Genomic DNA, 286,435 nt, shown 5'->3' on the forward strand with positions numbered 1-286,435 from the left:
AGCTGGGAGTGGTCCACTCCCTAATGTGGTGCACGCAGACCTTGTTAGCAAGAATGGTTCATGCTGGGAAGCCCTGCCTTGTCTGCTAATAGCAACATTAATGGGGAACATGAGAGTCATTTTTCATAATTATGTGAGTGGAAAAAGCTAAGAATCACTTAGCTACAGGGTTGCAATCTGAGCGTGCTTTCCCACTACCTAACAAAATGGAAATCTCGCCCTAAACCTGCTGCTAAAGCCTTAGGTTAGAGTTAGCAGGGGCTGGCTGCTGTCCTGGAGCTGATTGTCTCTCCTGCGTCCTCTCAGCCACCTCGGCACCCCAAGATGTTGGGCAGTGCTCTAAGACATGGCACATTTCTGAGTTTAAAGGAACATCAACTCAAGGCATAAACCTTTGGTGAGGGCATTCACTTGTAGTTTGCCCCAAGCTCCACTACCTCCACCACCCAAACCACCATGATTTGGCAATGGCATTTTTCTGCCTTGCAGTAGGTTTCCTTCCCAGCCTGTTGCTGAGGCCAGAAGGGAGATAAATAGTGAAAACTACCATGAAAAAACTGCCTTAAAAAAATGAAAAATCTGAAAAACTGTGAGATTGTGCTCTGTATTTTCTCCATACAAACAGAGACAGAAACCATCAGTAAACATTGCAGGCACGAGGGTGGCAGAAGCATCCCATGCTTCTTCAGAAAGCTCCCAAGGAGTGGTTCAGCTTTGTTTTGGTTTGAGGTTTTTTTTTGGTTTTTTTGTGGGTTTTTTTGGTAGGTGTTTTGGGTTTGTTTGCTTGTGTTTTCTTCTGGTTTTGTTACGGACCTAGGTCTTTTGGGAGCCTACATATTCATGTGTCAGCACAGGTGGTGCACAAGACCTGCTTGCAGAAGGCTGATTGAGACATTGCAGAGTGAGTGAGGGGAAAGAAAAGAAGTGAAATCTGGCCATCCCACTGCTGGCAAATCCTCTATATTTTGTAGGCTGTGGTGTCAGGTAGGAGAAATGCTAGAAGCGATGTGGCAGTTCACCCCATTTATAACAGTTGTGGTTGGTTCCAGTCATGAAAATGAAGTATTTGTGGTTAGAGATGAGTTATCTAAATGATTTTCATTTGAACTGCATTATCTCTCCACAAGTCCCCCACCTCCCCCCTGAAATATGTGAGCCTTTGTGCTTTTTGACTTGTGGCAGCATGTGTTTTGGAAGAACATCAGAGTGCTGAGGGCAGTTTGCAATGTTCCCAGCAAGGCTGGAACTTCAGCATTTTAAAAATTAATTATAAATTCTTGCTGATTGAGGTAAACACACAAGATGTCAGCAATTACCAGCAACTATCTTCTGCACGTCAGGCACTTATAAGGGCAAGTGTGTTATAAATTGCTCTGCTAAAATCTCTTGTTTTCATCCTTTGTCCTTTGCATGACTCTTCAAAGGAAGTGAGCTCCACTGAACAGGATTTGGCCTCCTGGGCAGCCTGGATACCTCTTTGAGTATTATCCACAGAGGCAGAGGACTCAGAGCAAAGATAGCAGCAGGCATTAGATACATGCCTGTTCTTCTTCTGGCCCAAGGAATATATAGCTATAACTCTTAATTGCCATTTTTAATAATTTTTTTAGATAAAAAGTCCTGAACCAAAGTAAGATGGTGTATTAATTTCCCCCAAGTATACAGCAGAAATGGTGAATAATTTCCTTTTCAGGTAATTCACTGGACTACTTGAAGTGTGCTTTTTTTCCTGGTTCTTCAGAGAGGAAAAAAGCATTTATCACAGATCCAAAAAGTGTCCATGTTTCATTTTCTGGACACATAGAGCTGCCTACATGCCTTACCTGCAGTACAGTGTTTGCCATACATGAGGGCCAAATTCCCTCACACTTTGGGAGAGGCCACCCAGGAAAACAAGGACAGGCATGGGGGGTCCCTCATGAGTGTTGTGTGGCCACCTCGCCTGGCAGACAACCCCTGCCAAGGACACAGCCCAGCCACTGCCCTGGTGAGGGGGGCAATGCCAGCATTTTGTGACAATTTTATCCAGTTGCTAAGCAGCTGGGTCCCAGGGACACAAATAAAGTGAAAACAAAATGTCCCGGGGGAGAGCAGCTGCGTTGCTCTGGGAGGGCACTCCAGCTCCAGACCCATGGCTTCCTCTGCCCTCCTCACTCACAGTTCTATGGGGCTGGACCAGGGCCTCAGGGAGGGGGATGACAAGTGCAAGGCTTTGGAAGAGGCTCTGGCAGGCAGGGTCCAAGCTGAATTGGCTTCTCTTCTCGGTGGGTTGGGAGCCCACACCTGCCTGCAGAAGGCTGACTGAGGGCACACATCTGGCTCTTCCAGCCCCCAGCTCCAGCTGTGCCTGTGCAGGGCACTGAGCACTGCTGCAGCCAGAGAGAAAATCTGTGTCCAACTCTTCAGCCCAGCACTCAGGGCACCCACGGCTGGGATGCTAGTTTCTGTGCCCCTAGACAGTTAAGTCTTTTATGGCAAGCATTCTCCTTGTCTGACCAGCAAATCATACTTTTCAATGCTTGCACACTCCCTCCATCCCTGACCTCTCAAAGAACTGCCCCATTTCCCTACAAAGCAGAGTAGCCCCGGCACAGGGAGCTGAGAAGATCCCAACAACCACAGCATGGTGTCTCATATCCCAGTGATTAAAGCTGAAATAGGAGATCTGGGCTTAAAACCCTTGAGTAATTCAAATAGCATTTACCTCTCTCCAGTCTCCTCTGGCTGTTAGACAGTCAGCTTTTCTGCATTGGTTTAACACCCAAATTCAAGGCTGTCATTCATTCAGGAAATAATCTATGGGACCTTATTTCTCAAAGAATTTGTGGAGTCTCCCTCACTGGAGATGTGTAAAAACTGCCTGGACACAATCCTGTCCCAGGTGCTCTAGGATGACCCTGCTTGAGCAGGGAGGCTGCAGATGACCCCCTCTGGTCCCTTCCAACCTGACCCATTCTCTGATGTATCAGCAGGCCATTTTAGGGCACGATACCATGTAGCAGAACCATTTATTGTACAAAAGGGAGCCAACACAAGTCTTCAGGGATGCACTCACATTGCACTACAGCGCCTTGGTCATCCAGCAGCAGACTGCCAGTATGGGCATCTCAGCATCTGCTCCAGCTTGAAAGCAGATTATTTGGTGCCAGAGAAAATGGATTTATCATGACTGATCCCATTCATTTCCTAGAGGACATGCCAAGTGACTGAAATAGAAATGGGGTCAGCAATTAATAGGGTAGCTCTCAGTCACTGTCACCATATGTTGATATGATGATGGCTGGTTTATCTGTTTACCTGATAAATAGCTTACTGAAAGTTCTATCAGGACACGGGTCAAGGAGAGTGGAGACAAAACTCAAGGGGGCTGTTGTACAGACACTGACATCCTCATAGATTTCTTCTCCAGCATTGAAACGTGCATAAATATTTCTGCTATTTCGGGGAGGGATTCTTCATGTCCTGGGGAAAGGGGACTGGATGAGTCACAATCAGCTGCAGCATCAGTTTAATCTTCTGTGTCTGACTTTATTCTTTACAGGGACATCATATATGATGCATTTTCTTGAACTGGGGTAGGAAAACTTTTGAGCACAAGAAACCGAGATTGAGAGGTTTCTTAATAAATGCGCCATGTCACAAGGGCAGCAGGCCAAGTTGTGGGTTACTTTGTTGGAGCCAGGAGCTCTGAGACATCTTTAGTCCTGCCATGACAGAGGCTGTTTCAGTTTCTGATCCTTGTAATAAGTCCAGCTTTCTCTGCAGCTCATGGGTAATACCTTTCCAACAGAACCCACGGCACTCTTTTAGAGAGATGTTATTCCTTCCTGAGGCAGGAAATTTCAAGTTTGTCAAAGAAGTTTTCTGAGCCAACAAGGGCTACAGTTGAAAAATTTTGATCAAAAACAGGTGCACAGGCTGGCTGGTAGGCTGAAAAATAGTCACTGTGCAGTTTGCACAACCCCTGCGGAAAAGATATGTAACTCAGTGTAAGGAGAAGAAAATGAGCTCTGGGCTGAGTGTGGGATGGGGGATCTGCAAGGAGCTGGAGAGGGATGGCTCCCTCAGCAGCTTGTACTGCAGTCTGCAAACATTTCACAGCAAGTCTGGCTTAACTGGGTGGCATTACAGCTTTCCTGGCCCACTAGGGAGAAAATGTGCTGCTCCCTTCTTCCAGGATGATGAAAGAGTGTAAGACATAAACAGCCACAATTATCATGGATTAAAGTCTTGGGAACCAGAAGCAAAGGCTCCATCACCACCCCAAAAGTTCTGAGGAGAAAAGACCCTTGTGTTGGGGGCTGAGTGTCTTAATAGAGCTCACTGATGTTGGGGAATGATGTATGGGGCAAACCCTTCTTGGTGAAGAGGGCTGCCTGTATGCAATTTTTGGGGGTGGGGCAGTTTTTTCATTTTAGCCTATAGAAACCTCCAGTAAAACCATTTAATCTGATTAATCAAACACCTATGGCATTGGAAAGAAACTTTCCCATCTGTGTACAGATTTTGCTTTTAAACTGCCCTCATTTTCTCTAAGGCACATCCTGGAGGACAGCCACCTAACTTCTGCATTTCCTAAAAACAGATGCCTATTTTTGAGTATGAAAGTCTCCCACAATGCCAAAGCCCATTTGAAGAGCCACGCACACAGAGCAGCTTTGCTGCCAGATGCAGCCATGCAGCACCCCAGACACCCTGACAAGGATGGTGTGAGGGGCTTGGCAGGCAGCAGCTGGAGCCCACTGCTGTGGCTGGGTTCAGGGATGTTCCCACAACACCCAAAGCACAGGGACAATACGCTTGCACGAGGCAAATGCAGCCCTGTCCTTATGTCCCTCCACAGACCACAGCAAATTTCTCCATTACCACACCACACCTGGACCCAAGATGGCCCAAGAGACAGCAGATGTGGTTCCTTTGCCCTGCTTATAGCAGAAAGACATGACCCATGATTTGGGATAACTGAAAAGATGCTCTTTTCTTCATGTGGGGTGGAAATCTGCTCAGAATTTCAGTCTGGAGTAAAAAGGTGCCTTCCTTGCTGGCAGCCTTTGCAGTTTCACTGTCAGTGCCAGAGAATTTCATTTATTACAGAAGCCTCTGAGAAAGTGAGAATTGTCAGGATTTTTACTGGAAGTTTCAGCTTTTTATGATTACCAAGAAAATCTATAAAATGGCATTAGAGCAAGTCTTAAAGCTTCAGAAAACTGAATACAAATAAAGATTAATCCAAATTTATTATTTTTGAAGTCTAAATACTGTTGATGATTTCAGTGGCCCTAACTCATGGTTTGTATATGTCTTGACGTGTTGTTACTGCTCCTGACATGAAATAACACTACACTGGCTTTGTTTACAGGCAAGGATTTCCTTCCCCAATAAATGACTGAAAGTGCTCAATTAACTCTCCAGAGTCATTAATTTAGTAATTCCCTGATCGTTAACAGCCAGTTATTGAAAAGCAATAACACCAAACTACCCCAAGAGTGGAAGTCTGTGGTTTAGACCTATGAAGACCTAACATCAGTTTTCTAATGCTGCACTGACTGAGGAGCATTCCTTTTCTCTCCAGTCTCTTTGCTCTCAGGCATTTCTCAGATGGGGAGATATGGGAATCTACTGCCCCAGAAGCATATTAATATGTATGTTAAGGTAGGCTTATATACTTTATCTAAAATATGTAATATAATTTATTATTTTTATATAGAGATATACATGTGTTTTAGGTACATGTAGCACAACTTGTGTGTTGTGCAAGGCTTCAGTCACAACTGCCAGTAGTGGGGCAGCTGGTCCCCTGAAAGTACTGACAGCCAATTTTGGGTTCACCATGCATGGATTATCCAATTTTACAATTAACTGGGAAAGAGTACCAAAGCCCTGCACAGAAAATTACCTGTAATCATGGATTCACCTCTGTCCCAAGGGCAAAATTCTGTTTCTCCAGTTACTTATTAACATGGAATCCAAAAAATCTCCTTTATATTTCATGGACCTCTGAAGGGAAAGACATAGGAATGTGCATGTGTATCCATGTGGGAACCAGGCTGTGGTGCTGCAAGGAAGAGACCCCTGTGGCCAGTGCAACAAACCTTGTCATGACAAAGGCATGTCAATCAATTTTGCACCACTTGTTTTGCCTCTAAATGGGAGCCAGACTTCAAAACTCAAAATATTCTCCAAGTGGCAGGGCCAAGCAGGCAACAGAATGCAGAACTCACTGTAAAATGCCCCCTTTTCCCAGTTGGTCACTTTGCTGAGGAGGTTGTTGAAGCCTCTACAATGTGATTGGTCTCCTTGAAACAAGGAATCAGGTCTCCCTGGTGTCCTGCTACAGATCTGAAGGATGTTCTGCACCCTGCAGGTATTTTCTCCTTATTTCTATGCCTCTAGCTTTCACCCTGCATATACATTGCACACACAGATTTCTTCTCAGCCAAGCTTGCATGAGAAAGCAAAACAAAAATATCCCAGACATTTTTGCCTCTTTGTGTCTCACAGTCCCTACAAGCCTCAGAAGCCCTGGGTAATTCCTGAAGGCAGACACCTTCAGCTCCAGTCAAAATGTTTAACACTCAGCACTTAGCCTTTCAGATCGGAAAGCTGCATTGACTTAAACAATTTACCAAGGTATGTGGCAGCTCAAGAGGGCTTTCAGGCCTTCAGAGGCTCAAATTAGACGTGGCAGCTCCATCCTGGCATTGGCAGCACACGATGCCCTCCTCTGCTCCAGCTGGCCCTTCTGGCTCTCACACTGGGGTGCAATGCTCCACAGTGGGGTGACTACCAGAGCTCAGCAGTGTCCCCCTGACACAAGGGGAGCTGTGAAAGCTGCAAAAGTGGCCTTCAGTGGGACATTCTTAGTGGAGAAACCTCGTTACTTCCTCTAGGCAAAAGGCAGGATGCTTAGCTGTGTTTGCAAAGCAGGTTGAAAATACACAAAAAGCTATGGATCCGTGAGTAGAAAGTGCATCCAGCAGCAGCTCCAAAGCCGGCCCCAAATGTGCACCGTGGCAGGCGTTGTGGAGGTGCTGTCTCTCTTTCTGTCAGCATGAGCACCGGTGAAATGCTGGGTCTGCCTTCCCCTTGAGGTACAATAAGGCCCTGTTTTCCAATCAGGAAAACATTTCCATTTCAGGGCAACAACTGCCTGCCAGAAACACAGCACACAGAGACGTGAGGGTGAGCACCCTTGCTGAGAACTGGGAACCCCCTGAGAAAGGGCCACAACTACACACAGCTGGGATGTGCCAGTTCCTGTCCTACTTTGTGTGAGTGTACTGAAACATCCATGGGCTATAGAGAGTTCTTTCTCAGGAACGTTTGGCAGCCTTTTCTGTTTGTAGGGGTATTTTGAATTTAAGTTTCTCCATAAACTCTACTGCTTCAGCAAAGGCTTGTCTTTATTGCATACCAGTGTGTGCCACCTCTGCAGGACACCTCAGTGTGGGAAATTATTTGGAGCCCACTGCTGTGGGGGCTGCTGGTGGTAGACTGGCCAGCCACAATTTCATCCCACAGCAGCATTCCTGTGCAGCATGGAGCCTGTCACGGTGTGGGGACATTTACTCCACCAGCAGCTTGTGTCTCAGCTAGCATCCAGAAAGGCATCTTTGCCACCATCTCAAGTGACTTACAAAGATCTATTTCTTGCCCTTCCCACCATGAGGCTGCTTCCAAGTGACTTCAGCTGATGCTTTTTGCAGCTTTTCAGGAGTTTAAAATGATGCTTTGAGCTGTGTTCTGGCATGCAGCCAGAGGTGATGCCAGGATCAGAGCCCACTGCTTTACTGGAAGTCTCTGAATGGGCGTCTTGATGTACTTTGCATTGTCAAGAGACTACCCAAGGGATTTCAGTGCAGAAAAGTTCTTTGGAATAACTTTAACACTGGAAAAAATCATGTCCTGTAATAACAAAATAGGCATGTTCACTCATTGGGCTACAGGTCATGCAGTCAGCTGGGGCAGGGGCGTCCTCTTGGCTCTTCACAGAGAAGAACTGTGGGTGAGTAATTTGGGAAGGGGAGCACTGCCATCCATCACTGGTCTCCATCACTGAGGCTGAGACAGGCCAGAAGGGCCATGAGCACCTTGTCTTTACCATGGTTATTAGCAATTGGTTGGGCCAGGATGTTTTTATATTCTATTTCTATTTTCTTTTCTATTTTATATATAAAAAACCTAATCCACAGGCCCCCATGGCCTTCATCTCACCAGTCCTCAAAAGATGACAACAAATGTCAGTGTTACTGTCCTTGGGCTTGAAAGTGCTTTACACACAAACATGACCAGCATCCCTGCAGGACAGCCTGTAAGGGCCTCTCTAGGTGAAGCGAGGGATCTAAGGTCACACTGAGTTTGCAGGCAAAGACTTCAGTCCTGCAGCAATGTCCCCCATCACTGCAGCTTGGCTGTCCATGGCTTCCATCCCAGGTTATCCCTTTGGCACCAGAGCGGGAGGAAGCACTTTGGGGTGGAGGCCCAGCACTGCTGCCAAAAGGGACAGAAAAGAGCTGGGCTGTGCCCAATCTGCTCTGGAAACAACATGACAGATGGAGCTGACTCTGATCTTTGGAGTTTTGCTGAGAGCAGAACCGCTGGCAGATTTTCAGTGTTTCAGTTGCTGTTATAAAGAGTATTTCTAAGCCCCAGTTTCTTGAGTTTAAAAATATATGTATATCCTTGTTTGTATCCTGTTGACACTTGGTGTCCTTCAGGACTGTGAACACCCCTTCCCTACAACCACCACTGGTTTTGAGTCTCCCTCAGTGACTGGGCATGGAAAGAGAATGTGCGCTGCACAAATGGATCAGCTGTTTGCGAGAGGTTGTGAACTGACTGCATTTTGTAGGTAGCTGAGTGCAAGTGCTAAGGCTGTTAAACTCAAAAGTTAAACTCATTTTAAAAGTGGCAAGAGTAACTTGAAGCGTATGAATTTTTAACCAGCCAAGCTCTGGATCAATTAAAAATCTTTCAGTGCACCTCTCCAGTAACAACTTGTTTATGTGCCATGTGCTTTCCCTCTCTCTGTAACTGGGTTATAATCACTGTCTTTACAAAGCTTTGTGGTGCATGCACTTATTTAGCTTGTCTGCTCTTTTTGAGCCAGTCTGACAGCAGGCATTTGGTCCTCTCATCTCAGGAGGGTCATTGGCTCACCAAGGTGGGTTTGGAGTCTCTCAGCCCTGAACAGCTGTAAGAGCAGAGAAGAGACTGAGCCACATCACCTGTGTGCCAGAAGGATGCTGGAGCTGTTGGTCCTTTTTTTTTTTGAATTTAAACTGTGAAGAACCTCAGCTCTATCTTGAGGCAGTGGGAAGATCTGAAATATTGGATTTCCCCTTTCATGGAGCAGGAAACTGTTTTGCTCTCCCACCAGTTGCTATGCCTGACCTTTTTCTCTCCAGGGTGAGGAAGGATGTGGGGTGTGTGTTGGTCTGGAAGCTGAAACTCCACAGGTGCTGGCAATCTCCTCTCACAGCCCCGTGGGAGCCACTGGCAAATGTAACTTCCCTGGAGCCCATGTGTTTCAGCTGGGTGTTGGTCAGGTTGGGCTGAGCAGCTGCTCCAGAGTCTCCCTGTGATGGACACACAGGGAAGCTGCTGCGGAAACACTGTGTGCAATGTATCCTACAAAAACAGCTTTTTCATTGGAAGTTTAATGATTTCTTCTCTAAGTATTTCTACTGCCTGGCCAAAATAAAAGTGTCTAAAATTATCTTCCCCAGATTAAAGACATTTTTGTCATATTTGGTGCATTCCTATCCGAACACTGAAAGCCAGCTGTTTGGGCTAGGTTACAGAGAGCAATCTGTTTGTAACTATACTGATCTGGCATTTCTAGCCCTGGAATTAATAGCTTTTTTATCTTTCTACATCCTAGGTTCATTTTTTCCATGCTAAGAGAGTGCCAGAAGAAGCATTATAAACGCTGTATAATTAAAACCAGAAGTGCCTCACAGTGAACTTAATTGTAAATGCTAATGGCATTTCTATCAAAAGTAATACCCCGGGGGACTCATTGCAAATTAACTAATAAGAACTTAGTGATGTTGCTTCTATGGATTTTAACTGAAATTGTACAGTTAAAAGGAGTCAGGAGTTGGATTTTTTTTCATGTCTCTGTAACTGGGGTCACTGACTGCTGGATAAAACCTGTGAAACCAGATGCAGAAGCCACCCCTGATTCTGTTTTTTAGTATCATGTAACTTCCCTTACCAGGACATTACCATTACAACCCAGTTTTTCCATCTGCTCTTGTGGCTCTACACTGGTGAAAGTCATTTGGCTTCAGAGAGTGGTGTTGGAGACAGAAAAGAACTAGGCTCCAGTGTGAGGAAAGAGCAAAGGCGAGGCTGGCAACCTGGTGGTTGGGCTGATGCCAGCAGAGGGACCAAGGCTGACTCGATACATCTCAGGGCTCTGCACCCTCTAGTACAAAATTAAAAAAGAAAGTTGATAGAGACAAAAAAAAGATTTAAAGAATGCCCACAAAAATCCAGCGGTCTCGTAATGGCTGTGCTTTGCAAATACTTCTGCACCTGATTTTCCAGGCATGTGTGAGATGCTTGCCCAGGGGTTTTTAAACAAAGTGTTTTAGGAGACTTTGCTCTAGGTGGTGAAACCTTCCTGTGGCCTCTCCACCAAGGTGCTAGCTGCAGGGGTGGGGACTTTGGCAGGATGGCAGAAGACTGGAGAGTGAATAACAGCTCAAGATGAAAGGTTTTTCTGTGCTGAGGGTCATGAGCACCGATGGGATGCAGGTGAGCTCTGGTGCCGGGCTTATGAGCTATTGGTGGTCAAATGCCTCAAAGGGAAAGTTTCCCATCCTAGCATGGGGCCCTTTGCTAAGCTCTTGCTGCAACAACAATCCCTGCTGCTGGAGGCAAGCCCGCAGGGGAAGCTTCCCAATGCTGGAGCAGGCTGGACTGGAGGCTGACAAGCTCATCGGCAAGTGCCCATCTTGCCAGCTCCTGGTTCTTGGTCCATCCATCAACAGGAAGCCACCCCTTGAGCCCTGGAGAGCCCTGACAGCCCAGAAGGGACATCTGTCTGCCAGGAGTGACCTAGACCAGTGATGGAGCAGGGAGAAGTCTCCATCACCGGCTGTAGGCCTGAGGGACCTGGCTCCAAGCTTTGGCACGTTCATGCCATGCTGGGAAGGAGGGGAGCAAGTGTCATTCCTGGTGGAGAGGTGCTGGATACGTCAGTGACAAGGAACTGCACATGGATGGAGGGAAGAAGCTCGTTCAAAGTCATAAGCAAGATTTGCTTGTTCCCAGACAGGGCTGGTTTTGAACCAGCTGGTGAAAAGAACATCCAGGAGGGTACTTTGCTTTTTGCTAAGTTTGCTCCTAATCACCAGTGCTCCTGAAATATTACTTGTGAAACCTCAGTGATGAGAAGCTTCCCTGGGACTTCTGTGGGATTTCCACAGTCAGATGATTTGATGCCTAAGTTAGCTGGTTGACTCAAAGCTTGGGTCAAGGTTAGTGATAGAGACACGGTACAACTTGCCCTAAGATTGGGCATTCAAAATTATTTTATCTGGGATTTTTTTTTCCTTTCTCAACTCCATTTAGTGGTTTCTGGAAGAAAAGCAGTTAAGATCTGCATGAAATATAACATGCCAGATGTGCCCCTGTGAAATCAGGTCCCTGATGCCTCGCTATGTTATTAAAATGTCTTGCAACTTTAAATTTTCTCACTAATAAGGCACTGCATGGCTCTTAGTAACTGCTAAACCACTCTCCTTGTGAGATGGGAGACAGAGAGGATGAAATAGAGAACAAGCACAAGGCAGTACTCCTGTGTTGGGAGGATGGTGGGCCAAGAAGTTCTCATCTGTCGGTACTTTTGCAGGGACTTTGGCCAGACTCAGTTTCAGGAGCTCAATGTGTCAGTGTCTGACTCAGGCCATGGGGTGTGCTGAGGGCTTAGAGGCAGTGGCACAGCAGCTCCCAACCCCTCAGTCCCTGCAGCAGTCGCTGCCTGCACTGCTGCCAGCCTGGTGGGAGCTCAAAGGTGCCCTCCTACGTGCTCTGAATCACTGGCAGCAGCTCCGTTTCTCCAGGACAGAGAAGTTATGAAAAAAAGCTTTAATTACTGACCACAAACATTTGCAGTATTCTTGCCCTGGAGCAACTGAGCTGCAGCCAAACGGGTGGAACCCAAAGGGATCAGTGCAACACTCAGGCCAGAGCAGGGTTTCTTAAACATAAGCTTATAGGCACACACCAGAAGTTTCTTTCTTGGCAGATGTAAGGTCTGAAAATATGTCAAGGATAGCAGGATGTTCATTTAGAACTTTAATAACAAACAGCTGTAATAAAGCCCGGGCTTCCTACAAGTCAAAATAAGTTTTGCCACCAAGCTAAGTGGAGCCAGTGCTCCAGCTCATAGCTTGGAAATGTCAGGGTGGAGAGGACACATGTGGTGAATTTTCTCCTCCCAGCTGAATTCTGGTTTTTCTTCCATCACTTTTTCTTCTTCTCCTGTCTCCATCAGAATGCCACTGCACCTTTTCATAGAAGCCAGCACTTCACAGCAACAAAACATTTCTCCTGAGATAATAATTTGCACCTACTGCAAGTGGGAGATTTTCAAACACTGCCTTCAACTCTGGTTATTGGACTTCAGAGAACAAACTCAGGAGACAAATGACCCATTGAACTTCAGGGTCACTGGCACTTAATACTTTTGGTAAGAAGAGAAGCTAGGGTTCAGGTCAGGCCCTTGTGTAAACCTCTGTTTGGTCACTGAAGTCAAACCATCCAAAAAGCACAGAAGACTCTTTCCTTCCTTCTGCAATTTTTTTCTTTTTCATTCCCTTTTTCATTTTGGATACAAGCATGATAGGAAAACTACAGTAAGCTATTTTCAGGGCAGCTATATGTTTTTTTGTTTTGTTGGCATCCCAGTCAAATCCTGACTTGCCAAGTGCATTTAGCCCTGCATCTTGATCCTGCATAAGGTCCAAGTTTCACAGCCATGTGCCCAGCCATCCTTTGGGTGAAGAACTTTTTTCTAATATCCAACTTAAACTTCCCCTGACACAACTTCAGGCCATTCTCTCAGGCCCTGTCACTGGTCACCACATTACGGTTTTGATCTCAGAGTAATATACAGTAACATACTGATTCAAATGGGTGATGGGCAAATTTGGACAGCAAAGCCCAGGGGTCTGTCTGTAAATAATGCCTACAAAGTTGGGTTTGTCTCCCAGGGACGTGACTCACATGCTCTTTGGGGGCTGTTGCTGCTGAGTGATCAGCAGGACTCCGCCTGCTGTGTGCTGCACCAGCACCCACAACTATGACCTCAAAGGTTATCCCAACCTCAGCAAATACCACCAAAGTAACCACTAAATCAATCAATCAGTCAGTCAGTCAGTCAATCACCATTCTTCAGCCACAGCATCTTTTCTACTCTGCCTTTACAAGTCTTCACTGATACATCAGACCTGCTGACTCCTTGTGCTGAGACAGTGCCCACATGCTGTGGATTAGCCTTTAGCAGAGAACTTCAAAAAGTTGAGAGGGAGCTTAGACAAGATTGAAGCAAATTATGTGTAGGCCAGATCCTAAATTTAGTTGGAATATCATCCTTAGTTGGCTGTGGAGTCTTTCCAAACCAAATTCATCTTCAAATGCCTTTTTAGCTGCTGGAAATCCAGCTTGAGTACAAATGAAATTGTTTTTCCAAATACATTTCTGGAAGAAGTAGATGTAAGCATGCAGAAGAAAAACTATCCTTGTGGCTGCACATTTGATTCTCTTACACTTTGGGAACTTGCTGCATATCACAAAAGGCAGGCAGTGAGACTACCCAGTGGCCTCTGCTAGCACCTTCCTTTTTGTGAGGTACTTTTAAAGCCCACACATAACCCATTCTCTTCCCCATCCTGCTTGGGTGAAGTGAAGGAACAGCTGTGTGGTGTTTCATTGACAGCTGGTGCTAAACCACAACATGCAGTTTTCAAATTGCTTCTGCAATAATGATCCAGATACTTCTTTGGATTACCTGCAGATACTGATGGGAGAGCGTGTGTGTTAGGTTTAATCTATTACAGTGAAGTACAAATAGATTTTGGTCTTCCCAAATCTCATCCCCTGCCCCCAGCTGTCAGATTACATGATAAAGCAAGGATACCTCCCCATATAGATTCACTTAAAGGCTTGAAAACACAGATGAAGTGTGCTGATTTTTTTTTCCCCCAATAAAAAAAATCTGGTTTCTAAATTCTCGATCAAATCATCCTTGGCTGTCTCTCAGGCAGATCCAAGATGCCCCAAACAACTCCAATGGCACCGAGGAAAGCAGGGTATCAAGGACAACATACAAAGCAGCACAAAAACCTTGACAGTTCTATTTAAAGTGACTTTATTAAAACATTGTTAATATAAAATGTGACCAAATACAATTTCATTTTTGTAAGAATGTTTAATAAAAACATATTCAAGAAAGAAGGAGCATCAACTCTTGTCAAAGCACAGGAAAAACCTACCAGGATAAGTAAAAAGTTCTGCAGCATGTTCTACCAGCTGGTCCCAATGTGTATTAGGGTCAAGTTAGCCAATGGAAAAGACAGACAGCCCAGATTCTTCCCTAAGAAGCTTTAAGGTATTACCAGAGAGATTTTAAGTAACACTCCTTGACAGTAGGAGACTTTGTTTTCAGATCTCCCCAAATCAGAATAAGATTAGAATGTGCATCTTTATTTATTTTGGATTTACTACTTTTCAGCAGCTGAATGTACAGAAAATCAGATTCACTGGTAATGGTAAACCCCAAGATTAACATTTGTTAGCTTTAGAAGGAAGGTCAATATCAATCATACACCTAAAGAATTTGTGTTAAAGTTGTTCTAAGCTGCATTAACCTCTGGATGCTTGTAGCAAATGCTACAAAAAAAAAAACAGCAGAAAAGTCCAGGATGGTAACAACAAACATTTTCTGAACTGCTGAATGCAGAGATAATATCCATGAACTACAGGAGTGTCGTAGGTTGACAAGGAAGCAAGTTTTTTTGGGAAGTTATAGCCAAACCAATCAGTGGTCAGGTTTGAATATTGACACCTGGTGTAACCACTGAAGACATGGATACAGCTCTGAGAACACGGGGTTAAAAGCAGAGAACTCCCAGAGGAAGCCTCGCTTTTGTTGCGGTCAGTGAAGAGCTCAGGGGCCCAGCCCCAGCCATGCGGCCTAGGCTCAGGGAGGCCAGGAGCCCCGGACGGAGAAGGGGGGCTGAAGGGAGTGGAACTGGGCCGGCCCCTGCAGGACAGAAGGGTGGAGAAACACGGGGATGTCCCAGGCAGCCCCCCCAGACAGAGAGAGAGCCGGTGCCACCCTGACATTTGATATCACATGCCAGCAGCACGCAGGCAGAGGAGAAAGAGCAGGGGGGAAGGTGCAGGGCCGTGGGAGTCCCGGGCAGGCCGCTGTGAGATTTCAGCCGTCCTGAGGGCAGCAGAGCCCGAGATTTTAACCCTCCCTAACACAAAAAAAACTTTGCGAAACATTAATCCTCCTTCATCTGAGAGAGAAGAGAAACAGCCTTCTGAGTTGTCAGAAGAAGACGGGAAAGAATTCTAGGTGGGAAGAAATGATGGAGTGGCCTTTAGCTGGACTTTTTTTTTTTGTATAGCCATAGACTGAACCAATTTTGCTGTAACACAGAGACTGCATTTTGGGGGATGCAGTGGTTTGAGCCAGGAGAGTGACTGCTGTAGTGACTGCCCGTGCAGGAGAGCGAGTGACCTGCTGTTCTCAAGACCCTCGGCCTCAGGGAGAGGGGGACTGTTGTCCCGAAATGGGAAACTGTTGTAGGAGGGTGCAGTGGTGCCCTCTGTCCTCAGAGAAGATCTCTGTTCTCAAGACCCTCGGCCCCGGGGGAGGTGAAAATAGGGGGGACTGTTGTCACAAAAATGAGAGTGTTGTTTTTTGGTACTTGGCAAAGCATCCTTAAAAAGAACCCTATAAGCAGTTTTAGTCCATAGACGGTAGTGAGAGCATTGTACATAGAAAGAGATGTCATGACAGATTTTCTTCGGGTGGTGCCATGTGTGACATGGAAACATAAACTGTGTTTCCTAGAGAAGACTACGGTACAAGAGAAACTCCTCCCTCCCTTGATAGACTGAGAATTGATTACCTGAGGGGAGGTAACAACTGAGAATCCAAGGTTTTGTCTCACTGTGCTTTAGCAGAAATTAGGTAGAAGAAGGAAGAATGAAAACTTCCCAAAACATTCTGAATGGTGTGGGTTCCTTTTATTAATGATGTAGCTTAATAAAGTTTTTTTCCTTATTTCTAAGCCTAAGCCTGCTCTGCTCTGTTCCTGGTCACATCTCACAGGAGTCATTTGAGAAAAATATATTTTCATAGGCGCACTAGCACTGCGCCAGCGCCAACCCATGACAAGGAGTTTGTACATCTCAGGAACAATGTTAGAAAGCTTTCAGAAGCCTATAAATAAGAATATGCTATACAATGGCTTCTACTCTGTGGTGATCTTACCATTTAGCTAAGGAACCTTTTAAGAAAACACTATAAAAACTGGAGGTTTTGGCCTTGGTGTTTTGGTTTTTTTAGTTGTTTTTTTTTTTTTATGGGGTGTGGGGGCAAGAAAAGAGGGGATATGCTTACAGCATTTTCCTTGTCCAACAAGTAAATTTTAATGCTCTATCAGCACACTGCTTGTTCAGAGCAAGCAGCACACCAATTAGAGGCAAGGATTCTTCCAGGGCATTGCAAACCCTTCCCATAACAAGCAGAAAAAATCCTACTGCATCCAATTCTGCACATTTAACTGCCCCTGGCACTGAACCAAATGTCAAGTGCTAATCCATGAGAAGCCTAGCACAGCTATGGCTTAGGAGATGGTGACCTTCTTACAGCCTTGGCTGGGACCCATTAGAGCCCTGTGTTTTGCCTTCTACCCCAAACAAATGCTATGGGACTATTGCTGAGGTAAAGGGAAAAGTCAAACCTTTGGCATTGGAGCAGACCAGTCACTGGCTGTGCGTAGGGGAATTAAGGCTTCAAGGTGAGGTAAACACAGTGAGAATCAGTGTGTAAATCATGCTGCATTTCAGAGACAACAGATCCAAAGGACAGCTACTCTTGCTCTCTACATTTTAAACACCAAAGATCATTCAAAAGCAGAACTGGAGGCAACACTGCCAAGGGCCACCTTGAGATGCCTCTCTGCACCTTAGGAATAAATGTAATCCAGATGTTGAACACTAAAGAGGATGAACCCACAAGGAGGAAAAAGCACCAAAGTTGATGAGTCCTTGAGACGATAAGCTGCTTAAAAAACAAAAAAGCCTCACACTGCTATGACCTCCCATAAACATAGTGGTTTACCGACACAAAGGTAATCTACACTCCAGAAATCCTCAGTGCTGTAGTTCCAGCACTAGTTTTATGAAGAGCTATGCTCTAGTAAGGAGGCAGTGAAATTGTGTTCCCTGAAGAATTTCTCCAATTCGTTAGGTGTTGTCCCACTCCTTTCTACCCACTTCCCAGTCTTCAATCCAAACACCAGAAACACCATTTCCCCAGGTAATTTTTTTAACACTCTTAAGTTATTTTAGCAGATTTGTAGGTACAAACACAGTGCTTTTTTGGATCCATCATTTTGGCAATGCCTTTGCCTTCTTCAGAAGAAAAAATGTCTTCAGTAAGTGGTACAAAAGATACTTTCAAAGGAAACGAAATCTACAAATCAATGCAATTCTGGGTGCTTGCCTTTCATACTGTTTTTTTGCTAGCTGTCTGAAGTATGGTTGGAACCACTGCAGATGCAACACTATTTCTTACAAGCCACGCTAGCAACGTTTCCACTGAAAATTGCAAGCTGGTCCTGTACGTTCCATCTCTAGGATACAGAGACTCATTTGTGTTTCTTTAACATGTATACAGTAACTTTTCCCATCCTTTCAATACAGTAGCTACTAAAAATTTTAACAGATATTAAAAAATATCCAAATGAAACCACACTTCTATCACTGTTTAAAAAACAAAAACATATACGGTATTACAAAAGTTTATACAAAGGCAACATTTAAGAGTTTGAAAGTTACTTCTAGAAAAAGACACAAATGCTAGTAAATTAACATACAAGGAGAAGGGTGTTCCACTCCTTCCCCAAAGTTGGTTTGATCTGTTTTGAAGTATCTTTTACCAGTTGTCTAGAAAATCAAAGCCAGTCTTCAAGATTACATTGCTTGTACTAGTCTGCAAGGTAAAAAAAAAAAAAGAAAATAAGATGTAGCTGTTAACCATGGTATTACAAACTGCATATTTGACTGTCTATCTAAAAACTAAAGTTTAAAATGCTGTCTGACAATATTTCAAGATCTTTACTATGCTCTAGGATACCTAAGTACCTACACCATAAAATGCTAGACATGACATGGCAAAATACTCACAATGCCCGAAAAGGCCATTCCAAATAAAAAGAAAATTATTCTTGTGGTATGCAGGCAAAATATTTTGATTTTTTTTCCTTGTGGAAAAAATTAATGAAGATCAATTTTTCAGACTACATTGGGAATTACAGAGAATGAAACAAACACAGAAGGCAAGCATCATTAATTCAACAGATTGTCTGTTGCAATTAGAGTCAGTTGTTTGCAGAAAACTACACAGATTAAACTTTGATGACAAGTTATTTATTAGGCTATGCAGAACATACTCATTCCTGCCATGTTAGCCATGACATTTAAGGTGATTCTAGTGTTTAGGAAGAGTATTCAAGAGTTTAGGAAGAGTATTCCAGAGCTGAGTCTCTGGATTCTCTTCTTAGAGCATGGCTTCCCAGAACAGGGAAGATAATCCAGAAAAGAAGAAAGAAATAATTCCTTATAATACATGAAGTTCTCTGCTCCTCTGTTCCCATTTTCACATGGGAGGGTTGTTTCTCCACAAATAGAAAAAACAAGATTTTTAAAGGATTTCAGTTATCTTGAAAACATTCAAAAAGCAATTGAAACTGTTAATTTGTAAGAAAACATGATAAAGCCTTTAACTCAAATTAAAGGACTACCATGTTCATAAATTGTAGCTAGGCAGCTCAGGAAGCATTATCCCTCAGTTTCAGCAGATGGTAACTAAACAAAGCGCTTCAAATACTGGAGTGGCTTAAGTATTGCTCTCTCCTAATTGCTGTCACTTACTTTTCTTGCAACCAGTAAACTCATTCTGCATCTTTCTGACTTTACATCATCTTGTTTGGAATTTGAACAATCACACTTGGGAAAATAGAAAAACAGAAAATAGAAAAAGCTGTGTGAAGTGCTGAAGGTGTACAGTAATGTGTCAGGCTATTGCCAGAGCAATGCCACAGATTTCAAACAGAACTGCACAGCTCTGCTTGAAGCACCACTCCTCCACTTCACATTTTTCAAGCTTTTGATCTCATTCTTTTTTCCCCCTCCCTGTATCATATCCTACTGCTTCCTTTCTTTTCTCAGAGATCAGCATCTGCTTTTTAAAATAGCTTCAACTGGCTATTGAGCTGCTTAAGGTTATTTTTTTTGTTGGGTTGTTTGGGTTTTTTCATTAAAAAAAAAACATTGAGAAGGCTAATTCTGGAAGCTCATTCTATTTCTATTTTGGACTTTAAGAGAAAACACATTTGAAATCAGCACAGCTGCCTGGGACAAAGCACTGGGAAGTGGCTGTCAGGCTACTGCTTGGAACAGCTGAGAACCAGTTCACCATTCACCACAATGCTGTGTGTACCAATAAAGTATGCTAGACCCTAGTTCACCTACTTTGCAAGTTAAAAAGCTTATTCTTTTCATTAAGTGTTTTGCTTTTCCAAATAAAACCCCAAAACCCCACAACCTCTTTTATGTGATACAGCAACTTGCTAGGTTGCTGTCAATGAGCTACTTGGTGCCTCATCAGCATTTCTGGTGTTAGATTTAAATTGTGCCCTTACCCTGTATGTTAAAAAGCACTTAATTGTAGTTAATGTGTTGAAAAGACTGTTAAATAACAGATTAAATAGACTTCTTCACATCTGAAAGACAAAAAAGCCATCAAGCTGAGCTATGGCTTAGTGATTTTTGGAGTCCCAAATCTTCCAGAGTGGCCTTGGCAACTGTACTTGCTGCACAGTTCTTAATATAAGGACAACGGGTATAGCAGTACTCACCTGTCCAGGCATTTGTGGGTCTGTAAGTATAGTACCATCAATATCTTCCTTGTTTGTCCTAGAAGATGCCAGATCCTGTGGTGGATCAGGAAGAAAGAAGTCATCTAGAGAACTAGTAGGGAGTTGAGTAGGTCGAGGTTTCTCCCACTCGAGAGACACAGAAGGTGTGCTGGGGGCAACAGACTTCTCTGGTTTAGTTATGCTGGGCTTCTCAGCTTTGGTCATCTCCTTTGGAGCAGACTCTTGTCTGTAAAAAGAGGGAAGGGGCTTCTCTCCTTTCTCCATGGACTTGATCTGGCTGGGGGTCAGGGACTGAAACTCAGACTTGTCTCCTTCAAACTTTGAGCGCTCTGCGTTTATCTTCCAGAAGGATGATTCCTCTTCCTTTCGGGATGCTATCAACCCCTCAGAACCAGGGGTCTTATTGGCCTGAGAAGATTTAGGGACTTGGACACCAGGTGCTGCTTTAACAGGCTGCCTCTGCTCATTCTGCAGCTGGGCACCACCTTGCTCTTGTATGGAGAGAGATGCAACACTGAACTCCATCTGACTCTGTTCAGGGACAGAAAAACAGCATTTCAAAGAACTTCACACAGATACAGTTTTGACTTTCTGACCCTGGTGCACACAGATAACACCTCAGCCCACTGCGAGACAGCTCTCAGACAACAGATACCACAGCAAAGCTAACTTAATTCCTCCATAAATGTCTATCTTTGTAGTTTCATAAAAATCACAATTTTTAAAAGTCTGAACTGCAAGCAAACATAAAAGTCCCAGACCTGCCGCAGAGGAGACAGGGAAAGCAATTTTATTGGAGTTACTCAGTGCCATCTAAGGCAGCAGTACACAGCACTGAAACATTAGAATAGCGGCACTAAGACATTACAACAGCTGCAGATGCATTTTGAAAGTCAGAGATGTTTTACATCAAAATTTTAAGCAAAAAAAGCTTCAGAGTGTAGCTCAAAAGGCAATTTTCCATTATAGTCTTTGAAATAGCTGGCTACAGGTCCATCTGCTTCCAAGATAAAGGATTAGATGTAATGGGTATGCATAGGTGAATAATTTTATAATTCTAATGCCCCTCTGAAGGAAGAGAAATAACTCCATCAGGAGCATTCTTCACCTATTCCAGAGCCCTGGTTTGTTTTCACTTGGAGTGCTGAGACAGCTGTACCCACTTCTGAGAGGTAACACTGGCCCAGTGTTACCTCTCAGAAGTGGGTACAGCTGTCTCAGCACTCTTTTCTTACAAGTGACCACAGTTAATGCATGAAAATAATCTTACAAGTAACAGAAAAGTGAACAGTACTTCAAAATGTTTGTTTTACTTACCACCACCTCAGTAAAATGATTCTCAACGAGCTAGACACTCTTCTGGCTAATAAAAGTTAAGCCTTATTACCCTCTGAGAAACATGTAAGCATATGTGCCAAGAAAGAACAACCTAATACACAGACTTGTGTTTGTAAAAAGGAACAAATAATGCAAGGAAAAAAAATGCTTTTACTGTTAAAGGTATGTTGTTGTAATCATGGGCCTGACTTGGTTTGAAAAAAACCTCCAGAGGACTTTTAGCTTTTGGTTGAAATAGTTGAAAGACACTTTGAAAGTTCATTACAAATTTGTGATGTTTCTTCACCATTCTACTTCATTGCTGAGCCTTTCCCAAATAAAACTGCAATAGCATCTATGGACTTCAGTCTAAAACAAGTCCTAGTTGCATATCATTTTCACTGAAGTGTTTGATCTTGAGTCCTACATTATTGTGCATGTGAAGTTCAAAGGGACTCTAGATCTAGCAGGACTCACACGCCTAGTAGTTAATATTCAGAAACTTCTCATCAAAGAACAACTGTTAACCCAGCAACTGATTATTTATAAAACATTTTTTTTAAATAGTCAGCAGCTGACTACACATAATTTGATTCATGGACTTAGATCTGACCTTTCTAAAGCATTAGATGCATCGTTTTTCCAAGGCTGTAGGCAAGAGAGCAACAAGCTCCATGTTCTCATGAAGAATACACTGTGCTATCAAAAGATGCAGAACATAAACAAGCTGCAAGTAATTATAGCTCAGCTAGAATAAGGTGAGGGTAAGGATACACGCAAGTCTTACCAAACAACTTAACACCCTACCCTGCCTGCAAAAAACTATGAGGAAAAAATTACTGCTCTGATTTATTTTTTTAAAACAAGTCATGATGTAAAATTAGGAGCAGGATATTTATTCACAGATAAATTTTGCATAAACAAACCATAGATGCAATGGTGTTGAGGATTATTTACAGTGACTGCCATTCCCTATATTAAAATATAGGGATTTATTTCCCTAAGCTCATTTGGCAGTACTACTGAATAGTGATTTACCACCCTGAAGTTAAGATGCTTTAAGACTTTAGAACTGATAAAATCCCAGATTAAAAAAACCCACAACACAATATAAAATAGACCTGCAATTCCCCAACAGCCAAGAAAAAAATTAAAGGCAGATTCTAAAAATCAAAGACAGGTTCAAAAAAAGAAAATCCATCTTGGAAGACTTGAGTCATGTAGGAATTAAAACTGTGCTACTTTTTGTCCTGCAGCAGTCTGCTGTCTTCTGAACAGCCTGTCCTGGGGCTCACACTGGGGATGACAGTAGCTAAAGGCCATCACAGCAGCAGTCATTTTCAGTAGAATGATTCCTTTACCCCCCAGCCCAAGGGAGAGGGAAGATCAGTGCCCAGAGAGCAGAAGAGCCATCATAGCCCCCAGGTCCAGCAGGGCAGCGTTGGAAATAAAATCCAGAAAAAACACCCATGGAAGGGAAGTATGGGTCTGTTAAAACAAAAATTAGAAAAAAAGTAAACCAAGAAGATGGTTCTGCATTTCAACAGCAACTAGCCAGACAAGCAAAGCCAGGCCTTCTGAGAAGTTCTCAGGCTGTGGAGCTAAAACCACTGACTGTGGTGATATTTTACGTTCTTTTTATGGGGAAAAATATCAACTCAGAGATGTGGTTTGGAAGCGTCACATCGCTCCTGGCGTAGAGAAGAGCGTAGCACTACAGCAGCACTTCAGGCAGTTGTACCTTTCCAACCTGCTCGTGGATGCATGCTCTAGAGAGGATGTCCTCTTTGCCCTTTTGTGCAGAGACCACGGGGTGCACCCATTTCAGAAGACAGGACCACCTGACATTTGAGATTGCATATCTGTCTCATGGAATGCTCTGGAGATAAAACAGTTCATAGCCTGACACAGAATAATCCAAATGAAAATACTTTTTCTGGAGTTTTCATTCTCCCAAAAGGAAGGCAAAGAAGACTACCCCGACAGGTTCTGAAAGCACTGTGTCTCAGCATGATGTAAATACAGTTCTGAGAGGTCACAGGGATAATTCTGCTTCTACCATTTAATTCCAGAAGCCAAGAACTTCTGTGGACCAGTCACAAGATATTCTGTTTTCCCTGAAATATATAATGCTTCTATTTGACTTCTGAGGTTATTTAACACATCTAAACCCCTAAGAAATGTAGCTGATGAAAGAAAATTATTAATAGGCAATATATTTCCAGTTAAGAGGATTGGCAATAAAACACCCTCCTCCGCAAGGAAAAAGCAAACCAAACAACAGAGCAGCAGCCCAAGTAGGAAGATAATTTCACAGAGATAGAAAAGGCCCATGTGTGAAACACCCTATGCTGATATCTAAGTAATGAATAGTACTGTACACTCTAATGAGTCACTAGACACTACAAATGTGATTTTAATTAGAGCTCTGCTCTCAGTTTCTTACATCAGATTGCAAATTGGCAATTGGTTGCGTCAGCAGGAGAAGGAAGCAAACTATATTTAAAAGACAGCAAGCTCCCTCCCTCCTTCCCAAAAAATGTCCTTTTCCTTTAGGTTTGCCAGCTATGAGAATATCTTGATGCACATTTCTCCTGGCCCCAGCCAAACGTAGGGTAGCAGCTCACCTGTAAAGGTTTGCCTTCCCCAGGCTGGGGCAGAGCTGCTGTGAGCTGCACCTGCCCATGCAGTGCTCAGAGGCATAGCTGCACTTGTGGCACTCTACCAGCTGCCACCCTGGGGAGGCAAACACTGAACAGTGGGGTGTGATTTCATGGTCAAACGTGAGTTGTCTTTCAGGCACAGTTTGGGATTCTAGAGAGAGGGTTTCAGCTCCCTGCTGCTTTCATTGATTTTGTATTACTTTACATGAGCTGCAGTTTCTGTACGTATAAATCCCCATCTGAGGAATAAAATAAAAATATTTTCTTTTTCCTACCATCTGTCCAAATGGTATTTCTGGGAATTGTTCAGCCCAGAAAGTCTCAAGAGTTTACAGACAGACTAGTACAGTCTCAACTGTAATTTCTAGAAATTACTGGAATTCAAATAAAAGCTATTAACAGCAGCAGTATTTTCAAGATATTGCATGAGCAATATCTTTCTCAACTCATTAAGAGAGAAGGGCTAGAGAGTGCATGTGAAAGCATGCACAAAGAAGTACTTTGAGGTAAAGCAAAGCTAGAAGCCTTTGCTCCTTTCAGTCTTATCCCTCTGGTCCCAAACCACTGCAAGGGTTTAAAGAAAGGATGTCCTGTCTTAATCATTTTTCTGTATAGTAGATATAAATAATATTATAAATTGCAGGTTTTAGGAGGTTGCATGTCCATCTTTCCTTAAAAAGACCATATGAAGGTATTTAGGAATTTTGTTTACTGGATTAAAGAATTTAGACCAAACTTCAGTCTCAAGGCAGCAATAATCCACTAAATTGTAACAGTGGCTGTACATACTCATGGGAAACAATGTATGCTGAAAGAGAGGCAACAGAGGCACTGAGAATGTCATGATTTAATTATACTGTAGGAAATCAAGTCTCAGTTCATAAGTACATATTAAAAACAAAATGATCACAAAGAACCCAGGAACTTTTAAAGCTTCTTATTCACTCATCAGGAATGTGTAGTATTTTACTAAGCAGTCACGCAAATACAGCCAAAACAAATTGTTTTGCTTGGCAGGCTGAAAAATCCAAATTGTTGAGACAAAGACTACAGAAACACTGTCAAAAGCAACTTGTTTTAAGCACAGCCTGATAAATGCAGAGGTAAGAAAGCCAGTTTAAAAAGATTTAGAAGATGACTTTGCTTTGCTGAATAGACAGAACCAAAATAAATATAGAGCTCAAAGCAGCTGCAGTTTTTGCTTTGTTTCCTGTGCACACCGTGGGTGTTTTCAGGATCTTTTCAGAGTCAGAAAGAAATCCTTAGGTCAGCAGAGGCAAATTGCAAGGGCAAAAAATAGAGCAAAGCACTCAAAACCAATCCAAGTAATTTTAGTCCATATAGAAGGACAATGCTAATGTTATATAGTATGGACCTTTGGAGGAAATTCCATTCTATATCCTGCTGCTATGAACTGAATCCAGCCAGCCACTGTTTCTGGCTAGCTTGAGCAAGCTTGTACTGACAGTGCCTGGTTTTATGCTCAAAACCAACAAAGACTGATGCAAGAACTGAATCCTAACACTTGGCCATACAGACTAAAATAAACCTTGAACACAGCTTCTATTACCACAGGTTGGGTTTGGTGGGTTTTTTTTTGCTCAAGAACTAATAGTCAACAGAAGTTTTACAGCACTGTGTTTTAAACATACGGAGTCTAAAGCAAAAAGGGAGGGCTAATCTCAAAAGCTCAGGGATCACTCCTTCTGAGGAAGTGCTGCCACTTAGGCCAGCTTGGTAAAAATAATCACACCAAATTATAGCTTGTAACAAACAATTATAATATAATGCTGCTAAGGAAGGAAGGAAAAAATTTTCTTCAGCCACTGTGTTCCTATTTAAAACAAAACACTAACTAGGGCTTGTACAAAGAAGGATACTGAAGACTGCCTCAATTTTAGATAAAGGAAACAGTTGGTAAAGCATGTTTATTACAAGTGCAACATAGCTGTTTTCTTCCTAAATGATTGCTGGGATTAGATCACTTCTGTAGCAATATAATTAGGGAATTCAGACAGGGAGGCAGCAACCAGATTATTGAGGGATTGAAGCCTGTAAATTCCTCATTTTGTTTTTTAAAATTTCTGGGGGTTTTTTGTTTATTTATTTTAAACACACTTCAGAGGCTTCTCTTTTCAACAAATACCTGAGGGCCTGTTGAAAACAGAAGAAAATTGGCAACTATTCTACCTGTATCAAGAAAAAGAAATCTTTAGATATGCATGTGTCAATTTAAAGTATATGGAATAAAACCTATTTTCATTAATAGCATGAATTAGAGGTAAATTGCAATTTATTCCCATGCTGCTCAGTGCATTCTGTGTGTTAACTGAGGCGGCAAAATGAAATATTTTCTGCCCATTACTAAATTAATTAAGCCCCCCCTGCCCCTGCCCAAATGTAAAATCACAAAACCCATAAAGTTCTGAGTTCAGGAAGAGTTGCAGAGAAATTTTACTTCCAAGTTCAGGCATGATTCTTGTTTTCCATTTATATCTTGAGGTTCGTGCTGAGTTTCACTGAATTTTGCTTCAAACAAACCAAGAAACCTCAAAGGCTAAACTCAGCTAAAATGTCATCTTTCATCTCACGTAAACCTGAAGCCATAAACAGAATGCCCTGAATTCATAAACCTGGGTAGAGCTCCAGTTAAAAATGTAATCCACATTTCAAAATATGTTATGTCCATGAGGGCTCCACCCATGAACCAAATCACTCCCTCCAATTCAATCTTTAGTTTTATAATGTCAGCCCTTTTGCAGTGCCAAGTGAACTCACTGCTTCCCAAATTTTCCTTCTGAGAAGTGTTATTGTTATCTACTAAAAATATTTTTTAAATGCTGTCTAACAGCTAACTTGGCAATTTACATTGTAGTTCTACCTTGTTTGCCTTGTCTGAGGATTTAAAAATAAAAAGGTGAGACAAGAAATCATCATCTAAAAATAGTGGAGATATTCATGCGAGCGTTTGTTGTGATATGAACGACTGCAGCCCTACCTCACATTTGTGTTTAAAATGAGAATACAGAAAGTTTACTTGTAACACAAGTGAAGCCACCAAGCCCTTCAACAATGTTCTGAACAAAATGTACACTGTTCAATACAGCAATTCAGTACACTGAATGTGTATGTACAGCAATTCAGTACACTGTTCTCTCGGTAAGTTTGAGTGCCGTGGAAGTAGGGAATCCATGGCACTAGCTACAATGAGAAAAATTTGTCAATACCTTATCAACTAGAATCCCTGCTGCCATCACGGTTACAGCTGAGAGCCTTCAGCCTGGGAGAATACATGCCCTCCCCTCTTCTCTACACTTCTCACTACCCTCACAGATTCCCTTGTGTTAGTTACAGAAAATACTCGTTTTGCTGCTTTATTTTTCTGTCTCAGTGTTTAAGGAAAAAAAAAAAAAAGGGTAAGCCAGAGCATATTTGTGCACATTCAGGCCATAACATTCTAAAATCCCAAACCAAACAAAAAGCTCTGCATTAAAGGGAGATCAGGGAGAAGAGTGTTGTGGAAAGAACAGCCCATCCTGGGGAGAGCCTATGGAATGGAAAGAGCCTGACAGCCTTAAATAACGATGGGAACAGGTCTGGCTCACAAGACATTGAACACTGCATTTCAACACACCAACCTTCTTGAACCGCTCATTCAGATTTCCTCACATGGGACCACTTGAGTAAGGCTACTTTTTCCTCAGCTGATACCTCATTAAAAATTGCCTTCCATTATTACCTCATAAAGTTAGGGAAGATCAAAGAGTAAGCACAAAGCAAGATCCCCACTTTTGAAAAGGAAGACTCAGCAGTAGAAGGATTTGGTTGAAAGACTGATACACTGGGGAAAAACCAAAAGGAAGAATCCACAGGAACTGACCAAACCATACACATAAATCCAGACAACATGGATACTCTAGACTTTTGCTAAAGAAAAAGGTCAGGCAACTTTTCAGCCCACAGCTGTGGCACAGCTTTTATTTCTGGTCAGCAAGGAGGGAGAGGGGAAAGTGGGAAAACCAGAAAATCCTCCACTGGTTCTTCAACCATCATAGCTTTTAAGGGAGTTTTAAGGCAAGTGAAGACTAGCATTGGTTTCTCTTAAACTGCAGCAATGCAGGCTGCCAGGACCCAGGAGTCACATCAAGTTACAGGTTAATCAGCTTCTGCAAAGCACAGATGGGGTGCAGCTACAGGCAGTGACCTTGAGCAGGGAGGGCTAAGTCTCAGGTCAACTGGATTAATTTAGTATTCACTGGTATTTCCAAATAATTACTCTGTATTAGGCTAAGATTATATTCATAAGGTCATACATGATTATCTAAAGAGTTCAAGGGCAAAAAAAAAAAAGAAAGAAATAGGGAACAGGGCAGTAGCAGCTTTCTCTGGCAGATAAGGGCAAAAAACACAAAGTCTGAAATGTGTGATTAAATTAACATGCCTGCCATACCCAGTTGAGAAAGACAATGAGCTGTGGTTTTGCTCCCAGAATTTTTCCAACAAGAAGAACTAAACTTTATTTCCCACCACACATATGGCACAACTGTGTTTCCTCACACTGCAGGCTCAGAAAGATGGAGAACTCTGGCTCTGTGTTAGCCATATGAGAATCCCATCATAAATAATGCTTTAACAAAATACCAGAGATGAAGTAAAAAAAAAGAAACCCCAAACCGACTCACCACAGAAAAATATGTTATTCTTTCAAGGAGACTTCTGGAAAGAAAATAACATAGTGCTTCTAGCATGGCCCTAGGTTAATAAGTTTCACTACATTTGTCCTAAGACAACATTCTAGTTCATAATAAAAAGATGAAGTACTAGACAGGCTTTCAGAAAGAATCCAGTGAAGTTATGAGATACCTGCACATTTCTCACACCGTTTTCTAGCTACTTTACTCTTGACCTAAAAGTGAAATGCAGCTATGTTTATACAGCATCTGAGACAAGGGTCTTACTAAACATGGAAAGTTGATTAAAAAGTTTGCAACAAAAAATAAAATTGTAATGAATTGGTCTTACATCTGCACTCAAAGCCAGAACATTAGCTCATGAAGTATATTTTGAGTTTCTCCTGAAGTAAATCAAAGCATACCAATCCTGTTTGATTTGCAGCATGGTCACTTTATACCGCTTGCATAGAATAAAGGTGACATTAACCTATCAAGTAACAAAATGAAGACAATAAATGCAGTAGGAGCAGTGACGAAGCAACAGAGAAAAAACCAAAAAAAGCTGTTTAATTACCTTTGTTTCCCAGGAGAATGGAGCTGAGTGTTCATCTTGCCAAGTTATATCCTGAAATAAAATTGAAGAATGACTAAAAATCAGAAGAGTAGCTTCATCTTCTCAGAAGCATTACACAGATGACATTATGTTACACTGCTGGAACTGTAACACCCACTGCTACAGAACTGACTAAAAAATGAAAGCACTACTTAAACATGGCACTGATTACATTTTAAGACTGACTGAAAGTAGGTCCTCTGAGGGGAAGGTTATCAATACTATACCAATTTAATCTACAAAATATATGAAGGTTTAACCTGGTCTAAATCTCCTGAAATGGTTTCTCCACAAATAGCTTTAAAATGTATTAGATTTCCAGTCTTCTACTCGGCGTTTCTTTGGTAGCCACTAGCAACACACAGGGACAGAAACAACAATAGGAGAAGGGGCCTCAGAGGAAATCAAGTGCCATTTACTCCCTTTGGCAGACCACAGAGCAGTAGTGGGGCAGCGAAACAGCTGCGTGGCCATCGGGCCAAGCCCCAGCTGGACCCAGCCCCAACAGGACACATCAGAGCACCAGGGCAGTGACAGCCACTCTGAAATACACGTTCAGTGGTGTCGAAGGAGCCACAAGGCACCCACAGCACAAAATCTGAAATCCATTATTTGAAGATGCTGCATTTCTGAAACTGATCCCAAACAGGGAAATTTAAACAATCTCTTCATACATGGCATGCCCTCCAGAAATACAGGCAGCCCACACTGAAAAAATGGTGGAAAATAATTTGAAAAATTATTGTTGCTCCTATTTGTTGAAGAATTACAACAACATGATTGCATTTCTATCCCTAGTCATGGCTGGGACTCGGTGGTACATTGGATGGTCCCACAGGTAGAGGTGGTGAGCTGCACCCTCCACACTGAGCAGGTCACTGCCTGTGAACACTGCAGCACACCAGGAAGAACAGGAGTGGGAACACCGTATGGAAAGGGAAAGGTCAGGAGTACCCACGCAGGATTTTTACACTCCTGCTGTTCAGAGAATAACAGAACTCAACCATGTTTTTACACAACACAGGAACCCACCATTTCACTGTGGCTGCTTTTTTCTTCTTATTTCTGGTCTCTGACTTTCTAGGAATATATATCTTAGACATCTGATAACATTCTCCTGATCTGCCCTCTCTTATTTCACCGTAGGCAGATTTTTATGGCCTAGAGCTATGAGATCATGATTAGAAGTGTCTAAAACCATCTCCTAAACATAAAAACATGGCATACTCCAACTATTACTCATCTGTGAAATACAGGATTTCTAGCAGCAAGGTATTTGTGGTATATATGAGGGTGATCCCACGCTCTTAAAAAGAAGTGACCTGGTAGCGCTCATCTAAGAGGAAAGGCTTGGGTTCTTCTCAATCACATATTGTGGCCAAAAGGAAATTTGGTATAGGAAATTTTTGCCAAGAACACAAATGTAATTCAGGTTTTCTCAATCCAGGAAACAGATTCTCCGATGTTTTAACATTTACAGGAAAAAAAGGAGCAGAAGTCTGCTTTTTAGGATCTATCACCATTTGCACTGTGGTGTGCTGCTGTCTGCATGGGAATGCCACACCACTCAACGTGTGATATCTCACAGCAGGTCTAATTATTTCAAACTCCTTCTAGGACAATATCATTTGCCTCTGAAATGTAGTTGTTAATTTCTGAAAAACTGGAGTTCATAATTTCTGAAGCATGCATGACAGAGGAATCATGGCCCAAAAGAGAAGAGAGACGGGAGAACCTAACTGCTGGGTTGAGTCTCACACACAAGAAGGACTATAACACTCCTGTCTTTGTGCAGTCTGGATAAATCAGGGCTTTATTCAACCACAGCAGTAAAGGACAGAACTGAAGTCCAGAGAGCAGTGTAACATTCCTACATGCAGTCACAACGCCTTGAAGCTCCAGATGTGTAGGCATAGGTGCCAGTGGGTTTTATCTAAAGAGTTTAAAGGAAGAGCTGTCTTCTTGCCATTTACAGGACAAGCAAACCAACCAGGGACCAGTTTTAAACTTGGCAGTAAGCCAAATTCATCCTCGTCCTGGATCCAAGACATCCAGTTCTTTATTTTGCTGTATTTGAGGCACAAGAAGACAACACCGGCAGGGACAGCTCTTTACCCAAAGCTCCCAGCACACCCTCAACTGAGCTGTGACACTGCTGCTGGGAGCGAGCCCTGAGGACAAAAGGCTGACCACAGAGGGATGAAAAAGCAGCATGGGCAAGGCAGAGTGGCAGTATGAGGCTGTCATGCAGCAGGATACATCATTCCCTGCAGGACAGAGCAAGTCAGCCTCCCACTTCAGAGTCTCCTCAAGCATCATTGTCCTTGTTTGCACCACAACTTCCAACCTCAACCTCCAGCATAGGCAAGTAAAAAGTTCCTGGAATTAATTAATTTGGGTGTCAAAAGTTCTGGTCAGAGATAGAATCTAAGAGTTTCACAGAATATGTAAGACGGAAGTAGTAGACACATGTTAAGCAGCAGTTCATTAAAAGAAAAGGATCCTATTTTTATTTTCTTTTTACTTAAAAGGAGGTGGCTCATTGTTTCTTGGGCTGCACAGCCCTGCCCTCCTCAGAGACAGTAACTCTGAGGAACTCTGTCCACATTCACAAGATCTTCTGTGGGATATAGCAAAGAATAAAATAGGATAAGACGTGGCTGGAGGATACAAACCTTCAAGCAATTGATGTCTGTGGTTATTTGAAGTGCACTTGGGGCTAGGATGAAGGAGACAGTTGACAAGTTATGCCCATTGTTAGGGAAGGGAAGGAAGTTCGTGGCCTGAACCTCATGTGTCTTCACACACAGAACATGCAGAGGACCAAGTGAAAAGACAGGATAATGCTGAACTGTGTTGTGCTACCTAAACTGCCTGATTCATGTTTATCACCAACAAAATATGAGAAGTAACTTAGTTTTTTTGTAAAATATACAAGTTCTTACATGCTTGAAGACACTGGGAGCAAAAGAATCAACTATTCCTATAATAACAAAAGTGAATTATGACTGGAAATTCTAGAGAAAAAGGATTAAAGGCCATTTATCATCAACATAGATTAGAAAAAATCCATATCTGATCAGCTTTTGTTTTCAGCACACAACAATGCCTTCTTCCAGCAAGAAGGCAAATAAATAAACTTTTGTTCACCAGGGTTAAAAAAAGAACCTATTTGTAAGAAATGGGGCCTCATGCAACATATTTCAAAGCTGAAAAAGATGAGTGAGAAAGAGAGGCAAATATCTGGTCATATACTTGACTTCAACAACCAGCTGCAAACTACATAAAAAAGAATCACAAATTACATTTCCTATATGTAGACAGCTTGCTGCAAAACAACATCTGAATTTCAAAATGGAAGGCACTGCTAGAAGTGTGCCTGTGTATCTGAGCATTGTTCAGCACAGCTGACAGTAGCTGGGCAAGACACAAACCCACCAATAAATGCTTCTCAGAAGTGTTATTAGAACAGGACTTGCTGGTTATTGAGGTTTTACTGCACTCAAAAGCTGCCTTTCATTTTTGGGTGTTTAAAAAGCAAATCTCTAAAAGGCCAAACTTAAAAGTTTTTGCTATATTGATTATTTGTTACTTTAAAGCAATTTTAAGTAGGGAGGTAAAAGGGTTGATCCTTTGATGCCAAAGTTCTTAAGGCTAAGCAAAACAAATAGCATCTCTGCCTGAAGGCAGGTCAGTCAAGCTTCCCTCTTAAAACTCAGTGAATGAAGCTAACCAAACTCTTACCCGTCTTTCCTCCACATTAAATGTTTACCACTTCCTAAAGCATATGGCATTGTTTCCAATGTAAAGTTTAGTTCTTTCACATCCAACTCTTTTACTGCTCAAATACTTAATATCCATTCAAAGGGAAAAAAAAACCCTAAAAAACAAAGGAAAAATCAGACCTTGATTCCACATGTCTACGTCACATGCTTATGGATAAAGATGATATTAAGAGAACAGTGAGAACTTGCTGTAAGCTGAATATCTAAACTATCTTTCACTGAACCAGAGAGAACCCAGCGGCATCAACTGACACCAAATCAGCTGCATTTTCAAAGGCTGGCCACTACAGCATGCAAAGGGTGTCAGTCTCTCACGTACTGCTGGTTTTCCACCTATTCCCCTCATGGTTTACAGCATATTTCAAAAATAATTCATCTACACTACATTCATGCTCAATCTCATCTTGTATTTCCAGATTTCTCCCTGCTCAGTTAATCTCCATTTCTACTGATATGGGCATTAGAATGAAGAAATTATAAATGGAGAGATGCCAGCAATTGGAGGCTTGTTGGAAGGAGGAAGCTGGGCTGTCTAGACACAGAAAATTATGGTGAAGCAACAAATAGCCTCCTGTGCTGGGTGCATGTGCCATGATAGCAAGTCAATCTTCAGCAAACAGGACAAAACTTATTTCACTGTGGTGTGAAATGACCCTGTTAGCCCAATTCTCTTTTGAAACTGTGCTCACAGTGCCTGCAGGGCTTCCGCTACCAACTCCATGACTGGTGATAGCGCAATGAGGATAAGATGGAAGAGAAGGAGCAGTGACTCCAGGCATTTGCTAAGAGTCACACATGGTGCTGCAGTGCTCTAGCATTATAAAATGACTGGATCATGGCTATAGGATGCCACGGTCCTGTTACTGCACGTCTATGTTCTGTTACACCCTTCCCACACAGCCAACATACTCAAAGGTGTTTTGAGAATGTAAGAGATGTTTATAGTTTGAGAACTTACAGTCCTGGGCTACAAGTTCAGGAGATAAATCTGTTGTTAGAAGAGATACACAGGAAATGGTGGGGGCGTGAAAGAGGGAAGCAACTGTCCAGAAATACAAGACCACTACACATATCCTCTGGACCACCTTATCATAATGGCAATATGCATGAAAATGGGACTGAAACGGTGAGAGGCCCAGACCAGCAAATCAGTATCTTCAGTATTCATCCTTGGTTTGCTTTATACCACGTCTTCCAAAGAACACAAGGTCAGAGAGATCAAATTTCTGTGCTTAAGCAAGCCCAGGTAGATCACGACATTTCAACATCAGTTAACAGGGAAGATGAGCTGTGGTTGGAAACATGAAACTTTTGGACCAGGTGTATCAGCAAGAACATCATCAGGCCAAAACACTCTCACTGAAAGCACTGCAGCATCCACAAGTGATTCTGAGGCATGCGGGCTCTTCCCCGTTTCCTTGCCTTAGGATGCCAAACACCAACAGCCAGGGAGAGCAATGGTCCTGAGCGAGGGCTGGGCGACCACGGTGCGTGCAGCAGCTGAGTCTCACACAGGCAGCAGGGGCACAGCTCCCTGAGCCACCCGAGCAGGACACAGAGATTCCTGAGCTCTGCAGGCCAAGCGCTCGCCAGCCCGGCGAGTTGAACCGAACCAGCGAGGGACCAGCGCGGTGGTGGGTCCGCTACAGCAAGACAAGGAGGAACAATTTGTCAGCCAGGGCAAATGTCCAACAATCAGGATGAATGCCAGCAAGGGAGCCAGGGGAGAGGAAGCTATCAGATGAAGAGCCAGAAAAGGCTCCAAGGCTCAGTAGTACAGTTGGAAGAAATAAAATGGCAATGGTGAATGCCAAAATGAGTGGAATCTCTTTTCTTCAGAGAAACAATTTATATTAACTTCTGCTTAGAAGTCAAAGAGGAAGTCAGTTGGGGCAGATACTTCCAAAATTAAATGTTTTGTATCAAGTATTTGGATGATCCATGCATTCTTTGGTTAATGGCTACAGAAACATTAACATTATGCATAATTGTAACTGTATTTGGGAGAAGCAGGGACAGCTATTTTGCCCAGTTTCAGATGGGCTCTCTGGATGTTTAGGAAATTATTATTTCCATACAGTGCAGCACAACAGCCTACAAACATGCTTGCTTTCCTTCCAGATCCACATAATTCAAAGCAGAAAGCATAGCAGAGCTCTCCAAGGCTGGGAAAACTGAACATATTTATTTTCCACACTCTTTAAATTCTTTCACTACTAACTTCAGATTTAAGTTTCTTTTCAAAGGTTGTTTGCACAACCAAATTTGTTGTCTTATGTCCTTCTTCTATACCTCTTTTTGGCCATTACTATCAAATATTTATCTAGAATTTTGGGTATCATGAACTAGACTAAACTGAGCTACATCCTAATCTCTCTAGCTTTAGATATGATGTGTGTGCAGCACAGCATCACACCCTTCTGACAGGGGAAAGACAGGCAGCAGTCTCCTGGCATAAAGCTGGTTGGGAACCATGATGCCCAGTACCAGTATGCCTCACATGCTTCTTAGAAATCCCATTGCAAGGGATATTGGAGAGGAGCCTAAAAGTAGCCCTGCTCTCTTTAAACTGGATTGATGATTACAAATGGAGAAGCAGATTTTTAATTTTTTTTTTTTTTCTGGTAGAAGCCACGTAATTAACAATAGGTCACTTAAAGTTATTTTATGGACATAGTGAAAGAAATCTGTAATCATACAAGAATAAAAGAACATAAGAGAAACGTAAAAGAATAGAAAACTAAAAGGATCAATACAGTGAATAAGAGACACCGTATCTGAAGAGTACTGTCAGGTCTCCTGAAGCATTGTTAGACCTTCCTCTTCAAGGGCTCACACTCGGTAACACGACCCACTGCTCCAGACCGGGTACTCTTTTACTGTGGATTTCCAGAAGGGCTACCATGCTTCATCATTGGATAGATGGCTCTCAGAAGGTTCAAAATCCATACTTTTTGCCATCTATCTTTCCACACCCTTGTTTTTCCTGGCATGTGACATGGAACAGGCTGCATTTTTTTAAGGTGTCAAACATGCCAAGAGCTGGAATGTTTTCAGTGTTGTATTTTTAACCGTGTCTAAAACTAGAAACGAAAAGGAAGAGATTTAACTCAGTGTAAACATTCCCTACAGCCCATTCTCAGCAAGGGACTATGTCCAGCGCCATGCCCCGCCGTCGGGTCAACTGAGACCGTTCTCTTCTCCAAGTGTTCCTGCAAAATCCACTTCAGCGCTGTCGCTGCCGGCGCCTGCCCTGCCTTTACGGTGTGAACATCCCGCCCTCCCGCACAGCCGGGCAGCGGGGAAAGCAATCAGGCTCATCACCCGGGCACCTCGCGGAACGCCCGCCACCCGGCACCGCAGCCCGGGGAGGTCGCGGCCGCCCCGCCCCGCCCGTGCGGCGGTGCCGGGGCCGGGCAGCGCCGCTCCCGCCGGACCCCCGGCACCCCTTCCCCTTCCCCCGCGCCCGGTACCTCGTCTCCGAAGCGCACCACCTTCTGCCCGGTGTTGAGGCGCAGGCTGGGGTAGGAGGCGGGCGGCGCGGGCGGGCGGGCGGTGCCGCGGTGCGCGGCGTAGCGGGCCTGGACGTGCGGCTCCACCAGGCACTTGTCGATGATCTCGTCCTGCTGGCGGGGCGGCAGCCGCTCCCACTCGGGCCCGTAGCGCTCGCGGATCCGCTCCTTCTCCGCCATGATCTTGCGCGCCATGGGGCTCAGCGAGGAGAAGTAGCTGAACCGCTTGCGCTCCCGCTCGTCCAGCGGCCGGTTCCCGTTCATCACCGCCGTGCGGGAAGCGGCGATCGCCGCCGCCATGGAGGCCATGGCCACCCCGCCGTCCCCAGCCCCGCACTCGCCCGGCGGGATTGGGGATGGGAACGGGAAGAGAACCGCCTCCTCCGCTCCCGTCCCGCAGACGCCGCCTCCCTCGCTCCCTATAAAGCCGGGCGGCCGCCGCCCGCCCCCCGCCCGCCCAGCCCGCGGCAGCCCCTGCCCGCCCCCGCCGCGGCGCCGCCCGCCCGCCGCTCCCGCCGCAGGGAGCCGGCCTTGCTCCCGCCGCCTCCCGGCCTTGCCTCGGGCTCCGTGCCGTCCATAGCGGGGGCTGAGCGGGCCTCGCGGCCCTCAAGTGTTCCTGCCCGTAGCGCTCGTCTCCCACAGCCCTTCCCCTTCTTAGCCGAGGAGGTAAGCTGTAGTATTCCCACGCCGCCGGGGCCAGGAGCATCAGGAAAGGACTTGCCTCAGCTGGCAGAGGAGCACCGTGGCCAAGAACCTGCCTTTCCTCATTCCCTAAATAAGTCGTACGTGTTTCTTAACACGATAGAAGACAGCAGCTGCTGTCAGAAGAGAGAGGATGCCTGGCACAGGGCTTTTGACCAACTCCACCAGTTAGGGTGCAAGACAGTCGGAAGCCTCTGTATTAATTTGATAGTAAAGTTGCAGCCTAAGTGCAACAAGTCTGTGCAGTAGGCGTTATATTGGTAAAATAGATGCGTAAAGGCTGAAATAATTAGGTTTTCTGGTCTCTACTGTACAAATGCTCATTTCTGGTAACAAGTCCTTATTTTGGCCAGATTCACCGTGGTCCCACACACAAATTCCCAAAAGATGACCAGTCTCCCTTCCACAAAACAAACAAACAATAACAACATCAAGTTTACCTAAGACAGGTAACTATGTCAGAAGATTTATGTGCAACTAGATCTATTTTGACTTTTGGCCTAGGTAGTTACAGGGGATTTTTTATTATCTGCAAGATATATTACAAAGTAGAACAGATACTGAGGTTCAGATTAATGGTTTTTCACTGCTTAGCCTATTTTTTTTCCTCAGTCTGCTTTCTTTAGTATCATTCTTACTAGATAAATGAGTGGGACTGCCATACATTAATGTTCCCATTTAAGAGTTCAAATGGTATCACCAGACCAGCTGTCTAAAGTGACACAGAAGAGGATGGAAACTGACAATTAGATTTCTCCACATACTTGGTTCTTTGGAGGTAATTAGTTTCCCAAGTCATCACATACCAGCCCAGTTATATAATCCTGTTTTGTTTGTTAAACTTGTTTGAGAGCACTTGACTTGAGCTCTGTTTCTTTCTTAGTCATCTGCATCACGCCCAGAGAAGGAAGCCTTTAAAACACATTTGCAGGCACACACACACACTCATAAGAGGTGTAACACACATTACTCTGAACCCTCCCGTGATCTCCCATTAATCTCTTTTGTCTGCCACCAGGGGGTGGGGACATTGTCAGTCACAGGAGTAAGAAATGAGGACAAGGAAACCCAGACGATTGCATATGGTTTGTTTGTCCAGGCAGGTTTTTCCTTCCCCACCATTCCCTTCTCCACTCCCTCTGGTCTAAACCCCAAAACAAAACCCCTTCTTTTTATAGTTCCCAAGACTGTCTGGTCAAATGCCAATATAACTCCCTATTCTCAATGAATAATACAAGGCATAACAAAACTTAAAGAGGCTTGGAAGATCACATTAGAACACAATCAAAGTATAAAGTTAGGCATATTTTCCAGGCTGCTGTTTTTCCAGGAAAATAACAATTCTTTTCCTCCTTAATGAAATGTAGTAGAGGTTTCTTAAACTTTTAGACTTTCAAAGAGAAGAAGCAAACAGTGCTTATTTCTAGTGGGATAGAAGAAGGTACTTAAGAACAGAATATTGGGAATACCTGTGTCACAAATGGACAGCATCCCAATTCTTTAATGAAAACTTACAAGCCTCCTTTATCTGTACTTGCAAAAAAATACCTACTTTTGCCCTTTACAGAAATTCTGATCAAGAAAGTTTAGAATTCATAATTCATTAGTACTAAACATACAGGCGGTCAAATTTGCCTTTATTATGGTTTGGTTAAGGAAACCCACCTTTCCAGAATGCTGCCAAGTCTGTCCAACAAAAAACAACTCAAGGAACACTAGCTAGTGTTCCCAAGGTACTTCAATCCTGTCAGTCTGTTAATAACTTCTGCCAACCATCACCATCAATGGGTATTTGGAAAGGGAGATTGTTTCTGACTTTTACTCACCAAGAGCCTAACTCCAAATAAATAATTGGTTTGGTTTTGTTTCCTAAGGATGTTTCCCTGAACCCCACTCTTTTAAGCTGCCATCTGTTCTTTCACTGGGCTGCACTACATGAAATGCCTGTGTATTCTCCAGTTACTCACACATGGTAGAGCTCTTAAGTTTTCTGTGCAGAGGCTTTGGAAAAAACCAATGAGAAGTAGTATAGCGTTATTTCCAATGAAGATAAATTTTCTAATTTTTTTATTAAATAAATTTTCACCTGTAGTATACCTGATCAAGTTTCTTACTGCTCTTCAGTTTGGCCCCTCAATAACTATTTCTGTTAGTGTGTCTTAATATGAAAAAGCAGTTCTACTTCTTTTTTCCTCTTTAATATTGTTGGTCACAGAAAGATTTCTTCTACTGGTGATAAACAGTCAAGTAAGTTTGTTCTATTACAAAAAACAAAATCAAACCATTTTGACCATAATTAGCCTTTCAAAATAATTTGCAAAGCAGTACCTCTTGGCTTTTTATTTGTATAAATTATACAACAACTATAGTTTTTTTTAGACAATGAGATGAGTCTGTATTTAGTACTTCAATCATCGTTCTCAGGGTTGGAAAAGTCTCTGATATGGATGGTAGGCTCTTGTAAGAAGGTGAAATACTGAAAGACAAAAGAAAAGTTATTTTTTAATGAGTTTTATAATTTACTTGCAAGTTAACATATTAACTTTGTTAACTAGACTTCTCCTCATCACCTTCTCTAACAAATTTGGGACCTGTGTGAAGAATCAACCCCTTGCAGGCTTGGGGCAGAGCAGCTGAAAGCTGCTGGGCAGAGAAGGACCTGTGGCTGCTGGTTGACAGCAGCTGAACATGAGCCAGCAGTGGGGCCAAGAAGGCCAGTGGCATCCTGGCCTCTGTCAGCAATAGTGTGGCCAGCAGGACCAGGGCAGTAATGGTCTCCCTGTACTCAGCACTGGTGAGGCCACACCTCCAGTCCTGTGCCCAGTTTTAGACACCTCACTGCAAAAAGGACATTGAGGTGCTGGAGTGAGCCCAGAAAAGGGCAATGGAGCTGGTGAAGAGTCTGGAGCAAAGTCTTAGGAGAAGCAACGGAGGGAACTAGGATTGTTTAGCCTGGAGAAAAGGAGGCTCAGGGGTGACCTTATTGCTCTCTACAGGCACGTGAAAGGAGGGTGTAGCCACACAGGGGTTGGTCTCTTCTCTTAGGCTAACAAGGGACAAGACCAGAAGAAATTGGCTCAAGTTGTGCCAGGGAAGGTTTAGATTGAATATTAGGAAATACGTCTTCATGGGAAGGGTGAAGACATTGGCATAAGCTGCCCAGGGAAATGGTGCAACCACCATCCCTGGAAGTCATCAGAAGTGTGTGGATGCAGCATTTAGGGACATGGTTTAGTGGTGAACTCAATGCTGGATTAGCAGTTGGACTCAATGATCTTAAAGTTGTTTCCCAACCTTAATGATTCAATGATTCTCAGAATCTGTTGTTCACAAACAGCTCTTGCTTTTCATGATTACTCCGTCACCATACAGAATGAAAACAATGTCTACATAGAAGAGCTTTCAAAAGCAGCAGAATTTAAAAAAAAAATGTATTGATTTAAGTCTTCCAGCCTTATTTACCACATCTACTATTATTTGGCTACCGCAGATAAATTAGCCACTCAGGCTAATTACCTTCATATTATTACATCAAGTCCTTTGAGCCGTACTTCTTCAGGTTTCTTTTTTCCCCTCAGCAAAGTCAACTTTAGCATTTTCTCCCCTCTGGCTCATTTCCTCACCTATTATACATCTCTAATTTGACCCAGCAATTTCCTAGGTTCTACTACACTACAAAATGGTATTGGTTAAAAATACATTGTTTTGGCAAGGTTATTTTTAACACAAATTACTTCCCTGATCTGGTTTGACATGGATTCATATAAGTTTCAACAGTACAGCTGAGGGAGTCAGAAACACTTGGGTAGCACTGAAATGTCTTAAGCTGACTTTACTCCCAAGAAGGAAGTTTCTCTTTGGTAAAGATACGTCTTTAAAAAAAACCAAACCAAAACCAGCATAAACAGAGGATTAATAAAGAAGAGTATGTAATTGAGAGAATTACAGAAAAAATTGTGGGAAGCATAAATATTTTATATTTCCAAGACAAGCATGTCTCAATATTTGTGCAGACTACTTCTAATAAAATCCACAACTTGCTGCACCAGTAGTTTAGAAATGTCACTCCTTAATGAATACTGAATTTTACTTATAAATAAGTAAATTTTTAGCCTGAATTTGACAAAGATATCCTTGAATCATATTAGCCTTCTTCCTTTAGGAAGGGATTTTATAGTCTAGTGAAATTCACCAGGCTCAGAACCTCTGATAATAAAGTTAAATAACACACATCAGTATAGAGATGTCTGGCACTAAGAACAGCTGCAGAGTTCCACAGTCTCTAGGAACTTGGACCAGACCTCAGGAGGTATGGGATCTAAGATCCTGTACAAAGCAAGGTCAAATCAGGGTGTCACGACTTTATCCTGCCAAGTCTAGAAAATCTCCAGGGGTGGAGACTGCACAACCTCTTTAGGCAGTCTGCTGATGAAAAGATTAGGCCAAGTCTAAATGTTGTTTCAACTCATGCACACGGCTTTTTGTCTTCCCACCACACACTCACAGGTCCTGCAGAGCTGCTCTTAGATCAAAGTCTGATCGTCTCCAGACTGAACAAGCCCAGTTCTCTCCTGTTAAGGCATGTGCTCCAGACCACTGGCCATATTGGTGGCCCTCTACCAAATTTTTTCTGGTTTATTATGGTCTTTACTGCAGCCGAATGCAGTATTTTAGGTGTGGTCCAAAGTGCTGAGTATCCCCTAAATCTGATTATCCAAACATCATCTTAATCCATCTAGTTGTCCTTACGTCCAGACTATAATGCGCTGTCTTGATATGAGAGTACTGTGGGACCCTTGCTGAAGTGAAAATAAATAATGTTGATTGTTCTCATCATCCCAAAAGTCATTTTTTACCACAGAGAACCATCACTGGGTCACAGAATGTTTGGTAAGCTCACATTGCCTGTTTTCTGTGACTTTTTCCTTCATATCAACTGAAATATGCTTTCCTACAGGACTCACTTCATGACTTTCCCAGGGATCAAAATGAGGCTGACCAGCCTATAGTTTCCTGGGTTTCCTTTTGGCCTTCCTGAAGAGGAAGTAACCAAGAATGTCCCCTGCTGTGCACCATGTTTCCAAGATTATAGATGACCCTGTAAGGACCTTGGCCAATTCTCTCAGAACTCTGTAAGTGTCCTGACCCTGACTTGAAACATCCTAGAACTGGTGTTGTCTTTGGCCTGATTTTTAGATTTTGTATGGGGAATAACAACTAGGGGACCAATCAAATGCACCCAATTCATAATATAAATTCCTTATCAATGTATGCAGTATTAAGTTATAAATTCATATGAAAATAAAAAATTTGAAGCATTACACAAAAGTCATGCACCTACACTAAGTAATGGAATTCTCCATATTTTAAATGCCTACCTACTTTGAAAACACTTATTCTCCGAATCAAAACAGAACTAAAGGATAAGCAAATTACTTTGGATATACAGTTTGAAGAGACCTGTAGGAGTTTTAGAAAAGGGTCAAAAATTTCCCCTTGCTTTGTTCACTCATTGCCAGATATACTAATGATAAGCCATAATATAAAAAGACAAATTTGACCCACTGGATAAAAGGAAGAAAACATTAACCCAAATAATTTCCTAAGAAGATAATACTCACATAACTGAATGTCTAGACTACTAACTACTCTGTTAGACTAGAAATACACTACTGTGTGTGTAAATGCAAACCTTCTCATCAATTCCTAAACAGTGTTAGAAGATACACTGAATCCTTTACTAAACTCGTAATTTCTAAGTGACATTCCTCAGTATAGGTTTGAATTTTACATAGAGTATTTCGTATTTTATTTCCCCATTCCTCATCTAAACAAAAGGATTTACCTTTTTAGATTCATCCAGCTCCTTGCTATTTTGGTAAATGCTTCAGACCCTGGTGCTGTCATGGCTTCAAAATCAACCAGCTGAAAATTCAAGAAAACAAAAGAAATATCAAGAAATTACAGAATTTTTAAGTTCTCTAACTTACAGCCCCTAAGGAAGGGCTTTGAGGACTTTGCTACCTATGTTCTTGGTAAGACAGGAGTAAGCTTACAAACCAGTCCGTGCCCTCACCACCCGTTTGAAGCATTCAAGCCAGGCACTAAAATTCTCTGTGGGGTTTGCACACTCCAACACAACCAGTACTGGAAGCTACCCTGGCCACGGCTACTGAATGACTTGCCAGGCAACAACAGGACTCTTGGCTACTGTGCACCTTTGACTTCAGAGCAGCCTGAAAATGCTTAGCCCTTCTAACAACTCAAGCAAAAAACAAATTCCAGTTTCATTCCACAATTTCTTCCACGTCATGAGAGCTTTTCTTAAAAAACAAGTTTATTTGTATTCAGGCACACAGGAAAAATCCTCAAATGTAAAGATGTCCCCAGTATTCCTGTAAGTCAGAAATCCTGCTTAGTAATAATCCTGAAACACTGCCTGCACAAAATCAGTCAGCAAAATACTACTCTATCAAGTCCTAAGAAAATACTTAAGAAACCCCACAGAAGTGTTTTACCTTAGCTTGAACTCCCACAGAATGGGGAAGGTACCAGCTTAATAATGTACTGAAAATAAGCTTTCTTGGTGCTAACCAAATGCTGCTTGCTCTTAAAAGCTACTAGAGTTCATGGCACTCAAAGGAGTACATTGTTTTCAGGGCTTTCTAGAACAAAAGAGAAAATCACCCTTTCTTCAGTTATCCATGCAGGGTATTTTCTTCAACAACTTGGATTCTTACTGGAATTTTACTGATTCTTTTGACAATACATTAAAGAGACAGAGGTGTTCTCACTCCTTTCATGCTGAAAAGGTAATACAGCTAACAATCCCCAACTGTCGAAGAAAACTAAATCCTTTATTAAACAATGTGGTATAATACTTAAATGGAGTCACTTGAAAACTAGGACTTGGTTTGATTTCAGCAGAATACAGAGGGGAAGGAGAAATCAAGAGAAGTTGTAATCAAGCCCTAAAAGCTCTACAATACACTGAGAGTACAGACAGAAAATTTCTGCTGTGCACCAGAAGAATCACTGATTCTGCCCCAGTATTCTCAGAACTCTTCGCAAAGCAAGCTGAAAAGAGCAGCTCAGCACAATGGAAATGCTTCAGTAACAGATCTGTAATTCCCGTTGGACCAAACTACAATTTGACTAATCCACATTACTGCAGATACCATCTCCAAATTCACCAGCTGTCAGAACAGCAATGGAATTTTCAATACTCTCTCAGGCTGCAAGACCTCATAGCATGCAGCTGACCCATCTCCAGCAAATAGGCATGCAATTTCTGTTCATTCTTACAACTCTTTCCCCACATTTACAAGTATTATTTCCTCCATCAACACTGAGTTAATGTATTGATATTTGATATTTTGATACTTGCCTTTCCTTTAGGGATTTTTCCTGATACTTCTTTTCCACTTGCCATTAGTGCTCCCATGATCACTGAATAAGCTATCACACTAAAAGAATAAAATTAAAAGCAACAAATGGAGTAGAAGTCTTTCCATAATGCTATTTTAGACTACAAAAGAAATGAAACATAGTATTGTTTCATAGAAGGCTAGTAAGATTACTGTGCTAGTAACTACTATAATTAGTTATTTTAGAAGAAAATAAACAAGCACAAAACATTTAAAAAGTGAAATCACTGTAACTATCCAACTACACTAGAATGAAGTTATGATCCTATGGAGTTTTACTACTGTTTCTACGTAAGTCAGAACCATATTTTCAGACTTTGGAGTGCTTGACTCCCCAGGGCTGAAAACAGAGCAGACTCATGTTCCCAAGACAATCAGCTGTGGCCCAGAAGTGTTTATGAACTCTACTCCAACAGAGCTAGAGGCACTGTAAAGCTGTTCAGCTATTTAATTTTAACTTAATTTTTAACTGTGAATCTCAGACAGAATGTCTCTTTATATTCTATAAGATAAATGCCAAATCTGATTATAAAATCCCGAAATCTCAGGGTTTTTTATACTGAACTGTATCTAGAAATGAGATTAAAGATGTTAAGTGCTTAAGTGCTTTGTGGAACAGAGATTCAGAATAGTCTTAGATGTGAGCAGGTTTGCATTAAATTAGAATTCCAGTTGAAGAGTTTTGTGATATATGGAATTTTATCCTAGTTTCATTTGGTGACCTTAACAGTTACAACAATTTACTAAAATAATATTTTAATGTACTTCATTAAAGTAAGTTATGCCAAAGTATATTTCATCTTAAATACACATTTCAGAAAAACTTTCTAAGTGAAATTACAGTGGTGTAACACAATATGGATTAGAAAACCAAGCATTACAATTTACAAATAACCCTTCTCAATGTGTGAGCTGATGTTGATAAATATTGAGTTGACACTACTCATCATTTTAAATACACATGCAGCTATGAATAGTTACCATTAGCAATTCCAAACTAGCTCTTAAAACAGTACCAAGTCAGTTCCCATTGTCACAGCAGCACAAAAGGACAAGCTGTGCAGAGCACACAGCTCTATTAAAATATTAATATTCAAAAATACATTAAGATACTGCAAGGCATGGACATCATACAGCAGGCATTCAAGGTAACAGACATGATGAATACCAACACTAACCTGGATCCTCTTGAAAGTGGCATTAAATTATAGAAGTAATACACTAGTGACAGGATCAAGTTGCAAACAGCATCTACTTCCTAAGAGAAGAAAAAAGCATGAATTAAAGATAATTTAATAGCCAGGTAATACCTTACAATGGTACACATTGCAAAGTCTTACATTACCACAAGTATATTTTAAGAACCATTTCAAATGTAAAAATGTCAAATTATGAAATTGAAGTCTAATTAACAGAGGTTTGAACAAACTACTTTGTTGTATCTTTAACATTTGGGTGAAACACAGTTCATCTACACACCTATTAAAGGATGAAAAAGAAAAAGCACAAGCTCAAATGTAGACAGACTGTCCTAGCACATCAAATCAACACAAACACCATTCTAGTGCTTCTCACGAATTTTTTACTCATCTTATATGTAACCACCATGAGCCAAACCCCAAACAGTACTTACAGGGATGATGACAAAGGTGAACACAGACCCATGAGAAAAATAAGAAAAAACCAGAACACACTGGTAATACTGAGACCTTGCCTGGACACTCTCTAGTACTGCAGGCAAAGCCCAGCAAATTTTAAAGTAACAGATAGAATTATAGCAATTTCTTATGGTACTTGTCATAACTTGGTTTAAGTAACTTTATCTCCTATAAACTCTGTCAAAAAGTATTAGCACTAGGACTATTAAACAGAGAACATAAAAACATAAAAGGCTTTTCTAATGAATTAATTCCTTGAACAGCCTTACCCCCAGCTCTGCAGATAGAATTAGAATTTTTCCTTTAGCTGTTAGATCCTTATAAAGTGCATCTATTTCTGCATGATACAGCTGTGTTCTCTCTTCTGTCGTCTGAGTTTCTACTGAAAACAGTATGTTCCCCACTCTGTTAAGCAAATGAAAAAGAAAAGGAGGTAAGACATTTTTTGAACAGAACTCGATGCATATCCATGGTAAACTACAAATCTACCACAGTTACACATCACCTTTTTCTTACATTCCTTAAGCAGGAGATTATGTGCATTACTTCCCATTTAATTTAAAAAAACAAAAAATCACTGAATTAAAGATGCTACATTAGATCCTAAGTTTGAAAGGATATATAAAGTCTGCCACCTGATCACAGATGAAGTATTTCCATTGAAGAACACCTGACAAGCATTAGTGTTTTACTTAAATTCTGGGTAAAAAATAATAATTTAAATTTAAAATGAAATTTTAAAATATCTTCACATACTTCAGATTTTTGTATAGAATGTAGAGTGTAGTTTTCTTAATTTCTAAACTACCAAAACAGGATTGTTTTAGTATAAAGGAGTTACAAACTATGGATCAAAACAGATTGAATGACACTGAACAAAATTTATTCAGAAAAAAGTTAGGCTATTTACTGACACCAAAATGTTTTCCTCAAAATAGTGAGGCCATATATTTAATGCCCTTTCACCATATATAAGCCTGTGATGTAGAATGTAAAATTAAAAACAAGAGGTACATTAACATTTTAGCAGGGAAATTTGGATTCCATGCCACTCATTGAAAGCACACAAATTTTGGGAATAATCACAATGTATAGAATTTTAAGCTTTTTTAATTAAAGTTTTTATTTAATAGTTTGACAGCACTTCTGAGCTTCAGACTTGCTCAATTTTTAGAAAGACAAGCAATCAGAATCCATAAAGTGAGACATTTACTATCTCAGCCAGAGAGTGACCCAAAGCCTCCTGATTGTATTCTCATACATTCCGGTACTATTTAAATTTTCACTTGCAGATGGAAGGTCCACAAATATCTCAAACATAAAAAAAGTCACAATCTCAAATAGAAGACAGTGTCTTCTATTCTTAGATCACAGAAATTTCCATTCCATTCAGGACTTCTCAGTCAACACAAAAGACAAGGTCTCACAAGAAGAAATGCATTTTTATATGTATAAAGACTGAGGTATTTGATATTTTTCCCCTTTAGGCATTTTATAGTCTAAGCTGAAAAACAGGGTCTCTTTTCACTTTTGTGCTCTATGTTAGAGAATCAATTCATTTCCATCATTGTTATCCAAATTCCCTTCTTGTTGAAAACACAACAGGAACCAAGCCCTCAAATGAATAAACTTTAATTATTTACAAAAATGCCACTAGTGAAAAACAAAACCCACTTTATGTGAACAGAAATGGCATTTCAGAGAATTAATTGCTAAATAGTTCACCATTGCTTAATGTACCATAACCCTTGAAAACAGCAAACATACTTATCTCCTGTTATTGTAATTGTGAATCCATCATATTCTTTCCCTTGATCCTTCAGGCTGGGGACTTTTGTGTTCACAGTGAACCCATCTCTGGTTTTACTATTAAACTGCTTTCAAAAGAAAAAAAATAGTAATATTAAAGGTAGCAGAGACAGAGACTGCCTACCTACTGCTTTGAAGCACATAAAATATATGGAGTAGAAATGAATGTGGACAAACTTACAGAACAGAACAAAGTTACTGTCAGTGACATTATTTCATTCATCCTTTATTTCCTTCTGAATGGAAACCATAAATACTGAATGAGGCACAGTGGCATTCAACTTTACAACTAAATAGTGAATAAAACACACTGTTTATGAAAAGCCACTGTACAAACAGTTCAAGTTGTACAGATTCGTCCCCAAACTGCATGTTGATGGTGACCTTCTGGTGCAGCAATGTAAATGGAAAAGCAGGAATTTGAGATCCCACTTTATGTTTACACTAAGAAGTGGCTGCATTAGTCCAAGTGTGAATTCCAGAATACAACTCAAAGCAACAGTTTCTTAACTGTGATCCAGTTTCAACTGATGTTTACTCTCATCAGAAGGAAAATATCTCTAGGTTATGAATTTTACTCTAAGAGTAACACTGTAGCCACAAAGTTGTATAAACCAGACAGTACTGCATTTAAGTAAAGCCAAAAGCCCAGCTTTCCACATACAGCATTCGCCAGCAACCCGAATAACCAAATTACATCACTATAAGAAAGACATTCATTTCATACAGGCACTAATAAAGACTAGTATGCACTAGCATTTACTCATGCAGTTATTTATATTAACCCAAAACCTGTGATCCAGGGTGTTTTGTTTCAAGAGAATCTGCATTTATTTTAAAGGAACAAAAAGTCTCTAATGAGACAGCATTGCACTTTGATACAGTTTGGAATAGGATGCAGAAGATTCAAACCAGACCAAAACATACAGGTATGGAAACTGGGAAGAATATTTGCTGCCAGTTAGACATTAACTTTGAAACAATAATGTATAGTCCACTATGTTTATATATTTTCATCATTTTCTTGGAGTAACCTGTATTTTTAAAATCCACTGGTAGCATTTTTTCTGGCCTACAATTAAAAAGTAACCAGATTGCACAACATGTGTGTCAAGAGGCAACATTTAGCTGTCCGTCCACCCCAACATCTACTACCTCTTCAGCGAAAGCTTTTGTTAAGGTTTGGTTTGTATCCATTTGGCTTCATATTTCAAAGGCAAGAACAGGACAGTAATATAAAAAGGACCTCTTAAATTAGGGTGTCTTCAAAGAACATATATTCATAACACATTGTAAAACCCAGAGAAAAATGTAGTGCTTAAACCACAGAGCTCCTGCAAAGATAATTGTAGCGCACGAGTGAGCACTAGTATCAAAAACACATCCAAACCCAGACAGTCTGTCAGGAGTAGCAGCAAGGCAGCTTCAGAGATCTCTGCTCTATGGCAACCCAGCTGCTTTGCTTAGATACAAAATTCCAATGTGGACACACAAGATAAGAAAGTAAAGAATTTGTCTCTATTTAGCATAATGGTTTCTTCCCAAATTTTATTCTGCTCCGATTAACATCCTGTACAATCCTTTAAAAAGACACACTTTGTAACTTTGTTTCCCCATCCCCAAATACTTACACACTGCTCACCCTAGATTAATTTGAAGGAATGGGGGGAGGAAAGGGGAACAACTTTTACTTAAACCCAGCTCAAGCCTTACTACTCAAGTTAAGATAAGAGTATAAATCATTTTGCAGGTCATATATCCAAAGCCTTTCTACAAAGACCACCAGCAGGAGGAATAAAACCTGCAAGTTTCCCACTCCTTTTTTGCAAAGTCTTCCTAAGCTCAAAAATGTTATCCAAAATTTCATTTTAGCTATCAGTTACAAAGAGCAACTATTCCTCCACTTCCCTGTGCCAGCCCCACCACATACTGAGCTGCACCAATGAACCTAAAAGTAAAAAGAGCTTCCATATTCCTAATCTTAACAGGCATATCAATCAATGTTTTTCATTCCTGTTGTACAGGAACAGAGTGAGCCCACTATGGCAGATGTGACCACAAACCCTCTTGGGTTGAGAAAGTTGCTTCAAAGAATTACACTTAACCTTTTTGTTTCCCATTATTTTGTTACCAGTTCACAGGCCAAGGATTGCAAATATACATCACCTATTCTCACATATCAAAGGGAAGGTCCAACCCTATATATCCAGATTTGGTGTAACCTGAGCTAGAATTTGCAGTTACCCATTTTAAGTTTATATACAATGGTTTTATTTTGAGGAACTGAATATCTCCCAGAACACATTTTATGGTTTTTACCATATATTAAAGTTTTTCTGTAATTTACCTTCATTATTGGAAGAAGATCCTCTACTTTATGTACTTTTTCCAAAGCTTCTCGAACCTCTAGCAGTCCTTTTGGATTATTAGCACTGGAAAAAAATTAAATATGAAATACAACAGTTGAACACATGTAGCATTTCTGGAAATTCATGTACCTTTAACCTAATCAGCCATAGTGAAGTAAGTTATTGAAAGTTAATTATTTATTTTCTGAAAATTAGTTCCTTTATACTTGTCAACATGATCTTCTGTATTTCAAAAAGCAGTTTTCTCCTGTATCAGTGCTACTTATTTTTTTCAGCTTCAAACCTCAATTTCAGTACTCAGATTTATCTTATTCTAATCAACTATTCTGTCTTACTCTTGCTGTTAGCCGCTTTAAAGCATCAGTGTTTGCATGAGTGTGTATGGGCAGGGGGTTCTAGGTAAGGAAAGATGGAAGTAGAAGAGAGCTGAAATTACAAATATTCTTCACAAAATACATGCATTTGGGTAGCCTCAAAGGCAAGTAAATATGCAGGCACAGCTGGATCATGAAGAAATCCATTGAATTACTGCTCTAATAATTATTAATTATATTAGACAAGATTTTTTAGAACAGAATTCTTTTAGAAATCACACCACAAATTGGTCTGGTTTAAGGTCAAATGCTACTGAGCTTACTCTGAACAAACTTCCTAGCAAGAGATGACAGACTGCCAGTTACTACAGAACTTACATATGTTCAGCAACTATGATAAATTTCTAAAACTTGAACATTTTCAACTGTTACAAGAATTTTCTGCACTTTCATTTTTTGATATTTAAGTAGCATATTGAGATTGAGAAACAGAACTCAGTATTTAATAAAAGTTACCAGGCCAAAGGAAAATTAGAGCATTTAAAGCAAAAAGTTGGGGTTTTTTTGTTATCAGAATACTGCACAGTATTCAGTACAGACACCAATGTCAATTTTCATATTACCTTTAGCCATATTATTTCATTCAAGAGTCTACAAATCTCTTCATCTACCAAGCCATCTATGTAAGAGATAGTAAAGAGTCTCTGCTCATTTAAAACTACTTGTCAAACACCTGTTTCAATGAAAATTACCCTCCATACCTTCATTTCTCTTTTTTTCCTCACTTCTTAATAAATTTATCTCAATCAAGTACAGAGTAACTGTACTTGATTCTACCAGGAGGAAACCCAACATCTTTAATAAATCATATGCTTAGAAAAATAGAGATCCAATAATGACAGAACCATGGCTACAATTTGAAAACAGATATTAGTTTCTAGGTATACTATAATTCACAGGGGTTTTTTTTTCTATTAATTTAAGTCTCTTTATGTGGCAATGAATACAATTTTCAGCAGAAATTAAAACAATCATATATGCTAAGGAAACCAGAACTTACTAAACTAAGAAGAAATCTTCCAGACTTTCTGAAATAAATATTTTGTAAAATTCAGGTCACTATTACCAGGGGAACAAAGCAGGGGGCAAAAAATTTGCAATTTACCCATGATAAACAAGGATCCTGTCTTTGATAAAATGAAGAATTTTCTCAAAGTATTCCAGGTACCGCATGTTAATGACCTGTCCCCTACAAAGAAAAGAGAGGGGTTTTTGAAGTCTTGTTTTTCAACCCAACATTCCAGGACACAAATATTACTCATTAATATTTGCAACAATTTTATTCACAGTTGCTCTGTAAATTAAAGGAATGAACCATGTAGGATTTATCTGCATGGTGAATTGCCAATCTCCCATTTGAAATCAAGATTACATAGTGAACTTGCTCAAACTCAAACTCATGTATCATTAGAATTGGTGTTCTCTGATAAACTACATTCCATGCATATTTCTCCATTTTTAGTGTGCCTGATTCCACAGATCTTATCTATATATTACAATTATCTATTTGTACAAGATATAATCTTCCCTAGACTCATAGATACAACTCAACTAGAAAATTCTCAATTTGCACATCTAGAGAACCAACATGCCTCAGTTTACATATCTGGCAATACACATGTTGATCTGCTCTGACTGTCCAATATATTCTTCTTTATTCACCTTTGTCCCTCTATATTGGAAGTATTTTTGCTTTTAATCCCAACAGTTATGAGTAGTAACTGCAAAACAAAAACATTAAGGTGTTTTATTTTCCCTTGGACTACTTAGTAAAAAAAAAAGAAAAATCAATACTAAAATGTGGTAGAAACCTGTTAGGATTATAACCACTCTGAGAGGAAAAATTACATACCATTACTGCATTTGTAGAAGTCCTTCCTCTTCTCCCAGTCTACAAAACAAGATTTTATAAAGCAAGAGTTATCGCTCTCTGAGGAAGCAAAACCACTGTCAATCACAGGAAGCCGTGTACACCTAGCATTTTCTTTCCACTTTAAGGGATTTTTGTCAGCTCAAGTCCCTGTCTAATGTCTCACTTGACAGTCTCTCACCTTAGGAGGCCTAGTCTCAGAAAGCCAGCAGAATCAGTCCTCAGAAACTGAACAGAATTAGAACACATACACATATCTGCACACAGGAAAGGGAGACAGGGAAAGTGGAAGGATGAAGACAAATCTAATATACATAACTTGCCCTTGTTGTACGTCCCATCCTTTCCCATCTGTATTAAAAAAATATCTGTACAACAGGCAGTAGCGTGTGAGTATAAGGAAGTGCATTCTCCTTTAGTGTCTTGGAAAATACCTCCAAAGCAGACCTATCTTTCATAAGGCCATCTAGAAGCTGTTGTACCAAGAAAGACTTTTAGTGGGTAGTCAAAAGGGATTTGTGTTTATTCCCATTCTTTCTTCTTGTTTAGTAAGCACTACCACCAAGAATTCAAAAGTTGCAATGCTCCAGAGTGTCTTTTTTTTTTTTTCATAAGAACATTAAGCATATCATGAATGTTTAGCTCATCACAAATCCTTGCTTTGTCTATGAAAACAGCTAAAGCTTTCCAAAACATTTTCTCTACTTTAAACCAAACTTACTAGCTTTGATCATTTAAGCCAGAAAGGAGATAAGCCAAATTCCCTTGGCTTATAGATCCTTGTCTATAGACCAACAAAGAGACGGCTGACACACTTACATCTTGAGAACATGAAGATCTGAAAGCCTATCCAAAATTTGAAGTGCAAGATGTTTCTTTTGTATCTTTTTAAAAAGGTCCCCGAATTGACTCAAAACAAACAAAAAAAGGTTTTTCTTTTCTGACACACTCCAAACATTTCGCCAATTTGGAAAAGAAAAAAAATTTAAGTCTGCAGACACTGAATGCTAATGCCTCCATGACAAGACTCATTTGACAGGAATCACGGAACAGTAGTGGACTTCCAAGGGAAAGAATTCGAGTAAAGCAAAAGGTTGTGCTAACAGACAAGTAATCCAAGTATTTCTGGCCACAGAAATTCCTGGTGTACAGTTCAGATGAAATAAACCTAGAGACAGCTTGAGCTTAGCATGACTAGATCTTTTACAAATGCTAGAACACCCAACTGCTGTTGCCACACTTCGTGTTTGACTGAACAGCTTTTATCTTAACATACGTAATAATCATGCAAACTGCTATTTGTCAGCCTAAGTCTACTGTTACACCTGTCAGGTAGCCATTCTATTTTAGAAAGAATTCAGCCTTAGTTATACAGCTGTGAGAATAACTTTCAAACCATAACCTAAATATAAAACAAAGTATATCTTCCTCAAAGACAGTCAAAAGACCTTAAATCCATCTCAGTTATCAAGAAAAGGGTATTAGCTTTGTGCCCTATTAGTCTCTTCAATCAGCAGCCATTTTACAAGCTGAGTAATGTAAAAAGGAAATTATACAAATCTACGTAATTCTTTAAGAAGAAATTATCATTTAGAAATCTGTGAACTAGAACACACTTCAAAACTAAAATGAATTAAAAAATCCCACAACCATTACCACTTAATATGTTAATTTATTTTATCCCTCACATTATGTGAAATAATCAGGATGGAGCCAAAAGCAGAAACAAATCACAACAGACAGCTGATCAAAGAAAGTGGTTATTACTTAAGGCTGGAGAATGACCAAACCAGAACAGGTTTCCAGAGTCAAAAATAATGCAATCACCATCCAGTACTAAAGCATGAGCAACTCTTAAGCCAGTGGTATTTAGGCTGCTTCCAATCTACCGTTTCTTCAAAAAAGGCAGCAAACCAGTATTTTTCAGAGAACCACTACTTCGCTATCAAACAAGCACAACCAAAATGCTGATGAGATCCCCAAAAGGCTGAGCCAAACCAAAAAGGTTAGAACTAGGTTCACTGTGGGCCTACAGTTCTGATGTTCATGAAACTTACTTCAGACTTCTATACAATGACCAAAACAGCTGCAACAGTATATCTTCAGTTTTACCAGCATTCTCTGATGAAAGGAAAACAATTACCTTGGCCACTGCAAAACCAGAGTTCCTGACACAGAGATTCTGTACAAGAACATATTTCCGCAGATTAAACGTTCAGCATTAGTTTCAGGACATTAATTTTAAGTGTTGTTACATGAATGCCTTTCTGCCAACACAGATCACCTAGAAGTTAGGCTATTACTCTCCCATTAAGAAATAAAACCATGAAGAAACAGGTGAAGTATGGAATGCATCTCTGTCTCAAAGTGCAGACGGCTGCCATTTCTGCTGCACTGTACATATGATAAGAGAGAAATGCAGCAACAGCAAAGATGGAAACAGCTTGAAGCCCAAATGTAACCCTTGGCTTGAGTGAAGAGAGAAGCCTGAGCACAAGACTGTTCAAAAAGCAGGACATCTTGCAAAGTAAATTATCTGCACTGGAGTTTAATGCTGCATTAACTACTCCAAATAAAGGAGAGGCTGCTAGGGTCCATTCCACAGACTGGAAGGAAAAGAGAGGACAAATTCTCATTAGCCTCTGCATATGAACATCAGAACATCACTATTTTTCTCTGCCTAAAATAATTCTTGAGAAGGCTTTGTTTCCCTTTTTCTCCTTTTCCAGTACAGCTTTTCAAAGAACAAAGAGATAGACATACATAAAAGCAGAATGACAGATCAAAGATTCAGTATTTCCTAGGAGGGGGTGGATTAGGATGAAACCTGACTGTATATTTACTTACACAAACACACTGTGCTCCTGTGATTGACAGTGATGTTGCCACATCGAGTCTATCACACTTGTACCACTTCAAGGGAGGTAGCACTGTCATGACTACAAATATCAAGTTTTGCAGCATGGGAGAAGATGGAACGTACAACAGTGGTTGAATATTTTAAATTTTACCTTTATGTGGAAGTGCAACTGTTACCTTTCACAGATTACTTATTCTGTCACTTTTGCTTTACTTTGGCTTGCCTTGGAAACAACTGTGAGTACTGTTTTTCCTCTTCACTGTAAATCAGTATTAAAACTAATAGAACAGCATTGTTTCAATACTGATGCCACTGCCTTTGAGAGGCAGTATTCACAAAAATTACAACTATGATGAACTTAATGAAATTTTTACATTTAAGGTTATTTGGGAAATAAAAACAGCATGTGAAATATGCATATTCTGGACCATTGTTAGATACTGCTATAACTCAGCTGTACAATTGAAATTCAGGGAAAAGAGGAAATGGTCATAAGGGAAAATTGTGCACAAATCCCAAATGTTCCATCAGAAATCATAAAATAAGTATTAAAGTAGAACAATAAGCACATATGCATTCAATACTGTAAAACGCTGTCTCACAAAGAGCTGGTAATTTCTGGTACAACCCCTCAGTGTGTGTGGGAATGCTGTTTGGTAAAACTCTCATACCTGATTAAGTTAATGTGATTATTGAAACCTCTGCTAAGGCTCCGGGCAGGCATTTGGTCCAGCCAAAGTACAGGCTGGTCAGGGTCAGCTATCCTACAAAGACAAAGGACATCAAGATTGGCACACATTTCAATCCATATAATATTTTAATGAAGCTTTCTTCAAAGACAGAACAGTTTTAGGCAAAAACTAGAATTCAGAGATTGTGGAAATGAACTTTTCCTGAGAAACGGGGCTTTTTGTTATAAAAACCATACGACTCAAACATTTGATGTTTCTGGAGTTGAAACTGTTAGTTTTTATTTGTGTTAGCTGCAATGGTCTCTCACAGATTTGCTTCAACTGGAAAATGCTATTCTGATTTTTTCCCTCCTTCATAGAAGAAGAAAAATGGAGTGTTTTCAGAAGTGCACTCCTTGTACCTACCATCCTTTTCTTTTATCAGAACTTTTCTAGTTACAGAGTGGCAGCAAGTGTTCATTTTCTTGTGCATGACTGCAGCCCTTTGGTTAGCTGGAGCACTCATCACTATGACAATCAATCCAGGCTTGCCCTCTGTGACCATTACCTTCGCCACTTCACAGCAATATCAAACATATCTCTCCACTGCATCAGTCTGGTCTTCCCATTCATCCGAACTTTGGAGTTTGCCCAAGTCCGCTGCACAGCTTGCATTACTTCTAGAGTGGCCAATCCCATTGCTGAGGTGAGGCAGGAGGACAGAAGTACCAACAACAGAAACAGAAAACCAATTAGAGCCAAATACTCAGTGTTGCACAGACAGGAAAACTGAAGTGGGAAAGCATTGTATTTACAGGAAAAGAATGGACAACATCAAAAAGACTGGGAGATCCCAATTTCCAGTGCCCAGCTAGGTCAAGAAAATGCTGACATAATTATTATTTTAAACTTTCTATCTGATTTGAAAGAACAGAGCATAAAACCAAAACTGGTTTTATGTAAATACAGATAGATTAGTTTTGTAAATACAGATAGAAAAGATACAGCATTCAATTATCACACTGACTCCCCACGTCCCCCCCCACAATTTACTGAACATTTTCAGTATACCTCTATGTATCCTCTTATTTGGCAGAAATCCCGGTGTCTCATACTGCATCATGGAACCCAGATGATCAGCCACACATATGAGTTCTTGCACATCAGGCTTATAGCTTTCAAAATTCTGAAATAACACATCTCTTACAGAGGAGAAAAACATGCATCAGACATAGCTTGGCTATAAAAGTCCTGAAAGCATTTGGCAAACAAATCTGTGTTTTACAAATCTATACAATTTGTGTGAGAAACACTTATAGGACAAAGAACACTCATTCCTCCTCCAGTCCACTGAACATACATAGTATGTTGCAGTTACATGCAATATCTCAAATTCAGTCTTACTGAATTCAATGACAGACCACCCCCTTTAAAATAGGTTTAAAAAAAAAAATCTCACTTTATATGTGGCTGTAACCCTGGTTGTTCTTCATAATTTTCTATAAGAAAAGGAAGATTTTTGGCCCAGTGATCCTTGAAATTTCCAGGAAGATCTGTATCAGTATTATACTCTGTAAGAGGGGTATCCAAATGTGCATGCAAATATCTAGAATACTCTGGAGGAAAGAAATAAAATTAAATACTGTTTGCATAATCAGTTTATTTATGCCATTACACAAAAACAGTAACCAGGTTATATGCTTATCAGTTAAACAACATGACTTAAATAAGTCATTATTTTTAGATAATATAATTTTTCTATTAGCCAATTTCCAAGATAGAAATAAGTCTTTTTCAACAAAGTATCACAACATTCTATGTTTATATAGAAATGTATATTCAATTTTTGGACCTGGCTTTTAACTGTATAAACAATTAGAATCAGTGCACTTTCTTCTTAACATACATACTCAACAGTGCTCATGAGAATGTACTGGTTTCTCTAAAATGACCATAACTACAAGCAAGCTTGCACTTTTAGGGTTCTTGAAGCATTTAAGAAAATTAAAAAAAAAAAAACTCTAAACAATTCCAACTTACCTCTGAGGTATTTCACTTTCAGATATTCTGGATTGGCCTTCTGTCCTGGTAAAGGATCATTTAACATAACTTTGGTCTGAGCTTTTATGCCTTCATAAAACTGCCCCATTGCAACATGGCTGAGACCCTTCATGTACTGGCACACTTCATTGTATGGTTCTAGCTGTAGACATCTCTAGGAGATTAAAGGAACAAAACACCCATAAATCAAGAGACAGAAAGAATATCTTCAAATAATCCAACCTGTCTGGCCAGAAGACATGTGAAGAGATTTACTGATTATTAAGATCCACTTCCATCACAATTTTCTTTCAAATGCTAGCAAACGTAAGAAAAAATATTTTCAGCTTTATCAAAGGGGAAAAAAACTGAAAATCCAAATCTTGCCAATGCAAATATGCTTTGGACACTTTGCTCTAACAATATTAGCTTCATGTTAGCTGGGTGAAATTAGGCAAAATATACTCCTGACAATATTACAAATTACTTTGGGTTAATTACATAGATAAATATCTTTTCTGTCATTTCCCCCATTCATCTCTTCAGTACTTCATGTATTAGTACACTTGTATGTTAGTCAGCTATTTACTGTAGATTAAACACACAGCAAATTCCTGTTTATGATTCAGAAATGAATGCTCCAATTCTTCCAGCAATTACATGTCTTTAGAAGAGCATCTCCATCTCAGAAGTTGAAGTATCTTTTCAATTACATCAGTATCTACAAACTGGGTTATAGAAGGTGAATATGTAATAATGCACATGAAGTGTTCTCCTTGTGATAAGCACAGACTCATTTGGAAAGGGATCTTGTTTCATTTCCTGTTTTAAGAATATGGGCATGCAAATAACATCTGCCTTTTTTTTTTTATTGTCTCCAAAATACGGCAATTATTTAATGCCAGCAGAGATAGCCAAGATTTTGGCAACATGAAAATTTTTGCAAGCACAATGAATCACAACATATGCTGAATTTTTCAGAAGAAAGTACTCTAGAAAAATTAAATAAACATTGTAACTTATTTTCAGCTGAAAATTACACACTAGTACATTTTATCTTTCATCCAATATGAAAAAAACTATGTTTCAAGTCAAAGTATCAGCAAGAACACAATTACCAGTTTAAAAAGAAAATATTTCAGTTAGTGCTTTGCTTTACAAACACATAAAACAGTTAAAGATGCCACCTTAGTTTTAGCAAGATTACATTTTTAATTACAAACGTAAGTTTTATCTTTCAAGACAGACTTCAGGAAAAAATACTTCTAGTTCAAATGCATGCACACTCAGAATGAAAAAGTTTGAAATTTTTTCATTTTATTGCACTTGTTGAATACAAGACCTTGTTAAAACATGTGTTTACTTAGGGCCTGCTTACCTTAAAATTCTTTAGTGCTTCATCTAAGCTTCCATGATGATAAAGCATCATTCCCTTGAGCTGTAATGTCTGAACATGATTTTGATTCAGCAGTAAAGCCTTCTGGAAGCTCTCTGTAGCAGCATCAAAGTTGCCAAGCTCTCTAGGTGATTCCAGAACGTGGAAAGTGAAAAATACAGAAGGCCACAGTGACAAAAAAAAATACTTGTTAAAGGCGACTTTAAGGTGTCCAAAGGAGATATCACTGAAGAGAAACACAGTACTAAAGGAAAATCTCTATAAAGAAAGCAGTAATTTTGCAACTATTCTTCTGTGGTAATAACATAACAGCTGCACAGAGTTTGTTACTCCCAGAAAAATGTACTCTGAAATACAACCCCACGAGACCACAAATCTTCACAATCCTCAGCAGACATTAAAACTGTAAAAACACATCTTTTTGTAAAAAGATATTTCTTCAGAAATGAAAGTAAAAAAGCTTCCACACAAAGCATTCTTGGAAAAAATTATCTTTGAGAAGTCTTTTTAACTTTTAAGTACAAAGACGTTCTCAAAAATTTACTAACTACTTAAAGGATGAGTAAGAAGAAAGCATATGGTGTTTGAAAACTGAAACTAACTAAAAATTTATTGACTGGAATTACTCCATGTGCAGGACAGCTGTACATGTGAACAGACAGTAAAAACAGTTACAGAGAAACTGTCATGAGAAAATTAAAATAGAAATAGTATACAATTTATTTTATCATAATTTTTTAATTCAGTAATTCAAACGAGCAACTCAAGAAAAACAAACAAGATTTTCTAGTTTTAAATACATTTGCAAAAAAGAATTTTTAGCAGAATAGTGATTAACCACAACTCTTTAGTTTTAAATAAATGCATGAACACCAAAGCTATGACATTTGAAGCAAGATTTAATCAACTATAGCTCAAGTTGTATTAACCCCTTTTATAATTTAAAAATCATTTAGCATACCTAAAACACATCTTACTGAAAACTGCCATGTAGCCAACCATTGAGTCTGTGAGACTCAAAGAGATACCACAGACTAAATTTTAAAAAAAACAAAGCAAACATAGAAATTATTTATATTGAACATACCCTGACATAGCCATATCAGCTGCTGGAGCTACCAAGTATCGTATTTGGTTCTGCACAACTTTGCAACAAATGTGTAAAACTTAGAGTGCATTTTAAAGAACACAACCAGATGAAAAATTTACTTTAAAACTACTTCTGAATATAAGTACCTGTAGGCTTGTCCCAGACTTTTATACGCATCTATGAAGTCTGATTTCTGCTTCAGAGCTTCTTTGAAGGATTCAATGGCTTCCTACAGAAAGGGACCAACAGAAAAATTTGTAACTTACTACATTCATTAAATTTCAGCATCCTCAGTAGTTACTAGCTATGGAATGTATGGTTATATATCAAAAGCTTTGGAAGGAACAAGACAGGAATTTATTACAAAATCTATAGAGTAAAAATTGTTACATAATAAATGAAATACCAAAACATTCTTTACAGTACTGACAGATTTCACTGGAATTATTTTGTCTAATATGCAATAGGAATGAGAAATTCTTTTAGTATTTTAATAGAGTTCAGAGATGAAAACCCTTCAAAGTTTGCTTTCAAAGTACAGCCTGCTCCCAAATGCAAAGCAGTCTCCTCTAACAGTCTTCCTTCTTCATTCATAATACACCTCTTAAGTTTTGGAGGCCAAAAGACTCCTTCAAATCTGCACTCTGCCTTTAATTGTCTTATTGCATTCTTTGTTATTTCCTCAGTTGGAAGCGTTCGCTTTAGGGATTACAGAGTAAGTGATCATCTTCACACAATAATGTGTACTGCTGCTATTACTGCTATTGCTGTTGTAAGGAATACAATGTAATACAAACAAAAGCTAACAAAATAAGCATGTGGTTAAAGAAATATTCCTTTTCAAAGAATCTGATTAAGAACTCAGCTTTTCAAACTAGAGTGGCTACACAAACTGGAATATTCAATACTAAGACTTAAAATTAAGGATGGAATAGTCAACTACTTTATATTACTAAGGAACATGCAAAAAGTATCTTGAAGTCTTCAGTGCAATAAATTAGATGCTGTAAGGAAAGAATTACTGGTATCTTTAGTCAATTTAGAAATCCGTATTTAGAAAAATTATCAAATATATTCTGAGCACTACAATGTGTGCAAAAATACCCATTGAAAAAAATGTAGGACAATCACCTACAACTATGGATAGGCTCATATCCTAAGTTTTAAAATCAAGTTTATAAAATCAAGACTATTACTCCCAAAAGCAGTGATTCAAACAAATCTCTTTTCACTCAAAAATGAACACATCCACCCTCAACCCAAATCTTCAATTTTCAGCAAGCCTTATAAAATCTAACAGATGGCATGTATAGCTTTCCTTTAAAAGGCAGCCTGAATCTGACTGGAAGATAAAGTGTACCTGGGAATGAAAAACCACTCAGTGACAATCTCTCTGAACATGAACATCAGAGAGAAGATGCTTCCTTTGAGAAAAGAAATTGGGTGGAAGGAGTAATGCAGAAATGTGTTGACCTGCGTATCAGAAAGAAGAAAACTTTGCTTCTATTCTGCTAACTAAGACAGCATTTATTTTTGTCAGCTGTATTTTCACCACAACTTTTTGGGGTCTTCGTTGCCTACAACAAAAATCAGAAATCCAGACTATTATTTGCAAGCATCTCTTCTTACTGCAAGAAGATACAGACAATAAAAGCTCAATGAATATGATATTCTCACAGCACACAGTGAGACTGTGGAAAAAATTACCTGCTTGGGTACTAAAAAAGTGAGGAAGTGGACTGCAAAAAAAAAAATTTAAAAAAAGTGCTTGCCAATGAAAGACAGTGGGCTGAAACTGGCTTGCCTCCAGATTCTGCATATAAGCCTTAATGAACCCCAAGCTGTTACCAGAGGTTAAAAAAAAGCTTCTACTGTTGAATTCAGGAATCACACCATTGCATCTTAATTTTTCAATTACTCTCCACTCTGGAAAATGGCAGCAGTACCTCTAAATACTTTACAAACAAGAAATAGGGGCAATATTACTACACCTAAAACAGAGAGAAGTTTTGAGTTAAAAAATGGTGAAAACTTAAAAAGGCATGGGATGAACTTGCTTCCCTGCTGATTTTAGAAACTGAAGAGGCAAGTATGTTCCCTCAAGTTAGATATCAGCCTTCCAGAAACAACATAAAATTGAAATAAACGTGCATAAATGCAAGGCTCTACCAGCACTTTCCTTTTTACTCCCTAGTTCGTTCAAGTAAGAGTTTAAAATTATTTTCCTCTTCATCCCTCTCCCCTTCCCAAAATCTAGGAAATCTCCATTTCATTTTGAAATTTTTCAACATAATCATAAACACTAACTAAATACAAATATCTTTCAAAGCATTATCTTTAAACATGTCTGTTATCACTGACCTAATGAGGTTCAACAAGGTCTGCAGTATTTACATATCATATAATGCAATCTTTTTATTTTGCTTGCACTCGTTTACCTTAAAAATCTTCCTTATGTGAGAGAAAATACATATATCAACACTAATGATATTTCTACTATTTTATGGAAATAGCTTCAAATAAAGGGTATTGTTCTATGATGATGAACTATTTAATATAGCTTTACCTTCAGAAGTCCTCTGTGAAAAAAGGTTAAGCCTTTATAAAGCATAGCTATAGGCTGATTTTTGTTCAGTTCCAGTGAGCGCTGAAAATCTTCATGGGCTGTTGCATAATCCTATGATAAAGAAGATTTCGGATGACACAAAAAACAACATACAAATAAAGAGGAATACGTACTTTTATTTCCACAGAAGTAAACTACAGATTTTTATTTTTACAGATATTTATCTGAAGTCAGTTTCAGAGCTAAAAAGTAATGATTATCAACTACCAATCAGAACATCAAAGAATGCACAATACACTTTCAACTTTTACAGAAAGTGCTGTATACTGTATAAAGTAAATGGAAAAATGGCTGGGAGCAAACAGTGAAATCAGAAGAATCAAGTAGGAAATCAGCTATCTAGTATTCACACAATCTTTGAAGATAAAGCTACTTGTTCTACATGAAAGCTTTAAGAACAAGACACAAAATGGGATGTTAGCACTTTTGTAGTTGTTTTTTGTTTATTGTGAGAAGTGTTTGTTCTTAAGTATATAGAAGACTTACTGCCTTAGACTTAAGTGTCTTCCTTTTTAGAGTGGTGTTCATCAATACTAATTAAATGCAGCCACAGGTTATAAATCAAGTCAAAGTCTTTACCCACATCCTACTCCACAAACACAAACAATCTGAGGTGTTCATGCAAGGTACTTGTCCTCTGATTTTTGGCATTAAATAGATTTGCAAATTAAATACTTAAGAGAATACTTCTGAACTGTCAGAAAGGCAGCTACAGGAGAAGCAGGGCTTTTGTTGTTATATTGGTTTGGGGTTTTTTAACTAAATAGGAAAGAAGTTCTAGAACAAAAGTAACAACTAGCACAGAAGTCAACAAAATCATGAACAACATCCCAAACAACCAAAGCCAAAGAGAATCAGCAAAATCCACTAACCTCAGATATGAAGTAAAGGGTACCTCTGTGCCTATAGAGCCTTGCTGATGGTTGTAGCTGAATAGCTTTGGTGAGATCTGATAATGCTTCACTGATTCGTCCTAGTGGGGACAATATCTAAGAGTAAAAAAGCCAAAACACAGTTTAGAGCAGACAGACTGAATAGATTTGTTTTAGAAATATGAAGATTATTCTTTTCCATGTTCAGCTTTAACAGAGTAATTGTATTGGCTAGAAAAGGCTGGAATGTGCCACCATAAATTTCAGTAATTATGGCTTTTAAATCCCTATGAAAGAGTAAATCTGAAAGAATTTTTCTCAAAACTATCAGTGTACATGAACATCACCACACTCACAGAAACCCTGTATTCCAAACAAAAAAAAAGTCAGTCAATGCAAAATACTCAATTTTAATGCCATTACAATATATTCAAATGAAAATGTAATTAAAGTCACCTCCTAAGCCTAATCTGAAAAAACCATTCCCCCAATGGAAAACAGTCCATTCCCAATTATTCATATGCCTTTCACATGTTTAGATCAAGGTTCACAAATAAGCCAAGAGATCACTAAAAACATTAAAACTCTGAATATTATGGCAGCTATCATTATACAGTATGCTGACTTTAATATTTATACTTTTGGTTTGTCTAAAAAGCTGCTTCTTAACATCTTAACATTTTCTGTAATTTAGTTAGTAAAACAAAACTTGATTTTTAAAATAAAAAATGTATGTGGGTTGGAATGGCTTTAAAATTACATGCACAAATATACACCCAAAACATTTCATTTTTTAAAAATTTGGTATTTAACAACTAGTATTCACTGTAGATTTACTAAGGTGACAAAAGGTGCAAACAGTAAGGTTCAAGTGGTATTTTGATTAATTTTATTTAAAAAACCTTAAACACAAATGATCTTGTTATATAGTAGGTCAAAACTGAACACTTACACAATATATGCCATTCCATTGGCTAGAGTAACTCTATACAGTCTGTGTCTTATTTTTAAGCTAAATATGACACAAATTACACTGTTTGAGAGAAAATGTACATATTTTAAAAGAAAGGAGAACAAAACATCAAGCTTTAGCCATTAAATCAGTTAAGACATAACTAGAAACACTGTAAAATTGCAACTTCGCCAAAAGACTGAGAAGAAAAAAATGCTCACTTCAGCTCGCTGTTCAAATACTTCAGGATGATCTGGTTCTAGACTAATCACCCTACTGAGCTCAAACAGAGCAAGTTCAGCATTTTTCATATCCTGAAAAGTAGAAAAATAAACAAGGTGAACAGCTGTGCATACTTAGACTAATATACTCTCAAGATGAAGGACAACTAGATTGGCTAAGTGTCTGAAAGTATAAGAGTTTGTATTAAAAGCTCTTCACACCCTTGCTAAAAACATCAAGATCCATTGCAAATAGCTGGAAAAAATGCCTGTCTGCTACAAACAACAAAACTAAACTTTGTTTGTACACATCTTTGTGCTGCACCTCTAATAATTTATTCACATAACCCTGTGAATAAATATTAGATTTATAGCTCCAGAGGTATCTTGCTCGGCAGCAAAGCTGGTTCAAGCTCCCACATGAACTCCCAACAACAGGCACACCCACCAGTGTTGCCATCAGCACTGTCTGCAACTTAAACCAAGTAGTACTGATAAATGGGGAGACACCTACAGCATCCTGCCTACCTGAAATTTTAAACTGTCCTCAATGAAGTAGTTACTTCATTAGCAAAAAATCAAAGTAATTATATAGCACATTCTGTATTAGATTTCATTATCTTTTCCTTCTTTCTCAAAGCAATTTTGTCCTTAATATCTTTGTGTCTTGAAGATGTCACACAAAAACTTTTACAAAGTGAAACTGTATCAACACCTAGGTAAACTGAGAAAACAAACTCACGCTTATGTTAAAAACAAGCAAATATTAGGGACTTCAAGCTCTTGTCAGCACCTCTAGATTTAAATCTAGAATTAAACATTCTGTACAAAGAAAATTTTCAAGGAGTTATTCAATTATTTATTCTTCTAGAACTCCAGCAAACATTCAACCATGACTCAACTGGCCACAAAGTCCTACAAGGACCACAGTCTACTCATAAATTTCTTTCTGCTCAAGAAATTATTTCAGCAGTAAGTATTGCAAGCAATTTAACTTTGATTTTTTAAAACAAATTCAAAGTGGCATACTTATCAAGAGGCATAAGCAATCAAAAAGCAATGTGAAATCCAGTGTATTGGAAGAGCTGACAACGTTCCCAGGCTGCAAAAGACTTTTTCATTTCCAAATACAGCTGAGATATGGAGATGAGCTCAGTGGGACTTCATGAACCTGCCTCTCAGAGGCAAGACACTGCCTGTCATCTTAATAGGCAACACGTCCAAGAAGCAGTGGCTCACAGCCCTACTATCAACCACTCACAACAGTGCCTAATCTTCTCCTTTGGCACACTTATGTTGTGCAGCTTTACTTCCACAGTCTCACACAGCAAACGTACCCAAGGCTTGAGCAGTATGATCTGCTAGATCCCTCTGCGTCATATAATGCACCAGCCAAGGGACAGACTCCTCATGGAAGCAGAGCAGCACAAAGACTTTGGGGCATACTTAACACATTCTAACCAGTCTAGTTACTCCTGTTACAGGCTTTCTTATAGTTCAGACTCAAATAATTCAGTTGGGTATTAATTAAAAAAATTATCTACTCACATGCAGTCCTTTTTTTCCGTATGCTATCCCTCGTCCATAAATCGCACTAACCAGCTCCGGTTCTTCCTGTTAAGCGAATAACATATTAACTTGTGGTGTAGGTTTTTTGGCTTCTTCAATATGTATTTAATTTTAGCTGATCTGAAGTAGTAAGCAATGAACAATCACAGCTGACAGGCAAAGAAATTTATTGTATTACAGTCCATACTTTCATATGCTCACAATTTCCAATTCAATTTAATGGAATTGTTCTGGAGTATTTGTCTGATAAAAAAGCCAAACAGAGAGCAGCTATCGAGCCAGTGACCACCTACGAGAAGCTATTACCCTGTGTACATTAGAATAGATTAGAATACACAGTATTCATTAGACTACTCTGTTACCCAATCCTTTAGTTGTAACCTTGCTGGTAATTATGTAACTTCTTCTGTCTTATGTCACTGAGCTGATAAGAAACATGCAATTTGGCCACTTAAAGCTTATTTTGCATGCAATTTAAATTCAAGATTTAAAATTTGGGAGCAAGATATTGTGACATCCTGATGAAATTTATATTCAGACATCAACTAAAACCAGAGGTATTCTACCAAAATACTTCTGTAAAATTCAAACCAACTTTCCTTGAGTTAGATTTAATTTTGTAACTTTTCTACTTGGGCACTTAGGGAGGATACACTCCACATAGTAAATCTACTTCTTGTTTGATGTCATTTACTCCAACCACAGTTTCCCATACAAATTTCAAGAACTACACAGCAAAACTGTTTTGTCAACACAACAATGCCTATACAGTCAAGTTTCCCTGAAAACCAGTCAGGAATCACCACCTTCACACCTGCAAGGAACACAGCTGTACTACAAAAGTTTGTAGCACATAATACGTGGCAAATCAGTGCTGGCGGCTTGCCAGACTCGAACTGATTTCAAGTTTATACTTGGCTACATCAACAGTAGGCAGCTTCCTACTCTTAACACTATGGCTAAGCAAGGCTGTTTTGTTTAGTTAAATGTTTTAATGCTGACTTTATATGTATTTAAAATTGTCTTGTGGAAAACTGAGTGAACAATCATGTTTATTTTACAGCCTTTCAGGCATACCATAAACATTATATTAAAGCATACTTTAAACTGAGATGTGGGCACTGCAGAAATACTCTATCTCATAAACACTTCTCCCAGCATCTTTCTACAGTTGGGGTATCTCGCTTATCTTCACCCATATTAAGTTTCCTTCTGAATAACAACAGGACACAATATGTAAATCCAGTGGTTTTGGAAGCAGGATTTCTCATTAGGGTAAAAAAAAATCCTCACATTAAAACAAATCAAAGACAGATATAATTAAAAACCTATATCAACCCAATAAAAATAAAAGCACACAAAAGCCCCGAACATTCTTGTCCTCAGATAAATTCCCTGGAATAATTCCATTAAATTGCCACACTTTCACTCAATTTAAGAACAGGCCATATGACACTTAAAAAATACATGCTATTATTTGCAGTATTGCTTTCAGCTTGCATTTGTGTACTATAAACAGTTTAAATGAAAAAGTATGTCATGCTTCTGGATGTTCCAGGTTTTTAGCAATAAAAATGCAGAATTTTTAAATCATCTTTAGTTGAAGCTTATAAATTGTTGGGGCTGATTTTGTTTTAAATGTGACTACCTCCTACTTAACTGCAGAAGATTCTGAATTCTTGATTTTGGTCAGGAAAAACACCCGTGATATTAGTTATGTTTTATTTATATATTAAACTAATCAAATTCTTACTGTTAAAAAAGGATAAAGGCAGCGTACAAAATCATTTACCATTGTGAAAGCAATGTGTTACTTGCCACTAGCAATAACTCATCCCTGTCAGGGCTTTTTTCTCACATTACTGGTAACATGCTGTCACCCAAAAAAGTCTACTTTAAAATATCTCATCCTACAAAACAAGCAGACAATCTAAGAAACTTCAGCTCTGCAGAGGTCAGGCCTCTGAAAACACGTGCTTTTTTGGTCAAAGTGCCATAAAACTTTATGCCTACAGATGAGAAAAATACTCACCAAATAACCAAGATACTGATCACCCAGTTCTAACAGTATGCTTATGTTTGGATGGAAAAGAAAATGAACAAACAGTAGAATAATTACTCTCATGTAAAAAATCCTTAATTTAATATTTGTTTTTAATAAAGACATATGTGGCAATGGATATTTTCATTAAGTTTTTGGGGTCCAAGCAGAAAACTTACCTGCAGCATTGTTGAAAAATGTCGTATAGCTTCATCATACAAGCCGTTGCCAATCAACACGTATGCAATTGCTAACAAAACATTAACAATGTAAATAAAAGAGAAAAAATCTGACTTAAAAAAATATTAATACTATCAAATTGTAAAATGGTTACAATTACACTGTTTCATCGCAGTAAAGATTAAAATTCTCAGAAGATTCCTGAATGGCCACCAAAATGTCATGATTTCCCTCAGCCATTACCTAGCATTCATTAATTACTCAATTCATACTGTGCTCTTCAGAGCTGTTTTGGGTTTTGTGATCTGTTTATGGGTTTTCTCTCTCTTTTTTACAAGTTATTCAGGAAAGGGCCCGTGTTTGGTTCTCAAATACTTAGGATCAGAAAAGGTACTATGATCCCAATACAATAGCCCTGGATGCTTTCTCAATTAGAAGTGCCACCTGGCTATCATGAACTTTTTTTGACAATTTGATTAGGGAACTTCTACTTGTTTGTACACATATTGCTAAACTATTACTTCCCAATAAGGGTTTCCTTAATTTGAATTACCTAGAAACAGCTCAACTAAACTGATTTCATTATTCATTGAAAAACAACTGAGTCTTTGCCTATGTTATAACTATGAAAAGCTTTCAAGTTCTTGCATGTGCCCCCATTTTGAAGTAGAAGCCAAGTGTTTGAAAATGAAACAGACCATTAGAAATATGTTCCTGTAATCTCCACAAGATATAAAAATGCAGTCAAATCACAAGACTGGAAAGCTGTAGTTTTGCTTTCATGACTGAAGTTGAGTTCTGACAGCTGAATATATAAATATTGTTCATTTTGGATTTTTTAATCTCTAACAATTCTTAACTCTGAACTAAGCTCCATCTACACTGGCAGCAAAACCCAGTACCTTGAAGACCACAGCTATGAAAATTAGAGAGAATTTCTCCCCAGGCAGTTTGTTCAAACAGTTGGCAGTGGAACTACGAGCAGATTTCACCTTCCCCCCGACAATGAATTTAGCAACAGAAGAGGCACCTCTTAGCTTAATTATTTATTCAAACATGAGAAGAGACAAGCAAGTCAGTTAAAGCAAAGGCATTATTAATAGGACACAGACACTTATCTTTCAGGCAGGCAGAGCCACAATGTTTTGGCAGTGCTGCTAAAAACAGCTCATTAAAAAAGGAAAACAGTTACTTGAAAAAGAAATAAGAAGTGTATTTAATCCAGAGCTTGTCTCATACTCAGAGTACTTCTATTATGAAAAAGGAAGTATTTCTGTGCAATATAAGCTTTCTCCTCAATAAATAAGAAGCTTCACTTGTCACAAATAGATAGTATTACCAAAAAAGGGAAAAAAATGGGCAGGGGGAAGGACAGGATGAAGAGCTCTTGAATTTTCCTCATTTCATTCCTCTTCAAGACTATACAGTTAATAGTATTATCTTTAGGGTTCCAATCCCAGAACACAGAAAAAGTAGAACATAAAATAAAGTCAACTCAACCATTCCAGTGTTAAAAAAAAATGTGGAGGATGCAAGAGAACCAAGACCAATATTGTCACTCAGTTGTCTTACTGATAACAATTGCATTTAGTTTCCACAAGACACTTGGCAAAATGCCCAAGTGAACTGTGAACTGTCTGTAAAACTCCAGCAAGTGGCTGACAGCTAGTACCTGATCCAGTACCAGCTTCTTTTTAAACAGTATCTTTTTGATTTTTTAATCTTTAATATTACAAAACAACAAGTACTTCATTATGAAAAAATCTAACGGTTAACAATGGCCCATTACCCAAAGTATTTCAGTATTTCAACATTCCTTCAGAAGACCCCATACATTCTATGTTATTTTTCCTCAGAACAGTTAAAAAGCAACATGCACAAACAAGAAGGATCAAACCAGGCTCCTTACACCACAACATCCTTGGACTAAAGTGGGTAGATAGGTGCCAGCCTACATGCCAAACATGAGGAAAGAGACCTTCTAGCATAGTATTCCAAGTGTACAGAACAGATACTAGAAGTATCAGATATTTTCACCTGAATAGAAGTTTTGGTATTATTTGAAGGATCCTATGAACATAGCAAAGTAGTTAGGACTATAAAAAAAGCTTAAGCCCCCAAATTTTCCTGGATAAATTCATTAAGGTAAAAGCTATGTCAAAAAAACCCTTCTTAATTATTTTAAGTTCATTAGAGGGGATTAAAATCTCTCTTTGCTCTTATACAAAATATAGCTGATGCCTTCAGCTCACACACATCCTCAAAAATCTCTTTGCTGCCTTGAAGAAGCAGTGCGACTCCATTTTTGAGTCCCTTGAGGAAAGTATTTCCTGCTCATTTATTAGTAATGCCCCCATTTTTTTGTGCCGAGTGTGCTTTGAAAAAACTTCAAGTAGCAGCCTAGGACATAATTCAGAAAGTCTTCCTGCTGCATTTTAAGTTTTGATGGGAGGAGTGTGGAGACAGGAAACAGATCCAAGACTCATGCTTCATAGAAAGCATATTGCATTGGTAACATTTTCTGGATGTTTGAACAGTTTTAGTCATCAATAAACACGGAAAAACAGAAACAGGAAGTAGCTGAGTGTATTAAAAAGGACTTAATCTGAACTCTGTTTTGAATACCCACTTAAGCAGATATGGTGAAGAATTCTAGTGAAGAAAGCAGGAAAGATTTTTAGCAACAGAGAGAAGTACTTGCTTTATACAATCAGAGAAAACTTGCTGTATTTCCAAACTTATTAAGATCAATTTGAAGTTAATACATTACTTCAATCATCAATTTTGAAAACATTTAGTGCTAATAATTAGCACATCATTCACCTGCACAAACCTTTATATAAAACATCTTACCCAATTCTTCATTTGTGTTGTCATTATCAGTAGCAAATGGAAATCGTTTTTGCTCTGCAAGCAACTTCGCTTGACTCTGTAAAACATAATATTTTTAAGTGCTCAGCAAACAACAACCCAGAATTTAACAGAAAATCCATGTCTTAAATCCTTAAGAGAACGCCTTAAAACACAAAGTTAAAACTAATGTGATTTCACTAAGGTAACTGAAATCAAGTTCATTCCTAGTCTTCCACAGGGAGAAAAGCTTCTCTTCACTCAGATGCTGCTGTTTTCCACTCTAATATAAGGGTAACCAAACCCCAGAAAGAACATTGTCAGCATTTTACCAGGGACTGATGTTTCTGTATTGCAAGTGCTTAAGGCAAAGTTTTCAGGCCTTTTTAAGACATCTTACTTCATATGAAATTTATACTGTTTACCCTGTAATTATTCAGTTGTCCCCTGCAAGGGAAGAGTACTGCAGAAGAGGAAAACACTGAAAATAAAAACTGAAAAGAGCATCACTCCATCAATATAGAAAAGTTAAACTTCACAATGCTACACTAAAGAGTCTGTCCTTTCAAAAATGACATTCTATCAGTTCTACACTTTGTTCAAATTGTAGCCTTATCTAGGATGTCTGTTCCCTAAATAACACACCTATAAAAACCAATACTGTCAAAGACAAGCCCCTCAGAAATGCAGAAATATTCAGCTCAGTTTACTTCCACAAGTACTTTTCATAGACAGCTGTAAGCCTACCAGAGCAGTTTATGTTAGAAAAATACAAAATGTCCATTTAAATCAATAGGTCTTTCAAACTGTTTTAGGAAACAAGAAGGGGGAAAAATAACATCTCTCCATTCAATTATCTTCTTTCAATTCAACTAAACAGCTAATTTCCACTACTGTCCTACTTTAAGGTTGTTTTGCCCATACAATCAAAAGTAGTCACATTAATTGTGTCCATGACACAGACATTTCATTTATCTAAAAAGTGCAAAAGTTAAATGGTCAAATTCCATTGCACAGTTTTTGCCCTGTGTGTCTAATGATGAGGAGAACATTTGGTCTGCTCTAAGAACTTGAGTGTTTTGGAAAGCACGAATGAATCCATCACCAAATGGATTTTACAAACTTTTTATTTTTTACTGCAATTAAAGGTGATGTATGAGCTCTACTCTGCCTATATCTGCACCTCTCAGCAACAGAGTGCAGCAGTTATTTCCCTTATAAAGAAAAGCCATTAATAAAACAGCACAAAAATGAGCAGGGTTCAACAGATATAACAATAAGAAAACTAAATCTACATTGCAATCCATATGCATTTACAAACACAACATTTTCATATCACCAATGGTCTTCATGTAGCATTAATAAAATGACCTTTAACACTTAACTCTGCAAAACATTATTCTTCCATAGTTGTCATAATATTAGGAAAACAGCACAACATTTTTACTGAAGGACAATCTCTTCATTGATGGATTTACAAAAACAGATCTACACATCTTTGTCTGCAGACAAAGATAAGATATAGCCAGATTTCACACTGGTATTGGAAAATAAGCCCCAGGCAGAAGGATCTCACAACACATTAGAATTATTTCCTATGGATTACTGAGCTGCATGTGACAGCAGGAGAAGTAACACTATCTCATCTGTTTTGTCATTGCAGAGGAAGAGAACTGTTGGGGTGGCCAAGAAAGTGGTTTCACATTTCCACAACAAACTATGAACTCAGGTACAGGTTAAACATCCCGCAACTCTACACACAAAAAAATGCCAGTCATTCTGCCTACAATAAACAGGAGAATTTTCATCATAGCATCATATCCCAACAGGTTTAATTCCCGCTCTCTTTAAAACAACTGGTTTGGGTTTTTTTTAACAGGGAAATTTCTTTCTAACAAATATACATTTCACTGTGTTAGAAAGAATTGCTGGTACTGTTGGACTAGACTAGAAAGATCTTCTGACCAATATATGGTGAAGTCTAAGGAGAACATTCAAGTTAAACAATTGGCTTATTGTATTTCCAGTATAGTTGTTTTAATTCCAAGTGTCTCCGTTGGAGAAGTTGCTTCTAGTTAAAATATTGCTTACACATTCCCTCAGCCAATAATTTCTAAAAATTTGCCAAAGCTACTTTGTTTATTCACATGGAAGTAATTTGAAGATTTTCCACACCTGTATTCTACTGAAGACAACATCAAACCTCTGTTCTCAAAAGGCTAAGAGTAGCGTTGCAAGAAAACCCAAATTCCAAAATAATCATCTTGAGGTCTCTACCAAAAAATACTGTTCTTTTGTTAGAATATTCTTCACATGCCAGGTCAGGATCACATTTAGTGAAACACGGTCTGAAGCCTCTAATTCTCATCTTTGTACAATGTTACTTCTGTAGAGGCTAGGAGTCATTACTCCTACTTTTACATGTGTTTTGTAGGAAACCATAGGAAGCTAATCTGGGTAGAAAATAATGCACCTCCCCCTTTTTCAGGCATAGCCCCCGCACCCCAAAACCAAAAAATTAATTGGTTGCTTAAGTGAGGTGAAGGTTAGCTCTCAGTGACAACATCTGCTTCAATTAGTTGACAGCGCTAAAGACTCATGACAGATTACTACAAAGTAATACTTTTATGAGCAACTTGAGTTTATTCATACTTAAGCCTTTTGGGCAGCTATGCCTACTGATTAATAGATCTATTTGCACTTATTTCCCTGAACTTGATTCTAACTGGTTATGCAGCTGAAGTGATCTGTAACTTCAACAATCTAGTAAAATCACTTTGTGCATTATATTCTTGACAACATACCAGAATTTTTTCTGTATTCAAGGAAAGTATAGATTCGCAAGACGATGATCCTCCTATGTCACAATCCGATTCATGGAAGTGCAAAAATGATGAATCTGGGAGAAGAGAGAGAAAATAATTTTAGGAAGTCATATTGTTACATACATGTTCTATTATCACATCTCACATTTCCTCATGTTTGGTTGAGCACCTTCCCCACTGGGCATCCCACAGGGCAGAACTTTCATGAAGCACTTTCTGCCCATAGCACTACACCCACACAGCCAGGGAAGCAACAGCTGACATGAAAGCTTTATCTAATTAGTTTTATCCCTGCTTATGCTTCTGGTTAGAAATAGATTAATAAAAAGAGATGCTAAAAAAATGGGGCAGAGGTGAAAAAGGAGGAAGCTGGAAGCAAATAAGAGCTTGGGGCAGGCATGTCCTCCTTCAGCATTATGATTCCATTCTCTCACCCAAAAAGTAACAAATTAAAATTATCATTCCAATCCCAGAGATGGAAATAAATGGAATGGACCATAAATAGGTAGCGGAAAAGCTGCAGAAAACAGAGGTGTAAAGACTGTAAAAAGCAGCCAGAATAATGAACTTTAACTGATCAAACATATACAAAGGTACACTACTAAGAACGTAATTTCAAAAAGCGTAAGACTGGTTCATTTCTCCTAAAAGTCAAACACAGCTTGTTGGCATAGCAGAGAAAAAGTTTAATATATCAAAAAAATAAAGAACTAACAATAATAATCAACTACACCCCCTCCAATTGATAGACAACAGAAACCACTACTTCCCCTACACGATGCTTTTAATTGCTATTCCAATAAAATTGTTAACTTTTGAATATTCAGAACCGAAAGCTTCTATCATCTTCAAAAATTTCAAGAATAAACAAGAAAAAGCAAATATACAGCATTATCTCCTTGAGACCATGTCCCAAACACCAAATTTATCATCTCCCTTGATGTTTGTAAATCTAAATTTGATGCCAAGTTTGAAAGGCTGGGGGGCAGGCTGTGCTCTTATATTTTGACTTCTTAAGGTTTGCAGTTAATTAATTCCCTATCTCTCACAAGCACAAAGCTAAAAAAGAAAGAGTCTTCTTGTAAAAAGAAGTCAAAGCAGCATTAAAATCATACCCTGTAAATAGGAACTTGGATCTATGTTGAGCCATAAATGATAACCAGAGGGAGAAGTTTTACAACAGAAGCAAGGGTGGTAAAAAGCAGAAGTTCAAAGTTTAAAGTCAGTCCTGTAAGAACAGTGGCAAACCACTCATAGTTTCCAAAAAGAGCGCTGCCAGCATGAGGTTTCATCACTGCCCTTTGTTCTCCACATTGGTCAAACACTCCTGCACTACAGCAGTGTTATTAACATGTTACTTCTTCCTGTCGGGGCTTCTGATTCAGCAACTTTGGAGTTTTGGCTGCAGACTCCACAAAAAACTTTTGCTTCAGACATCAAAATAAAGAGGTGCAGGCATGGCCTACCTCTGGAATAATTTTCTTCACAACAGCAAGGATTTACTGAAAGAAATTTTTGTTAAGTAGTAAGGAATAAGACAGCCAAGCCACAAGCTTGATACAAGCTACAGCAAGGAAAGTCCCCCTCAAATCTTGCAGTTCTTGGGGCAACAAACTGCTTTACTCATATGCAGAAATGGATGGGCCTTTGTCTGCGAGCCAGACACAATCAAAACTGAACCACGTTAACAACTTCATGAAAATGAAGTTTTCTTCATTTTCAGAAATACCAACCAGAGAAAGTAATTTGGACCTTGTAGTAGGCTACAGAGAAAACTATTTGAGACCCAAAAAAAAGTAAGCTTCTGTGCAAGTTGTACTAAAACAAAGACCGAGAGCTTAACGGAATTTTTCAATTAGCAATTCATTTAGTCCTAACACTTAAACAAGCTATTTGAAGGTATGTTGTTCTGTAAGTAAAGCCTATCTTACTACCAGTGCATGCAAGGTACCTGAGATATCTGATGATTCAAGCAGAATTCTTTGTATCAATCCTAGTTACACCGGTTTCTTTAAAACAACATCCACCATTACATCAAAATTTAATCTTCCAATTCCACCTCTGAAGGAGTGCCTTGAGTCAATCATTCATGTCAGGTCTAGTAACAGATGTAATCAAGTGCTTTGTCATTTATTAACTTGTAGGGTATACAGATTTTTATCTCAACACTGGGTGAAAGTCTTCTTGTTTTATGCTTAAGCTTGAATAATTTGTAGCAACGGTTACCTGAGATAACTTTCCAGATCTGATTTCACGTTTTCATACTATGGCTCTCAGCCACTGTAGCCACACACACACACAAAAAAAAAAAAAAAGGTGATAAAAAACTAATCAAAGAACTTTATAATGTGACGACAAAAGCACATACGCAAGGAAGGGAAGAATGCAAAAACCCAGGCGCAGAAAACTCGTAAGAAGTTATTTCCCCAAAGTCTATTATTCAAGTGGAATACACTAGTTTTATATTAGTTGTTAGGGACCATGGGATTTGCTGATATGAGCACAGGCTTTATGAAATAAAGGGCAGAAAAAAAAATCACAAAACCATGCTGACAGCTAAGATGTCATGACACATCGCTGGTTATTCTCTCATACATAATTTAGTATCACATTCCAAGCAATTGATAGACCTTTTTCTTCATCTCTATTACATACACATTGCAATTCAGACTGGCATCTTTGTATGGCCCATTCACACCATACTCAAGATCAACAATCATAATACATTAAACCACATGATCCAGATACAAAAGACATTGAAGCAGATAAAAATAGTTTTAACTATGCCTGTATCAATTTAACCTGAAAAACAGCAGAAGATCTGCTACGCAAACTTGGCACTCGTAAGAGAAGCATCCAACTCACCAGTAGAACAGATACAACTGTAGCTGAAATTAAATTGAGCCACATCTCACTGACTGAAACACGGAACTGACACAGTTGGAAGATGAAGATCATCCAGTTCAACCCTCCTGCAGGGTCACTTTGAGCAGGTGACACAAGAACACATCCAGCTGGGTTTTGAATGTCTCCAGATAGGGAAAATCCACAAGCTCCTTGGGCAGCCTGCTCCAAGTGCTCTGACACCCTCATGCAAAGTGGTTCTTCCTCAAGCTGAACTGGAACTTGTTGTATTTTAGTTTGTGGTCACTGGTCCTCATCCTGTTTCTGGGCATCACTAAAACGTCTGGCACCATACTCTTTGACACCTGCCTCTGAGATATTTATATACCCTAACGAGATTCCCCCTCAGTCTTCTTTCCTTTAGACTAAGCAGGCCCAGCTCCCACAGCCTCTCTTCGTGAAAGACGTTCCAGACGCCTGGACCCTCTCCAGGGGCTCCTTGTACAGAGAAACTCAGCAACAAGAGCACGGAGTGCTGGCATATGCCCGTACTACTGGGCGCAGGAATTAAGAAGCAGGCAGAGTCCAGCTGCCGGGTTCGGGAGGTGAATGGGCAGCAGGGATCCTGCCGTGTGGTACCTACGGTCTGCCCGTCCCAGGGGTGAGAGGTTCCCCTCGGCTCGCTGCCACAGCCCCTGCGGCTCCGCGCCACACAACCGACAGCCACCCGCGGGCAGCCTCGCCGCGAGTGAGCCGCGGGGCCGCCGGCAGCCCGCGCCGCCCCGGGCCCCGCGCCGCCCCGGCCGCCCCGCACCGGCACGGCCGCCCCGCACCGGCACGGCCGCCCCGGGCTGCGGGCGGTCACCGCGGCGAGGCCCCTGACTCACCGCACTCGGCCGAGTACTGCTCCGCCCACTCCCCCGCCGGGCCGTGGCGCTGGCGGTGCCGCTCCTGCTGGATCAGGGACAGCGGCGGGTAGCGCTCGGTGAGGGCGAGGGCGGCCCGGGCCAGCAGGGCCAGCAGGGCCAGCGGCACCCACGGAGCCGGCGCCGAGCCGCCGGCAGGTGCCATCTTCACGGCGCGCATGTGCGCCGCCTCGGCCGGGAGCGCGGGGTGTCCCCAACGCCCCTCCCGCGGGGCCGCCCTCGCACTGCCCCCTGGGACATGGAGTTCTCCGCCGGCGAGGTCGGGCGTACGGCAGCAGCAGGAAACCACAGCTCCCGGGATGCAGCGCGGCGCGGTCGGGCTCGGCCGCGCTCCCGAACGCGGAAACGAGGAGGCGGTGTGGAAGCGCTGACAGGGCTGGGCGTGCTCCGGAGCGCCATGGCGGCGCTCGGCGCCTACCGCTGCATCGAGTGCAACGGGGAGGCGACGGAGCTGTACCGGGACTACCAGCGCGGGGTGCTCCGCATCTCCATCTGCGTGAGTCGGGACGGCGGGCAGTGGGTGGGGGAGGCCAGGCACGCACGTGGGAAGTTCTGACGTCAGCAGGCGGCGGCGCGCGGCACGTGGCAGTGGTGCCGGTGGCACGCGGGCTCCTGGGCCCCTTGTAGCGCCCCCTGCTGCCGCGCTCGGGCCATGCCGGCGTTGTGGCTGCTTTCCCTGAATCCAGGTGTCTGATGAGGGAAGGCTGAGGGAGTTGGGCCTGTTTAGCCTCGAGAAGAGACGACTGAGACGGGGACTCGTCAGTGTGTATAAGTATCTAAGGGAGGGTGTCATGAGGAAGGAGCCAGGGTCTTCTTGGTGGTGCCAAGCAACAGGACAAGAGGCAGTGGGCAGATAGTGATGCACAGGAAGTTCCACCTGGATATGAGGAAGAACTTCACTGTGCAGGTGACGGAGCACTGGAGCAGATTGTCCTGAGAGGCTGTGGAGTCTCTCTCACTGGAGATGTTCAGGAACCATCTGGACACAGCCCTGTGTCAGGTGCTCTGGGATGACCCTGCTTGAGCCAGAATGGTTGGACAAGATGACCCCATGTGGTCTTTTTCAACTTGACCCATTCTGTGATTCTGCAGGGTTTCGGTCTGCTCTGCTTCCCAGTGTCATTCCCTCCTGTTCCTTGGGTGCTGGAGCTGACCTGAGTGGCCTGCCTGTTTCTGTGCAGGGCACTGCAGTGCACTTGCTGCTGTGTGTGCTTGGCCTGGCTCTTGCTGAAGGGCTGATCTGAGCATGGCTCCATGCTTGAACACAGCTCGCGTGCCTGGACCTGAATGTCAGGTCTGAGTGATGATTATTTAAAGAGACCTGGTAGTCCTGGTCTCTGGCAAGTTGAACATGAGCTGGGGGCCTCAGGGACAGCATCACCAGCCAGGCACGGGAGGGAATTGTCCTGCTCTGCTCTACACTGGGGCAGCCTCACCTTGAGTCCTTGGGGCAGTTTTGGGCAAAGCAGAGTAAGAAAGATGTAAAGCTATTGCAGAGCATCTAAAGGAGGGCTACAAAGCTGATGAAGGATGTAGAGGGGAAGCCATATGAGGAGCAGATGAGGTCACTTGGCTTATCCAGCCTGGAGAGGAGGAGGCTGAGGGGAGACCTCACTGAAATTTACTTCCTTTACAACTTCCTCTTGCTTATTAATTTGGTGCTGGTAAACAGATTTAAGGCAACCTGGGAGCCAGTAGATGGCACTCATTCCCCTTGGCATTTAACCATTTGAGGACCAAAGAACCTGGTCTGTTCGCATGCCACGTAAAATCAAAGACTTAAGTCCCAGTTGCTGTATGCATTAGAAATGCTAAACTCGTATAAAAACAGTAAAGAACTGAGTAAAAGAAAGAGGAAAGAATCACACATTCCTAGCAATTGGGAATTATGTCCACCTTTTCCATGCAGCCCCAGATCTGTACCATTTTTCACTGACTCGTACCAGTCTCTTTCCTCTGGCTGTGTTGTGAGTCATCCTGGTTCAGTTTCAGTTCTAGCTGCTCTTACATGGCGCATGTCATATCATCACAAAGCTTTCCCTCAATTTCTGGCCACTCAGGCATTGCTAAGAGCCAGAGACACGTTAGCTCATGGCACATAAAGTGGAGATGAGAATGTTGAAAGATTGTCAAGATCAAAAGATTCTTTCAGTTGAGCTGATGTGACTTCTGTTGTCTCCAGGTACCAAGGCCCTATGGTTAGAGCAATGCTTGGTTTACTTTTTCTTTTTAATCTGCAAGGATAGTTTTGTCACTGTACCAACTCTCTGCAGGCATTCTATTCCATGCAGGCAAGGCTGTGCTCTGGCCAGAGACCTGGAAAGTTGTTCATCATCATGCTGCTGACAACGAAAAATAGTCTAGTACTGAATGTCCTTTGATATCCTTCACAGACTTTCATGAGTAGTGATATGAGTGTGTCAATGTTATGAATCTTCTTGATGATCAAACCTGAAAATAATGAAATATATGAAGACCCCACTTATGTGTAAAACATAATTTATATCAGTTATGTATAAAACTTAGAGTGTAGGCATCTAAAAACTTAAAGAAAGCTGAAGGTATTTAAGAAAAATTGAAGGTCTGAGGTGAGATTAGAAGGTGTGATCACTCAGCCTGAGAACATTTTTCATCTGTCTTTGTGGAGTGAGAGCATTGAGTACTGCTACTGTGCTGTAGCATTAAGAGAGAAGAAATGAAAAATTCATAGGAAATTGTATGTTGATACTCAAAGTGAGGCTAATGGGCATCATCTAGAAAATTTTTTTTGTTGTTAAAAGCACTTGTATTTCATTCCCATTTTCAAGTAGTACCTTGAAATACTGACACCTTAAGGAAAAAAAAACAGACAACAACCCAACATTTGTTCCATATGGTAAGCAAAATAGAAGGCCCCAGAAAATTGGGAACAAGCAGAACATTGTCAAGATCATCCCTGTTTCATACTGACCTACAGACTTTCCCCAATACTATTTTAAAGTCATCCTTGATACATTAAGAAATCTGCATCTAAAAGATGTTTGCCATTCTCAGGACAACCCTGTCATTCAGCACTTTTTGGAACATTATCTCAAGGTTGAAGAAGCTAAGTTCTCCCAGCAGCAGCTTCTATTTAACCCCACATTTATTTTAGGATGTGTTTAACCTGATCTGAATGTGATTTTGAGGTGGAAGTTGTCAATTTGAATACCTAAGCAAAATACCATGATTTTTTATTCTGTTATTAATTTGTTGAAGAGAAGAATGAATTTTTTCCAGAGACAAATACTAAAAGTTTCCATTAAGGAACATGTGTTTCCAGCCCACAATATTAGAGTACAATTTTGGAAATTCAGCCCAATGTTGCTTTAGTTTAGTTACTGCTCTTAATATAATTAAAAGTTTATTTGAACTCCATATTGTAATTTTAATGTGGGCAAGCATTAATGACCTCACAAGTGTTATTATTCACTCTGGGAATAAATTTGTAACAGATGCTGAAGGAACTAAAGAAACTTCCTTCTATAAAACAGAAGTCCACACAGTACACTTGGGCTGGAAAGGTTGTGTCTTTTCTTAGTAACTCTGCAAGGTGGCTAACTGCCATAAATTCCTCAAGTTCTGTAACTTCTTTTTAAATCTATTTTGTTTAATTGAGACCATTTTCAGCTGAAGCCTAGCCCAAACCTCTGGCATTGCACATTTAGTGGATGAATAATTTTTTCATCCTGCGTGTACTTTGCTGTGGAAGTAGCATTACAAGAGACAGATGGAGCTCTTCAATATGGTTTTTGTTCAGTGTGATAACTGAGGAGTGACAGGGTGGGTGTAGAATCTGTGGGCATGTTAGGATTGCCTCCAGTGGAGGTGAGATTTGGCACTCGCTTTACATCTCCTGGGTCTGGGTTTAGTCCTAATCTGTGAATTACTGATGTGTTCCCTATTCCCAGCAAGAAGCTATGGTGAAGGTAAGCCTGGGTGGCTCCTTCTAGAGAAGGTTTTTGGTAGTTATTTTGAGACCCTTAAAATTTAATTGATCTGTAAATAATACAGCAAATCTTCACTGAATATATTACAAGCCAACCATTAAGAACAGTAAGGAAAAAATACTGTTCAAATAACACTGCTACTACAGCAATAATTCTGGGGCGTGGGGTGGGAACATGTTTGGCTAACCTGAAATAAATTCTGCAAAGTGCAATGAATACAGAAAGAAATTAGCAAACTTCAGTTATTTAGAAATAGAAGGAAAAGCATACAAATATTTTTTAAATTTGGTTTTCAATTTCATATATGTTATGTTTCAAAATAAAATGTTAAAAATGTTCCAGACCATAACAAAGGAAAATAAATTACTTATTGCAATATATAGAGCACAGTCAGGATCTCCCTATCTCCCTTGTGTTTTGTAATAAGAATGCCAAATTGCCTGAGCTGTGCACACTTCATTTAGCTTTCCTGCAATTAAAAAATAATTGAAAAGCTTTTTTTTTTTTTTTTTTTGCAGCAAGGCAGAGAGACCTTGCTTTGAATGCATAGCATTTATGTGGTATGGTAAAGAATCTGTCAAGAGTACAAAGATCATCCTGGAAAATAACATATGCTAATTTTAAATAACTATTTACAGACCAACTCACTACTGGAAAAACAATATTTTTAATTTGTTTTCTGAAACAGAATGCATATGAAACTGGACTCTTTTGTTTTTCAGTCTACTGTGACACTTGGCTGCGTCCCTAATAAAGAATCCATTCCTGAAAGCAGCACAGCTAATGTGTTTTATTATTTAAGGGTGCAACTGGGATTAAGGACACTCTCACAAGAGTCTTTAATTTGCCTATGAACCTATGCAAATGGGCCCTGTTCATGTGGAAGCTATGTAAATGTTGTTACAATTTGCTGTATGTGTAGTCCAGCAAAAAATTGTAGCTTAATTTTGCCAAACTCCAAACCCTGGAGAAAGGAATACTATAATAAGACTGTTTCATTGATATTTCTAATGTCCAGAGATTTGCAAATGTATTCCTGGTGTGGTTTTCATGGTAGTTTTAGATCAGGGTGAAGCTTTGTTCTTCAGTCTATATTTTTACTTTCTGTCATGTCCTGTGGCTTCCTCTTCAAGAATTCTTTTACTTTCCACAAACCCCAGCCCAAAATATTTTTATCTAAAAATAAGTAATGTTTTAAAATTAGAGAGATTAATCCAAAAAAGTAATGTTCATATACTTTAGAAACTTCATCCTTCAGAGACAGAAGGTGTTTTCTCAAATATTTGTATACTGTATTGTATTGGGCACACATTTGTGAACACTGTTTCCAAGTTGAGTATCTTTGATGAACAAAGCAAGAGTTATGTGTTTTGAGTAGTGATTTATAAAAGACTAATAAACATGAAGTTTGAATTAACATATCAGTACTTTTTTTTTTGGTCATATTTAATACAACTGGGACTTTAAAATGTATGTTACTTTCCTTAAATGTTTTGGATTGCTTTGATCAAAAAGAATCTCATATACTATGCTATGAAGAAGATGGTTGTACTCGCTTTTGAAGTTTTCTTTTTTCTTTAATTTGCCTTTGCTAATTGCTTTTAATTTTTTTAAGATAACTAAGCAAACTTCTAAGTTATGAAAATTGAAGATTTTTTTTAAACAACAGACAAGCATAGTCCTAAATATTTGATTAGTCAAACAGTTCCTAAAGTAATATCCATTTAAATTTGCTAGAATATTGATATACTTTTAATATCCTTTTTCAGGGGAGCACAGTATCTGTTGGACTTCTGTATGTCAGTATCAAATACTCATAAAGTTTCTTAAATTTACCAAATCAGAAGAAGCGTAAATAGAATTTATGGTGTAAAACTTGACTTTTCTTCTGACACGTAATCTGAAAGTACCTTTTAATCAAAGTAGTGTCTGTTTTTTCAAGAAAAAATACCAGTTACTTGTTTCTAATGCCAATTACATATTTAATGGTAAAAGCATAGAGAAATCCAGTTACCTCTTTCTACTGCTTTTGTGATAACTGAGGAACACCTTTGAGAAAGTCCAAAGAAGATGAAAAAGCTCAGGTATGTTGAAGATGTGCCTTCTTCACTCGTGCTGCCCAGGCCACTGACTGCAGCAGGGCAGAACAGCAGTGGGGAATGAGACGAGAGCACCAGGACTGGAGTTCAAGCTAAACTGCCTGACTAAAATCTTAAAAGTAAGTGTGCAAGCAGTTCTCCATAGCTGAGCTGCTCATACCAATTTTCTCTCAAAGAGTTAGTGATTATCAGTGTCCCCAAAGTTACTAGCTGGTACTATCTAGTAAAACATATGCATACTTAAACTGCATCAGTCCTTGCTTGCACTGATTTTGCTGAAGTCAGGCTTTACTCACAGGTTTCCTTCCTAAGCTTTTGAGGTTGGTGTCAGATGTTTTAGTTGTATAGCTGGAAAAAATAATGAAATAGCCAGGTATGGAAAAAATTATTCCTAGAGGGCATATTAGTTCTGTAGTGTATTAATGGTACAGCAGCCATTATCCGCTTAGTCTGTAGCAGTGCACACACAAGTCTGTTGCAGCAAAGGTGGTTTGTAGGTCTCACATATCCCTGGGTGAACTCACACTGGCTAGGTCACTGGCTGGGTAAGTACAGAGGACTTTTCCTTCTTGCAACAGAGACTCAGATAGAAAAAAGGTGTCTTACGAATATAAAATGTATTAAGAATAGGGCTCTCATCTAGCTCTGGAAGACAGAAATACTAAATTTAACATAATTTTCACAGCTGCAGAGAAGGTTTGGTATTTGAAGCTGTGAGGCAGAAGACGCCAGTATTTGTGTGTTCATTTGTAGCAGTCTCCATATGTTTCTGCAGTAAATTTCTGTATTGTTGGTTTTGCCTGGATGGTTGGTCTGATAAATTTTCATTTTCTAAAATTCAAGTCAGCTATCAGTGAAAATTTTTCAATACCTCTTAACTGCAAATTTTTTTGATCAGTGTTTCATTGGGATCTTACGGTTGAAAATACCATTCCTTACTCAGAAAGATTTTTGGTCCTGGTCAGAAAATGTTCTGTTGTAGGAGAATTTGAAAGTATAATAAAACTGGGTGTACGTAGGATACCCTTCATCTAACCATTATGACACCCATTGTGTTGAATAATCTTACTTTGAATGGACTTGTCCAGTGCTTGTGTGAATAAACCTATTTTTAAAAATGCACTTGTCCGATGCTACATCAACCCAGAGATTTGACATATACAAATTACCATCTATAAAAAAATCTGTTTATGATTTCCCAGTAGAAAGAAATTAAGCAAGACACTGCCTTTAATTAAAGTAGCAGTTTCTTTTTCACTCTGTTAAATCTTATAACTGTGGTCTTTTGTTATGTCCTTTCTCCATCTAATTCACTTTAGACTTATCAAACACTTGGTTAGTAGAGGGAGTTTTTTTAATTCATTACTTCTTGTGTATTGCCGTACACAGTGTTGTCTTATTGAAGTGAGTTTTTATTGAATGGAGTTTTTCCTTAATCTGGACCAAGAAACACTGATTAGAGGTTGCAGCATTCCCTAGACACTCTATTCATTTTATGCATTTGTTCGGATGCTTTTCTTGACATTGATGTTGACTTCTGAGTCAATTTGCTGAAATTCCACATTCTCATATTCTACAAAATAATTCTTTAAATAGCAAGGCAGTGTTAACTTTGGATGCTGTTCTGGTTTTGGCTGGTTTAATTTTTTGCCTAATAGCTGGTAGAGTGCTGTGTTTTGGATTCAGAATGAGAATAATGTTGGTAACAGACTGATGTTTTAATTGTTGCTATTAGTGTTCACCCAAGTCAAGGACTTTTCAGTTTCCCATGCTCTGCCAGCCAGCAGGTGCACAGGAGCTGGGAGGAAGCACAGCCAGGAGAGCTGACTCAAACTGGCCAGTGGGATACTCCATACCCCATAAAGTGTCGTGCCCAGTAAATGAACTGGGAGAGTTGGCCAGGAGGAGCTGATCACTGCTCAAGAATGGAATGGGCATTGGTCAGTGGGTGGTGAGAAATCGTGTTGTGCAGCTCTTGTTTCTCTTGGGCATTATCTCTCTTATTATCTTCCATTTCATTACTATTGTTATTATATCTGCTTTATTTCAATAAGGAAACTATTCTTTTCACCACCCATGGGTTTTACCTTCTTCTGAGTCTGCTCCTCATCCTATTGCAGGGTGAGTGAGCAGCAGTGTGATACTTAGCTGGTCTTTGTATGACAGAAAAATGAAAGTTGAAAAAACTGGGAGTTTGTTTGTAGGTGTGTGTTGTCTGATGCTGCATTTTTGACTGTTCCAGCATTTCAGAGAGTGGTGTGCCAACATTTCTCTTCTGGCAGTGCACCACCATGCACTCATTAAAATGGAAATAGAATTTCTGTGACTGTTGCGTTCTCAGCATGGCAGCTAACGAGAAGGCATGGGGGACCAAGATTAGCTGAGGACAGCTTGGAAGGAACAAGTAGCCAGACCAGAGGATTAGCAGTAGGAGAAGGCTGGCCTGCAGGAGAGCACCCTGCTGCAAGTGCACTTGTTTGAGCTGAAGTGGTGGCTGCTGCTCCTCAGCTCTCTGCTAGAAGTTACTTCCCCCTTAGGTGTGCTAGATGAGCCTTTTGTAAGATAATTTAACCCTCCTGCTCACAGTGTAACAGCCTCTTGTTAGCCCTAACTCAAATCCAGGAGTGATCAGCCAGGCAGGTAAGTCAGTAAAGCTGGAGGGGATTGATGGCAAGCAGTTCCCAGTGGTTTGGGTGGAATAACCTCTCTAGCAGAACCAGCAGATGTGTTGGAGAATTGATGGTTTAGTGTCCTACCACTGTTTAGTGGCAACTGACTCTTTGGCTGTGCATCTGTGTGAAAACTACATTATCAGTATTCTGAATGTATTGGTGTTTGCTCAGTGATGGAAGACTGGTTGAAACATCCAGACAATTTAACATAAAACATTTACTGTCTCCTTGAAAGGAAGAAGAAGGTAGGATAGGAGGATAAAGCATCTCTGAAAATAAAGAAGTGATAGAAGACATTAATTTTCTTTCTAAAAAATACTCAACACAAATAAAATATGTCAGATGAGCCATGATCAGTTAACCTTTAGCATGATACTGGTGCATTTCTTGAGACTTAGGAAAGTAGTTTAGTTTTTTGGATCTGTGGAGCACAAAATGATAACTAACGCCATTCCTGCATATTTCATTGTTGATCTCAATCCAAACCCCGTTAAAATCAATAATAAATCTTTCCATTTTATAAGGGAACTCTGTGTGTCAAGTGTAGTGTTAAGGGAGAAGAAGCAATTTTTCTGGATGGATTAAAGCTGTATTGAAAATGAAGATGACATTAGGGAAAAACTAGTAGTAATTGACTTGCTAATTTGTATTTGTCCAGTTGTACTAAGATCAGAGGATATTTTATAAACTTTTCCTTTCCTTTTTTTTCCCCTAATTCTTCTTACTTTGTGATTTTCAGAAATCCTGCCAGAAACCTGTGGATAAATACATTGAGTATGATCCTGTTATCATCTTGATTAATGCGGTTTTATGCAAAGCACAAGCATACAGGCACATTCTTTTCAACACAAAGCTAAATGTAAGTTGCTATGTCCCTACCTTGTAGCTTTTTTTGTTAAAAATATATTTAGGTTTGGTAAATCTGTTGTATTAGTTATAAAACTTTAAAGACTGTTCATTTCCTGCCCTTCCACAGATTTCAACAAACTCAACCAGTTATATCATGAATAGAACACATGGAATCTCAAACTCTCACTGTTACTAAGACAGCTTCTGTCTTCACAGAAGTGATGCTGCAGTACCAGCAAATACAAAGTCATCTTACATGTTAAAGAGAAGGAACTGCAAAGAACTGTTCATGCAATTTTCTATCTAACCTCTAACCTGCCTGTCACATTAATTGATGCTAAAAGGATGATGTGCTAAATTCCACTGTAAGAGAAAGATCTAATTGCAAATTAATTTTCAAATTGAATTTCTGTTAGAAACAATTAGTTTTCAAATGAGCAAAAGGAGTATAAAATACCAAATTAACAATACTGTGCCAGTTAAACCTACAAGTTTCTCCCTGTGTAATTAACCATGCCCTCAAAGCCAGAGCAAAAGATGGTGGCTTTCACTTGGATTGTGGTTGATGCAGAATGACATAGTTGGGCTGCCCAGTCTGGAGTGTAGAGGCACAGTATTTTAGTATTGCATATTTTTACTGTAAGGACTGATTTCCCAGGAGAGGGAAGCTAATCTAGGGCAAAATCTCTAAGCATAAGTATGTGCTGTGTTCATCTTGGTACCTCTTAGCCAGTTCAGTTTAAGCAGTGTAGATAAATACACTCACGTAATCTTTCAAGCATAAATCTATCTAAATATTTTTAATTAATTCAGTGCTTCTGGAGACTGGTAATAATGTTTCCTATGAGGCTTCTACAAGGACTGTCTGTGAAAAGTTCATCTATTCAAATAAATTGAGTTGAATTTTAAACTGGGAAGGCCTGTGAATGTATGTGCAGTTGGCATAACTTGCCTTCAATGCAAAAAGTAGAATCCAGCACAGAAATTGTTATGGCTTGTTTAAATCTGTATAAAAACAGAAATCACCTCATATATGCACTGGCTTATAGACTGCATAATGTGGAAACATGCTAACTGTTGGCCCTTACAACATAATTTTTGATGTCACTTCAGAAGATATTTTAAACAGTTTTGTTTGGTTATATTGATCCCTTTATTTTTGGTGCCTCACCCTTATATGAGCTAAGAAATATTTTGGTATAACTGCACTACCTGTTTTTTCTAATGGAGATTGTCCCAGGGAAAAAGAGAAACAAGGCTATTTAAACCAGTTGGCTGAATGGAGCAGTTGCCCTTAAACAGAAATTTTAGATAGTATAATTCTATGCTAACAATGGCACAAGTTTGGATTTTCATTCCTAGCTGAATACTCTTCCCAATTTTAAATAGTATGGATCAGGCCTTAACCAGAGTTATATACCTTCTTCTGTACAGAACTGGTCATGCAGTTTTGTGCATGTTGTAATTTGACTGTCATGTTAACAGATGTGAAAAGGATGATGTGCTAAATTAGTGGCTCAACAGAAGTAATTTTGATTATATGCTAAAGAAAAATAACACACTTACAGAGTTTCTGTAGAGGTGTTTAAATATATTTTAAATGCCAATTTCTTACTAATGCTTTAATTTATGCTGATTTAATACTACTCCTTTTATTATTCTTTCATTTACCAGATTCATGGGAAGCTCTGCGTATTTTGTTTGCTCTGTGAAGCTTATATCAGGTGGTTGCAACTACAGGATTCAAGCCAAAATACAGATCCTGATGACTTAATCAGATATGCCAAAGAATGGGATTTTTATAGAATGTTTGGCATAGCTTCTTTAGGTAAGATTGGTGATTTGTATTATATACTCTTTAAACATTTAAGAACTTCAAGCCCATACTGCAAAAATTGATACAGAATGGACGTGATGTCCAACCCAGTATAGACAATTACACACATACTCTCTAATTTGTCTAAATTTAATGCAAATGCCTGTCCTGATTACAGTTCAGACTGATATGATCAGCATTAGATATGAAGAGACTGAAAAGTGGCAATATTCAGAAATCTTTGCCTGATGTCTCTTGACATAGTTGGAAGATCAGTGTAGAGCTCAGCCTTACTCTGTATTTCTGTTGACTTGAACGTTTATGATTCATTAAGATGATACAGCCTTACTAAAGTAAACAATTGGGAAAAGTTGTATCTGCTTGGGGTTGTTTTTTTAAACAAAAACTGAAATACAGACCAGTCTCATCCACAATAAAGAGTAAATACTTCTGTGCTCTAAGACTGCAGTTGAAGGCAGGGGAGTGGTTTTGTTCTATGTTGGTTAAACATTTTTTCTCATACTTTTTCAAATGTGATAGTGTTTTAATCAAACTTGCAGACTAAAACTAGTATTTTTCTTACGCGTTCAGAGCTTAATTTAAATCCTTTATTGTCTAATGTTGTTTTAAGTAGTTTTTATAATATGTCAGTAAAAGTATTGAACTGATTTTTCATTGGTGACTCATCCATTACAATTAAGGTGGGAGTTTCTTTGTCATCTGCATTAATGCCAGCATATCACAGGAGTGGTGTCAAAAATTCTGGTAGCTCAAAGGTATTTTCACCTTGGTGTTCTTTCTCATGCTGGATGAAAAGGGTTCATTGCTGGTGACCTTTTGCAAAGAAGGATTGATTTTGTTTTACAGCCTAAGGGACAGTTATAAAAAACCCCGCTCTTGTTGCTAAAAAGTGAAAGTGAAGAGGTTCTTGTGCTTAACTTCCTCTGCTATATGGAATCACAAATATAATAATCCTACAGATAGAATCCTGTGATAGAATTATTCTGAACGTCATGATACTGAATTGGTTTAAGGAATATTTGGCTATTAAAATAAACACAAGAGATAGAGAACATTTGTATTTGCCTGTGACTTTTAATAAGCGACTCTGTTGCATTTTGGACATGTCATTTTACTGAAATTCATTCAGATCTGGACTTGATCTTTGGCATTTCATTCTCTCTTTCTGATGCCTCTTATTTCCTTTCAGAACAAATTTCATTTTTTATTGGCATTTTTATTACCTTGTGGTGGATGACACCTGAGATGCTGAAAAGAAAGTCTGACTTCATCTTGCTTCTCAAAGCACTGCTGTTGTCCACCTATGGAAAGCTCCTGCTAATTCCAGCTGTTATTTGGGAGCACGACTACACACCTTTGTGCCTTGCATTTATAAAAGTGTTTGTCTTGATATCAAACTCTCAGGCAATTAGAGGTACATTTTTGCATTTTATATACTGCATTATGTGTACAGAATATGTGTGAGAGTCTGCTGATGTTACAGAAGTCATTATTGTTATCTTTTTAATCTATATCAGATACGTGACTGAAATAGCTCTAGTTTAAAACTGTGTTCTTTAAACTTTAATAGAAAGTGATTGAAACAAAAAAAATTGTAAAAATGAAGAAAAAAAGTACTTCATATCTCACTATAATCTCTTTGTATATGCAGTATTATATCCGCCAGATCCATCTGTTTCCACATCCATTCCTGTTATTACAATTTGAGAACTCATGGATCATTGAAACATAAAATAGATTTCCTTTTAGTTTCTGAAAAATTAAAATTTCATATTAATTTTATTCATGTCTTTGGAATGCAGACTTTTAACAAATTTGTGTGATTTCTAATACACAAAAAATTAATATGAATTCTCATATGATTTATGTGATCTTCTTAAATGGTGCACGATAAATTTGTTCTTTTTTTTTTTTGCAGTTACATTGAATTTGAACCGAATACTCCCTTGGTTTGCCATCTTCTTTGGATTAATTTTGGAAAATGGTGTGGTCTGCTTGTTCCAGAAAATGGAATGGGATGTTTGAAATGTCAGCCCAGTGAAGAAATACCAACAACATGATGATAATTTTCTAAGAATGATCTCTGCCAGCAGGCTCCAAAAGCACTCTTTTCATAGAGATAAAGAAGGTGATAGATAACAACAGAAAAAAAAAATTAGAAGTTTGGCTGTTTACTGTGCTGAGCCATAAAACTTCAGCCTTAGGTTGTTTATTTTCCCATTAAAAATACGAATGTCTCTATAATAGTTTTATAAATCTGGCTGCGTCACTGTGACTGTGGTAGTCACAGTGGTAGAAGAAGGGTACATTAAAAAAACTCAGCCCTGCTACCAATCAGTGCATTTTGGCAGAGAGGAGGGTGAATTGTTCCCTTAAGAGGAAGGTAGTTGGTGGAAAAATGTAAAAGCCAAAATTTATATTTCTGCAAAACCAGATTTTCAAAGAGAAAAGCGAACATTTGCAAATAGTTTATTTAGAGAAAAGGCAAGTATTCCAGAGTGAAACTACAGTGGGAAAACCAAGCTGCATTCTCTGGAATGTTTGTATAACAATCCAAAATAATAAAATATCTAGTTCTAGAGTAATCTCTAGGAATTATAGTTTTTAACTGGCTTGAAATTTTAGGTGATCTCATAAATACTTGAAATTTTGTGTGATCTCATAAATGCTGCTTTGTTCTGAAAGCTGAAGAGAGAGTGAAAGGACTGACCCCCAACATGCAGGGCTGTTTGGGATACTGCTTCTTCTGCATTTAAGTCACATCCCCCACACCCAGCCTTCATCTGGCACATTTAGTGGAAGAAAAAATTGAAACATGAGGCCATTCAGCAATAGAATTTAAAAATAAACAAAATAAACAAAAATAAAATTTTGTTTGTTTATTAAAAACAAACAAACAAAAAATGTTTAGGCCTAAATTAATGAAGAAACATGTACAGAAGTTCTGCACCTTCTTCCTCAGCAGGCAAAAGGAGAGCTAAGTGGCCCACAAAGGAACTGACAGAATCAGTTTCCACAAGACAGTAAAAAGGGCACAAACCCACTTTTGTGCAGACCAGTTTCCATTCATTCCATCCAATATTTAACTCTCCTGCTTGAGTTCTGGAAGGCTGTACTGTCCATAGGGATTACTTCCATTCTTTGTTTTCCTCAGATGCTGTCTCATGTCTGTGTTTTCCAGAATGAATCAAAAAACATTTTGCAACATCTTCAAGTTAATTCCCAACAGGTTTAGAGTAAGTCTAGATTATGACCACAAAAGACATCAAACGTGTTTGTCTAATGGAACTGCCCATGCTAGGCAAGTTACTTGATCAGAAAAGCAAATGGTTGCTGATTCTCTTTTATTAAATCAAAGGCTCACAGCACTTCTGTTGTTTGTGTAACACTTCACAACTTTCTGAGCATGTCAGAGAAAGCAAGAAACCCCAATTGCAACATTTTTAAGTATGTGAGACTCTTAATTTGATTGGTAATTAATTAATTTCCCCAACTTGAGTCTCTTTTGTCCATGACAGTAACTGGTGACTAAACTCTCCCCATCCGTATCTCTACCCATGAGCCCTTCCTTTTGTTTTCTCTCCAGTGCCTAGCTGGGGAGTGACAGAGCAGCTTGGTGAGCATCTGACATTCACGCTGGCGCTGGCAGTGGTTTCAGTCTAGAGACTGAGTGGAGCCCATTTCAGTGTAACTAATGCAGGTTATTATATGTAAACATTGTGTTTTCAGCAGCAAAACTGTAAATACAATGTATATACATTTTATTTGAGGACAGTCTTCTTAAATTAAACTTGCTTTTGAATTTTTAAAAACTGATTTCAGGTATTTTCTGAGTTTTTTTCCAGAACATCTAGAATGGACACAAACACATTCTGCAAGAAGCAGTGCTTACCTCTCATGTCACATAGACTGATAATGTATCAGTTATGCACTCTGTAGTGCTGCCAGGAGCCACCACGGCACTTACACAACTTTGAAGCAAGAGAAGACAATTAAAAGCTACAGAGCTGTGGAACAAAAGCAGGTGTGGTACAGGTTCTCAGTCTTCAGAGCGTCATTAGTAATGTAGGGCATTCAGCATTGTTTGGTGTTAAAGTTACTCCTGTACTGAAACTAAAATGACAAATACACTAATATTTCATAAATCTAGGGGGAGCTTAAGGACACCCACTGAGGGGGGCAGATGAGTGCATTTTTTATGTTTTTAAAAGCATATAGTGTTTCAGAGAAAACCAAGAATATTTTAAGGTTCTGCCTGTTTAAAACAGTCACATCTCTCTTGCTTTTAGTCTTTTTTGTCTTTTGAACTTACCTTTTGTTCATAAACTTTTTGTAATGAAGGAGTTACTGTGCTGGAAGATGGATGGCAAATAGCCCTTTCTATGTATCATAATCTGTTTCATTAAGTTATAGGAGAGGATTTATTTGAGTTAAAAAACCAGCAGCCTGGAAGTGAACCTACAGAAACTCTTTTGAGTTTTGCTTGGAATCAGAAGGGGTATTGTGGCCTATGGAGCAAATTCAGAACTGTGTTGCATGAAATGCACAGAAAACCAGTGGTATTAAGAGACTTGGATTGAGCAATGGCTCAGTGATTGCACAGTGGGAGCTGGCAACTCCTGTGGGTCCATAGGCCATGGTGCAAGTATTTAGAAATTAGCATATGCATAATTGCAAATTTACAGTAAAAGCTAAGGAGGGTTAAAAGAGATCTAGAAGTCTAGCAGACTCCTACAAAATTAAGATGGCAGAAAAAACTAAGGAGATAGCATCTCAAGGAAGATACGTAAGAAAATATGCAGTATAGATGTTTATGAGTGTATCATTAAGCAAATATAAAAACACCCTACTACCAAGTTTACAAATGATGAACATGAAAGAAGAGTAGTATTTATTGCAGACATGTTTGTAATAGTCTAAGTGACAACACAACATAGCATAGTCTTCCAAGCAGTAGTCTATGGATTTCCCTAGAAAAGATACCAGTAACCTCATTACTTCAATGGCTTGCACTACTTTTATAAGGCAGAATTAGCAATTGTACAGTGATAGAATTAGTCACTGAACAGGAAGAGCTGTGTGACAGCAGAGCTTCTCCCTTCATTCTGCATTAGTGCGTGCTGCATTAGGCTTTGCTGGTGCAAGGGCTACCACCCTTGTGCCCTCCTGCACATACAGACAAGGGAACCCTTTCTTCCACACAAGTCCTGTCTCAGAGGCAGATTTGTTACCCCAGTCTTCACCAAACTGAAAGTAAAGCAGGACATCTGTACTGGGAAACTATTAGCTGATTTCTCATAAAACAAGCAGGCCCTTGTTTCTCAGGGGCTTGCCTGCTTTTGCATTCCTTGAACACTCCCCAGGCGAGTGGTGTTAAGCACTGCAGTGCCAATCTGGAGCTGATGAGGAAACCACTGTTGATTTCAAAACTGGAAGGAACACGCAGACACTCTTACATATGTGTTCTTTGATTAATCTTTTTTTTTTTTTTTTAAATCACAAATCCAAGCTTTTAAAAATGAACATCCATCTTCAGTTTGGAGAAATGTGAGAATGAAATTTGTGATGAAAAACAGATCAAAATATTTGCTTTGGTGACTTGGTATCAAGGTCAATTCAAGTACAACCATAAAAGCTATAAAATTCAAATTATTTCAGGATAACATCTCTTAAAAACCTAAATTGTCCCACAAGCTGGGATTATTCTGAATCTTGTTGAGCTCTGCAAAAATTCATGTGGCAAGAGAGAGAATTAATGTATTCCTCCACTGCTAAAATCAATAGGATTTTTGTTTATGAATTAATTTGAAACTCAGGTTTCTGCAGTTAAAATTTGCAGGAAGGTGTATATAACAAGATTCCCATTTTCTCTCCTGCCTCTTAGCTGTTCTGACTCCTTAGTCTTCCCAGTAATGCTTACTGTATTAATGAGGTGGCAAGAAACAAGATATGAACATGAGGAGCTTCATAAAATCTTGATCTGCTGTCCTAAATTTGTAGAGTTTTTTTTTTTTTGAGCTCTGTGTAGACAAATGACAGGTCTGCAAAGCAACTAGGGAATACTGCTAATGATGTTTTAATTGCTTTTCATTAGAATAATAGCTTTTGTTTGGGTTTTTTATCCTGGGTAAAAATGAGGTTTAAATTCCTTTACATAGAAGCATAAGAGTGAACTTAAGAGATTTTACATGTACCGGCTGCTGCTGAAATAAATCCAGATGATCCCCTCGATTTCTTACAATCTCTGACTGTAATTCTGAGGACATTTTTTAGGCAGAAGAACTGTTTTGCTGTACAGAAGTGCGTGCCATGGCTCTCTGAGCACAGGACTGGGGACCTGAATTAAGACCTGAATCCTAATCCTGGCACTAAGACCAACCAGTGCTGTGACCTTGAGCAAGTCATAATTGTGGCTCCATAAAATGATTGTATCTCCACCATCACAGGATTTGGGAGAAGGATTAATTTGTTCATGTCTGCTTAGAAAGATGAAAAGCGTTAAGTCCTTTCAGCTGCAGGTTGTTAGGAGTCAGTCAACACCACGAATGTCAGATATGAAACAGACATGCCAGGAGCCAGAGAATGTGAATATTAAAGGTGCCGTGTTTAAAGTCTTTGTTATACTAAGGGGAGCTTTAATTCTGACCCTCACTGGCATGCAGTTCTGGAAGATATGCATCTGAAGACTTTTAGGAGAATATACAGCAAATCACTAATCCCTTATTATGATATTGCAGCTGTTGTGTGCCAAAATAAATCTGAAATTAATTTAAAAACTTGGAGCAAAGGGAACTGGCACACTAGCTGATCTTACGTTCAGCTATTTAAAGAAAAAATAAGGTACTTTATTTGACAGTTTGAGACTTTGAGGTAAAAAGCACTGGTACATTTTGCAGAAAAACATTTCTTAAAAAAGTACTACAAACCATTGGTATCTTTTCAGTAAAAAAAATTAAATAACATTCCACAGATTTAAACAAGAAAACAGGACTTCAACAACATATAAGCACTTCTACTCACCTTGCACTCCTTCCTCAGAGCTGCTTATTCACTCTGTAAGCATCTGTGAGTGTTACCTTTATAGTGATTCCCTGCCAGGCAAACTGCAGCCCATCTGATACTGTCATACATGCATCACTCCTTAACTTTGATCCTTTCTTTGGTCTCTCACTTCTCTTCCTGAATAAAGCTTTGGTTCTAACCATCAAAGCCACATATGTATCATGTCTTGGCTACAGTAGAGATAGTTTCTCTTTCTCTCAGTAGGGCTACAGCGTTCTTTTGATCACTGAAAATCAAAAGCCAGCAGAAGTGTAATAACAACTAGGAAGAAAACATTTCCCATTGAAAATATCCACTGGATAATAACATGCCACGTACCAGCACCAGAAAAAATATCTTGGATTTTGCAGGATAGGGACCAAAAGAGAATGTATTACATTGAGCATACACCTTATAAATTTGTCCAAAGCAAGAATCTGTTTCCCTCTAAGGACATTTATCCTACTTAGTAGTGTGAAAATGGCAGATGAGTTGCATGGCAAGGAAAGCACAATCCATCTCTTACTCATTTTGTCCTGGGAGGGAGCAAAATGAAAATAAAACACTGATGATTCATGAAGAATTTTTTCAGGAATGGTGGACATCATTTGAACCCTTTTCTTTAGAGAAGCAAATTAACTTTGCTGTGGACAAACACAATGGCAGGTATTCATTTCTTTACACAACCACATGACAAGAGTTAGTTGGTACTAGAACTCTCATCTTTTCAAATGTATTTTGCACTTAAGTGGATTTTTCCCTAAAATAGTTTTCTGCTCAACTGAATTGTGCAATTTATATAAATGATGTATGTGTGTGTGTGTAGATGGAAGGAGAGGGAAGGTCAAACCTGTTCCTACAGCCTGTGCATTTTCTGCCTTATCTATATATGAAATGGTGCAGCTTCTGTCTGTTTAAAAGTCCTACATTGAAAGAAAAGGCCACGTGTAAGAAAGGCACCTTCCTCCCACAACAGTTTGAGTATTGTGCAACAGAACAGATTGTATCAGTTTAAAAAAAAAGTCATGTCCCTGACAAAACAGTATCAGAAGCATGTAGAGATCACGTCTCCCTTCTCTCATTGTTACTCAGCTACTTTTATGTAACAAAATGCCAACATGGTGATTCTAATCTAATTCAGCTGCGCAAGCACTTTGATGGAAAGTTCAGAGAGGTGTTTTTAATCCTCTCCAACACGACCTAATAGAGGATGGCAAAACAGGAAGCCCTCGTGTGCAGATCCTTCCTCACTATAATGGCAGGGTGGAAGGTGCCATCTGTCATTTTGTGCCATTATATTGGAAAGTGCTGTCTCCTCTAAACTCTGCAGCAGCTGCTCCTGAAGGCTCGGCTCTTTGTCCTCAGCAGGCAGCTGCCTCTGCCACCCCCTTGGGAACAGTTTTGTTTTCACAGAATCAGACAGGGCTAGAAGTGATCTCAGAGGTCATCTGGTCCTTCCGCCAGCCGCTGGGATGGATAGGACAGATGTTCTCCCTGGCAGGCAGAGATTCTGGCTCTCAGAGACCAAACCTGAGCTGCCTTTCCTAAATTAGGAGATCTATCAGCTCCTACTGCATGTAGTAGCAGTCTGATGCCCCAATGTTTTTCAGCTATGACCATTTATTCAAGCAATATGATTTTGTGAAAATACAAGATTTTACTTGAGGAATCCATTGTGAAGATGGTGGCTTGGTCTTTTAGAAACTTTCTGTCCTTCAATTTTATTCTCCAGGTTGCTACCCTCTGCTTAGCCTTGCTAAACCAGTGACACAAAAATCCATCACATTCCTTGGCTGCAGGACCACAAAGCATTGAAGATTTAATTTTAAATGAACAAGGCAGCCTGCACCTCTTCACATCTACTACAGACTTTTTGTAAGGACATGGGCACTGGGTAACACACCATTAAGCTGAAACAAAAATACAATCAGTGTCCACAAATGAAAGTAATTCAGAGAAGGAGAGAGTGGGCATGGTGCATTGAGATCTCTGATCCTGGAGAATAAATGCATCCCTACAAACTCTCTCCTGATTTGCAAAAGAAATTGTAGTGTAAATTTTCAGTAGTGGGCACACATTTTAGCAGATGCTTATACAAATAAATGTGGTAATAACGAGATGTGCTTGGCTTCTCTAACACTGATTGATGCATTCTGCCTGTACACACCTGCATTCGAAAGCACAGCAAAGAGTATTATTCTCTATGAGAAAAAGAACTTTGAAAGCTTCAAACAGTCCTGCATTTGCAACAGAAACAAAGGACTTTTTGAAAGACTGGCTAGTGATAATTGAAAAGTCCTATTGTGTAACCACACAAAGCACTGGAGACAAGACAAACCTATTTACATATGAGAACCCAGACCTCAAGCAAACCCTATAAGAAAGGACATGAGACAGGATAAAAGATATGCAAAAACTAGAATTCCTTCTTCCCCACAGATTACTGCAAATTTCTTCATCTCTCATTTATTTTTAAGGGTTAATCCTGTATGCAAGCAACTGTGCAATGATGGTCTCCAAAAATATACTAGAACTCTGGTCATAAATGTCTCTCCTCTTCTAAAAATGCACACAAATTATACATTGAATAGGTGCTATATATTCCATGCTCTCTACAGGTTATATGAATGATGCAAGGTATTTAAGGAAATGCTTCTCCAATTTGAGCATCATGACTAAGTATAAGTCAGAAAGAGCAAGGTTATTTTAAAGATACAAGATTGTTCATACAGGAAAAAATTCACATGGTAACAGAGCTTTGATATTCTAATGCTATGAGAAATTAATTTTCTCTCTGATTTTATATACTATTTTTTTCAGCTGATTCTGATAAAATGACCTTCCCCTATACCAAACTATTTTAATATTTGAGTTGTTTATCTTTAGTGCAACATAGTATATAAGAAGTAATTTTATTCCACAATACAGCCTTTGATGTTGTTTAGGAGTAATGGAACAGGTTAAAATGTGGTCCTGTTTAGGCTTGTATTTTATGTTTTCAAAATTTCACTTGTTAGCTCATCTCTGCAGGCAATGTTTGAATTTTCCATTATCCATGAGGCCTTTCAGTACAAATAATTAGTGCTTTGTTAAAATTAAGATTCAGGTAACCAAAGATACTGTAAAAACTTGAGAGAGAAAAAAACCCAACAAAGTATACTGTCCCTGTCATCCAGGTGCTTTCATAACTGAAGAAACGACCTTATTACACTGCCTGCTTGTAAATGATTTAAAAGGTTCTGCTGTTTGACGAGTCAGAAGAGTTTAAGCAAGAGCTGGTAGGGTTCAGACAGGCAATTTTATTGTTTGTGACAGTGCCTGGTATTCTGAGCCAAAAGGAGCTCACAAACTCTTACTCATGTGTCTACCCAGATAATCACAGGGACATTTCTGACCTGTGGAAGAAATGCTTGCAATTTCTGAAAGTGAGTAGTTAGCACTGCAAGGAGGATTGAACTGTTAACATGAATTTAAGGCAGTGTTTTGACATAGAGCTGAACTCTCTATGCACCAACAATTCCAAACAATCTGCTTCAGCCACTAAATTCTAACAATCCATTATTTTCATGGGATTTCTCCTGTCATATTAAACTGAGGAATTCTGAAAGATTACATTCTCTTGAAGACATTGTCTTAATAAAGTCTTAGCACAAGTGCATTTAAAATCTGTGACAAAAGTTCAGAGAAGAGCCAAAATAGTCACAACTATGTGTATTTCAGTAGCAGAAGGCTTTGTCTTTTCAACTTGCATACCAACCTTATCTGAAAAATATAAATTCTACTGCTAAAAGCACATTCCTTTGAAATTGTATGTGGGTAAATGGCTTACTTAGGGCTGGTTGTTTCCACATTCATTTAATTAAGTTTTGTGAATAGAACAGATGAAAGAGAAGGGGCCAAAAACCTAAGGAAAAGAGACTTTTGCAGTGAATCTTCATCCCCTCCAAAGTTCTTCTGTCATTTAAAACCAAATAGCCAAACTCACTGCTGAGCAAGTCATCTCAGTGAGAGCCCCTTGCTAATCCCCTTCATTCCTTACAAGATGCATTTGCCCCACAAACTGCAGGTGCCAGTCCAGCACACACCCAGCCCAACCTAGGTTTTAATCCCTAGAGCACATCTGGACTCTGTGTGGCCATCTCAGCTCAGGAGAGTGTGTCCCTGTGCACAGATCCCCCAGGCTCTTTCAGCCATGGCAGAACCTAATCCTCACAGCAGACCCTGGGTGCTTGTAAAGCTATCTGCAGAGTTGGAGTGGCCAGGATCACAGAATAAGCAGCTCCTTAAGAGGCTTTACCACACAGGGAGCTTGGAAACTCACAGAAAATGTTAAAATCAATAGAAGATGACTCTGTAAATAAGAGAAATATTTTAACTACTTTGCTAAGAAAACAAACAAGTTATTTCCTTAGCTCATGCAGCATTGTCCAGAGTTAAATGTAGTAACTTCAAATAAACCAAAGATAATGGATGGAAGAATGTACTTCTGAGGAGTTATTTTCTGAGAAAATGCATGTCATATATGAAAAGGAACATGAACCTCAAACTGCTGTGGTAATGTATCCTGTACAGGCAGGCATGAAAAAACAGAGTAAATTCTTTCCAAGTGGCTGAAGGTCACAGAGCTGTACATTGCAGAAAAGACCTGTTGTTAGGGTTCCCTTTGGCACATACCTGATTAATCCTTCCATTTCACATTCCTCCCCAGCAGCCATATGAACAGCATAGTGGGGGAATTAGTTTCCTTTGCCCTCAGAGCAATCTAATTCCTCAAGGAAAATGGATGGCTTTAGCTAAGCAGCTAAATAAAGTCAAAGAAAACATGTTCTTTTCAGTTAAGCAAAAGTCTGTACATGCAACAAATGAATGTCATGTTAAAAATATGTGACAAGTAGCATAACCCCAGTCTCTAAAACAGGTCAAAAAAGGACATGAAAAATCCCCCAATGTGTCAGCAGCAGAACTAATCAAACATGGGAGTTTAAAGAATTCGTGTCCCAGGACCTCAGCATCTCTTACAAACCATGCCAAACTCTCACCTCCAGAAACTCTAACATTCCTCCCCACTACTCTTGCAGCATCCCACTGAGTCCTGAAGGCAGCACCCTTGGGGTTTCCCAGAGCCCCTTGATGTGTATGCAGTTTTCATCCTCACTCTCTAAAAGATGTGCTGAGACTCACCTCCTTCCCTCTGCCCCCCTGGCACCCCGCACTGCATTGCCCTGGCTGCAGAGCTGCCAGCAGCTGTGTGACCACCCAGCTTTTGCCTTCTGGGAGCTCGGTGGCCAAACAGAAGTCAAAAGGGGAGTTATACCCGTGATCCTGTCCAAGGAAGACTGTCCAGTTAAGTCTCTCTCTCCTCCTCCAGCTCCAAATTCTTACAAGGTTTCTAAGAACAGAGCAACTTTAAAACATCTGTCCTACCAGATATAGTTTAGCAAGCAAACTGACAGAAAATGCCTGGACAGATTTACTGCATACACTTTGTTTCCTTAGGATGAAGGCTATATGTGACACAAAACCTTAGGCTTGTAAATAGGTAATAAGTGGATCAATTATAAACACTGTGGGGGCTTTGCTATTCTCTTCATTGCATTTAAAATTTACAAACTGTCTTATTTACAAGGAATTGTAAACATAATTTTCAAAAAAGCAATTGATTTTAGAAGCCACATAAAATGATTTGGTCACAATCAATGATTAGGAACTAAATTAATTACAAATACTAATTTTTGCCTAATTCTTCTCCTAGTCTTCCAATTTCACAACTACACCAAATGTTGTACTAAAGCCACAACTTTAGCAAGCATCTAAACTACGCATGAACTGAGTGCAATTTTGCCCTACCTTTATTGGAACTCTTTCTTTAAAGCAACATTCATGCTTTATACAAATTATTCTAATGATTGCCTACTGCATTAAAGCAGTACCTTTTAGTAATACATTTGTAGTGTGTATTTGAATATCTCCTTTATCTTAGTATGTAGCTGTTCCACAGTCTTGGAAATAACAAACAGCAATTCTGATTTTAGAAGATCCCTGCTTTGAAGTCAATCTGCACTAAAGTCAATAGTACTGACAGCGACTTCACCAGGAGCTGAAGCTAAATGCTCATCTGTTATATTAGCCTTAGTATCAGTCACCCATTACTTTTTGGCACCCGCTTTCTCCAAAGCAGAGCACTCCTTCCAGACTCTTCTCTTTTTGTAGACTAAGGAAATTTCCAGGGAACTAAACTGTAATGTAATTATGACAGTATGACTCTGCAGTTGTCATAGCAATGGAATGAGGGTGATACGCTGTTGAAGTAAAAATAAAACTTCAAGTACAGCTAGTGGAGAACTAACGATTATTTCTAACTGCTTTACCACAATTATAGGCCCTTTGGAGAAAGGCCATTGAAGTCACACAGTGTAGATTGCCTTCTGAACTGCTGTACTGAAGAGTTTTCCCCCTCTGAGCAGCAGAAGCCTGACTGTTCTTGCTTCCTTGTGAACCTGTCTTTTCCAGGGCCTGCACGTTATTGCAAATGCCACGTGGGACTGGAAAAGTTCTGCAGTGTTCACTAGGTAGAGAAGTTTCCAAGGGTTTCTTTCATTGTATCCTTAAAAGGTACTCTTAAAAAGTCAGGAGTTGAGATGAACTGGGGTTATGGATTCAAAATGGGAAAGCTGTGCTGGGATGTGCTTTGGACCATGGATAGGAAGCTTTTGGAGTAACGTGGCTCCATTCCATCGTGTGCACACCAAACTCGGACTGAAGCTGCCTGTAGCAACTTCTCAGTATTTAAGCTACACTTTCATACCAAGCACTTCTCTTTCAGAACAATTTCCCTGCTTCATGCTGTTACAATGTGGTAAAAAGATACAGCTCACAACTGCAACACCAGGCATAGAAATCAGCCTCTGAAACAGCTGCTTATTGCTTATTATTTTAAAACCTTCTTCTGGCTAGCCAGCCCTCATGGCATTTGAGTTTTCCTTAGGAACACAGACTATAACTTCTCTCCCACACAAGATGGGGTTATTAAAAGGGGCAAGGCGCTGAAAACTTAGCATGTCTTTATAATCCATCCTGTTTTTCAGTCCAAATTTTGTGGAGTAATGCTTTAAAACTTTTATTCTTCCATTGGTACAGGAAATACCAGCCAAACGTTCCATGTTGCCTAAATCATGAGCATGATTAGAAACATAAATAATTTTGCTTTTAATTTATGTAAGAGAACGTACTGTGAATTTTGCTCAAGTCCATTCTCACCACCAAGACTATTAAGGAACAGCACTGTCTAAAGATCTGTAAAACAGAATCAGTAGTTTTAGTAGTAGAAACAGGATTTTCTTCTGAATTCAAAACCAAGTAAAATCCAATTAAAACAGAGAAGCAGGAAAATCCATTCCAAATAGAGGTAGGTGAAACTTTTTACAATGTAATTTAAAAATTGCTTTCTTCAGTCCAGGGTGATGACTGATCCTAGTTTTCTTATGGGAGGGTTAGGAAGGGGGGTAGGGTTTATATTCACTGAAAAAGTAAATTAAAATACACACAACATTAGAAAGTTATGCTAAACATCATGCTTTTTATTTCTGGAGAAAGAGCAAGAAAATAGCAGTACTTCAACAGACTAGAAAAAGCCTCATGTAAATACTAAAAGCACAGCAAATTATACTAAAAGCTTATACATTCTTAAGTCAAAGCATAAAGTTGCATGTAAATATGTGTGTGTATATATATTTATACATGTATACACACATAGTTATATCTGTACTTAAAAGTTGTGTGCCTATCTGAATTATCTGTGTTTTCCTTATCATTCAGTTTAGTTTGGGTGAGTGAAGCAATTAGACCAGAATTAACATTAAAAAAATACCCAACCACTGCCACAGACTAGATTAAAAACTTAGACACATACACAATTACAGCACAGTCTTTACTCTTGTGGCCTTTGAATTCCACTAAAATGAGCCAGTTTTAGAGGGAATGCACCCTGGAAGCCTCTTGGCTTTTATCACTGAAACATCCTAACCTTAGTTAAAAACTAACAGAGGAACTACCCCAGAATGTGATCTCCAATTCTTCCTGCAAACTGCATACATGCCAGACATGAACCATGCAAAAACCCTTCGAGGTTTAAGCCCTTAATAATTACCTTGTGTCAAGATTCAGGCACTGTGCTTTACAGCAATCTTCAGAATTAAAATTAAGAAACTAAAATCGCATTGGGAGTCGATTTTACTTAAAACAGAGAAGGGTGAAAACTCAGATAGTTGGCAACTCTCAGGTGATTAAGCATTTCACACAATGAATTAATAAAAATTTAACCAAGTGCTTTAGTAAGTTCTGAAAACAAAAATAAGTTATATTTCAAAGAACAAGTTAGTATAAAAAGTTTTAACATATGCAAAGTATGTGCTCAAAATACTTATTTCGCATTTTTAAAAAGAGCTGTCATCTATCTTACAGCAACAAAGTTCACCCAGTATAAAATATTGCAATTTGTCCCATTGTGTCATATGAGAGGTTTCCTTATTCTTCATATGATCAAGAACACTTGCACAAGAGTTCATGTTATTCCAAGCCACATAGTGGCAGACAGACTATGTTTGAAAATGTGCTTTTACTATGCAGTGCAGTAAAAGCTAAGCAAACCATTTCAGAGCAGCGTTTAGCAGGTTGAAGAGCTACGTCGATGCAAGAAATCCAGAGAACAGTATAAAAGTTAATGCCAAGAGGCAGTACCAAGAAAGTGAATTAGATCAACAGAAAAAAAAAAATCCTGCTGATAACATTCACTATCACATGTACAGCTTGTAAGCTAGGAATAAATTAGCTTAAGGAGAAAAAAAAATTTCACTGTGTAAACAATTCACCCAGTACAAAACTGGATGCAGCCGGTAAGAGCAGAACTAGCTTAGTAGTGCTGAGGATGTGCGTGCATCCAGATGCCTGTTCAAAATGCATTTATCAATGCCACTGACACCCCCAAAAAAATCACCTAGAGCTATTTACACCACAGCAGAGGCTTCCCTCCCCCCTTATGAAGTTATTACAACTCAGGAAGTCACTGCTATCTACTACGATTAGAATTCCAGTTATAAGCTACCAATGTTTGTAAGTTGAAAACACCCACCTTCCAAATTAAATTCAAAACTCTTGTCAAGCATGTCTGAAGACTCTTCAAAAGTTAAAGTACAGCACTTTGCTCAAGTGGTATTTGCATGAGTAACTTGTACTGACAGCCTGTTAAAATAAGAGAACTTAACACAACTCAGGGTAGCTGGGTGTTCCTCCCCAGGAAGAGGGATCCATACAAATTCCAGTCGTTCTTGTTAAGTGTGTTACAGGGAGAGAAGGACAAAAGAACCTCAGTTCAGTCAGCCTCGAGGGGAATCTTACTGCTTCTAGAAGTATTCCTCCTCTTCATCAAAAAATCCATTTTCCAGGGCGTACGAGCAGTCTGCGTTAGAGTCAGCTTGGCAGGCACCTTTGTATTCTTGAATGGATTCGTACAGGGAGTAGAGCTGACACAGCAATGACATATCCAGCTGCCGAAGGCCAACCTGAAGGGGCAACAATTCAAACAATCATTACTACAATTGTCTTTCTATGGCAGTATAATGCTATATATCTTTTGCTGCTAAACAGGAGGTTCAAGCTTCTTTCCACCTTGAACAGTTACAAAATGTGAAAGTAAAATTAATTTTCTAAGGTGACAGATGCCCCATGGGATAAAATGGACAAAAGAACAAGGAACGACATGATGCAATAGTACAGAACAAATGCAAAGTGTTCTTCAAAATGTTGTATTACAATAATGTGCTTAACTGCCAATAAGCAGTTCACTGCTGTTGGAGCCATGCCAGATAAATTCATAAAGTCTATATTCCTCATTATGCAAGGGAGATATTTTTACAGAAACACTGTGTGTCTTTCACACATCTTTTTCTGACACCATCACAGGCCCTCTGCTTTTGTTTGAAATAGCCTGGAGTAAAAGTTTTAAATGGGACTCTGACTGGTTTTCCCACTTCCCAGCTAAGTATTTCTACTCTAATTTGCTTTTCGATATTGATGTACATAGGCATCTGACAAAGCCAGGTATGTCTAGCACAATACAGCACTACATCCAGGCAGCAAAACTAAAGCAGAAGTGACACAAGGACAAACTTTGTATCTTGCAAATCTTCAGAGTATTTTCACGTGCCACTCAAGCACAGGCTTGATTATAATTAAGCACCTAATATTTTGGTCCTTAAGCTTCTCAAATATTAGTTCCAGACCAAATTAAAGATTTTCAAAACCATTAAAAAAAAGGCTACATCTTTATGTCAGGTACAAGACCAATATTTTCCACTGCTAACTGAAATAATGCTACTCATTTAACTCAATTCAGTCTCCCTCTATGGCAACAAAATGGAGAGTTTACTTGACATTGTCACCTATCCAAGTCAGATCAAATTAAAACTAGGTTTTGCCTTGCAGCAAATTTAAACCACTACTCAATTAGAGATTCTAGAGAAACAGTCATTTCAGCCTTATTTTTCAATGAAGTATTAAGCCAACAGACTGCTCCTAGTGAGCCTCAGTTTCATAGAATAAAAAGTTTTTGCCACAACTCACGTCAAAAGGAAATAAATTAATAAGTAAATCATGTTAGCAGCCTTTACTACAAGCTGAACACCAGGCTGTATTTTATTCATAATGAGAACTCTTACCTCTTCTTATGCTTCTAAATTCTCAGGACAATACACTCAGCACACAAGAAAACCACAACAAGCTAGCATGAAGATCTTACTTTGACACTGTTGAACTATTCTATCAGCAGCTCCTTCTGAAAGTGGGGGGGAAAAAAAAATCATACACCACAATGCCACTGAGAAAAACAGGATACAGCATCTTTCAAGAACAACACAAATTACTTGGTGACATCATGAAGCCAAAATACGAAGTCCGGCACAGGCTAAATGTGAAGACTTTATGACAAGACATGGAGCACTGTGCTAGCTGCCAGGATATTGCAGGTAAGTCTTTCCACCACGTCAGATCTACGCTCTTACCCATTTTCCTTTATAACCTAAACTGCTCACCTCAGGTAAGAAAGAATACTGTGAAGTTGGACTTAATGCTCTGACATACAAGCATGAGATCTACCTGGCAGACCTGCATGAGAGCTAAATGTTTGAGGGACAAGACTGCAGTCCAGAGCTGTTCAAAAAGCAATCAGGAGTGAGTTAAGCCAAAAAAGTCAACCTGGGGACCAGAGACCTTTGTCTCCCAAGGAAAGTGGGAACATCTTCACCAGCAGCTCTCCTGTTTCAGCTCCATAAAAGACTTGAAGATTTTCTGTGAAGTTCAGTCCTACTGACTGCCAAGCTCCATAAAAGACTTGAAGATTTTCTGTGAAGTTCAGTCCTACTGACTGCCAAGCACAAACTTCAAGGGAAAAATTGCTCAGCAGAATTAACACAATAGGTCTTTAAACCAAATGGTTGTGTTTAGTATTCTGTTGCTGCCACTAATATCAAGCAATCAAACAAGAAGTCTACTGAGAAAAATGCAGCCTCTTCAAACTTTTGAGTATGATCCCTGAGGTAAGACAAGCCTGAAGAAATGTCCAACCCTGACAGCATTAGCACAATTTTCAATGCCAGCCAAGCTGTGTGTGACTCTTAGTAAGACAACCTATAGCGCACAGTTTCATGTGATAACTCTGCTCCTTACAATCACAGCTCTAAAATTACCTCTCCTTTCCTCTCTCCCTCTCCAAAGCATCCAAGTTCAACACTTTCTCAGCTTTGAAAACCTACACAGACAGTATGTGTATGTGTAATGCTTGGTCATGCAGGGAAAGATGCTCTGCGCATTTCTTCCTCACTCACTAAATTTAAAGCAAATTCCATTACTCAAAAACATCTTTGATCACTGCAAGAAAGAGTGTTCAATATCAGTAATAAAGCACTTTTATCTTCTTGATAAAAGACAGCCTATTGGTACACAAGAGTCTCTCTAATTTGCGCAGGCCACAAAAAAGTGCATCTGGAACCCAGGACCATGCTGCTTGAAAGTCTTTGATGTGTTTAGAAATGTCTTTTTCTTCAGAAGTATTTTATCAAATTATCATCAAGGAAAACAGAGTATTATAGGAAAGTTTAAAGGCGAAGTCTAGTCATCAAATGACTTTGAGAAGTATCTCATTTGATTTCCCATTAGGAAAAAAATAGATTAGACTTGCCTAATGAGTTATCTTTGCTTTTTTGGAAAGGCTTAAGACGACTAAGACCATATGTCCTTGTTTCCTTTTGCAGCATTGCAGAAGAAAGCCCCAGCAGTCGAGAGACACCCATCCTTCCTGAGCTTTAATGCAAACTGGCAATTCTAATACACAGTTTTAAGAATTATCTCTAACTGTTGAAACACTGGTGGCAAACTAAGACTTCAGCAAACTACACTGTCCTTCTAAATCCACAGAAAGACCTTTCAAAAGAGCTTTTTGTCCTCAAGCACATTTTTAGCATGAGAAAAACACTCTTGAACTTGGCATATTTTCAGCAATACCATATTTTATATGCTTCACAGAGTTATTACAGTTGGAAGACACCTCTGGAGATCATCCAGTCCAACCCTCCTGCCAAAGCAGGGTCACCTCGAGTTGGTGACACACAAACGTGTGCAGGTGGGTTTTGAATGTCTCTAGACAGGCAGACTCCATGAGCTCCTTGGGTAGCTTGTTCCAGCGGTCTGCTACCCTCAATGTAAAGAAGTTCTTCCTCGTGTTGAGGTGGAACTCCTTGTGATTCAGTCTATGGCCATAGATGTTCATGCTGTTGCTAGGCACCACTGGAAAGAGTCTGGCACCATCCTCTTGAGACTCACTCACCTTTCAGATATTTATATGTATTCATGAGATTTCTTCTCAGTCTTCTTTTCTCTAGATAAACAGACCCATCTCCTGCAGTCTCTCTTTATAAGAAAGATGCCCCAGAGCCCTAATTACCTTTGTGGCCCTCCACTGGACCCTCTCCAGCAGGTCTCTGTCTTTGTTGCACTGATTCTACAGAATCATCATGAGCGAGGCTTAGGCTATTATTAGTCACTACAGCTACAGCTTGCACCAGCAAAGCACCAACACCCAATTAGTGTTTAATCAAAAGGTGCGCCAGGTCGCCCGGAAGAATTTCGCTATAATAACGCCGCGCTACAGGATCAAAACAGAGTCCTGGAGAAAACGCCGCCGAACCACAGCCCACACTGGGGTATTTTTTAACGCCAGCTCCCAGCGCGGCTGCCGGGTCCCGGGGGGTGCCGCAGGGCGCGGTAAGCGGCTCCCCATCCGCGCCCGCGGCAGCCCCGCCGCCGCCGGCCCCGGCCGTCCCCCGGTGCCGGCAGCCGGGCCGGGTTACGGGGCGGCACCGGCCCGCGCCCACCCGGGGCCGGGGCGCCGGTCTGGCCTCGGGGAGCTGGCGGCGCCCCCGCCCCGCTCGCCACGTCCGCCGCCCCCGCCGAGCCCCGGCCCGCCCCGCTCACCATCTCCTTGCGGAGCAGGGCCAGCGCCGCGTCCAGGTTGGGAGGCTTGGGTGGGCGCGGCGAGCCCCGGCCGCCGCCGCTCAGCTCGTCCTGGATGCGGGACTTCTGCGCGTAGAGCCGCTCCAGGTCCCGCCAGCGCCCGCCCTGGCCGCCGCCGCCGCCCGAGGACGAGGAGTTCAGCAGCCCGCTGAGGCTCTTGGGCAGCGGCGGCAGCCCCGCGCCGCCGCCGGGCCCCGGCAGCCCCGGCCCGCTCATGCTGCAGCCGCGGCCACCGACGGAAGGAGCCGCCTCGGCCCCGCCGCGGGAGGCGCCGCCCGGAGCCCGCCCCGCCTCCGGGCCGGGCGGGGGCGGGGGAGCCGTGCGGGGCCGGCGGAGGGAAGGGGGCCAGGGGAGGTGGCCGGGCGGCCGAGGGAGGGAAGGGGGGCAGGGGAGGTGGCCGGGCGGCGGAGGCGCAGGGGTCGCAGCGCAGGTGGCCCGGGTCAGGGCCGGGGCCGCTTTGTCTTAGGCGAGGCGAGTCCCTGCGGGCGCGGCCTCAGCCCGTGCCCCGCAGAAACAGCCCCGCGGCAGCGCTCGGTCCCGGGCACGGGCAGGCAGAAGGGCCCTGCGGCAGCGGGGCTGAGCCTCCGGGCTCGGCCCAGGGGCTGGGGGAGGGATGAAGCGCAGTGAAAGCAGGCATGAAAGCAGATTAACTGCTGCAGGCGGAGGTGACCAGTTCTTCTGTGGCGATGGTGTTGCATCAGTCGCCTGGATAACGCGACACTGCTCACCCTTTCCATCAAGATGTTTCTTTCTGTCCCGGTTTGTGCTGGGATAAATGTCTTCACAGTAGCCTGTACAATGCCGTGTTCTTGATTCAGATTGAGAATATTGTTGATAATATACTGATGCTTTGATTTTTGCTGAGTCGTGTTTATCCTAAGGGCTCTTTTTTGTCTCTGTGTGTCTGTCTCATGCTCTGCCGGGGAAAAGGTACACAAAGGGAGGGAGCATAGCGGTGACCAGTGACCCAAACTGGCCAAAGGGATGTTCACCTTTTTTATTTGTACTTTGTTCTCAATTATTAAACTGTTCTTATCTCAGCCTACTTTTGATTTTCCTTCCCATTCCACTGAGGGAGAGTGTTGCAGGGGAGGGAGTGGGGTGGCTGAGCGAGCAGCTGTGGTGCTTTATTTCCAGCTGGGCTTAATCCACGACACTTTCACATGCTCACAGCCAAGTTTTGTACTTAAGGCGTTTTATCTCCAACCATTGCAACTACACAAACCTAAGTCTATCGGCTTTGTGAGTCAAACTTCTCAATCTGAGGGTTCACTTGTTGTCTGTCTTCCTGCGTTATTCACAGAGGATTATTGCTCTGCTCTACAGACATACCCAGGTGCTCTCCTGAGAAGGCTGTGGAGAGGGAGCCATGCTCAAGGACCAGGGATGTGGCACAGGAATCCCCAAAACTGCCAATGCAGCCACAGCTCTGGTGCCACAACACTGCAACCGCAATGTGCCAACTCTAATTTTGTGCCTTTTATGCTTCCTCCCTTTCTCCTTGACATATTTGCATCTCTGGAGTCTCTTAAAAAAAATAAATAGGGCAGCTCTGGATTATTCAAAATCCAAACCAAAGCAGGGTATTAAATTGGAGTTCTGGGAATATGCTGCCATTGCAAGGCCAGATGGTTTAGAGGTCCATTCCTATTCCCATGACCCTACTTTCTTTGTGGGGTTTTCTCTTCAAGAAATACCCAGATATGGTGATTTTGAGTTAAGTCTCTACATACTTTCAGTTTTGTTCCCAGACTCGCATGGTTTTTTCATGGTTTAAATGTCACTGGACTCTGTGACCATTGTTTTCAAACTACTTACAGTTGAGGAAGCTTTTGCCAGTCTTTGTTCATGTTTACATGCCACTTTAGGGATTGATTTTTCCGACAACCTGATGTGCTTTTTAATGCTTTTTGCCCTGGAATTAAGAAGATTTTCCCCCCCTGTTAGGCATGATGCTACTCTGCCCAAGTTGATTGTGAAAAATAAAGTTGTGTTCATAGCTTTTATGAAAATAAAGGCATTTTAAACCATCCTTATTGTAGATTAAAAGTGTCAACCAAGGGTGCCTGACTTCAAGAACTTTGTTTTGGTTTGCTAAAGAAGTACGCACTGTATTATTTTTCTGCTAATTAGCAAATGTATTTATTTGTTCTCCATTCATCACCCCCTTTTTTCTCCCAGATTACAGCTATTAGAAAAAGCTTGTATTATTTTATGTAGACCACCTTATCTTAATTTTTTTTTTCAGTTTACCCGATTTCATTAAATTTGGAGTGCATTTTCTTCACACTTGTGTCCTTTAGGCACCTTGTTGCCATGTTTGCCATTGCAGGGATCTTTATGCTGTCCTGCTACTGAGCTTTGTAATCTCAAAAAGGAAAAGAACTACTTTTTGTGTTTTCAGTGACCCTCTCTCAACTGGCAATCTTATCTAGCCTTCATTCATACTAAATTCATAATTATCCTTTAAAATCTAAATCTACTGCTTTATTTATTTTTACCTAGTTATAACAGGGTGATAATGGAAGCTGGAGTCTTTTGCAGTTATGTCTTCTGGTTATGAAGCAAGATTTTGCTTGCTTCATAAAGACCTCTTGGTCTTTGTTGGTTCCCAGAATTGAACTACAGAAACATGTTACTTGTCAAAACTGATCTTTGCTAAGGACGTTACCTCAAAAAACCCCACATTAAAAATACATGTAGCTATGTCATAAAAAATTAGGAAGTTCCAGAAGAGTGGTGTCCCATAACATCTCCTTATGCATTACAGCGTGGGTTTAATTTACATGTTCATATGTGATGGTGTTCTTTTCCTAATTCATTAGGAGGATACACAATGCCTGTGTATCATTTGTGCATCATTTACTAACAACCCTCTCTCCAAATCTGGTGATCTGTGTGCATTACAGCATACCTTGAATTGATACATTAAGACTGTTCCCTACAGCCTTTTCTCTGATGCTTTCCCCTCTAATAACTGGGTTATCCACAGATGTTAATGGAATTCCTCATTATGACAGCCCTGTGTTAGTTATCCACATTGGAACGAGGACATGAGGACACAGGGAGCTGAAGGTAGGTCATGGTAAAAAACTTCAACTAATTTTAAATCCCTGGTTTGTGACTCCTAGGAATGACTTTCCACCCAACAGAACTGACAAAAGGACATGTGCCTCTGCTTCAAGCTACCCTGCACAGAGCAGCACCTTTGCTTAAATCTACCTTAATTAGAAATTTAAAGTAATACTCCAGAGTTTGCAGCAACGTGGCACGTGTCACATTTGTCAGCTGTGCATCAGGGATGTCCTAAAACTTGCTAAACAAGATGCACCAGAGCTCCTCTGTCAGTATCCTTTTTGTGTTGGGAAGATGTCTCTCACTAGGTTAACTTGCAGTCAGAATTACTTGTCAAGGGCCAGTCAGGATCCAGATATCACAATCTGGGCATATGCAAGACAAATTAATAATTAGTTACACATGCTTTACTCTTCCATTTGCCCCTGTAGTTAAAGTGCCTGAACACACTCTGTTTTTCATGAGGCCTATGGCTTTTATCACTGGTATGGAGGAGCAGAGATCAGACTGTTCTGCGGTGCTTTGGGAATGATGTGAATCTCTGCCACTTGGCAGAAGAGAATTCAGAATTTGCTGGGTATAATTGGAACTTGATATATGATGCCATATAGTGGTATATCCAAACAGAAACTAGATTTTCAGCTAAAGATCATTCAATTCTTAGGCATCATTTTTCATCAGTTTTAAATAAAACTGGTCGGGTCCTACTTTTGACACTTTTTTCCCAGGTGTATTTTTATATCTGTGCCTAAAAGGTGAAACCCCAAGTGTATTCTAACACATATCACAAGGGCTTCCAGCTAGGCCCCTAGCAAAGTGGTATCCCAGATCTAGAGAAGAGATCCTCCTATTTAAGCTACCTGAGTAAACAGGAGCAATAGAGGGCTTTTACCTTTTTTTTTATAGGTCTGCTACCTCATAGATACCCATGAAAAACACTTCAGCCTGTACAGGATTCAGAACAAAGTGCTAAAAACACAAATACGGAGGTTTGGGGATCCAGGTTCCAGTTTAAAGTTCTTGATGAAATGTATTCTTGTGGCTGTAAACCCTGGTACACACCATTTGCTCTCAGCCTGCTGCTGTTGCCCTTGTTGTTGGTTTTTCACCAGATCCTGTCCTTGTGCTGGCATGGACCCTGTTCCAAAGCAGGGTCTCCAATGGTCTCCAACGCCATCAGTCCTATCCGTGCCTTTTCTTGCTTCAGCTGCTACACGTGGATGCTCAATCTGTGTGTCAGGAGAGGGATCCTGGACCAAGAAATCCCTGGCCCTTTATGCCCTCACTAGCTGTGCACCAGATCTTCACCTGGGTCTATTGGCAATCCGTGGGGTCCACCAACACCTCACTGAAGTCGTTCTCCATGCCCAGGTGGGCAGCTCTTATCTTACACCTTGGGGCAGCCTTGGGGCCCTCCAGGGTCTCAGTCCTTATTTGAAGATAACCAGTCCTCGTTTATCCTCTGCTTCGCCATTCATGTTAGCAAACAGAGTTCATTTAGAGTGCACCCATGCTAATTTTTGAGCAGGACCCACTCCTGGTAAGGTGTAAGCAACTTACAGTTAAACTTGTGCCTACACAATTAATTTCTAACATTCTATAAGAAAACTCCTTTTACTCTTCAGCACTCTTTCTGCTGTCTTCCTCAGCTTCTCTGCCAAATCTGATGCTACCCTTTAGCGTGCTGCAGTGAAGTAACACTGCTAATTCTTCCTTTTTAATGGAGAAACAAAAAACCCGTAAATTTTGACAACAGGAGAGAGAATGTGTCTAGGGCATGGGGGTTGGTTAGGTGTGATAGAAAGGTGGTTAGGACTGAGCCAAGCAAGGGCAATAGATTCAGCAGGAATCAGAGGTTACAGGCAGTGATCTGTAGAGATCTCATAGTATGTGTTAGTAACTGTTTCATCATTGATGGCAACTCCCAGCTAGCAAGAATGCACATGCAGGGTTTTGTTTTTCTTGTGAGCTTTGGTTTTTTGTTGTTGGTTTGCTTTGTTTTGGTTTTGGTTTTTTAAGTGGCAGCAACTCAAAGCAGAACTCTCTTTCCTCTCTCCTTTTCTCAATGAGGATGGTAGGGATTTTTGAACTAATTTACACCCATCAGTTAAAGCAGTGAGAAGCAGTATGGAAATCTGAAAAGCATGTGCATATAGTGTCAAATAGTTACATTTCTGCAGTGATGAGTGGTCTAATTCCTCTCTCTCACTGTATTTTTTTGCACTGCAGTCAGTTCCAAGTGCTGTGTTTTGTGTTGTGAGTGGGAAAAAAAGACTCAAAGTATGTACTTTCATATCAAAAATTCCAGTTCGGGATTGTAGGAAGGATCATGCTAAGGAGAAATAAGGACTGGATCTGAAAGTAAAGTTGACGGGACCTCTAGCTGAGGTATCCAACTGTTTGTTTTCCTGATGTCTTCAAAATATGGTTTATTCATATCTCTGTTCAACTTTAGATCAAACTATAAATCTTCTCCACAGTATATCACTCTGTGCACTGCAACACTGGTTTTAAAATCTCTGTATTCTGTCCTCTCACCTCATTAAATTAGATGTAGCGGTATCAGTCTTTTTTTTCCTACCTCTCCAGCAGCAGTTTCTTCCCCATTTTGTGAACTCTAGAAGAAAATATTTGTAATTTAGACCACATCAAATTCATAATTCTATAATGTGTCCCTTTTTCAGGATTTCTGCTGTAGTTAAGAAAGCAAGCCATTTTATTATTTCTTATCAGTTGGCAAAAGTAAATCCCCCAAAATGAAACAAGAAACAATGGTAGTCTGTAGGAATTTATAATTTAATATTATATGAAAATTCACAGCCATGAAAGAATCCTGCAGAGTTTTGTGAGGTAACTGTGTAATAAACTAGCCTTGTGCCCAAAGTTCTTAGTGGCTCTGAACATTTTCCCTACATGTCCTTTTGCTGTGTCAAAAAAAAAAAAAAAAAGGACTTCAAAGTGCTTTGGGATATTTTTCTCCTCTTTCCCATGAGTTCAGTATAGTTCTGATAAGCATTTGCCTCTTCCAAAAGATGGTTTGAGGGGGCATTTATTACCAGTCTCTGTGGTTAGTTCAGTTTGCTAGCCTCACAACAACTCATTTCTTACTCTCAACAGTCCGACTTGACTTGCAGTAACAGCTTTCCAGAATCTGATTACTGAAAGCAGATCGCCAGGGGATCAGAGCTACAGGCTTTAAGGGTATTTGTCTTATTATCCCAGTGACACTGAGCAGACCCTTTCCTTTAGTGAGATCTGTATTGGGGTCAGATCTGGAGGATGCTGTCTAAGCTGGGCTGAGGTCATCTGAGGTAAAAATGATGGGAGCTCTAAATCTGCAGGCGAAACAGCACAGCAGGAAGCAAGCTGCTGAGCAGGAATGGCTGCGGGTGCACAGAAGTGGGAAGGACTTCTGCTTGTAAAGTGCAGTACATTGCAGATTCTCTAGCAATTTGCATCTGCCTTAAAGCCCTTTTGATTGAGGAATGGTCACTGGTAATTTAAACAAGAGAATTCTTTATTTCTCTCTGAAATGGTCATTTGGAACAAACATGGAAGTTTCTATGTACTATTATGTCAGGGGATCTCAGCAAAGAGATCATATTTCTTGCTTCTTTCTTCTGTGTTCTCCCTTAGCAAATGTGTGTATCAGATTTTTTTTCCAGGCTGAATATGGAAATCTGTTAGATAACATGTTTTCACTAGCTAGAAGTAGATTACACTGCTCAGGAGATAAACACACCTCTTCAGCTGTAAATGGCTATAATGCTGGCTTGGGGGGGGAATAATTTTAATTTTGTATTCAGATGTACCTGTGTTCTTGTAACATGACCTTTCCTCTCCTGCGATGCAAGTAGACAGATTTGTGCCTGAACTGAGTTGCCGAATAATTAAGTTCAAAACCGAGGCTGTAGAAAGCCCCAGTTCATACCCTTCAGATCAGCTGTGCCAAATGCCATTGTCCCTTACTGCCCTCCGCCTGCCTGGAGCCCTGCCTGCCGCTCGGAAGGGAGAGTGATGAGCAAATTTCAGCAGGTCCTCTTCCTTGCAGCAGCTGGGGCTGCACAGGATGGATGAGGCTTCGGTGATGCCTGAGAGCACAGCAGCAGCCAAATCCTAGCTTGAGGGGAGCATCCTCATGTGGACCTGGATCTCCTTGTCTTGTGCTGAAATTGAGCCACCTCTGAGGTGGGACAGGGGAAATAATTTAATGGTGTGTAAAATGATTTCTAAACAGTTTAGAGGAGAAAGATACTCTATGTAATTGAAAGTTCATTTAGGTAGAGAGAATGTAATTACCTGGCACAGTTAAAGGAGCAAAGCTATTATGAGTCTTTCTTTGATGAAAGATGTCATCGGTTTTTTAATGCCCAACAGGTGACTAGAATTTTTGTTTCATATTTCATACAAATTCATGCACATTCATCAGCCCCAGTGACCCTTAAATTCAGTGCAGGGACACGCAGCAATTACTGACTCAGAGGCAGATGTTCTCCTAGCTGAACTATGATCATTGCTTCTTGCAGCATTTTAGTATGTAGCACCCAAACAGCAACGAGTTCGGGCCTTATTTCATATGGGCAACCTACTTCTGTAATGGTACAGACAAAGGAATATCTTTGAAATACTGTCAGTATTTAAAAATTAAATACATTCTATGCAGCAAACACAATGCTTGAAAATAACTTCTTGGTATAAAGTATATGATTTTCACCCGGTATGACCTTGGCAGAGAACTAGTATCAAAGCAGTTTACATTTCAAACAGTGTGAAAACAATCCAACCCTCTTTCCCCCACTTCTTCTCTATTAGAAAAGCCCCTCTCAGGCAGTGCAAACTGTGTGGTTGTTTCTCTGTCTTCGGCCCAAGAACTGTACGTGCCTGCCAGGAGGGAGGGTGATCCTTATCAGCATGTGCTGAGCTCATGCACCTCTCAACACAATCATGCTTTTCAATTTCTAGAAGACAGACATGATTGTCCCAGGCTGACAAGTGGACTGAGAGAAACCCATCCAGCTCACCAGGAAATCCAAAGTTTCAGTTCATCCTCCCTCCTTGAAGTCCCTCCAGCTTTTCAGAGCTGTTCTTCATTGGTAGAGACATTGAGGAATAACTGTAATGCCAGCAGGTGTCATAGCCAGGTGGGAATTGTGCTGGTGTGCAGCGATTCCTGCACACACCTTAGGCACCTGCTGCAACATTGGAGACGGCTCACACGTGATAGGATCAAACCATATAATAATCAGTCAATTCTTTGTCATTTTACAACTTGGTGCCATCTGAAGCATGGCACAGAGAAAGCCTCACCCAAAAAGCAATCTACAGTAAATGTTGAGGTTGCAAAAGGAAATGAAAACTTAAAGTAAAACAAAAGGCTAAAACCCCTGCAGGGGGAAATGCGACAGCAAATATCCGCAAAGAGGGGAAGCTGCTAAGTCCAAACATCAGTGCTGGAAATGAGATCAGATCAAGCTGATCCCTAACCTGTCACTGACAGGAACAAACAGGTATACAAATGAGTTGGAGGGAAAAACAAGGATTTATGAAGTATTTTTGGCAAGTCTGGAAAAATAAGAGTCATTCCATTCGGCAAATGTAATCTAGAGTCTTCTTTGCTTTTCTCTCTTGAGTTATCCAGGAAAGATGGAAGCCTACAGAGACTGCCTGAATAAGAACCATCAAAAATAGGATTCTATCAAGCCCAACACTTGCTGTGAAAATAAAAGTCAGTTTTAAGGCACATCAATAATTTTATTTCTACTTGCATCTCTAAAGAATGCTAAGGAGTTAGAAGTGGTGGAGACCTTTTGAAGATCTTGTTTACAGGTTGCACAGGCAAAAGCAGCTTCTTCCTTCTTAGCCTCCTTTCTCTCTTAGCTTATTTTTTAAAACTGTGACAGGATAAACAAAATATAATTTATACATGGCCACAAACTATGAGAAATAAGATGTGGAGTGCAAGGTATGCATGCTTTGAGTTCAACTTACTGTTTTTAAAACACTTTCAGAATGCAATTGCTCTTTAATTATGAGTTTTCAGAACTTTTTGGAAAGTGACCTGGAATAACTTTTAGATATCTCAAAATTATTGTCAAATTTCAACCATAGGGAAAAAAATTGAGAACCATCTCTTTTATTTTTCAATGCTTATGAAAACTTTTAGAATAGAATGAACATAATTTTGTCAGTGCTTTGAAAATAGGTTACTTGTATCCTGTGGCACTCACTCTTTTGATGAAGGGAATTATATTTACCAACTTTATTCTTGTCAAGTCATGGTTTTCTCTGATATTGCTTTGAGATAGAAAGAAAAAGAGGTAAAATGATAATTTGATATCACTTTGGTGAACTATCATAGATCAAAAGATAAACAGTAACTCATAAATACCATGATTTTTTAATAATTTCAGAACTGAAATATGTTGCTGTCTCTGGTCTAGGCTTGATTCTGAAAATTAATTACTTTTAATTCTAATTTATTTAATGAAGTATCAACAAAGCCACAGCTAGCTAAAACTGCGATAAGTGCTCAATTTAAGATACTTTTCAAAATTTTCATAGAAACGTGCTTCCTAATATGTTCTGGAGACCTCTGTCATTCCTAGAATAAGCCCCATGAGGCTTGATCCAAATCTTATGGAATCCAGTGTCAGTCTGTCCACTGGCTTCAGCTGTAGAGAGGATTGGGTTAGAGCCTGTGTCTGAAACAATGGGAGGCCTGTGGTGTCTGAATGGTGGATGTTTCAGAGAAGAACTCACAAACAATCTTGCTGTCAAGCTTTTCCTTAGGGGACCTCGGTCTTCAGAGCAATACTGATTCACCAAATAAACCTGGAAGGTGCATAATAATCACACAAAAAAGGATGAAGAAAAATGGTATTATTTGTAATACTAGCCTGTATAAAGGACACAATCAGTTTTATAAGAGAAAGTGTAGGGAATTTGAAGAAGGCTTTCATTAAGCAATAATAATAGTGAAGTTCCATCACATTTCACAAACGGACACTAAAACTGTGGCATTTTTTTACTGTGAGGGCAGGAACTTAATGTCTGATTTACAAATGCTACTTGTGATACTGGCAGTGATTTGAAACAATTTGAAGAACTGCAGATGGCCATGTCCTGGATTACTGTTGTATGATAACCTCAGTATTTTGCTGCTAAGTGGCCAAGTTGTGCAGGTAAGTCTTTTTACTCTTGTCCTCACTGGTTTTCACACTATTGCTCCATCTTGCTGATACATTTGAGTGTGGTTCAGCCTTTCTCAGTTTTAATCTTCATCTTCTTAAGAATTTGTTTTGGGTTGGTTTTGGCTTTCTGGTTTGTTTTGTGGGGGTTTCCTGCTAGGTTTTGTTTGTTTCTTCTAATAGCCATATAGCAATACTTTTACCATTGCAGACTGAATGAAAGGCCTGATTTTATGTAATCACTCCTTTTCCTCAAAACATCTCCTAGAAGTGTTGAGTGCACTGCCACACTCATTTGAACCCCAGCATAGCAGTGAAGTTGTGTAATGCACTTCTCTAAATCAACTTGAGCAGATGGGAAGGAAAATAGCTTGAGCTAGCACAGCACAACTCCCCTTGGGCACTTTTCAGATGGAAGTGGAAGTACAGCCTGGAAATGCCCTACTGTCTTTATTTTGTCCTCTTGAATGACAGAGGCAGCCTAGCCTGAACAAAGAATTATTCCCCCTGGCTCTTCCTCTCCTCCCAATTTACACTGGGAGCACTACACTCCCACAACTACACTCTTAAATATTGCTTGTATGGTAATTTTTCTCAGCCATCACACATTGCTTCATTTCTACTGGTATTTAGATAAAAAAGAGAGAAGATCAATAAAAAATAAGTGAGATATAAACAAGAACAACATAGGTTAAAAGGTGATTAAAAATAGTGACATTAACAAATCTTTTTTTATGCTTATCAGGTAGGAAGCTCACAGCTGTATGAAGAAATTAAACCTTGTCAGTTTATTAAAACTCCATGATCATCACTAGTAAATTTATCCAAAACAGAAGGAACGGAACACTACCAAGCAAGGCAAAACGAATCACTTAATTCAACCTCACTGTAATCATTGAAGTAATGAATTTGGGTTTAGCTGGCATCATCTGCTCTCTGGTGTAGAAGTAAATGGTTATATAAAAACAATACAAAAATCAAGATAGCACTGACTGTTTTAATGAAACATTAGAGAAAACAGCTCCATGTTAAGACAGTCGTAACAGAATCCACTGCTTTTGAGCAAAAGCTTCACCTGGAAAATTTGTTAATGTGAAATTAATTACATACATAAATGTCAGTGATGGTGTCACAGGTTTTTAAGTACCAGATCAGCTATTCAGTGAAGGAGGGGCATATCCATTATCTGACCAGAGGTGCTGCTTATTCATGGTGCCTCATGAACAAGCAGCAGGAAGAGCTCAGATCTTCAGTTTAGTATTCTTGCCTCAGAGCAAGCCACAGCTGTACCTCAGAACCTGCCCAAAGAGCCATGAGAAGATCAGATTTTTCTCCTGCCCTTGCTCTGATAATCCAACAGAAGTGTCTGTCCTCTTTTTCTTGTATTTCATCCAAGGATTCAGTTCACTTCCAGCCTTCTTTCCTCACATAATTTATTTATGTCAGTGGTTGGAAAATTCTAACTACTTTAAGCTTTTACAATTTTCAAAAAGACTACAGCCCTGTGTGCAAGAATATTCCCTTATGTACGTCCTCTGCAACTTAAATTGTGCTAGACCTAGTTCAGGATGACAGCAAAATGGGCCAAAGAACTAATGAAGCTACAGAGAGTTTAGGTTGTCAAATTCTTTGTGGTCCAGGGACAAACACTGTTAGAGAACCTGGAGCAGCAAGATGCTGAGACAGATTTAAGCCTTTCTAAGCCAACCTGGTTGTGATTTTCCATATATGCAACATTTGGGTTAACTTTGAATTCACTGGCTCCAATTCCTCCCAGTCGCCTTCATTTTCATTGAAGGTTCCTAAGTTTTATACCACCCTGCTCTGTATCACACTTTCATCTTAACCCAGCGTTGTCTATTTCCTTCACACTTCTCCAACTCTTTTAAATGAGTCATTTTGCAACATTTTGCTGTGCTTCCTTCTCTTGCAAAGGTCGAATTTATTTTTTCCTACCTTTTTGAAGCTTCAGTGTAAAGTGAAGCACCAGGGGAGCCCTTCCAGCTTTTATTTTCTCTACAGGAGTCTGTGCTTAGTTTACTGTCTTCGCAGAAGACCACGTGAGCAGCAGAGTTCACAACTGACGTGAGAGGCTCAATTATGCTCCCACTCTCAGCACAGGTAGAGCCAATCCATTTCTCATCACTGTGGCAGGGATTTCTGTGGGTCTCGTGATTTTTGCAGGGTTCCTCATGAGGAATTCAATGAGGAGAATCACAGGAGATGTTGGAAGATGATAAACACAGGGGAAGCTTTGAGGGGGTTGTTTTGGTTGTGGAAAAGAGAGATAATGACATTGAAAAAGAAACAGTGATAAGAAATAAGTAAAGAGAGAAGAAAAGCCTCTTTTGAGGTTAGGTTCTCAACAGGGAAGGAGGAGCTCAGTTTAAAGGTCATTGGGGCTTTTGCTGGAGCAAAAATAATGAGGAGGAATAGGCAAATTTGAAGTGTGTATTTGGGGGAGATTGCCCCAGTGGTATGGTGAAGTGTGTAACCAGTGAGACAATAAAGAAACAAAAGAAAGATGTGGAAAAAGAAATAAATGTTTCCTGCAAACAATGTGGAGAAAAATAAAACCCTTTAAACAGTAAGTAAAATTGTCAGCATGGTGAAAAGGAGAAGCCAAACAAAGTGGGAAAAGAGAAAACCAAGAATATTTATGCTGAAATACGTGTAGGGGAGAGGAGGCTCTGCTTCCTCTGTTTTATCTCAAGCTTCTATTAATGTATGTAGTGAAGAGCTCTTATTTTTCCATTCACATGTTTCTTTGCACCTTTCCACATAACTTTTCTATGTTTTTGGGTATATATCACAGAATCACAGAATATGCCGAGTTGGAAGGAACCCGCAAGGAGTTCCAAATCCCAGCCCTGCACAGGACACCCCAAGGGTCACACCCTGTGCTTGAGAGCATTGTCCAAACACTTCTTGAGCTCTCTCAGGCTTGGGACTGTGACCACTTCCCTGGGGAGCCTATTCCAGTGCCCAACCACCCTCTTGGTGAAGAACATTTTCCTAATATCCAATCTAAACCTTCCGTGACACAACTTCAGGCCATCCCCTCAGGCCCTGTCACTGAGCACCACAGAGAAGAGATCAGTGCCTGCCCCTTCTGTTCCCCTCACAAGGAAGCTGTAACTGCAATGAGGTCTCCCCTCCAGGCTGAACAGACCAAGTGTCCTGAGCTGCTTCTCATACAGCTTCCCCTCAAGGCTCTTCACCATCTTTGTAGCCCTCCTTTGGATGCTGTCCAACAGCTTAATATTTTCTTATATTGTGGTGTGACTTACAGATGGGGTAATCCCATTTTACATCACTCTGAGAGTTTCCAGAGGAGTTACAGCCTCAGCAGAACACAGCTGCACCTCATGGATCTCACATTTGCAGCGTGAGCTGATGATGGGCAGTAGCTGATGGACATTGCCGCCTCTCTGATTCTCAGCTGCTGGAGAGGTTTCTTGTTTTCTTCAGCATATAGCTCAGCATTTGATTTTTGACTGCTGCAGAGCCAAATCTTTCATTAAGAGCTTTTGGGGATTTGCAGACCATGGCCCAGGTCTAATGTGTCACATCTGTGCAACACTTCCACTGAAGACCTTCGCTGTGCTGTGTCCTAGACAGGCAAGGACTTTCAGTGCCTTTCAGGGAAAGGTTACAATTTAATCTCTTTCTCCAGGTGTTTTTCTGCAGGAATATGGAAGGATTGGTTAGATGGGTACTGTGTTTATTTAGGGAAATACTGTCTCTTTTGCCTCTGGGCTGAGAGGGAATACATTTGGCCATGTGTTATTGTTAAACTATTTACATGCTCTCTGGAGAGAGTCTTGTTCATAGGGTACTGTGTCTGTCTGTAAGAGCAATAAACAGGTACATGCTACCAAGCCAGGATCTGTAGCAAGACTCCACTCTTCATTGACAAGGAAAGTGCATTTTACTCAGAACTTCACAGTAGTATTTTGCTCACAAAATACTGCACAGAGTGAGAAAAAACATCCCCTGAAGATACAGGTGAAAGTGGATTCCTCAGGGATTGTGTGATGAGACTTCAGGAGTAGTGGTCAGCACTGGTATCCAGTGTCCCAAGAGCAATAACAGTTCTTTTGCCCAAGACACAGCCTTCACAAACAGATAGTTCTACCTCTCTAAAATTGTCAGGGGGAGAGAGACACTCAAAGGCAAACTTTGACATTTGGAAATTAGTCAGCCTCCCTGTCTCACTCCTGCTTGCCTGCCTGTTTGGCAGCAGAGCTGGCTGGGGAAAATGTTTCTCTGATCACAGACGGCTTGGAAGGAAACTGGAAGATCTACAAGTGGAGCATGTTTCAGTATTACCTTCAATCAAAAATTTTCACTAATTAATTCAGCTTAGTGGCACAAAAAATAAAGGCTTGGGTTAACATTTTGTCCTTCTTGGCCTTGTCTTGCTTTTTTTCCCCTCTGAATGAACCTCACACACACCCCACTGAAGGGGAGGTAGTTTCAACAAGCCACTTACTAAAGAGCCACGCTCCTCCCAGGACTAGTACCTGCCTCACCCTCTTCAGTCCCATCCCACAGCTCTCCAGGGCATCCAACTATCTATTCAAGATAAATTAATTCCAATCCCAAAATCTGTTTTATGTCTTTCTGTAGCCAGATCTTGAACTTTAGGCTTGCTCTTCAAGTTGTTGCCTACCTCAATGGCAAATGCTGCCTTTGCAGAAATTCTCACCCCAGTTAATCACCTTTCCCTTCTTCCTTCCTGTCTCACTGTTGTCTCTCTGCCATGCCACATATGGCTCAGGCTCTTATCAGCAGTTCAGCCTCCTTCCCTGCAGAGATTGCAAGGCCTCAGGATGGAGAAAGCTGCTGCTGAGAGATGAGGAAAAGCTGAGAAGCAGTGAACCCCTTGCAAATGTGAGCTGGAGAGGGCTCTTCTCAGCTTTCTTCTCGCTGTCAGATATACTTCTTGTCAATCTCACAGCTCTTGAGAGAAAGTGGCAGAAGAGCTCTCTTTGCCTCAGTTTGGTAAAAAGACAGGTAGGACAGAGGGATGCATAGCAACAGATTAAGAAACAAGTATCTGAAGCCACTGGAATAAAGTTGAACAAAGCCAGAGAGCAATTGTAAAAGGCAGAGACTTTAGACAGCTTTGCTCTGTGGTAGCCTGAATCATGTTGAAAAACAGTTTTTTGCCTATTGTTGCAATGGAATTGTTGGGTTTTGACGAATATGTCTTTCAACTGCTTGTTTCTTCTTCCTCTGACAGAGCTCTTTTTCAATAATTCAGATAAATTCTCTTTGGAATAATTACACTATGTGATGATTCCCCTAAAATGCAGGATCGTGTGGCATCAATCATGTCTGCCAGCAAGACTTTCCTCTGCTGCAGCAGCAGGAGAACTGGCTCAGCAGTGGTCTGTGAACAGAAGAGAGACAACATAGGTAGGGAGATACAACACCTTTTATACACCAAATGACAGGGCTGAAGAAAGGCTTTTGTATGAAAAGTTGCCCATTTTCTCCAGTAGTGTGTGCTGGCCTAATAAAAGACAGGATTTCTTCCTGCTAACCTTGTGTGCTTACAATACCTGTGCTTTGATCAGGGCCTGCACTGAGGTTCACTTCAAACACTGCCCCAGGACATTTTCTTGTTTTAATCACCACTGGCTGTTTCTTTTGCTATCAAAGGAACTACTTTTGCTTGCTTTTGATATGGGGAGTGCACCTCTCTGTAATCAAAGTTATGTTTAGCTTGTCCCTGAGCATCTAAGAGAAACCTTGAACAGTAGTTAGTGGCTAAATGTAAAATATGTATTTGTTAACAGCTGTGCAAAAACTGAGGGTGGGGTGTATGTGTATATAGTTTGTTGTGCTGTATTTTTTTTTTGTATTGCTGGAAGGTGAAGGCAACTGCTTTTTCATTTTAAAGATTCAAGGCATACTGTCTTTACTTTTTACACAGAGGTGTAAAATTTAAAACAAATAATGCAGAAAAAAAATTAACTTCTTATTTTACAATACCATTCAACTAATGGAGTGTCTTAGAATACCACAAACCCATAGTTTATGGCTTACAGTGATCTTGTGATGGTCATTGTAATTATTATTAGTGGACTGACAAATGGCTAAGTAAAAATATTTGAAATTCTAAATATTAAAGAGGAAGAGACAGTCAGAAGGTGAGTACCTTTCTCATCTCACTGGGTTCACCTCAGAACCCTCTTCTAGAATTCCTGCAGGCCTCATTCACCCCTAATTCCCATACACCCTCTCTGGGTTGTGATGGAAGTACAGAAAAAAAGACTGTAATCACTCAGAGATGACCAACAGGTATGTCTTATGTATGTACACCCACACAAGAAATTAACATGATAAAACATTCTACTCCTAGTTTGAGACCTCTGTTGTCTCAAATAATGATTTCTCTGATGATGTCACTACCCACAGGTAGTAATACAGACCAATCTGTGTATCACCCAGTTTTAAGCTTAGAATGTCCAGCCTTTTGCCTGAGCAGGGGATGTTTGTCAGGGGCACATGCACCTCAGATTAAGAATATTGTTAATTATGGCTTCCACTGAGGAAATGGTTGAACATACTGCCCTGCACAACAATCCACAAAGCGATCCATCCAGTATTAGAGAGCTACTGAGATGATGGGGAAGACCTCAGCACGCCAGAGGCAATAGAGAGTGCCTCAGAATGTTCCTCAGCATGCCAGAGGGCAATAGAGAGGACCAGTGCCCACAGCAGGCCAGTGCTGGACCATCTCCATGTGCAGGGGGAAGGCTGCTCCTGGCCACGTACCTGGGACAGGCACCTGGAGAACCTCATTGATTCCCTGGGCAAGATGGTGGCAGGGGATGAAGGGCCCTCCAGACAAGGGTGTGTGGCCTATTTTGGTGTATTTATAGTGTAGCCTTCCTTTGTCGTGCTCTGTGTCCTTGGGGATGAGGGTCAATTATGACTGAATGTCAGAGCTAACATTGCTACCCACAGCCATCGCAGGAGCTGAGAGGGCTGTCACCAAGGCCAGAAATAACCTGACACCCAGAAGCAGGTAGGGCAGCGAGTGGGGTTGGGGACCCGTTGTGCAACCTGGCCTTTTGCCAAAGGAGGGATGCTCTCACCCCTTCTCCTCCGGTGCTGACATCTGCAGTGCCTCTCCAGCCCCTCACTGTGGGTGCTGCTGTCACTTCAGGTGGCAAAGCCCCTGCAGGCAGCATTTCCCACCTGGAGCCACCTGAAGGGTGGGTGTCAGGTGTGACCTTGCCAGCTGCCTGGAGCAGCTTGGGCACAGCAGGGCAGTGGGCAGCAGGTCCCTGCAGCCAAAGGCACCTGTTCCGTGGAGAGACGAGCCACAAGGGAATCAATCCCACCCTCCATTTCTTGCCTGGGGACCTGTGGTGGGGGATCCTTGCTTGGGGACCTGTGCTGTGCACAGATCATGACTGAAGACTCTGTTCTACCAATTCAGAAACAAAAAATAAACCAAACACAGCAGTGTTTGAGCTGGAGATATTCCAAATAACAGGAACAAATAGAAATCAAGGCACTCTCCTTGTACAAAACATTTGTGGTGCTGTTAAATGAGCTGCTGGAAATGCTGTAATGTTCCACTGATTCTTTGTTACTCAGCAACTACTGTGGTGGTTGAGCAGTGAATAGGCTAAGCTGAGTTTTCCTAGCAGAAAAATAATGAAAGAAAATCGAAATCTCAAGTTTTAGAAAGAGACTGATGAGGCTGGTGGCACAGCAGGAAGGAAGTTAGGAACAAGTGGAAGTCTGGCATTCTGGAAAGGTTAGGTTTCAAGCACAGCTCCTGGAAAGAAGTCAGGGGATCACCATCCTAATAGGATATCAAGTGAAGGCCAGTCTTGAAGCCAAATGGAATAATCTAAAGGGGGCTAGTGAGAGGGAGAGATAGGGGCAGCACAATGTAGCACTAGGGCAGAGATCTGCCTGGCTTGGGACAAAGGAGTTTGGTAGGACTATTACAATCCTAATTTTCCCATTAACTGAGCAATTACAGAAGATGCCCATACATACTTTGAAGATACAAAATTTCAGCTTGAAATTATAAGTGGTTGAATTTTAGGGGCACTATCGCAAGTTAAAAGGAGAACAAATTAAAAATGGATGTTTGGTCAAATCCCTGCGGCTCTGCCTGTGCAGGCAGGACAGCTGATGTCCACTGCTGCCATCAGGTAAGGGAGCAGTCATGCACAGCCCAGAGCACTGCTCCCTGTGAGCACTGATTCTGCTTGGAGCCGCCTCTCTAGAAATCCATGTGTGCTCATCCATGGGAATAAAGCCTCGCTCTAACTAAGGGAATTATTTTAGTACCTCCAGTAGCTTTAAGCTATTTTTCAGCTTCCTCAAATTGTCCTTAGCATTTTTTCCCATCTTTTTTTTTTCATTTCTATTTTGCACTTCCCCCTGTTCCCTTTATTGGCTGCTGTCAAAGATAAGGTGGACCAGATTCATTGTTAGGCTGATGTGATATGGCCCTTTTAATGTTCTTCCTTGGATAACAGCTTGCTAAAATTGAATCATTTAGTAAGAGGACAAATTAAATCATCAGCTGGGGTTCTTTTTTCTATGTGTAACATAAAAGGATGTCTGTTGCATTTCATTTGAATTAAGAATATAATCATATGCATATTGCTGAAACTATTATGTTTCAAAAAGTGGTCTTATTATTTTCTGCATATTTTTCTTTGTGTGTGGAGTCTTTTTCTTTCTATTAAATTGCATATCCATTGAGGATTTGGGGGCACTCAGCCAGTCAATCCAATTTGGAGCTGGATGGTGGCAGTAGTGGACTAAGTCCCTTATCTGTTCCCTTCAGCTGTTTTACTCTTCTGCTATTGATGGAAACATAAAATTAAAAGTGGAATCAACTCATAGGAAGCAAGAGCCCAGCAAGAGAATTAGGAGGGAAAAGTTGAGGAGACTAATCTCTCTACAGCTGGGGTAATGTGCTGACAGATTTGATTTTAAATGCACATGCAGTAGATTGGGTATTTCACAAATATTGCTATTTCATTTATCTTAGTGGGTATCAAAGCAAGTACAAGAAGAAAATTGAAATCAGATTGGTAATGGTTTGGGGGATTTTTTGAGGAGTGCAATTTATGGAATTCTGGTTTCCCATGTGATGTGCACTGGGAAATTATGAAGTTTGAGGAATGAACAGGAGGCCTGAAAGTGGATTAGCCATTTCTACAGGATGATAGCAGAAATATATAGAGGAACTAACAGGTGTTTATACTTGATTCTGTGCATGCTTCATGTTATGTACAGGCTGCAATGAAAAAGAAGCTCAAGCACTTGAAATCAGTGGTTGCAATGGTGCAAAGTTTGATGTAAATAAGAATTAGAATATGATGGACCAGACAGCCTGGTGTGTCTGTGGGATTCATAGTTCTCTTTTGATTTTTGATTCCCTTTTGATTCCAGCCAGAGAAGACCTTGCATTTCTTTACATTAGTATTTCTCAGTAGGCTAAATGTGACAGCTTCCCTGCATGACCCAGATTGCTGGAGCTGCACAGGAGTTGAGTGATGCTGCTTTCTTTATCTTTATACAAACCTCTCTGCTGTGCTTCTGTTTTGGGCTGGCATTTGGCAATGCACACTGACAAATAAAATCTCTTATGTAAGGGGTTCTCCCCAAGGAGGATCCTCTGCCTCTTGTATCACAGTGACGTGACAAAGAAAACCTCATGGTCAGCATCATACCCAATCAGCAGGTGGTTCTTCTGCAGTGAGGACAGGAAAAGGACAATCTTTGTGCCCAAGGGACACATAGGCACATCTTCCTTCTCTTCAATAAGGGTTTCTTGCCATGGCCAGTACAGAGGAGTGTTGGGATAAACCCCACCTCTTTGTAGGATTCATGATCTTCAGATCACTTCCCTCTTGTCCATGGGGCTGATCCCCCCTAGGGCTGGATTTGGTGTGAAGTGGGGAACAAGCAGAGCTTTGCAAGGAGGCCTCTGTAAGATGAATAGTGGGAGAAAGACTGAAAGGCTGCAAAGGAGTCAGGAGGGGATGGTGAAGGATCAGGGGAGTTTCTCTGCATCAAGGAGTAGGGAAGAGTAGCAAGGGAAAGCAACATAAGGAAGAGGGAAGCAGAATCTCTGTACTTATATAAGAATGTTCAAAGATGCTGTCATAGATGAAAGGAAAATGTAGCAAAGGGAAAGAGAGGACAAAGGCAGAATGAAGGTGTTTTTCAAGTCAGGAAATGTAATACTCAATGAAGCAAAAGAATACATTGCTGGTGTGAGTGTGATTGATTTGGCTGATGTCTGTTTGCTCCCTTCTATTGGGCAGCTCAATGGGCTGCTGAAGAGAAGGAGGCATAAATCTCACGTAGGTGAGGTGTGTTGATGAAAAAAGCTTGGCATCTTGTGGACTTGCCTCCCCACTTGACTGATGCTGATGTCTCACACCACAGAGATGGCTTTTTGGATCTTGTGCAAATTCTCAGTGGTGCTGCAAGGGGCCCTTCCTCCCCACTCCTGTCCTTGTGTAGGCACGGGCACCTCTGAATCAAGATGTTGATGCTGAAAGCCAATTGTCCTGGTCTGGATTAATGCTTGTGGCTGTCTGAAAGCTGCAGTAAGTGCAGGAGAGGTGATGAGGACAGGCAGCTGGGGGTGGTGTCAGAAAGAACTTTCCTGTACAGCGGTGACAAAGATTTATGCTGAATTCCAGTGCTCATCTCATCAGCAATTGGCAGGACCTGAGTCTCTGTGCACATTAGAGGCCTCTCCTGTCTTGATTCTCTGGTGCATAGCAATGTGGGAGTTCCTGTTTACTTATCAGAAACAAAGCTGAAAAGAGAAGGGGAAGCTCAAGGCAGCCTCTGTTTCTGCAACCTGTCAATCTGGCCCCACTCACAGTTATAATCTCCAACATTTTTCTTGGCTCCTACTCCTCACTTCTCAATGCAGCTTGAAAGGCTCCTGCATGGCATTGCAGTACATAGAAGAGGCTTTGGTCAAACCCTCTAGAGCTCCATGTAAATTTTGCCCCAGTACCTACAGCGAAGGCAGGTTTGACAGGTCTCTTGGTCTTTCAAATACACATTCAGGGCTCACTTGAGCTACTTGCAGAATAGAAGAGCAAAGCCCATCTCTCAGGGTATTTATAGATTCTTCATTGCTCAGGAAAATTTCCTCACTAGTTGTCTTGCTAAACAAAGATAGCACTTTTTTCTCACATTTAGCAAAGGAGAAAAGCTACTTGGGCCTCCCTTCTTGATAAGAGACCTTTTTCACTGAGTTGCATTTGGATTAGTTCCCTAGCCCAGTTCACAGAACACTGCCCACCCTTTCAGGGACAAAACTTCACTACCCTCTTTGTGTAAGTATTTTCTTTACATGAGAAGAGATTGCCACATGGTGGCAATTTACCTTCACTTTACAGTTGTATCTACAAGTGCCTAACCCAGTCTGGAGTCTTTTCCAAACATGTTTTCCTTCAGCCCTTCCTTTGCTCTTACGAAACACTGGTGCTTCAATGTTGAGATTACTTACTGCTTGTTTGGTTTTGAGGGGGTGTTTGTCCCTCTTGTCTATTCCCTCACACTCCACAATGCTTAGGATGCCGTTACTTTTTCCTCCCTGCTCCCAGCCTTCCTACCAAAAGAGGATATTGGGACTGGTTTGGATTTTATGTAATCTTTGACTTTCTTAAAAAGCTGTGTATACTTTTCTTTACAGGCATGAATGGAATGACCACAGGGACAGCTGAGGGAGCAGGGCAGGTGCAGAGGGTTGAGACAGACTGCAAGCCCATGCTCAGAACAGCTTCCTGTGACCTTCTCTCCCCAAGCTGGCCCAGGAACAGATGAGGAACCCTAACCCAGTCTCTGCTGTAATACTATTGAAACAAAATCATCTCTGCCCAAAGTTTACAGTTGCTTTTTAAAAAGGCAGCAAATGTGACACAGTACTCCAAAAATCATACTGTGAGGATGTTAACCCTTTGGTGCTCTGAAATGTGTCCAAAGCAGGGCCCCATTCCCTGCTGTCCCTCACACACAGCTGCTCAGGGTCCAGTGCTCTCGTCCTCTTGCCTCTCAAAAGAGCAAGCACCCCTGAGGATGCTGCTTGCAAGTTGAACTGTAGCATTGAAGGAAAAGTATCGCACTCCACTGCACAAAAGCAGCAAGAAAGAGAGGATTCCTGGCACAGCAGGAAAGCCAAGATGTCCCTGGAGTAATTCCAAAGTCTTGCAGGCTGATGTATTTTTACAGCATCACAGAAACATGAGATCTTATTTTTCAAGAGTCCTGATTATAGGTAAGTGACTTTTGTGCTTTCTTTGTGCTTTCTTTTAGATATGATTTTTTAAAGAAGTATTGTAACTGACCTGTTCCTGAGATTTGTCTGTGCCAACAACACTTTTTGTTGCCATATAAGTTTAAAGCACCATTTTTCTCTGTATTGAATTTCATTCTTAGATGGCTGAAATAGATTTAGAAGTGTATTTGTTGAGCAATGTTTGGGATCAAGTACCATTTTTTGCCGTTTAACCATCATAACAAACATATACTCAGCAAACATTCTGAATAAAATTCCATTGTATGGAATTGTCCTCAGCTGTGAATTACATTTTTCATGGCAGATTTACTCCTCAATTTATTGAGAAAATTCAATATGTAGCTGCATTTCTATTACAGATACAGTCTTCTGCTAGCCAACAGATAAGCTTTTTATCAGCAGCCATGCTTCTGTGGCACTCTTCTGGGCTGCCGCCAAGCTTTGCCGTCCTTCCTTTCATGAGCACACCAATGTGCAAACATTTGAAAACCCTAAATAATATAATAGTTACTTGAATGCATGCTCAAAAAAAGCCCAAAAAACCCCCAACAACACCAAACAAAATCAATTTCAAAACTCTTACACCAACATAATGTACCTAATGCAAATCTACAAAACCAAGGAGCACATTTGCCATTTCCAAAGCCCCCTGACCCACGGACTATATAGATCAGCTTTTCCTCTGAGCCACAGTGGAAGTCTGCCTTCTTATGTCTCTTTGCCACATCACTCCTCAAACATGCAGTGTCAGCTCCAAATGGAGCCGGTAATGTTGGGAAGACAAGTCTGGGTAGAGAACATGATGAAGAATAAGCAGACAGGAGAGATTACACTCTGCTGTGGTTTTTATTATGCATAGGAGCAATGCTGAGGTGTGTGGGGTGTACAGCCACTGGTTAGAATCCAGCCTAAAATTCAGAGATGGGCAGCAGGTGCAGCTGTGCTGTCCACTGTGGTTGCTGAGGGCATCCTCTGCTGATAATTGAGCACCCTGCATTTCTAACAAGAAGGCATTTTTAACAAGGCACTGGAACTCTTCAGCTCACAGTGCCACACAAGCTGCTGGCTTTAGCCCAAGCACATTTTATCTTCTCTACTCTTGTGAACTATTTCTCTGTTCTTCTTGCAATGGAATAAGAACCTGTGGAGATAAGATCCTTTTTCTTCCCTGTTGCCCTTCAGATGAGAGGATGTGCACTTGGAGTGATGCCCATTAGCAGAAGTGATGATGGAATACTGGAATCAAAAAATTCCCCACAGAGAAACAGCAGTGGTAAAAGAAGAAAACTGAATAAAGTGAAGTGACCTTGGTGGACAGCTACTGAAGGAAAAAATAAAAGAGAAAAGAAAGAAAGAAAACTACCAGGAAACGGGTTAATGTGTGAGGGCAATATAAAATATGAAAATGTACAAGAACAGTAAGGGGAAGTCAACAAAATTGTCACAACAGGCAGAATGAGAAGGCATAAGCAATAAAACAAGAGAGGAAAGATTAATCAAATCCCTCCTTACTGTAGGGTTGTACTACACCTTGCCTTATGTTTTTTTAAGTGTAACTCTATAAATTAACCTCATTGGCTTTTTTCCCCCCATTGTGGGGATATAAAAGATGCTAATAAGTTCTTACAAAGGGTAAATAGTTTAAGGGGATAATACTAGTGATACTGAAGTATTAAACTGAAGATCAAAGCTAGGACTGCCAGTATAGGATCTTTAGGTTATCCATACACTGCTACAGCTCTAACAGATTAAAGACTCATTTGAACATAAAAAGATGAAAAATCATAGACATCATAGCCATTATAATAATGCCTTGATTACAAAACATAGTAAAGGCCCAATTCTTTCAGGCTCATACCAAATAGTCCTTTATTAATAGCTTCATTAAAGTTAGTGGAATCATCTTGGTGGGCTGTGTTCCTCATCAAAAGTAAGGATTTCTAAGGTCAGTCTGCTCAAGCTCAGTGACATTTTTCAACTCTTAGACCAGTTTCCATTCTGACCCCTGGAGTAGTAAGGGTTACAGTGATGTTTTGACTGTTCACTTCCATCAGCAGCAGCGCAGTTATACAGAGAAATACTTTTCATAAGGAGAAGAATCTGTCCTGTGCAACCTAAACTCTGAATATTGTTAAAGTAGGAGCTACTTCCAGCCGCAGTCTCTGGTGCCATGGGGATGAAGGTTTCTGCATTGAAACTCTACAACTCCTTGGCAACAAGGGCTGTTCTGGGACCAGTAGGACAGGTAAACAAGTGTAGCTCTCCCTGCTCTCAAAGCCATAGCTCTCTTGGGCATTAACATTTCAGACTCACTCAGAAGGTTAAAAAAGACCCTGGATGATGTAAAAGTCACACCACAGAACAGAGCAAAACAGATCACCTTTTTAAGCTCCATTTCAAATGTCACCTACTATAGTGATATGCTCTCAGGTGAAGTCAGGTTTGGGGAGAGAAGAAAAGTTGTGTTTGAAAGAGAATGTGCTTCTGAGATGGTTTATTTCTTGCCATTTCTGTGTCAAGTGCCAAAGATTCTAGGAGTTTATATAAACTCTGGAGTAGGATTGGAAATGGATATGTAAAATTCAGTGTATTAGAACTCTGGGAATTGCAAGCCCCAGCTAAAAAGCAGCTATAAAAAGTAGTTGGTCAGGTTTGGTGTTCATACATTTCCACCATTTACCTGTCTGTTCATTTTTTCTTTGATGTCTCAGACCTGATGCTGCTATTATGCACATTATGACAACTGTCACCTTCCACACAGGACAGGTAAAGAAAGAAGGCAAAAGTCCAAGAAAAAGCTACCATGCCTTTATAATTACCTTTAGGATTATGGCTTGAACATAGACTTGAAATATGTGACTTGGATTCCCCTATGGGTCTGAAAGAAACCTTTAGAGTACATCCACTCTCGCTACTGACAGATGGTAAAGCAGAGAACAGCCACTACGAAGATAACAGTATTTCACCCACGGGTTTTTCTTACTATGTAGTAGCATAAGGTAGCTGTGAAGTCAATGGTGTTTCAGAACACTTCTTGCAGTACTGAGGTTTCTGGCTGGAGGTAGCCCAAACACACAATCAGTCTAGGAACTCTCAATCTCATCACAGAGGTCACATAAAAGAAGAAGATACCTAGCCAAATGACAGGCAGGTTTATGTGGGTCATGGCTGTTTCTACTATGTACCAGAGGCCAAACTTGCTGCTTTTCGCACTGAAATGGGGAACTACAAAGCTTTAAACCCCTTGGGGTTTTTTCCCCCTCAGCTTGTCATGAGAGTGGCTAGGCAAGATACAAAAAGGAACTCCAGAGAGGAAAGACTGAAAAAAAAATTGAAGCTTTAATATATTCCTACTCTCTGACCCCATTCCTCCTTTGCTGTGCATCAACCATTTTAACAATCTGGCAAAAGCAAACCCTGAAACTAGAAAACCCTTTCCTAACCAGTGTCACAAAACCTCTTGTCATTTACTGAGAAATGTTATGATGTTTTAATGTTATCTCTTCTCTTTTCTTTTTTAAATTTTCATTCAATACCACTTAGTTCCTCATTTTAAAAATAGCTGTTCTGAAAAGACCAGTTTGCATTTTAAAACAAACAAATGGTTAGGATCTGCTTACAGAATTGAGCTTAATATGGTAGTGGCTGTTAAACAAGATTGACGAATAACAATAATAAAAATCAGTGAAATCACTTACATATAATCTCTTGACTATGAAATAAACCACTGCTACATCCACGCTAAGCATATGTAAACAAAACATGGGGGATTTGCCGCTGCTGGTTTCTTTCTCCTAAGGATGGTTATTTTCAGTTCATAAACTCTCAGCTGTCATCCCTGATTTATCTTCGCAGCAGATTCTTGTTGGGGTCACAGGGCTGGGAGCAGGGGCGATGTGGCACGTCCCCCGCCCGCTGCGCTCTGCCGCCCCTGCCAGCCACAGCGTTCGTAGCTGGGATTCGTGCTTCCCTTTTAACCCCTTTCTCATCCCTCCCTCTGTCAGTGCCTGACATTTTGTGCATTTTGGTTGTTTTCCAGCATGGTGAGAGCCGTGTGAGGGAGAGGTACGAGCTTAGTTTGTTGGCGAGCATCCTCCTCTAATTCGGGGACGGGAGAGAGGGCTAACAGAGATAACGAAACCCCGCCTGCGTTCAATCTGCTGCCCAAACAATGTCTTTATTTAAGCATATGAAGACATCGCTGTGTAGAGGTCCTTTAAAAAATGTTTTAGCCTTTCCCAGCCGTAGCGAGAGCGACCACTTTATTTGCTGGAAAGGGCTCTTCCCGCCCCTTCCTACTCCTGCCCTGCCTCCGCCCCCCGCCTCCTTTCCCCATATATTATTACTCTATGTTAAAACAGTCCCACCGCGCTCCGTGCCCACGGCCGGCCGGCGGGCAGCCCTTCCGTGCCCGGGCCGAGCGGAGCTGTCTGTGCGCGGCGGGTGCTGAACCGCGCGGGGCGGCAGCGCCGGCGGAGCCCTCCCGGCCGGAGCCCTGCCGGCCTCGCCCCGGCGCCGGGAGCGGCGGGAGGCGGCGGAGGGGGCGCCGCAGGGGATGGGGGGAGCCGGCGGCGACCCCACGCCGCCCGCCTGAGGAGCCCGCGCACAAAGCCGCGCCGCGGCCATGGAAGAGGAGCTGAAGTGCCCGGTGTGCGGCTCGCTGTTCCGGGAGCCCATCATCCTGCCGTGCTCGCACAATGTCTGCTTGCCCTGCGCCCGCACCATCGCCGTGCAGACCCCGGAGAGCGAGCAGCACCTGCCGCCGCTGCTCCACTCCCGGGGCCCCGCGCCGTCCCCCGCCGCCGCGCCGGGAGCGGCGCCGGGAGCGGCCGCGGGCTCCGCCGCCTGCCTGGACGCGGAGAGCGCGGCGGGCGGCGGCGGCGGGGACCACGCGGACAAGCTGAGCCTGCACAGCGAGACCGACAGCGGCTACGGCTCCTACACCCCCAGCCTGAAGTCCCCCAATGGCGTGCGGGTGCTGCCGCTGGTGCCCGCGCCCCCGGGGGCGGCGGCGGCTCCGCGGGGCGCGGGCCCCGCCAGCTCCTCCCTCACCTGCCCGCAGTGCCACCGGAGCGCGTCCCTGGACCAGCGCGGGCTCCGCGGCTTCCAGCGCAACCGGCTGCTGGAGGCCATCGTGCAGCGCTACCAGCAGGGCCGCGCCGCCGCCGCCGCCGCCGCCAAGTGCCAGCTGTGCGACCGCAGCCCGCCCGAGCCGGCCGCCGTGCTGTGCGAGCAGTGCGAGGTGCTGTACTGCGCCGCATGCCAGCTCCGCTGCCACCCGGCCCGCGGGCCCTTCGCCAAGCACCGCCTGGCCCCGCCGCCCGCACAGCCGGGCGCCCCCGGCGGCGGCGGGGACGGCGCCGGGAAGGGGGCGGGCGGCGGCCGCAAGCTGCCGACGTGCGCCGAGCACGACCTGGAGAACTACAGCATGTACTGCGTGAGCTGCCGCAGCCCCGTCTGCTACCAGTGCTTGGAGGAGGGCAAGCACAACAAGCACGACGTGAAGGCCCTGGGAGCCATGTGGAAGCAGCACAAGGTGAGTCCCGACAGCCCGCTGGGAGCTGGGGTGATGCCCAGAGCTGCGGTGATGCTCAGCACTGCAGTTTGTTCATCCCAAAGCCCCAAAAACGAGTTGCAGTTTGTGGGACAAGAGGTCCTTCATGTCCATCATCCTCACAGACTTTTCTCCCCTCGGAACGGTGCTCTTAGGTTTTTGGCCCTTCCTGACTTCCCACTGACCCCGCAGCTGCTGCTCAGGGTTGGAAAACCCAGACTTCCCTCTCATGTTGGCCTCTCCTTGAACAGTGAGGTTCCACCAGGTCTCAGGCAGATAGCTGGAATTAGCAAGTCCATCTCACCAACTTGTTTGCCTTTCACAGGGTCCTTGGCCATCCTGTCCTCAGCCTTCCATGCTCTCACAGTGGCAGCCCCTACCTGTGAGGAGACACGGTGGTTGTTCCTTCTTTTCACCACCTTCCTTTCATCCAGGACTCTGTGCAAGCTGCCACAACTGTATGTCAGCGAGGGAGAGTGGCTCACAGCCACCCAAATATTTTAGACAAAAAAGCATGGTACAGATGATCATGGACACTGGGTGTTCTCCTTAAAGAGGTCTCCTCCCACTCGGTTCCCAAAGAAGCCAACAGTAATGGCTGGAGGGATTTTCAAAGATAAATAAGGAATTGTAGATGGGGACTAGGGACAAGTAAAGGTGCTTCTGATTCACATATTGTCTGTCACTGTCTGATTCATGCTTCCCTGCAAGTGATGCTCCCTACCCCTCCTTGGATTCCATTATGGAGAGGTCAGAGCCATTTTCTTGGCTACACAGGGGTTTAGTGAGGTTTGATAGAGCTGGTGGGTAACTTGGTCATGCTTTCCTTGCTAAAAATAAGGATTTGCAACCATGTGGCCTTAGAAGTTGAAAATATGTATGAAGTTAGTTCTTTCTTGCTGAGAATGATGGACTCTGGAAAAATTATTAGTTCATACATATGATATTAGAGAGGGGACTTTGATACCTGAGAGCTGAGGACAATCCTTTGGCGCTTCCTGCTATATTGGGGTTAAAGGACTTCTCCCACAGCTATGCAGAGAGCACTTGACCAGCTCTGCTGGCTGCAGGATTCCCTTCTTTTTACTCTCTGCTTGCAGTTAGCAGTCAAGAAAGCACAGAGAGATCCTTTCAAACACTGCAGGAAAGGTCAAAATCAGGACTGGTCTCATCACCCCTCGGCCATGGAGTGGTTGAGTGCAAGATAAGCTGGGGTATTTGGCAAGACAAAAAAATTACTTTCTATTTTAAGATCCAAAGAAGATGCCCCTTGGGGTGATCTCCTTTGTTGATGCATACAAGAAGAAAGACAAACTTCTTCTGGAAGTGTTTCAGTTTGAATGTTATGCCAGCAGCTCAGCCATCCTTGCGCCCTAACATGATGAGTGCTTGTGCAGAGAAGTTCTCTTGCAGATTAAACATTTGCAGCTGCTGTTCGTATCTCAGTGTCAGAATCCACTTCTGAGCAGAATTGTTCTGATGAGCAGGATCTGAGTTCACAGTTCAAACACGGCTGATGTTTTGGAGGGCATGAGAAACCAGCTTGTGATGTACCATAGTACATCATATTTGTGCCATTGGAGCCTTGTTGTCATTTTACACCAATTTAACTTTGTAGAAGTTACACACAGCAGTGCAATGGGGAGCCTGCACCACTAACAGGAGCCAACCAGTCCAGCACAGCTTTGGTATCAGTCTACCTTGAGTTAAAACTATTTGCTGCCTTTTGGAACATTACAGTCCAGTGTAATCAAAGTTCAGAATCAGTAATTTTCTCTCTTTTCTACTGTCAAATATTGAAAAAAATCCTTTTGGTTGGTATTTTTACTGTATTTTTTTCTGTGACTGAGGTATCATTTTTTCTGTGACTGATTTTTCTCTTTATTTGCATATTCAATCAATGTCAAAATTTTAGTGAAAAGAAACCCTCAAAATTAAGTAATCTGGGGACTCTGAAATTATGCTCTTGTGAATATTTTATTTTTCAGAAAGATGTGCTTGGCACAAAACAAATATAATGGAACTGTATAGCCAGGCAACCTAAAGCATCATCTCACATTCATTCAGATAAATTGTTTTGGAATGAGATACTTCTGCTTAGAAATAGTTCTCTGATACAGCAATTTCTACAAGTTTATAACCTGCAGTTACTTTGGCCAAACCATAAATTACTTACATTGACTGGTACGCCAAACGTAATTTAAGGCTTATGTGTTGTCTCCAGATGCTCCGGGTATAGCTAGTAGAGGCAGCTGAAAGGTTTGTTCTTAGAGCAAGAAGCCTTCCTTGTGTTAGCCCTTTGTTTGGCTCCTCGTTTGTCTGGGCCTTATTACAGTGACCTAGTGGCAAACTGCAGAGTGTAAAACCTTGTCCAGGCAGTGCTGCAGGCCATGCAAAGAAATGTGCACTCACCCTCAGCTGTACTGCTGATACCAAAGCTGTGCTGGACTGGTTGGCTCCTGTTAGTGGTGCAGGCTCCCCATTGCACTGCTGTGTGTAACTTCTACAAAGTTAAATTGGTGTAAAATGACAACAAGGCTCCAATGGCACAAATCTGTGAAAATCTCCTGGTTTAGTTGGACTTCATTATATTCGCTTGCCTTAAAAGTGCATCTGACCAGCAGTTCAAGGTTATTAAGAAAAACTCTTAGTCTTCTGTTGAAGTTTAATCCTTTCGTGTCTTCTTAGCAAGTACAGTGGTACTGTAATCACATTTATGAATATGAGGAATGATGGGGGACACAGTTCATCTCTGCCCATTCTAAAGGGTTAATTATACATATGTGCCAAAATGCTGAAAACTCCCTCATCTGAATCCATCTGTGAAGGCTAGGCAGGCAGGCAAGTGTAGGAGTCCTCATGCCTGCTTTTATTTCCTGACCTAAAGACTTGTGTTCTCAAAAACATGTGGGCTCTATGAGAATTCAACACCAGGACAAGGTTATCTAATCAATAGTCAATCTGCTGCTAAAGAGAGATGGAGGGAAGGCAAGCTAAATGAGCATGAACTGTTTGGTTGACAAAGGACATGGCCATTATCTGGTTCATGTCCTGAAATCAGAGGTCTTCCCTGCCCATCTGGGTTCAATTACTTACCCTTGTGATCTCCGTGTTCCTGTAATTGGTGGAAATAGAAACTTGGTATCCATCTCCAGCCCTCAGATCATTGGTTGCAAGACCAGGTATTAAAGTAAGGATAACACCAGGTGGAATACCATTTGTCAGAAGTTATTAATTGTCCCAGTCAATGGAGCTTGTTACTTTGGCTTACAATAAATATTTCTGTGGTATGAAAGACAGCTCTGGGTGTACTGGGCATTTTTATGGCTTGGCTGGTTTACTGGGGGCTTAGTCATGTAGCTCCACTTGATTTTAATGAGAAGTGCATGAATAAATTCCTCTGATTTGCAAGGTGTCTTTTACCAATAATTGGAAAAACAAAGCTATTATCTCTAAGTGGGTTTCACAAATGGAAATCTGCTCTTCTACTCATGCTGCAGTCAAGTTAATGCAACCACATGTTTTAATGAACAGATCAGTTTGCTTATGAGCTCTTTAGACAGTGACATGGTTGAGTTTCTGTTGCAGCTCTCTGTGACTGGAGGGAGCCAGGAGTAACTGTGCTGATTGCCGTTGGTATATATGCTGTTTACAATTCATCTGTGGTGGTTTTCTACAGCTGCTGTGATGCTTTTGTCTCTTCTGATCTGGTGAAATACACTTTGAGATGATTTGAAAGCTGGTGCAGATATTGGGAAACTGGAAGTTTTACTTTTGTGGGGACCAACCATTGGTTTTGATTTGAAAGAAAGGAACTCCTGCCTCCCTGAAACAGTTTGGTTAGAACAGTCAATGACAGAGAATATAATGTTTCTGCCACCTATTTCTTTCTTGCTTACACCCCAGCTGCTTTGTCATGCACTGCTTTCACCTTGTTCTGTGTCATCTTGACAAATCAAAGGCTCAGATGTGCCCTGTAAGTGGAACATAAAGTACAATCAAAAAAGGTGTGCTTCAAACTTTGGCAAACATGGTCAGACTGTGCAGAGCTGACCTCAAGTCCTGATTGTCTATTCTCGCAGAAAACAGAGATTTTTTTCATCGACCTGGAGTATGCTTCTATGGCCTCCCGTAGTGTCAATATCAAACATCATCATTTCAGGGTTTTGTGCATTTACAGGTTTGTGTACGAAATACAGGGTTTGTGTACGAAAAGAGCAGAGACTCAGACATTGAGAAATAGGCACACTGTCTTTCCTTTACATTTGTTATGAATTAATTTTGTAAAGCATATTTACATTTAGATTTTAGCACTAATGTGCTTTCAAGGGGCCACTTTCCAGGCTCTTGTTCCCCAGTCTTACATACATCCAGGGTTGCTCCATCCCAGGTGCAGAACCTCGCAATGACGTCAGCCAGTTCTTTGAGTACACTTAGTGAATCCTGTTGGGACTCCTAGACTTATAGAGATCCATCTAGAGTAGCAAATTCTGCACAAATTTGGGGTTGACTGGGAGTTAATCATTCTCACAGTCATGGTCCTCCAGCTCAGAGCACTGGGACCCCAAAATGCATCACTGGGTCTGCCAGGGGCAAAACCACTGTTTCCTTCCTGTTCTGGAAGTTCATCAACAAGCCTCTGGTTCAGCTTAGAGATCTCAGGTGTTAGCTGAGGAAAGGGAAGGTTAGGCCTAGAGTGTGGACTTTAAAAAGGCATATTCTATGTGCCTTACTGGTCAAACTTAGAGGAAGGGTTTATTCCAACTTTTGCAGAAACATTTGTTGAGTTGGAGCATGGGAAACTGGAGCCCCAAAGGGACATTACTATGAAGTCTGAGAAGGCAGATTTGTCTTTAAAGTCCTAGTGTATCTCAGGTTTGGTAGGATCTACCACATTTATAAAGATTTCAGACTTGGATGAAAAAGAAGTGTCATTTTGGAAAGCACTTGGGGATTTTTCAGCATGACAGATGCTACTGTGTAAGACTACTACCTCCTTATACACGTGGGTAGCTCTTTTATAAAAAGGTGTTTGACTTACCAAGTTGCTGCAATAAAGTGGAACATGCAGACAAAATACTTGACTGCCCCCACATGCATATTTCGCCCTCATTAAATCTGATTACAGTAAAAATCTTAACTATTCTTTTCTAGAAGAAACACTTTGTGGAATTTGGAATACATGTAAGCCTTTTAGCACATTATTAATCATCAAATCCAAGGATTACTAAGAAAAACATTTGCATTTTATCACTAACTTTTTCTTTTTTGTCCTCTTTTTTTCTCCCTTTCAGGCACAGCTATCTCAGGCTTTAAATGGTGTTTCAGATAAAGCAAAGGAAGCGAAAGAATTTTTGGTTCAGCTGAAAAATTTATTGCAGCAGATCCAGGTAACTGTAGAATATAATCTGTTTTGATAATACAGTAATCAATAGAACTGTGTGAATAATTTATTTGATGACTTTGTTTCCTATGCTATTCTCATATTTCCTGGAATCATCTGACCTTTCTTGAATGGATTTGCTAGGTAAAATTGTTCATCAAATAATGCCCCTCTTAGCTTTTAGATTGTTTGATGTTTGTTGCAAAAAGCTGATACTCAATACTGGACATCTGAGCTGTGTTGATTAGTGTTTGATTGAATCCATTAGTCATGCTTCTAGGCTCCTCCCTGACTGCAATTGCTTGAATTCGGCATTTAGGATAAATTCTCATTTTAACACATTCAAAATTTACTGCTAGATTTTCATCTTACATTTCCTAAAAATGCACCAATTTCTGCAAAAAATCCAGTCAGCCTGCCTATTAGAGTACTTGTAAGAATCTCCTACACATACTCAAAAATACAGGAATATTCTACTAAAAAAAAAGGAACTGCTGCTAAATCAATGTGGCATTTATTGGAGCGTAAGTTATTTTCATGCCTGTAATTGTCCAGATTTAATAGTCAGAAAAAGAGCTCATAGTGAGTGCAGTAATTGAGGGCACAAACCCAAAATGAAACAAGCCTTAATTTCAATCAAATTTAGACTCATCAGTGCTAGAGGTCAGATGATCCTCAAGGTCCTTCTTGCCCTGCAGAGTGTACCTGGAAATGTGCAACTCTAGTTTGAGTGTTCAGGAGGGGACACTTGTTTTCTGCTGCAGCAATCCTCAGAAGTGATGGGATATGCATCACCTGCTCTTCAGTAGCCCACTCTGCTGCTTGCTCATCTTTCATCAATAAGTCCTGCGCTTGTTAGTAACAAAAAACCAAAGCAGAAATACAAAAAGTTTGTTATTCATTAAAGTATTCCTCTTAAAACCCCAGAGGATGAATTTGTACCGCAAGAGATGCCCAAGCTCTTGGGTTGCCTCAGGGCAGCCTAACAACACACCCTCACAGTCTCCCACAGCCACGTGGGGAAGGGAGCACACCAAAATGAGAAACTGGTAAAATTAAAGGACATTTAACTGAAAGAAACCGATGCAAAGCCACTGACTGGCACTGTGCTGTATTTTGGCTATAGTGTGAGGCTTCTCTCAGCTGGCTTAGCCATGTAATAAGTTATGTAGCTCATATAGTTATGTAGTCTACTCATTTAGACTTCTTTCAATGTCCAAGGAGAAAAGACAGGCACCTCTAGAGAGTATTTCTTCCTGTAGGTATGAACAGCTGTTTTAGGATGGGATAAACCATCCAAAACAGTAGGCTATCACCAATCTTTCTTGAGTCATCTAGCTCCATTACAAATGTATTTTTCCCTCCTGAAACCTAGAAGTGGCCTATTATGACTGTTTATGACTATGCTGTAAAATCCTTTAATGTGTTTCAATAAAATCACTGCCAAATTGCTCTGCATAAGGGAACTGCTACAATTGGATCAAAAGACCAAGCCATTTATTTGATGCTGTTTGTTACTTAAAATGCTAGAGGAGAGCTCAGAAGAGGAAATTATATCCAGCAGTACCCTCTAACATTTAGCCAAGTCTGGGCTCAAATTTGAATCTGACCCTCACATGTTGAGCCAATCTTTGTCCTGAGCCTGAGCGAAACATCGAATTTCAGCAAACCAAAACAGCAGGACTAATCAGCTGCATATTATGTGATCATCTTGGATCAAGCTGATCATCTTGGAGCCATGGCCCAGTCTTGTTTTACTTTTCCTAAGTAAAACAAGATTGGGGTAGGGCTCCAAGATGATCACCCACACAATTTAACCTTTAAGGAGCTCGCTGGAATGGTTTTCTCCCGTGACAAATTGCACTCTTCTCATGTGATGTTCAAGCTTTGATGATAGCACATACCAGGGAATGCTCCTGCTAGTCAGGTTTGGTACAGCCACAGTCTTCAAGGGGAAAGGGTTTAGATGTGTCATGAGCCAGTCTGTACCTTTTGACATTTGGACAAAAACCAGTTCTTGTACTGTTATTTTGTGGGGGAACAGATATAGCCTTTGTGCGTAGGTTCATAGACAGCCATATCTCAGAGCAGGTTATTTAGAGTAGAAATCTTATGATGGCTGCCACCCTCACATATGGACATTTACCCCTCAGCAAAAATGTATTTTAGTAATACTTTTACACAAAAGAGCAAGCAATATGTAGATTTTATTATCCTGTCTCAATGCACTGCAGACCAGGCATCCATCCACACTCTTTATCTCCTCTCTGAGTTTTTTAGAGCTATCAGGAACTGCCCTTTCATCTTACCTGGGGCAGTTTGCAAATTAGTAATATATTTTTCTTTTCTCTGCTTTGCAGATCTGTTGTTTCCCCATTTTTTTTTCCCGCCTTTCTCTTCTCTGAGGTCACTTTTATATCTCTTGGTCTTTTCTTTTCAGATGCCTGTTCCTCATTACTCCTGTTGCTTTCTTCTCCTTGTTGCTGTCATGATCTGATTTTCCTATTTTCCCATCTGCTGTAACAATTTCGTACTTTCTCACTTGAAGGAGGCATATCACCAAACACCCCATTTGATGTGTGAGCAGAAAATGAGGAGAGAAATGATGCACTACAGCCACCAACTGATTCAGGCTCTGTGCACAGCCAGCACTTCAGGAGTAACTTCAGGGATGGAAATGGGCTGGAGGGGGAGCTGGGTGTGACACAAGCCGAGGAGGGAAGAGATGCAAACAGGAAGAGTCTAAGACAAACCTGTGAGCAGGAACTGAGCCGTCTGGTGTCTCCCCACCCCCAGATAAACCCCCGCCCACATCTCGCCGGCAGGTCCAGGACTGCAGTGGGGGCTCCTCAGGGAACACTGATCCTGCATCTGTCACTGGAGAATGGGATGCACGGGTCACAGTGAGGGAAGGGAGTACAGTGCTGAACATTTTGAACTCAAAATAAAGAAGACAAAGCAAATGAATAGGAAAAAAAGAGAAAAGCAAAAGAGCTAAGAGATAGTAGTGAGTTAGGGGAGTACAATGTCTTAGCAAAGAGGTGCTTCTCCTTCAGTACATGCTTGAAATCTTCTCACATTTAATGATTTTTTTTCTTTTTTTAATTGGGGTATTTGGGAGGAAAGCTGATAGCACACCTAAATATCTCCTTGGAAGAGGAGCTTGAAAATTTTGTCCTTTTAGTCTCATGAGCAGAGGAGGTGAGAGAGAGTCTTCCTTTGAACGGGTACTACAGAAGCAGTTCCAGGGCTTTATGTAATGCTAAATTGTTCCCAGAGCCTACTAAAGGCTCAGTGTTGTATACCTCGTGCTGGTTTCTGCCTAGCAAAGAATTTTACCATAATGTGAATAGAGAGTTGCCTCTTTTTTTAAAAGCTAATCAAGTACATAGCTCCACTGCCAAGTGCTAGCTGTTTTATAAAAAGTACTCGAAGCAATACACAAACCTTAGGGCTTTGTACCTCATTAATTTCCTTGTAATAAGCCAGTAGACCAGATTCTGGTCCATAATTCTGTTCTAATTGCTGTGGTACAGAGCCAGTGATTTCAAAGTTGCTACAGTGGGATAATTAAAACAGATTGGAGCAGAATCCTCTTATGTATGTATGCACTGTATATGTTACATTCAGCATTTACATTATGTTGTACTACATCTGTTGTCAGGAAAGTGCCAGTAAATCATGGTTTTGAATAAGACCATTTGTGGCATGGCATGTTATTGTTTCATTTTACAGCATGCAGCTATTACTAGTACAGCTGTAATGAAATCAGAATGGCAACAAAAATGCTGAGGGTCTTGAAAGGAAATTTTTTCTGAACAGAAAAGCAGGTATGAAGTTTGCAGTTTAAGCTGCAAACTGTGCTGTCTCTGATGGGTGTGACTCTGTCCTTGTTGTAGGAGAATGGGTTGGATTATGAAGCCTGTCTCGTGGCTCAGTGCGATGCCTTGGTTGATGCGTTAACACGGCAAAAGGCAAAACTGCTCACAAAGGTCACCAAGGAACGTGAGCACAAGCTGAAGGTGAGCACTCCTCTCATCAGCTCAGCACAGCTGCTGATAGATACCTGGTGTGGTTTGTCAAGCTCCCCAACCCTTTACACCATGAAATCTCCTAGTGATAAAATTCTAAAGTTCCTTTAGCAGGTTCCAGTTCAGCCATTTAATGGAACTGTGCCTGTGCACATTACATGATGGATATACTTCAGATGTTTGTTGAATCAGGCCATCAGTCTTTATTTATCTGATGGTTTGGGGCTGTCTTTTGAGAGGTGCTTATCAGTGGTTTGGATTTTGGCACCTTCTGCCAAAGTAAAGAGCTGTGATTTTGATATCTCCTCGAATCTTTACATTCAGGTAAGCCACCTCCAGAAATACATGAGCTACTCAAAATATTTTAAAGAATTGCTGTCAATGGAGATGGCAAGAAAAAATCTAAAGTGTTTGAATGAAGTGGCAGTCAAGAAATATTTAACTAGATGCATTTCTTAAAATGCTGATCTTTATGTGATTTGAGGTACTATGGTGCCATTTGCTTTAAAAGTATCTAAGACAGAAGGAAAAAGTGAAATGGATTATCTAACATATCAGTTAACAAAATCCACCTGAGATCAGCATTCAGCTTGCTTAACAAGAGCCAGCACTTTGGACATACTGCTGACAGCACAGCAAACCCTGCAGTTTATTGCTGTCACGAGTTGGCCTACAGTGCTACTAGATCTAGTCCACAGCCATGTGGCAGCAGAATCAAGACCAAAATCTGGAAAAATGGAATTTCTTAATTCCAGCAATGTGTTCTTAATCAGAGCAGGTTCAATGATAAATTGTGAAGAGAATGTTAGGGTATGATCTGCGAGAAACCACTCCAGCAGTTTGCCTCTAAAGTGAAGGACATCTTAAAAGCTCAGATGCTAGTGAAAGTGTGACTGGAAATGTGATCACTGCAAATGCAGAGATATGTTCTGTGCCCTCTGTGCCCCAAGCAAGCCTAATCTTTGAGAAATTAATCTGCTCTGAAAATTGAGATTCCCTGTGCACAACATTTTGCCAAGCTAATTATCACTATTTACAATACAGAGCAAGTGAGTGAAGCTGATGGAGATACAGCAGTGGCCATATGGCAGCTAAATTAAGCATAGATTTAACACACTTTCCCATTCCTTGTCTCTTCTGAAATAATTTTATACAATTCACTGCAAGCTGAGGCAGTCACAGAACTGTACTGATGTTTGTTTTCCAGGTTGTTTGGGACCAGATAAATCACTGTACACTGAAGCTACGCCAGTCAACAGGGCTGATGGAATACTGCTTAGAGGTTATCAAAGAAAATGATCCCTCTGGGTTTTTACAGGTAATTTTCTTCCTAATGTTCTGGGGCGGAAAAAAAGAAAATACTTTAAACCTAAGTCTAAAAATGTGTGGCTTTGTTAATCAGCCCCTTCCACCTTCAAGGCAGGCTCACCTTAACTCGTGTAAGTACTGTCTAAAAACTCAGAGAGCCTGGTGACCGCATCAGTGTCCCAGCAAAGAGATGGCTTTAACAGCTGCACCCTGACTGAGGTGGGGAGTTAGTGGTCACACCACTCCCCCAACTCCTGATGTCTTTCCTCTTGCCAGCCCTTCCTTCCGGGCTGAGAAAGATGCTATGCAGCTAATAATAGCTTTTTGCAGAGTATTATTTTATTCTCATCTGAGAAACCCAACAACCCAACACAGGGCCTCACAGAGCTCTCTGATTATTTTGGAGAGGTCAGTGACTGAGCAGAGTAGTACTTCTCCCCCTTGTGCTTGTCCCTTTTGCTTTCCCACATAAAAGAGTCCTTTCAGCACCTCCCCTGTAAGGAAATCTAGTCTGAAGGGGCTGCATGTAGCTTTGCTTCGCTGAGATTGTTGCATCAAGACCTGTGGCATCTCCAGGTACCTTTTCTTTGCAAATATGGCCTAGCCAATAATTGCCTTAACTTGCAGGATATTGTTTCTTAGGTGCAAACAGTGAAAATGTCTATTAATGAGACAAAACATAACAGTGTTTTTTCACATAAATTATTTTGCTTAATTTATTCTTATATGTTTATTAATGACTTTATTTTGCCCTAGTAGTTTTGTTGCCTTATTTATTGCCTAAAAAGAAAGGTACACCAAACAAAATTACTTGCACACATGAATGCATAGAGTGTCAGGGGTTTGTCAGAGCATCCCTAAAAAAACAGGATGAGAATTAGCCAACTTAAACCTATTAGCACTCCAGACTGATTGTTACTGTCATGTCTGGTCTCAGGCGAGAGAGGGGAATGTGTGGTGTAGATTAATGTCAAGGTTACACAGATTTTAACAGGCTATTGGTTAGACACTACAGGACAAACAAAACCTTTAGGTCTTACCTACATGCTATCTAGATACATGCTTTACTTTCTTTTCAGCTTACTTTCCCTATAACTTCTGTGGCTTCAGTTTTTGCAGCCCCCGTTATTTAAAAAAAAACCACACACCATTTTTGTTTTTACTTTTTCCTGGTATACCTAATGATGCTTTCAAGACAGCGAGCAGACACTCAGGCACTGCATTACTTTGAGCAACTACTCCTGCAGCCAGGTTATTGAGACATGGCCAAGGGATCCAGCATCCCAGTAAGTGACTCTGAGGTTGCAGGAGTTGTGGGATGCTCCTCCACCTACTGCACAGGCTGATTAGGAGCTGTTGATGCAGGGGCTCAGACAGGAGTGTCCTCAATAAAAGTAATGAGGAAAAGTATCCAAATTCCTATTCCTGCAAAAATGGAAAACTCTCTCTGTTATACCCAGAAAAAAATTCTACTCCCTGTGACTTACTGTCAGGGACTCCAGATATCCAAATGGCAGCTTCACTGAACTCAAGGACAGTTGAGTTCATTGATTTCCACAGAGACAGGAGTTAACTTCCTGAAGGGTCTGTTGTGATCATTTTAGTTTGACTTCTGGTCTGATTGTCTGTGGGCTGAGCTAGGGCAAAGCTTTAAAAATTAAATTCAGTTTTGATGTAATGGTAGAAAATCCATCATATATGTGAAAATCCATCTGACAATTTATCACCCTCGCTGTGAGTAATATACACCTTCCCTACCATTTTCTTTTTTTAATCCTTTAGCTTTCATCCACTGAATCATCTCTGCTGAATGAAGAGACTCAAACATTTAAGCCTCTCTTTGTGCAACTTCTTTTAAAACAGGAGAGCAAAAGTAGACCATGCAGATCAGAGGACAGAGTACAGAATTATATGTGGCATTCAAAGGCATGATACACAACATAATCTTAACAGGCTTTATAAATGCAGTTTTTACTTTCCTTGCCTAATATGATATTTATTTTGAAAAGACAAGATGAAAGGATGCAACCTAAATGGACCTCACCCCAAAATGACCAGATCCCATCTCATCTGTTTTGCTGCTTTAATCCTGTTTCCTTTTTGCTGGATCTCACAGACATTCTGTCACTCTTAATGTGTGTGTCTGCCATTTCATTATAAACCTGGTACTCTCTTTCAGATTTCAGATGCTTTAATCAAGCGTGTTCAGGTATCTCAGGAACAGTGGGTCAAAGGAGCCTTGGAGCCGAAAGTATCTGCTGAGTTTGACTTGACTCTGGATAGTGAACCTTTACTGCAGTCAATTCACCAGCTGGATTTTATTCAGATGAAATGTAGGGGTGAGCTTCTATGATTTTCCTTTTCCTGTTTTTCATGCATGTGTTGAAACAGTGCTGGGAGGTGTGAGGACACCAAAGGAGGAAAGAGGAATGACTTTGAATTTGCTGGATAGTTTTAAAAGGTTTTCAGGCAAATTCAGGTGTTTCCTGGAAAGGTGTGCTCCCCTCACATGTATAATCTTTAAGTGCATCTGGTATTTCTATCTGAACTGAACAAGCTCAGATAGAAATATCAGATGCACTTAAAGATCTGTAAAGATAACTTCTTCAGAGTTGGACTTTGAAGATTAATAAGACATGAGCTGCATGAAACTTCATGCCATTTTGTAGCATTCCTAGGTTTGACATGGTTAATTCAAGATACCAGTTACCCCTATCTTGTCAGAAACAACTGAAGTAGAAGACAAATCTTACACACACACATGCTTGAATAAGGGAAAAAAACCCCAGCCTTTGACATTTAACTTCTCTTAATAAAAAAAAAAATCATGAGGAAGAGAGTTACAAGGGGAAAGTACCTCCATGGCTGTACCATTCCATGGTTCCAGGTATCTGGATAATTCTGATGGACAAGCTAGAGGGAACTAAGGTTTAAAATGTATCTAAAAGAAGAAGCTGATAAACAGGACATGTCACTGACATAAAAAAAAAAGAAAATTAACATAATGAGCTTTTAATAGTTTATGTGGAGCAGGCTGAGAACTGCATCAGAATTAGACAGATCCATAGAAGAGTAGGATTTGAAAGCCATTGTGGTCCCTGGGAATGATGTCATTAGCTTCTCTCAGTGGTGATTCAAGCCTTAATTATACATGTGGGTGACAGGATAGAGGCTGCCAGAAGTCAGTGAATGAGTTAAAGATATTCGTGTAGTGATGTCAGATGTGCTTTTTTCGTTCTGTTTTGAGCAAGCATAAAGAACTTTGTTCCACTTATGTGTTCTCTCTGGGCCTAATTCTGCATCTAAGACACCCAAGATGAAGTAATTAGGGTGGATAATTTGGCGGATATGTGGAGAAACAATGTACAAACAGTTAAAGGCCAGAGTCTGCTCACCAAGAATGCTTTGCATCTTGGCATAAACAGGCTGTGTTAAAGTTATTCAATAAACATCTGTGAACTGCTCCTTTGAAATGTTGTCAGACAGGCAAGTGGAGTCAAAAGAGAAGGAATAACACTGATAAAACTCCTCTGAATGCTGTCTGCATGTGTCTTTTTAAAATCAGTTTATGTTTAATGCTAGCCATTTTTATTGTGAAATATATTTAATACTAATCTCCCACAACTCTCCTTTACAAACAGGAAAAATTTGGTTAAACTAGTCACATAGATTGCTATTAACCACAGGTTACCTGAGGTGAGAGCAGCTTAGGTATTTGGCTTGTGGACATCCACCTGGTTTTAAGCTTGAAGAGTTACAAAACCTTAATTGAGCCAGATTCACTTGTGCTTTTTGAATTGTAGTGTTATCTGCTACGCTCTCATTTATCATAAGATGGCAGGGAAATCTGGTGCTTAGTTAGACACAATCTGGGGGGCAGAGAAGAAGACAGGACTTTTGCAGCCCAAACCTGTGCAGAGCTTCCAAAGACCCTTGGACTTTGTTCCCCAGAGGCAGGGTTAGCCCTCAGAAAGGGCTTTTGCTTGAGCTGTCTTGGTCCTGACCAGGATTGTCTGGTTGTCCCATCAGGTTGGTCAGCACAACCAGTGTGATCATGCACACACCGTGCAAAGAATAGTGGAAAGGGTGTTAACCTGACCACCATTCCTTAAGGTGCTTAAGGGATGGCATTACTCCCCTTCACACCTCTGTGTGCCCAAGCAGAACAAGCCACTGACCAGTTCCAAGCTAGCAATGGTAGGTATTGGGGAGTGTTTAGTATGCAGACATGTATTTATCTTTCTTCATTTACAACAGCAAGTCTATTTCCATTCGAACTTCTCAGTCTGGCACTTTGGCCTTTTTTTTTCTGAAACTTTATTCTATGACCTCAATCAACTCTGCATTATTTAAGAATCATAAAATGGTCTGGGTTGGAAGGGAACTTTAGGGATCATCTAGTCCCAACCCCTCTCACAGGAAGGGTCACTTTTCACTGGATCAGGTTGCTCAGAGATCCATCCTGCCTGGCCTTGAACACTTCTAGGAAAGGGGCATCCACAGCTTCCCTGGGCACCCTGTTCCAGTGCCTCACCATCCTCACAGTAAAGACTTTCCTCCTAATATCTCATCTAAACCCTCTCTCTTTCGGTTTGAAGCCATCCTCCCTTGTCCCATTACTAGATGCCCTTGTGGAAACTCCCTCTCCAGCTCTCTAGTAGCCCCCTTTAGGTACTGGAAGGCCACAATATGGTCTCCCTGGAGTCTTCTGCAGGCTGAGCAACCCCAGCTCGCTCAGCCTGTCTTCATTGGAGATATGCTCCAGCCCTCTGATCACCTTTGTAGCCCTTTTCCAGACCTACTCCAAGTGCTCCATGTCCTTCTTATGTTGGGGGCCCTGGAGATGGACACAGTACATGAAGCCATTGACCATACAGTTTCAGTGCAGCCATCCAGCCAATTCCTTATCAGCTGAGAGGTCCATCCATTAAAATTCTTGTCTCTTCATTTTAGAGACAGGGATGTCATGTGGGACAGTGTCAAATGCTTTGCACAAGTCCAGGTAGGTGGCACCAGATCATCTTCCCTCATCTGCCACTGTTGTTACTCTGTCATAGAGGGCCACCAAATTTGCCAGGCATGATTTGGCCTTCTTCAGATGCACAATTTGCATTTTCTCATGCAGAGTGGTCTTGCATCTAGAAATACAGGTATCACAGAGTAACCAACTCAGCATTTCAGGAGTAAGTGCCCAAACTGATTGAGAACATCGCTTTGCTGACTGTAAGAGGAAGCTCCACTTTCATGGTGGTGTTTTGCTGTTTATCACCATGAGCACTGGAATAGATTGCCCAGAGAGGTCGTGGTATCTCCCTCACTGGAGATATTCAAGAACTGTAGGGACACAGTCCTGTGCCATGTGCTCCAGGATGTCACTTGAGCAAGGAAGTTGGACCAGATGACTCCCTGTGGTCCCTTCCAAACTGACCAATCATACAATATGTGATTCTGTGACTTATATATTTCTGAGCATCCAGTTTCACAAAGAAAAAATGTGTATGTTGTTTCACATCTGCTCCTCTTTCTACAATCCTACCTATGCCAGCACACAAAGTCATCAGTCTTTGCCAAAAATTGGTGTTGAGGTGAGTGTTATGCAGTCATTTTACTGGTTGATCTGACAAGAGCAGATGCTTTAAAGATGTCAATGATCTGTAAAGGAAGTTTTGGGGAGATCTAGGAGAACAGGGCAAGCATGGCTTTTTCACCTGTAAATTGTTTTGGTTTTTTTTCCAAAAGCTTTGCAATGTAATACTGTATTAATGTTATCAGTGCTTAGTACATGACTGAATTTCTTTTTTTTTTTTTCAAACTCTGGCCTCATTCAACCTCATTGAGCTTGCATGGGTCATTTAGAGTGAAAGCATGCTTGTAAGTAAACATTGATTCACTGTGTTAGACAAAGAATGAAAATGAGAACAAATCACTTTGCATTTGCTTTGATGACGTTCATTTACATTACTGATGCATTCTCTATAAGCACAGATCTAAAGCTCATCTAAAAAATAAAGATCATAGGGTTCTTTTTCTTTTTTACAGAAAGAAGAAGCAATCTGAGAGCAAATTAAATGTGCAGAGATGTGATGGGTGTAGAAGTAATGCTTAGGCAGTCATGTTGATCAAAGGGTCTCACTGAGTCCCACACTCGCTGGGCCAGCTGACCTGAGAGACACTCACACAGCTCTAGTAGTTGCTGGCATTTTGAGCTTTCCCAGATAATTTTCTCTGTTCATGTTTTCTTCTCTCTGTTGCTTTTACAGAGTACCTTGTCACAAAATTCCTGTCCTCTGATGCCTGGCTTAATGTGTACTTCACATATTCTCAGTTAGAGCTATTGGCACAGGCAAATGCACATTCTGGGTCTGTTTTGTTCACACAGCTGTAACTGGCATGCAGTCTTCATTGGTTGAAAAACAGGACTAGATACAAAAGAGGAAAATATATAGCTACTCTGCTTTTCTGTACCACCTCTGAACATTCATTCATATACCCCTTATACCTCCTTATCCTGAGTGACTCCTTCCCTCTTCTGCAAACCATGAAGATTCCCCAGACATGTCTGCCACAAATCTCTGGTTCTCCAGGTATAAGTGTATGCCCTGATAATTAAAGGACAGCTATTTCATCTTAAGCTTTACCTCTGTTTTTTTCTGCTCTGTGTCATGCATTCAGCTCCTTGTGGTCTCTCCTTCTCTCCTAACACTGTTTGTAAGGCACTTGCTACAGCAGTGACTCAAGCTATTCCAGGGCTGTACTGCAGTTTTGGAGGAAGTCAAAGTTTTCCTGTTTCTTGGGGATCCCATTCTGTCGGTGCATTTAGTCCTTTAAAAACTAGTCTGGGAAGGTGGACGACGTCATTGCACCACTTGCTTGTCAGGAGGACAAAAGACAACATCTTAGAGCAGCCCTACTGTACCCTCTGAGGGGACTGATCAACCATGAGATGCATTGAGCAATGTGTTTTGGGAACTACTCCTTTGACAAGAGACATTAGTCAGTGTCACATTTCTTATCAAAGAGTGACCTGCACAAAGCACTTTTAAAATTGCAGGACATTGTTCAGACTCACTAATAAGTCCCGCTGCACCAATGCAGTATAATTTCTCCCTTTATATTTTTAATATTTTCCTTCCATAAGATCTCTTGAGAACTTTAAATTGGTCAGGAAGTGGGACAGAACTGTAATTTAACATCTGAGTCTTTTTTTTTCCTGGCACTTAGCCTATATTTTTTCTTTCCTTAGTCCTATTCCATTGCTTTTTGCTGTGAAGTATACACTGGTATCCTGATTATTCAACTCACTTCACACTTTTCTATGATTGTGCTCATCTTTTCTCCTCACATGGAGAATTTGAGATCAAATTCCACATCCAGTGGAGGAAGCAGGAGGTCAGACACAGAGAGCATCATGCAGCAACGCTGCACAGCTGCTTGGCAGGATCTTCTTGCCTCTCCTTCAGGAGAGTTGTGCAGTTCAGGCCACAGGCTGGATCAAAGAGAGCAGGAGGCTGATATGGATTACCCACAAAATGTGAGACTCTCACACATTGAGCCAAAATTCACCCTTCCCCTGGGAAGTGCGACCAACAGCACTCTACTGGATGAAAATATATTTTATTCTTAGGCAGCATTCCTGTTTACATAGTTAAGGGGAAATTGTAAAACACATACCCTCCCACAGAAACTCTGCTTTTTTTCAGCAGTTTTAAATGAACAGCTCTTGGAAGCCTCCTATCAGTGTTCCTAGGAGTTATGAGGTTTTTTTCAGAGGTTGAAAAGGTTAGTGGTTTATTCAGATGTGAAGGGACATTATCTGTTTTGCATCTTAGAAACTGCAGAAATTAGGTTTTCAGCCAGTCTTGCCAGGAGGAGTCTCATAAATGGGGAGGATCAGAAAAATGCCTCCTGAGAGGGTTAACCAGCTAGCAAAATGTCAGGAGTGTGGATGGCTCATAGAGCCCTATCTTCTCCCAGGCTCGTCAGTCAGCAGGAATACATAGGTTAACAAACACAGACAAAACTCTAAACTTAAAATGGTTCACCTAAGAAATCCCATTGCTCTGAATTCCTCATTTTCAGGTTTTTGACTCTTGTCACATTTCTGTGACTTCTCCAGACACAGTGTCTCCTGGAGAAAAGTCTGAACTTTCCATGTGAGAAAACAAGCAGGTTTTTATTTATGACACCCTCTGAATCATCCTTAAATATCAAGGATAGGAACAAGGCTTCCTTTTCACAGAAAAACCTTCAAGAGCTAATTTATAAAGCTCCTTTGTTTCATTCTTCTGGGCTACCAACCATCTGCGTTCACTGTGGTGATGGATAATGCCAGCGGAAAGCCATGGTAGCTTCTGTGCTGTTTATCACAAGTGTGATGTTGACTTTCGAGTCACTTCCAAAGTGGGGGTGAAGCCTCAGCCCTGTCACACAGTAGCATCCATTTTCCCACAGTCTGCTTGGTACACAGAACATGAACCTCTTTTATCCAGAAACATAAAATAGGACGAAAGGAACAGCTCAAGGGCTTAGCTCTCACACAGACAGAAGGAGGAAAATAAACTAGAGGGTCAAAGCAGAGTAGATAAAAGAAGAGCAAACCAATATTATTAAACCAGTGAATTCTCAGAACACTCAGTTTCTTCTAAGACATGATAGAGCTCTCAGCAGAAAAGATATTGAGATATTGAATGGTAAAATTTAGCCTTGGGCAGAAGACCAGGCAGGCTTTGTACATCACTTGCATTCTACTTAACCTATATGGTTTCAACAGTGCATAAGATGCATATCAGGTCTATCCAGGAGACTAAATTTTCACTTTATAATTGCCAGCAAAGAGTGAACAGTGAGAGTTTAGTTTTGTTTAGGAGAGGTTGGATTGAGGTGTCTTTCCCACAGAGACACAGCTGAATATTTTACTCTGTTTCTTTTTATTTTTAAGATGCTGGTCTGGTAAACAGTCTCATGGTGTTTCTTCTGAGCAAGTCACTGAAAAGGCATGTTGGTAGAAAAATTTGCATTTGTAATTTCCATGAGGAGTCTCCTGTGATGCAGAAGTTCGTTTTGCTACTCGAACCATGGGATTTAGATAAAGTTTGCAAACAGAACAATTTGCTTCAACAGCAACAGTTTATTTTAAGCATGGTTGCCATAAAGATAACACATCCAAGGTGTCTTTGATAAAAAACTAGGCGGAGAGGGAGGGGTAGTAAATCAGATTTTTAAAACCCCCCACAATGGTAGTGAAGGATTGTTTTCCTGCTTTTGGTGGAGTTCAGGCTGTCTCTCAGCTGTGCTGGGAGGAGTGGCTGCTCTGCTTGTTAACCCAATTCTTTGTTAATGCACTGGGTTCCCTGGCAGCATTGCCTCTGCCACCCTATGGCCTGAGACACCCCCTGCCCCTCCTTTTGGGGACAGTGGGTGCTCTGGTGTGAAAAATAATTCTTCCAGACAGTGACTCCTGGAAAGGAAACCACACATGGATTCCCCAGACTCTATTTCTTACATGACAATCAAGTCCAGATATGTTTCTGTCTACATGTTTCAGTGAAATGATTTGTCTAACTGGGTAACAACATTTTGTTATGTAACTTTACTGCCTTTTGTTTCTTAGGAAAAGAATGGACTCTCTTCCTAACAAACACTGACTCCCCTGTGAGGGGAAGGAGGTGAAGGAGCAGTTGCCATAGTGCTCACAGCACAGACTAATGGGGTCAGGCAGAGTTACACTAACCTGTACCCAGTTCCTGTTTCAGTGCCACCCGTTCCATTACTGCAGCTGGAGAAGTGTTGCACCAGGAACAACAGTGTGACATTGGCCTGGAGGATGCCACCTTTGAGCCACAACCCAGTGGAGGGCTACATCTTGGAACTTGATGATGGAGACGGTGGCCAATTCCGAGTGAGAATTTCATTCAGCATTTATTTGTGTTTCTTTGTATGTGAGTTTCCTCCAGATATGAATTTGTTTCTGTCTGAGGGTGGGGAGAGGGGTAGGGAAGATTAGGTTGTCAGAACATCCCTAACTCCATTGTGCTGGTGGAGAAAGCAATGCAGATCCTGCTTAATAGAAGGACCACTGGCCTAGGTAGGAAGTTTGTTTGAGGTTGTTCTCAGGACTCTGGGAAAGAGGGCCTTGAGGTATGCTCAGTGCATTCCAGAATAGAAAATCCTGTATGAGCCTGCTGAATATGGGAAGCTGGAAGTGGTTCATTGCACAAACCAGAAATTTCTTTGAAGCCCTTACTCTCATGTGTCCATTGCACCCTGCACAGCTGACATTCTAGGTCCAGAAATGCAACTCAGTCTTTCCTAATTTTCTGAGTAAAAATATGATGCTGCATAAAAATACAGGGTTTCTAAATCTTTCCCCTGGGAGGCCAGGCTGGTGGAAACTTTTTCCACTGTCACGCTGTGATGGAATTGATAAATATAGAAAGGCTTCCCAAGTGCTGTCCTTCCGGATCCTCTGGGTGATGCCGCAACGTGATGCTCCTGATTGCAGGTGCAAGGTGCTTATGGGCTCCCATACTTTTTTGACACATCCTGATGAATGAACTAGAGAAGCAATTCAATCAGCTTTCTTCCAGCCATATCCTTCTAGAAGCTGTGGCCCTTCTACCTCAGGCAGGCTTCATGCTCATCTTGCTGGGGACCAGGCTGGCCTAGTGTTTTCCCTAGGGGCTGGTGCCTTGAAAGCATCTAGACATCATTGTGGAGTACAGCTGCTCCCTTCACAAACAGGGAATTTTGCCAAAAAACTGTGATGGCATTTATTTGGGAGCTGCAAACTGGCTCCTCCCTGGAAACCTAAAGAGTTCTCAAGCTGAAAATGTCCTGGCATGGATCCACCTAAGAATTTGCCAAACCACTACACCCATAGCCAGCAAAAGTGCCTGATTTGGACTCCCCTCATCAGAAGAGGCAGCAATATTGGCAGGGCATTTTGAAGAGGACGTTGTGGTTTTTGTAGGGTGTCCTCACTTCCTTGGTCCATGTAACATTTCACAGGGATTTGAAGAGCCTGGTTTCCACTACTGAAAGTGTGAAAAGGTACTTTTGTGAATGGCTGCTGAGAGCTGCCAATATAGTCAATGTTAGTAGGTAAGAGGGTTATCAGTGTGTGATGAATGAAGAGTTAAAATAAAGTGTTAGAATTCCAGTATCTTTTATCCAGTTTATCCAGGATAAACCTTTTAAAGTGGTATTCATGTCTTGTGAATAACAAGATTTCGGGCTGGTGCGTATCCAAGCTCATCTGTGTGGGCGAGTTTTGGTACTGCCAAAGGTTTTAGGACTGGCAGCAACAGCATGTTAAGGTTTTGGATTGAAAAAGGTACAAACCCATCTCAATTCTTAAAAATGTGAGGTGATAGCTTCTAAGGGGAATGTTCTGCTTGCTGAAGTAGAAACATCCTTGGTTTTACCCATTAAAAGATAAAAAGCAGGCTTCGCAGCAGTGCCATTCCAATTAGGGTCTGCTGACCTTTTAAATGGAGAACTCTATATCTGAAAGCAAAGACATTGACTGCAATTTATCAGTATTTGATGGGTGGATCTAAAGAACATCTTTGTTGAAGCAGAGACCATCAACCTGCATAAACCAAAGCAGTGAACAGTGGTAAGAATGAAGTGGATTAGAAAATGTGAGAATTGTTCAACGAATCTAAATTTTTTTCACAGTCAGCATATCTTATGACATGGAGGTAAACTAACTTATTACATTAAAACTCTTCTTTGTCTCCATGAACGATCACCAGCTAACTCAGGACCCGTGAGATTTTGTTGTTTGTAGCAGCCACCATAGTAGCAAAAAGGACAAACATATGTCCTGCTGTAAACTTAATCAATTCCTTTCTTACTCATCACATCCTTTTGAGTTTATATGAAAGAGCCTTAACCATCAGAACTATTCCTAGGCATTACTAAAGTCTTACTAAACTGGGATCTGAGGGGTTTGCTTAGTGACAGATTCAAGCACTTTGGTGCCTTTGCTGCCATAAACCAACAGATTTCACAGAATCAGAGAAATCAGAGGTGGAAAGGAATTCTCTTTCAGCCTGCTGCCAAACCAGGCTTTTCTAGGCTTGTTTCAATTCATCGTAGCCTGTATAATCTGATCCTCTTCATTGGTCTGCCTAGATATTCCTCCCTCTGAAATATTTCATATTACAGAAGTACTTGCTGCATGATTGGTATTTGAAGACGTTTTTGATGTCTCTTTGTCTAGATACTGTTTCATCATATGGTGCATGTAATCCTAACTTTTAGGAGTTAATTTTCTTCTGGATCTGTGTTTTCAGGTTTCAAAATTATATTTTAACCTAGGCATAAGAAAATCTTTCCAACAGAACAAAAGTGCTCTTGTTTTTTTTTATTTTATATACCCACTTTTTTGTCTTACATAAAATAGTGGCCACAGTGTGTCAGATACAGGAACTACTCTCCAAAATAGTGATTTGGAGTAGATATTTGGGGTAAGAGGAGCATGGAGATCTTTTTGTGTTGCCCTTTATTGCTCTACCCTTCATCTTCACCTTAGTTTGTCCAGTGCTGACCATCCTTGATGTCTCACATGCTGTGGCTGTTTGTATAACTCATTCATCCTGGGAAGCAAAGAGAAACTGTTCACTTTTGGCTTATATTTAGAAGTCTTAACTTTGTTAAACCATGTCCCTCATTCTCTCTCTCTCTCCACCCCCCCACCCCCCCTCTTTTTCTCTCTGGTCGTTTTTGGAATGTTTAGGAAGTATATGTTGGCAAGGAGACCCTCTGCACCATCGATGGCCTTCATTTCAACAGCACTTACAATGCCAGAGTCAAAGCTTTCAACTCCTCGGGCGTTGGTCCTTACAGCAAGACAGTAATTTTACAGACGTCGGATGGTGAGCTGGGGGTTTGCCACTTTCTAAATGAATAGCTGCAGGTCTCAGTGGCAGGACACTTTCATCCCTTTACACCCATTAATGTATTTGACACCTACTGGCATTTTCCATTATCAGTAACACTTCAGGCTTCAAGTTGTGTGATTTTAGTTGGCTGTAAAAGTCTAGGGATCTAACTAAGAGACTTTCTTTATCGTACAGAAGCAGTTATGCAATTCATGGGATATTTTTTGTTCCACTCTGTCTCCCTTTCTACATACATCTTTGGGATTTGCCTTTTTCTTCACTACTGCTTCAATTTCCCTGCAAGGTTTGATAATACAGAGATGGGAACTCATGCTTGTTTCTCTGTAATTATACTGACCTTCATACAGACGTTACAGGAAGTTCATCTTCATTAATGATATTGTAATGAATTGAGAAGTGCATGTTATTATCACTTCCACTTTTATGCTGTGTTGCCAAAATAGGCCAGTATAAAATATTTATGCTTTAAGAGCTTTTGGGCCCTTTTTTTCCTTTTTTTTTAAAAAAAAAACCCTTCACTTTGATAAACTAGTGAAGTCAATCCTAACCATCACGGACACAGCTAATCTCCATTTTCATTAAAGGTGATCCAGAACCAATTCATTGACATGAGCAGTTTCCATGTCATGGAGCAGCCTTTGTCTCCTCAGTGACTCTCTTGTTACTGTGTGTGGACAGAATGTCACTACCCTTAGCAGCTAAATTTCAGGGGAACAAGTGCAAATGATGTAAAGCATTTCTGAGCTGAGGAACAGCAGGGCACCAGCTCAGATTAATCTTGTGTATCTGCCTACATTAAGGAAAGAGGGTCTTTATTGCCTCAGAGTACAGCGGGGTCCTTACAAAGGCACAGTGTTGTCCTTACTGAAGTTAAGCAGACAACACACGGACACAGCCCCTCCTGATCTAATCCTACCTTTCCTTTTCCCATTCCACAGTGGCATGGTTCACCTTTGACCCCTCCTCAGCTCACAGAGACATAGTGCTGTCGAATGACAACCAGACTGCCACCTGCAACAGCTACGATGACCGTGTGGTCCTGGGCACCGCCGCCTTCTCCAAGGGCGTGCATTACTGGGAGCTTCACGTGGACCGCTACGACAACCACCCGGACCCAGCCTTTGGCATTGCCAGGATTAATGTGGTCAAGGACATGATGCTGGGCAAGGATGACAAGGCATGGGCCATGTATGTGGACAACAACCGCAGCTGGTTCATGCACTGCAATTCCCACACCAATCGGTGAGTGCTGCCTGGGGGCTTTTCTCCTCACAGACAGTTCTGCTCTGCGTCAGAGGCAGGTGTCTCAGCAAGCCATCCAGTCCAGCTCCCAAATAAATGTACTTATTTTATTCCTTCTTAAAAATCACTAGTGACGGTGATTGCACCTTAACAGTCTATGTTGGTGTTTATACTCACTGTTATCAGTTCTTCCCTTAATTCTTGCCTAAATCCCCCCTGCTGTGATTTAAACCCATTATTGCATGTCCCACCCACATCAGCAGACAGGGACACAGCGCAATGGGATGCAGCACTTCTCTCATTGCTGGAGGGAGAAAGAGGGTTGATTCTTTTCCTTAGGAGGAATCTTGACTGCAGATTGTAGGATAATTAGGCTGCAGGTGTTTGTTTCCAGTTCTGACATCTATTAAGGGTTTTGCTGTAGGTCACGCTGAGGCAGATCTGGGTACAAGGGACTGTTTGGCAGTGAGGGCTAAGTGACAGCTTTCATTCTACTGAGCCATTGTACTGAAGAGCTTTGAAAAGCACCTCAACTGGTACAACCAGCTTAGACAGAGGAAGATTTCAGAATGCCCCCAAGCCACTGTTACCAAGACTCTCTCTCCCACCACTCAGAGGCTCTGTGTTCTCAATGCAACTGAGCAGTGGAGAGACATGTTCTAGCTGCAGGTACCTCCAGGGATGGATCACACAGAGAGAACAACTGTCAGCACAGATCCTGGGTTGTGTTGACACGGTTGCATGACTTTTGGAGCTCAGGATAGTCACTTCTGCCTGGGGCTGGCTTCTGTTTCATTGAAGTGATGCCAGACTGTGCAGGGGACACATGGTTAACTTTGCTTGAAGGTATCAGAGCAAAACTGCGCTGCTCTCTCTTTGTGTCCCATGAGAGGGTCAGCCTTAGCTGAAGGACAGCTGGGTACTGAGACCCTTGAGAAGATCTCCTCTGAAAAGGATCTGAAATCCCTTGCTTATTTTGGAAAATGGTGTATTCGTATACCATATAGCTCACAATGGGAGATTGATGTATAGGTGACTGACTAAGGATATGTAGCAGGTCTGTGGCAGAGATGGAATCAACTTCTGTTTAGTTTTCTACTGACTGTCCCACCAGACTCTCACTGTCTCGGGTGTTTTTTCTGTTATACCAAACGATTAAAACAAAGTTTCACAGTGCTTTTAAAAACACTGAAATGCAGGTGTCTCCATAAAGCAATAAGATTGTATCAGCATGCACTGTATCCAAAGGTTGATTATAATGTCTCCCATTAAATTGTGATTTATACTTTACAGCATACCTGTGCTTTAAGAAAGTACACTGCAATTGCTGGGAATTTTTGTTTGAATCATGGTTTGATTTTGCAGTTCATTACAGACAGGTGGAAGGACCTTGTAGCTGGATCAAAAGCTATCTGAAGTCACTTGGATTGTTCTCCACGGGTCCAAAGACCTTAGATCATGTTCTAAAACAATACAGAGTAAAATAACATCAGTAAAATAAATATACCAAAAAGTTCTCTGTCCCTTTAACATCTTGATTCGATTCAGGGCGGAAGTAATGTTAAGCTGTATTAATTTTAATGCTCTGTGGAACAGCTTATGTTTTCTGGAAAAAAGCTGGCAACCATTCTGTACACCACTGTCCCAGAAACCTATTTTATGGATTTGGTCCTCGGCATGCTCCTCCCGGCAAGCAACACGCAAGCTAAGCAAAAGCTTTTTTCTGGAAAACACAAACAATGGAAACACTTAGGATTTCCAATCGTCCTGCTTAATCAAGAGAACAAAGTGCTTTCTGTTGATGATAGTTTTCCAGTTTTTACCTGGTAAAACACAAAGGCATGTGCAAGGCATGGATAGACCCATGGAATATCTGTTCAAAGGAAGTACACTTGCAAAGGGCATGTAGTCTTATGAAATCACATGCGCTTCAATGAAATTAGGTCTAGGCATTATATTTTTAACTGTGACAGTCAACTAGGTCAGTTTTTTAACTCATTAGCTGTAATAGTCTTGTGGAAACAGTTATTGCTGCCTATTTGTTTTTCCCCACTGGACACGGGTGCATGACAGCACAGTGTCACAATCCAAAGTGAATTAATTGTCAACTTTTAGCCTCTGGGATGTTGTTATGATGAAAGTTACACCTTAGTAATGATTTCTTGCTTCCTAATCTTCATGAGAATAAATTAGGGTAATTAATAAATTACTAGTTTCAAGGATATCCTGAGATAGAGCTTGAAAGACTAATATGTGTGACCTGTCACATTTAGATGACTTTTCTGTTCCTTTCACTCACAGCATGCAAAATTCAATCTAGCATGACTTCTGTAATGCTGGAAGGGGCGTGAAGGAGACTCTAATGCATCCAGGAACAGAGGGATCCTTTTGAGAACAGGTTGAAGAAACTGGTTAAGAAAATACTTTAGGGCAGAGATACAGGTTTTGGAGTCACCTTTAAGTCTTGTTGTTCCGAGAACTCTAAGCCTGGAAAAATCATGGAACAGATCCATCCAGAAGCTATGCTAAGGCACATGGAGGACAGGGAGGTAATTGAAGACAGTGAGCATGGCTTTACCAAGGGCAAGTCCTTCTGTGATGGAGTGCCTACAGCAGTGGACAAGGGAAGAGCTATGGGCAACATCCCTCTGCACTTCTTGATATGGTCCCCCACAAAATCCTTCTCTCCAAAGTGGAGACACATGGATTTGATGGATGTCTGATGGATAAGGAAATGGTTGGATAGTCACATCCGGAGGGTAGTGGTCAGCAGCTAGATGTTCAGATGGAGGCTGGTGACAAGTGTCCCTCAGGGGTCCATACTGGGGCCAGTTCTATTTATTGTCTTCATCAGTGTCATAAAGAGTGGGATCAAGTGCACCCTCAGCAAGGTCACAGAAGACACCAAGCTGAGTGGTGTGGTTGACACACCTGAAGGACAAGATGCCACCTGGAGGGACCTGGACAAGTTCAAGAAGTGGGGCCATGGGAACCTCATGGGCTTCAACAAAGCAAAGTGCAGAGTCCTGCATGTGGTTCGGGGCAGGATGGAGGATGAAGGGATTGACAGCACCCCTGCCAAGAAGGACTTGGGGATATTGGTGTCTGAGAGGTTGGTCATGGTCTGTCAGCGTGCACGTGCAGCCCAGAAGGACTACCGTATCCTGGGCAGAAATTGTCAGAGGGATGGAACATTGCTCCTTTGAAGGAAGGCTGAGAGAGATGGGGATGCTCAGCCTGGAGATGAGAAAGCTCCAGGGAGACCTGATTGTGGTCTTTCAGTACTTGGAGGGGGTTTATAAGAAAGTTGGGGACAGTCTTGGTTGTTCTAGGTTGTTGTTCTAGGACAAGGGGAGATAGTTTTGAACTGAAAGAAGATAAATTCAGACTAGCTATAAGGAAGACATTTTTTTACAATGAGGGTGGTGAAACACTGTAACTGGTTGCTCAGATAGGTTGTGGATGCCCCATCCCTAGAAACATTGAAGGTCAGATTGGGTGGGCTTCTAAGCAGCTTGACCTAATTGAAGATGTCCCTGCTCCTTGCAGGGGGGTTGGACTAGATGGCCTTTAAAGGTCCCTTCCAGTCCAGACTGTTCTGAGAGGTGCTGTATGCCATTAACAAGAGGCACTGACATTCAATGCAATAGATCTGTTCCTTGGCAGAGTTCCCAGGAGCAGGACTGCCAGGTGCTACAGGCAATACTCCAGCCACTACACGTCTATGGAAAGAAGGAGATGTAAATCTCCTCAAAATATTTTATACTGAAATATTTTATACTGAAATATTTTATACTGAAAAACAACAGAAAGTTGAAATCTAGAGTATTTGCATTTTAGTCTTAAAAGTCAGGAGAGTCTCTTCATTGACTTCAGATACCCCAAGAGCAGGTTTTTTCATCACACAAAAATGCTACAACTGAATGAAAAGTGCTATCATTGGCAATAGATATCATAAAGTTTTTAAGATGCTGTAAAGTTAACACTTAAAATATTGTAATGGAGAGTTGAAATAATTATTCAGTTTATTAAATTGTTCACAAATTGTTAATATTTCTTTTTAAATAACAGTGAAACTGCTCTTCTTAATTCCTCAAGCCAGTTCAGGCAGTCATATTCTGCACATTGTCCAAGCTATTAGTGAAGGCATCTTGGAATAACAGCCTCTACTTGCACAGGCAACTGCATTTTTCATGGTAGCCAAATTTCCCTTTCTGTACTCTGACCTTCCAGGCTTCTGCACAGCACTTCTACACTCAGGACTTAGTGTTGCACACAGAAATCAAAATGTTCAAATTATTTACTTGAAAAATTGAAACAGTGTTGCCTATCTCCAGAATTGAATTGTCCTTTAATAAATACTAAGTATTTATTAAGGGATCATTGCAACAAAAAAGTTGTATTTTCCTTTTGCATGAAAGGTTACTGGGGTTGTGGGGTATAAGTGTCATTAAGTAGCTTAAAAATGCAATACAGTAAAGGAGCAGTTTTTTTACATGGTGCCACGGAAGTGTACCAGGAGGCACCAACATCACTTTGAGTCTGTTGAGCTATTTAGCTTTTTTACCACAACAAAAGCATTTATTAGAAAAATTATGCTGTAATGCTGTCTAAATGGTGTACATAAGAGTGAAGAAACGTATTGCATAAGTTTTCTCATAAAACAGACTCTCCCAGCTAGAGAAAAGAACCAGGAAAATAGTCTAAAAAGTGCTGGGGTCCTCAAAGTACTGTTCCCAAGGAAACATGGGATGCTGAGTAAGAGCAGTTATTCAGCCCTGGAAGAAGTCCAGCCTCCCTTGTAGCAGTGTGGTGAAGAGCTCCTGGCAGCTTCTGTCCTCCCTAAGTGCTGCCAGAGCCAGTTTCTCACTGTGGGGAGATGGCAGAGTAGGAATGGGGCAATCTACCTGCTGAATTCCTGCAGAACTTGGGGCAGAAATAAAGGGAGAAGGTCCCCATCCTTCTGCTCTGCCCCCACACCCCTGTGGCTCGTGTAGGGGCCTCATCTGGGTCCTGCCCTTGCCTGGCTGGAGTCTGCAGGCAGAATCTATCTCCTCTTATCTCCCCCACTCTGTCCCTGGGGGTTGCAGAGGAGTCACTCAATGGCACTGTGCAGCACACAGCTAGTTAGCCCACAAGAAACAAATTAGCTTGTCATATAGGAAAGAACATCATAATCTCAAAAAAAGCAAAGTTGCTGTTTCTGTTTCCCTAGGAAAATCCACGCCATTTAAAAGGATGAAATAAAATCTCTTTTAAGCAGGATCTAAAGTGTGGTGTCACACAATCAAGGCTGTTCCTAAGCAGAGAAAAAAAAAGTAATCTACTTGTAAATAGCTCCAAATCATAGTACTGTTACTTCCCACAATCTCATAGTGAGTTTTATGATTGAGGGCTTTTAATAAAAACTGTCTGTATAGTGAGATACTCAGGGTAGGTAAGCATCTTCAGTTTTGATGGAAAACAATTTATTTTTTGGTTTTGGAGAAGAGATCAGAGAAAAACCTATTAATGCTTATAGGATCAGAAATCAAATCAAAAGCATCTGAAAACTGTGAATTTTCACATCTAACACCTCTCAGAGTCAATCCATGACTCTTATTTATACTATTATTGTTTGAAGAGCTTTAAATGGAGAAATCAGAACAGTTTTCTATAATCTACCTTAAGATGAAATGCCACGTGCTACATTTAGTCTAAAGGAAAACAGTTTGTGACACCTAGTGGACAAGAGGAAAATTTCTTACTCTGCACTACATTCTTCCTAATCATATTCCAATCGCCCCCTCCTTTTAATTTTTTTTAATGTTTTGCCTACCTATTGTGATAAATTTTGTGATAAAGTACCATTAATCTTGTGAATGTTGTGTGCCTGAGGCGAGTGCATGGGACAAAAGACAGCTGCTTCCTTTCCTACTGCAAATTATTTGAAATCTGATTTACCCTGAACAAATTGTGTCAGGCTGTGGAGCCCCATGATACCAGCAGAATAGCAGTGCCTGTGGCCAGTCTGCATATCTAGTGGGTATTTTTGCTCAGTGTCCTTTAAAGTAGTACTGAGTTTGACTAACCCCCAAGTCAAAGTGCATTAATGTCAAATCGCTCAAGCGTGTAATGGCTGGCTGAGCGTGTCGTGGCAAGCTCTGACACTGCAGTAGCTCTCAGCAGCTGCTCCTGACACAACCAATTATCACTGGTATTAATAACTGTGCCTCACACTTGAGAGGCTCCCAGTCCTATAGCTGAGCACCTTGTCAATCAGAAGCTACACTTAGGCCTAACCACTCCCAGCTTTCCTTCCTCCCCAAAACCACTGCCTGTTGTACCTGTGCTGACTCCCTGGACTCTGGAAATCTGGGTTCCCTTAGAGCATGCCAAGGTGAGTAGTTGAACTGGAAGTCTCTCTCCGGAGCTGTTAGCAGGAATATTGATTAGAAATGAACACCTAGCAAAACAGCTTCCTGCTTTTTCATTTCCTGCCATACATCACTTCACTGTAACAGGGATACACAGAGGTGATGTGTCTCCAGGACTCCCCTGGCTCACCTCCCAATTTGTCATTGGCTATTAGCTCTGCACCCCATTTTCACCTATTAAATTGCAGTTTCAGGAGAGGTGGATCTCATTTCTGTTTAGGACCCCTTCATTAAGCTCCCGTGGATGTGGTACATATGCTTCAGATAAAGGTGTGGATCAGTCATCACCAAATGTCTCAGGGATAATAATTTCCCTGTTCTGCTCCACACTCCCTTTGCTTAGTAAGGCTGGCTGGTGCTAGGGAGAGCAGCACAGTGTGCTCTGCCTTCACCAACAATGTGCCCTTTGTACCTTAGGACTGAAGGAGGAGTTTCTAAAGGTGCCACTGTTGGTGTGCTCCTGGATCTGAACAAGCACAACCTGACCTTTTACATAAATGGGCAGCAGCAGGGGCCTCCAGCGTTTGAAAACATTGAGGGCGTCTTCATGCCTGCGTTGAGCCTCAATCGAAACGTCCAGGTAAATCTTCTGCAGTCCAGCCCCACTTACCCTTTCCAACTACAGGAGCTGATAGCATCATCTATGGGTAGTCAGCACAGATAGGGGTTCTTTTCCTTCTCAGGCTTACATCTAGGCTACTCATGCTCTTTGGACTACATTTGACCTTCTGTCTTGCCTAACCAGTGTGAAGAATAATTCTGTAAAACAAGTAAAAGTACCTGCACACAGTAATTCCTGCTCTGATTTTCCTGTGATGCTCCACTTGGAAAGCAGTGTCTCTAAAATTCTCCCCTGCCAGTTTGACTAAAAGCCATCTTAATTCCTCCTAGATCTCATATTTGGAGATAATTAACATTGGCAAATGACTGAAGTATGAGCAGCACAGTGGTAAGGAGAGCAAAGGCAGCATAGGTCAGAGAACTGGCACAACAGTGCATATCAGTCAGCACATCATTCTTGTGCTTTGTGTACAAGAGGTTTTCCTCTTGGAGGAACTGTCTTTAAATATAATGCATTTTTACTTCAAGACTGCTGCGTATGGCTAGAAACCTGGTGTGGTATAAGAGAGAGCCTGTATGCCCAGGAGCCTGAGGACTGAAGGAGGTCAGCTTAGGTCAGGCAAGACCAAGACAGCCAGGGTGGAACACTCATCATGTCCATGGGCTCCACTGCGTGACCTCTGTCCTGAAGCACGTGGGGTCCCTCATGCAGAGATCCCATCCACCTTGTACCTCATAAGCAGCGCTTCTGGATACCTACAACTGGTGCCTAGATTTGGGAAAAGACACCTGGCTTCTCGGTCCCAAAGTATTCAGGATGGAAGGAGGAAGGAGACTTGTTTATTTCAAAGACTAGATGTCATCTCCATTAATAGTCTTGATTTAAACTCGGACCTGTTGTCCCGCAGCTCTTTCCATGCCATTTGCCTGCACTTTGCCTTCACAAATGCTTTGCTGAGGATGTCCCAGTTTTGAATCTAATGTTATTTCTTCTTTGTGCAGGTGACCCTGCACACAGGACTGGAAGTGCCACAATCTGTAAAACAGCCCAAGTTGCCCAACAACTAATGAAGCCCGTCTGACACTGTGCTGGATTCTGTAAGCTTTCTCAGTGTGTTTTGACACTTTTCAGTAAGTCAGTAAAAAAGCATCCTCTTCCCTGACTTCAAACACTGTGCAGCATGCTGCTCACTGAATAATCGACTGGTTAGAGCTAGGCCACTCCATTTTCAATTTAACAGCCATAGCAAGCACATCCACTGGACTGGCACTCGACTGCAGATGGGTAATTGAACATATCTACTCTGCATTGCATACATATGTACACTCATGTGCACACACACACAAACACATCTGTAAAGCAAAAGCTTAAATGAGTGTAATTTCTCTCTCATGGCTGGATTTGTGCTTAAATATTAGGGATGCTGGAAAAAATGGGTGAGACTGAAGGACAGTGGATGTTGGAGCAGTTTACCAGCAGATGAACTGGATTCCCTTGCCACCTGAAGTCCTTAAATAAAGAAAGCATATGTTTTGACAGCTGAAGCAGAGGTTATATGCTCAAGAATTCCTGGTTGTCAGTTACCTGGTTGCTCAAGAATTCCTGGTTTTCAATTACATTCAGGGGCTCAAATGATCATGGATTTTTCCTTCTGGCTCTAGACTGCAGTAAGCTATAGGATAATGTCCCCTTAAAATTCAGTGTCAGAACTTATCTGCAGTGAGAACAAGATTGATTCCCAAATGCTGCCATGAAATAGCTGGGTTCATTTTAGCTAATACCATGATACATGCAGAAATCGGGTACAGAAAGTCAAAAGAAAAATATCCTTGGTGCATTTTAGTGTTTGTTATTTAGGTGTGACTGCGGAGACACTTACAGAAGACCTGATTGTGGTTATCAGCACAACTCTTATAAAACAGTGCATGGGAGATTCCTTTGAACTGAAATTATATAAGATTTATTTAAATATGGCACATACAAAGTCTCCCACATTGAGAAATGCTGTTTTCCAGCCTTGATCCTAAGAAAACCTGTGCAGCTGTAGTTCCAATGTAGCTTTGAGATTTGAAGCCTTAATTTTATATTAGATTACTGTGACCTAATTAATGTCTTGATCCTAATGAAACACTTGAGAGAGATTAATAGCAGTAATGCAAAACCCGTCCCTAAGAATTTTTCTGGATTGGGACATAAATCTTTTGCAAGACTTGACCTGTGCCTGGCAACTCCCATGAAAATGAGCAGCCATTTCAGGTGCTGCCCGTGACAACTGGAGTCTGACTGACAGTGATCTTTTCTCACAGCCATGGCACTGTCACCTGCATGCAGCTGTCAGAAAACCCAGCACTGGCTTGCCTGTGGGCTTTGTTTCCTCTGAACCCGGTTAACACGTGTGTGTGTGTAGTGGCAATGCGTGAGGAGGAGATGCAGCAGGCTTGGTGAGCCCGTGACATCTTGGACTCTTGTCACTCTAACCCTATAGAAGTGTGGTGCTATCAAACAAGAAAAGCATAAACTTTCAAATCCTATCCATGTACTATTTTGGTTTTTAAAATCCTGCTGCTTATACAAATTTTCCTCTTCAAGCATACATATACGCACACAGATATTCTTATCAGGCATGTAATTATTAAACCTGAAAACAAATATTCCAACCAAAATCCAGCTTACTGCTTTGCATTAAAGCACAGCCACAGGACAAACAGCCCAGACCTGCCTTCAGGCAGCCTGCCAGCCCCCAGATATCCTGCTGCAGGCCCACTTCTGCTCTCTGTCTGGAGCACATCACTCAGGTAGCGCTGTGTGATGGCAAGGCTTCCCTGTGGCAAACAGCCAGAATCCTCCTGTGGGTCATCCCACCTCACAGCCATTGTGAGAAGAGAAAGGCAGACCAGAACAAAACTGGGCTATTGCACAGACACAAAGCAGTCTGCCATCCTGCTGCCTGTAACCAACCAAGCATCCTGCAGCCCACCTCTTCTGCAGGACAGCAACACACCTGCAGCAATGTCAAGACTGAAATAGGAAATAAAACCAATGATGGAAAAAAAATAGCATATGCTTTTAAGTGAGGAAGTAACAGTACTTCCTTTAGAGTCTGGAACGGATTGTATTATTAAATTTGTAGACAATGGAATAACTGTGCTATGCTTATCTTGGTTTTGTAAAGAATATCAGAGACCAACTGTGTTATAATCTTCTGTTTCATTCAATACCATATGAACTCGTGCAAGATTTTCTAATTAGCAGGTCTGTTTTCACCTACCTCAGCTAGAAACGCTACCAGACCCCAAATTTCTTCTTGAGTGTGCTCTTCTACAAACCTAACAGTTGTAATCATAGCATTGACTTTGAGTATTGCCAGTCAGAGTAGTGTATGGGAATATTGTACATAAATTGCACATAGTTTTTATAAGGGGAAACATCCTGTGATAATTTTAATATGGAAGGCACCCCACTTTCACTTGTATTTAAAAAGACAGGACATTGTTTCTTTTGGGACAGAACCTCTGTCTTTACTCCCAACTTCTGTAAAGGAAATTCAAATGAATTTACATATTTCCAATCTTCAACCATTGCCAGATGTTTAAAATTAATTCTGAATGGCTTTTAGAAGTGTTTGCAGTTCTCAGTTTTTGTTTTCATAGTTGCTTTGGTGTCGGTTCCTGGTGTATTATATCTTGGGGAGAACACACTGAGTGACATGTTGTTGATTTCTAATGAATATATGGACAGTAGGTAGGAACAGTGAGTAGAGAAGCTCAGTTTTTACCCTCTATGCATTCCAACATTCACAAAAGTAAGGTAGCTACCATTGTAGTCTCCTTTTAACCTAGCAGAAATGCAAAAAAGTTAAAAGAAATAGTTAGAAGTAGGCTACCTGCATTAGTAAGTACTACTTTACCCTAGGTAAAAAAACTAAACAAAGTCTTTGCATGTGTTGGTTGTGTACTCAGTCAAGGACTTATATTTGGCATGGCCTGTAGCAATAAACCCATTATCCTCATAGAGTGCACTCTTGTGACTTCAGCTGGATTCATCTTCATAGTTTGATTAACAGAAATAACGCTTAAGTAGTTAAAATTACTCTAGGAAACCAATAACTCTGCACATTAATATTTATGCAGGCCATGCAGGGGCCATCTGAACACAAACACAGCAGAATTTTCCCTTTGCACAACAGCATTAGGTGGGGAGAGGTGGGGCACTCCCACTGCTCTGCTCAGGCTGGAGGCAGTTTCCTTCTCTGCAGGCAACTTCTCCAAGGTCCATCTCATTATAAACCCAGCAATTTGCACGTTCTTCATCTGTAGTATTTCTTATGCCAGTTTTTGTTTCCTCCAAATCTTTTCTTTAGCGGGGAGTCAGCCTTTAGTCCCTGTAGAAACTGTGTTGCTGACTGTTCAGGGAGACCCCAGAGAACAGAATGGATACCCAAGGGTACCACTTTGTGTACTCTTCTTCCTTTTGTTCCCTCACAGTACTTCTGCAGCTCTCTGGGGCTCCAAGCTCACCCAAAGCTGCCTGTCATGGGACTCTTCAGCTCTTAGAGGCCAGGTTGCTTCTTATCAGCAGGAGAGCAAGGATTTATCCCTCTTGCACTGGGATAAATCCCATCCACTGTGGTACAGAGCCCACATGAGGTAGCTGTAAATTGACTTAATGTTTAAAAAAGCCTACAAAAGCACAAACAGGCCCTCCCCTTATTAACAAAACAAAGCTTCTGCACGCACCAGTATGGAACCTCTGAACAGCTGCAAAATAAATAGCAGCAGTCAAACTTTCTGTCCTGCAGAGCAACAAAGAACTCTGTTTTCACCTACCCCTGGGAGCCCCAACCTTAGCCTTTTGTAAACCTTCTTCCTGGCTCTTTCCTCTGCAAATTTCCATTAAGTTCAGGAGCACTGTCAGACTTCCCAAGGCATGCAATGCTATACAAATTCCACTTCCTCCTTTTCCCTCATCAACTTGAAAAGAGCTCACAAGATCTCTTAGTAAGACTTAATGTCAATATAAGCACACGTGTAGCTGACAATCCCTTGCTCCTTCTGCTGTGGAAAGGTATGTGCTGTAAAATAAATCTCAGCGAGGACAGTAACATACTGTGATGTATTACATATTTGGAAAGCAATTTGACTTCTAAAAACATAGAGAAGATGGGTAAACAGCACCGTCACCTCCTATACTTGCCTATGCACTTAAGATACATAGAGGAAAATATATTGGACTGAACAAAATAAGTAAAATAAGCATGAGCTTACATGTATCAGAATTCAAGAGGAAAAAGTATTAAATGTAATTTATTATATGCATAACGTTCCATCATGTTGTAAATAATGCCATGATAGTGTATTGCCGTAGTTCTTGGCTGGTGATAGAGTTCTGTGGTAGTGCTGTGTAAGTTGTTTTTTATTTTATTTTTTCCCCTCAAAGCATAGATAGTAAAGATGGCAGAGACCACCCCACACTCTGGTTTCCCAGGTGTTCCAGAGCAAGAAGAAATGTGAGATGCAGGGGTTTTTTTGTTGTTGTTTTCTTACATGACAATATTTCTTAAGGTAAGAGAGATGAGATTAAGGATAAGCTGTCACCACCACTGTATGAAAAACACTGTGTTTGCCACTGCCAACAAGAGGTAGTGCATTTCTCGACCACAATTCAGATTATCCATCCTTGTGAAAAGGGAGGCAAAATTCCACAACCTGGGAACGGCAGCTTTCTGGTGCCATCTAGTACATCCTTTGGTCACAAAGAGAAAGATGAGGAAGGACAGTTGTTAGACCTTATTTCAGGTTTTACCACCTTTGAAGCATTCTGCTTTAAGTAGCAAAACAAAGAATTCAATTTTGAACCAGGCAAGGTAATATGAAAACACCAAGCACCTTGGCTAGATCAACTTTGGAAGGGAGATTACAGTTACAGATCAACCACATTCCAAATGTAAAGGGCACTTGTCACTGAAAATTACCAGGCAAAGATGAAGAGTCCTTTTTTTTTTTTTTTTTGGGAGGGGGAAAAAAAGTGAGCTGCTTCTAGTTTTTACTGACAACATTTCTGGTGGTTCCTCTGCCCAGCTCTACTGAATGCTGCACACACAGAGCCAGGTGGAGCAGCAGACTGAAGCACAAATCCATGATTAATGAGAACACTTGGTCTTCTCAGGTGCAGAAAGAAGCCCATATGCAAACCTCAGAGACTAGATGTGTGGGGCTCCTGCATCTTTGCACAATACAGGAGACAGATGTGTGTTTCACTAACAGAGGCACTCAGCAGCATTTTCTCCTTCTGTTAAATGACCTTTTTGTTATGTTTGTTATTGCAAACAGTTCCAAGCAGAATTAATTAAAAATTATTTTTATGCTAATTGGAGAATTTCTAACATTTTCTTGTGAAGCAGTAGATAGAAATATCCTGGATCCTGATTGCATTCCTTTATCCTCCACCTCCCTTAAATGTTGTCAATAAAAACACTAACCTTCCTAGGTAGCATGGTGAGAAGACATTATGTGATGAATATTAAAAATAAATGCATGAGGTAAACCTGCTGTTATTTCTGATTGTTATATGATGAAGCATGAGTAACACTAATTTAAATGTTGGCAACTAAAAAACTGCAAAGGAATAAGAAAACAGTGTTCAGTTGTGGTTAAATGGAAGACAAGAAGTTGTTTCTAAGTTTTCTTAACTACAACATTTTCTTTCTTTACTATCATTTCCCATAGCTTATATGAATTTGGAGCTGGTGAAATATACATCTCTGCTATATGTGTCTGTCACCAGATCAAGAAGAAAATACAAACTTTTTATAATTTTGTACCTGTAACAAACGTTTGTATTTTTTGAATTAGAAACAAAATGCTTTTTGTCTTTTGGTCCAACTAAAACTTTGTGTATTATTACTATTATTACCCTTTTGGAAAATCTGACATATAAGTTTATGCTGTTTTACAGTTTATAAATAAATTATTATAACATTGCCAACAAATCCAGCATCAGTACCCTATTTATTATTACAAATTATGATTATTGTGAGGCATTCATACAGTTTGCATGACTATCTCCTACTGTTGATACTGCTTTATTACTTACAGTCAGGAATAATCCAGTAAATGGAGAAATCCAAGAATGTTTCTCCTTAGAGCAACCATCTATGCCTCAACTTCGGACATATGCTGATTCAGTGGCATGGAACACCTCTCTTTGTCAGCACCACTCTGCTAGCTCTGGCTCGTGTTGGTTACAGAACACCTGGGAAAGCTGCAATCCACCTTAGAAACTCTGGGAAATTATGCAGTCTCCGGAAGATTCTAACACTGGAATAAGCAGAGGCTGGGAAGAACCATAGCATCAGTAGGTTCTCACTGGAAAGCCCTTTGGGTAAGTGTAAAAGACTGGGCAGAAAGCTTGTCAGGACAGGGACACACAGACTTTTTGAGATGGTTTGAAATGACCGATGGTCTTGGAGCTGCACACCTCTGTCAAGCAGATGGCCTGTGAGGGACTCAGCAGTGCTTCAGAGGCAGCACACACAGCACACCCAGCCCCTGCAAAAGGCACTCACGCAACCTTCACAGACATCTGTCAGTAAGGCAGAATAAAGCATTCTGACACAGCAACAGCAGCGTCAGGGTAAGAAACAGGAACCCAGCCAAAACAATCAGGAGAAAGTACAGACAACAGTGTGGAGACACCATCGATCACAGCCTTTCTTTTTTTCTCCTGCAAAAAATACAACTTGTCATCAACTCCTATGGCAAAGAGTTTGACTGGGAAAAAAGATAATCACATGTGGCTTAACACATAGGGAAACAGGGAATAAAGGAAACTGCAATAGGAACAGGCATGAGAAAGAGAGCAGATAAGGAGAAATCCTAAGTTCCTCCTTTACATCTCATTCCTCTAAAAACTGCAGAGGGCAAAATAAGATATGCCCTGCTCTCCTCTTCCCATAATCCACGTTGTTCAGTCAATAGTGGCTTTCATGTATCAGTGTGTGTTCCAAAACCAACACAGCTTGCTGTTGGTACATTTGCAGACTGTTCATTACCAACACACGCCAGCCCAGAGAAACACCATGTGCAACAGGTTCTCAACACTCTCGTTTGCCAGTGTTGTTGAAGCATCCAGTAACAAAACAGGACTGAAAGTACCATGTTTACCTGAGCATAGCATTCCAAAAGAAATGTAGCACATCCAGCTCAAAACACCTTGGAGACATGATACGAAAAAGCAGACTATCTCTGAAGCCTTTCATAATGCATACATACATTAAACAAGTGTGAAAATGCAAAACTTTGAATAAACTTTTTATTTCCTTCCCCCAAAAACTTTCATATTCCACTGTCAACTTGGCATTTCAGTTTTCAACTTTTTGCTTTAAGAATGGATTTTTTCAACTTTTTACAGATCTTACAAGCTCGACTGCAAAAGTTACACTCCATTCTGACGAAGTTTCACTCCCAAATAGCTTTTGGGAGGTGTGGAAGTGGAAAGTGAATATTGTAACTTACAAAAGCTGATAGAGAACATGAAGTCCCACATTACATGCCAATTGAGATGAACAAAACTTTATCACAAAGTGAGCAGTAAAACTAAGCTCAAGGATTACCCACAAATTGTAAAATACAGGTTATCTTACAACATCCAAAGCAACATCTGTTGCCTCAACAAGTCTTCATGCTCTGACATTTCTCTAATGTCAAGTAAGTAATTAAGTCTGTAACCAGACAGGAATTTTAATTCTAGTTTGAATCTGCAACCAATACTGAGTAAGAAGAAATCAAATTATGCAATTATGAAATGTGATAACAGCATTTAGCCACCAAACCTGCACACCCCTTCTGTTCCTACATGGCTCCAGAAACACTCCCTTCTTGTTGTTCTCTGGCACTTGATCCCTCCAAGCCCTCTCCCTCCAATTGGTCCTCTCTGTGCTGGCAGAGCCCTTCTCCAGGACATGCAAGGTGGAAGGTGTGGGGGAAGCAGTGTGCCAGAAAGCATCCCTGTCCGTGATGTGGCTCTCCCTATCCCAGAACACTTTCCCATCCTGGGAGCGGGGCAGCCTCAGATGCTGCTGTTCTATTTACCTGCTGCAAGCTGACACAGACCTCAGAGTCAGGGATCACCAGGCTCCCAGCCCACAGGGGTACCAGTACACCTAGAACAAGTTTCTGCGGTAAGGGCTGTTTTCCTTCCCACGTACACATCCTTCACTACCAGAGCTGTTCTAACAAGCTCCGCATCTCCTTACAACACAGAACAAATTCTGTCATTTAAGTTATCCTTATCTTTGTCTCCCGCTAAAATACTGAACTTTCATTTTGGAAGTGTTACTAACAATTGCCATTTCTAACTGATGGACCTTAAAAGCAACAAAAGAAAATATTTAGCTACAGAAGACAATCAATGTTGTTCCAGAAACACCAGACTGCTGAAATCCAAATAGCACCAAAAGACAGTTTTGGTTAAGATTTCATAGAAAGGCCTTAAGAAGCATGAAATCAAAACAAACATGAGTTAACTGGAACAACCAGAAGCTTTTGACTGTCCACACTCATTTGGCTGTCTTACATGGTCTTGTTTTTAAAAACCAAACAACCAAGCCACCAAACCACTATTCCAAAGTGCTTATTTGGAGATCTCTAAAGAGATATACAAGATGAGTGTGTAATGCTTGCCTGGGACAAAACTTCAGAAAAGTATTATTTTCATTCCAAAGGTGGCAATTTTGAAACATTAAGAGGTTTTGCTGAAAAATCATTGTGCAGTTAAACTATCCACTAATAATCCTAAGGATACAGAAACAGATCTATGTCCAATAAATGTTTGGAGAACACCTACTTCCAGTTCAGAGTAAGACACTGCTTTTTACAAATTCCTTCCGTATGAAAGATATATTAACATTAATCCATTAATTTATGGATTAAATGACTATTTTATTAACAGCCAATAAGCTGATTCTACAAAAAGAAATGTTTTCTTCAGCACATATTGACTAATAAAAATAGCCTGTATAACCTTCTTGATAAGCTAATCTTTATTTATAAAATGGTAAATTCTAATATTCATCCCAAGACAGAATGGTACATAAAAATCCTGTAATAACAAGATTAAAAAATTAGGATATGGTGGATAGGCAAAAGGCTCCAGAAGTCTGTGTTGGTAGCAATGTGAACTCTCTTATGCATATTGTCCATTTCACTCTGTACCATGAAGTTCATTTGCTAACTTTAGATGATTTAATTTTCTTTATGTCACGGCTTTGCAGAATCAAGGTCCCATTTCTGAATTTTCCAACTTGTCCTGCAGGCCAAATGCTAGGCACAGACTTCTTCCTTTTGGCCTTCCTGAAACAGGAAGACGAAAAACAAAAATTAAAAGAAACAGCAGAAACACAGGTAAACGCTTAATATGGTGAAAAAGTCACCTATTTATGCAGAGTTTGGTATTATGGAGTAACAAACCATAGCATGTAAAGACTTCAGAACATTTTTCCTTCATAGACATGCAAAATTTACAGCACATTACAGCACGATTTAAATTTTTAAATGTTTAGAAACATGAAGATTTTTGGATAGAGAAGGAAGACAGTAGAGAGGGAACCTGCTGCACTAGGGTTAGGAAATGTCAGCTCACTTTCAAGCCTCTGCATACTGTAGCTTATGCTTTGCAGAAATTATTTCTTAGGGCAAATGCTCTGAGCAAGTGGTGTCATGAGTCTGCACATAGGGATTTTCATCCCTCTGACGTCCAGCTGCAGTCTTAAGACATGTTGGGGCAGAACTGACATACTTCCAAGTAAAGCTGAGCAACTGAAGTCTCTGGAACAGCTAGGCACAGAGCAGTGTCACCATTTTTTGAGGATCTCAGCACCTGGAGAATTTTGTTGCACTGTGATGTGCATGATTTCTGGAGTAAGACTGTGCAATTACAGTGATACACTGGGGAGACCACGTTGAAAACACCTCACCTCTCCTGTTCTTTATGCTTCTTCTTCTTTATAATAGAGTCACCTTTATGTTCCTGTTTTGAAAGACAGATATTTTAATGAAAAAGGAACAGAGCATGTTGATTAAACAACCACCTGCACAAAGAACATTTGGTAAATAGCCTTTGCTTCACAGAGCAGCAGGCACTTAAAGCAAGCTGGGAGACCTTCTGACAGAACAAGTGATGCAACACATTATGGAGCCACTGCCAGGAGTGCCCAGAGCCCTTCCTAATGCCTTATGGAAAGCACAGCCCACTCACGACCAATGTGCTGCCCTTGCCACGTGCAAAAGCAGAGGCTTCCTTCTTGGGCATGTGACAGATCCCAGAGTCAGAAGATGGACTTGCTACCAAGTAGGTGTGTCCTGTCACCCAGCTGAGGGCAGCTGTCAAATAACAGGGCTCAGATGTGACTGGTCATGCACTTTGAGCCACATGACAGAGCAGGAGAAGTAGGTCCCTGGGAAAGAGGGTGGCAGGAAACTGGCTGATAGAGCAATTACGAGCCCCACCAGCCTGCTCCCACCTACATGGGAAGGCTCTATAGGGAGGCAGAGAGTAGGCTCAGAGCCAGATGGGCTGTGCTAGAGGATGGATCCAATAGAAGCCTCACCCTTGCTTTAAATAATGAGTAGGATCCTAGATGGAATTTTGCTGATAAAAAAACAGTCGAAGATCCGGCTCTCTATGGTTAGACAACATGCAACAAACTTTAATTGGGGATGATTCTGTTTCCTCTTAAGAGGAATGGATAAAAAACTACTGCTGATTTTGTGTCATCAGTCTATCAGCCTGGAATGGTGAGGCAGTGAAACCAACCACAACACAAGCCTAACTCTGTGCCTTTGTACTGCACACAACCAGCTTTACCAATGAGATTAATCCTGCAGGAGCCAGGAGCCCAATCCACAGGGAGCAGCAGGTGTCAAGCTTGGGCACTCCTCCTGCACCTGAGGCATTATCTGTCAGGCTCTTTTAAAGAGGGCTGGCTCCTACATGCTGCCTTTTTATGCAGAAAATTTCATACAAACCTTTTCCTTATCAGCATCTTTCACTGCTTTTTTCTCTTTCAGTTTCTCCTGGTATGTCCTGTAGTTCACATGTGCCTTTTTGGGGGGCTGCAAAAAGATTGGGAGGGATACTGCTGATTAAATTTTCAAATAGGTTCAAAAATTATTCACACACTTGCACAGACAGCATTTTTCGCGTGGTAGTGGCAAAACATTAGAAATGCTTATTTCCTTTTGGGTGAGAGGAATGGACTTAAGAGACATCAGGTAGTCACAAATTGTTTCTTTCTTGGTGAGGACAGCAGAGAGAGACAATACTGTTCTGGTATCAGTCCTACAAGGTTTACATACACACTCTGAGCAAAAAATCCCAACCCACTTCCTAAAAAACACCTAAAATATTATTTTTTTCATTTATACTAGTTATGATGAACTAAAAAACTTTCTCCATCTTTATCTCTGTGAGAATGAAGATTTAAAAAGTGAGCCCCACTCTCCAACTATTTACTTTTGATTAAAAAGTAAATAGTTGGAGAGGCCTGATTAAAAATTAGTAAATGTTTTTCAGCCTGATTAGTCATATTTCATCTGCAATGCTTTCCTGATAACACAACCATACTAATCTTCCAATCATCCACAGACAAGACAGAAGAGATGATGTAAAAGTAAGGATGAAGCGGGAGAACGGTCAGGGCAGGGGATTTTGTGTTTTAAAAGAGGAATACCAAAGGCCCTCATGTTCTTTACTGCTTTTCTGCATTGTAACAGCTGGGTGACCTCCAGCACAAACCAAGGGACAATTACCTTGGCCCCCAGCATGATAGCACGCTCCTGTTCCCAGACACGTTGTTCCTGCTTCTTGTAGCCAGTGATTCCAAACTTGTGCACTTCCAGGCGAGCCTAGAACATTTCAGAAAATTGGAGGCATTTCATAATGTCCAAGCTGTTGTAAAGCAATGCCTGGCAGAGAGCAACAGTCATACTCCTGAGGAAATCCTGGCTAATACTGGAAATTGGCATGCTATAAAATAAAACTGAGTTCAGAGCTATACTGTGGAGCAGTTAACCACTGTCCAACTAACCTCTGGATGGTGAGGACTGTCAAGGGGACAATTTTCAATTCTCCTCATTTCACATGAAGTAATACATAGAACGGATTTTCTCCATGTAAAAAATGAGCACTTAACCACTGAGAAACATGGATGGGCAGATGGTGGTTTGACTACACACATAGGCAGAGTTAACACTATACAAGCATACCTTGGCAAAACTACTAATGAATCCATAATCTTTTTTAAATCAGTGATTAAATCCCCACCCTTCTTAGCAGTACAGAGCTCCATGCAGAATCTCTGGAGAGAGACGGGACTGGATCACAACACATCCCTGAGCAGCAATTAGGCACACAAAAGAACTTGCACAGATCTGTAAACAAATTAGTAGCTAAGGTGGCCAATGCTAGTTATGTTCATGTAAGAACAGATGCGAATAAAATGACAAATGGCAAAAGTGATTTGTTGTTTCAAAACCAGAAGCCAATACACTTTTTTTTTCCTTCCCACGTGAGATGTCAGAGATTTTTAACACCATAGGGCAGAAAGAACTATGCTAAATATTATGGGAATTCAAGCACCTTTACACATCCCACTCAAATTCTCATTGGAAGGTCAGAGAAAAAGGCCATGAAGTTGTAACACACCTCTCTCCACATGGAGCAGCTGACTGCTGCCAGCCTGTTCTTCCTTTGGTGTGGCATGTAGCCAGAATTACCTATTAGGAAATCCTCACCTATAAGAGAAATTTCCTATTAGGAAATCCTCACCCAGCTGTTTCTGCAAAGGTTTCCCATCAGTCCCACCGTAGCTTTCTGAAGTACACGTGCACACATAACTGTACACTACACTAGTGAGATTAGTCTGATCCTAATGACTTACCTTTTCAAAGTTAAATTCTTGTCTGACTGCATTTTTCTCTTCATTCACTATTTGGGTCTAAAAACAAAACAAAACATTTCAAATTAATATTACAAGTAACACCAGTTTAAATGCTGACTGGGATAGCTTTTTGAAAAGCAGTGAAATGTAAAGTCCATTATATGGAATAGTTTCCAGCAGCATTTTTTCCTAGCTTTATTACCAGTATCTGTTAAAAGAGACAGTTTCAATGGCATTTTTCTAGGTATGTAAGAGAAAAACTGCCACATATCACTCATATGTCCTTTTCCAAACCCACATTGAACAGCTAATGTAGGACAGCTCATGAATTTTACGTAATTTTGTTTGAGACAGTGCAGTGGTAATAGTGCATGTACTCACAGCTGGGACAATATGTAGAACTAGCTTAATTCCTAACTGCATGGACATATATTAGTGTCCATATCCAGCCATATCCACTAATGCCAGAGAAACAGCTCCAAAGGGTGCACTGCCAGCAATGGCAGAACGCACTTAACACAGGCTGAAGAAAGGACTTGCTCAAAATGAGCTCAGAGAAAAGTACATCTTCTCTGCTCCACAATTTACACAGACACTTTCCATCAGCAGTTCTCAGTTTGGAGGGGCACTCTTGCAGGGGAACACACTATATCCTAGAAAGAAAAAGAAGCACAAAATTCCCAGGGAGAGAGTTCCATGCTTTCTTGTTACAGGAGTGTCCCACATGGGACACTGTGGAGCAGCTACAAATCTCCCAGGGTTATTTTAGACTGTCTGCTTTCTGATTTCAGGGAGGATGTGCTGAGCCACCTCTCTGAGGGGAAGCTCTGCCCATCCCCAAGCATGCTGATGCAGGCAGGCAAACTGCCATCTGTTCAAGAGATTACCCTGTTCGCTCCCCTGTTTGCTCCCAAAGGTACAATCCACTCAGATGAAACAGGAGTACTACCTAAGCATTAAAGCTGAACTGAAATACATTTCAAGCATTTCCATTTCACTCTCCAGGACCTCAGGGCACAGTAAGTCACAGGTTCAGGCCCAAGGATTACACCAGGGCTTCCCTCTGCATCCACCATAGCCAAACTCCTCTCAGCTCTGCAAAGGCTTCTATATAGAATTGCAATTTCAACCACAAATACACCCAGTTATCTTCAGAGCATTTTGCTAACAAGTGTAAGACCAGTATTTTCAGGTAAAAAAACTCCAGCTATAAAAAACTCAAGAAAATTTTTAGAGGAAAGCATGCTGGAAAAAGCACAAAAGTTAGGGATTCAAACAACTGCTTAAGTCTCTTCAAGTCCCCGGTTCCAAGCAATTAAACCCCCAATATCAGTAAGTCTCTCTGAATTCAAGACAGTCATATGCTGGCCCATCAGAGCTTATTTCAGAATGGGCTTCTGATGTTATGGCCATAAAGACAATTCAAGGAAAACAACCACAGAAGCTATAAAATCTGGAGACCAATCAACCCCCCTGCTCAACTTCCAGCCAAACCTATCCAGACCTCCCTGGTAAAGGAACTCAGCTACAGTTTTTGGTATTGCAAAGCAGTTTAGCAGCAGCAAACCAAGCCCGAGGACTGAGATCTAACGCTGTCATGCCTTCCCCTAGGGAGTACCCAACACTGATCCTCCAAGAACAAATGCTGCTTGTAAATGGCCCAGCACTGCTGTGATGCCAGAGAAAAGAAGGAAGTTTTGGCACCTCACGTCCACAGCTAGTGACAGGAACAGAACAGCACACAAAACTCCTGGGTACTGCAGTAACCAAGAGGCTTAGCCTTCCATCTCTTTCACTTCTTGTTGTAACATCAGCCTGTCAGCAAACCAATTTATTTTGCTAAAATGCGCCTATTTCAAACATGGGATTCTCATCCAGAGATCTGAAATTCAAAACATTGGTCTTCAAGTGCTGCCCCCTCCCCTGCTTCATCCTGCCCGTTTCCAGCAGCCCCACTGGGAATCAGCAGGACCAGAAGCCATCGAGCTGAGCACGCGGATGCCAAAGCATCCAGGCAGCCGTACGAGCAGAGGGACAAACGCAGGCAGGGCAGGGAGCGCAGCCCGCCGCACGGCTCCCAGCCCGGGCAGGGGCGGCTGGGGCAGCGGGGCCCGCGCCCGCCCGGCCCTACCTGCGCTGCGCCGGCGGGCGCTGCCGAGGGGCCGTGCCGCTCCTTCCTCTTCCTCCCGCGGAACACCACGACCTCCACGGCGGGCGGGGCGGCGGGGGCCGGCGGGGCAGCGCCGGCGGCGCTCAGCTCGGCCCGCAGCTCCCCGAAGAAGCCGCGGGCCCCGCGCCGCCCGCCCGCCGCCGGCTGCGGCTCCCGTCTCTCCTCCTCCTCTTCGTCTTCCTCCGCTGACGGCGGCACTGCTCTCGTTTCGCCGTCCTCTGCAGCGCGCCGAGCGCCGCCGGGCTCCTCACCTGTTCCGAGCACATGCCGTGGGTCAGCTCCGCGCCGCCGCCACTCCGCTCCGGAGCGCCCGCGCCCGGCCCCCTCCCCTCCCCAGCCCCAGGGAGGACCGTGGTGCCGGCGCAGCGCCCGGCCCGGCCCCGCGCACCCACCCAGGTCGTAGAGGGTGCCGAGCACCGCCTCCAGCCGGCGGTGCGGCTCCCGCGGTCCCATGGCTGCCGCGGCGGGCGGGCGGGCCGGCGTGTGACCCCCGGCGGCTGCCGTCGCACCCGACATGGCGCCGCCCATGGCGCGGTGCCCCCGCCTTCCGCCGCCGCGCCGCACCAGGCAGCCGGGCCGGGGCGGCGCGGGGCCATGGGCGCCTCGGGAGGCGGCGGCGGGCGGCAGGGCAGCTCGACGGGGTAGGGCGGGCGACCGGGGCGCGGGGCGGCGCGGTGGAGCTCGCAGGACCATGGCGACAGCGGCGGCGCCCGGGCGGGCGCAGCGAGGGGCACCCATGTACTCGGTAGGCGGCAGCGGCGGCGGGAGCGGTGCCGCGGGGAAGGGGCTGCTCCGCTCACCCGCGCCGCTCTCTCTGAACGGGGATGACGGCGCTTGGCGCAGTCTGCTCCTCCACCCTTTACTCCCGGTTTGTGTTCCCGAGGAAGCGGGGACCGCGCTCCGGAGGGACGGACGAGGCCTTTCCCGGGTCCCGGCGGGAGCGGACTTTTCCCCTCACCAGTTCACCTCTGCTTCGGCTGTCCTTCACTGTCTGTCGTGTCAGTCGCGACAGCCAGAGCTCCCGAGCGCCGCGGCGCTCCTCAGAGGTGCTGCGGAAGGCCCGCCGGGGTCCGGGAGGTGGGAAGTGTCTCCTGCCCAGGGAGGCAGCGTCCCGGAGCGGCTCCGGGAGGCGGCAGGTGTCCGGGCACCGGGCGCTCCGCAGGGCTTCAGTCCGCAGCAACCTGTCCTGCAGCCGGGGTGAAGTTAGCGCTGGGAGGTTGTCGTGGGCATGGAGTGGCTGAAGCGGGTTTTCCCGTGTTACATAGTGAAAGTTACTTCATTCGCCTTGTTGGTTCCCTGCAGCTGCTCTGCCAGCCTCAGACAAGGAGTTTTGGGTGTGGAGTGCTAGATCCCATCTCTCTACAGGCGTTTGGAGGAGGGTACTAGGGAGAGAGGGAAACAGCTCCTTGTTTCGGCAGAGATTCCCAAGCTTCTCTTGTGTCTTGTTTGTTTGCTGGTATCCCAAGGGCATCGTGAGCACCATCTTTACATTGCATATCCTAGTTATTGGAAGCAGAGGAGCTCCAGGCTCCTGCTTTTTTGCTTCCCTACTTCACTGCTGTCACAGTAACAGCGCATGTCACTGAATCTTCAGATGTCCAGGTTTCCAACAGTGTGTTTTCTAAGTGTGTTCTCTACCACCTGGCAATCGAAACTGGAACAACAGCTTGGCTGTAATGTGTAAAAGCACAGTTGCAAATCTTTAGCGTTTGGTAAAGTGTGTGACTTGGCTCCCTCAGTGCTCCTTCAGAACAGGGCGTGAAAATAACTATTACCATGGAGAGAAATCAGTTGCACGTCAAGTCTGAAGACTTGAGATGAAGAGCAGAGGCAGAGAGGTGATTTTTCAATGGGCCGTGGCCCTAGCAAAACTCTGCTCTCCGGAGTTGCGCTGGGGAACAGCTGCAGCCATGCGGTGACTGCTGATGTGGCTGATAGTGCTCGTGCTGGGTGCTGTCTTTCTTTGTCCGGATTTCATGTAGTTGCATATTGCAGGATTCGAACTTTTTGTGACTGACATAAACATTGCTTAGATGTTCTGAGCAATGACTTGTCACATACTGATCTGAGTAGGTGATACTTAGAGTAATTTATTTTCTGCTACTATTCTGAGCTTTTTTTGCCATTATACAACATAAGGGATTTATTTCTGTTTTATTTTAATCAAGGGGATTGATATAAGGTGTCAACAGCAACAGATGGCTGATAGAAACTATTTGCAGTCATCTTAACAGATCTTAGCTTACTCAGCTCTTGCAAAATACTAACCAGCTGAAAGCTGTGAAAGAAGAGAGGTTGAAAGCTGTAATGCTAAATCATACAGGACAAAAACCCCTAAAAGTTTTAATACCTGGATGAGATTATTTTGAAAGTCCCTGCTGAGTTTGTTCTGCAGTTACTGTGAGGTAATTCTCTAAACTGCAGCTGTGGAAAGAAAAATTATATAATCTACTAAATGCAATTATAGTAGAGAGATGGTCTCCAAATTTGCGTGGGTAAAAGAACTTGAGAAGGTCAAACATTATAGTGGGATTTGTGTCCTCCAATAAAACAAAATTGACTTTTGATGCAGATGAGGCTTTGAAGGATTTTTTGTCATTCTTAAATGGAGATATTCCTGATTTGAGTTGTTTTGTTTTGTTCCACCAAATTACCTTGTGGTGATGAATGGACAGGAGCTGAAGGTTTGCTCTCTACTAAATGTCAGCTGCTCTGATATTGTTGCTGATATGGCTCTGGTTGGCTGGCAGTGAAACCTGACTCCCTCTCCCAAGGTTGAAAACCCAGCTGCCACTGTTGGGCATTTTGCTTATCTGTTGCTGGTGTTCCCCTGTGTGTTTGCTGGCCAGGCTTTCCACTCAGCACCAGAAAAGATCACTGAAGGAGCTCATGAAGCATGTTTTTTACTTCATTATCAGTTTGGTTCTGCACAGGTCAGATTTACAAAGAGGAGGTAGAATGAATGAAAAGATTGCCAGTGCTACCCTTCAGGTAGAACTGTAGAGGAAGACATGAGCATTTTTTTTTAATATCTTCTAATAAATATGCTTGGTCATAACTAATATTTTTTTATTTAACAGAGGCTTACTCCAGTTTTCTTACTTACCTGGTGGCTGTTGCTGCTGGTTTGAAGCTTGGAGAAATACAGTTTCACTCTTGGGAAGACTGAGAGATCATTTATACAAACTGTAGTGATATAGGAGACAATAGGAGACATCGCTCTCCTGCACAAGGGTCTACTGGCTCAAAGGGAAGAGTTTTGTCTGAATTTTTTGCAGCAGGATGGATCCACAATTAGTTCTTGATGCCCTGGGGATTTTCTTGCTTAGCAGTGGTGGTACTGATTACTCAGAGACTGTGCTCTCTTTTTACCTACGTGTGCACTGTATTGCATTCACATGGCTCTCAGTAAGGTGATTTGAGGTTTTCTTTATTTGCTCTTGCCTGGTAATGTTTTATGTACCTTACATCTGAGCTGTGTGAAAGCTGCAATTCACCAAGGCCCCCAGATGCAACTTTCAAGTAGCAGGGATTATTTTCTGTGTGTTAATGATTGGGTTTTTATAATGTGAATCATAGCATTGTCTTAGTGAAGCTGTGAGAGTTGGAATCAAAAGTCTTTTAGTTAATACCTATTAATCACAGAGAGGCTGGAAGCAAGACACTTCAGCTTTAAAAGCCCATATCTTCTCTCAGTTTCTTCCTGTTGTGTGGAATTAAGTAACATGGCATAGGGTGATTTGAAGACCTTTGCAGTTGAAGGGTCTAGGGTAAGGGTTTTTTTAGGGGGGAGGTAGAATTAAGTAACATGGCATAGGATAATTTGGGAGTCTTTGAAATTGAAAGGAATTAGGGTGAGGGTTTTTTTTCGGGTGGGGGAGGGTGTGTGTGTTTGTTTATTTTGCTTTTTAGTTTCTTTCTGGATCACTCTTGCAAGCAGATGGTATTGGTTCCTGCACTCACAGAGTGTAGCATGCAGATGTTATTAAAAGCTAAGAAGAAACCCCAAATGTTGCACAAGTAGTGCATATAATCATTTTGGTGCTGTAGCCAAGAAGGTCACCAAATAGTGTCTCATTCTTCATTTGTATGTTCCTAGCAGAAAGAGCTCACATCAAAGAAAAGAGATGAGTTTGAGGATATTTTGGAGGAAAGACGGTTGTCCAGTGACTTGAGATACGCCATGAAATGTTACACCCCGGTGATCTACAAGGGACTTTCACCTTGCAAGCCAAATGCTATCAAAAGTGCTGTTCTCCAGTCAGAGCAAGTTCAGTATGTCATCAAGCAGGTGAGTCTGGACCTCTAAGATGATGCAGATTAAACACAGCCAAGCTTTGTGTGGCAGCAGGGAAAAAGAGATTGTTGCTGACATTGTTAAAGTGGTAATTGTAGTTTGGAAGATAGTCCAGTAAATAAATAACTCTTTTGTCAGGAAAAAAAATTACTGGAATTGCCACCAAAACTGTCAGGTTCATGAAACAGTGTTTTGATTTTGCATATGCAACACTTCATCATTAATTTATCCAGTGTGCCTGACTACTTCTTTTTTCTCTTTCTCCTCATACTCCACGGTTCTCACCACAGAACAACATTGTGAAAGACATTAGCACTCTCCTTCTTAGCAGACACTTCTGTATTTTGGGGGTGTCTTGTAGAAATTTTATAGGTTAATGATGCATTTATGAACAAGTCCTAAATGCTACTTTCACTAAGATGAGAGTTCTATATCACAGATAATTCTTTGAATTAGAAACACTGTTTAAGATGTAACCATATTTTTTGTCCTAACATGAAGGGCAGCTACTACTTTATAACAAATAAAGTATTTTATGGTTAGGCTGGCTGATACTTTGCACTGTGTTTAAATGCCTGAAATATGTGTGTGTGTTAATTAGCAGCATAAATTAATTTCAGTAGCCATAAAAAATAATTGCAAGTGTGTAGAAATACCTAAGGTGATTTGGTTAGTCCTGAGTGACAGGCTACTGTAAATTTTTTCTATTTGTTTCTTTTAATGGCTAGTATTACCTGTGATACATCAAAATGTGTTATAATGTGACAAAGTAAAGTATGTCACTATACACCACAAAGTAGTTTTGTTTCCATTATGGATTGCTAAGTAGTATGAAAGCAAAAAAAAATCTTTCAACTCCAGAGACACTAAAAAATTTACTGAAAGAAAATACTTTACAGAGGATTTTATAGAAGGATGTTTGTGTGGTGTTTTCTTCTGAAGTGCTTTTTTGATAGAAAATTATTTTGATGAATATTTTCTGGCTGCATCAAGTGGTTGAAGGGAGTTAGCAGACCTGCCATTGCAGCCTGGTTACCAGTTTTGCACTAGAGGTTACTGGAAGTTTCTAACTGGGAGTGTCTTGGGCAAAGTGCCCAGCACTCTACAATTAGGGTCCCTCCTGCCTGGGCAAGGTTTGCAGAGCTTTGCACAGGCGTACTTGAATTTGTTCTTGTGCCAAATTGTTGTGGTTACTAAAGTTCAGTGTAGGAAGTTAAGGTCATTTGTTTGTTTTAGCATTCTATATGTGACTGGTCTGGGTTTTTGATTTCTGATTTTGGGAAGTTCTTAGTTCCATAGTGGATTTGCCTTTAAATCACTCGAGTGAATGGTATGGTAAGCCTTCTGCTGGTGAATGAGAACAGAATCTCTTCCTGATGAATAACAAGAGGAATTTTTTGGCTTCCTAAGCAAGACTGATTTTCTCAGGCTCAACTGGAAGCAGTTTTTGGCTTCTTTAAGTCGCTGAAATAATCAGTTTAAACTACATGTGGAAATACATAGAATAATGGGTAATGCATTTAAGAAAACACATTTGACCTAGTAGATGTGCTAGTAAGATATATAGAGGTAGATTGGAGGAGATGGATTTCCTCATATGTCACAAAATGGAAATAATAGGTAAGCAGCACTGGCTTCCAAACGATGTGCTTTTCTGGAGGCTTTTTCTTCTGCCATTCCTTTCCTTTCCCTTCTTCTTCTATGTTGAGTAGAAGTCATGTTGCCTATTCCATAATGATAAAAGGCTTAACTTTTCAACTACATATTTCTAGATTCAAATACCAGACTGGAGGGATGGCCATTATTTAAGTCTATTTCAAGGAACTTCAAAAGGGAATGTGCATGGCAACAGAAGAAAGATCATTGATATGCACAGTTGGTAGAGACAGTGCTTTGTATGCAATTCAGCTCTCCCTTGCCAAAGGAATGCATCACAAAGAAATGGAAGTGTGATACAGCTGAGGTTCTTTGTAAACTCTAGCCCAAATGCATTTAAAATATTTACATTCTGACTGTCTCTACAAACATAGGTTTCATTTTACTATTGAAAGAAAAATACACAGTCTTCTTCAGACTGATAATATAGGAAGTATTCTTTGAACTTAAATATCCTCTGAATATGCTGCAAGTTAAAACATTCGTATGGGGGGAGGATTGTTGTACATCCTCCCCCCACCACTGGCGTCTAAGGTTATGTTGGTTTTTAAGCAGCTTTAACTTGGCTTTGTTGGCTGGCACCAGACAGATTCTGTATGATTAGATCCATGCCTATCACATAAAACAAAATCTTGTGGACTATTGTAGTAGCTCTCCCATAGTAGCTGTGGCACATTAGAACAGTGTGCATGGACAAGGAGAAGGGGACAGCTTGTAACTGCTGTTTTGTTTCTCCTTAGTTAGCAAAAGAAATGGGAGAATCACCTGATATTATTCAAGAAGAAGCCATGGAAATCCTGGATGAAATGGGCCACCGTATGCAACTAGGAGCTGTCAGATTTTTTGCCTTCACTCTGAGCAAAATATTTAAACAGCTTTTCCAGAGAGTTTGTGTGAATGAAGAAGGAATGCAGAGAGTGAGTACTGGTGGGAGGAAAAAGTTAAAATATTTTTAGAGCAGTCACTTGGACAAGAGCTCTAATCACAAATAAAAAATGTGGAATATACCCTCTATAAAAACCAAGACTGCACTCACTTTTGTTTACTAGTGTTTTTCTTAGTAAATGTGGGAGGAAAGACAGATGATATGTAAGTATTTTAGAGGCAAACAGATGCCACGATTTTTTGTATATTTTCCAAATGCTTCCTATGATAAGGAATACCATGTGCCTTTGAGTATGTTAGATCAGCCACTGAGAGAGTGTTTTCTATCTAATATTATAAAATAATAATGCATTTAGCTGAATTGGGGGTCACAATATAATATTACATGGCTGTACAGCAAAACCATCATACAACTAAGTGTGGTGAAACACTGTGCACCTCTGAGGCAGGAAATGCTTTAGGTTTTCCTCAGTTTCCGGGAACTGCTGTCCCCTATTTCATTTTAGGATATTGCTGTTCTGGAGGGTGCAGTGCATTCCCTGGAAGTCAGCAATGTCAATCCTGACAGTCCCTATTTGGTTTCTCATCCCCATCAAAAGGGTTTGGAATTAGACTATCCCATGATGGGGTACCCCTTGTTTTTGAGTCCTGTGCTGCTTGTGAGCCTCAGGTTGCTGCTCTGGAAATAACTGCTCCAAATTTCCAATGGGTTCTGTGCTGAAAGATCTGTATTGATTGTGTGGACAGAGAAACAACCATCAAGCAAATGGGGTTTTATTTGCCTTAAGCCCTGTGCAGGTCTGTATTTGCAAATTTCAACAGTCAGTAAATATTGGGACAATATTGTTTGCACTGTTCTTTTTCAGTTGCAACATGCCATTCAGGAGCATCCCGTGGTGCTGCTGCCCAGCCACCGAAGCTACGTAGACTTTTTGATGTTGTCTTATTTGCTATACACGTATGACTTGGCCTTGCCTGTCATTGCATCAGGAATAGGCAAGTATGTTTTTAACAATGTTTTCAGGATTCAGAGAATTGGTAGCATTCTCTGATAGCTGCAACTATAAGTAGTTGTGTTTAACTTCTGTTTCAAATATAGCTTGTTAAATCCTCCTTGGGTAAGGTGCTTACAATGTCTGAGAGCTTCTCATTACTGCTGAGTCCTGTCAAAGGTGAATCTTTTTCATAGCAAGTTCACCCATAAGTACCCCATCTGTAGACCTGAGGCTGGGCAAAAGATAAGGGTTGTAAAGAATACTTCTATTTGCTTTCATAGCCTGGTAACAGGCAAGAACTTGCCCAGGTGCTACTGAGGGTGCAGAACTTTTTGTGATACTTCATGCAGTTTGAAGTGCAGTTATAGCCAGATACGAAGTACCAGGCACCTCGTGCTTGTTTCTGATGTGATTGATTCCTTTGAAATATTGGCAGAACTTTGTGACATGCTGAGAACAGAGCTGGCAGTGAAGTGACATGGCATATCAGAGGTCAGGATTTTGGGCATACTTAGTTGTAAAGCAGATTAAGCCAGTATATTGGTAGGAAACAATTCTTGAGGGCTTGAACAGTGAATGTCTTCCAAGTTAATGTGCTTTTTGATAATCTGGATGCTGTTAGCACTTAACTTAGAAACCTGATCTTGGAAGTCATGAGTATCAAACAGGTCTTCCAAGCAGGCAGAAAACCACCTCAGGTCTGGTGCAGCACTGTTACCTTACCAGGCGCAGGTAAAGTAACCTATCAGAGATGGTGGAACTTTCTGCTTTACTGTAGTCTGCTTTTCCAGTCAAGAAGTTAACAAGACTAATAGAAGCTCTGAGAATGTGCTTGCTATGGAAGATGAAATTTCCCTGGTCTTTTAGTTTGTTGCATCTGGGTGATGCAGGTTAGATTTACAAGTCCATGCTTCACCGCGATCTTGATCAAGGTGTTGCAGTTTGCCTGTTGTGTATTGTTCAGAATCTGCTCACATGTTGTTATAGGTATTGGTGTAATCCTTTGCTGACTTGGATTAGAGTATTTTTGTGTTTCGGACCTCAAAATAGTATCTTAAGATACTATTAGTTTAGCTTACAAGGATTTTTTGGATGATTAACATTTTTTTAATGCTTTGGGTGCTTCAAAGTTCTCCTAAAGAATTAGGGGATTTTAGCTTGATGCTGCCTGCACATGTGTATTATTTTAAATTCCTCTGGAGAAAATATAGGTTGTAGTTGTATTTCATAACTGCATATCATGTTAGAGATTCACAAGATTTGGTTTACAAAGTCACTCCCAAATCAGCACTCGTGCTGAGTGGAGAGACTATCCTGATATAGGTGGTAAGTGCCTTTGTTTTGTTAGTTATCTCTTGGCTTCAAGCATACAGATAGATCTGTGGGGATTAGCTAAGGGAAGGTAAACAGTTGCCAGTACATCCTCATACAGTACATTAGCAGGAATCTAGCTGGTGTTGGGATGATGTTTCTGGCACCTGGGACATTTTCAGGGCAGTTATTGTCAGTGTTGCAACTAGAAATGTGAATTTATTTGACTGAGTGAATATCTGTTTTTCAGTGTTTCATGGATTGAGGTGGCAAGGTTGGAATGGCATGTTGCCAGCTGATGTGTGGACTTGTTTTAAATGCTTCCATAAGAACTTTGTTAACATTAAGTGATTTAGTGATTTTTTTCCTGCTTTTGACAAGTTAAGCATTGACTATCATTGCTTAAAACTGAAAAACAATAAAATAATTTTAGCTGGTTTGGTGTACCTCCCCCAAAATGATGAGTCAGGATCATAGATGGTCTAATGTAGTTTTATTGGCTGCCTAATTTCTGTGTCTTCTAGAATATATTCAGCAGGAGCTGCTTTTTTCTAAAGATGAGTGAGATAATGTACTTCAGAAACTTTGTCTTTATTATGGCTGAACTAAATTATGAAAATGGCCATCTAAATTATGAAAATAAATTGCTCTAAGTGAATGCAGCTTAAAAAATGGAAAGCATAATATGCCATTCTTGTCTGTATAAGTCTTGCTAGACAATTTGAAAGCAAATAAATGTGTTGGCAACAAAGGAATCCAACAAAGAGATCTTCTGTATTCTGCTAGTCAGCGTGCTGCTAATTTTGTGGTTGATTCTTCTGGCTGATATTAATCAATAAATTTTGTGTGTGTGGTTTTGTTTTTTCTCTGATTGTTTTTCAGATTTCCTAGGAATGAAAATAGTTGGGGAGCTGCTACGAAGGGCAGGTGCCTTTTTTATGCGACGTTCCTTTGGTGGGAACAGACTCTACTGGGCAGTGTTTGCTGAATATGTAAAAACGATGTTAAGGGTAAATAACTTGCTGAGATCTCAAAATGTATACTTAAGAAATACTGTATTGGAGCAATTCTTGTGAGTTATGCAGGATGCCTTGGCTGTGTGATTGAAAGTCTTCATGGTGATATGAGTAAGTGCTTTTTACCTCAGATTTGCTGCAGCTGAAGCCCATGTGTGCAATCTGTTATTATTACACAGTTCAGTAAGTGATAAATTACTGCTCATCAGTTGGTTTGGATTGTGTGCCCATATCTCATGACAGACACAGTATTTTCCTTAATTAAACGATATGGTGCAGCAAATACAATGGATGAATGTTGGCTTACAGATGTCTGAAGTTAGATATGTTTGTCTTTCATTAAAAAAAAAACCAACTTACTTACATTTGAAGTACTTAAAACTGTTTGTGGGCAATAAAGAAGTAATGTTTTCTCTGACTAACTTTTTCTTTGTTTTACTTTTGAAGAGTGGCTATGCCCCAATTGAATTTTTTCTTGAGGGGACTAGAAGCCGCACTGCCAAGACTCTGACTCCAAAATTTGGTATGTTTATTTAAGATTTGGAACTTCTAATATTATTAGCACATTCATTAGTGGTTGTGTGCTTTGTAAGTTCTTTGGATAGAAAGGGATGTTCAAGTAGAGGGAGACTGGGGAAGTCTGTCCGAGTATGGAAAACACCATGGCTGGGTTCAGAGGCCTTGCAAAGAACAGCAATATATTTCACTTCCTCTCTGCTGCTTTTGCTCCCTTTGCCCCATTGTGTACTAAATTCAGTAACTCTTCACCGTTTTCTTCCTAGACAATAGGCATTCCCTGGCCAGCAGAGAAATATTGTAGTTCTAACTGTAAAAGTAATGGGGAATCTTTGGAAGGAGGATGCTGTGCAAGCACAGGGCAGTGCTGCTGAAAAGACCACAAATAGCTGTCCAAGAGTTGCTTCCAGTTACTCTCTGTTTTAAGGCTTGGGCAGTGTCTTTTGCTTCTGCTTACTTGAAGAGAGAACAGACACAGTGCTTACCTATTAGCAGTTTCTAAAATACAAAGATACCCTTTTCCAAGTTAAATTGCAGTTGATTTTCCCTCTTTGAAAGAAACAGGTGATTAATGGTTTGTTTCCCAATTGGCAGGTCTTCTCAGCATTGTGATGGAACCCTTTTTCAAACGTGAAGTCTTTGACACGTATCTTGTTCCCATCAGCATCAGCTATGAGAGGATATTAGAAGAATCTCTCTATGCATATGAACTCCTAGGAGTCCCAAAGCCCAAAGAATCTACATCTGTATGTAAATTCCTTAAGAACAGAACATAAGTGGACGTATACGCACCCTGTAGCGCCAGAATTTAAGTTTTCCTCTTCCCGTTTTCATAGGGGTTGTTAAAAGCCAGGAGAATCCTCAGTGACAATTTTGGTACCATACATATCTACATTGGCCAGCCAGTATCCCTTAGAACCTTGGCATCTGGGAGGATCAATCGGTGCCCGTACAATTTGGTTCCCAGGTACTGCATCTTTCCGTGGTGTATGCACAGGAAAAACATTTGTTTAGTCTACACCTATGTGAACTAAGATGTTCTCTTGTACTTTGTTTTCATCTTCTCTCACCTCCCTCCATCTGACTGTTCAGACTGCTGAACCTGTTTGGTCTGAGCAGAGGCTTATTGTGCTTATCACTGGGTGTTTCTGAAATGAATTGTTACTTGTGGCTTTCCTTGTGTTGAGAAGACACCACTTTAAAATTTAATGGTGATGCATGAACCAGGCAAAGCTCTATTTTCTGAGAATGTGGTGCTTTTGCCACTTAAAATTTTCACCTTTCTCTCACTTCTTGTGTTATTCCTGTAAGCTGTTAGCAAGCTGTTAAGTGATCGATCGTATATCAGGGAGAGCTGTAGCTGTGACTGGGTTGTGTTGCTTTTGTAATTTTTTCTGTAAAATATAATGCTTTTGAATTTTGTTTGAAGACAGCAAATATACAGCATCAGTGCAGAAGTCTGTTCTTACAGGTACTGTCATGCAGCTACTGATGCTTTGCTCCATACTTCTGTTTTACATAGCACATAGAATCACCTTGCAAATATTAGGTGCTGTAAGTTACAGATCTGGGAACAATATGAAAGAAATAAAGAGGGATGTTATTTATATTAGACTTTTTGAGATCTTTACCATAAATTGCATTGTTTTTTTCAGGCATCTTCCCCAAAAGCCATCTGAGGATATCCAAGAATTTGTCAGTGACGTAGCTTATAAAATGGAGCTCCTGCAAATAGAAAACATGGTTTTGAGCCCTTGGGTGCTAGTTGCTGCTGTCCTGCTCCAGAACTTGCCAGCCATGGAATTTGACCTTCTAATAGAAAAGACTCTGTGGCTTAAAGGCTTAACACAGACTTTTGGAGGATTCATTGAATGGCCTGGTATGCAGAGAAAGTGTTATTTCTGTTCCTCTTGTTGCTTATGGAAGATAAATTATATTTCTATTGAAGCAATGTATGGTGAGAGTTTTAGAGAATTCTTGGAGTTATAAATGGATTTGAGGATATGCTAAAAATCATGCTGAACTCTGACAGGTATTTTCTTCACCTGTTGAAGATAATACTTTGAAAAACAGTTAGGTGGAAACAGAACAGATATTTTGCTGTTGTATCATGAAGTGTGGCATGAGAGGGAAATTATAAAGCACTTTATCAGAGTAGTACAGTTTGTGTAATGTAAGTGCCTGTGTGTAAGTCATAGGCAGTAGCCTGATCTGCACCAGTTAATTCCATGTAATGCTGCATTTCCCGCTTGGTACTGACTACAGTGTAAGTTGTTACTGATGCAAAGAACTAGCAGAAACAAATGGGTGGAGGACATCAAAACTGTCAGTTGTCTGTTTATTTTTAAATTCATTTTATCTCCAGAAACAATGATGACTTTTGAAGGGAAGGCTTCTTTGGTGGTTTTATTAATATACTTCTATACACACCCCCTTTTATATCTATCGATAGATAGATACATAGATATGTATAGTATATATATTGGCTGCTGAAAGATTGATTGTGCTTTCAAACTTTGTTTGAAACTTCTCTCTGTGAGCCAGAGTGACACAGGCAATTTTAGAGCCTCAGGATGTAAGTGGTAAAGCTAGTAAGGAACAGTATTGTGGAATGCACGTAGATTTACCTTTCTGCTGTAGGTAGACTTAAGCCAAGGATCTTTGCTTTTGTAGTCCTGTGTATAATCAAGGATGCCTCTCACTACTACAATAAAGAAATAGGGTCAGGCTACTGGTATGAAAGAGCTCTGTCACCTCTGGGAAAAAAACTCACTTCTTTCAGGGATCGACACTACAGGGAACGCAGGCAAGGTCTGCTTCTGCCAGACTGGTAAAAGCAAGAATTTCATGGCAATACTTAAAACAACATTTAGAATCTTACTACACAGTAAACTGAAAAACATAACACATCCAGATTTGCTTATTTATTTTGTTTATTTTCTTAGCAACAGGTAGTAAGCATTTGCTTTAGTAGTGTTGTCATGTAGTCAGGGAATAGCAGATAGGCATGGTCATGAAATGGAGGCGTGACAACAGCTGAGTGGATTTTGTTGGAGTGTGCTGTGGGTGCTTGAGGCATCAGTTGCATACTGGGTTTGTTGTTTTGGTTTGGATTGTCAATTTGAAAAGAAGAAATACGTTTTAAAGGCCAATTTGCTGATGCCAGCAACTGCATGTATGCTCTCCATTCTTTGGACTCTAAACAGCTGGTTATTTCTGCCCTTGTCATGCTGGTTGGTCGTTACAAGCAGAACAGTTGCAAAATTTTATATTCAAAACAGGAACTGTAAAATTACTTGCACAGACTTCTGTTTTCTATTGCATTGAGAAACTTGGGAGCTTTAGCAAAATTCGAACAAAGCAGGTTGAAGGAGTAAATAAGATGCAAGGAGACTGTACATGAAATCTGTATTAAAGGAAAGGAATATGATAGGGTTTTTTTCTGTCAGAAAAGGCTGTATTGATTTGATATGCCTGTGGTGCTGTGAACATATAAAGTGTATTTTAGCGTTCAATATGAAGTTCTTTATTGCTTGCTTGTCAAATTGATTCCATTTTGATGCAGGGAATGTTTCTCATTGAGCAGGTATGTTGTGTTACAATATTTATGCTAAGAATTTTTAGAAATTTAGTTTGGGATGAGGCCTTGCTTCTGTATGAGAGTTGATGAAAAAGTTCATAAAAAGATCTGTACCTCTGATTCAAAACTTATAGTGTCAGAAATGCTTAAGCACAAGCATAATCTCAATTTCCTTACTAATGAATGTTTCCATTAAACAGATATTTCCTTTTTCTATTTGGAGGCTCAGAATATTTGTTCCAGAGACAAAGGAACAATTACAATTTACAGTTGTTAGTAAGTGGAAGAATTTGAAGCATTTTAATTATAGAAATGTCTGAAATTTGTTCTCTCCATGTCATACTATGTCTAGTTTGCCAGTTCCTGGTATGGATTCTATTGGAACATCTCTCTAACTGAAAGTTTGGCTTAGTGTCTGAAATACTGGCGCATTTTGGGCTGTTTCAATAGAGTTATGCTCCCTTTTGCAACTTCCTGAGTGTTGTATTTTCCTCCTAGATAACCTGTGTGCCAAAAAAGCAGTCCTGTCTAGCCTCATCCTGCATTCCAACATCGCTCGCCTTGTCGATGGCCACATGGTCCTGAATGACAAGGGAGTGGAAGATGGAGCCGTAGGGGAAATCGTCTTCAGGCACGCGCTGGCCGTGCTCATGTGTGCCACGTACAGGAACCAGCTGCTGAACGTCTTCGTGCGCCCAGCCCTGGTGGCAGTCGCCTTGCAGATGGCACCCAGCTTCAGGAAAGGTGTGCTGGGGCTCTGAGAAGCTGCTGCTTTGCTCCTTGTGCCATCAGCTGGGAGAGGAGCACAGGAATGGTTCCTGTGACTGCTAGCGGGAGCTATCTGAGACTGTTACACTTGTGATAAGGTGGATGTGTTGGGAGGGCATGGGGATATTTTACTTGCCTTTTTTGTGTTTGTTTACCCTTTGATCCTTTTGTAGGATTTGATTGTGGAATTTAATGAAAAACTGCAAGCCCCGGCTCTTTCCTTTTTTTAACAATTGAATCAAGTGCTTTGAGTACTTGCTGTTCTGTTGCGGTTTCTGCCCTTGTATGTATGCTTCAAATGTCAAGTCCATGTTTTATTTGAAGTAGGTACTCTCTTAAATAAGGAGTAAATGGCTCTTCACTTGCATTTACAATATTTTTTTCAGAGGAAGTCTATAGCTGCTTCAACTTCTTGAGAGATGTTTTTTCTGATGAGTTCATCTTCTTTCCTGGCATTTCATTGAAGGTAAAACCATCCCTTATACAAAAATACTGATAGTAATGCAACCAATTAAATAGCATCTGATTCCAGGGCTCTGCTAAACAAGTGCTTTGTGAAAAACACCTACAGGGATATCACCTTGATCTGTGAGTGGGAGGGAGAACTACAAAGGGGGTCATTATGTTGATTGCAAAATATTGTCTGAATCCACAAGATTGCCAATGCAATATTTTTCTCCATTCCAGTAAAAAAAAAAAAAAGAAAGAAAAAAAAGAAATTGCCCAATTCTGAACTATTAAAATGAACTGTAGCACAAGTTTGGCTTTTTTGCATAAAGCTACCAGTCTTCCAGCACAGATCTGAAAATCTATGTTAAAACAGTCTTTTTAATGAAGTGTAAATGTTGTCAAGGGTGCAGCCTGTGAAGTTTTTTGAAGTGAGAGCTTTCCTAATGACATAGTAGTTTCCCTCTTAGAGTCTTAGGAAGCTTTACTTGCATTCTTTTTTTGCTTGAAAAGAGTTTTCCCTCATTTTACCTCCTGCTCCATACAGGCATCAGTCAGACAAAGCCAGTATTGTTCCTGCACATGCCTTATTCCAGGGCTCAGTGTGCCTGTGTGCACCCCTTGCACAGCTGGGTACAGGCAAGGTGGGAAAACTTCAGGCAGCCCTTGGCCCTCTGCAGGACTTGCTCTGTCATTTTGTACACAAACCTGCTGGGTCAGAGCTGGCTCTGGTCCAGCCTGCTTAAAATGCAGGTGAAAACAAGTTTATCAGTTGAAAAACTGGTTCAGCCTCACACCCAATATAAATTGGCATGTGTAGTTTTTAATTGGATTTTAAACTGATTACATGTTATTTTTATCAATGCTGAGGACAGATACATGATGGTGATAGTTATGATCTTTCCTGCATTAAAAAAGAGATAAGTTTAATTTTCACAAAAATGTTCAACACTTGCAAATGTATTAAAATCTCATCGGTTTTTATATAGATGAGAATTGGGCCTTTTTTAAAGGCTGACTGGCACTGTTAAGTTTTCTTTGTTGACAATTGTTGCCTCTTGCAGCTTTCTTGAAATAGCAGAAAGTAGCAGGGAGCAGGAAGGTGGCTGGCTATGACTGACTTTGCTGGAGTCAGATGGAAGAGTTGCTGTGATGCTAAGGCATCTTTTAGCCACCCACTCAACACTTTATTCATTCATATGTCTGTCATGTCCTTGTCCCATCCCTTTGTGTAATCTGTCTCCCCTTTGCCCATATTGGCAATTATGGTAATGCCATTGACCTTGACATTTCCATACTTTGTAACTTTTCGGCCATTTGTTTTCTGTTTGGTAGAGGGCAGGTCAGTGATCTGTATTATCATTTATTGCAAACACTGGACATGAGATAAAGGCAAACCCTTAGTTTAAAAATAGATAAATAAATAAAAAACAACCAAAGGAAAAAAAAACCTCAGCTGGACAACCTGACCCTGTTTTGACAAAATCCTGAGGCAGCTCAGGCTGGCCGTTGCAATAGCAGCTACAGCCACTTTCTTTGTGCCAAGGTGTGTTATGTATTGAGGAGCTGCTGTGTTTAAGAACATGTTCTCACTGCCTTTTTATATAGATATTTTTGGGAGACAGGAAAATTATGGTTCAAGTCTCTTCACAACTGAGTTCAGAAATGAAAGTGGTGCCCTGTTGTGGTTTCTGTTGTTGATTTTGTGGGAAATGGTAGCTGCATTTCTGTAAATGTTAGAATTTTAGTTATGCATTTCTTGCCCAGGATTTTGAGGAAGGATGTTTTCTACTCACAAAATGTGATGCCATTCAAACGAGTCAACAGGAGATTTACCCTACTGACAAAGGAAGTGATACGGTGTCTTTCTTGTCAGCTATGTTCAGACCTTTTGTGGAAGGTTATCAGGTATGTTGTCCTTCAGAAAATGATCTCTTTTTTTTCCTATGTTTTATAAGGAAAGTAAGAGAGCTGTGGTATTCTGTGTAAATAGGCTGAGAAATGCAAAAGTTAAGAAACAGCAGTAATAAATCTTAAACACCACCCTCCCCCAAGGATCCCAGTTTTAGCTTTTGGCTCAGACTTGTCCAATTTACCAAAGCAGTAACTACTATGTAATGTGATGGCTCATTGTGAGTTTATAAGATTTACAGGGAGTGTGCTGCTACCAGGTTCATTGTTCTTTTTTATGAGGAGCTCTTGCTTAAGTAATTTTATGTGGGTTGTCCTGCCAGGTGTGGAAATGAGTTTGTATCTCCTATCTGATAGCTTTTATGGGAGTCATTAATTCCATCCATATCTCTTTAAATTATTTTGGGTTTTCCAAGGTTTTAATAAGATTAAACAATTACTTTCCTGTAGTAACCAATGCATCTAAACCCAGAAGGCTAAAATCTCAGGTAAGTCAGTATAAGATTGGTGATACTGTAGGTGTTTTAACATAGTGGAATGTAGTTAGTGATCTGATGTGTGACGTGGGTGGAACTGTATGATGTGTCCATTTTTTCTCATCTTCAGAACAGGTATTGCTTTAAAAAAGTTAAACTGTTTTTGGTTGTAAGAACAAGAATGTAAAATTAATGTCTGAGGTAGCTGTTATAGAGTCTTATTTTAATATTGGGATATTCCTACCTGTAAAACTGTAATAAAACTTTCAGATGCCCTGTGCAATGGTGCCTTTTGAGTTCCTCTCCTACGCTTTTCACAGTGGAATAATATTACTTACAAGGACATGTCTGTTTATAACTCATTACAATCTGACAATCTAAAAGAAAGAAATGTTCATTTTCTTGAAAATGTTAGTTAATTTTCAGATACCTCTCAAAGGAAATGAAAGAAGCATTTACTGAGAAGCAGTTTATACCCGGAGTCCGCAACTTTGTTTTTCAACTTCTCGAGAAGGGTGTGTACAGCTGTTACTCAATATGATTTTACAAGAGTAGCCTGTTAATTGAAAATTATAAAATTTTTAATTGTGTTTCTACCTTCTCCATAGGGAGTACACAATGTTATGAAGCACTGTCTTCTGACATGCAGAAAAATGCCTTATCAGCTCTTGTGAAACTGGGTGCAGTGAAGAAGAAGAAAATGTAAGTAATGTTAGATTTCTGGTGTATAGAAATCTTAGTGGCAATTCTTAATATCTGAGCTCCTAGCAGAACAGCAGAACCCCAACTGCCAGAGCACTAGAGGTTGACTGGAGTCATAGAGAAGACCCAATAGTTCTTTGCTCTACAATATGTGGAAGTGGAATGGCATGCCCTCATAGTGGAAAGACTCCTGTGGGACCTAACAACAAAATTCATTAACTCGCTGTTAGGCTGCTTTGGATTCCCTTTAACCTTTTGGTTTTCAACTTTCTTCCCAATACTCTGATCAGAAAAGAACAGCACTGCTTATTTGTAAAACTGTGTGCTACGGTAAGCCTTGTGAGAAAACGTAAGCAATAATCAGGAATACTGCTAGTTTTGGGGAACTTCAGCACTGAACTCATCTCACAGCAATTTTACTGAAAGCTTAATCATTTGAGTCTTTTTACACAGTCCATGGTTATAGGCCTAAGATTAAAATGCACCTGTTGTTGTATTATGCGTTATTCTGCTATCAAATGAATTTGTGTGTGGTGCTCCTTACTGTGTTTAAAAGTATGAGCATGGAAGTCCCCAATAAAACAAGTCCCTGCAGTGTCTTGAGTGTTTCACAGAACATCGTTGGCAGCTGATAACCTGAACTATTTCCTTATGCCTCTGTTCATGAAATGAAAAGGCTAAGATAAATGTCTGTAGCTAAATTTCCCTTTCAAAAGGAATAAATTGAGTGCAACGGAATTTGGGGACTGTGAACAAGAGAAAAGGTGTTCTAGAGTAGAAACCATGACTGTTCTAGAGTAGAAGTCTGACATGTCCTTAAATTTGATACGTATGCTGGTATGATGAAAAATATTATGTAATTATAAAAATGTTTAATTCTGATTATTTGTGTAGAAATTACTGGAATAAGGAATATTGTTGAGTAAACTTTTTTTTTTTAAATTGTAGGCCCAATGGATTAACTTACAATGTAAATCAAGAGGCTGTTAGTAAAATCCTGGACATGTTTGGTAAGTGTTCTCCTAATTAATTTCAAGAGAGCTTCTCAAGTTACAAATTACTTTGGACAGTGCACATATGCTAGATGTAGTGCTTTTAGCTAGTAATTCCATAGACTTAACTGCATAAAAATCTTAGTAATATTTTTTACAATGCTTTTTCTGGTATCATTAGCTGCAGCTTTGAATCTCCCCTCTTTATTGCAAATGCTGTGCAATCCAGTGGCTGAGGGCAGTAAAGTAAGAAGTAGGTTATTGGTGTGGTGTTTACAGCATGTTGATCAGAAATATTTAGTGTGGGTTTTTTTGTTAGATGCTCGGATACCTGTACAGAAACCTGTGGCTGCACGACTCTAAATGGTCCCTGATGGATGTAAGCTCCTGCTGAGAACATGGACCACTGCCCTGCTGGAGCAGGGGCAGGAACAGACAAGCTTCCCCTCTTGCCCAGCCAGCCTGCAAGTGCGGGAGGTACAGAGGTGTTTCTTCAGCTGGACAGCTCTCCATTAGCACTTAGGAATTGCTGCTGAGAGGCTTAGAGGTGTATGTACATCCTCACCATGTTTTGTTTTTTTAAATAAATGAAACATTGTCTCTTTTTTAAATAAATATTGAAAGAGGTGTGCACAGCAATGGCTACCTAAATACATTTTTCTAGACTTGTAGCAAGTGTGATTGGTTTCAAATGTTTCATGGATGTGAAAATGTAACAGGGAATTAAAAGACTTGCTATTAAAATTAATATTTAGAAAAAAATGTTGCTGGCTGGCTAAATGTGAGGCAAGGCCTTCATGAATGAAGAGCACAAATCAAACCTTGGGCAATAACCAGAACTGATGTGTTGGGTTTTGTGCTTCGATATTTTGTGTTTGGGTTGGTTTTGTTTTTTTTTTTTTGTTTTTTTTTTGTTTTTTTTTTTTTTTTTTAAGGCAGCTTGGCATTATTTTAATCACTTAATGAATGTTGTATTTAAACACTGAATTAAAGCACCATCGATTCCGTGTCTGTCGTCTCTTACCCCCGTCTCACCGCTGACTGCGCTGTCCGTTGAGGCGGCAGAGTTCTGACCCCGTCTTCGAGAGTTTTTATTTTTCCCAGTCCTCTCCCTGCTGCCGCGTTTCAAAGGCGGAGCCGGGAGAGCGGGGCCGAGCCCGGCCGGGGCCGTCCGTGGGGCGGGGAGAGAGCGGGGCCGAGCCCGGGCGGGGCCGGCGCGGCGCCCGCCCCTCTGGGGCCTGGCGGCCGACGGGAAGCGGCATGGCTCCCGGCGTGGAGCTGGGTTTCGCGGCGGCGGCGGAGGGCCCGGGCGGTGCCTGGCGGCTGCACAGCACCTACTTCCCCAGCAAGGTCGGGGGGCGGCCGGCGTGGCTGGGCGAGGCCGGGCTGCCGGGCCCCGCCGCTCTGCGCTGCGGCCACTGCCAGCAGCCCTGCGCCTTCCTGCTCCAGCTGTACGCGCCGCTGCCCGGCCGCCCCGACGCCTTCCACCGCACCCTCTTCGTGTTTGCCTGCCGCAGCCCCGCCTGCTACCGCCTGGCGGGCCCGAGCGGGCCTTTCCGCGGTGAGGCGCGGGGACGCAGGGAGGGACGGGGCGAGGGCCGCCGGCCGCCGGCCCGCTGACCGGCGCGTCTCGCCCGCAGTGTTCCGGAGCCAGCTGCCGCGGCGGAACGACACGTACCCCGAGGAGCCGCCCCCCGAGGAGCCCCCGCCGGGCCCGGCCCCCGCGCCCCCGCCGCGGCTGGGCAGCGGCGCCGCGCTCTGCCGCGTCTGCGGCTGCCTCGGGCCGCGCTGCTGCGGGCGCTGCCGCCGCGCCGCCTACTGCGGGCCCGAGCACCAGGCGCTGGACTGGCGGCGCGGGCACCGCCGCTCCTGCGGGCAGCACGCCGCCGGAGGTGGGTCCGCGGCCGTCGGGGACCTCTGGAACTGGGGAACTCGACACGCGTGCCAGCCTGGGGTTAATATTGCACCGAGCTGCCGAGCCGCAGCTTTTGAGTTCTTAAATGCTGCTGCTAGCACTGCTCGGTCTGCCTTCCGCGCTAGCTGGATTTACAGAGGATCAAAGCAACAGTACGCCTGTTGCAGTTTTCCACTGTCCTTGACCAAACAGTGTTTTTCTTACCTTCAGGTCAGGTCTGGCAGTGATGTAAATCTTTCTTGCTCATGCAATGTTTCTGCTATGTAGTTTGCTGTGTAGCTTTTGAGGAGAAGGATGTGAAATACGAGATGACGTTGTGAAGTGGTGTCTGTTTTCTGTTTTCTAGATGACTCGGCAGATGCAATTCCAGAGCATAATGAATTCCTTTTTCCAGAGTATGAAATTTTGATAGAACCTGAGGAACCAGAATTTCCTGCTGACAGCACTGATGATGAACAAGGAGCTGAAGACACATCAAAGGATGCAAAAGAACAAGAGGAACTTGGAGCTGCAGGCCCTGCAGGTCAGAAATAAAATGCTGCCTGTAATTCTTCCCAGTTGTGCCTGTTATCACATCTTTAAAATATCAAATACGGTGATTTTTAAGCGTTCCTTGTGAACTGCTGGTGAAAAAAGGCTAAATGTGCAGTTGTAGACATCCCATAATATAAGTTGCTTTTATGGGAGAGACTTACTAAGCTTTGACCCCAGGAGCTGTTGAAGCAGCTGTTGCTGCAAATAGCTCAGAGTTACACTGTGTCCCTGTGTGCTTCCAGTAGGTAAGGAACAACTCAAGTTGAGAAGGACAGGACTGAGCACCTGCTCCTGGATGCTGTTAAAATCAGGAGATTGTTAGATTGAACTAAGTCAAGTCAAGACAATTTGTCTTACTTTATGGAAAATAAATTTTCTTCTCTGTACTAGCAGAAAACTGGTTTGAGTATATTTTGACTGACTTTGAATGAAGCAGTTAAATGCAGGCTCCTTCCTCTCTGCTCCTGTTAAATTCAAGATGGGTTTGCTGCAACCACACTGGCTTTGAACACACCCAGGGTGGAGAGTTTGTGGTGGGTTCCTGGTGATCCCTTGCTGTGGTCCAAAGCGGTCTCAAGAGCGTTTGGTGCCCCCAGTTGATGTGGTTGTTGGAGTGTAACAGATACACTCTTCAGTGCTAAAAACTGAAGTCTGGCACGTGAGCAGCATGCAGGCCTTTTTCAGATGTTGTATCCTGAAAGTTCTGTAGTCTCAGTGATACCTGCTGGGAGCCATAAACTTTGGTAGACTTAACTCCTTCCCTTTCCAGTGTTCCAGTAGTGACATCTGTTTAAAATGCAACTGAAACTAGTAAATAGACCTGTGTGTGACCAAATCTTAACATGCCATGAAAAGAAAAAAGATTTTAGATTTATGCCAGGAATGGCTTATGAAGCAAAATAAAATTTACACATGCTAATACTGTTTTTAATTTTTAGTGTCTTGTATCAGCCTATAAGTTTTGTTTTTCTTTTTTCTTGCTTAGATGAAGCATTTCAGTCCTTAGATGAAGAGACATTGGAAGCAATGGCAAAACACGAGACTGAAGAAGAAAAGATCTTCCAAATGTTTAAAAAACAAGTAGCTGCTGAACCAGAACAGGTCAGAAGATGGGGCGGTGTTTGAAAGTAGTAGTTCTGACACAGCATCCTGCTGCACCTGCAACATTTCACTGCCTTTTGTACCTAGTTAGAAATAGGGATGTCTCTTCATCCTCCACACACCTAACCCACACACTCTCATCTTCATTATGTGCTGAACTTAATTCATGCCCAAGTGAGAGTTTAGCACCTGCTCATCCACCTTAAACAGCCGCTCGTCAGGATGAGGTGGCACGAGGGTGCTGAATCCCCTACAGTGTTTAAGGAGCCACCTTCCTTCGCAGCAGAACAAAAACTGCAGAGAAGAACTCTGTCACTGTCACCAGCTGCATTGGAGGGTGGCTTGGCTTTTTCTAAGGTTGAAGGAATTAGTGATGGCTCTAGAATGTCCACTATTTAAAACTGAAATCTTCCTCCCTCCCCATGCTATTTCTTATTACTGCAAAAGGCGTAAAAGCTACATTGTCAAACAAAACCATGGTCCCTGGTTTAATTCAGAGAAGAGAGTCCTAAATCCATCAAAGTGGTGAAGAAGAAATTCTCTTCATGTTTTGCCTGGTAGCTGAGGGGTTAAGGTACACACTCAGAAAGTAGGAGACTTTGAGTCTGTTCCCTTCTCTGCCTTAGGTATGTGCCTCACTCTCTCTGGCCACCTCTGTACTGACTGATCTGTCCAAGTGTCTGTCCTTTTGCTGATAATGTGTGATTTGCTAGTAACTGAAAAACAAAGGATATGTCTGAAAATACCTTCTTGAACATTAGGATAGTCTTGTATTTAGATGCAGAACTGCAGACAGAAAGATCTGGATTGCATTCTTAACTGTGTGCAGGTCTGTGTGCTAATTATCCAGCTGCTCTTTCTCTATCTGAAGACTGTAACATACACAACCTTGCATTTCCGGGTCCCTTGGTTAAGCAGTTACAAATCACTGCAGATGATCCCTGGATCACTGAAAAAATATGGTATGAATGAATGAATACTTGCATGATTCACATAGTTAAGAAAACTTACATAAGAAATCTGTCTTATTTAGCATGCTGCATTTGCAAATTATATTTTGCCATGGTTATTAAATAACTGACCTATTTCTGCTGTATCTACAGGTTTGTCTGTGTCACTAAACACCTGTTTGATACCAAGATGAAAGGACAGTCATGAGAACTTAAATTTCTGCTGTATTTCAGATTATTAGATACTGCAGAGGAGGAGAAGGTCCACTCTGGGTGTCAGGTGAAAATAGGCCTGAAGAAAAAGATATCCCAAATTGTGTATGTGGTGCCAAAAGGATATTTGAATTCCAGGTATGTAAGCTCATTTAAAAATTATACAGGTGATGTATTTCCAACTCAGGATCTAATGGTATAGGTGTTGGCTTGTAATTTGAGCAAGAAGGTTGAAGTTGCAACAAACTAACTACGGTAAATGATTGTACAGAGCCTTTATTTACTCTTGTAAGAGATTTTTCACTTCATAATGTGCATTATAAATAAGTTTGGCTGGAAGCATTCAGCTGTAGAATTTTGAATGCTAGAGGTGTATGTATGGTGAACACAATGTCAAGGAAAGGCAAAATACAGTTACTAATGGAATTTCAAATGATGGGAGGCTTACAAATCAGGCAAGTCTTATAAGGCCAAATAAACCTAGAATTCCAAATTTCGTTTATTTGAGCTGCCATATACATAGTAGCTGCAGCTGGGATTTTGGTGTGAGAGAATATCAATTCTTATGCCAAGGACTGTTCTTCAGGAGGAAAAGTTGGGAAAGGGGAGAAGTCTGTGGCCTGCCTCTAAACCTTTTGTTTTTTCTTGAAGATTATGCCACAGCTCCTGAATCACCTTCAGGTTGACAGCCTTGGAGAGAGCATTGACTGGGGAACGCTGGTAGTGTACACTTGTGCTGACAGCTGTGGTGGGGGAACTGAATACCTGGAAGAGTTCATATGGAAACAAGACTATTCCATGGGCTCTACTTTATGAAGTTGAGTCATCCAAATTGAATACTTGATTTGTTTCACTGCATCTCTGCACTATGCAAACAGGTAGTTGAACTGAAGTCACTGATAACTGTGCATCTTGTAACAGTGATAAAACTGCTGTAACTAGACCTTGACAGCCTCTCTTGTGCTCCAAAGGAGCTTTTACTTCAACCTGGTAATGATGCCAGATGCATTTGTTCAGAAAGCTTCATTTCAAATCTCATTTTTGGAAGTTTATTAAATATGAAAAAATTTTGGATTGGTGAAATTATCTTTTGTTGGTAATGGAACTGCAAAAACTTAAAATATTGTAGTCTGTCAGGATTTTCTTTGGGCCACTCAAAAATTAACATTCATTCAAAGAAAAGCAACTACAGCAAACCCACTTGAGTGCTTATGCTGAAGAGCTGTACAGGAGTCAACTAAGACAAAGCTGCGTAGCCTTTTGCTGTGGAATTTAAATCCGCCTCCCTTTCTCAACAGGTACACTAAACCTGACTTTGGAGTTTGTCACATATTCTGATGGAGTGGTTATTCGAGATAAAATGCACAAAAATTAAGTGTTTTACCTGACTTTAAAACTATTAGCCCCATGCAGAAGGAGTTTAAACAAAGTCAGCCCTACCAGAACAAGTTTGTCTTGTTAGACACTGCCTGTAGCAGCAGATTTTCAGGCTGAATTGTACCTTAAATCTGCCATCATTGGCGAAGTTTAAGCATCCTCTGCAGGGATTCTTCCACTGTATGACTGCCATATAGCTGAGGCAAGAGAATAGTGAAACCATAATGCTGAGTTTTACTGTGCTATTTAGTTGCTTAACTACTCCCATGGCTATGGCAGTATTTGCAGAAAAGGCTTTTTTGTGTGTTTCCCTGTGGAACTGACTTCAGTTACATATTCCCTTACCCTGCTCCAGCCATTCATGGCTTCTTACCTGTGACACTGTGGGGCCCACTGTGGGGTTTTTGAAATAATTTAGATGTTGAAAGTACTTACATAAGCAGGCAGAGAATGCTGTACCTGGAAAGTGGTTTTATTATCACAGAACTTAATTTCTAGCAGGGTAGTTTGAAGCCCTGGTCTGTGTTATAAAAGAGCAAACTGTCTTAAGTCACTGTAGTACAGCTTGACTGATTTTGTTGAAAAACTGTCCTAGCATTTCTTAGGGCTTCAAGATTTCTGAAGAGTTGAAGAGTTTTGCACAGAAGTTGGTAATAGTTCAGGTCCCGCAAAAGCATGGACAGCCATACAGTTACAGCCACGAGCTCTCGGGAACATTCATGAGCTCACAGCAGAGTGCCTTAGCACTGAAGGCAACACAGTGCTTGAGTATATCCTGCAGAGCTGCATTAATAAACAGCATCTTTCTGGTAAGAGCCATGAATCCAGTCATTAAAACACCTGGAGAGACGCTGGTGTAGAGAGAAGACTGAAGATTAATGTCACTCGGTGTTGAGGACACCCCATGTGTGGAGACACGAGGGTCGACTCCATTTTCTCAGAAGGCTGATTTATTATCTTATACTAAAATACTACATTAAAACTATACTAAAAGAACAGAGAGAAAAGAATGATCAGAAGCCTTGAAAGAACAAGAATAGAATAGAATAGAATGCATAACAAAATCCTGTGTCTGCTCACAGCTTTGACACAGGTGGCTGTGACTGGTCACTAATTGAAAACAATCCACATGGACCAATGGAAGATGCACCTGTTGCATTCCACAGCAGCAGATAGTTATTGTTTCTTTCCTGAGGTCTTCAGCTCCTCAGGAGGGGAAAATCCTGGCAGAGGATTTTCCATAAAATATCATGGTGACGTGTCACCCTTTTAAATTTATTAAATTAAGTAGAAAAAGAATGTTTGTAATCTCTTCTACTGGGCCCTTGCAGAAGACAGAACAAACACTTCTTGAGGTTTATCTGTTGCCAATCAAAACCTCAATCAACTGCTGATGTGGAATGGTCAGGGAAATTCTTCACCTGTAGAACATCAAATTCTATCATATCACTAAAACAATCTTAAAACATAAGAAAATGCAAAAAACTCATGCAAAGAATGTTCATTGTTTCAAGTCCAAACAGCTGAATTTCAGAACAGAGTTCATGGACTGAAGATGTTCCTCTTTGACATCTCTGGAAATCCCTTTTGGTCTTGAAACAGGCTTGCAGAATTCTGAAACAAAGAACTGCTAAAGAAAATCAACAAGAATAATCAAAAAAATCCATTGAGAGTCATTAAACAATTCTGAGAAAAATTCTGGAATGCCCTGGCCAAGCCCTTCATTGAACCACTTGGGCTGAGGCTAATTCTTGGCTTTTCAATGCTTTTGAGCTGCTAGCTCTTTCCACTTTCTCTCTTTTTTTTTTTTTTTTTTTTTTGGTCCAAAAATGCAGCAGCAGCAGGGGGTCTCTAGGACCCTTCGGTGGCCCTGGTCCTGGTGGTCGGACCAGAGAACCCAGACCTGGCCCACAGAACGGTGGCCCTGGTCCCAGCAGGGAGCTCAAAGCTCCCAAACCCAACACTGGACAGGGTGAAGGCCCAGGGAAAGCAGCCAAAGACCCAGAACCAGCCTGTGAGGTGGGCTCTGCGTGCTCAGAACCTGGCAGAACCATGCTGCCAGTGTCTTCAGAGCAGAAATGACCAAATGCTTCCTGCCCCCAGCAGCACCGGTGCACAGCAGCAGCTTGGGAAAAGAAGCTTCCTCAGGAATTTTCATCTCGGATCTGGGGGGTTCTTGTCCCCAGAGCAAGCGAGCAATGCTTGCTTTGCTCTGTGCCTCTTGCTCCTGCAAGGCAAACGCCACTGCTCCTGCCTTCTGCCCCTCGGCACCACTCCCATCCCCACTGGGCTGGGAACCAGAGGCAGATTTTCCAGGAGCCAACTCCCCCACGCCGCTGGGGCGCTCGGGGGAAGGCAGGCACCCCAACCCCCAGGGAGAAGCCCCCGACCACACGCGAAATGACCCGAGGAACACGCTGAGTTTGACAGCAACCAGCCTGGCCGTGCCCCCCCACGGAGGGACAGGCTGTCCGCAGGGTCTGATGCAGACACGGACACGAAGGACGGGGTCCCCGAAGGGGGCAGAACCACTGGGGGAGCCGACGAGAGCGGTGCGGGTGCTGAGATCGGCTCTTGAGGCGGTCCCGCGGGCTCAGCGCCGGTCTCGGCATGCTCTCGCACTGCACGTGGGTTGGCCGGGAGCGGCGGGACCGGCGCGGGCGGCGGTATCGGCGCGGGGTTGGCCCGCGCCAGCGCCGCCTGCACCGCTGTGAATTCAATTCATCGCCGGCGGCGATGCAGAGGGAGAAGGCACGGAGGCAGCTCCTGCAGCTCCCGGGGACAGCGGCACGGCCGCAGGCCGCGGCGCGGGGGAACCATTGTTGGCGATTGCGTTGCCCGGCAACCCAGAGGCATCGGCGAGGAGCGCTTCCGGGTGCCGCGGCGCAGGCGCAGTCATCAGAGCCGGCGGAGCGGCTCCGAGCGGCGGCGGGGCCGCGGGGACCGGCGCCTCCCGCGGGGCCGGCCGGGGCGGGATCGGGTCCGCGCCCTCCCGGAGTGGGGGGAGCCGAGAATGCCGCGGCGGAGCGGGCCCGGAAAGCGGCGGGGCCGGCTCCCCATCCCCCCCCAAGAGAAAGAGCTGGGGGGAAAGGCAGCTCCGTCTGCGCATGCTCCGAGGGAGCAGAGGAAAACTGTTCCTCAGCCGTGGGCGAAGCCGGCGGCTGGGAATCAGCAGTTCGTCCTCTTCAACAGGTTCCTTCCTCTCTCCAGCACCTGGCGGGAAGGGAGCGACGAGCTGCACCACAGCCTCCCTTCGCTTCAAAACATGGAAGAGGGCTCGGAACGCCGGAAAAATTTCTGGAAATCCAAAATGCCAGGCAACCACACACACACAGACTCCATGAAATCCCAGATCTAAAGCAAGGGAGTATATCAAATCTGTAAAAAATCCATGGAATTTTGCCCATCTGAAAAACTCATGATAATGTCTCTCCAACATATTGATTCTGTCCTTGCGTCCCCACCTGCACCGGAGGTTAATAACTTTATAATCTGACACAGAAAACCAAACCTGAGTTTTCAAAGGTACATTTTGCCAACTTGCCATTCATATTCTGCGAAAGGCAGAAGTTTCAGGAAGGGAAAAGGTAACAGTACCTTGAGACAGTGTCCTTGACAGATCAGCTGTGCAGCTCTGCTGCTCTGTGGTCTCTGGACACCATTTCCAGGAAACTCCAAAAGGTTCATCTGTTTGCAGCCACGGCTGTGAACTGTGCCCATCTTCAGGGCCTTGGTTCTTCAGCTCCAGACTGGACTCCGTGGTCACTTCTGGGGTGACCATCAATGCAACATGCTCAGGGGTCACCAATTGTTGAGGATGCCCCATGTGTGGAGACACGAGGCTTGACTCCATTTTCTCAGAAGGCTGATTTATTATCTTATATATTATACTAAAATACTACATTAAAACTATACTAAAAGAACAGAGAGAAAAGAATGATCAGAAGCCTTGAAAGAACAAGAATAGAATAGAATGAATGCACAACAAAATCCTGTGACTGCTCCCAGCCTTGGCACAGGTGGCTGTGATTGGTCATCAATTGGAAAACAATCCACATGGACCAATGGAAGATGCACCTGTTGCATTCCACAGCAGCAGATAGTTACTGTTTACATTTCTTTCCTGAGGTCTTCAGCTCCTCAGGAGGGGAAAATCCTAGCAGAGGATTTTCCATAAAATATCATCGTGACAAGTCGAGATTTGCAAATGGAGCAGTGTCAAAGCCAGCCAAAATTTAATTTTGTCTGGAATGAAACACTAACTTAGTAATGAGACCACTGTTTACAATTTAATTAGTTTTAGATAAAAGCTGTTTGAAATAATGTGTAAGTCATAGAGAGGTTATTATTCCTGGAAATTTACTGAAGGAAAAAAAAAGGTTATTTTTAGCTCTGAGCCTATTAGGCTTCAAGCATCGTTCAAAGGAAGATTATGTACATGCTGACTCCAGTTGGAAGGGCTTTGACATTTTACAGGAACACTAATATAGTGAGGCTGTCACAGCTGGTAAAATACAAAGGTAGTAGTTTAAAGAAAATCTAGAAGCTAAGCAGGGATCTATTGCTTCAGTCAAGTGCAGCTATTTAAGACTTGCCTAAATCCCATCTGTTGAACATAAGGCAGCACATACTCAAACACAAGCTTCTTTCAGCAATCATCTCTTCTGCTTTAACATACTGGAAATATTCAAGGTAGACACTGCCAAAGATGTGACTGCAGGTATGCAAGCTGCAGCCCTGCTAAGATTCTCTCAAAACAACATGTCACTTATAGCAGTGCATCTGCTATTAAAAAATCTATTAAATTAAAAAAAAAAAGTAATTCAATGTATTTCATTCTACCAGCTGGGTAATTTTAAAATTTATTAAGACAGTTCCCATAGTTGTATAAACAGGGTTTATTGTACATGGGGAGTTGAAGAAGGAAAGAGAAGAAAGGTATATATTATATATATATGTACAGTGAGCCATTTTAATTAATAAATTCATTCTATCTTGCTTAATACTGGAAAGAGGGAATGTGTCTGGCACCAAGGAAATTTAAAATTGAAAAAAATTTAAAAGCTAAAGTTCTGAAAATTATAAAAACCATGGTCTTATGGAAGGAACTTAAAACATATATACATGGCAATTAAAGTGGTTTATACACTGAGTGACACTGTTGCATTTGTCTTTAAATCAGCTTACAGATTTTCTATTAATAGAACTGGCATTAAAACTATTTAAAAGCTAGAATATAAATAAAAGTTGGAGGGGCTGCTCCAGGAGCAGCCCAGTAAAGCAACTCACAGTAACTCAGTAGACATATTCAAGAAAACAGTTCCCCTTGAGCATCAGGGAAGTAGGCACTAACTGGGAAATAGTCCAAGTCCTGGTGTTGCAGTTGCACTGGAAGTCCGTTTCTTGTTACTGCTGTGCCATACACAATATCTTTTGAAATATACCCCTGATTTATCTGAAATGTGTAGAAACTGTTACGTTGTCTTTCTGAATCCCTTTAAAATAGGATAGATGTTTTCAAATGCTTCATAGATTTCTGCTCGTACTTTAGCACCTGGAAAAAGAGAAGGGATTAAATTCACCAAATACTTAATTTTAGCTTTTATAATGTGTATTTGAATGCAACTCTATATAAAACCTACGTGTATCCATAAATTTCCATTTTTACAATCCTTTTTAACACATTTCATAGCTTACACTACCAGCCTTCTCTGTTTAATGTGACAGCTGCTAAAACTTTCACTAGCATCTCTGTGATGATGCTATGTTGCAAATGGAATTTTCAGAGACATAATTTCCACAGGAGACAGCCCTGTAGGATGTTTGTGCAGAAAGGCCTAACTGGTGGAGCTTTTTTTGAGAGTGTGAATATCAGGGGGAGGAAGGTCTGGCAATGGAGACCACTGCAGAGAACTGCATTTCCCCACACTGCAGGGACATGATCCTTCTTTTGTTGGTGGGTCTTGTGGGTTTTTTCTTCATAGTAAGACACAGCATGAGAAAATATGGAGGGAGTAGGCTGAGCACACGAGGCTGAGGAGATCCTAGAGCTCAACTATCTCCCCTTCTTTGGCTGCTGTATCATAGAGAATGGCAGCAGCCTGCAACCAAACTACCAAAGAAAAGCTAGCTCAGTCACAGAAATAGTCTTTCGGATTTTGCCAGAAAGATCACCTGCATTCTTACAGCTTTTTGGGCACCCGTATACCTGACTAGGGTTCATGATGATTGTTCCTTTGATCTAGCCAAATGTGCTGTTGCTTTGTGCATTCCCATCTGTTAAGGAACATTGTGCAGGTAGCTGTGTGTGCAGTAGCAGTGCTGAGCTGCAGGTTGAGCTCTGGGTGAAGGACACCCAGGCAAGAGGCCTGAATTGCTGAATCTTTGCCTAAAAAAGCATGGTGCTGAGCTCTCAAGAAAACCTGGTCTGACTGTGTGAGTGGAGTGTGTAGGGAGTCAAGCAGGACACCTGTTGGCTTCACTGGATCTGCCCACTGGAAGCAGGCTTTGGTCCTGCTGCAGTTGATGTGGCTCTGACTGCCAGAGTGGCTGCTGGATGGCTGCACAGGGAAGTTTCCTTAACATCGCCATCCATGGAATACTCTATTAACTCTCCTTTCTCAGTACTGTCATCTCTAAAGGAAAAGTACCTGGCAGCTTACATATCCCTGTCTGTTCTCTGTCACACAGTCTGAATCTAACCTCTTGGAATAAGATACTGTCTTCACTTACCAGTTAAAACCACTTTTCCAGAAACAAAAATAAGCAGAACAATTCTTGGCTTAATCATTCTGTAGATTAAACCAGGAAACAATTCCGGCTCATAGCTGTAAGAGAAGAGAGTGTGTTTAAAGGTGCTTGCAGACCCATGTTCCATCCTATCTTCTGCGCCCAGTCCAGGACTGGGCAGAGAAGGTGTAGACTTCCCTGAAACCTGGGGATGGTAGCAGGAAACATCATTGTGACAGATTCACATTGGGCAACCTCAGTTACACCTGAGGCAGTGCAGAGATAGCAACAAAGATGCAAGTTTCCCTGTGGTGCATGGGAATAATCTAAACAGATGTCACTTTCTAAGATAGCATGCAACAAGAATGAAACATAAGCCTTTTTGTACCTGCTGAACTGCTGATGTGTGAGTACCAATCCTTCCAGTCTGATGGGAAATTTTACATCACAGCTACCCACCATATTCTGAATTTTAAAATCCAAAAATTTTGCAGGAAAACCCAGTTTCTGAACAACTCTTGCATACTTCCTTGCAGCCAGTCTGGATTGCTCCTCACTGAAGTGAGAAAAGGATATCCATATTACTGCCTCAGTTAAGTATTACTTCAAGCAAACAGCATCAAACCACAAATACCTAACTGGGGAAAAAAGTCTGTGTGGAGGGAGAGGGGAGTTCACATGCAAAATTTTTACATCCAAAATTACCAATTAGCCCTGACTGATTTTCATGCTAATTTTGGTAATAGGCTCCTGGACACCATTAGTGTTGCACTCACTGTTCATGAGACACAAAACAGTAAATTATAAATCCATACATGTTACATTTTTAAAATATTGACCAGAGTCCCTCTAGTGGGACATTAAGATTGTTACATAAGTTTTCACCATAGAACAACCTTGAACTACTACTACTACTACTACTACTGTATTTCTATAAATATCTGTCAACTGGCAATATCTTCTGCTTGATTCAGCCCAGACATTCAAACATGGGTTTAATACAACTGCACAGCCTTACCCACTGTTGCAGAATTCAGTGGATTGTAAACAGCTGAGAATCTGTTTGTTGCTGATGCAGAGTAAGACAACTTGAATTTCAAGTGTCACCAGGCAGAGAAAGTGTTTCCCTGTACAGATCTATTAATTAATCTCTGCTCATTAGTTTATTCCTTCTGGATTCCTAGCAGACTTCTTCGGAGCAGAATTTCTCTCCTGCCCACTAGAGTTAAGCTTATGTTTAGTTTTCAATTCTTGTGCTTCAATGGTCATGTTAAGAACAGATCACACTACAGGAACCAGAGATTTGGAGCTCTTGTACTGTGATGAATGAAGCTATTCAAATGTAAAATGCTTCTCTTACCATCCTTACAATTTAAGCAGTTCCAATGCATAGTTGCTGAATTCTTTTAATTATTAGAAAAAGCAGATAACTGCAAGGCCAAAAAATGAATATAATAAATGAATAAAATAAGTTATATATAACTGCAAACCAGTTTATCAGACTGAATGACAGCACTTCAGAAATAGAACTACCATTTCCCCATAAGTTAGGAAGTCTCTTCAATCATAAACAGGCATTTTCTATAGAAATGTGTATAATCTGAGGTAACTGTGAAGCAAGATTAGTTGTATCTGTACAACTTTGTTGTGTCTATATAAACAAGCATCATGGCACACGAGAAAAGACAGCCTGAGTTAGTTTGCTCGTGATGCCTAAACATACCTTTTTGCTCCTGTGCACACCATTTTTCCAGAGCTGAATATCAGTGCAGTAGTACGTGGTTCTCTTATTCTCATAATAACAGCAGCAAAACGCTGAAGTGTGAGCATTGAGACTGTTAGTGATATACTGCTGTCATCATTACATTAAAACCAAATCTGCATCATTTTGGCTACACTGCAGTTCAAGGAGAACTAAGGTCAAACATACTTACAGATCACGTACCTTCAAGCACACACACAGAGAGGTTGAGCCACACAGGAAGGATATTTACCACTGCATTCCTGTTCATCTCTCATTACTATATATGCAACATATAAATAATGCTAACATTTGCATCAGAGCAATAGAAACAAATTAAAAAATATATTTTAAAAAATTCCTCCATATGTGTTGGAATTTTATCTCTTATAAGGAGGATGGAAGACTATCCAAAAAAATGGAGTGTTACAATACCAGCAAACAGAACAGCTGGAGATCAAAGTCCTGTGTAAACAGACACCACCTCAGCTACCACTGTAGGACACAGCAGCCTGATAGCTCTAGGTTTTTATTCTCAGTAAGCCTTTCCAAATATTCTTAAATTCCTTGAAACAAGAGATACTGGAAACTGAGGTGGGCACACATGCGCGCGCACACACACACACACACACACAAAACCTCCTGTTTGTTATATTTAACTTGGAACAGCTCACCCTGCAGTCCCATGAATTGTTCTGCTAACATAACCAAGGCAGTAGCGTGGGTTACCCAACAGCACATTTGTCAAAATATGACTTAAATAATATAGCCAAGCAACATCTTTCTTTGATAGATGAATCTACTGAGTAAATGTCAGGAGTGTGTTACATAACCCTTCTATCCCTCTGCCATGGAAAACAGTGTTTCATATTGATTATTCTAGCCTACAAGTTTTACACAGCCACCTACCCCCTACATTAGGAGTTACCAAGGCGTGCTCAAATTGTTGCTGCGCTAATATCTTACTCGCAATTATGTAACAGCATCACTGGTATAAGCTCACAGTAAGAGTCATTTATCATACATGCCTGCATGTGTGCTTTAACCTTTAAAAGCAGAGTTCAGGTCAACTGCAGCAAAATACTAAATGCTAAAACAAGAAAAACACACACACCCCAGGAAAACTGAAGCCTTCCCAAGACAAGCCAATTCAATTATGAAACATCTAAGCTTTTATTAGTATCCAGCTACTGTTGTTGCAAAGATAACATTTTCAAGAGGAGCTACCCAAAAGAAACATGAAGCAACATTATTTTCTTAATTTAATGCTCCAGTTCCTTTGCTGTTGTTCAGATTTCCCAAGTGACTTATTTAGAACCCCACTACTATTAAGAAGCAGCAGGCAACTTAAAAGTCAGTATGCAAAAAAAAACAATTTAATTGATTTTGTTCTGATCCATTTTAATGTTCCACCAAACTTAGCCATCAGAAGCAATGAGATGGCAGAAGTACTGGAGGAGAACATGAGAGAACAGAGGGAAGTGAGACTATGAAAAATAAGTGAATGCCCTGTGACCGTAAGAATTCCAGAGGAGCAGCTAGGTGGAGGAAACCACAGCTCTGGCAGGAGTTCAGGATTTTAACTCTTCTTTCCTTTCTCCTTGTTGGGAGATAGGGAACAAGATTTCATCATCAGACATTTCACAGTAATAAGCAAAAAGAGCTCACTGAGCACTGAAATATGTCCATATGAACAGCAGCAGAGGCCAGCTCTACCAAAAAAGCTTGGCCAGTGTACTACACTGTTGGTTAGGGTTTTTCTAAATCTAACAACTTACAACCTGGTGCACATCACAGCTACCTCTGCATAAAAATGCTTTTTACTAATTTGAATGTCCTAAGTTTATTAAGATTTCCCTTTTAACTACAGTATAAAACTGCATATATAGCAGGTAGGTTTTTCAGTCTATTGCAGAAGCCAGCAGCCACAACCTGGACCTTTAATTTATCTGTTATAGGATGAACTCTTAATACATTTCTCTTACCTTGGGATTATATTCAGCATTTCGGGCACGAAGTGCAATAGTTTTTAGGTCAAGTTTGCAACCAAGATTCACTGTGGACACAATATTCCTAAAGACAGATCAGAGAAATACATTAAAAAAAAACAATAAGGAATTCATGTGTCTTCCTCATTTTTAACCAAGACAAATCAATTTTATTTTTTTTATTATTTTGTTTCTCCAAGTGAGTGTGAATGGCATCTTTCCTACTAACATGAGCACTGAGCAGTGTTTTTTCTCAGGAACCTGCTTTTATAGGACAGAAGCTCCTAAGGCACAATTGCTGATTCCTCCTTATCTGTCAGCTATTATGAAAAGTGTCTCATGATAAGAATCTCTATTTCAGTTTGGCAGGAAAAATTACTGATGCTGAGAGCTCTCACCACAATCAGGGAAGCTGCTGGAAACAGGAGAAAATGAGATAGTACCATCTGAAATGTTCCTTGCTATGTCCTTCAAGGTGCAAAACTAAGTGGGAATGACCCGGGAGATAAATGCATTGCCAGGAGATGGGACAGCAGGTCTCCAGAAAGTTTTTGAAAGTTACTAGATAAAAATTTTTCTTTTCTGGGAAAACCCTGAAATATAAAGGTCCTCAGTGAGGAAAAAAAAAAAAAAAAAGAAAAATACGAGAAACTACTCTTTCAATTCATGGTATCAACCATTTCTCGTGGTCCCTTCCACAAATTTCTGAAGTAGTCTCTTTAAAACTGAAGTTCACTGAAAATACTTCCATACCTGAACTTAGAACTAGTTCTAGGTTTTTTTTTTTACCTTCTCACAAATTCAGTGTTAGCCAAGGAAACATCTTGAACTCCTAAAGTGCAAGGAGTTAAAAATTATGATGGTGTTAAATGAACACATATATAACCCTCCATTAGTATGCTCCAAAGATGTACTGTTGACAAATCACTAAGAAACTGTTTATATTACTAAGTGGTTTAGTAATGAAGCTAAGCTAAAAATAAAAGTAAAAATCACTCATATTGCTACAGCAGACTCATAAATTCTCGGGACCTCCCTTCCCACCAAAATGCAGTACCTAATTCCTGATGTGACTTTGGTCCTAAGTCTTTAAAGAGCTATCTGAGAAAGGACACGATGCACTAACGCATGGGGCACTCACTGTAGTTGTGGCACTATGCCAGAGCTCTCTGAGGCCGGTGTTGCAGGAGTTATTGGAGTCATTGGAGTCATTGGAGAGGAGTACAGAGGTGTGGTTCCAGGTAAAGGGGCTGTGGTAAGAGTCTGTGAATGGAAGAGCTGGGGGGTTTGACCAGATGTTCCCTGTGTCGCTTGCTGTGACGTGGACTGCTGTGCTGCTTGCTGCTGCTGCTGCTGCCGCTGCTGTTCCTCCAATATGGACAGACTGTTGGTGCTCTGGACAGGCTGCGGTGTCAGTCCTGTGCCATACGGCATCATTGGGCTGAAAATTGGGATTCCTGGGGTCATTGCACCCTACAGAAGAAAACATGACATGAAAACCACAGATCATGATGACTCCATTTTGATTTTAAGAGAGAAAGTTTTCAGGAGGAGTCAAAAATAAATCTATGTTAGCTGAGTTGATCATATCAAACCTAAAGCATCTAGCAGTAAATCATTAAAATCAGAAATGCAGATGTTCTATAGAATAAAGTACTACCCAAAGGAATCTAGGGAACATGACACGCTTCTCACTCTACCTTGCAAGCATGTCTCAACTTTGACCCACAATTTAACTTGAAATTGTCTGAACACCAACTGTGCTCACTGTACCCACTGCATTCATAGCCCAGCAACAATCTATTATGTACATAGTTTAAGGAGCAACTACAAAATTAAATTAATCTTTCCAACTTGTAACTCATGTTTCAACTTAAGAGGAACCCCATTAAGAAATCCCACATATATTCCATGTATAAGAAACCACGTGTTTCTTTTATTTCTGAATATAGACGTCAATGGTTTCAAAATTCTGCTTCATACTAGTATTATTCGATACCTAGCAGAATTTTTCAGGTCTGCACCCAAAGAAATGTGAAGCTAGATGCAAGAAAGAGAAAGCACTTTCATAAAGGAAATTCAGATCATAGTTACATTTTAAATAATTTGTTTTTACCTGAGGGGAGGCTAAGCCTTGAGCGTAGGGTGGCAAACTGTTGTTCTGATCCATGATTCCAGTTATTTCTTTGGTGAGGCCAGAAGTACTTCCTTCAATTAATTTAAATAAACTTCAAATCCTAGAGGTTTTTTAACCATTTAAAACATTACAGTGAAGTAGCTTTTAAAGCCAAGCTGAAAGTGTTAGGAGAACATCAGCTTCAGAAAAATATGAGTCTACAACACTAACCAAAGCCTGAAAAGAAAAAAGTAATATCTTGAGAATAATATCTAAACACAAACCCAAAAGCAAACCTATCAGCTGCTGACTCAGATAACAGACACCCACGTACAAATACATATAAGATCATTCACGCATACACACACATGCATGCACAATCCATAAAAATAACCTTTTTCAGGCACACTCCATAGAAACTTTGCAGTATGATTCTGCTGAAGTCCCTGGCAGGTCAGCTGACTTACATGGACAGGCCTCTGTCTAACCAAACCCTCCTGCACTAACAGCTCAAGCTGTTGATGCTCATTCTACTCCAAGCTTCACTTTAGCTGCAAAAGCACTGATTTTTTCAGAATTTAATTCCCTTGGCTACTAATTGACATTGCTCTTAAGTCTCTTCCTGGCCATTTTAAGGCTTGGGCTTTCAAAAATTACTTTTTTTCTTCTATGAGAAAAGCATCGCAGCTCAAATCACAGGTAGGAAAATGCCTTCCATCCAATTACATAAAATAAAGCACTAACAGATTTCAAACTGTAATGACATGCATTTCATGAGAAAAAAGAAATATGTGAAGACAAATTTCAAGTACACAAGCGAAACATACAATGATTTTCTTTCATTTTTTAACTATACTTTTGTTGCTGTGTTATGGAAATAAACAAGAGAAGTAGAGAATTTAAATGTTATGGTACCAATGATATAAAATATTATCCCATTAATTTGTAAGTTTCTTTATGATTGCTAAGAAATACTCAAGGTCATTATTAGGCCAGAGGTAGGCCACCTCAAAATCTGAAGACAGCCTATTCAGCCTCTCTTTTTTTTTAAGATGTGAGAGCTTAGAACTACAATAATATTTACACTGCAGGTAGAAAGGCCTGCTTTTTTCCAGCCATGACCATAAGATATTATCATCTTTACCTTCACCAAAGGTATCAAGCAGAGCACCCACGTTTTACAACGTGGGTACATTAAAGGCCTAACCATTATCCTGGAAGAAACAAAGTCAACTCCTCAACCGGCCAGCTATTTAGTAAGAAGGCTGGATACCCGGCATGCCAAAACCTGCACCCAGGGCACCGTCTACTCAGAGGTCCCTCCTCTACCCACTCAACGCGGCTTGCTCGGATCTCCGCTACAAACGTCAGGCGACGTTTCGGTCGAGGGAACAGAGTCCAGAAGCCGGAGACAGCCCGGAGGAGGCCCCGGCCCACCGCCGAGGCCCCTTTCGGGCTCGCCACCAGCCGCACGGCAGCGCTCGGCCCGCAGCCCTCCTCACCTCCCACCGCACACCGGCCCCGCGCGGCCCCCGCCGCCCTCGCGGGGTCCCGCCGCTGCCCGCGCCCATCCCGCGGCCGGCGCCACGGCCGCCGCTCGCCCCCGAGCCGCGGCGGGGAGAGAAAGGCGGCCTCCGCGCCGCGGGAATCCCTCCCCGCTTCCACGGCCGCGGCTCAGGCCGCCCCGGAGGTGCAGAGCAAGCCCCGCCCGCGCACCGTCCCCGCCCTCCAGGCCCGGCCTGCCCCGCACCATCGCGCCCACCGGCCCGGCCGCGGGCAGGGGCGAGCGGCGGCCGCGGGAGCGGGGCTGCTCGGTACCTGCGCTCGCTCCGCTCCCGCCGCGCTCAGCGCCCGCCGGAGCCCGGCCGCGCCCCGCCCCCGCGCCACCGGCGCGCCCGGCGCGTCACTTCCCGCCGCCAGCGGCACTGGAGCCTCCGCAGGGAGGAACTTCGGAAATTAAACAAGGGCCAGGGCAGGGTCCTGCGCCTGGAGCGGCGTAACCACATGCACCAGCACAGGCTGGGGCCAGCCCGCTGGGAAGCAGCTCTGTGCAGAAGGCCCTGGGGCTCCTGGTGGCCAAGAAGGCCAGTGCTATCCTGGGGTGCATTAGGAAGAGCATTGCCAGCAGGTCGATCCTGCCCCTCTACTCAGCCCTGGCGAGGCCACATCTGGAGTGCTGTGTCCTGTTCTGGGCTCCTCAGGACAGGAGAGTCATGGAGCTCCTGGAGCAGATGCAGCAGAGGACTACAGAGGTGATTAAGGGATTGGAGCATCCACTTATGAGGAGAGGCTGAGGCACCTGGGCCTGTTCAGCCTCGAGAAGAGACAATTCAGAGGGGACCTCATAAATGTGAATAAATATCTAAAGGGTGGGTGTGAAGAGGATTCATCTGAGCTCATCCTAGTAATGCCAAGCAATAGGACAAGAGGCAGTGGGCAGATAATGATGCACAGGAAGTTCCACCTGGATATGAGGAAGAACTTCTTCACTGTGCAGGTAACCAAGCACTGGAGCAGATTGTCCTGAGAGGTTACAGAGTCTCTCTCACTGGAGATGTTCAGGAACCATCTGGACACAACCCTGTGTCAGGTGCTCTGGGATGACCCTGCTTGAGCAGAACGCTTGCCCCAAATGACCCCCTGTAGTCCCTTCCAGATCCTGTGAATCTGTGGGGGTGCCTGGCAGTGCGCCAGGCCCTCACAGAAGCTGGAAGGCCTGGTGGTTCCTCACACTGCAGCTGTACAGAGTTCCGCACTGCCGTGCTGCCAACTGCAGATCTCACCACTGTGTCTGCACGGAGACTGCAGCCACCACGGCTGTGCTTCTCAAGCAGGGCAACACACTTCTCCTCAGGAGCCACCACGTGTCCCCTGCATCTCACTGTCCCCACCCTCTACTCCCCTAGTACCTCTTCGAGCTTCTATCCCAGCCCTTCCTACTTGCTTCCACTTGTGCCATGGGGCCTGGCACCACACCCCATGGCCCACCTCAGGACCTGGTGATACCCTGTCTGGAGTACTGTGTCCAGCTCAAGGAAGACCTGGACCTGTTGGAGCAAGTGCAGAGGAGGGCCACCAAGATGCTTAGAGGGATGAAGCACAAGGAAAGGCTGAGATAATTTTGATTATTCAGCCTGGATAAGAGAAGGCTTGAGGGTGACCTACTAGAAAGGTGGAGAGGGACTTTTCACAAGAGCGTGTAGTGACAGGACAAGGGGGTATGGCCTCAAACTGAAAGAGAGATGGTTTAGATTAGATATTAGGAGGAAGTTTTCGTTGCGAGGGTGGTGCAGTACTGGCACAGGTTGCCCTGGGAAATTGTGGGTGCCCCATCCCTGGAAGTTTTCAATGCAGGACGGAGCTCTGAGTGGCTTGGTCTAGTAAAAGGTGTCCCTGCCCGTGACAGGACTAGATGATCTTTAAGGTCCCTTCCCACACCAACCACCCGATGATTCTATGATTCCCGACTCTTGCTCTTCGCGGCGGTTCCAAAGGCGCTCTCCCCCACAGAAGAGGAGCCGCGCTGCTGCCCACCCGCCCAAAGGCGAGCGGTGTGTTATGGCCTCACCACGAGCGGTGTGTTATGGCCTCACCACGAGCGGGCACGCCGGCGACAGGGCGGCGCCGGCACCGGCTCTCGCCCAAGCGCTGCCCGGGGCCCAGGCACACACCTTGCCGCAGGCGGGCCGGGGCGGGTTCGCGCCGCAGCGGCCCTGCCGCCCTCCGGCCAGGCCCCGGCGCTCGCCGCCCGGCAGAGCAGCCAAGAGACGGCGGTGCCGCCCTCCAGAGCGGCTCCGCTTCCGCCTCCGGTGCCGCCATTTCGCCGTGAGACAGCAGCGATCGGGAGGCCGCGATGCTGTCCACCGCGGGATGCGGGCCCTCCCGGCCCGAGGCGGGCTGCGGGCTGGAGGCGCCCGTGCAGCACTACCGCTTCTCGCCGTACACCTTCAACGGAGGGTGAGCGGCCCGGCAGGCAGCGGGCGGGACGGGGCACCCTCGGCCCGGTGTATGGGGCCCAGGGGAAAGCGGCGCCGGGGCTGGGGCTGCCTCGCCTTATTCCTGCTTCTCCTCGGGTTTATATCCCCTCACGGTCTCCTCTTTGTAGGGAGAGAGCACAAGGCAGCACAAGGAGGAGCTGGGCTTGGGCTTGCCTTGAGGCCTTGCAGCCTTTCAGGGTGTTCTTGCCTGTCCGTGTGGCTTTTGGAACACTCGGGCTCCCTGAACTTTGACTGATCTAAAAATACGCATCTTTTGTTCCCCGCGGGGTAGTTTCTTTATAGTGGCTTAGGAAACCCAAGTAATGGTCCTGTTACAGAATGACAGAGTTGTTAGGGCTGGCTTGGCTAGGAGATAATCCAGTCCAAGCCCCCTGCTCTAAGGCTAATGCAGGGTCACCGCGAGCAGGTGACTCCAGAACGTTTCCAGGTGGGTTTTCAATGTCTTCAGAGAGGGAGACTCCACGACTTCCCTGGGCAGCCTGTTGCAGTGCTCTGCCACCCTCAACGTTAAGTTCTTCCTCATGTTGGGGATGAACTTCCTGTGTTTTAGTTTATGGCCTTTGCTTTTTACCATGTCGCTAATAAATGTGTTACCGGGTTGAATGCTGCCTTGCTGTAGTTGTTAAAGGCAGGTGATGTTTTACACACCTGAGTTGATGGTATGATCTGGCCAGGTAAGTTTTTTTTTTTTAACTTAGGATGACTACTGCTTTTTAAAGGGCATCTCTTTGTTACTTAATGGTAATACACCTGTGGTGATCACAAAACTAGTTGTTAGGAAGTAATAACACCAAATTTTAAAACTGGCGTTTATTTAAGTGTAGTGATACTGTTGCTCAATACTTTGTTTGTTTTAGGAGGATGAGTTATTATCAGGCGTATAAAATACCTCATCCGTTGGGTCTGGTTCTTGCCTGATGGAGAGTCTCTGTTTTACCAAGTTTCCATACAGTTTAAATCAGAGTAGAGGGCCACATGTATTTTCTTCAGTCTGGCTAGAGTCTTCTTCCTTTGGTGTTGAGTAGGGATATGCATAGTGGGAAACATAGCAAGGAATATAAGATACTTTACAAAACTTGAGTCTGGGTGTAGAATTACTATCTAGTTTGTTTCTGTGTTGCCTAAGAAGATGCTTGTGCTGCAGGTCGTGATTTATCAATACTCTTTTTTTAAGGACTGTGCTGGCGATTGCTGGAGAAGACTTTTGCATCGTTGCCTCTGACACACGTCTGAGTGAAGGCTATTCAATTCACTCCCGGGACAGTCCAAAATGCTACAAGCTGTAAGTCCAGATCTGCAAGGATTGAAAAAGATGAAAAATCTTTTGTATTGCTGACCATGTCACCTGGCTCCTGCTTTAAGCAGAATTCTTAGAAGAAAAAGCACAGTAACAAAGTAGATTTTGGAGTCGTGGTGACCTTTGCTGTAACGCAAGATGTGATGTGATGTTGTAAATATAGCCAGATTTCTTGTTTCGTGCTCCTGAAGTCAAGCGAGAGCAGAACATTTTTAGCATGATAAAAACCTTAATGTGGAGTTTTTTGGCTGGATAATCAGAAGAATTTTTAACTTGACTGTAGCAAAACTTATCCCTATGATAACTCATTCTGCATCGGGTGATGGTCTGCAAGTGTGTCCACTGCTGCCAGTTGTACTGATCTCTCTAGTTCATTACCTGGCACTTTAGAGAGGTGTTTGTTTTAGGGGAGGCAAACCTATCAGTAGTTCCATAATTGAACTTTCTTTGATCATTTTACGCTTAGTTTGACTCAGCTGGGTAGCATCTCCTTGGTTTACAGCTACATGTTATTTCTGTTCATTTTACTGCAGCAAGTGCTTGCCTTGTAGGCTGTCATCAACTATGTAAACTTTTTTTTTGGTCTGGGTTATTGTTTCTTTTTCTAAATTGATGACATGAAATCAAAATAACTTGGTTTCTCTTGGCTAACTTGTTACTGCTCTATGTTTGACTCTCTGCTACTGTCCAGATGGAGATTAGTCTGATACAGTATACATAACTGTACACAGTGGCTTTGTGTAAGTCTAGTGGAGGGCTGAGAGAAGATTTTAAGATGTTTTCTGAATGACTGCTTTGGGTTGTTTAGTGTGTATTAATGTTTCTATACTCTTTTCTGTTTCCTGGAATTAAAATTTCAAGTGTGTGTTCTCGTGGTTAGTGCTCATAAAACATTTCAAAACTGAGCAGAGAGCTAAGCTTCTGTAGTGCATCTGCAGCCAAATAACTTCTGCTTGTGCTGACAAAAGCCACCAAAACCATAAATGTCACATAACCATTGTACAAGCTTATAACAGATCTTCTAGTAAGACTGAATTGCTACAGCTGGATTTGGGGTGCATGAAGAAATGGAGAATTTATTTTTGTCAGTCTTACTGACAGCTGAAGAAGGAGGTGGGTTGAAGAAAGACATCTGCGTGGTCCTGCGTTTAATTATTGAGTCCTCTTGGAGATGTAGGTTGCAGGTGCCTTTTGTACACCACAGATCTGTTACTACGTTTTAGACAACTGTTTTTGACAGCACTAGAAAAACTGAAAATACGTTTGGTGTTTTCATAATAACCTACTGTGTAAGAAATTGCTGTAGTTGATGCTAAGTCTAAAATTGTAACAAAATGTTACATTTTTCAGAACAGAACAAACTGTCATTGGATGCACTGGTTTCCATGGAGACTGCCTTACCCTTACTAAAATTATTGAAGCCAGATTAAAGGTAACTACGAATCTTACTGTATTTAGAAATTCTTAATATTATACTTGAGACCAATAATATGATACGTTTTAATTACAACTTCTGCTGGTTTTTTCCAAGTGTTTGTATCATAACTGTGTTGCTAGTGAAAGATTGGCAGGGAAAATTGGTGCTGTGTTCTTATTAAATGTGGCACCATAAATTTATAGACTGGACGAGCTGGAAAGGATATTGTAAATGAGGCAACATGTATTAATTACAAAAATTTGAAGATGTGTTAATCTTTGGCTTGTAAAGAGGTTTTACCTTTTAGACCAGTGTGTTTTCAGTAATTGTGCTGGTTAATAATTTTGCTTAGCATCAGATTCTTCTGTAGTGAGGTTACAGAAAATGTAATTCTGGTTGAATGTGAGCTTTAGTGTTTGACTTCCTTCTTGGATGTGCTGTACCACTTGCAGATGTACAAGCATTCCAACAACAAGACCATGACTACAGGCGCTATTGCAGCGATGCTGTCTACCATCCTGTACTCTCGACGTTTCTTTCCCTACTACGTTTACAATATAATTGGTGGACTTGATGAAGAAGGTAAGACTTCAAACAGAAAAAGAAAAAAGAGAGGCTGCATTTCCCTGGGTGGATAGTTATTCCTTTACATCTCAGGAGTACTGATTGAATAACAAAGTTTGTGTTCCTATTCCTAACACCTGCCTTTAGGCATTATGGTACTTACACAGATTGAATACATATTTGTATCTGGCTTGTTTCCCAGTTTTTGTTATTTACTTGATTTTTCATTTCTGGAGGTCTGAAAGTCTAAAAGCTATGTTATAATTATTTGATTACAAATAAAATCTCCTAAGTGAAATAATTCATACTTTAGACTGGAAAATCTTACAACTGTTTTGCTGGATTTTTAAATTGCACCTTTAAAGTAGATGTCACCAGTAAAATTGTATATGTTTCACTCATACCTGTGAGTGTGGTAAAGACTATGTGATATGAAGACTTACTCCAGAGACAGGTTTCTGCAAAGTTATTTCAAAATGTTAACTAACTTCTAATGAAAATCATGACTTCTACACAGAAGCTGTAGTTTAATATACAGCCCTTCCAGAACTTACTGGGTTGCTGTGATTTGGTTGAGTAGCTGAAATACTGTGTTGTCTGGCTTTGAGAAGGAGCTCAGAGGTGGTCTTGTTTGGATAATTTTAGCCATTCCCTGCAGTTTGTTTTTACCAGTAACTTGTACTTCTTTTCCCAGTCTTGCTAAGATTGTCTATGATTTGTGGGATCTGGCAGGGGATTAGTCTGCCTTGCGTAATGGTAAATCTTGGATTATAAGGGTGCTGTAGCAGCTGATAAGAATCAGTGTGCAGGTTTGCTTGCATGGACTAAATTAGGGTCCAGCAAGATTGATTGTTAATTTGGCTGGCTTTCTCAGGGCTGTTCAGCTCCTGTGCTCTGCTGCCAAGGGTGCTGGCCAGTTCATTGAATTGGGTGCAGCCTGTCTGAACAGAAAGGCTGGGCTTGGCCAGCTGCTGCATTCTGACTGGCATGTCCTTATCAAGCCCTGATGCTTCAGAGCTGCAGTGTGTCTGTACCTCTGATGTTGGTGCGAGCCAGTAAACTTTGCACTGCCTGGTCTGGCTCCAGAGGTAAGTGTGCAAGAGACCAGAGCATCATCCCTGGTTCTGGGAGTTCAATGCAGAGGCATCCAGGCCTGCTTTCTGGAGGTAATTCAAGAAACATTCAGGATCGATGTCTGAGCTGCTTGTTTGTGTTAGCTGTGGAACCCCTGGGGCTCTTTGTGCAGCACTACACTCTAGCTCATTTTTCTGCTTTGATTACTCTGCATCAGCACTTTTTCTGTGGTAAGTAGTGTAGGAAATATCTGTTGAAGCATGGCTGTGGCTTAAATAAAGAAAATAACTTTGGATATTGTACCAGGCTGCAGCCATAGTGAGTCTTCTGTAAAAAGCATCATCTGAACATATTCTGTTGTTTGGTAAAGGTTTACTGGGATCTGCAGTGTCCCAGATGGTGCTTATCCAGAGAGCTGGTTCTGTTGAAGATGCTTGTCAGTATTGGGCAGCTTTATGAATTACATTCTAACTTTTTTTTTTTTTTCAGGGAAGGGAGCAGTTTATAGCTTTGATCCAGTGGGCTCCTATGAGAGAGATACTTTCAAAGCAGGTGGATCAGCAAGTGCAATGTTGCAGCCTTTGCTGGATAATCAGGTAAAATAGCTTGTTGGCTTTTGTTTTGGTTTGTTTTTTTCTTTATCTCAGTAAAAATTTGTGACATTCAAATTAATGTAGCTTTATTTCTGGAGAATATTACTTTTGAGAGAAGTTTTAAATATATTAATATATTACCCAGGTAGGACCTGGTAATCCACACATTTATAAATTATGTGGCTTTACTTTCTCAGGAGAAATCAAAGTTTTGCTTTGGGGTCTGTTCAGCTTTTTAATGCATTATTTGTATTTGCAATGCCTGTTTAAAAGACAGAAATGTTTTAATTGGGAGTTATGTTTGTCCTAGAAGGTGTTTGGAGGGGTTTTGTTCTGGGTTTTGGGAGTTTTTTCTTTTCTGATAACATAAATATGCTTGTTACTTAGTATGAAATAATGCCACATTAAGAAGATAGAATTGATACATACATTTTATCATTTAACATACCCTTGTTTAAGTCTTCAGTTTTGTACAACTCAGATACCATTTTTTAGTAAGAGTGTTTTTACATAAACTGCTGGAAACTTATTCAGCTAAATCTGTCTGAAATACTTGAAGAATATTTTCATATTTAGTTGAAGCTGTTAATAATTAAATGGGAGAAATACCAAAGCATGTTTTACTAATTTTAATTTTTTTACATTGGTGTTGGTATTTAGTCACTTGAACCTGATGCCAACACAACTTTTGTGCTCAGAAAAGTAGTAAATGTTCTTGACTCTTACCAGATGCGAAAGGAATAGAATGTTTCCTTTTTTTAAACTTTATTAACTGAAGGAAATATATTCTGCAAAATGAAGTTGTCATAAGTAATTTTTTATTGCTTATGGGTTTCAGGCAAAACATGGGACTCTTCTCCTGTATCTGTTCTGATGCTTAAGTTGACACTTATATTTATAAGCTAACTTAACGCTGTTTGGAAGGACCAGATAAGCTCCAATACAGACTTAGTTTTGAAGTCTAGGTATCTCAGGGAATATTTGCTTTTAAGAAATGTTCCTAACTACAAGTGACCAGAGGAAAAAAGACTCGTGCAGTTCTGGTACTGCCAAACTTGTGAGAATTTATGAATAATTAGATCAGATCCAAATATTCATTGTGATCTTGTACATGCTGAATGAGCAGGAGGAGCTATGCTGGCTGTGTATTGAATCTGCTTCTAGGTAATTTTCTAAGAGTATTGGTATTGGTAAAGGTCTCAACTGTAAACTGTGTGGAGGAATACTTTTTCAGCTTTGGGGTTTTTAAAATAGATGGGCCCTTTCTTCTTTTTAATTAATCTAAATCTGTTTATTCTAGTGCAGAGACTGAAACAATTTTCATAGATGGATAAAATACATTTTCATCTCTTTTAGATTGGCTTCAAGAACATGCAAAATGTGGAGCATGTACCTCTAACCCTGGAAAAGGCTTTGCAGCTGGTAAAGGATGTCTTCATTTCTGCTGCTGAGAGAGATGTGTACACTGGGGATGCACTGAAGATTTGCATTGTCACAAAAGATGGAATTAAAGAGGAAACTGTTCAGTTACGAAAAGACTAATTCAGTTCATGTTATCTGTGATGTACAATTTACCTGTGTCATGAAGACATTTGTCCAATTAAATTTTTTTTTCAAACAGTTCAGCTACTGTGGTGCTGAGTATTTTCTGTCTTTGTTAGAAGTTGTGTGTTTTAGGAACCAGAGCAGTTCATGGTGAAGAAGCAGCTTAAAGTTACAAGTCAGTTTCCTTCATCTCATCTTAATCTATCAATCAGGCTAATTCTAATAGAAGTTTAATCCCTTTCTCACAATCCCTTACGCTGAACTATGGGGGAATATGAAAATTTAAGCTCAGAGACTATTCTGATAATTCTTTCAGTTCAATCTTGATTTAGTGAGTAAAGCATTTGCTCTGTTCATGCTGCCTTCTCTGTACTTCATAGCTTGCTTTTCCTGTATTCTCCTTTATTTCTCTGATGTGCTGTCCTGACATTTGACTTTGTGTACTTATTTGCAAAGGCTGTATGGGTCATCTGAAACCCATATCACTGTGTTAGAGGGAAGAGTGTTAAATGGAATATTTCAGAGTTTAGTCCTGGACTCTGCATCTGGGCTCACCTCTGCATGTTTGTTTGGTTAATGCCCAGAATCTGAAGCATTGTCCCCTTGTGGCTACTGATGGAAAATAACTTAGAATGGAGTTTCCTGAGTGCCTTTTAATGCCTGTGTCCTTCGTTAGGCCTACTGCCTTTGATTCTTGGGAAATTGCATGAAGTGTAGTTTGTTTGGTGTGCTGTATCACAGTCCTGGAAATTGGCTTCAGTATTGGGAGCTGCATCATCAAGGGTAAGATAGTTTTCTCTTGTCCAAGAGCCCTTTCACAGTCTGTAGCGCTTTCAAAAAGGACATATAAAATATCTTGTGACTTCAGGTGGCACACCAGTTCCTTAAAAGAACAATTTGCTTGCATGCTTGACCCTAAGGTAACGTTATCTCTTGTTTGGATGTGACTGGCTGATTCCAGTTCAGCATTTTGGGTGCAGTGCTTTATTCCTAGCTCTGGCTGGGCTTGACCAGAGATGACAGGCTTTGTAGACAGTTTAGATAGTGTGTAGTATTTTGAACACCTGTAATTGAACAACCAGTGCTTTTAAACTTCAGGAAATCCACCAACTCTCCCGAGGTGTTTGTGAAGGCACTTGACCACTGGGTGCCAGTGTTGGGCCGGGTAAGGAGGGAAGAGTTCCTTGCTGGGCTGTAAGAAAGGCACACAGCATCTCACTCTGAATAACGCTGTGGCTGAAGTCACTTGGGCATGAAAGTCAGAACTTCCAGGCATGTTCAGGTGTCTTAAGGGGATGTTTAACATTTTCAAAAGTCAGCTGGACAAGGCTGATTGTATGAGTGTAGCTGTATGCTGTCTGTACTGAGTAAATGGCACACAATGCAATAATTCTAAGAACAGAAAGCCTGGGCCTATTTAAAATACAAATCAGCAATACCGAATTAAATACCTGCTCTGTTACATCTGTAAAATTAAGTTAAAGTACCTTAAACTCACCTGTCTTTGATACCAGATTTATGTCGAATTGCTCAAGCATTTCACAACAGGCTGTTGGTGTTTTATGCAAAGTTGTTGAAATCTACTGAGACTAGCATTTCAGTTGCAAAGAAAAGCAGGAGAGGGTAACAAATTCATATGCCTGCCTTTTGGACAGGTCTGTTTGCAGTATATAAGGTCTAAACAGTGAAGAGCAACAAACAAGGGGAACTATCTCATTTCTACATGAACTAATTCAATGTTCTTGCAGGATGCCAGACATATAGGAGAGTTGCAGTGATTTAACTCCAAAGTTTTGATAAATTTGGTTGCTCTTATATTTAAGGGTAGATTTTACATCCAAAATAAATGCATGTTGACAGATTTTAGGAATTACTGTCTTCACTTTGATGTTTGATGCTTTAGTTTGTTTTAGGCTTGCCTCTGTAAGTTCTTTCAGGAGAAACACAAGGTAATTAGAATTTTCAGATGTCATTTGCAGTCTCAGAAGAGGTATGAAAGCAAGTACCTTCGACTCTGTGCCATCCTGTTTGTGCACTTGCACAGTTGTGAGATGACCATTTTGTCTCCTTTTCAGGTTTCCCTGCAGAGTACATCTAGCTGAAGAACCAGCAGGAAAGGAAGTTTTTTCACAGGCCCATTGGACTGAAAACACCATGTTTCTTTTACCAAAGAATGTAGCACTCTGTTCACTCCCTTTGTGGATGGGTTTGGAACCAGTGAGATGGGGAGGCTTGTTTCCCACGTTTTTAACTTTCCAGTTATGCCCTGCCCTGATGCCATCACTGCTTGTGCTCTGAGTGAGGAGTTGCAGGAGTGACAGGAGATGTGTGAGTACAAAAGTATTCTAGGCTGTTCAGCTAGAAGTTACTTGCTTTTTAGTATTAAAACACCCCAAATCAGATGTATATTGTGGGTGAAAGGCATTTTATTTTTTTTAAATCCACCACATTCCCTAGCTTGGTTTGCGAAGATTGTCATCACCTCAGGATGAAAGGTGGGAAGGCCCCAGCTGTCTGCAGCTCTCCTTAGTTCTGTGCCTGTACTTCCCATGTGTAAATCAGCTTAGTATTCATCTAGCACTGTGTCTACAGTGTAAATTAACAGTTTATGAAGCATTTTGAGCCTTACTTGGTTACAGAACTGTCTAGGCAGGCTACAGAGGTGCAGCTAGGCAAAACAATTGTAACAATGCCACTTAAAGGTGCTAGAAGCAAAGGGCTGGGTTTGGCAAATTTACTTGGACAGGGATTAGACATCTTTAATACAATTTCATGTAAGAGAAAGGAAATAGAACAAAAATGTTAATCTTGAAACCTTTTCTTCATTTTAAATGTATGTACTTTTCGAGAGAGGGGTGCGCTGCAGGATTGGAATTACCTTGCTATGAGCACTGTCAGCTCTAAGGGTGTACAAGAGCAGGAGCCGGCAGCTCCACTTCACCTGCAGCAGTACTAAGGAACGCCCTAAGGTGGCAATGGCTGCTTGCTCTCACAGGGCTCGGCACAATTCCCCGCGGGTGGGTGGGAATAGCCATACACACCTCCCAGTGTCCTGCTGTAATGCGCTTTGGGGTGCAGTTTGTTGAGGAGATGGGAGGCTTTATTTTGATCTCAGCCGAATGGCTGTGTACCCTTGCTTGTAAGGGACTGTACCAAGGTCACAATCAGCCTTAAAAACTAGCTTCATAAAGCAAAGTTTTCTTCACTAATTTTGGACGTGTTTTCACCAATATTGTTTATGCATCAAATATATTTTAAGTACAGCAGAGGGGGCTTGTTACTATGGAAAGTGAAAGTGCTTGACAGGACATAAATATTGTGTATATGCTTCTAAAAGCTTAGTTCACTATATCAGTCAGGGATAAGTTTAATTTTCTTTTAACTAAAACCAAGAATTTCTTGAGGCTGAATGTTGTTATAGAAACCAAATACCAAGCTTTCTCCCTCTAGGGTGACGTTTTCCCTTTTATATTGAGATATGCCTGTAACACAGTATATGCCTTAGTGTGATGGGAGCCAGGATCAGGCTACTGACTACAGAAAACCATTTAAATGGAAATTATAAAACACTATATGAAGTACAGTAGTTTGAATGGTCCTACTGCATCTTACTCCCTTGTATTCTTAAGTATTTTTTACCTTAGGGGACAAAGTTGTAATTTTTCACATTTGATAAACCTTTTTTGATACACTGTAATCATACATCCTAGAAAGCTGCATTTGGCAATTTCTTTCTATATATTAGCAATTCATGATTTTACAAATCTAAACTTAGGGTAAGGTGGCAGAAGCAAGTGGGGACTGATTAGAGCAGCATTCATGTGAATCCAAGCAGATTAAAGTAGTCTTGCTTCTCTCCAGTCTAGCTGAAGATAGTTTTTAGGAATATAAAGTAACTGCTGCCTTATTCAGGGTTCCTTATGGAAAGTCAGGAATCAACTTTTGAGTAGAAGGGGTTTGGAAATGACAGCTTTCAAATTCCTCTTTTCTCTTTCTTTCAGCCTTTGCTTTTGTTTAGTGTGAATGTCCTTTGCTTTTAGGCCATTTGGGGCAGTCGTAAACCAGACAATAAGGCACATGGGCCTGAAGTTAACTAAGATTTGTCTCCAGATCTCTCTTCTCAAGCCAAATTCCTTCTGAGAAGGGTTTTGTCTGTGTGAGTGCAGAGTGGGACCACTTTTATATCCTTTCAACACTAATATGTAGTTAGTTTAATTGTATGGACCATTTTCTGTGTATTTCCTTTTCCAAGCAATTTCAACAAAGTATTCATAATTACAAAAACATGGTTTAGCAGAAAAAACAAACAAAAAATCCTGAGTATCTTTCCTGCTAGGCTGTTCTTGGCCCCTTTCCTAACAGTTGCTGGCAAAGTTCAATTTCACTGTTCATTTCAGAGGCTCAAGTGGGGGTAGCGATGGACTTCTCTGCAGCCTACAATAATTAATATTCTTTGGCACAAGACACAGATTAAAGGGCTACTGGCAAGAGAGTAGTCACGGTACCAGAAATTTAACCAGTCCTTTGTACTTAAGTTCAAAGAACCGTAAAAGAAAAGTTAAAAAATAGGATTCCCTTTTGTGCTGAGGAAAAGGAACAAGGTGTTGAAGCTTGCGGTGTTACATAGATACTTCATGGTTGAGGTAAAGTGTTATTGACTTTCCTAAGACTTGGCTTCTCTGAAGCATAGGTATTTCTGTTGCTTAGTTTTGTGCAGCTACACAGGTTTGGTGATCTCCTTGATGGGTCTACAAGAAGTCATCAATGTGCTGATTCACCTAGGTGCCCACCCAGGTGTGTGTATGTGACACCCACAGAGACGGCTTAGCTGAACAGGATTGCAGCCCCTCTGGACCAATCCTCTGTTTAACCAGGCTTTGTGGAACTGGCTGTGATGAGCTTGGCAGTCAGGCTGGATGATTAAGCTGGTCATTGCTCCTTCAATGCTATGCTCCCACTCTAGAGCCCCATGGTGGCTCAGCTGAGCACCTCCTCTCCATCCTGAGCAGTTGATGGAGGCTTAACCAGCTGGGGCTACCTGGCCGGTGAGAGATGCTGTAGAATGCCTTGGAAGCTGGTCCCCTACCAAGATCCCATACTCAAACTTCCCAGTAGGAAACACACTTCTGTAGCTTGCTCATGCAGCCTCTGCAGAGAACCTCACACACTGAGATACCAGAAAGTCAAGAGTCTCGACGGGGAAACACCCCCCATGCACAACAAAAACCATGAACTGAGGTGGAGGCTTTTTTTCAGGGTTTATATAAGTAACCGTTCTGGAGAAAGCTGCATTCCAGTGTCACTGCCTTGTGCTTGATCTGAACTTTTTTTGACATGTACCCTTGAATGCAGAACAGTTAACACAATCTCCACTTAGTCCCACGGCAAACAAACATTTTGGTGCGGCTGGTATGTGTTTGCTAGTTGCAGACAAGCCAATCTCATTAGAACTGCATTTACAACTTTTGCCAAGCGTTTTGAAACTGGTTGACATGCACAACAGCTGTCTGAGCTGGAATGGCATTCCATTCCCTGCCTCCATCTTATTAGCACAGGGGATGGCTTGATTAATGACAATTAGATGGGATTTTAAAAAATTAAAGGTAATTTGTCTTTGGAAGGACCATGCAATGTGTTTTCATTCTCTGATTTAAAATAAGCCACAAAGTCTAGGTTTTTATGGCTTTTCTCAAAAGCCAAGAGAAGTACTTACCCTGAGCTAACCTGCAACATTTGAAGTGAAAACATTTTAAGGGGTGATGCAAAGTGTTTTCAGCTGGTACGTAGCTCGATTGCAGACAAAAGCATTTCCAGAGGAACCGCGGGACCTCGTTTCCTCCTTGTTTCTCCAGGCTCTCAGTGTAGAGCTGTTGAGCTTACAGCCTTGAATAGAGAGACTCTTGATTCGGTGCAGGCTGTTACATCTAAACCACTCAATGTATTTTGTTTGGCTCTACAGCCTTTAAAGTCAGTGGCTGTGGTGCCCTTCACCTCTGTTAAGATGCTTCTCTGTCAAAGGGACACTCTGCATCAAACACAGCGAAGCACCAAACAGACAAGATGCTCTTCTCTGAGGAACTGGGAAGTTGCAGTGGCCAAAGCAGTATCTATATGGCATTCACATGCCTAATTTAACCCATAAAATTCCTGGACAGGAGGTTCTGGTGGTTTAGTTTAAGCCCAGTGTTAGCAGAAAAGCTACACTGATATTCATTCTCTGCACAAACCTAGAGCTCTGAACTCTAATTCTTGCTCTCAGAGAAATTTAACTATGCTGCTGGAAGTCATCATTGCAATTTAAATTAAAAAAGGACAATGAATCAGACTTCTGAAGTAAGTGAGGTCCTTTTGACTAGTTGGCTCAGATTAAAAATAAAATAAAAAATAGAGTTTTCATAACAGAATGCACTTGCAGTGTTTTAACTAATATTTTGACCTGCACAGGTGGAGGGTTGTTTTCACAAATGCTTCCATTCAAAGCCAAAATGCATTTTGGAACTACTCCAAGAATTTAGTTTCTATCAGAGGCTGCACAAATCTGCCCTTTTCTTGCACTATTTCCTCCTCACACTCTTGCCAAGGAAAGAACATCCAACAGGCCAAGCTATCCCACAGCAACTAATGGATGGCCCTTAAGTGTCCCATTTGAGATCCCAGCAGTCTTGGCTCTGAACTGGAGATTAAAAGCCAGCTGTTTGTTGATTTTAAGTGAATTCCTCCAGTTAGTCTCACTACAGAGAAGGTGAAGTCAGAGGTGGTCGATACATTCAAGATTTATCTTAGGAGCTGTGGGAGGAATTCACGAGATACAGTTTCCCATCCACATCCTAAAAGCCACGTGCAAGCACTTGGTCAGCCAGTGTGGCTCCAGCTACAGTGTTGGACTACAGGACTGCTGCCTTGTAAACGCCAATTGTAAGTTTTAATGAGACAAACCAATTAGATGGCTTGACAAACCATCACAACAGTGACGCAACCGCGCTCAGCCCCCATTACAGGAGCAGCAGAATTTCAAAGAACTGCTATTAAAGAAAAGTCACAGAATAGCTCTCACACAGCCCTGCAAACAACAACATCACCCACAGGCTGTGGAGCAAGGGGAAGGGCGGTGAGAACGAAGCAGAAACAAGTGCAAGGAATTCATCCAAATACTGATTTTTCCCTTTCTAACACTCAGCATGGGCACAGCTTGGGTTTCAGGTACCATCTATGAAATACAACTGCTGTACATAACTGCCCCTGTATTATTGATCCAACAGAGCCTACAGAAAGTTATAGTATGGCCTTTGCAAAAATGCACATATATAAAACCACTTGTTCCAGGCACTGTGTCACATTGTCCTACAAATACCAACTGATACACAGGTTTGTATTCACTGATCCACCTACACTCACAAGGCATTTCCTTCCTGAAAGTCAGAGGAAATTTTTATCACTCCACACCCTGACTTGCAGGTGTGATCCATGCAGAGGATCAAGGGATATGGAATTTGGAATTTTGTCTCTTCCTCTTCCCTTGGGTTCATACATCACCTGCTGTCCCTCCTGGTTTGAACTGGGACTCTGGCCATCACCACAGCTTGCTACAGGCAAGGTCTCACTTGTTTTTAGCATGTTGAGCCCAACACCTTAAATGTCACTAAGACACAATCCAATCAATGGAGTGATGTTTGGGTGATGCTCCCAAGACAAAATTTCCATTGCAGAGTGTGCATTGAGCAGTTTTCAGTGGTTACAATCCTCTTCTGCTGATTCTGAAAGAGACATCAAAGAGAAGGTCCCACAGGCATGGCAAGGTCCTGCTTGTCAAACCAGAGAGCATTTTACAAAGCTCTTCTTTCCAAATGACCCACTTTGCCTTATTTTTTAAAATGTGTCAAGGAGGATCCAAGACTAAGAGTAATGAAAGTTGCTAGCTCCAGAATTCACTGTGGCTTGTCAAAGTTATTTTCCCTAAATTAAAGACCCATAAACACACCCCTCTTGGACTGCATGACACACAGATCATAAAAGCAAATCTCAAGACCTGAGTTGATGCTGAGAGGACAGTTTGTTTCTGTTACTCATGAGAGTGAAGGGGACCCCTGTGATGCTGTAATACACTGAGAGGATTGTGGGGCAGGGGCACATGCAACTGTGTGGAACATCTGTTCTGCTCCATATATGCTGTCCAAGTCTCTCTTCCCAGCCCACTGTTAGTCATTATTCAAAGAGGTATTGCACAGAGCCACCTCCTTTGCCATCAGCTCTGACAGAGCCCTGTCCCAGTAAGCTGTTGGTGGGAAGCATCCACCAAGGACTGAGGCACCATGCTGTGGTTTCTGTCTCAGATCTGGTAACCATAACATAGCTGGAGCTGCAACACAGGCCACCACAGGCTGAAAACTCTCTGCCTGCTTTTCATGTTAGTATAAATCAATTGACACCATGTGAAGTACCTCTTCCAGCTCTTGACAGCCTCTCAGTGAGATCCAACAGACCACAACATGTCAGAGTGGGAATTTTGCCTTGACAAGTCCAAACTGAGCTACCCCAACCCTTGTGAGCAAAGAGCAACACTTAACGTGTCTATATTTGTTCCTGTGTGGTAAAATATTCTGCCAAGCAGCAGGTCATTAACACATAACTAGGTAGTTTTCAATAAATTGGTACCCAGCTACCATGGCAGTAAATGACAACCTAGTGCCTGGTGGTATCAGTGAAGACAAAGGATGTGCCATTCCTGGCCACCACAGAGTGGAGATCTGATATTCACAGCAACAAATGATGTGCTTCAGAGAGAGGGAAGACAAGGCAGAGCAACTTGGCATAGAGCAGAAAAGCTGCTCTGCAGACAGCGAGCTCACTGTAGGTGCAAAAGCCTAGCAGGGTAGGAGATACTCACCCTGGAGCTGCTCCTATGGCCTTTGTCCCAACCCCAGAGAAAGGGGTGTTCCTTGAGAGTGCATCCTCTATGCACTTGCATCACAGACACCAGTGAGGAGCTGCTGTCACAGGGATGTGCTGGTCAGCACGCACCATGACAGCTTTCCAGGGACATGGGCTTAACGAGGGGAGACAGCTGAGTGCTGCGCAACAACTGCTTCCTTTTCCACACTCTATCCAGGGCACTAGAGCTGGTGACAGGTCAGACCTCTGCAGACTTATGTCAAGGGTTAAACAAAAGCCAGGCTGCTGTCAGCAGCAAAGTGAGCCTGCAACTGTATGCCAAAACGTGGATGCTGATCTGCAGCATACTTCTTTTGCAGAGCACCCCAACACACTTCTCAGGAGGCAGAAAATCAAGCTAAATCAAAACAAACAAACAAAAAAGCAAGACAGAAGAAAATATTACATGTGGCTTAAAAGGCCATTAACTGCAAGATGGGAGTCTTGCATGCAGTGACTCCATTGTTAGTCCAGTCCACGAAACTCAGAGCAGTGGACAGCAATGCCCTTTAGGAAGAGCAGAGCAAAAGCGAGGTTTTCAAGATTTTCCCTGGCCACAACTTGGATCCTTACGCTCCCCAGTAAAATGACTGAAATATGAACTTGAGATAACACACAGGCACAGTGCAGAGCTCTGAGGCCTTCATGCCCTCAGCCACTTCCTTCCCATTTCCTCAGGCACCTGTGCAGTAGCATCACAAGCTGTCAGAATGCAGCATCGGTGCTTCACGCCTAATCTCCCCTCTGCCCCCCAAAACCCGCCTGAATTTGTCACAATGGCTCAAGAGGGAGTGAGGCTCGCTCTCCTCTGCTGGCCCCCTCACAATAGAGGATTGCCCTATTTGTGTGAGAAGGAGAGGGGCTGCCGCCCCAGCCCTCGCATCTGTAAGGGCTGGAGACAAGCCGCACAGATAGGCAGAAATCAATAAGCTGGCGGATCAGAGGGCTCGGCGGAGGAGCCGCTCCTTGCACACGCACAGGGGCCGAACATCTGTCAGGCAAACAAAAAGCAACCCAAGCGGAACAAAAGAGAGGATTATTTTAACTCAAGTTCTTCTTCAGTCTCAGCAGGCAACGTTCAAGCCGTCCTCGTATTCAGACACTGAGGCCTTATGGAGTACGGGCTGTCCGGGAAATGCCAAACGCTGTTGCGAGACAAAAGAGGGGGAAAAGAAAAAAAAAATAGATATGGAAAATTCAGAATGTCTTGTTGAGTGCGATTGAGCAGGGGGAAGGTGAAGGGGCACCAATAAAGGGGCAGAGGGCAGGGAGGGGAGGAGGACAGAGTGACGATGTGAAGAAGAAATTGATGACAAATCTCCACAGCAGTACTTGAAAACAAAGCAGATCATATCAAATCTGCCAGAGAAGCATAAAATATTGTCACACAGCTATGGATTGACAAGCACTGAGGCTACACCCCCCAGCTCGCTCCCTCATGTGAAAGAGGAGGCTTGCTGCAGCCCTTCTGCTTGTGCGGATGAACCCTGGGGAACTGGCAGAGCTGGCCCCACATCCCAGTGGAAGAAGCCCAGCTTTGACCACAAGCCCTTGGCACTTCTAAGGGAGCAAAGGATTTAGGATAAGCTCAGGAGCAAGCTGCCATGCCTCTCCCTTGTGCCTGGTGTTAGCCAGACTACACGGCTATTTTGCACATTGGTTCCTCCAGCACAGCTGTCTTCTAATCGGTGTGTCACATATGCACTAGAAATAGGTGCAAAGCAGTGAATTCAAGATACAACAGATCTCGTAAAATCAGATTTGGGCTTTAAATGCCAGAAACCTTTATCCTTTCTGAAATAGAGGAGATCATGTCATAGCTGAGAATGCCCTGTACTGCATTCACATGCTACTGCTCAGTGCCCTTACACTGCTGTTGGCTTGGTGCATTTTTAAACTGAAGTATTAGTAGGGAAAAAATCCTTCTTAAGGTTTTGGGTTTCCTTCAGCAGTTTCACAGTATGTAAGCTGCCTTCACTGCTGAAAGCAGAAGCTGTTCTGGATAAAGGTGGACTTGCTTAGTTGAAGATTCTGAAGCTGCAGTTCTGTGGTCTGGGATGCACCCACCATCAAACACTAGCCCACAGCATCCCACAAAACAGATACACATTTCAGCCTTCTTGCCATAGAAGACATGAGTTCTCAATGGCATTTTAGGAATCATCACAAAGGCATTTTGACCCAGCTTCATTTTATTGCATTCTATTTGAGGTAGGGGAGGGATGTGAACTGAAAGAGACTTTGACTTAGAGAAAACTGGGTCCTTTATTAAAAACAAACAAACAAACAAAAAAAAAACCCAACAAAGTAAAGATTTGGGAAAAACCCGAAACAACCAAAATAAAACATATGCTTAGCTGCTGCCTCATCTTAGAAGGTTCTAAATTTTCTTAGCCTTATTTACAGTGTCAGACACAACTGGGCTGGCTGTCTCAACACACACGACCCTTAAAAAAAGAGCCACCCCTGTTTTTTGTTTTGCTTGAGAGAGTAAAGGAGAAGGAAGGGCTGCCTTCCTAATCCCTGGGGAGGGTCTGGGCACAAAATCCCATCTGGCCACAGGTAACTTCCTGGATCTCTTGAACTCAGCCTCTACACATCAAGGATGAGCAAATGAGACTTTGAGGAACTTAAGCCACTTGTGTATTTTGCAGACATGTACTACCTACCTGAGAGGAACCAGAGGCAGCAGAATAGGGGCTCTGTCAGCAGCTGGAGACAGGCACAGCAGGCTGGTGCTAGCAGCATGCTCCTTCATCACCAGCAAACAAGGACATCTGCCACAAATGCAGCACCTCTCTTTCTTGGAAGCCTTGTTCAGGTGTACTGTCAGCATTTCGTAAACCACAGGCAAGACAGTAACCTCTACTGGCCACTGCAGATGCTGCAGACCTGGGTGCCTTCACCCCATCTACCCTGGAGACTCCCCAGCACTCATGGAGAGGACAGACTGAGGTTCAAGCAGCAACAGACACAGCCTGCGTGCTGCACTGCAGGTTTGTGCAGGGAGAGCACATGCAGTCCCCTGCTCATGTCCTACACAGATCCTGCATGTGCAGCTGGACTATCTGCCCAAACACTATAAGAGTTCACAAGGCCAGAAAGATCAAATTCTCCTCCTAAAACACAATAATTCAAACACCAGCCTTTGGCATCTCCTTATCCAAGCTTCACTGGTCCTGAGCCTTCACCTCTTCTACAGGGAGTCTCATCCCCTGTAAAGAACCCCAAACCCAGAAGCAGAATCTATTTCCCACTGCTGTTTCTGGCCTACCCAGGTTGGCTTTCCTTCATCAGCATTTACTCAAGTCAGCTGCAGCCTTTCCTGGATGCCTCACTTCACCTGGGCTGCAATTTTTGTTAAGAAGTGTTTCCAACTGACTGCTTGGTCATGTCACAGGAATTTCAGAGGTCCCCTATTCTCCTTTTGCAAGCAGTTCTCATACAGTAGCAAATCAATACCTTCTTATCTCACTGTTAGGACATTACTAATATTTGTCCATAGTCAATGTTTTTCCTTAAAGCCAAAGTTCTTGAGTTTCTTTTGCTCTTTGGGGTTATTTTTTACAGGTCTTGAACCACATGCAAGTCCTTAGTTAAGCCATACAAGCAAATACTTCTATAGAGCTGGGCTTTAGATAGAGGTTGTTAAAACAGAGGGTTTGATGTTATGCTGATAAATAATAGAAAATTAATACAAAACTAAACATTTAAAGGAGAGAAAATTGTTTAATGTGAAGAAGAGTTATGGTAGGGGAACAGTATAGTACATTGTGCAATAAAAAAGGGAAGATGTTGCCCTTCAGCTTCCATTACAGAAAAACGCTCTTGATTCTCCATGTGCACTGGCTTCTCCAGAAGCTGGATAAGGACCAAAGTAAAACAACAAGAGAGTAGTAAAACTAATAAAAATAATGTGTATGTTTTTTGAGAAAATTTGCAAATTTGCCTTTGGAAAATGTGTTTGTATGATGTGTTTAATTTTGTCATTGTCCATCAGCAGTGAAAGAGAAGCCATCTCATCAGTAGGATCTTTTTTTTGACAGGGAGTAGGCCAGAGTCAATCTGGCTGAGAGAGACCCTTGGATTATGGCCTTTTTCACACACAGTCTGGTATGGCTGTTTCCTTAGAAAAACAGGTTTTGGGGTTGTTTTGATGCCTGTGAGGTTGCTCCACAGGCAAAGGATGCACCTGGAACACGCAAACCAGGGACAGGGAACCTAGACAGAAGGAGGCACTGGTCACTTGTGAGTGGAGACTGACAGAGACCTGCTCTGAGAGCAAACATGAACTATCAGTGTGATGGGTCCCCACTTCCTCTGGAGCCACAGAGCACCCTGCAGTCCGTCCATGCTCTTTCTCCAAGCATGAGAGACACAATGCCAGTGTGGGACAGAAGGCACATGATGTGTGTTAGAATGCCTTTGCAGATGAGTTGATGTGGTCCAATAAACTGCACCTTGGGCATTCCTGCTCCAAGAGCCTAAAAGAGAGAGGGAACTAACCAGCAACTCTCAGACAAGTAGCTGTGACATGTGATCGCGATAAATTGATGGTGGCCATAGCTGTGACATCTAAAATCAAAACAACAACAAAAAAACAGAGCAAGTTTTTGTCTTGTGGCTGCAATGAATTCCCTGGTGGCTGCACGCAGCCGCTGTTATTGTCTTTGAGAGTCACTGCCCTAAGAAATTAGTTATTTAACAAGTGAACAAATAACTCAATTAGAAATTGAAACTACATTCCTGAGAGGAGTTCAGCAGCCTCTTCTCCCATCAGCAACAGTGGGAGTTACCATGCTCTGCACATTGCCCAGTGATAGCTCTTCTTCTTTCAGCAGACAGTTCTGCTATAACTGATTGCTTCACAATGTCATCCCAGTTTTCCTGTTTCGGGTACCAGTTGCTGATATGTGTGAATGTGCTGATTTTTGGGCAAGTTTCAGCTTACAAAAAAAAAAAAAAATCCTATTACACAAAGCAAAATAGAAAGAGCAGGGAATTAGACATCAGATTTATGAGGTGATAGGCAAAATTTTTTTGAAAAGTAATTACTGAGTACTCACTTTGTGGATAAGCTTGTTGTTTCAAGAAGAGAGAAAAATAAGTCATTCGAGGATCTAAAACCAGTCAAGGAATCAAACTTAGGCAGTCTGAGGATGATAGATTGGTCAATATGAATTTTGTGAAAAGTACAGATATATTAACTTTTCTCCAAGGTAGGAAGGTGAGAGAAAAGTATTTTTATTAAATGTATTCAGTGGGCGTAGAAAGTCTCCTGCAAGCAATAAAATGTCCTTTGAGTCTGTGTCGTGGTAGTGTGGTACTGAAAAACAGAAGGGGTGAAGGAATTGTGAACAGCTGGTGAGTGGCAGTCCTACACCAAAAGAATGAAGTGTGGAGGAGGGGAGAAAGCAATTTAAAAAACGAAAACAACAACAAAAAGAGCTAAAATCCTAACAACAGTAAAATAAAACCCAAACAGAAAAACAAAACTGAAGTGTTGGGAGCGTACTGTCAAACACCAGCTTCTCATGGATTATAAGAGCAACAGAAGCCATTGTCCTCTGTTGAGGATGGGAACCATAAAAAATAAACTGGGCTGGGAACATAGCTGCTGTGCGGTCTCAATCACATTTCTCAACTAAGCCCAACACAACTCTGACTCTTCAATATGCTGGATGCTCCACAGAGGATGAGTGCACCCCTGCCTATCTGGGAGATGATCCGTGAGCACTCACCCATTAAAAAAAAAAAAAATCCCATCATTAGAATGTAATTACTTCATTAAGGCTCTCAGGTGAGAAATAAATAATTGCTGCCCGGCAGGGCGGTGGGGATGTGGGCCGGGAGTGGCGGCCAAACGCGTGGCACAGCCTGGGGCCAGCTCCAGGGGAGGTTTGGGCTGGGCGCTCGCAGGCGGCAGCACGCCCGGCTCCGGGCACGCAGCTGGCACACAGCTGGCACACAGCTGGCACGGGCTGCGCTCGGGGCCCCTGAACTCACAGCTGCACTCCTTCCCGACAAGAGGAAGGCAGAGGTTCATGCCCAGCCTCGGGCGACGTGCGCTGGCTTTCCTGGCAAGCTGTCCCCGTGGCGCGGCATTACACGAATTTGTCCTTGCGTGCTTCCACCTGGCACGGCAGAGGTTCAGGGTTTGGCCCTCGCTCCTGCGGGAGAGGCCGGGAGGAGCCGCCTGCTCCCTGCGCGTTGCCGGGGACTGCTCGTGGCTCAGGGCAGGACGAGGGCACAGCCCGGCCCTTGCCCGTGCCAGCCGCGCAGGAACTGGGCCAAGTACCGCACAGAGGTGCTTAAAAACAGAGGTGATTTTTGAGAAAGGGGAGGCTGAGCACAGAGACTCCAACTGAGCAACAGCAGCGCCATGTAATATCGTGACAGACATAGGCAACAGGGGAGAAGTTTTTCACCACTTCTCACAGTAAAAATATAAATGGACTTCACCTGAAACAATGAGACAGCAAGGTCAAAAATGAACATTGTCAAAACAATGAACTCAGAAATCCTTAATTCACAAAACGCCGGGTACCAGGAGGATACATAGGAAGAATTGGCTCCCTTTGCTAGTCCTGTTCTTACACAGTTCTCCTGACCACTGTTGGAGGCTGGAAAGATCCTTGCTGAACACAAGTCTTGTTTTCTTTGATTTTTCATTTCTCCTTTAAAACTTTACATGCTTAGTGATTAAAAAAGAACCTGTCTTTAAAATAAATAAATTCACATCACATGTATTCAAAGTCCTATGTTAACCTTACTGCCACATGTTTTGACAATCAGTATTTTTAAACTTTTAAAAAGGCTCCTTCTCAGGGATGGGCTCATCTTTTTCAGGGCATGATTGACAAGGGTCTATTTCAAAATACCTCCCATTAAGGGGAAAAAAAAAAAAAGAAAGAAAAGAAAACTACCTTAATGGTGAAGCAGGGAATGACAGCAGCAGACAAAAGGTCGTTGCTTCTTTGTTCTTGAAATCTGAGGAAAATACACAGAACTCCATTGTATGACTTTTTCATGCACAACATTGTCTCCCTTGACCTCATGCACATCTGCAGCCTGAAGTCCTCTGTTATCTCTGGATAACAGCTGTTGCATCACTGATTATTCATCAGTTCCACTTTAGTCTGCCTAAGGTGCTGTGAAAAGACCACAAGTTGCTGAGTTTACTAAGTGAATTCAAGATAAAACCTAAACTTGCTGGGAAAAAATAGGAATAACAATGGATAACTCTTACTGGACATTTTGTTTGGTTGTCTGTAGCATATAGCTCTATATTTTAACACACTGGAATTGAAGGATCTCTTTAAAATTTCATAGAATCCCCTAATTTTCTCACCTACTTCCTTTATACTTTTCATTTGGCTTTGGAGAGCAAAATGCAAGGGCAAGGAACACATGCAGTCAGCACAAGAGAAACAAGCAAGCCCTTCGGTTATATGATGTGCAGAAGCAGAACTTGCAGAGCGATTCATTAGCGAAGATTTCCAGTTAAAAGCAGGGGGACAAAGAAGTACGTGCACAAGCCAACTCCTTGGAATGCAAATACTCCTTGATCTTTATTTGGGGCAGAGGAAGTAATTTCTCTCCTGTCCTCTCACACTTGCTATGGAGACCACAATTCAGTATGCACCTCCTCCCCAGGTAATTCATCTTCTGGGCTCTTCCATCACCACCTCCCCCAAGCATTTTCCACCCCTGCCACTCCCCAGTTACCAATGCTCATATTCCCACATGGGTGCTAAATCCCATCAGTTTTTCTGTCCGAAGGATAAGGATGGAAGAGGATTTCTTTGATCTCCAAGACTCTTTCATGGGTCATTTGAGAGGTGAGGATAGAAGGTGAGGATTTCCAGTTTATCAGCAAGGCATTGATGTCCAGCAGATTGCTGGGAATATAATAGTGGATATTCCTGAAAAAAAGAAAAAAAGAAAAAAAAAAAGAAAAAAAAAGGTTGTTTTGCAGCCCAACACAAAGTTGTTAATGAGCTCCTGGTGTAAATTCATGGGGTGCAGGGACTGACTCCTAAGCAGGTGGCTCTGCAGTGCCATGCAGCCTCCAGTTATTTACTTACAAGTATGTTGCACAGCTCCTGTCACTGAAATATCTGCATGCTAAACATGCGAGTTTAGATTTGTGTTATGGAGTCCACAATGTGCTAGGCATATTACCAGAAATATAAACCCACCTTGCATACTGTAAATCAGAGAAAACAGTTTCTGTAACCTCAGAGGAGGCATAGGCTATATTGTGAGGTGGCCCTGAGTCCTGGTACTGGTGGCTCCTTTGCCTTGTGGCCACCAATAAAGCAGAATGTTTGGAAGTCACCAGTCTTTGATCTCTCCAAACATGAAGGTGCTGCACAGGCACAAATGTTGCAGTAGCTGCAGTTGGTCTCTGGGAGTTATGAGTTCTATGGCTCAGGTAGGGGATGCCAACTCCTAAGTCTACTGCATTGATATAGAGGGACTGAGCTAAAAGTACATATTCAACCTTTGTTCTAAATTCTCTAATTTGATTGCAAAATTACGCTTTTCATGCTCTCAACTTGTCTTTTGTCTTCTCCGGTTCAGCAGCATCATATCCCTTGCAATTATATCACACTCCCTTTGTCCACATGCCAAGAATTTGCCAAGGACTTGCAAAATCCTCATTCCTGATTGTTTACCTGTTTGGTACAGCATTTCTGCCTTTCTTCAGAAAGCAATTCTGCCATAGCCTCCTTCTGTTGGGCAAAATTATGCAAATTGCATAGATTAAATTGCTGTATAATGGTTGATCAGCTTTTCCTTATTGTTTGCCATTTGTTACACAGGATTTGCGTGCATTTAAGAGTTTTATGTGTTTAGTAGTTATTTAAGAAGCTTAGCATAGCTAATACCTTCAAGCAGTTCTGCTCCTGCAGGCTGGAGAGAAGTAAAGGCTACCTCTGGCATCAGAGGTTTTGACTGGAGGAGTCTTAAAAATTATTTTAAAAGCTTGAGTGGTGAAGATACTGGGGATAAGATGCAGTGACTGCTGACACTGTTTGGAGAGAGCATTGCTGTTTACTGAGACTCTTCTGTCTCTCTTTGAAAAAAGGAGCTACAAAGCAGACCCAGCTCCCACTGGAGGAATGGGTCCAGCAGGATGCGGGTCCTCAAATTCCATGTTTTCTATTACAGCCTGTTTCCACTCATGTACATGCAAATGCTTGGATTCACTTTGGCACAAGCATAGGCTCCTATTCCGGCTCGAGGCTGGTTGCAAGAGAACACATAGACATTTCCTCTCAGTTGCCAGATCCTGTTCTCATTAATATTTTGCCAAAGCATTAATCATATCCCTAATCCCATGTGCCCCCGAGCAGATTCTCCCTTCCAGCTGCCTCATCCCCATTCCTTGATAGACAGACTTCCATCTCTCTCCCTCTCCTTACACATGCCCAATCTTTTACAAGAGCTGCAGCCCCACCGGAGCAGACAGGACAGGAGCAATGAGGGTCTGCTCACTCACTAAAAGTCATCGAGATGGCTTTGAGGCTTCCTCGCTGGCCGCACAGCGGAGGCCACTCAGTGCACTCAGCAAAGCACACGGAATCCAAGCAGTACCTACGGCTTTTCTGCAAGCAATTAACTGAAGAAGTCAGGTTTGGTTTTCTTAAACAAATTAGCCTTTTAGTATTGAGTTATATACACCGTTGAGAAAACAGAGAGTAAAGTAAATACGTCCTTGAAAAGCAGCCCTTCTCCCACGCAGCCCCAGCGAGTGCTACTCACACATTTGCCCACTGCAAACAGATGGGCCATTTTCTTGTGTCTCTATTAGGTAATAGGCTCAAGCTGTGAACAAATAAAGCCGAAAACACCCAATATGCCAATGTGTTAATTTTGTCTTCCTGTAGGTGTCCCTGTCGATTGCAAAATTGATGCAGCCCCAACATTTTAGCTTCTTTTTTTTTTTTTCAACAAAGGCAAGTTATAACCTTTTCCCTTGGCAAAATAAATTCTAAGCATTTTTCACAGTAACAGATACATAAAAGTTGTTGAATAAGCCATATGTGAGAAACAATAAAACTAACTCTCACAACTTGATGGTCTGTCTGTAGCTGTGTTATTCATTTAGATAGCTGGACTCTCCATTAAAGAGTACATCTCTGTACACATTCTTTACCAACCCAAAGTTTTAATGATATGCTCAGAACTATTGCACCCAATGTGCCTTTGAGTACACACGGTATATATAAATATTTGTCATTTGCATGTGGTACACGATGCTCTTCACTGGGTTATAACTCAGGGCAGCATCTGGCTCAGGCTCCACAGATCCTAAAAACTAGTATCATATGTGAATTGTTCATCATTACTTTTATGCACAGACTGTCCCCATGCTTGCATTGGAACTGCCAGAAGGTTTCCACAGGGAGCAAAATGCAAGATAAGAACTCCTAAAGAGGTGTAGATATTAACTAAAAAAACCACCAAAATTCAATATTGTTTTTTCAAGGTACTCAGTCCGGTTCTGCAGTTTTACTTATTTTGCCTAGAAAGTCTTTCTCCTTGCAGAGTCTAATTCTTCAGCCCAAGGAGGAGCAAATGCTCAGTGCCACAGGAATTTGTGTGGCAACTTCCCAACACAAATTCAACAGTTCATAATGCACTCAGGCCTGTACCCAAGAGATATAAAGGTGCTTCTCTTTCTTTAAAGCTTAACCTGATTAGAGTCACCCCTATGACTCTTAATTTACCACTATCAAACTGCCTCTCCTATTGTTATAACCTTTCTGTCTTTCACAGGGCTCTTTGGAAGCTTTTCACATACTTGTTAAATGCTCTTGGTCACAAAGCCTGCTCGAAGTTCCCTTGATCATGTCATTGCTATGGTGTAAAATTGAATTACTTTTACAATGCGTGCTGTACCCTGGCAAAGCTCAGCCTTTCCCACAGTTAACAGAGGTGGAAGGCCTCAAAAATAAATGAATAAGGGAGGACCAAAATAAGTGAATTTTCATTAAAAGGGGAAAATAACTTTTTCTTGAAATGCAGGGAAGGCAAGCTCAAACAGCTCTTTAGTGAGTGTTTGCCAGACACATTATATCACTGTTTCAAAAGAGAAATGGACTGCTGGGGAGGGGTTAATAAGAGTGAAAAGCAAAACATTCAAAGTGTGCTTGATTGTTTTTTTTTGTGGTGGTTATAGAAAACATCTTGTCTCCCAAGAAGAATCAAGAACATGAGCTGCTTTTTTGTTTCGGAAAATGGCTGTGGGATATTGTAGGGCTGTGCATCACGAAGTTAGTTCTCATCCTTATTTGTGTCTTTTTTATAGGATTGGACATCAAATGAATGAGGTTATCCAAACCAGAAATAAGTATTAAGACTAGGCAAGCGGACACTGAGAGCATGCTCCCCATATCCCCAGAAGAACCCCTCTCACACATCCCTTCCTGAAAAATAAACCAGGCTTTGTTAGTTGTATCGCCTAAATAAAGGATTGTGATTAGCCCTGCTTGTTCCAGATTCTTGTTACACAAGGCCAGAGTGGCAGCCCATTGCCCCCAGAGAGCAGAGTGCCCCTTGGAAGGCCAGGCTCTCTTTGGGAGAGCTCCGTGGTGCTGCACTGTCTGCAAGGTGTGAAACCCCCGCAGCAAACACAGGGACATGGCTAACATCTTTCTGGAGTTCAGCACAGTCCTCCAGTGACCCCGCTGATCAACTACTTTCCCTGGTGTCAAGAACTCAGGCTAATTTTCCTTTCCCCTCTGTTTTTGGTGCCTGACCTATTCATTGCTATTACATTGAGAGGCTCACAGTTCATTCTGTCACAGCCACAGGTGACTTCCTTCACCTAGAGGTCTCCACATACTTAGCAGCACATTCAGTCCTCCAGCCAGGGCCGGGACCAGCAGGAGCTCATTGCCAGGGCTGCAGCAGTCATGGCCACAGCCCTGACTGCATGTACCCATTCTTATCTTGGGCAGCTCAGGAGTCCATGAAATTCATGACAGTCCTGAGTGGCTTCAGTCCTGCCTGTTCTGTGAAAGGCGCTGTGCTGCCCTGTCATGGGGTAATTAATAGTCATCCTCCCCAGGTGGTGTTCTTGCAGGTATATATTCTGCTGAAAACATGCTTTTGTGAGAGCTTGGTCCTGCCAAGAAGGGTGATTTCATTGTACTATTGTCATGAAAGGTGTTTGTGTGGAGCTGTTTCCACAGTGCCCTGCCCTCTGATGCAGGCCCAGCACATCTGGACAGATGTGACCCTTCTGTTGCTCAAAGGGATTCCCAGTTAACCAAGCAGCAAGGAGAACAATGGGAGCAACACCCTTTTGACTTGCATGTTTTTCATCTTTCTTTTGCTTCCCCTGGATTTTCTAAGGCAGGCTGTGAATACTGAAGTGTCACCACTTGCACTTAAAGCCTTTGCAGGTGATGGTGTGATGCTTGTTCACACCAGTATGAGAGGAACCCCCCAGCAGGAAGTCAGTTCTTTCAGACCTCTTTAGAAATGTGTGATAATCTTATAGTGTATCAACACTTTCTCTCTCCCTCTCTCCCTGCCTCTAATTTCTCTTAAACAAGGCTGTGTTAGTCTCTAGTTTTGATGCTGCTGCTGACACAGCTCTCCTTTTCTTTAAATTTGTCTGTTTCACACCTCACTACTGTGCTTTGAGGTTTATGCATTCAATCTACACCTAGCCTGCTGTGTTGCATTCTCCATGATGCTCTTTTCCAACGTGCTTTGGAAAAGACACATTTGGTGATAGATATGCGGGCCTTTTTGTGTTCTCTTGCCTTTTTTTTTTTCTTTCTCCTTGTGCTTTACCTACTCTCTAAGTGTTTTTCCATATTTAAAATTTGCACTTATGAATCACATTCCTCCTATTCTTTCTATGTTCAGATCCAGTCAGATTTTTTTTTCTTAACACAACCAGCTTTTATTATGTACCATAATTCTGAAGTTTTCCAGGAAAGGAAAGCCCAAGGTTCAAGACCTTCTCCGAAGTCAATGACAATTTGAATGTGAATCCACATTCCATAGGAAGACACTGTCAAAATTATGTTTGTTCATGTATGTATTTGTTTCAATTACCAATCCACCAAATAACCTTTGAAAGATTGTTTTATATTGATGTGCAATAAAGTTGAAGAGTTTGAGAACAGTTTCCTGGCCAATTCTATTTATGTCACTGAATTTCTCTGAGAGGTTGATTAATTTCAATGCAATTCAAGGCAGCAACTTGAGTTTAAATTTGGGAAATAACAGCACAGAGGACTGGTTAAGCAATATTCCCAAGGTCACACTCCAAACAGGAATGTGCTCTGCCACAAGACTGATTTGGAACATGTCATACCAGGCACCACATGTGCCATCATCATCCTCACCACAAACCTGAGAGATGAGAGATTAAGGGCTTCAGAACCCAGACTCTGGCTTGGTTACACTCAGTGCTACTGTTTTGTTTGATGCAGATGAGAAGCAGTTCAGGAGGAACTTACGTGTGAACAGGTAAGTGTGTGGCTAAACCGTCACCTCTGGGAGCTGAAGGGGACACCTCTGCTCACTCCTGACCTGTAAGTGAGTAACTCAGATTAGGTTTGAAGTGTCTCTCTGGTGACAGGAGATAAGGTCCCGGTGGCTTGTTTAGGGAAAGACAAATTATGTACAGTGAAAGGCCTAGAGGGAAGGAGGGGAAACCATAATGAGAAAGACAATACATTATTTTACAGGGTCAGGACAATACAGTATTGCCCTGACCCTGTAAAAGAAAAAGGGGGCAGTGACCAAAGCCCTGATCTAGATTAGATCCAGAGATCTGGTGGAGGCTGCAATAAGATCATCTTCAAAGCTTAAGTCCTGACTTCAGTATTTGCTTTCTCATCTTGGGTAAGAGCTGGTTTGAGGACACTGATTCAGGCACACCTTGAATACAAAATAGTGTGAAATTCAAAGTGATAAAAAAAACGCAGATAGAAATAAGTCATCTGTGAGATGAGAACTTTTACCAACACTGAATGAAATTATACAAAAATTCCAAGATCAGTCAAGTAGGTTATCTTAACAGATTTTATTGTGGTTAAATGCCTATTATCATGGGCCTTTCCAGCAAGTGTCTTTTGGTGCATTAGAAAGAATCAGCAAAAGAGCAGTTCTCATGGGTCTTTGAAAAACTCTTGATTTTTAAAAACTTAAGTAAGAGTTGGATTTCTGCCTGAAATCCTGTATCACAGATTGTGTCTCCCAGGGTGAAACTCTGTTCAAACATGTGCACATCTTTGCTGTATCCAAGCCCTTTATTGTTATGGATTACTCTTTTTAGAGGTCCCTGAGGACTTTTAAGTAATTTTCTTATAATTAGGGGTACATGGTGAAGCATGCACGACAGCACTCAAAATGGAAATGTTCCTCACACTGCATTATCTGGCATACTCCTTCTGAGGGGTGTCTGGTTTGGGCTGTAGGGTTTTTCTAGTTCGTGTTTGTAGAGTTTGTCTTACATCAAAAGGGAACCAAGAGAAAAGGGAACAAAATCTTGAGCCCGCTCTCTTTCCTCTGCCACTACTGTGAAATATGTTCCCAAGAATGGGAACAAGAATGAGAGCAGGTCAAATTATGCAGCGTTGGTATATAAGTGCTCTGGGAAGGGTTACCAGGGCATTTCCATTATTTGCTGTGGTTGTTCAGTGGTTGTGACATTTAGAGGGTACTTTGAAGAAAATAGCCCGGCTGGTAAATGACAGCAGAGAAAGGGGAAGGCAAGCAAATGGAGAGGAGGGAAGTTCACAGAGATTTCCTGACAAGATGAAAGGGGAAAGAAAACTCAGTGAGTTCTTATTCAAAAACCATTTTGGTGGCCTCTGATTGAATGAGAGAACTGTTTCTTAACATTCTTAACAACTCCTTGGTCCTGTCCAGGAGTACGCCTCACCAAATGTCTGCTGTGTTTAACACCACAGCAGCTTTGTAATGGGTCGTGAGAATTATTTTTACAGCTGAGCTTCTTAAGACAGGCCCACATGTGTGTAAATCCTGGTGTGTTTTAACACACATCTGTTGCACTAAAGAGAGAAATATTGATCTTCACCAGGATTTATAAGGTACACAAAAGTATTTACACTTGATGTTTAAGCCAAATGAAAAGCAGCTTGAGAACCTGGTTCCTCTACAAGGAACACAGAGTGTGCATGTGTTGAGATGACCATGATGACAGTACTTTCCCTGCTGATTCTCAGCACAGTTTTGGTTGTGTTACATCCAAACTCTTACACAGACAATGATAATGATAATTGATGCTAATGATAAGAAATCCTCTGTCTTTTGCTTATAACACTAAGCCAACAGTGAAAAGCTTTGGCTTTTGCTGCAGCAATGGTGAAATGGCCAGCGGAGTTTGAAGGGAAAGAGGCCCAAGACCCTCAGCAGTGCCTCCGTGCCCTGGGCAACCTGGCCTCCTCTGTTTTCATTGCAGCCTCTTTGCCCATGTAGAGCTCTTCACCCTTCTGAAGGTCATAATTTCCTAACCTGCCCGGTTGCTTCCCCACAGGATTTACTAGCTCCCTCCTTCTGGTGATCTCATTTCCATGTGTATGGGACAAGGTGAGAGCATGGCCATTTCAAAGCCTCGGAAATGGACATCCAGCACCAGGGTGCTGAGGGAGGACAGGGGAATCAGCATGAGAATGTTATCCTAACACCTTGGCAAGAATGAGAGCCCTCACACAAATGTTTATTCAGAGGCAGAGGGATGGCCCTGCTGCAAAAATAAAATGCTGGCAGCATTTTATTTTTCACTCTTAGAAGTGTGGAAGGGGGATGGGTAAAGAAATTTACAACTTGTAATTCCCCCTCTGAGACCTACAAGATGCTACATAGTTGTGGAAAAGCAAAAGGCTTTCAAATTGCGAGAGGGAATTCAGTGCCCACGGTGAGCTTAAACCTGCAGCTTGTTCTTCTGACTGTGCTTGGAAAGAATTCAGGCCTAAAGCTGATGCCAGCAGAAGATGGATCAGAAAAGAGCAATGGGATTTTGCCCTAGTCATGGCTTTCAAAATCAAACAAGATCATTCTTGTTTGTGGCTGGAAATGCTCAGCAGCCTGATACAATCTGGCCACAGAGCTGTGCAAGGGGTGAGGTACCTACCAGGAGATCAGCAAATCTCGTCAGGTAATGAAAGTTACCCTCTGCCTAGCAAAAGCTGTGAGGATTTATCTGGTGCTCCTAAAAGAGCACAAGGCATGCTAATTAGTGTTGGACACTAATGACAAGTTAGCATGGTGATTGCTGCTGAACCAAAGCTGGGGCTGCTCCTGCTGCTGCTCAGCACAAGATGCAGGAGAATGCAGAGAAAAGGTCTTGTGCTCTGAACCAGCCCAACTTGCTCTCAGCTGTGTCCTCGGAGCTGCCTTCAGCTTCCAAAAGTTCTCTCTCATCTCTTCAATCTATAACAAGAGCAGGACACTTAGCTTTCCATATTAACATATCACACCTTTCTCCTGGATGAGTGCACATATGTGATGCTGCTAAATATTTTGCCCAATTTTGGAGAGTTTTGCAAAAAAACAAGCTTTGTCTGCCCCCATAACATCCCTCGGGAGACCAACCAAACCATATTTGACATGTCTGGAGCAACAGAAAAATATAATCAGAACATGTTGTAGACAGGAGTATTTCAAACCCAGAAAGTCTGTGAGGTTTTTCTGACCTGAACACTTGTGTCCCAAGGATCCTTGGCTATGAAACTTCATCCCATTCTTCTGTACTGAGAAGGGCTTTGACTCTGGGAGGATGATAAATTGCAGTGCCCTGAAGGAGATTAAAGCAGGTTAACAGAGAGCATGGCCTTATTTCTCACACAATTCACACGGGTGAGTTCACCCAATTTCTAAGGTTTACCTGCCTGTCAATGATAACCAGTTTGCATTAGTTCCCTCTTTTAACCACCAGCCTCTGGCTAGCTTGTGTTTCAGGGTCATGCCTCTACTCCTGATCAGCAAGTCCATCCCATGTCCAAAGCCTGACCAGCTGAGGAGGAACTAAAGGATAAGCCTGGCACAGTAGCTTGATCTTATTGACCAACCACTCTGGACAACTGAAAGAGATTACCACATTTATCTGTACATCAGAAGACAGTGGGACATACTTCTGACTTGTGTTAATGTGACCAGGATGAACATGAGCAAGGCCACTTCTGTGGAGCAAAGTGTTGACAGGTTTTAATTTTTCATTATATTTAGCTTTTAAAATAAAAGCAGGCCATTTAATTAAATGTACAGGCATGAATGTGTTGTGCTCAGATGTCACAGCAGACTATTTTCTAATCAATGTAGCATACATTTTCACTTAATGAAGTCCAAAGATTTTGGTATGGCATTTTTTGTCCCATAGATGATAACACTTAATCTTCCTTATTTGGGAGAGCAACAGGTCCCAGAGATTTCCAGAGAACCAGCAGAGCTCCTGGGTTCTGCAAAAAGTCCTCTTTCCCTCTACTCTGGTATAAGACTTTAGGAAACCAATCTGGTTTCGTCCCAGTGTAATCTGAGCTGTGCATTTCTAATAGTCAAAGGAAAAGCAACACTTCCCAAGAACAGATTCGGGTCTAAAATGAACTGAATAACCTGTGCAAGAGACTGGCTTTCCCCTACCTTGAGCAGAAGCAAAGAAACCATGAGGCTGACTGGAATAACACCTCAGGGAGCCAAGCCACCACCACCAAGCCACCAGGCTTCTAGTTTGTGTCAGCACTGCAGGCTCCCTTTACAGTCAGACACAAAACAGGCACAGACAGCGCCTCTAGGAGAATATTTTCACACCTATTTTAGGTAGGGCCTCAACTGCCCTCTGAAAATTCTTGCTATGTCCTGGACTGGCAAGTGAAGAAAGACAGACCAGTTTGGATCTGCAGCTTCCAGACAGCCAGTGCTGGATGAGTGCCTTTAGGTATCATAGGTTAGATGGGAATCTGGGCAAAATACCTTTGTCATCCTCAGAGAGGATCTTCACATTTGCAGAACAGAAACCCTTTAAAGAAGAATCAGGAAAAAATAGCAGAAGAGATAAATTCATGTTTCAGACTACTAATTGGACACTTAAGTCTTCAGATTGAATAATCTTTAGCTATGTGACAGCAAAACAAGAGCAACCAGAAATGGCTGCAGTGATTTTTGCTGATGGAAGAAGCCTTCCAGCCTGGGCTGAAGTCTGGTCACTCTGGTTAGTGCTAATCTCACCAGCATCTTGGAAGGGCAGATGATAAGCTTGCACACACACGTGGAATTTTCTGCAACAGACACAGGCATAAGTTATTTTCAGTGATCCAACCTCAAACTTCCTATCAAGGCATTTAAATTCCCATATAACTGAAGATAGAGCACAGCTGGCTACTGCTTTTGGGGGTTGTAAAACCATATGGAAAATAGAGGTTGTATATTTAAAACCCTCAAATAATTATAATTAGACTCAGGACACTCTGAGTTTTGTGCCTGACATGGAAGAATTGTGCAAGCAACTGAGAGTGAACCAAAGAAACATTATACATTCTTTACAATGTTATAAAGAAGCATTCCTGATTTCCTTATAAATTATCAGGCTCATCCCATATCTGAAGATTCAGGCAAAGAGAACTGATGGTCTGATCTGGTGTAGCAAATCCCACTTTGTTTTGGTTTCAGCCCCTTTTTTTTCCAGCAGCAATAGTTAATGTTTGATATGCAGGGCACAGGGATAATTATCACCACATCTGTTTTCTCTGTTACAGACTGCATTTTTAGCCATGTAATCACTTACAATTAGATGGAGTATCCTCAGAATATATTTATCAAAGATAAGTATAGAGAGGCATCTGTTTCATTTAGTTTGGAAAGAAAAAAAATAGTAAAAATTGAATGCTTACCCTGGAGCAATGCTGAAATTATGCTACACACTAAAGTCCAAGCTACTGCTCTATTAAATCAACTTTTAATGCCTCCTTGTTAAATCTGCTAACCTGTTCTGCTCCAGACATGCCCAGATTTCATGAGCATTTTTGCTAAGACTAGGAAGCAACTGATGGTAACCAAGAATAGAATGCAGAAAAATTTAATTCCCAGAGTCAAACCAGCTTGTATTTTCCACTGTTATAATAAGCAAACTCTAATTAAGTGTACCAAGCAAAGGCCTGGCTTGCAGAAGCTCTGCACAGACAGCAAAAACTCTGAAGGGCAGGACACGCTTTATTTGACAGCTTCTGCTAGAGAAAATAAAAATAAATACTTACAAGGAACATTCACATAACCCCTTGCTCATTTCAGAGTCTGTGGTTTGTAGATCATTGCAGACAAAGTGAAATTGCAGTGCTTGGCTAAGTGAATTCCCACATATCTGTCTCAAAGTCTTGTTGTTCTTTGAAGACAGAGGAAGTTTCAAGTATTAAAATAATCTTTAAGATGTTTATGAGGCAGTGGGACAAGGTACTTGGTGGAAGATGAAAAGCCAAAGATCTGTAATTTTTTCCCAGCTATTCTTATGCTACTGGTAAAGCACCCTGCTACAGGGAGCTACTTTCTTCTCACCCATCTATTCTCCTCTTACCCCTAATCTCTCCTGCAGTTCCTGGCAGAGTTGCTGGTAGAGAACCTTGGGCTGCAGAGCAGAGACATCCAACTGTTTGAGAGCTGACACCTCCAAGGTCTCAGTCATGCCTCAGCTGTGCCCCACTCTACACCACTTAGTGGCCTGTAGAGGTGTCGAGGTGCCCAGATCCAAACCCTGAAGGATCAGGTGGGATAAATTAAAAACATCTCTTCCAGTAGGGAAGATCAGAAGTTGCTTTGCATGAGTTTTGTGTCTACATTAAAACTCTTAGATGTATGGTGACTTCCAACAGGATCTGGAACTATCTGTCTATCATCCATCCATCCATCCATCCATCCATCCATCCATCCATCCATCCATCCATCCATCCATCTATCCCAGTGTTAACTGGTGTTAATAAAGCACTGTACAGTCAGACTTAAATAGAAACACACATTTCAAGTTCATAAAAATGACCACCAAATGTTGACTCCATGTTAGTCTCTCAGCTGGCTGCTGTCAGTATGATGAACTAAGCAATTCCATTTTTAATGCCATGTAAATGATAGTGCTGTGTTGTGATACATCAATTAAGTTCTTTGAATAAATTAATCAGAAAATTCTGTAAGGATGCTTCTTTGCTTTCTAAAGGGAAGAAATACTAAACCCAAACACAACCCCAGGCTTTGTGTTTATCTGGTGGTTTGTTTTCCTCTGGAGTTAATTTATGGGTTGAAGTCTCCATGCATATATATTCACACATGTAAATAAGGAATGAAAGGCTTCACATTCTGTGTGAAAAGCCTCAAAACACTTCTCATAATTTAACTTAATAGATGTTAGCAACATGCCAACTAAATAGAGTGCCTTACACATATTTAGATGAAACATCAGTTTTGCAGCTGACTACTGCTCCATTATTTCTACTAATTACATATTTATCTGCCTTAAGGAGCAGTTTTAACTATTGATTCCACTAGAAACAGCTTGCACAAAGCCAAAAATAAAGCAGCATTATGAAGTCAGACTTTTACATGCAAATACAGGACCCAGTTAGGAGGGTATAAAGCAGCAGTCATGTAACTTCAGAAAGAGCTGCACCACCTCGTGTGACAACTAAAATTGTTTCATTTCAGGTTTTAACATAAAAGCACAGAAGTTGACTACAATGGGAGGAACTTAGGAATGAGAATGTCCTGTGATCAATGTAAACACATCAGTGCTACACAAAAGAGTCGGATTCATAAATGCTGAGTATTGCTCAACATGATACAAAGAGCTTGGGACCTTCAAAAGGGAGAAATGCTGTGTTTTGAACAAACCCTAATTTCTCAAAAATTAATATACTCTTTTTTTTTCCTTATGTACTCACAGAATGATCTGAAATCAAATCTTGATTATGCTTGACCTATGGTCAAACATTGTAAGAGTCAATACCCTTGCTACCTAAGTCTGGATTGCTGCACCAAACTTACATCTTTATGTATAATTTAAATTCCAAATTCAATTTATGTAAATTAAATAATGATTTTCAGTGCTTACAGCTTCTCAGGAGTGGCTCTGGCCATCTGAGGAAATGAGTACAATGTTTATCTGTTGCACAGAGCTCTCAGATGTTGATTTTGCTCACCCATCTCCAGTTATAATACACTTTCAGTAACTCAAAAAAGGTGCATCCTGTCCCTTGTCTTCCCATAACAAACAACCATACAAACCAAAAAAAGCAAGTATTATCATATGTCATGGACCTAAATCTCACCTGGCATGGGCCAAGACACTAATGCTGAGAGTCTATGGAGTTGCATGGGTTTATGAAAACAGAGACTAGACGCTGAACTACTGCAGTTTCAAAATATGTTTCTGTAATGATCTCATTCCTTCCTTCCTTCCTTCCTTCCTTCCTTCCTTCCTTCCTTCCTTCCTTCCTTCCTTCCTTCCTTCCTTCCTTCCTTCCTTCCTTCCTTCCTTCCTTCCTTCCTTCCTTCCTTCCTTCCTTCCTTCCTTCCTTCCTTCCTTCCTTCCTTCCTTCCTTCCTTCCTTCCTTCCTTCCTTCCTTCCTTCCTTCCTTCCTTCCTTCCTTCCTTCCTTCCTTCCTTCCTTCCTTCCTTCCTTCCTTCCTTCCTTCCTTCCTTCCTTCCTTCCTTCCTTCCTTCCTTCCTTCCTTCCTTCCTCCCTCCCTCCCTCCCTCCCTCCCTCCCTCCCTCCCTCCCTCTTTCCTTTTCTCTTTTTTAATAATCAATGTATATGTTTAGGGATTTTGACATCTCACATATGAAAGGTATGTATGTGATCACTGTATGTAAAAGGAGAAAAGGTGTATACTGTATATAATGGTGCAAGTGTACTCATACATGTGTAAATGTCCATATATACTATGCATTTCCAAAAGAACTCAGGAGTGCTTCTTCTGGAATAATGAAGAGAGCAGTAGATGATTGGGGGGTGGAAAAGTCACCCCATCCCCTTGGAAAACCAAGTATCATCTGTACTGCAGGCCGGCAAATAATAAGCATTAATGCCCTCAAACAATGTGTGCTTGAAGAAAAGGGATGGATGTATTGAGGGAGGGGAGATTTGTAAATATTGCCCACAAATCATTCAGTGCTGCATTCACAGTGCACTACTAAAGACAGACTGAACTAGCAGTCCACTTCCCCCACTCTCCTTCCCACTCAAGTCATGTCTGTTTACCCTCAGTAATGACAAAACGTAGACAACAGTCTGCTAGGGCTGTGGTGACATTGGCACACACATACCAGACAAGCAGAATGTTGTGGGAAACAGAGATTGAAGCATCTTGATATATGAGAAACAATTATCATGGGAATTGTTGTTTCTCAATGCAACAGCTATAATAAATAGTTGCCATATGCTAAGCACAGATGCCTCCTTGAAAAGCAGCCCTGTGATGGCACAGCCCATGTTCTCCAGAGTCTGGGGCTTTGATGAAATGACTGGATTTTTGCAAGAACTGCTGCCCCAAAGAAAGGTATCTCAAGCTGCTGAAGACCTTAAGGGTAAAAAAAACCCCAAAAAAACAAAAGGGCAAATTTGCATTTTGCAGGTGGGATTTGCAGTGGAATCTGAAGTTGATTCCTTCAGTCAGCTGAGAGGGCTGGGATGCCTCTCAGTAACATGATTTTTACCTCTGGCTGCTTCTCAGAAAACCAGGTAAACGGAGGGGCACAGAAAACCTTTCTGAGGAAGAAGTGCTGCCCGCATTACACAGGTTTCAGAACTGCAGGAGCCGGGACCTCAGGCTTTGTTTGATTTCAGGACTTATGGGTGGAGTGCTTAATCTACATCTGTGCAGACACACACACACAGAGGCACGTATGCACATATGCATGCATGCACGTTTCTGCATGCATGTATCACGAGACTGTTCTGTCCATCTAGACAGGAAAAAGTTATTTTTGTAGCAGAGGAGAATAAAGAAGCAAACAGATGATGATGATGATGATGATGTTCTTCCACCTATTTCGCTAATACATCACAGGAGATTTGTGCTGTGCAATATAGAAAGCAAAACAAACAAAAAAAAAAACAAACAGGTCCAAATAAACCAGGTAGTCTGACTTGCACTGCGTCCTGTTGAGGCTGCCAGAACTGATGCTATTTTATCACCACTCCAGATTCTGCATCTTTCTAGAGGCCAGGTTCTTTAAAACCCTATCTTCCGGCATTCACAAAACCCTGCAGGCACATTCCCAGCCTTTCCCCAAGCACAATGCCAAAGCTAGATTGTTTAGGTGCCTAAGAAGAGCCCAGCCCCCGGGCCATTCAGTGTCTGAAGGCAGCTAGCTCCCAGGTTACAGTGACAGTTAGAAGGTTAGATTATGGGGAAAAAAAATCTTATCTTTATCATTAGGCATCAAAAACTTAAAAATAACCCCTGCCTCTGTATTCTTCAGGTTTTACAGCACTCAGCAGTCTCAATGTGCTACAAACAGTTACTAAATTTTTCTACTTCTTTGCTTGTGCTAAAATGGAATTATGGCCTCAGTCTGGGCATCCAGGCATTACTGTAACAGAAACATCTGTTTAACACTTGGGTCTTCCCTGCCAGGACACAAAAGACCTGACACTCCAACAGGTTCCACTAAGTGAGAAAAATGGATGAAAATCTAAACCTGCCAATGATGCGGGCTCTGTGTGTGGTTTTGTGTGTGTCACTTTAAGAACATGGCAGGGCATATATTTGGAAAGCCAGCTGCAAAGCCCTTAGATAGGCTTTGGAAAAAGCCAACCCATCATGCACAGCAGATGCTGGCTTCATAAATGTCACAGAAGGCAATGATGTAACCTGCTGTACTGCTTGGCTGACATAATTTATGTGTGCTATCATGCAGAATGCTAATAGTGTTTAAAATATATTTTTAAAAGTGTCAACCAAACTAAGAAACGTGTTATAGAAATATCAGCTACTTTTTCATTTCTCATATGATTAACACAGCAGTGTTGACAGCTACGAGGAATTTCCAATAACTTTTCACATTTTTCGTTCATGCAGTCCCTTTTAATCAGAAACTTTCTTTCATGTGAATTCAGTTGTATGCTTTGCTAAGAACTGTTACTTCAACAATACCAGGAACTTCCTTATTATTATCCTATTTATGCCAAGGATTCTGATTGCTACCCCCCACTCCCATCTCAAATTTAAAGGAAAATGGAAAACTGTTAAGGAAAATTAAACCCTGCCGAGTGGTTGCTATGCATTTTGAATGGCCCTTTTGTGCATGTATTATACATACTTACATACTACATGAACTTTTTATTGGCTAAATTTGTATCTAGTGTATGTTTATTAAACAGCAAAAAAAAAAAAAAAAAAAAAAAAAAAGGCACTGTGAAGGGGTTGCCTGTTTTCAGCCCTTACTGGATTTGCAACAACACAAGATAGCTGAATAAAGGACAAATGCTGAAGTGTTAAAGATGCTCTTTTTTAGCATATGAAGACTTTACAGCTTCACACTTAGAGTTCTCAGAAGTGCCTCTGTTTCCAGGATCTTTTTGAGCTCTTATTTAAACCTGTCAAACTTTTTTTTTTAAAAGCTGACCTATTGGTCATTAAAAAACAAACAAACAAACAAACAAACAAACAAACAAAACAAAAACAAAAAAACCCAACAAACAAACAAAAACCAACCAAAAAAAAACCAAAGAAAAAAACCAAACCAAACCAAAACAAAAAACCCCACAAAAGAAAAACCCAACAAAACAAACCACCCAAAAAACCCCACCAGGATTTTTCCCATGAGCTTTTCTATTCGCTTATTAAAGATATCATACAATGATGACAACATCAATACACAGGCTATTTTAACTCTGAATTCCACAGTGCTGTTATATGTGATGGACATACAGACTCAGATCCCATGGCTGCACTTGGCTGGTGACAGAGAAGCCTTTTCAGTCTCTCAGACCTGACAAGAAGGAATTAAGTTCAACAGTGGCACTAGAGTCTGCTTGACTTCAAACCTAGGGCTGGAGGCATTTTGCAAGCCTTACCTTAAGCTTCTCCTCACAACATTTCTATGGAGAGCACGAGAAGCACCAGCTGGAGTAAGAATCCCATCAGATTCAGCCTGTAGATAATGCCATACAAAACAAACTTTTTGGTTAAGTGAGGTTGCTCTTGACAAGTGTGGCACAATAAAGCTGTTTAGTCTGTGCAGTGCTACCCAGCAGTTCAGGGCTGAAACCATGTGGATAAGAGGGAGCAGTTCAGTTACTCCAAATTTAGCTGGAATTTTGCTGCAATATGCAAGTTGGCAGTTGCCAGCTGTGAAAAGTAACAGAAGTAGTCAGGAGCCTGTCTTTACAGTCTGTTTGAAGGAGAAGTTCAGGCACATCAAACAGTATCTATGATGGACCAACTGTGTTCGTAGAAGACAGGAAGCATTCCTCCTCTTTTAGCCCACGCTCATTAAGGAGGGCAATTTCCTTCTGCTTCCCCTGGATGAGAAGGCTTGCTCTGGAGATATTTGCAAGTGAAAAATCTGACACTCAGATGAAGGGAAGGGTTAGAAAACCACTAGCTGGTAGAGTTAATGACAAGACTGCTCCTGTGTGTTGCATCATGGTGTATCTGAGAGGAGCAACACAAAGCACTGTGCAGGATAGATCCCATTGAACAGAAGGACACTCACCTGCCAAGTTACATGTTTCACCAAGCCCTGTTAGCAGGAGCCCTGTCTCGGCCTCCTTGTACAGATCTCCTGGCTGAACACACTGATCAATCAGCAACACATAGCACTTCCAACACACAGCCGCAGGACCTAAGAGTTGGAGCTTTTAGAAAAGATACATCTCTAAACCATTCCTGCATTTCTTCTTATGAGCTCAGGTGGAAATATGTTTACAGATAGTGTTATGGCACTGTCTGCAAGGAATTCTCCAGGAATGCCCTGAGCTTGAACTCTGAATGCAAAGTGATGTCTCTACCATACCTAACCCCTGCAATGACTTACAGCACACCCTGCTCCAAGTGTTTCCTGAGCTGCAGCAGCTGTGGGGCAAGAGAGCCATCACTCCCATGTCTCACCAGCCACTGGTTACCATGAAAGGGACGAGTATGGGTGGCAGCAGCATGTCACACTATAGTCCAAATGCCACCACAATGGAAATACTGAGGGAACAAAGGGCTGAAAAAAGACAAGGGCAAAATGTTACTCTTCAGTCCTGCCGTAGTGCTTCTCTACAGACTCAATTTTGACATTTATTCTATCATCTCTAAGCACCTCATATGATTTATTTCAGTAACATCTGTATGTCTTTGTGGCAGGCCAGATCTCAGATATTGTTGCAAACCCTATTGCCAGCAGTCGCCCCATAGCCCTGCTCTGAATGGGGGCTACTGCAGCAATCCCAAGGGACACCTCCTGCCCATGCTCCTCACTCGACTTGTAGGGCTCCCTTTCTTTCACCTCCTCTGTCCCAGAGACTAATTTCTGATGGGCAGTGAGGTCTCCCGGGAGCACGGCTCAGCCTGCTGGGCACAGTGGCTTTTGTTAGCTCTGCTTTCTGACACCTCTAATTCACGGCAGTCTCTTAAGCTTTTGGCTGGAGTGTCAAGAGTTCCTGTAGTGGGATCTTTGTCTAATCTCCTCTGAGATAGTCTTAAATGCCTTGTTTTCCCTTTTCCTTTTGCTTGGGCATTGTTCTTTTTAGTTTGCATGTGCCTAAATTCTCAAGTTGACAGCAGTTACTGAGAGCGTGGAGGTAACTTCAATTACTTCTTTCATGGTGAGAACTCCCTCCTATTTTCCTCAGCTCTGCTTTACACAGACTGAGTGGTTGCTTTGCTAATTACCTTAATTGTCCTGCTCTATGACAAAGATACTACCTGTATGACCCTCAAGTTTTCCAAAGCATAGGAAAAAAAAATAGGCAAGAATGACCAATGGTCAAGCACGCAGAGTATGTTTGAAATAGGGCAAAACCTCACATTTGGAGACCAATGTCTATGTTCATTGTACCTGCCTAAATTTTCAAAGGAGATAAGCTGTTAGAAAAAGCGACCTTCACATCACATTCCTAAATGGACACATCAGCAGATAAGAAAGTGCCTGACGCCTCTTGGATTCACAACTGCAACAAAAGCAGGAGGAGGATGGAATATTATTAAACAAAGATGTTTAATAATATCAAACATCTGATGATGTTTTAGAACCATCAAGCCTGATGTTTAACAACCATTTTAAAACAAGTTTATCAAAAAAGAGGTTTGTTGATTATTTTTTCTGAACATTTGCCCAGTCACATATACTCAGCTCTCTTAATATCCTTCAAGTTGACTGGCCACTCTCCACCAGGTTTGATGGAAGTTGAAATTGCACTACAAGTTATTAAATTCCTACAAGTCTCTATGTAAGTAGACACCTGGGTTGAGGAAGGTGGTTCTGTTTGTGGCTTCACTGAAGACAAATCCCTATCAAATGCTAAAGCTTACTAGGTGCAGGGAATCTGTGTGGGTGACATTACAAATTTCTCAGACATGGGGAAAAATCTCGACTAGAGCCAGCATTTAATTAAACATCAGAGTATACAAACACAAAAGAGAAATCCTGCAGACATCATGCTCCTCAAGTTCCTCTATTCTTGCTGTGAATTTCTTGCCTTAAATTTTAAATTAATTTGCTTAGATGGATGATTCCCAAGTTTCCCTGCCTTGCTCATTATGGGCCTTTTGAAATATCTAAATCAAAGCAAAAATACAAAACATTATACAGGCAGTCAATCCACCTTATTAATCAGATTATTTAGTCTTGCATGATTGTCCATCCAAATGCAGGTGATCGAAGAAGGGTGAGTGGGAGAACTGTACTAACAGTGTTCTGCACAGGATGTTGCTTTCTGAGGGTAAAATTTATTTCATTTATGGCACTACAAAATACTGCTCTCCAGGCCTAAAGAGGGTATTTGCAACCACATAAGTTTTTGCTAAGTATGTTGTTTTATTAAAGATTAAAATCTTCCCAGGAACATATCAATTTCAACAATTTTCTGGTCCAGATCTATCTAGTCACTTCTTATTACAGAGACAGTAAAGAATAAATGGAAAGGTTTCAATTTTCAAGACTATGTACATGAAAATCCAGTAGCAGGGGTCTTCTCTATCTGATTCTAAAGGGGAGACAGAAAAATAATAGCAATATCAGAAATTTATATGAGTTGAATAAAGCAAAAATTTGAATGAAAGCAATTTGTTCTGATGGAACAGATTTTGTTCTGATGGAACAAAACATCTTTGCATTATTTTGCTGTTGTTTCTTACTGAAGTTGTAAAATTCTGCGTTTTTGCTAAAATTTCACACACTCAGTGTGAGTAAGGGAAGTCAGTGATAGTGTAAAGAATATCTGTATTCCTCCTCCTATTCCTGTTTGAGTGTACTCTGAGGTGGAAAGAGAGCACTTTTCTTCTTAATCAATGACCCTGGTAATTAAGTGTACAATTCAAAGGGCCAAATTTTAAGTTAGGATGGATTTATTATGTTTTATTTTTTATATGAATCATCAGACTTTTCATCATCTATTTGGTTTGGCAGCTCTGTTGTTACAGAGCTTACCTATGTGTTTTAACAGTTTGATGACAAATTACTGCTCTCAATCTGGTTTAGCTTTTCCAAGATGGTAACCAAATAAATGAAAATGGAATGCCACAATATCTGTTTTCATTATACATGTGCTCATTCTGCTTATGGTGAACTTTGCTGCTGCCTCCTGTACACATCTTTTGTTGCAAATTTGTTACACCAGTGAAAGTAAGCAGTGAAGAGAGGAGTCAACATTTCTGAAACAATAGAGAGACTGTGCGATGGTCCAAATACTTCACACAATTTTGGAATGCCAAACTCTAAGTCACATTTGACTGTTCATTTGAAAATACTCTTCTAAAAGCTGCCTAAATCTGCAACTAGATTCTGCTTCAGGATACTGACTGAGGGTTGAACAAAAGGGAAGCATCACATATTCGATATTATGAAAAGTATGAATAACCATGGCCAAAAATAGATCTTCTGGGGTGTCATTGGGTACAAGGGCTAAAGCAGCAATGGCTGCACAGGGAGACATTTATAGAAAAACAAAAACCAGGATCCAAGTAGTATGAATTTGCCTTCAAAAAGAAAAAAAAACCCACAAAACTCAAAACCCACAGCTCCCCAAAATATCCCCCCCACCTGAAATATGTGAGAAGACAGAGGAGTAGCAATTGCCTCTAAGATGTAATACACCATGTGCTGATGCTCAAGGAACATTGCAGGGAATGAGGGTCCTTGCCGTTTTCAATAGAGAAACTGTGGCAAGAATTCACTAATTTCTGGTGGTGTTGCTATTTTACTTTCAAGCAAAGGCAACCAAAATAACAGCACTGAAAAATACCAAAAGGATAATCCAAATTTTGGATATTACACTGGGAAAAATCCTTTTGCATACCAAGCTATCTTTGCATTTTTCATGAAGCGTCTTTGTCAATCCAGATATGATAGCAACTTTTATCTCAAAGCAAGAGTGATTCTATTGAAAGAGAAAAAGTAAAAACCAATAAATAATAGTTCAGCTGAGGAAAAAAAGCCTTTGGAGCCCAAAAGACCAGGTTTGAAGGAGACACTAGGTATGCATCAGCCAGAGTGACAAAGGGAAAACAAATCACATATCCAGACAACTTGTTGATGGATATGCTTGCCAAAGATAATTTAGTGCAGAACACTGAGCTGAAAGCAACCAAGTAAAAATCAATAGGCATCCGAGTGGTGCTGTGTAGAGCAGTTTTACAGAGGACAGCAGACATCAAAGTACGCAGTGAGAGTGAGCTGTGGCCTTTTCAGTCCTCAGAACTGAATTAAGTCGAACGCACATGGCTTCCTCATACAATGCTAACAGGATAGAAGGAAGACTTAAGCCCATCCGCAAGAACAGAGCAACGGATAAACCTCTTTGACTAAGACTTAGTTTATTTAGTCAGATGGGGGAAAAAAAAGCAATCCACCAAAGCCCCCCTGAAACCATCACTATCCCATCTGTCTGTGTTATTAACAAAGACTTGTCCAAAGGCTGAGTGGTGTTAACAAGGCGTCTCTGCTCATTTGAACTATACGAAGGTGCAGAAAGTCATAAAGTTAAAACATTGTTAAGCATTTACCAGACAATAACAACAAAAGGTACTGAGAAATCCAAAAGGATCTTCTACCAGCAAATATTTCAAGGACACAACTGCAGGACATGAAATCCAAATTGGAGACAAATTTTTCTCTTGTCCCATCAGCAAGTCAAATGTCATGAAATTCTTTATTTAAAGATAGTGTGGCGGTGTGGGTGAAAATAACAACAGTAAAGTACATCTCAATTCCACTGTGATCCTCTCTTTCTTCCTAGTCAGAGACCACCACAAGAACACAGGACTTCTCAGAGAAGGAAGATGTGTGTTATACTGCATGCTCGAACAATGGGCACAACCCAGCAGAATTATAGATCTTGGCTAATGCGTGAGAAAGTCAGAAAACAGCCACAAAGCATCACTCCCTGACAGAAATATAATGGTGTGCTCCCCCGGGACTGATGCATGCAGGGCACTGATTGGCCTGCATGTCTTCTGGGGATGCAGTGCTGTTAGTGTTTTTTTCAGACAAAGGAAAACTGGGAGCCTTAGAACTCATGCAAAGAAAATGTCATTATCAATATAACTTCTCAGTGTTTGGACAACCCTGGGAGCTTTCATCAGGCTTCTTTCAGAAATTACAAGAATTCACATGCCATCTGTTTGTCCCTAAAAGTGCAACAACTGATGCCATTATCAATCCTTCTCTGCCAAAAGGGATGAAATCTACTCCAGCCAGCTTCCCCCATGCAAAGATTGCTTATTCCAGCATGAACTGCGTGCAAACCATTAAGCAGGCATTTGGAGATGATTCCTGCAATGTGAACCCACTCTGCTGGATCCAGCAAGTTATGGCTGGACAACTGATGCCAAAGGGAATTTGGACATTCAGTGGATGCCTGAATCATCATCACCAAAAACTGTCTTGAAGCTTATGAATTACAGATGTGTAGTGTCCATTCCTGCCAAACTGATGAATGGTTACGCATTAGTAATGGATTCAAATGCACAGAGATATGCAAGTTCCAAGCTGTAACAAGTAAAAGATTGAAAGGAACAGTTTGCAAGATCACTTCAGCGACGATTTGACAGAGAAAGATTAAAAAGGGAATAATCATGTTATACAAGATCTGTAAAGCAAATATTTGACATGATTCCACATAGGGAAAATATAATGTTGTTTATTACAGTATATTTAAAATTATCAGTTCCCTACTTGTTTTCAGAGTTACTTTTTTAGCCAAGAACTATATACTCTGATAAAGTGAAGGCTGTCAACAAAAGCATGCTTAGCAGCTCTGAACTACCACACTGAGGAAGCTTCCACATCTAAACAAAGTCTGGATGTAGCAACATGTGTGAGGAGCTTCAGAAGAATTTTGACCACAGGAACCACGAGCCAGAGGAATGCCTGACCTTGGCTCACCAGATGTTGGCTGGACAAGACACATGTACATTGTAAGACCTCCTCAACTCTCTTCTTTTGAAAGGTGATCCTTTCAAAGCTGCTAAGAATGGGAAAGTATCATTGTTAAATGGAAATTAAATAAATTTCAGTGGAGACAATAAGATAGTGCTAACACAGGGAAAAGGTGGCCCTGGTCTCTCTATGTCCTGGCTGTCGCTGTCCATCCTGGTGGCACAGGAAACCTACCTACTGAAACATGGCCTTGTATTCATGCAATGAATTAGACTGGGGAAAACAGCTTCAGGTACACCCCTGTCCTCTTCCAGCTCTAGCTGAACCTGCTCCAGTTTGCCATTAAGCTAGTAAAAGTACTGTGGAAGGAAGAGAATAGCACAGGGTGAGAACAAGCAGTTAGAAGCAGAGGAAGGGTGGATCTACTGCTTTTATCAATACTGACAACTTATGCCAGCTTAAATTATTTGCCTGACTACAATCCTGAGATCTTCCAAATAGCTTCTCATTCCAGCTTCCATATTACCACTCCATAATCCTGTCATCACTGCCTGAAGCCGGTCAAAACACTGCAAAGGAAAAGTTTTATGGAAAAGAGTGTTTCTTTTTCAAAAACTAAGCTCAAGGCTTTCTCCATGTGTGAAAAGGACTGAATACCTGAAGACTACTCCTGCAAATTTGGATCACCCCAAAACCCACTTTGTCTCATTGCCCTTGACAATCACTACTGCCTGATTACTGAGCACTCAAAGTTTAAAGCAGAGAACATCCTACTGCGAAGATGATTGAAGAGACTGAGGAAGAAAACCAAAAACCAAAAGCCAAAGCTAAATAAATTGCTCACACTCATTCAGAAACCAACCTAACTTAGCTTGAGCACTTCTCTCCCAAGTTATGGAAGCAAAACCATCCCTTTATTTCCCTTTTTTATTGCATGCCACACACAGTTTCTTGTTGAGCTCTGATAGTGTGCAAACTCCACGAACATCTCTCATCTTCAGTGGGAAAAACAAGCTTTATTCACACAACTCTTGCTCACTCATTTCTGTTCACTAACAGTGTCAGCAAAAAGTGCCAGCTTGAAAGCTTTAGGTCAGGATTTTAAAGTAAATATCTTCCTGTCCATTAGAGCCCCCATCTCCAGGATGCTTTGATTCCTACATTGCAATGAAAATTCTTTTAATTTTATTAATTTTGTCACAACTTCTTAGCTTCATTTCACTTGTTATCAAATTGGATTTCGTAATCAAATTATTTTAAACACATTTTAATAAATATTTTGTTTTAAAAATTTACCATAATCTGCCATATTTTACCATGAATTAATATGCCTTTTAATATTGCATTTTTGAGTGCTTTAATATAAGGAGCATAAAGAAACAGGCATGACTGAAATAAAAATTTCAGTCTTACTGTAATAAAAATATTCGATCAATCTGAAAGAGTAAAAAGTCTCTTCTTTGACCTAGATAAACACTGACACTGAAAATAAGCCGATTCCTTCCACACTGATTCTGGAAAAAAGCACGCATGACATTCATGCCCTGTCACATCCTCTCCATGCCTGCAGAGCCTGGCGCTGTGGCTGGCTCGGTGGCACGGTGGCTGCTGCTTCAGCTCCCTGTGACAGAGCACACAGCTTCCAGCGCTCTCCCCACTGCCAACAACTTCAGGGACATTGCTTTTTGGTGACATTGATTGTTAGGCCAAGCTTCTGCGTTCAGCACCTGCACTCCTCTTGACATCTGCATACTCATTTGCTTCACTGCTGAAAATAATTCCAGAAGCAGCTAGAAATTCATCCTGGAGGGAGGGGCACTGCGGCCGGGAGGGCGGCAGGTAATGCAGTCCCCTCCTTGTCCCCAGCAGTTCCTCCCCTCAACGGGAGCGCACTCGAGAGGTTTTATGAAGTGACATATGTCTAATTGGCTGAAAGGTAATATTCAAAGGCCCGCCGCTCCTCTCAGAGCTCAGGGACTGCAGCTGGCAGAGTGTTAAATCAGTTAACAGTTGGGCCCTTTGCTGCGCTGCACCACTGCTGCTGCTGCTGCTGCTCCCGGGGCCGCTGCCCACTTTGGCTCATTGAGCTCCCCAGTCAATGGAGAAGGCATCTCTATTGTGCACCTCAAAGCATGCTCACAGCCCCTGAAAGAGAAACAGGCCCCAAACTACTGGGGCAGATCGTATGACAGGATTACTTGCTTGTTGTTCCTCTTTCTTTCTTTTTTTCTTCTTTAAAGGACTTCTATTGGACTACAGGAAGGAATTACGTGAGGGGGAGACCGTATTACATAGTGACAGCTGGAAAACCGGGGATTGCAGGCTAGTAACGGAGCTGGGTTCCTTCTGTGCCGGCTGGACACCTACCTAAGGCATCTTTTAATTAATTTGTGCAGAGAGTGATCTCCAGAGCCCAGGCAGCTCAGGGCAAATCCTCTCATGACTAGCATTGGTGGCAGCCCGCCCCCAGCACTGGGGTGAGAACGGGATTTTTTCACAAAAGCACACACAACAGCTCCTCATTGCCAACCTTAGAGCACACAAGTGCAAGCATTTGTTGCTCTTACAGGATCCAGACATCCAGATTCAGGAAATGTGTCAAAGCTGAGATTAAGCAGAGCCTGACACGCCAGCCACAGCAGAGATCAGGTTCTTGGCTGGCAAAAATCAGTATTTCTCTAGTGATGTCAATAAGCATTGCCCAGCTGATGAACTTCCCTAGCAGCCCAGCAGTGCTTCTGTAACTGGCTGTGGTACACCTGCCTAAGAAACATCAGACAGGCAATTTGTAAGCACCCCTCTGCTTTCTGCAGGCTGAGGCTGTGTGTGCACCTCACACCCTGTACCTGCGCTTCCAGTAAGACATCTGCAATTTGCCTTCCAGTGCTGTAAACAGGCACAGCACCAGGGACCTCCGGCGTTGCTCAAGAGGAGGACAACTGTCATTCCATAGTTGCCCATGATGGCAGCAAGGGAATTGCTGTCAGGAGTTTCAATGAGACCCTTGGCCCCTACACTTCCCTAGAAAGGCACAGACATTGCACCTTTCTGGTAAATTACACATATATGACTCATCTCACCTTGCTGGTAGTATCTCAAGGCTTCAAAGCTCTTTAATTGACCACTTTCACTGTTCAAATAGCACTCAGTTAAGGCACAGCATAATCTATCCTCTCAGCGTGTGTAGAAGGCAGTGACACTGCTTAATCTGGGCCTAAAAACTGCACAAAATTTGCAGTTCTGCACTGGGTAAAAATAGCAATTTCATTTGGGAGCTACCCATCCTGCTGGGGGCTAGACTTTTAATGGCTTATGATGTTAGTATTCCTTCATATTTTTGGACTGAGGAAAAATCAAGCTGTCAAATCTTGAAGCAAAGTGTTAAATTCTGCTTTGTTTTGATTCAAAATGCAGAGTTGTCTAGGTCTGTAAAGATACCAAAACTACCAAGTTCTATGATGTTCTTGGAGAAAAGATTGGCCTAATTTTCATCTACATGCTGGCACATTTGCACCATTCTGGCAACCAACAAGGATACCAAAGTGGATTTAAAAGCAGACCAGACTGTCTTGAAACAAGTTGTCACAAGAGAAGGTTTGAATTTAGAGTGCTCAGGCTCCATTGTGGTAATTGCGATAAGCTGCAGATAAATGCATTTATCATAACCACAATAAAGGCAAGGTAAGAGAACCGGCATGCAGCTCGACACAAGCACAGGGCACTACCCCACATGTGCCACAGAATAGGACCCAAAAATCAGGCACTCGCCACAAAGCAGATGAGGCAATGTAAATCCCCACCCTTACTGGCTTTGTGGTAATTTGTTCATGTGTTTGTCCCTGGGGTGAGTAAAACCATCCTGTTCTTCCAGAACGTCCTGAAATAGCAGCATTTGCTGAAATTGTATGTTATTATTAACACCTAGGATTACGTCAGAATGGATCATATCTCATCCAGCTCTACCACATGTCATGTAGCCTCTGAGCACACAACATTATTGTACTATTTAGTCATTTAATTAAAACATTAATTGATGCATAGGATGAAAAATAAAGAGCCTTTTTTCCAAAAAACTTGCAACTTAGCCTTACAAAAAGATGGTATGGATACCTGACAGAAATGGGAAGAGGATTTTGTGCTAGGAACAGAAGAAAAGGGGATTTTAGAAGCCTGAGAAGTAAGGGGAGCTGGTAGAAAGGCCAGCCAGAGTACAGCTGACTGGCAGGCTACAGGAACGATTGGATTGAGGTAGGAAACAGAAAGGATAGGCTGGATGAAAGACTAAAAAGCTTGCTTTTGCAAGCTAGGGACTGTAAAGGGACAATATATCGGAGAAAAGATTTTCAGAGAACTTGAAAGAGGCAAGTCTGGGGGGGAAGGAAATTGAGAGAAAGGGAAGTATGATGGGATAGTCTTCAGTTCCAAAGGTGAGGCTGAGAGATCAGGCCATTCAGGAACCAAAACCCCTGGGTCAGTGAGGAAAACACTGAGGAACACCAACACAGAAAGAGAAAGACCAAGATGTTTCACTACTTCAGAGCATTTAACATTCCCAAGCATCCAGATGGGAATCCTGTATCCTAATGGCTGTCACATTTCAGTCTATCGATGGTGGTCAGCTTCACCAACAGCATTGTTTATCAGATGCTGCTCTATCCCCTTCACATATAAGACAGAAGGAACGACAGGACAGAGTCTTCTCAGCCCTGGTGTCTGAATGCAGCTCCTCTTGGCACCATGGCAGGGCTGGGGCTCTTGGTGAGTAATGAAGGGCAATCTGCTCCAGTGATCTCAGCAGGCAAGGCTGGGAGGTGGGCATGCCGCCCATCTCGTGCCAGCTCTCACACTTGCTTCTCCCCCTTTAAAGTGAGAATGCCACCTGCCAGCCCCACAGGCTTGTCATGAGGATTGATTAATGTTTGTAGACATTTTTAAGAGAGGGGGAAGCTCACCAGACAGAGTGGCTAAAAGGCTGAGTGGGGGCAAATGGTTTTATCACTGCTATGGCTTAAACAGAGGCCCACACCATAAAAAAAATTGTTACATTTGGATTCAGTTATGCCCAAAAGATCTGTGGCTCTCACGCACAACTACAACACGCAGAAGTCTCAGAACAAGTGCCTCTTAACCAAGGGGAAAATAGCCCATCCCTTGCCTTTTGCTTTTCTCCAAAAATCCCTCTGCAGCCTTGCATGTCTTCAGGGCTATGGGTGTTTCTGCATGATGCCAGTCACAGTCTCTTCACAAAAGCTTTCTAACCACTGCCAGACATGCTCCCTTGACCCTGGGCTCCCACTGGATAGCATGCCTGGCCCTGTGTCCTAGCTGTAATGCCAGCAGTTAGTTCACAGGCACATTAGCTCTGCTGCAGCCTTTTAGTAGTTTGCCCCAAAACTTGCACCTTGAATTTTGACTGCGCTCCCCACCCAGGCCGAGGGAAAATGCAGGGATGGGGTAACCCCTGCCATGGCTGAGCTGCCATTCCAGAGCACAGATAAAAGTGAAACCTGAGCAGAAAATGTTTGCGGTGCCACTGGCAATCAAGGGCCGGGTTGTCCCAGCAACGGGAACACTTCATCAGCTCAGCTAACAGATGGTCAGTGAGCAACAGGCAGCATATGTTCCAATAAGCACTGACATCAGCACAGATGGAGGGTGGGCAGGAGGCTGGCCCTGAAACATAACCTGACATTTCCTTCTCATTTGGTGCTGCATTGTTATAACTCACACAGGAAGATTAGCAGGGAAAAGTGAATAGCATTAGGGAATCTGCTCAGGAACCGATTACTAACACTTCACTGCAGTTTTAGATTTTTACTTAACCAGAGTGCAACATTGTTAACAACATTCAGGGGCAGAAAAGGAAAATTCACTGGGTTTTAACGATGGGGCTTTATTTTCACCACAGACAGATTTTCCCAAGAACACTAGTTAACAGATTGCCACCTTCTAGGAGTTTAGATCTCCAGTTCCACTATTTCTACAGCTTTTTCTTTTACTCCTTCCATCCCTCCCCCAACAAAATGCACCCAAATACCCCACAGGATTAAATAAAGCTCCACAACACATTGTCACAAAGGGCATAGCTTTCCTTGCCCAAAATAAACTTTAATGCTTGCTACAAAAGACAGAAAAACAGCCACAAAAGGAAAAAACCTCAAAACATATATTCCTGCTGATGAACATTCAATAAAAATAGGATTAAAAGGAGACTGTAGTCCTTGGAATCAACAATTGATCAATCTGGGATTGAGGGTCAGTATACAAACAGGCTACATGCAATTTGTGTATTTATAGGCTTGCACTGAGGATAATGGGCATGCATGCTGCATGGCTCCAAAGTGTCTCTTTGTGACAGAGTAATGACAAAAAGATGTCAAGTAGATGCATCCAAGTGATGTAAGTGTACAGCTGTATCACAGGCAGATATTAAAGAGAGGCAGCATGTGCAGCCATGGCCTTCTGTTACCTCGTGAGATACCTTTAGAAGCCTTTTCCTCCACTAGCTCGTGGGAAAGTTTAGTAGGCACCTCCCTTCAATGCTAATGGCACTTGTATGTACATCCATCTCTTGTGTCAGCAGAAGAACAGAGCCTGTCTGCAGTCCTGGGGGACTGCCAAGCTGTTTTGGAAATGGCAAATGCTTCCATCTCTGCTCCTTGTGCCTTTCTTTGGAGAGCATGAATTTGGTCAGAGATTTGCAGCCTGGATAACCTCCTGTACATCCTCCTGTTAATTCACAGTTTCTTCTCAGGAGCTTTACCCAGATAATCTGCAGTTGTATGGCCCAATTGATACAAGGATCTCCTGCCCTTCTTCAAACTGTAATATACAAACTACAATATACAAACTACAAACTCTGAGAAGTGAACACAGCTTCTTAGCAAAGAGCTGCACAAAGAGTCATCTGCTGATATTTTCAAGTGGCTCTTAGTTTTGCACAGCTCAGGATCTGACCTCAGCACCACAGTTATTGAGGTAATATTCCACACATTTAGTGTAGAACACACACTGCAGCAATCACTTCCCATGTCTCTCAGCTTCCTAGAAACTTCTAAATTTGGATCTGTGCTCCAGCTGATGACAACGAGTGTCACAAGATTCTGGTATAGCTTGAGCAAGGTCACGGAGTCAGTAAATGACAGATCTAGGAAGGTGCAGGGGAATCAATCAGGTTTCCTAACTCTGACCCCCATCCTAATGATTAGACAGAATCCTCTTACAGCAAAACAAATTAGATCCTCATCAACTCTGAACACGTGTCCAGTGAGAGCTCCCTAATGAACCATGTGTGCCAATGAGCGGACAGACACACACACACTGCAGATCACTGCATAAGGAGCAAGGCGTCCCAGGACTGTGCTCTTGCTGCTAACTACCAGAGGCAAGCACTGCAACTCTAGCAAAGCCACTGAAGAACACTTTTAACCTGAGAAGACTGAGTAGCTGAGCCATTTTTGATAAATTTCAAGCACAAGGATGCCAGACAGCTGAGAGATGCTCATTTTATGCTCTGGGCTGTGTTACACTTTATGCCATCAATGGCTTTCAGTATCAGAAAGGCAATCTGCAAGTCTGGGACTGTGCTCTTGGAAGTCCACTTCTTTTAGTATTGTTTGGGGATGGTGTTCCAGTCATAGGGGATGTTTTGTTCCTTCCCTCCACTGCATGTACAACCAGAGCTGGTACATACTTACTCATTTGGTGCAGCCTCACTCCCCCAGTTACACCAAAGACTGTATTTCAGTCATCACCATTTGGTCCTCTGGCAAATCTTCACTGATGTTAAAGCAGTGCAGATCCTTTATGGTAAACAGTCTTCTTAAGTGGAAGTTGGAGATGGTCAATGATAGCCAAAGTCAAAATGAAAAATCCAAAGCATGTGTTTTAATTGCAACAATAATGCTGACTGTTTACAAAACAGCTGCAGGGTGAGCATATACAGCCAGTTTCTGCCAGTTAAGAAAATTTGGAATCACATTTAACAACTGAAGTCTTTCAGGATCCAGAAGGATTGGTTTGGTTTCATATAATGTGCTTTTATGAGTAAAAAAAATTTTTGTATCTCTATTTGCACTACATATGTTCCAAAATATGAGGCAAGTGGGGCATTGGGATTATTTATCAAACGAAGCAGGACCTGAGTGTGCCATTTCTGGACAGAGGTCATTTTTCTAGGAAAATCAGCAGCCAAAGGATGCTAACATTGCTTAGATCTCCAGAATTTCCTGCCTCCACATCAATCAGTTAAGAAATCAACCTGGCCGAGATACCTGAGCATTCCCTTCTAGTGAGACCTTCAGTTCTCTGAAGCAGCATGGATAATCTGATGGGTAAGGAGATGGATAATCTGGGCAAGGAACAGAAAGAGGGGAGACTGCTTCCACCTCTCCTTCACTCTCCAACTACCTGATCCTCAGAATGAGCAGGATATTCATGCTTATTGAAATAAGAAGACAAATAAATTCTTTACAATGAGAGCAATCATTCACTAGAACACATCCTCTGCAGGGATGTGGTATGGTCCTCATCACTGGAGGTTTTCAAGGTGTGATCAGACAGGGTGCTAAATAATCTCCTCTGCGCTCCTTCTCTCATAGAAGGTTGGGTCAGGTGATTTTACAAGGCCCCTTCAAACCTGAGCTGTTTCCACTAAAAAAAAACACCAAACAAGTTATTTGGGAAGTGAGACTGGTTTCACCTTAATGTGAAAGGAACAAGTCCTACTCCTAAAGGGAAGGGAAGGTCCTGCATTCCCTCACCTGCTTCCAGTTACCAGTGTCTGTCCCTTCTTTGTGCTGGCCACAACGGACAGATTAATTGATCAAAAGCTAGAGTTTGTTGCTGGTTTCTTGGCGAGGTTAGCTCTCAGTCAAGTCGACTCCCTGATTTTGTAAACAAGGCATGAGCAAAACAAGCCCGTGGACAGTAGTTTTCAATTTGGTATAAAATAGATGACTGGAATTTTCAGGACAGACAAGTGTAGTGTCATTTTGACTTCTTCTGTGGACACAGAGCCACAAATGTGACAGACACTGGTGGACAGACACAGACATTGTCTTCAGTTCCAACCCCTGAAACAGCAAAGTGTGACCACAAGCAGGACCTGTAGTAGGATGTGCTGTACCCACAAGTAAAATCCCGTTCAGGCAGAGAAATGAAACCAGAGCATTGTCAATCCATAAAACAGAGAAGAGTCTTGACTGAGAGCATGTGCTAGAGCATATCCTGAAAAAGTAGGGCAGCTTCTTCTCCTGATGTCCCCACCAATATGAGGGCTCCAGCGACAGGTTAGAGTGTTGCAAACAGAGAGATCCCAGAAAAACTTGCTCTGAAGCAGCATAAACAGAGCAGTTCTAACCAGGCTCATGCAATGTTAGGGGCATATTTGTGCAGGGATTGGCAATGTCTTACAAATAATTGCAGGTGCCTGATCTTAATGCTAGCAACTGCTTCTTTTTGTCTGTACTGTAGCCAGGACTTGTGAGCCTGAGAGAGATTGAATGCTTTGTAATGAAGGTATATTGTAACATTTCTCTCCAGGTGGCACTTTGTTAACAACAATTAGATCCTGATTCATCTTTGAAGGGCTAATTCTTATGTGGTTTGCAAGGGTCCTACAAGGAGCAAGTGTTGAGTGGGGGCACTTTAAAAGTATTAGTTAGGGGAGGAAAAAAAAAAGAATAGTGCCATAAGAAATTTGCAATACAATGCCCAAGCCTCCTTTGCACACCACAGTAATTTGTTCTTATTCCTGTTATTATCCCCTCGGGCACTAATGGTCACTTTATTAATTAGTTGAAAATTGCATTCTAGGTCAAATGGCAGCTTTTTTCCCTCCCATTGTTGCAAATTGCTAGTGGTATGGCCCAGTAAATGGCAGTGTTACTGCAAAATGGGAAAGATCCTTTGCTTTTCAAGATAAAGCCTATGGACCAGCTGCACTTTCCATGACATTTCTAAGCAGAGCATTTCCCCAGGCCTGCTTTTAAGCAGTTAGGAATTAAACAGAACTCACTGTCATTGTTAAGATTTCTAATCATAGGCTGTTACTGTATTTGCTCTCACTCTCCTCACCCTCCCCCCCATTTCAATTTTAGTCGAGCCTGTTTTCTAAGGTGCATCTCTGCAGTGCTTAGCCCCATCTCCTAGAAAAGTGGGCAGTGTGTTTAGGTGCCTTAATTTCTGGTGCT

At 41.6% G+C, this 286,435-nt stretch overlaps 10 protein-coding genes and 2 long non-coding RNA genes across 26 annotated transcripts; 5 read left to right on the forward strand and 7 right to left on the reverse strand.

Annotated features, from left to right (window-relative positions):
* Nucleotides 1-14,366: 14,366 nt before the first annotated feature.
* C3H1orf198 (chromosome 3 C1orf198 homolog) lies at nt 14,367-37,165 on the reverse strand. The gene is made up of 4 exons (XM_064413892.1): nt 36,720-37,165; nt 29,423-29,473; nt 20,175-20,726; nt 14,367-18,247 (listed from the first exon to the last, which is right to left on the reverse strand). The coding sequence occupies exons 1-4, from the start codon at nt 37,065-37,067 to the stop codon at nt 18,191-18,193; spliced, it is 1,008 nt and encodes a 335-aa protein (XP_064269962.1). The 5' UTR covers nt 37,068-37,165; the 3' UTR covers nt 14,367-18,190.
* A 2,605-nt stretch (nt 37,166-39,770) lies between these two features.
* Nucleotides 39,771-79,090, reverse strand: TTC13 (tetratricopeptide repeat domain 13). 3 transcript variants are annotated; one of them, XM_064413890.1, is made up of 23 exons: nt 78,892-79,090; nt 75,140-75,234; nt 72,339-72,414; nt 69,485-69,555; nt 67,244-67,309; nt 65,696-65,788; nt 64,523-64,639; nt 63,591-63,701; nt 61,171-61,253; nt 59,917-60,058; nt 58,539-58,713; nt 57,958-58,114; nt 57,570-57,700; nt 57,067-57,199; nt 56,499-56,591; nt 52,203-52,286; nt 50,702-50,786; nt 48,313-48,419; nt 46,815-46,950; nt 46,066-46,145; nt 44,848-44,926; nt 43,306-43,385; nt 39,771-39,936 (listed from the first exon to the last, which is right to left on the reverse strand). In XM_064413890.1, exons 1-23 carry the CDS (start codon nt 79,088-79,090, stop codon nt 39,813-39,815), a joined length of 2,517 nt encoding a protein of 838 aa, XP_064269960.1. In that variant the 3' UTR covers nt 39,771-39,812. The 3 variants fall into 3 exon arrangements, with proteins under 3 accessions (XP_064269960.1, XP_064269959.1, XP_064269961.1); XM_064413889.1 differs by having other exon boundaries at nt 48,313-48,422; XM_064413891.1 differs by lacking the exon at nt 78,892-79,090 and adding an exon at nt 78,026-78,572 and having other exon boundaries at nt 48,313-48,422.
* ARV1 (ARV1 homolog, fatty acid homeostasis modulator) lies at nt 79,089-94,171 on the forward strand. Its single transcript, XM_064413893.1, is given in 6 exon segments — nt 79,089-79,209; nt 79,212-79,426; nt 88,409-88,528; nt 90,193-90,346; nt 91,545-91,769; nt 92,274-94,171. Coding segments are annotated over 6 exon segments (942 nt in total). The 3' UTR covers nt 92,381-94,171.
* A 10,781-nt stretch (nt 94,172-104,952) lies between these two features.
* On the reverse strand, nt 104,953-111,273 carry FAM89A (family with sequence similarity 89 member A). The gene is made up of 2 exons (XM_064413894.1): nt 110,918-111,273; nt 104,953-106,953 (listed from the first exon to the last, which is right to left on the reverse strand). Exons 1-2 carry the CDS (start codon nt 111,170-111,172, stop codon nt 106,795-106,797), a joined length of 414 nt encoding a protein of 137 aa, XP_064269964.1. The 5' UTR covers nt 111,173-111,273; the 3' UTR covers nt 104,953-106,794.
* Nucleotides 111,274-129,978: 18,705 nt separating this feature from the next.
* On the forward strand, nt 129,979-174,952 carry TRIM67 (tripartite motif containing 67). Of its 2 annotated transcripts, XM_064413896.1 has the most exons (11): nt 129,979-139,073; nt 144,386-144,481; nt 148,374-148,496; nt 149,713-149,823; nt 151,993-152,152; nt 159,566-159,711; nt 162,556-162,694; nt 163,660-163,963; nt 170,797-170,959; nt 171,943-172,038; nt 172,360-174,952. In XM_064413896.1, exons 1-10 carry the CDS (start codon nt 138,162-138,164, stop codon nt 172,006-172,008), a joined length of 2,220 nt encoding a protein of 739 aa, XP_064269966.1. In that variant the 5' UTR covers nt 129,979-138,161; the 3' UTR covers nt 172,009-172,038; nt 172,360-174,952. The 2 variants fall into 2 exon arrangements, with proteins under 2 accessions (XP_064269966.1, XP_064269967.1); XM_064413897.1 differs by having other exon boundaries at nt 151,993-152,146; nt 171,943-174,952.
* On the reverse strand, nt 161,783-166,796 carry LOC135296942 (uncharacterized). The gene is made up of 3 exons (XR_010358952.1): nt 166,419-166,796; nt 165,262-165,426; nt 161,783-162,415 (listed from the first exon to the last, which is right to left on the reverse strand). It is a non-coding gene; the product is annotated as an uncharacterized LOC135296942 (long non-coding RNA).
* Nucleotides 174,953-180,957: 6,005 nt separating the features above from the next.
* C3H1orf131 (chromosome 3 C1orf131 homolog) lies at nt 180,958-187,563 on the reverse strand. Its single transcript, XM_064415778.1, has 6 exons — nt 187,009-187,563; nt 184,878-184,934; nt 183,748-183,843; nt 182,965-183,051; nt 181,914-181,966; nt 180,958-181,290 (listed from the first exon to the last, which is right to left on the reverse strand). The coding sequence occupies exons 1-6, from the start codon at nt 187,561-187,563 to the stop codon at nt 181,161-181,163; spliced, it is 978 nt and encodes a 325-aa protein (XP_064271848.1). The 3' UTR covers nt 180,958-181,160.
* GNPAT (glyceronephosphate O-acyltransferase) lies at nt 187,547-207,394 on the forward strand. Of its 6 annotated transcripts, none has more exons than XM_064413898.1 (16): nt 187,547-187,792; nt 191,147-191,338; nt 193,741-193,917; nt 194,752-194,881; nt 197,074-197,201; nt 197,655-197,730; nt 198,318-198,469; nt 198,560-198,690; nt 199,379-199,602; nt 201,802-202,047; nt 202,458-202,537; nt 204,286-204,426; nt 205,321-205,420; nt 205,514-205,607; nt 206,556-206,617; nt 206,919-207,394. In XM_064413898.1, the coding sequence occupies exons 1-16, from the start codon at nt 187,562-187,564 to the stop codon at nt 206,960-206,962; spliced, it is 2,208 nt and encodes a 735-aa protein (XP_064269968.1). In that variant the 5' UTR covers nt 187,547-187,561; the 3' UTR covers nt 206,963-207,394. The 6 variants fall into 6 exon arrangements, with proteins under 6 accessions (XP_064269968.1, XP_064269969.1, XP_064269972.1 ...); XM_064413899.1 differs by having other exon boundaries at nt 191,150-191,338; XM_064413902.1 differs by lacking the exon at nt 187,547-187,792 and adding an exon at nt 188,980-189,980 and having other exon boundaries at nt 191,150-191,338.
* A 416-nt stretch (nt 207,395-207,810) lies between these two features.
* Nucleotides 207,811-212,395, forward strand: PDCD2 (programmed cell death 2). 2 transcript variants are annotated; one of them, XM_064413906.1, is made up of 6 exons: nt 207,811-208,160; nt 208,240-208,491; nt 208,909-209,037; nt 210,034-210,149; nt 211,334-211,450; nt 211,964-212,395. In XM_064413906.1, the coding sequence occupies exons 1-6, from the start codon at nt 207,860-207,862 to the stop codon at nt 212,126-212,128; spliced, it is 1,080 nt and encodes a 359-aa protein (XP_064269976.1). In that variant the 5' UTR covers nt 207,811-207,859; the 3' UTR covers nt 212,129-212,395. The 2 variants fall into 2 exon arrangements, with proteins under 2 accessions (XP_064269976.1, XP_064269975.1); XM_064413905.1 differs by having other exon boundaries at nt 207,812-208,160; nt 208,861-209,037.
* A 5,125-nt stretch (nt 212,396-217,520) lies between these two features.
* TBP (TATA-box binding protein) lies at nt 217,521-227,175 on the reverse strand. 4 transcript variants are annotated; one of them, XM_064413907.1, is made up of 8 exons: nt 227,082-227,175; nt 225,264-225,500; nt 224,289-224,620; nt 223,145-223,232; nt 221,142-221,233; nt 219,807-219,974; nt 219,422-219,516; nt 217,521-218,243 (listed from the first exon to the last, which is right to left on the reverse strand). In XM_064413907.1, the coding sequence occupies exons 2-8, from the start codon at nt 225,315-225,317 to the stop codon at nt 218,164-218,166; spliced, it is 909 nt and encodes a 302-aa protein (XP_064269977.1). In that variant the 5' UTR covers nt 225,318-225,500; nt 227,082-227,175; the 3' UTR covers nt 217,521-218,163. The 4 variants fall into 4 exon arrangements, with proteins under 4 accessions (XP_064269977.1, XP_064269979.1, XP_064269978.1 ...); XM_064413909.1 differs by lacking the exon at nt 227,082-227,175 and adding an exon at nt 227,014-227,034; XM_064413908.1 differs by lacking the exon at nt 227,082-227,175 and adding an exon at nt 226,766-226,921.
* A 1,882-nt stretch (nt 227,176-229,057) lies between these two features.
* PSMB1 (proteasome 20S subunit beta 1) lies at nt 229,058-235,831 on the forward strand. The gene is made up of 6 exons (XM_064413911.1): nt 229,058-229,220; nt 230,436-230,543; nt 231,909-231,990; nt 232,428-232,557; nt 234,103-234,209; nt 235,563-235,831. Exons 1-6 carry the CDS (start codon nt 229,117-229,119, stop codon nt 235,746-235,748), a joined length of 717 nt encoding a protein of 238 aa, XP_064269981.1. The 5' UTR covers nt 229,058-229,116; the 3' UTR covers nt 235,749-235,831.
* Nucleotides 235,832-251,580: 15,749 nt separating this feature from the next.
* On the reverse strand, nt 251,581-266,164 carry LOC135298151 (uncharacterized). 3 transcript variants are annotated; one of them, XR_010360147.1, is made up of 5 exons: nt 265,982-266,164; nt 261,374-261,474; nt 258,170-258,242; nt 252,408-252,604; nt 251,581-251,830 (listed from the first exon to the last, which is right to left on the reverse strand). It is a non-coding gene; the product is annotated as an uncharacterized LOC135298151 (long non-coding RNA). The 3 variants fall into 3 exon arrangements; XR_010360145.1 differs by lacking the exon at nt 265,982-266,164 and adding an exon at nt 262,647-262,771; XR_010360146.1 differs by lacking the exons at nt 258,170-258,242; nt 261,374-261,474; nt 265,982-266,164 and adding an exon at nt 254,188-254,477.
* Between the last annotated feature and the right edge of the window lie 20,271 nt (nt 266,165-286,435).

Source organism: Passer domesticus, chromosome 3 (genome assembly GCF_036417665.1).
Source record: "Passer domesticus isolate bPasDom1 chromosome 3, bPasDom1.hap1, whole genome shotgun sequence".
Taxonomy (NCBI): Eukaryota; Metazoa; Chordata; class Aves; order Passeriformes; family Passeridae; genus Passer; species Passer domesticus.

What these genes read in the sequence shown, in the direction of transcription:
- C3H1orf198 (XM_064413892.1), bottom strand. Translation starts at nt 37,067, where the DNA reads ATGGCCTCCATGGCGGCGGCGATCGCCGCTTCCCGCACGGCGGTGATG. An exon ending in TGGTGCGCTTCGGAGACGAG is followed by an intron (nt 29,474 to 36,719) that starts GTACCGGGCGCG and finishes ATTTTATTTCAG; the next exon opens with GATATAACTTGGCAAGATGA. An exon ending in ACCCACAAATGCCTGGACAG is followed by an intron (nt 18,248 to 20,174) that starts GTGAGTACTGCT and finishes TTTACCTTGCAG; the next exon opens with ACTAGTACAAGCAATGTAAT.
- TTC13 (XM_064413889.1), bottom strand. Translation starts at nt 79,090, where the DNA reads ATGCGCGCCGTGAAGATGGCACCTGCCGGCGGCTCGGCGCCGGCTCCG. An exon ending in ATTTTTCAACAATGCTGCAG is followed by an intron (nt 67,310 to 69,484) that starts GTAAGTTTTCTG and finishes TTCGCTTAACAG; the next exon opens with GAAGAACCGGAGCTGGTTAG. An exon ending in CCACTTTCAAGAGGATCCAG is followed by an intron (nt 44,927 to 46,065) that starts GTTAGTGTTGGT and finishes TTATTCTTTTAG; the next exon opens with TGTGATAGCTTATTCAGTGA.
- FAM89A (XM_064413894.1), bottom strand. Translation starts at nt 111,172, where the DNA reads ATGAGCGGGCCGGGGCTGCCGGGGCCCGGCGGCGGCGCGGGGCTGCCG. An exon ending in CCCTGCTCCGCAAGGAGATG is followed by an intron (nt 106,954 to 110,917) that starts GTGAGCGGGGCG and finishes TTGCCCCTTCAG; the next exon opens with GTTGGCCTTCGGCAGCTGGA.
- TRIM67 (XM_064413896.1), top strand. Translation starts at nt 138,162, where the DNA reads ATGGAAGAGGAGCTGAAGTGCCCGGTGTGCGGCTCGCTGTTCCGGGAG. An exon ending in ATTTATTGCAGCAGATCCAG is followed by an intron (nt 144,482 to 148,373) that starts GTAACTGTAGAA and finishes TCCTTGTTGTAG; the next exon opens with GAGAATGGGTTGGATTATGA. An exon ending in ATCCCTCTGGGTTTTTACAG is followed by an intron (nt 149,824 to 151,992) that starts GTAATTTTCTTC and finishes ACTCTCTTTCAG; the next exon opens with ATTTCAGATGCTTTAATCAA.
- GNPAT (XM_064413898.1), top strand. Translation starts at nt 187,562, where the DNA reads ATGGCGCCGCCCATGGCGCGGTGCCCCCGCCTTCCGCCGCCGCGCCGC. An exon ending in TGTCATTGCATCAGGAATAG is followed by an intron (nt 194,882 to 197,073) that starts GCAAGTATGTTT and finishes ATTGTTTTTCAG; the next exon opens with ATTTCCTAGGAATGAAAATA. An exon ending in TAAAATCCTGGACATGTTTG is followed by an intron (nt 206,618 to 206,918) that starts GTAAGTGTTCTC and finishes TTTTTTTGTTAG; the next exon opens with ATGCTCGGATACCTGTACAG.
- C3H1orf131 (XM_064415778.1), bottom strand. Translation starts at nt 187,563, where the DNA reads ATGTCGGGTGCGACGGCAGCCGCCGGGGGTCACACGCCGGCCCGCCCG. An exon ending in CGCCCGCCGGCGCAGCGCAG is followed by an intron (nt 184,935 to 187,008) that starts GTAGGGCCGGGC and finishes TTTTGTTTTTAG; the next exon opens with ACCCAAATAGTGAATGAAGA. An exon ending in AAGAATTTAACTTTGAAAAG is followed by an intron (nt 183,844 to 184,877) that starts GTAAGTCATTAG and finishes GAAATGTTCTAG; the next exon opens with GCTCGCCTGGAAGTGCACAA.
- PDCD2 (XM_064413905.1), top strand. Translation starts at nt 207,860, where the DNA reads ATGGCTCCCGGCGTGGAGCTGGGTTTCGCGGCGGCGGCGGAGGGCCCG. An exon ending in CCCGAGCGGGCCTTTCCGCG is followed by an intron (nt 208,161 to 208,239) that starts GTGAGGCGCGGG and finishes TCTCGCCCGCAG; the next exon opens with TGTTCCGGAGCCAGCTGCCG. An exon ending in CGGGCAGCACGCCGCCGGAG is followed by an intron (nt 208,492 to 208,860) that starts GTGGGTCCGCGG and finishes TCTGTTTTCTAG; the next exon opens with ATGACTCGGCAGATGCAATT.
- TBP (XM_064413907.1), bottom strand. Translation starts at nt 225,317, where the DNA reads ATGGATCAGAACAACAGTTTGCCACCCTACGCTCAAGGCTTAGCCTCC. An exon ending in AAGGCTTAGCCTCCCCTCAG is followed by an intron (nt 224,621 to 225,263) that starts GTAAAAACAAAT and finishes TTTCTTCTGTAG; the next exon opens with GGTGCAATGACCCCAGGAAT. An exon ending in ATGCTGAATATAATCCCAAG is followed by an intron (nt 221,234 to 223,144) that starts GTAAGAGAAATG and finishes CTCACACTTCAG; the next exon opens with CGTTTTGCTGCTGTTATTAT.
- PSMB1 (XM_064413911.1), top strand. Translation starts at nt 229,117, where the DNA reads ATGCTGTCCACCGCGGGATGCGGGCCCTCCCGGCCCGAGGCGGGCTGC. An exon ending in AGTCCAAAATGCTACAAGCT is followed by an intron (nt 230,544 to 231,908) that starts GTAAGTCCAGAT and finishes TACATTTTTCAG; the next exon opens with AACAGAACAAACTGTCATTG. An exon ending in TTATTGAAGCCAGATTAAAG is followed by an intron (nt 231,991 to 232,427) that starts GTAACTACGAAT and finishes TACCACTTGCAG; the next exon opens with ATGTACAAGCATTCCAACAA.